Genomic DNA, 248,748 nt, shown 5'->3' with positions numbered 1-248,748 from the left:
GCAACAAAATCTGTGCGAATAAAAATAATGACTAACTGCAATAATGCTAAATTAATTTTAAAAAATTATCCTTCTCTCTAAACCAACATCAGTCTTCAGGAAAGTCTCTGCCTCATGACATTTCTATTTATTGGTTACAAACAAATATATAATAAATAAAAGGAAATTGGTACTAACTGTACCTATAATATCTACCCATTAGACACATTTCTCTGATCTGGTACCGATTTTGGATTAAACTTGTGTTTTGTGCATAACCTTACAAGAATTCCAGTCCTTACCTATGTAAATTTATAGATTACATCACTTAAGTGTATAGATTTGTCACTAAGATCCTAATCCTAACTGCTTTTGAATCTTTAAATTCAGCGACTTTTCAATACCTTTTCATTAGTTTTCATGAAAGGATTCCAAATTGAAAGAATTCCAAGGGAAGTCGTGGCGGCCTAGTGGGCAAAAGAACCAACCTCTCGAGTATGAGGGCGCAGCGCAGGTTCGATTCCAGGTCAGGCAAGTACCAATGCAACTTTTCTAAGTTTGTATGTAGAGGAAGTGAAGCATATTTGGAATACCAGTTTGTTTTTTGAAAATAAATTGAAGGAGAAACGGGATAGCTCAATAAAAAATACATTAAATTATTGTCAAAATATTAAACTTTAATAATGAGAACAATCAAATATAAAAAATACCAGATATATTATCAAAATGCCTATCAATATAAAAATACTCCAAAAACGTGATTTAACTTAGGGTGCAGATAATTTGGAATTTAGTATTCCAAATTATATTCATTTTTTTTTCTTTGAAAATTGCTAACACTTTTTCTTAGAAACTAATAGAATTCTAAATGTTTTATAGTCATTGGCTCTTTACAAAAAAAGAAACTTTTACAAAAAAATAAAACCGACTCCCAAAAAACTGAAAAGCAAAAAAAACACGGTATTCCAAATTAACAACACGCCAACTTAACTTAAAGTTGCATGTCAAATTTTTAATTCTAGAAATATTCACAAAATCATAGTAATATCTTAAACTAACAAGGTCACTCCGCAATTAAAATAATTACAATAAAGATTTAGAGTATTACAGCAAATGATTACCACTGATTGCATTCTTACCGAAAAAGTTTTCAAATCAGGCTTCTCGTTCGCTGGGGGCTGGTAGCCGAAATGTCAAGATAGCGTCCTGTTTTTAATGCTGTATGGCTTTCTGTATCGTTTGACGTTATGTTTACGGCATAAAAACTCAGATGGCGTTTATATATATTTAGATATCGAAGTATTCCAAGTTACCTGCAGTATTCCAAATATGCTGCAGTTCCTCTACTTTCTAAGTGTATTTTACAATACTAATGACTGCGTTTCGGATGGCACGTTAAACTGAATGTCCCCCCGGCTGTCATTGAACATCTTTGGCAGTCGTTAAGTCCTTAACATATATAATAAAAGGCGACTGTGAAGTGAAGAAGCCGCGAGCGAAGGGAGCGCGAATTTTTTTGAGTATTGGGACATTAAATTCAAAGTTTTTTTTGAGTTTTGGGACATAAAAGTAGTGTATCTAACGCGCCCGGCATTGTATGACAATACATTAATTTAATTGAAATTTCTTGGTCCAGGAGCGTACCGCGGCGCCCCTGAGCCCGCGGCGCCCGGGTTATTCGCACACCATGCACCATAGATTAAGGCGGCCCTGATGCTATCCATACATTTGGATACAGTTCTTGTAAGCTGCGATCTTTGACGAAAATTAAAACAAAAATACTTAGAAGCCAGTAAGTCTGACACCAGTAGGGCATGCAATACCGGTTAACCGGTTTCGTTTTTACCGGTAAATCGCCCATTTTTGCGAGTTTTAAATTACGGGTAAAAATAATATGAAACCGGTAATTTACCGGTTTTTACGTTTTTCTGATAAAATATAGCAATTGTTCATTTAACGTCAAATCTTTGTTATGTAGCCTGAATATAATGTAATGTTGCATACATTACGTATTGTAAGAGTGTTAAAGTTGCTGTTTTTTAGAAAAGTAAACTTGTGTGTCCTTAACTATCTCTAGGTTAGATACAAATCTTCTTTCTCATCTTAATTTATAAAATCTAAACAAATTGTATTCATTCGGTTATTCTGTTTTTCCTCATAGCTGTCAGCTCATTCAAGGTACAAATGCTTATTGCTTATTTTACCTACTCTATGACCTTACTGAGCAAGGGCTTTTACTTCACCACCATGCGGACAGCTCTGAGGACACGGTGGAGCACACAGTCCAGGTGTGCACTGCCTGGGAAGTGTACCGCGGTGTTGTCGTCGAGGCAATAGGCAGCAGCGACCTTTCGCGTCCTTCCCTGGTTCAAGCTATGGTCCGGAGCTAGAGGGAATGGGAACCCGTCGCCCCTTCTGCGAAGCAGTCATGCTCGAGGAGACGGCGGAGCGACTGCGAGTAGCACCTCTCATCCCAGCCGCTGTAGTGGACCAGGAAGACACCACGGGCGCCAAGGGTCGAGAGACGACTCCCGGCCACCGTAGGCGTCGGTCTGTGGGCGGTGAGTTCGGGTGGCTCATCGTTCCACCGTCTGCATAGACAACAGACCCGTGTCAGCAGCGCGCGTTGTTCCACAGGCTCCTCAGGGAGATGTCAGCAAACCCAGTGGGGCCCAGCAGGGCCAAGGCCTGCCGGGGCCGCGGGATTGTTCGAAAGAGTTACCGCTACCCTGGTCCATAAAACACCTACTAAAAAACATGGGTTTTAGACAGAAAGAGTCTGTCATTTGATGATTTACCATAAAAAAGGGCTTTCCCTTCAATGAAAAATATATTTTTTACGGTAATTCTTAGCGTTTATCCCGTCTTGTGACGGGGTCGGCTTTCCGTATCTTCCTTTTTCCACTTCGCTCTATCCTCCTGAATAGACATCTTCCTCTTCGAGTTCGCAGATTTTCATGTCATTCATTACGACACTCAACCACCACGGTTTCGGCCTGCCTTTGCGCCTTTGACCGGGTATATTGAGATTGAGTATCACATTCACACTGCCGATGTCCTCAGGTGTCACTCCTTTTTACATGTCCGTACCGTTATAATATCCCGTATATCCGTCCCGTATTGTTATAATATCACATTTTAAAAAAATTACAAAAATTACCGTTTTACCGGTAAAAATATTTTTATTACCGAATTTTTACCGGTAATTTTTGTTTTACCGAAATTGCATGCCCTAGACACCAGTCTAACCAAGGGGTATTGGGTTGCCCCGTTGCCCGGGTAACTGTGTTGATGGGGTCAGATAGGGCAGTCGCTCCTTGTAAAGCACTGGTACTCAGCTACATCCGGTAAGGCTGGAAGCCGACCCCAACATAGTTGGAAAAAAGGCTCGGGGGATGAGGATGATGATATGAAAGGATTCCAAATGGTTTTTTTCATATAAAATCGTTCTGATGGTTAATATTTTTTTAAGTCTTGGGTGGTAATTTGCGGTGTTTTATCCTTTTGCACATTTCAAATCCTCTACCAACTGACAGAGGAAGAGACGTCAGGGAGTCTGCTTTCGTGGCCAACGACTCGTAGGGACCGGTTTTGGGATAACAAGGGTAAGTGGGCCAAGAAATCTGAGAGCAATTAATGACAAGATACAGAATTCCAGTTTGAAGAGTATGGGAGAATAATACATGCTGCGCCGACACTAAATAAAATTGGAATAAGGACTTGAGGATGGACATGAGGACGCCCTGCGGGATTGTTCGTAAGAGTTACCCCTGCGCTGGTACGTAAAGGTCTTAATGGTGTTTTAGTCAGACATTCCCTTACGCTGCACACTCAGCGGGACGGGTCATTTGATGATTTCCCATAATAAAGGATGGCGTCTTTAGATGTTCCGCAGGGTACCGTACTAGGTTCAACCACCAAAAGTAGGTGTAGGTATAGGTAGGTATAGGTATATATATACTACTGAATTCCTTGATGAAGTAGATATAGATTACAGAAATACTTATCTACTTATCTTTTGATAAATACAAGGAACTTTCTCTGTATATAAACCGTTATTTGCTGCTTAATCACTGTTAGCTTTTAAAACAATTTGAGTTGTTTAATCATTTATACATATAAAGGGATTAGATGATTACACCCCGTTTTCTTATGTGTATACTAAGTTTTCCACAAATACTGACACGATATATTTTTGGCAAAATAGTGGTTGCAGAGTGCAAACCTGGTGACATTAATTTCAATACATTTTGCTTGATATTATGAATTTATAAAAATAAATAAAATTTATACAAATGGACATGTATAATGAATAAGTACCGCTGTAATTTTTCTACCCCTATTCAATATTTAGGTAAATAAGCGCTTTGTAAATATTTAACTTTGCTGGTACATAATTATTTCTAGATTTTTTTAAACATTAAAACTGCTTTTTTGCAAACTGCTGCACATGCTTTTCTCAAGTAGTAACAAGTATTGAATGCTTTACTCATTCTTAACGTCTATGTAGACAAAAAATGACTTCGTAGATATAATTCATACACTACTATTGTATCTTATGTAGGTACACATTACGGTTTTAAATACATATTTATTTTTCGTCAGACATAAGACGACATGCAAGAACTTGCTTTAATGATTAGACAATACTAATTTAATGAAGATATTTCCTACAGACGGTTAGGTATCTGTCTAATAAAGATTTCTTCTGTGATTTGGAATGTAGATGTTTAGAGCCGTACCTATATAAGAGTTTTAAAGGTTAGGTTCTTATCTTCATGCAAACCCAAATGCCACGAGGCATACTGAGATGTAAGCATTTGAATTAAACAAATACAGTAAGGTAAATGAACAAATTTGCACAGATTTTTTTTTTTAACGACGTTAAGTCATCAAATGACCCCTCCCGCTGTGGGTTAGCAGCGGTGAGGGAGTGTCAGACTCTTACTGACTAAAAACCATTGTGTTCCGTCGTGGACCTTTTATGTACCAGGGCCGCGGTAACTCTTTCGAACAACCCGCAGCCCCGGCACCCTTCGCTTACCCTGATAGGGACTACTGTGCACTGGGTTTCAGTCCCGATTGCAAGCCGGAGAAAAAGTAAATATCGGTTCTGCACCTAATCTCTCTCCGGTCGTGTGAAAAAACCGGATCCCTTAAGAGGACGAATTGGAAATTTTGGCGCCAATGATCTCAATTTTTCTCAGTAAATACAAAACGGATCAAAATACAACTTGGTTACCTGAAAGTTCATGATATAAACCTTATTTTGTTAGACTTCAAAACATGATTAGGTAACTTTTATAACAGAGAAAAATATATCAAACATACCTCTTTTTAAAAAGAGATTCAGATATAATGGGCAAACGGGACCGATTTAAGCCTCTTAACTTTTTTAGTAGTTGAGAATATACATACTCTTTAAAATTGTGGAAGGAATTTTTATCAAATTATCATTTCTAAATAATAAAATTATAAAACCATTTTGTCGCTTACGACTTTTAGTTATAAGCTAGCGCGCGTATTGTAATCCTCGCCCCGCTCAGACGCTCCGTCCCCTTTTGGCGCCTTAGATGCGCGTGCCGGTTATGGAATTATTGTTTACCAATTCGTCGCCTTAAAGATTTTTTGTCCACCTGTCACGGCCCTTTCTTTCGGGACCGGGTGGAGGTGTGGGTCGAGCTTAAAAACCTAAGTAATACCTACATGTCCCATGAAGTTAGGAAAAATCTTAATTCCTAAGAACTTATGATTTAGTGAATACTTCCGTTTTAACTTTCAGAATTATTACCTACAATATTATGAAAACTAAAATATACCCAGATAGGACTAGATAATAAAAAATCCACCCACCACAGTGCAATCGCGGTCCGCCTGCGGCTTCAATTATATATCTATACGATTCTTCAAGTAAGTAACCACGAAATGAGCAGAGAACTTTATTACGACAAACAACAATCCCGTAGCCCTATTCTGTTTGCAGGTGGTAGAATGAAACGTTTTTAGAGCATAGATAGATAGATAGATAGATAGAGATATATTCTTTATTATGCACACCAATTAAAAAAAACAACAAGAACAAACAAAAAAAAAGCATATTTCATGGTGGTTCATTACAATTTCAATAGACGGTAAGAGGAAAACTAATACCTGCTTGTACCACTGGTGGTACCAAGAGGAAGCCTGTTTTTCTTGAAGGACTACCATGAAGCCGGGCGTAACGTTCGGCAATACGTAGGGTTACCTGCACCAACGCAGTTCCGGGCAAAGTGCTATTAGGGTCCGATCACTCAGACCAGCTCGGAGAGCACAGGCGTGCATTTTTATTTTCACACAGACCGGAACCAGCTCCGATCGGCTAAAAGAGCTCTCATTATTTCACACCAAGCTTCTTCGAGCATTCTTAATGACAAGCAGTGCACATGCAAGAATACTAAAAAATACTACAATATTAGATAGGTACTAGATTTTCAATGTGCTAAGAATTAGCTCCCCTCTCCGATTAAACCTTTAAGCATTTTTGTACTCGAAACATTTCAAACGACTGCACTAAATACAATTTAAAAGAAGGTACGTTAGGGTCAGTAAGTAAACTTCGTATTTAAAATAAAATGTATTTTTATTAAAGTAAGAAATACCACACAGTAAAGAAAAAGAAAATTAATTTAAACTAATACATACTTATTTATTAACTCAAGTTTTACATAGTTAGCCAGCATAAGTCCTGAGAAATATTTTAAATTGAACTAGTAAAATTAAAAAGTTAAAAATTAAATATAAAATGTCAGCTTAAATCTAACAGATTCAACCATGTCAATATATATTTTTGGTATGTTGGCTTGAAATCATGTCATTTATCTTTAAGTATTTACGTAAACTGTAATAATTCATACTATTTGGCTGTATATGATGATGATTGAACACTATGTACAAACTCGCGGATTTGTATCATTACATTACACACATGAATTAATACATAAAACAAAACAACCTAGTTGCTAATAAACTGATTAAGAGTTACAACATCACTTTATACTTACTCAGTCTTGATCTTGTTACGTCAATTAATTTTATGCTACTATTCATTTTTATACTTATCTGCTAAAGCCTCTAACTTAGACAAATTCTTTTGCAAATCAGCATTTTTATCTAGTTTAAGGTAAATATTATTTCTTATTTCATGCAATTTAACCCAATCTGGCAGTTCTTCAGTGAGAACTTTAATATCTCTTTGCAAGTCATTGGCTGACACATTTGCTTTGAAGCTGCTGTCCAATTTGGAGAGAATTATGTTTAGTGCTAGAACATTTTTTCTTTCAGTGACAAAGATGTTTCGAAGGGTGCGAGCAAGATCTGGCAAGCGACTGTATATCATGTACTTTTGATCATTTTCAGATGATCTTGTCATAGCTTCAAGGGCTTTGGCAGCCTGCTTTGCTTTAACTTTCTCTAGAAGTGCAGTGGGCAGGTTACGAAGGGCTGGATTCAATAGTGTCACCGAACTAGTTGAAGCCTGGCTTGTCTGTGTACTGTTGGTCTTCATACCATTCACTGATGTACTTGGCTTACTATCTGTAATACCAGTAACTGCCTTTTCTTGTTCAGTGAGACCACGGGATTTAGCTTGAGCCAACTTCTCTAAAGCTCTTTCCATTTTGGTATTACATTTGAATAATTCACGAGCCTTGGCTAGTACATCTTGCGCACTAGAGAAAGTCTCAACATTTGGCATTTCAGGTAACTTGGCACTTTCAACTTCTGGTATCTTTTCTATTTCGAATTCAGGATGCCAACGAGTTAGCTTATCATCAGGGATCACCATTGGAGGATCAAGTGTCTGCAGATATTGTGCATGATGTTTCTTGACTAACTGTAGCAAGGTATCATAAAAGTATCGACGCCTCTCCAGTAACACACTTGGATTCATCACTTTGAAATCATTCGGGAAATTAGGTGAAATTATCAATTCATGCTTTTCTTTGTGAGATGAGGCACTAAAGTTCTTTAGCTTCTGAACTTCGAAATTGTAAAAATCTGGCACAAGATGTTTTATTTGAGCCAAATGTTTCTGAGTGAATGATCTTTTCAGCATTTCTTGTACAGAGGGTTTCAGTTTATCAAAGGTTATCTTTTCATTTCTGTTATAGAGTAATGCAACCACTGTTTCCATGCCACGGAACAGTTCTGCAAGGAATCTGTAGTGATGAGGCAATGGCAGGCTGCTGGAGGAAGTGGCAAGGGCTGCATGTCTAATGTAAGCAGGGACCTGAAATTAACACAACAGATCTTTTATTGAACTGACTAAAAGCCTAAGATAACCTAACTCTTTTCTTATAAGAACAAGTAAAAAAAATGATATTTCATGGAGAATGTGGTGTATAGTAACTAATCTATTAATGAAAAATAGTGTACCCACATACAAAAGAATGTGTTGTCTAACCTAACTACATTCTCAACAGCCCTGTTGTTATTATCAAATCAACCTCTATTACAAACTCGTTTTTTTCAACCCACATATTAATTTAGTAAAACGTGTAAATGCAGATCATTTTCATAGACAAATAACAAATGTTTATAGAATTTATAAAATTGGATCGGATTTTACACTAACATGTTGAGAATGGAGAGGAAATCATACAGTAACTAGCAAAAACTTAGTGTTGTTTGTATTGTGGATGCAGGTAGGTACTTATTTAGCATGTATATGACAAACAAACATTTTTATTTTTAATAATTACCTAATGACATACTTAGGCTATTATTACAATACCAACCTTGCTTGGGCTCTTGATAGGGCTGACAACCACTTTTCTGGGAGAAATAAGTGGTCTTTGTGGTGCTGGCATTGAAGTACATTTCTTCGGTGATAGTTCATTTTGAAGAAGAGTTTTCTTGCTTGGACTGCAAAATATAAGAGTTAATTTAAGTTAAAGAAATCTTATAGCAATCAAATATGTATTTAGTATGTGTAACATTACATTTGAGCTTTAATGACTGCCTAACTTTATAGAAAAGAAACTAAGCCAAGAGGCCGCCTTTGAACTCTGCTACACTCCAACCGCTATCTTTAATATGTTTACATTTAGAACTTACATGATTAACTACCTACATAGTACAAGGCTAATATTTTATAAAACACCATTTATTTATACATACCTTACTGGTACTTCCACATCAATAGATTTGAATTCTCGTAGATTCCTCTTCTCGCTAGCTTGTTTGAGATCTTGTATGCCTTTGCTCAGACGATCAGCGGTTGCTCTTAATTCTGCTAACCTCGAACTTCCAGCTAATTTTTTTCTGATGTCGCCAAGACTTAATTCTTTACGCGATGTGGTAATAGTTTCTGATTTGGTGTTTTGTATAGTTTTAATTGTATTAGATGCATTCACCTTTTTAGCAAATGCTGTGACTTTTGGCGGCACTTGCGTTGTGTCTTGTGGTGTTTCTCGTATCTCAACTTGCGACGACTCTTTCTTAGCAACGTCACTAGATTTAGTTGGATGTTTAAACTCCCTTGTGATGATTTCACAAGTCTTAACCATGGATTTTTTTCCCGTGGATACATTTTTCGTATCTATAGCCCGGTCAATGTGGGGCACTTTATTTTTAGAAGTAAAAAGTTCCTCCGTAGCAGGTCTTTTTCTACTATTAAAGAATGATGTAATTGATGTTTGTGACATGATTGCTTTACTTACATACAATTTTATAAATTAAGGACCGCCAGATTGTGTTTCTCCGACTTTTTCCCTCCAAAACGACCGTTGTCACTCACTCAGATTTCAACCAAAACTCAAACTTCAAACCAATAACGTCACTCTATTCTGCTCTATTCACAGAGCGCTTGTCAGCCAAAGTTTTTTTTTTTTAATTTATTCCTGTCCAAAGAAACAAGTCTTTTAGTCGGAGACATAAATAGTATGTAGAATAAATAATAGTTCTTGGAACTACCAAAAAAAAACATTTTGATATGTTTACTTTGAATGTGTTACTATTTATATTGAATACAAATAATTTCGAAAACTGTTGAAAAAGTTATACCATACCGTAACCGTTGTATAATAACTACAACGTAGATAAATTACTGATAACATAAAGGCTAGAATTCACTTCACATTCAAAAATTTCAAAAGTAGCTGAACTACAGTTTAACCCAAAAACCACTGCACGACATCTTTTCTACACTATCAATACTAATATAATATAATACTCTTGCGCCATCCCACCTTCCAAGTTCTGCGTGATGTGCTGCTGCTGCCGGTGCGGCCGCGGAGAATCTTAAGCGGTGGAAATATAGTGGCCTTGTCGGCAACTATATGTTCGAACCGTTTGGGGTTGAAACCCTCGGGTCGTGGGGTCCGAATGTCCACACCCTATTTAAAGATCTGGGGCCCGATTCTCCTTATTTTACTTAAGCAACATACGATTCACGTTCGACTGCGATCCAATCCCGACTCGATTACGATTGAAACGTATGTGGCATTCCGCTATTTTTTCTTTGAAATAAACGTTTTTATCATTTTCTGTCATTCAATAATGAATCATTTTGTCTGCAAATGATTAACTATTGCAATATTATTGTAGAGCAAACTACCGCATAGACCAAAATCATCAAAATAGCAGACCAATCGCACACCAATTGAATGTCGTTGGAATACGATTGGTCTTATATTAGTAGCAGAATGCCCGATATGGTTAAAACTGCTATTACGATCATATTGCGATTCTTTTAGATTTTGACATTATTAACTTAGGAGAATCGGGCCCCTACCTAGGCGGCTGGTTGACGCTTCTCGTGACCAAAAGGCTGGCTATTACCTCGGAAAAAGGATCAGCATGGCCATCCAACGAGGTAATGCTGCCAGCCTCTTGGGTATGCTCCCAGTTGACAGGGATGGGGATGAATTTTTGACGCGTTTTAGATATACTGTTTTTTTTTATTGTTTTAGTAGGATAGTTTTTTTTTTGTGTTGTAAATATCTATGTAAATAACTATGTAAATAAAACATAATGAAATATGATCGAGCAAAATATGAGATGTTCGAAGGAAAAAGTATTTATGAATATAAGTGGTATGCTTCTATATAATAAACAGAAAAAAAAATATTTTTTTTTGTTTCTTTCTATCTTAGAGACTCCGAAACTACACTCAAAGAAAGGACGCTTGGAAAGCTACACTCTTTCTAAATATTTTATATCGGTACGGATAGTAGTGAGTGTAGTGACCACGAAACGTGGGTGAAATCGCTAGTTAAGTGTAAAAGTTTTGAAAAAACGGCAAAGAGAACGTTTAAACTAAATAAAAAACTTTTCTACAAAAAATTATGGTGGAAAAATTAAGGTGCATCGGCCTAGAAGTCGGTGTCTTATGGATGTCATTAAGTTAATTTTGCCACCGCCTTCTAGGCCGATGCACCCAAAATTAGTTTTTTTTTTTTTGCTTTTTAGTGTTTTTGGTAGTCGGTTTAATTTTTTTGTAAAACAGTTTTTTATTTACAGCTTTTCAGTGATACGAATAAGTAGTTGTCCCTATCCATATAAGTGGAAAGTTCTCATCAATACAAAGAATATAAGCCCAAATACGAGGTATTTTACATATTCAGTTGTCGAGTTCCCTCGACCCTCTCTGGTCTCCATCATCAGGTCAGCTCCAAACCTTCACTGTTGTATAGTGTTTTTAGGCATACACCTGAGTGTCAAGTTTTTACCCTATGTATGCCTACAACTTTCGAAGGTTGCCCTCGATTTCTCAGGGTTTCTATCATCAGATCCTGACCTGACGACTATGGGACCAACTGGCAGCTATTCCGCGTCGAACAAAAAAAGAATCACGTAAATCGGTCTATAAACCTCGGAGTAATCGATGTACATACATAGAAAAAAAAAACATACCGGCCGAATTGAGAACCTCCTCCTTTTTGGGAAGTCGGTTAAAAAAACACTAGTATATATTTACACTCAATTATGGAAAACACTTCCGAATAAAAAAACAACCATGTTTTATAGTCTGTACACCGGAGGTGGACGAGCACATTTGTTTCTGCTGCTTACCTTTGCTATGAATGTATATGTATATAAATATAAAGGTGGTTTAAAGCGATGACCGCCGTGCTACCTCATTAGAATAAAACTTAGAAAGAAGGTACAACTATAATTATTGTTCTGTGGCTAGCAGCTAAAAGCCAATGCCTACCATGACCAAAACCTAGGCAATGCATCAGATTGATGATGGTTTGATGACTGTTTTTTGACGTTTCCCATCAGAACTAGATGATGATGTTCATTACATTAAAGTGATACTACTCTTATTTTGCATGTAGTTTAAAACAGAATACTTAAAATGCCACCTAAGGTGGGTGCCGCCAAACCAACTGGCACAAAGAAAAGCATAATTGTACCAAGCAAAGTATATACTAAGGATAGTAGCAGCACCATTAAACCTGAAGACATTGAAGGCGTTGAGGAAACAGAAATAACTGCACAAATATCAGTACCAGCTGAAGGAGGATGGGGTTGGGTCGTAGTCGCAGCGAGTTTTTTAACGATTTTTCTATTAGACGGAGTTTACTTCACATTTGGCAGTATATATCACGACATGTGCGATGATCTTAAAGTTGGAGAGTCTGTGGTGGCACTTGTCAACTCTGTAGCAGTAGCAGTGTACTTTATGGGAGGACCACTTGTATCGGCGCTTATTAACAGATTTGGATTCCGGGCAGTTTGTATGACTGGTTCAATTATTTCTGCGTCAGCTTTACTTTGTACATATTTTGTTGTTGATTTTGTAACAATACTTATTTTATACGGACTTTTTGGAGGATTTGGAGCTTGCCTTTGTAGCATGGGGTCCGGATTAGTAGTGGGCTTTTACTTTGAAAAACTTAGATCTTTGGCAATGGCAATTTCAAGTATTGGTTCCAGCATTGGCATTATGATTATGTTTACAGTAAACTCATACATAGTAAAATTGGCCGGATGGCGTTTGCTTGTATTAATGCAATCTGGATTAGTGGGTTTAATATACTTTTTAGCGATGACCTTTCGCCCTTTACTTTCTTTAACTGTGACGACGGTAGTAGACGAACCTACTCGTACCGTAGCGTACTTGCCTAGCTTGGCTGCCATAAAAGCAGCACCATCAAAGACAAAAAGAGAAGGAGTGATGCCAAGTGCTGCAGAACGGCTGTTCAGCGCTGTATCGAATGCACACTTTCCTACTGCGGCAGCAGTGATTGGAGAGAGTACAGTGCCAACGCCGACGCAAGCGGGTCCTTCTACAGCAGTTGCATCAAGGCTTACTCTTACCGCTCAAGGTCCTCAAAGTGGAATCAGTCGAAGACAATTGAAACAAGTTCAGTCTTTAATATCCAAGTCGAAATCTAGAGTAAGTGTCAAAGACGATAATGCTGAGAAAGCCATAGAAATAAATATTAATATTGAAGAGCCAATTAAACGCTCTGTGTTTCAAAGATTATTCCATTGGGAAGAACATGTAGCCCAAGCTCGACCAATGTATCGAGATGACGCTTTTTATGACGGAAGGCTAGATAAGTTGCCGGCTTATCAAAAAAGTAAAATGGAAACTGCACCGGAAGCAAGAACGGGTCTCGAATATCAAATGGCGGTGTCACGTGCTGTAACTGCTGCCGATTTAAATGAAAAAAGGGGTGTTTTTACAACTGCTGTAAGAAGAATTCTTGCAACTATGATGGATCCAAAATTACTGAGAAGATTTTCATTTATATTACTATGTACGAGCGGCTTCTTCACATATTTAGGGTATTTAGTGCCTTATGTGTTCCTACCGGATAGGGCTAAAAGTGAGGGCATCGATCCTGCACACTGTAGTATATTTGTAAGCGTCATCGGTTTTGCAAATGCTCTAGGTCGTCTGACTATAGGTGCATTGGCCATGAAATTAAATCCTGTATATTTGTATATGGCTGTGTGTTTAATATCTGGAACTGCAATTATTTCATTTAATTTTTCATTTAACCTTTATTATGTATATGTGATATGCATATTGTTTGGATTTCATATTGCTAGTTTAAGTTGTGTTCGTAGTGTAGTATTAGTGCACTTATTTGGATTAGATATGTTAACAAACGCAACTGGTATTATGATAATGTTTCAAGGTCTAGGAAGTTTAATAAGTACACCGTTATCTAGCATTTTGAAAAATAGTTTTGGATACTCAGTATCATTTTACGTGGCCGGAACACTTGTTCTTATTGGTGGTATTGTTTTAATACCAGTTAAAAAACTAAATGAAAAGGAGAAAAAAAAAATGAGTATGAAAGATGTACCGCCTAAGCAGCCCACAATCACAACAAAAGATCAATAATAATGACTAAAAAAAACAGTTGTTTTTATTTTAGTTATTTTTAATTACCCCTATCAGTTTAACCACCGTGTAGTTTGATAGCCAGCTTTATACTTAGTTACTTGAAAGGGTATTATGATGAACAGAATAAGACACTGTCTTGTCTTGGGCTGTGAGTCAGAGCCATCGCATTTAGGTACAGAGGCTTTGTGAGGCACCTTTAAGCACGAGAACACACCTTGTCCAGTCTACGCCTAGCTGGTAATGTTACTAAACTGATGTTTTGGGCTTCTTGAATCTTCATGTATTGTTGTGGCCCCATTTTCATGGTCTGATCCAATAGGTTAGGTAGGTGGGGCCAAAGACTACAATGTATATACGGCAAGAATACCAATGTCTTATTCTGTTTATCCCCCAAATTGTTATTGTGTTTTTGCCCCAAAGAGGGGCCTTATAAATATCAAATCTTAAATCAACATACATTCGAAGCAATCAGGACTTAAATGCGATAATAATGTTACTATAAAGTACGAAACTTATAGAAATTTATTTAGTTACTAGCCGTTTTCCCGCAGTTTTATCCGCGTCCCGTGGTAACTACTGCCCATATCGGGATAAAATATACCCTGTGTTACTCGTGGATAATGTAGCTTTCGAATGGTGAAAGGATTAAAAAAAACGGTCCAGTGGTTTTTGAGCCCATTCATTACAACCAAACAAACAAAGTTTTCCTCTTTATAATATTAGTATAGATGGGGTTGCTGTCACGATTATTGAGAAATATGTACGTGTGCAATGTGAGAGTTTAAAAATCTTTTAAAATAAAACTTCATGTTGCTGTTTAAGATAAGTGCTGCTACCAATTCTTATTTTCGATCGACTCATGCGACTATTTTTTAAGCTTCCTCTAATTACATTACCACACAATATTTAATTAAAAGTTTCCTCATTCCCTGAATCAGTTATTTTTGTATTAAAAAAGATATAAAATAAGGTATGGTATAAAATTGTTGTCTATGGCTCATAACACATTTTATTGCTAGCAACATTTTGAGTTCATGTTCGAGCGCATTTTGTTCTGCGACCGGCCGCCATACTCAAACAAAAAGATTTGAGATGAAAAGATAAATTTATATATACATTGGCGTTGTTGAAAGTGTTTAATTTACTAAATGAGTTCTAAATCAGATGTAAATAGAAGAGTGCTCGCCATTCAGGCGAAAAAGAAACGGCATAAACTCGGTAAAAAGAAAAATCGCGAGGAGGACCACGGGGCTGGTGTACAAGGAAACGGTCTGCGCAACCAGAATCAGAATCGTTTAGAACCTACACATAGCTCTTCCAATGAAACGATCGAAGAGGATGAAGACGAGCAATATGCGAGCGACGACGAGGAACAGGAGGACAGCGCCGACTATTGTAAGGGTGGTTACCATCCTGTCAAAATTGGAGACTTGTTCCTGAATCGGTACCACGTCACTAGAAAACTGGGATGGGGTCATTTCTCCACCGTGTGGTTGTGTTGGGATCTTGTTGACAAACGTTTTGTCGCATTGAAAGTCGTAAAATCGGCACCTCATTTTACGGAGACGGCTTTAGACGAAATAAAGATTCTGAAAGCGGTTCGAGACAGTGATCCAGCGGATCCCAAGAGGAATAAGACCGTACAGTTGCTTAATGACTTTAAAATAACCGGTGTGAATGGCACCCATGTGTGCATGGTGTTTGAAGTTCTGGGTCACCACCTACTGAAGTTGATACTCAAATCTAATTATAGAGGTATACCACGGGAAAACGTTAAAACTATCATACGTCAAGTGCTGGAAGGGTTGGATTACCTCCATACTAAATGTAAGATTATCCATACAGATATTAAACCCGAGAATGTCTTGGTTTGTGTTGATGAATCTTACATACGCAAGCTTGCAGCTGAGGCTACTGAATTACATTCCCTAGGCTTGAGACTGCCTCATTCCCTGATTAGTACTGCGCCAAAGGAATTTCAGGAACAGGTAGTAACTGCTAAAATGAGTAGAAATAAAAAGAAGAAGTTAAAGAAGAAAGCTAAGCGTCAATCAATGCTGCTTAAAAAGCAAATGGAACAAATAGAGGAAATGGAAGAACAGAAAAAAGTGGTCAATAACAGCGAGTCAGCTCCTATGTCGCAAGACAATGATGATTCACCTCCAACACCTGAAGAGGCAAGTGTCATTGAGACTACACGCTCTGACAATGAAACTAATATCAATGGGTGCAATGATGAACGCGCCGATGAAGAAGCGTTTGATACTGATGCTGATGCAGTGCAGGTAAGGACTAAGCAATATGGCTGTGGAGATGATGCTGGTACCCCTATGTCTGAAGGAGAAATGACTGACACTCCACCTTCTTTCAATTCTCAGTCTACAAAAGGAAAATCACTTGATAAAAAATTTGATCCAGCTTTTGATATCTGTGACTTAGAAGTTAAGATTGCAGATCTAGGTAATGCTTGTTGGGTCCACCGGCATTTCACTGAAGATATACAAACTAGGCAGTACAGATCCCTGGAAGTGTTGCTGAGTGCTGGCTATGGAACTTCAGCTGACATATGGAGCACTGCATGTATGGCCTTCGAGTTGGCCACCGGAGACTATTTATTTGAGCCGCATTCTGGTGATGGCTATAGCCGTGATGAGGATCACCTTGCTCATATTATAGAACTATTAGGAGATATCCCAAAACGAATTGCAGCCTCTGGAAAATATTCCAAAGTATTCTTCAATAAAAAGGGTGAGTTGAGGAACATTACTGGCTTGAAACCATGGGGCTTAGTGTCTGTGCTTACTGAGAAGTATGAGTGGAGTCAGAAAGATGCAGAAGACTTTGCTGATTTCTTAAAGCCCATGCTTGATTTCGATCCAAATCGGCGTGCCACTGCCTATGAGTGCCTTCAGCACCCATGGTTGAAAGCAGTTGAACCTGAACAAAACGAGTCTGACAAATAATATTATATTGCTCTCTGAAATGAATGATCATACATTCATGAAATCAGTAGTGTCAACATACAAAGTATTTCAGTCTTATACAATTTTAATAAAAAGTTTATTTATGGATTTCTTTGTGAATAATTTACTTTGTATCTAGATTGTTTTGTTAGCAATCCTGAATTGTTTGAAAATAGAAATTGTGTATGACTACTTATTGGAGACATGTTGCTGAACTTCCAATACACATCCTGTGAAGGCACAGCAGCAAAGTATATAATACATCAGCTGCTCAGCATAAAGTTATTATTTGGATGTAATGTATAGTGATTGGCATATTAGACATCTTAAATTACCGAAACTGTACAGATAACTTTAGGAAAAATTGTGATGTATGACATGTAGACAATATAGGTTTTGTCACATTAATCTTTTAGGAATTTAGTTGACTATGACATAGCTCTGCACTTAATACAACATCCTAGAAGGTGAGGAACCTAATATAATGGAGTCATGCATGCATTAGTACCCATTCAGGAAGTAGAATGTTCACATAGTTTAAGTTTGTGTTTTATCACTATCACAATAAAAATCTCATTATGTAAACTTAGGAATAAGACAGTATTTGTAATGCCACACCTCCGAGACTGCCTTTTTATATTTCGATGAGTCATCAAAATTAAACAATGGCTGGAATTAAGCTATTCGGAGACGGTATAAGACAGTGTCCTCTAAACCAGCTGATAGTAATAATTATTTATCATAGTTCCCAATTTACATGACCATAATTTGTATTAATTATATCTGCAAATTTACATGAATAAAATGTCCAAACGAGCTTGTTACTATGTTTATTTTTTGTTTTTATTTTACATTAATCTTTTCTACAATACTTTTGCGTGATTTGCTCTTAAAATATCTTGGTTTCCCTAACAATGTTTGTTCACTAGAATTTAAGGTGGGGCCGGAAATATTATTGTAAAGATTGCGGGCTGCTCCCGCAAACTTCATTGTGTCTAGGGCTCCGTATTGTGACGAGCGAGTGAAGTACCTACCCGTTACGGTATCGCGCACGCATTGCTACGCTATACGTATATGGGTACATTGTGTTGAATAGACAATGTTATATATCCATTCCTCTATTTGCCACAAGCTAAAACTAGATAGGTACGTCTTGATCTATGTGTGCAGTCTCAGTGTCGTATCTATGTATATCAAATAGACATGGACCGTGACTCCGACAATACGTGTTATATAAAATGTATCTAGGTACCTATCTGTAAAAGATACGTAGGTAAATCTCATCAAATAACATGTGAAATAAGTACCTATCCAAAACGTAATCAGTCGTTATGGATTTCTATACTTTCATAACGTAGGCGGAGGTACTAAAAACATTCTAAAGTTTTATGCCGTAGCTACATTCATATGCTACAATATGTAGGTGCGCCCAGTTTTTTTATACGCATTTCCTACTTAGAGCAAGTAAGTCTATAGACTATAATCAGAACCCTTATCCCTATACTGGTTCACCGCTTATTATATGGAAGCAAAAATGTAGATTTTATTCGACCTTCCAGCTCCTACTATTCGATGTTGTCATTTTATGAAATTTACCAACGAAAATGGGAGTTCTTTTTAAGGGCAGTCTTTCAAAAAATAAAATATTCCGACGAATTGAGAGCCTCTTCCTTTTTGGGAAGTCGGTCAAAGAGTCCCACCTCACATCGTGTCATGATTCATAATTTCACTCTTTCCGAGGTGCTGTGCTGGCTGCTTTGAGATAAAAGTGAAGTATATCAATGTAGTCAAGGGATAATAAATAAAAACTTATATTATCTATACCTAAAAATACTATATTTTTTACACTGGCAATATTGGCCGTTGTTTTTGGTCTTTTTTTTTTAATTGGATAAGTGGAGCTAAGGCTTTTCGCTCTACAACGTTCTCTAAAATTATACCATAAACTCAATTTTTTAGATTATCTTGCATCCCAAAGTTATTCAAATTCATCATCAAAATTATAAACTCCTACTATATACCTATCTATTCGGTGTATATTATAGCGATTGTAATGGTTATTAACCCGATATTAGCACTAGTAAACACTGTTTTATAATGTTACATAAATGCAAGAATAACTTTTTCTTGCTGTCTACGTACATATGAACGAAAGATAGCGGAGATGACAAGTGCCATAAGGTAGGTAGGTCAGGCGACTTCAAGTACTGGGTCAAGTAATGTACTGTGGCGAGATCAGTTACAAAAATTAAAGAGGCATTCCGGTTCCTTGTCAGTTATCAATCTGCCAAAGATTTGTGTTGATTGACTGATAATTCTTATTTTAATATATAAATAATAATGGGCGGGTTTTAAAAATAAGTCGTGGTGGCCTAGTGGGTAAAGGACCAACCTCAAGTATGAGGGCGCGGGTTCGATCCCAGGTCAGGCAAGTACCGATGCAACTTTTCTAAGTTTGTATGTACTTTCTAAGTATTTCTTAGACACCAATGACTGTGTTTCGGATGGCACGTTAAACTGTAGGTCCCGGCTGTCATTGAACATCCTTGGCAGTCGTTACGGGTAGTCAGAAGTCAGTAAGTCTGACACCAGTCTAACCAAGGGGTATCGGGTTGCCTGGGTAACTGGGTTGAGGAGGTCAGATAGGGCAGTCGCTCCTTGTAAAGCACTGGTACTCAGCTGAATCCGGTTAGACTGGAAGCCGACCCCAACATGATTGGGAAAAAGGCTCGGAGGATGGATGGGCGGGTTTTAAAAAAACCCTTACAGGGTGGAGCTCGTAACGTCCCTCGTCCCCTGAACACCCGCATTTTGGCGCACTACTTCCTTAACGATTCTGAGCTATGACACATCCGCTAGTCAGTTTATTCTCCATGGGAAGTACTGAAGTACCAGTACTACACACATGATAAGAAGCAAAAAGTGTGACGTCACAAGTAAATTAAGTATCTGAACTGGTCATGCCCACAGCGGACACAGTGTCCTCTATGGTAGATCCGCCCAGTGTCCACTACGGTAGATCCGCCACTAAATATTACTCGCATTTCCAAGTCAAAGCATTATTTATTCATTTTTTGTTTGTACACTATAGGCTCCGAAACTACTGAAAAAATTTGAGAAGTTATTTCAATGTTGGGAAGCTTAGTACGTTATTACCGAGTAACAGAGGTTATTTATCCCGGTACGGGCCGTGAAAAATAAGGTTAGTCATGGGGTTGGTGGTTACTAATACTAGATGGCGCTTTCGGCGCTAATTGAACAAATCATGCTTTTTGAGTATGATGATTATTTAATATAATATTTCGCTGTTTTTTGACACTTGAGTAGTGCTATTATCATATTATAATGTATAGAGAACATTGGCTCTTTTCGGCTATCCATTTATTTCAAACTTTCCCACAATGTAGAATCATGAATGATTCTCAATTTTTTTTTATATAAAATAGGCTTTTACAGGTTTTGAGATTGTGAATTTTAAGTAACTTTCACAAAGCAGTTCAATGTCTGGTACTTAGTTGGTGATTGATACTCCCGTGCATCGGAAAGCACGTGGTGTAGGTACATATAGGTCGGTCCTGCACCGAATTTCTTTTGGAAGTGTCGGATTGCCCTTGCCCTTATAATTTCAGATCGAAACAACTGGTGACTTATCACTGAGCTACTGACCTAATGAGGGTTTGTTTGCGACACTCCATACTCCTAGTCATTCGTGGCTATCGGCGTAATCCTACCTTTTACCTGAATAACAGCACGAAGAGCTCACTACGATGGAACTATCGAAAGATTGCCAGAGGTCAGAAAATTGGCAGCGTTTGGCGGCTTTATGGGCATGACCGCGCATGCGCCGCAATGGCCGGCGACCTTCCCGCGTCCTTACCGCCAGTCGACGGCTCACGCCGCGCGGCCACACATGTAAACACCGGGTAACAATAATAAACCGATGCACTTTCGCTTTCGTCGTAGCCATCGCGATCCTATTCCGAACATCCTAGACTGAAGGTGAAGTGTTATGGTGATGTGTACTCGGTTTTACTGAACAGTGGCATCTAACAGCATTGTCATCGCGCCGGCGTGACTCTCAGGTTTGTAGCAATGTTGTGGAAATTAAACAACTACGTCTCCATCCTGTCTTATCACTTGATCAAGTATTAATAAGCAAGTCTGATTCACAGTCCATCATATACCTAACTCAGTCAGAAACTCTCATAGAAATAAATAGTAGAAGTATCGAGGCCATGACCTTGAACTCTTGGCATAGGTCATGTAAACAAAACTTAAGGGATGGCTATAACTTTCATATATTTGACAATATAGAGCTAATTTTAACTTAAGTATTAGCTGTGGTATTAGCGAAATCTGTCCATCATACCTGACACAGCATTAGTAGGTTTGAAACTTGCTTGCGATATATTTTCGATCAATTAGTTTTTTTTTTAATTTTTATGATGAGCTACCTATCTATTGGTTTTTACTGAAAGATTGTCCGGTTTATACAAAATAAAGGTAGGTACCTACCTAAGTGAATCGAACACATTTTTGACATTTCAATAAAACTCTTTTACATACCCTACTTGTGACCTTTAACCTTTCAAGGAAGCCTACTAATTTATATGTGAATATTTGGAGCAGCTGCAGAATAGAGACCCTTCCTACTTTTTGTTTCCAAGCCCCTAATTTTACCATAGGACATGTCAAATAAAAACCATGTCCAGTGGTGGACCAGTTAAACCTAAGTACATCGTAATTGTTGCAAAAATGGACATAAGTCTAGCTACATTATATCTACAGCTTCTCTTGAATCAAAGAGGCTACAAAACTGAGGTTAAATGGGGTCTGATCATAAATAACAGTTAAATTAAAGGGGTTGAGTTTAACCGTCACTGTGCTAGCGTGGGCAATGGACTCCACAATGTCCGCCCGCCAATTTAATGGCAATAAATTGATATTGTGCTGTGGCATGTCTTTGATGCAGAATAATTTGCTAGAGATTTGATGTTGTATTGTGATTGCATATACATTGATAAATTATTTTTTTGCTCTCTTGTATCTAAAATATCTCAAAACTGTGGGCCTGTATTTTGATAATTAAGAAAATTCACCTTATTTAAAAACAGAAAAAAAAGAAAATTCGTAACGCATGGCTGTCTAAGAGGAAATTAAGTTGTTATATAAGCTGGGGTCGATACTTCATCGGGGTTGTCGAGGTTACTTCAACTTCAACCTAATTTCTTACTAGTTAGTAGTTCAATTTTCACTTGGACCATCATGAAACGTTAAAACTGCTTGAAGCTTAAGGAGAGAATAATTGCAGTAGAACCATCTCCCTTCAATTAGGTTATTGCCTGAAAAGAATATCGAAAATAATAAAAGGCTTTTGCTTAGAATGACTGTTCAGATTTGATGGCAGTAGTCTGTGTTACACAGTCAGTTTACGACTAGCCATAAAACTATAGCATTTTACTTCTTCAACAAAAGAAGAAAATTTAATTTATGAGAGCATATAACGAGTGTGTTGACCGTCTAGTCGTCTGAGTAAGGTTTAACGAAACTATCTAAACGTTAAATCATTTCGTCTGTCTGGCGACAATCTTTTAGACTCCCCGGCGTTGTCGGAATCTCATAAAAGTTTATGATCTTCAAATAATCTAAACTTAATCAGCTCACATGTAATTGCGTCTCGCCCACAATGTTAAGCAATCAAGTTTTATTGGGGATCTTTTCTAAATAGTCCAATGCGGGCACTGACACTGAGTTTTCGAAATGAATAATTTCGTTTTGATTTTATTTAATCAGCTTTGTACAGATGATCTTGCGTCTAGTCTACAGCTCTCTGAGTTTACTGTTGCTATGTTTCCCGATATACTTAAATATTTTTCCAGGACGTCAAAAACTCACAAATCTGTCAACCCAAAATAGTGTATCATGTTTTAAGAAGATCGTGAATCGTGCCGGCTTACATTGCCTAGTTCAAGTATACCCATCATATGATTTATTTTACCTTTACTTGATTGTATGCGGAGTAGGAGTAGTAGCAGGCAATGGTTATTTACGACGTTTATCGACAGATTCAATTATAGTCGGCTCAAGTGCATGGCCATTTGGTTTATATGCTATTCGGAATGCCCGAAGCGGCTTTCCTATAGCGTCTACAAATCTTATCTATGCGGGTGTTTCTCCAATCCGGTGCAAAGTTACAAAACTGTAACTTTGGGGTTAGATACATATTAATGGAAACTGGGGACCTACTTAGGTGCTGTCTTATCTTGGGACTTGATTGTTAGGCCGAAAACAAGTTAGTCGTTTGTAAGTGTCTGCCGCTCAATATTAAAGGAGAGTTCTAAGACAAGATAATTCATTGTTACTAGTAGCACAGATTGGGTACTAAATAGTTACTTTGAAATTGGATACCGGACCGATATCCTACTAACTGATGCTACTATATACTAACGTAGATACTTACGAAGGTACTGTCAGGTAAATTAAACTTTAATCCCTAATGATAAATCCATAAAATTACTGCCTAAAAAAGAAGTACAAACATCCGAATTCAGAATCTCCTCCTTTTTGGAAAGTCGGTAAAAATCAGGGAAAATTATACATTTTGAATGAACGTAACAAAATTTACTTGCGTTGCGTATAGATGTCGCCACTAGTAGCTAATTTAGCATGATTCTTGAAGGAGACCCAATTCACATATAATTTCACTAATGCTTTGTTAAGTAGTTCATAATAGTAGCTTTAATAAGATTGCTATACTTATGGAATAGCTTTTATATTCATGTACATATGTATACTAAATAACAGAGTAACATTATATGAAGCAAAGATACTAGCTGAGAGTAGTAGTTCTTCAACAACAAGTATGTATGTACATTTAGTTTTGCAATACTTGTTGACAGATGTAATGATAACGTATCTATAATTAAATAGAAGCTGTTATAAAAATAGACGACATTAACTGCTATTCCGGTGACAGTTCGTATGAGCGTTTAAAAGAAACATTTTATGTTAATTGTGGACGTTTTAAAAATAACCGCGGGCCAGACAAAATAATTTATTTCGTTATTGGACTGTTTCCAAAAAAGATAAGATTTTTGCATTTGCGTGCTTATTTTGTTATTGTTAAATCCTGCCCTGCGACGTATGTACTGCCCAGTATCCACTACGTGTGCTGTATTCTGATGACGCTCACTCTTGACGTTTTTCCTTTGTAAATAAAAGAGCAATTGTAAGATTTTACGCAGCATAAAGTTGAAAAATCTTACATAATCCAAAAAACTAAACACACATCGTTTACTTTCACAGAAAATTAATTAAGTAGTTTACTTGGTAAAGTAGTCGCTTTAACTTTTATTAGATGACAAACAGAGGAGAACCAGGCATTCCAAAGCAGCATGAGGAATTTTTCAGATATGCTGCCACCTCTTTTCAACTGTCCATCAATTCAATACTCGTGCACACATCTTTCAGTTTCAAGTTAAAATTAAATTAGTCTGTGAAGCACGTGATTGAAGAATGTACGATAGGGTCGGACTCTTCAACATTTTGTATTAAAATTGCTTTTCCAAATCCCTGAATGTGAGAATTTCCATTCAATATTTACCAACCTTAAGGGTTGCCAGTTGCGGAATACCCATTTCCGCATGTAACCAAGAAAGTACTGTCAAATGAAACTGGAACACGAGATGGGCTCGCCTAATGTTTACAGCTAGGAAATTAGGAAGTGCGTGCGTACCTTGGCACTAATTGTACCAAGGCTTGCCAAGTATGCCGATCAGCTGAGCGTTATCTCCACTGCGAAGAGAAGGATCACTGCTCTGGGTTATGTAAAAGGCTGATGGTTGTGAAACTTCCACTGCTATCTTGGATCTATGTAGCTGCTTGTGGTGGAGAGATAATTGTGTATGCTGTGTGTCAGGTAGGCACATAGATGGCGTATAATGCAGAAGTAGGTAGTATTTCAAGTATTCTTCAAATGATTTGTATCTGGGTTGGTCTGCGGTTGCTTAAAAACAACTTATTGCATTGTGAATTAAAAGAGGTGTTCAGGCAGAACTCTAAAGAAAAACTATACATAATTACGATTACCGTTCGTTATGTTATTAGTTTTTCTCCCTAAAACAGTAAAAAAAAGTAAGAAGTTTTATTACACTTTCTTTAAATACTGCGTAGCTAGAAGATTATGCAACATTACTTGATTAATACTTGCGATCGATAGCAACATAGGATTATTGTCTCATTACATATGTACGGATGTCTTATTACAATGTGCCTTATCATTTGTTGACGCCACCATTGCATAATTGGCATTTTCTATCACGAAAAGGAGGGATGTTACTATATTCAAAGAATAGTGAGTAGTACATATTAGTGATACAGAACTAGGGTCACTATCGCACGAGACTATTACGAAATGCTTATGTAAATAACCGCATAAGTATCTAACATGTTATTTACTCGGGACAGTTAGTTCAATAATAATATCAATCAATATCTCGTGTGGAATATTACCAGATGCTAATACACTTCAACTTACACACAAATATAGAAATAAATACTAATATAGTAATTTTAATACCTAGACACTAAACTTAAGAAAGAAAACTTTTTTTGATCATGCAAAGTTGTCATAGTTAATGGTTCTTGTCATACAAAGTTAAATCTCGAACACAAGAAATAAAATTAAAATAGGTATGTAGTTTCAAAGCTACATGGCCTCTTTGCTGAAATCTTATCAACCACAACGCAATATACTCTACTGTAGGGCTGTGGGCTAAATAAATAGTACTAACGAGTGGACACTTAAGATAATTTGCTCACTGCAACATCAACAAAGCTTTGTTAGGCCGAGCTCAGTGCATTCTATTGAATCAACAATCACGACGAGCAGAGACAACGGCAAGCGTTTCTTTATGTTTTTTTAAATCCATGAAGGTTTTTGCAGCGACACTTCTAAGTTTGAAAGGGGCTGAGACAGACAGCACTGTCTTTTTCTTTCAGTATTTTTGTTCAGATTCAGGAGAAAAAAAACATTGTGGCTTATTTTTTGCTATGCAAGCTTAGCCTACCTAAATGTTTTATTAATTAACTAAAGATACATTTATTTGATACGTTTAATTCCTCGGCAATAAATGGCTCAATCATGATTTTCCTGTCCTTCACAAATCACAAACTAGCGCTTCTCAAGGTCATCTGTCAGAAATAAGGTCTTGTGTCAAGCAATATGGGTCACGGTCTCTCCCGCCTAGATTCTCATTGAGTACTAGTGTTACTGAATTATATTGTACATACGTACTCAGGTTACACTTTATTAACCTTCTATGGATAATGGCAGTTACCCTGAAGGTATAACAATCTCAAACATACATAATATGTATGTCCCTAATTCAAAAATCTCTATCTTAGAAGTTGTTAAGTAAAAATTGACTTTTAAAGTCTCTTTCACCCCTGTAAAGAGAAGGTACTTTTGTGTCGTTCAAATCATAGGTTCAAGAAAAGCCCTACGTTTATGATTATGACATAATAGAATTCACTTCCTGAAACGTTACATACTGCGTATAAAAGATATACGGATACAGAGAATGTAAATTATTTATTTCTGCAAAGATACATAGTACAAGTTTCAGAATTAAAATTATGACTCATATCTAAGATTAAGAATTATTAGTTTAATTAGCATTGGTAATAACATGCACATTGCAACAGAACAGACAATACGAAGAGGTATCGAGTATCGCAGCGCGTTAGCAGGAGGCGTGTGGTCAACCGCACTTCTCAAGTTCGAATGTCGGCCGATGCAACTTTATTTCAGTCGCTCATATTTTGTTGCGGCCATTTTGTTATTGAATTATTCTGCGTTATTAGGTACGATTAAATGATAGTCTCATTAAAGCTTATGATCTTGTCAACATCGCTTTTCTGTACTTTCTGTAACTGTGCTTGTAATTCATTCAGAAGTTTCGCAAGTTACTTATACACTTTACGATTTTTTACCCGATAAAAGTTAATCTTTGGACCAACAAGTAGTTATATATTTTGTAAATACATACCTATATGTATTTACAAAATATATAACTACTTGTACCCATGCTTTCCGTATTCTTTAAGTCATGAAGAAGCGAACATTAAACCACTGTAAGTTTTTTACTTTTTTTGTTCCTATTTTTCTCAGCTTCAAGTGCTTTACATCAACAATGTCTAGCTTTACACAGTATTTCACTTCACACCGTCCTGATAACTTGTCTTGAGCTGTTTATTCAGCAATAATATTTGCGCAGACGCAGGACTCGGGGCAGATAGCAACAGGCTGCACGATTGTTCTTCGAATTAACGATTTGTTTCTAGAATTTTCGTTCTTTAAAACGGAAAATCAAAGATCTGTGAAACTGACAAATAACTTATGGACCTTGAAATTGACAAGAATCAGTTTCACTTTTCAGGTTTTTGGGAAATTTTGTTTGTCTTGGTAGGGCCCGTCAGTGTTCCCAGATTTGTCTGCCCGTAATAAAACTGTAAACTTATTTTTGTTTATCTCAAGCGCTAACAACTGCATCACCTAGACTAGGATCAAATATTGAGACTCTTAAATCGTGTACCCTTTTTGAAAAAGGCCTTATTAAAATACTTTTCAAACAATGATACCTACTTAAAGATTAGTTTATCTGTATACTCTGTGTATTTGCCTTTGCATCATCACTCTATAGAATGACACATATTGGTTATCAAACTGACGCGCTCTAAGGTGATCCTAGAGGTTGTAGGTAATTTTATTATTGTTTACTATTACGTTTGCCTCTTCAGATAACAGATAGGTATTGATCAGTTATAGTTTTGCTTCGAGTGTAGAGAAAGGTCCACTTTTGATATGTTTTGTATTAAAAACCTGAAACGAGATGAAAACTATTTCGCTTATACTATTATCTAGTTGGAGTCACGTTCAATTAGCGCTTATTAAATGGTTAAACTTTGTTGCATTATGAGTTAATTAAAATTATTTAGTCATTATTTAGTAGACAATATTAATCATCATAGTTGTCTATTTACTATTAGAACTGTACACAGAAAGTGAATGCACTTTGAGATTAATCACGAGATTATACATGCATACAAGCAGACCCCGTGTTTCTTAAACGTGATCTGATTCATCCAAGGGATTTATTTTTAAAGTCCTCAAGTATTCTGACGTCGGACAAACTTTCCAGACTGCATCTCATACATTTTATTAACCGTCAATAAATCGGTGTCAGTCAATTTTAGATGCATGTAAAAAGCTTGTGCCAAATTTTCGCGCATGCGCGGTACCGCCCGCCGTACGTGCCTACTCGGGCGCAACCGCCCTGCATCGTGCGACCCACTATTTATAGATAGATGTGACATTGTTTTATTTGCCACAGGCAGGCGTAATCATACTAGTACTTTTCCATGCGAAAATCGTTAACCCCAGCGCGATAACTGGAGAGAGTGTGCGCTCGTGTGGCGCGACTTGTTTACGACATTCCTAACATGTATCCTGGATTGTAGGACAGTGTTAGTAGATCTGTCCTTCTATTGTACACTCATTGTGGATGGATGCGAGCATGCCGGACCTAATGGTCGACGAACTGAGGTCCAACAGTCTAACTGTTGACAATGTAAATGTTTGGAATCAATACAAATGGTATATTTATTGTTTGCGGGGCGCGGGGGGCGGTGTTGGAGGGCGCATTTCCTTCCCTAGATCCTCGGGTGTAGCGCGCGCGCACGTCAGACTGCATCCTGCCGCGCGCCTCACTCCCGCGCACCACGGACACCAGCTATCGGTCGTGCACGCTCACATACTCAACGTGGTGTACTTATTTACTAATATCGACTTATTGTGATGACGATTGTGCATGTGTGAGTGATTTGTCATGAGATGGATCTACGGGTGAGTTTTTTTGGTGTGTTTTACTAATTACTGAATCTCGTAAACACGAAATAACTTCTCATTAACATACGTAACAATTTGAGAATTTTCTATCAACTTCTTTTAATGATTTGTGTATCAGGTAGGAGGTACGTGCTGCGAGATAACTATGTTTACATCTTATTACACAAGAGTTTTGGTAAATAATTATAATTAGCACATGATTCGATTGTATCATTAATTATAGAACGTGTGACCTCTTGATTTCATTATATTTATTTTTACCGTATAAACATTCAACGAGAATGGCAGGAAAAAAATCCCGATTTTGCGTAAACAATTGTAAGTCAAATAATTGGGAAACACAATTTGAATGATATCCTTCTCTAATGTACTTGGTGTAAGGTACCAGTGAGGTGCAAACACACAGTAGTTTGGTGAAAGCACTAATTATTATTACGTATTTTTTTTTTTTTTTTTTTTTTTTTTTTTTTTTTTTTTTTTTTTTTTTTTTTTTTAGCGACGTAAAATCATCAAATGACCCCTCCCGCTGTGGGTTAGCAGCGGTGAGGGAGTGTCAGACTCTTACTGACTAAAATCGTCGTGTTCCGTCATAGACCTTTTATGTACCAGGGCCGCGGTATCTTTTTCGAACAACCCGCAGCCCCGGCAGGCCTTGGCCCTGCTGGGCCCCGCTGGGGTTGCTGACATCTCTTTGAGGAGCGCGTCTAACATGGATATGAGGAAAATTTGGAAAATCTCACCAAGAAATACTCACATTGTACCTACAAGGTGTTTTGTAAATCAATTAAAAAAATATGTTGCATCACTAACATAAACACAAAAAAAAACAATTTAAATATGTTTTATAGGTAAATTAAAGTAGATAGCTAGAATTAATAAAACCGTTTATGTTCGTACATTTGCGGGTCTAATTAAATTGTATTTTCATTTTTGTAGTGTAATAAATAGAAATGATAAGGTTTAAGATAAATAAACGTCACAAAGATACATAAAATCTTTGTTTACTAACAAACATTGAAGGCGCCTTTTCATTGGTGATCACACTAACGAGTCTTAATGATAACCGAATATAATTACATATTTTTAGTTAATGAAGAGAAATGGTACATGTTATTAAGAAAATATGATCAACTTATAAATGTGGTAAATATAATTCATGGCCCAGGTATTTTTGTTTCAATAAAAGATAACTGATTACTGAGATTTTTTAAGATTAGATTTCATATTTGAAACGATAACCACAGGTATGGGATACGCGAGGTTCTATTCCCAGAAAAATTTAATGGTCAAAATAAATATATTACGTTTGATGGCTTTTTCGATAGCAACTATAATTAGGATGCATAATCACTAATCACCAATCACCATGTTCCTAATAGCTTGTTGCCATAACAACCATGTTTATAAGCAACTGTCTAGCATTTGTTTATCATACCGAGATTAAGCAATTACTTAAACAAAATGATGAAAGCAGTGTGTTAAAAATGCAATAAATTGCAGTTGTTATTTTGGAGTGATTAGTTATCATTGCATAATTGCGTAAGATTTAAATATTAGTGTTTTTATTTGGACTAGATTTAATAATGGCCATATTGTCTGAATATGAAAACTATTTGCCGATTATGATTGCCCTGTTTGAAACATTGTCTAAACACTGGACTGGAAGAAACATCAAAGGACAATGCCAGGGTGTGGGCTCAAAGTTTGCCCAGCAGTGGGAGTAGTTTCAGCTGGTTCCATAGTGCACTCTGAACACGAAATCCAAATATTTTTAAAATCGGTCCCAGAGGTCCCGAGAAAAACCGGTTCAAATGGTCTCCATAGATAGTCACTTAACAAAGCCTGAGCCATTTGCCCAGTAGTGAAAGTGGTCGAAATAGGTTCTTTACTGCACTGTTAACACGTAATCCAAATATTTTGGAAATCGGTCCTAGAGGTCCCGAGAAAAACCGGTTCTAATGTCAAACTTGAACAGTCAATTTATAAAGCCCAAGCCATTTGCCCAGTAGTGGAAATTGTTAAAATAGGTTCCATAGTGCACTCTGAACACGAAATCCAAATATTTTTGAAATCGGTCCCAGAGGTCCCGAGAAAAACCGGTTCAAATGTTCTCCATAGATAGTCACTTAACAAAGCCTGAGCCATTTGCCCAGTAGTGGGAATGGTTAGAATAGGTTCTTTACTTCACTGTTATCACGAAATCCAAATATTTTTGAAATCGGTCCCAGAAGTCCCGAGAAAAACTGGTTCTAATGTCAAACTTGAACAGTCAATTAATAAAGCCCAAGCCATTTGCCCAGTAGTGGAAATTGTTAAAATAGGTTCCATAGTGCACTCTGAACACGAAATCCAAATATTTTTGAAATCGGTCCCAGAGGTCCCGAGAAAAACCGGTTCAAATGTTCTCCATAAATAGTCACTTAACAAAGCCTGAGCCATTTGCCCAGTAGTGAAAGTGGTCGAAATAGGTTCTTTGCTGCACTGTTAACACGAAATCCAAATATTTTGGCAATCGGTCCCAGAGGTCCCGAGAAAAACCGGTTCAAATGTTAAACTTGAACAGTCACTTTATAAAGCCCAAGCCATTTGCCCAGTAGTGGGAATGGTTAGAATAGGTTCTTTACTTCACTGTTGTCACGAAATCCAAATATTTTGGAAATCGGTCCCAGAGGTCCCGAGAAAAACCGGTTCAAATGTTAAACTTGAACAGTTACTTTATAAAGCCCAAGCCATTTGCCCAGTAGTGGGAATGGTTAGAATAGGTTCTTTACTTCACTCTTAAGACGGAATCCAAATATTTTTGAAATCGGTCCCAGAGGTCCCGAGAAAACCCGGTTCTAATGTCCAACTTGAACAGTCAGTTTATGAAGCCCAAGCCATTTGCCCAGTAGTGGGAATGGTAAAAATTGGTTTTTTACTTCACTCTTAAGACGGAATCCAAATATTTTTGAAATATGTCCCAGAGGTCCCGAGAAAAACCAGTTCTAATGTTAGCCAGCCATTGTTAGCAAGCCATTTTAAGCAGCCACAAACCTAACAACCTCTTTTCTTGAAATAACATTCAGATAGATAGTGGTTTCACTGTTAACAGGATAAAAAAAAAAAGAAATAGACGTTTAAAGGTAATTGTTGTTTCTCTTGCTTTTCAGTCTCTATCTACCACAATCAGTCCTAAGTTCGAGTAGCGTCATGCAATTAATATCCTTAATGGCAATGGAAAAATCTTATCAAGACGAATAAAATAAGCTCAAACACGAGGTAGTAAATAGATACCGTTGAGGAGTTCCCTCGTCTCACTGTCGTCTCCATCGTCAGGTCAGGTCTTAACCTCCACAGTTTTGTGGTGTCGGAGACATATACCCGAATTACAAGTTTTTATTCGATATGTGCTTACAATTTCCGAGAGTTCCATAATGTTTTAAGGTTTCTATCACCAGACCCTGGACCCTGGAACTATAAGTCGGTAAAAAAAAATCTCGTTCAATACCTCGTATTTGTCGATTAATATTATAATGCATTTCAATTAAAGTAATAAAAGTGGAATAGTTAAGTGTTCGTAAGCATATTTTTCGTAGTATTGAATAAGAGTCAAACCAGTTTTTCTCAGCACTCCTGGGATAGATTTCGAAATATTTCGGTCTGGGACCTATTATAAGCCTATAGAACATAATACACTATGCAGTTACTGTGGGCAACTCTTGAGCCCAACTTCCATACAAAGAATAGCATTGTCCTTTCTATTGAATACTTACGAGTAGCAACTCATGTTACTAACAAGTGCACGCATGTACTTACGTAGAAACCAATAAACCCAGTTTAGTGCAATAACTTTGCTAAATAGTAATCTTGAAACACAAGGAAAACGTGAGATATATCTAAAAGCACTTAATTAGCACAGACAACACTTGACGGTGCTCAAAACAACAAGCAGTACTAAGTTGATCTCATGTTATCGGGTAGAGGTACTCATTAGCAAAATGGTACACTTGACCCTGGGACCTCAACCGACCTTTGAGCACAAAACACGACAAGATGTTACCTTGCTTCCAGTCGCGATAAGGTCTTATTATTCTGAGAGAAAGCCAGTCCCTAACAGGTCCCGATAGGAGGCCTAGATGTATCTACCAGGAAATGTAAAATACGGTGAAATGGAACTTGTATTAGGATGCATTTTAATCGCCCGCATTCCTTCGGTTTCTGCAGAAATGTTTGCGTATGCTGGTTGCTGGTCGGGGTACGTTGGATATTTTGCTTTAGAATTTAGTATTGGAATGCGGGAATAGTTCCGAGTAGATGTTTCGGATAGTTAAAGTATGTATGTAATAATTAATTCATAGGACAAAACTGATGATTAGCCGTATTATGGAAACATGTTGTTGGACAATGTAAATATGCCGAAAAGGACGACAAGTAATTTTATTTCGGTTTACGCTTATCGATTGTTAAATCACCTGTACTCAATATGCGTTTATTTGGCGAAATCAAACTTATCTTTCAACAATCGTATCGAGTTCATCGTAAAAGATTAAAAACATTGCAATCTCTTTTATAACTGTCTCAAGGCTTTATAAAAATATATCTTATTGATGTTGCATTTACGTTTTTTATGTAAATGTACCTGCTTTTATTATGCACTTGTCGCATTCACTTGTTACTGTATTTCTTTGGAAGTGTATCTGTATATGGGCACGTTTAACTGGGTGGCTCGTGGCTACCTCCGGTATCAGGCCACTCGTTATTGCCATAAACGTCCAAATTATCTGTAGTGACATTTAGTTCGTGGCTCGAGGTGGTCTGCGAGTTGATCGCGCATGCTGATAGCACTTAATTACGATCTAACATGATAGTGTTGCTATTGACTACCATATTTGTAAGATTTAAGCCTGCTATACAATAACTGGACCGGGAAAAGATCTTTGGATCTCGATCATGATAATGTATTGAATGCTAGGTAGGACTTGTGGTTCGATTCTGGCTCTGGGCGTTTTACGCCTGGAAAAGTCAAATCAAAATCAATTCGGGGGCAAATACCGGTTACAGTATGACAGAGATCCCTTTTATTCAGTCAGATGAAAATAATTCGGCCGACACAAACACCTGAAAGATCTTTCTGATTCAAATTCATAATAGAAATTTTTGCAGTCATATTGTAAAGAAACTCCACGTTTTCAATTCAAGATTTCACAATCGCATAAAAATAAATACCCTATTGTTTGATATTTACGACAATACTGACACACTTTGATACTTATACATATTCATGTAAGAATTTTCTTTATGCATGCGATGCGCAGTTTGGCTTTAGGTTTAAGGTAAATTAATCTGCTACGTACGCCTTTAAAACTAACTACGTAGGTACGTTACACATAAGGGTATATATAAATACATTGGTTCCAGAATTCTCCTGAGTAATGGTTTAAGCTTTTATATAGATCTCATAAAGAATCCGTTTATCCCTTATTCTAAATCTATCAATAGTATAACAACTAGCCTCACACTATGCCTAGTGATACATGAGGTAACAAATAGAAAACTAGTGAGACGGTTGTCTACGGTACAGACTAACACCGCTGCCAATGTGACTCATTGTGACTGTCAATCAATGTATTTTTATCCACAATTAAGCAGTGACTGAGTTAATGAGCACCTAATCAAATTAGTAACTTTTCCCTTGCCCTTCAAAATATGACATTTTCTTTAAGTTCATGCTTACCCTGTAGGTCAAAGTTTTAATTGTATTGAGTATCTTGCAATAAAAATAACCAAAGGAATGTGGTAGCTACTTAATAAACAGCCATAGCAACAGATTTTCTTAGCCTCTATAATTGATTCTGTTTCTTAAATCACATTTGATTTATTAATACGTTCAAAAGAAAGATAAAGTTCTAAAGGGTTTGAGTTATGTGATCGATTCAATGAGTGGAAAATTTAGTTGAAAAAAAAAAGACATAATATATGCTGGTATAGGCAGGCATTGGAAAACTGTTTTAAGAATTTTCTCACTCCTTTGATCAGAGGGTGACCAAAAAGTCAGTATGTATCTCATGTTAGATTCTATTTTGCTGAATTTACTTTATGGATAAAACTTTTTGAATTTCCGTAACATTACTGAGATTTGTATGTTTAAGTACTTTAATAACTCATAAAGTAGGAACTCCATATTACATTTTTACTTACTAATTATAGGCGTGTAGAAGGTAAGTGTGTCGAGTAATGTCGTTGTTTGTCACGGTGGTGGTCGTCACGCTGCGCTGTGTCGCGTCACAATGTGCATCTCGCCCACCATAGCTTGACCCCTTGCAGTGGCGCTACTTGCAATCACTGGACCCAGCTCACAAGTTGAACTCGGTACATTTTATAAGTTCCGTACTTTGCCGCAGGTCTTGATATGTTGGTTGTAACACAGACGCGCCGCCACACTGCAGCTCGCTTTATTTCAACAAAACTTGATGATTTTGGTTTCGATGTTGTGTTTACTAACAAGGTACTGAAATGTGAATCTAATTTGCTACGATTTGGTTTTCCGTTTGTGTGACTGTCGGCGTAGCAATTTAGTCAGTTGCTACGACGACGTAGTCAGTTTTTATATTGGTATTACTAATTTGAACTGGCGATTCCGTGTATTCATAGTGTTTTTCCATAAATTAAAAAGAAAGCTCTTAAATTCAGTTAGCAATTGTACTGACGACGGAAAGATTATAAAAAAAACTTTATCTGCCATTCTTAAATGTTTATGTCTCAAATGAAAAATCTTGTTATTTATTAGTCCAGGCGTTCAGCTACATTTAGGATCTAATTCTATTTTCCGTCGAATGTCGTTGAAGGTCACGCGCGAAATGCGCACGCGCCGCCGCCCGCCCACTCACAAACAAGTAGAGGTCGATGACCAGGCACCGATTTAAACCCTTTATATTGAACAAATTAGTGTCGTCATCAATGTACTGAATGCGCTTCAGGATTTATTGCTGAACGTATTGCAACGTTATTCGCCCATTTAAATTGTACGTAGTTCGATCTCCTTTGCGAGACAATCATTCAATTCATGAATGTAGGTAGATTTATTTGTTAGGTCGTTGCGGTTTATGGTACAAAATGTATTTTAAAGATATTTAGCTGTATTTGCGTGTGGTTTTGTGGATTCTCTTGATGGCTGGTCTTCTGCGGAAAGCAAGAACGAAAGCCAGTATACTTATAAATTATTACAGTTTATAATGTCCACTTTCTGTAAATAAGTAATTGTTTACACAAGCAAAACTATTAAGATGCATTACCAAAACAATAGGTATAAATCACGCCACTTTGAATAAACATTATTATAAGATTACCTTAATAAAAGCAGTGGATATTTTAAATATTATGCCTGATATATTCGTAAACAAGGCTACGTAAGAAGATAATGTATATTATGCATTATTTTAAAAATGAAAGTCATTGGAAAGGCATAATAAAACAATATATTTTATAAACAGAATAATACGAATAATTCTAATTATTAATTATATTCAAAAGTCATGACCATCGCAATAAAAAGCACGCAACCGCTAGGGGAAAAGCAATTTAACCTATAAAAACGGTAGCCCGAGCTAGCGATGTATGCGCAGAAGCAAAGATAACCGAACAACATTTTCGTGCAGCCCAGCGCTAGATTTTCACAAAGCACGGTGCAACTGTATCACAGCGACGTGGCCACATATCATATCGCTATAACAAACGTTACAATCGTGACTCGCATCAAACATTATTCAGGACATATTGTTTCCTCTAACGGTTCACATTCCTCCAGTTTTCGGGATCGTGAGAGGGTTCATGGGCTCTACGGGGCATAAATCGTGGACGACATCGTTTACCGGCGCCGGCACATGCATTACCGTGCCGTGCCGTACCGACTGCAGTCTGGTCTATAAGTCACCCCGCAAGATCTAGACTAAAGTACCGAGCCGGACACGGCCAGCCCTATCTAACCGCCTTTAGTCCATATTTGACGCGGAACCAATTTATGTAAAGAGAATTTCGTTGCAACAGAGGTGGTATGGATCAAGTTACTGTCGGTACCGCCCTGCTTGAATATTTATTTATTCAGATACTATTAGGAAGGAATAGATTGTGTCTGGCATAAAGTAACGTAAATTCTAGGTACCCAGACTTAAAACAGATTAGGGACTGTAATTATAGTTTATAGTGTTTTTCCTTACCCGGGCCGAGTTATATCTGTGTGCTACAGCTGAAAACGTTCTCCGATTTTTAACAACACACCTAATGAAGGCACGTGACAGACGATTAGCTACAGACACTTAGAACAGTGGTACTTACATATTTGCCAAGAATTTCAGGAATTTCACAATTCTATCAGCATTACACAAGGTAAAATTGTTGAAATTTAGAAACAGGCATACCTAATAAACAATAGTTGAAGTGAGATGTCTAATGTCTATGTTGCACCCATTTGCATCAATGACGTCCAAATTATCATGCAATCTACGCCAAAAGCGTAGGATTGGCGCGACGGTATGCCTCCAAAAATACATGCTGAATATACTTTTTGTTATTCTGGGGATAAAAATACATTGATACAAACACCACTCTGGTTTACAGGCTTTTCGTAATGACTCAACCATTTTTGCCAGAAAAACTTTTTATTTTCAGAGGATAATTTTCTATTTAGGAGTTAGGTATGTTTTATTGTATTTTTGAATATTATGTGCCTTCGTGATAAATATGGCAACAGTTTTGTCTCGTCATTACATCTTTTGAGGCCAGATGAAAATTAACTTGCTGCTGCTCTCGGTAACATTCTTGTTCTAACTTTGAAAGTCTACTTATCGCTTCGAAGCTTGATTCTAGAACAAAAAATGTCTGTTTCTAGGCAAATCTTCATTGTGCAGTTGCGAAATGCACTCAGATAAACAGACAATTTATTATTGAAGTATGCAGAAGTTCACAAAGTCAATCGTATCAACATAATTTATGTTTTCACCGATACTTATTATCAACAAATTGTACTTGCTTTTTATCTTGCTCTGGATATGTGCAAAGCGGAATAATTTCGCATTACGCATACATTTATTTTTAACCAACTTTCATACGGTCAAATGATATGGGATATATCTAGTTTCCTGTAGATTATAGCTGTATAAAAATAATTTTATGTTCTTGGTTTTATTAGGGAAAATCCAGGCCTCATCTGAAGCCACCGAAACGTTTTGGTTTTCCTTAAACTAACTATTATTTTAGCATTTGATTGTAGTCTATTTCAATTCCGAAGACTAATTTATGTTTATGCCGTATTTGATCACTGGCGGGAAATAGTTTTCCTCGTCCTAATTTACCACTTTCGGCGTAAGGTAAGACTTCTTTGAAGTCCCTGTAAATTGATGAATTTGATATACGCATATGTACCGTGGACCTAGTTACCTACAGATTTCAGCATATAATGATGATCTGCCCTTTGCCATTTAATAACGCTGGTTCACTTTTCTGAAGAAGCACAAGAGTATCTAAGTAATTCCAACTTTATTGTTCTAATTTAGCTCTCCCGCAGTATGGTATATACAATTTTTGGTCGACGGTACCTAAATACTAACGTTATTCGGATAACTCCTTACGCAAAAACTCAGCGGCACGGAATCTGGCCCAAACAAACACAAGTAGATATCAGCCCAGATAGCTGTTGTAAATTCTAATTTCATAGTACATATTGTCAGTTCTTTCGTAATTGTTAATTAAAATACAGAAAAATGTATGTCTGTTTAACTTTTATAACACTAGAGACAGATTTCGTTGTTGGAACACAAAGCGGAAAGTTAAGTTTAAATTCAGATAGAAATTGCCGAAGTACTAAGTACGTTCCAAAAAAAAAAATGATTACGATCGTTTTTTGTTTCTCTTTTTTTTACAATTTGATCTGAAAATTACCCTTACTGCAACTCAAGTTGCTTAAGTAGTGATGCTAAGACGTCAAGGGCGTACACAGCGGTAGATGGTTGAAACTTTAAGTGCACCGCGTACAAGTTAAAGATATGCATAGAAAACATATGACCAGACTGGCCTTTACACAAGAAGACCAAAAAGTGGGGGTGTAAGGTGTTCGTCGGCGCACGACGACCGATTTATCGTACGTGCATAAATGAAAAATCGGTTTCTGACTGCGTTAGAGATACGCCAGCCAACTTGCAACTTGCAACAGCAAGAGAAGTCAACGTCCGTTAGTGCACAATAAGAAGAAGGATGGAGGAACGGGATCTGCGTGCTCGAAGACGAACTCGAGGCCCGGAACTTAGGTTGCAAGAGAACATGCAAATTGGACGCATGGCCAGTGGAGAAAATTTTTATGGACCGATGAATGCAGAGTCGTGTTAAGAGCTCCAGACGGCCGTGAACGTGAATGGAGAAAGCGCGGAGAATGGTTTCTTCCCACCACTACCAAGCAAACAGTCGGTTTTCATGGTGGGTCCATCTTGGTTTGGCGAGGCATAAGTTCAGAATCCCGTACTGAATTATTGGTTGTCGAAAGTCGTCTGACAACAGTGCGGTATATTGAAGAGATCCTTCAAAATTATGTTTTACCCTGTCAGGGATTCATAGGAAATGGAGAATTTCGTATAATACAGGACAATGCCCGACCTCACGCAGCTCTTTGCGTAACCGATTACTTGTTCGAGGTAGGTATTCAAAAATTGGACCGGCCTGCAAGAAACCCAGCCATGAATCCGGTAGAACATGTCTGGAACATGCTTAAAAGACAGGTCCAAGCAAGTCGTACCCACCACGGACTCTCAGTGAACTGAAAACCGCGCTGGTAGCTGCCTGGGAGGAGATCTCTCAGGTGGAGATAAAAACATCATCCAGAGCAAGCCAGATCGTATGCAGGCAGTCATCAGACCAAGAGGAAGAAACACCCATTATTAAAATTCGATATCTTTCTGTTTTGTTAAAAATGTTGAATTTAAAAGTTTATGGTGATTATTGCGGTAAAGGACTCTGTTTTCTAACTTAATGAACATCCTCATAATTCTGTTGTTTGTTAGTCATTTGCTCTTGGAAAATTAGTAAATTAAACAATTTTAAAATAAAAATTCTCATTTTTCATTTAAATAATGGTTATAAGGCCCAAATGTGCTTCGGCCAGATTCCGTGCCGCTGAGTGTATTATTGCCCCATTCACAATCACACAAAGTTCTATTCAAAGCTGGACAAGCTTAACAGATCCTAGTGCAGTGTTCTATAATGGCAGGCGCACATTCCAGAGCCTAGTCGCAGTTACTGTGGCAGCATGAAAGAGTGTTGGGGTGCTTGCGTGCGCATGCGACCGGTTCGCACGCATTCCGCGCAACTGCACAGCCGGCCTTATAAGGATTTACATCTACTACAGCGTAACAGATAAAAACGTTTATAGCGTTACTTTACTAGCAGTTTCAAAATTTTCTTTTAATTCCTACATATTTTAGGGCCAAGTACACCGTTAACAGAAACGTCCGCTTTTCTTATAAAAACCGTTTTTTTCATGTTTCGTTGATGTTTATGTTGTCGGTCATTTGGACTTTAGTAATTCTGTGTTTCTCGAGACATTTTGAATAGTGCAGTAACCAAAAACTGTAATTACTTTTAAAGTTAGAATAACTTGTTATTATTATGTTAATTTCATGCTAAAATATATTTCATTGCAAATTCATGCCTAAAATTCAGTACTGGATTTATGGAAATAAACTTCATTATTCATACGTTTTAGGTTCATGCTATTTGTTAAACATGTAATAATTTAGGACTACAAGTATCGGTCGTTTAACACCCGAATTGGAAGTACCTCTTTACCATTCCGAAACAAATCCTGTAGCCGTGTAGACAGTTAAGGAATTCACACTTTAGTAGCATTGTCTTGTAACTTACTATCTTGATTGGCTGCGTTCCTAATTCAGTTCAGTATTTGCATATTGCTTAGATAAGGTATAAGTAATCTTACCGAATACAGTTTCCTTACTAGTCATGCTTTTACAGAGTAGTAGGTACTACTTTATTGTTGTAGAGACTCCTATTAGCATTAACAAGTAATTGATATTTTAATTGCCTTTTACGAAAAAGAAGACACTCCCATAGGATGGATGAGAAAGCCAATAGATACCTACTTAGGCCTAAGTAGTGTTTTATTGGGCTGCGTGATTGTTTGAAAGAGTTACCGCAGCCCTGATTTTAGCCATAGCTTAAAAAAATTGTTTTTCGTTGTATACATCATCCTCATCATGTGTTGCTTTAGGTATACATCATCATCATCCTCCGCGCCTTTTCCTCTTCTTCTTTTTTTTATATTTTTTTTTCTGGTGTTGCTTTATACAATTTCTTTATATTAGATTCTTGGTGCAATTATTTACATTAGGTAAATAAGAGATTATACAATGTTACGATCAGTATCGTCATTTGTTTATCTGGTTACGTATACCTGCGTAAATAATTAATTAGAAATGAAAGGTAATTAAGTGTGCACGTTTAATGTCGAGTTATCTGGAGTTCATCACTACTTCTCTCTCGTACGAGTGCACTGGAAGTAACTCGTGTTTACCCATGTGTACACCTAGGTCTCTCACTCTTTTATCTATTAATTTGTTTTATAACTAAGATTCATACTAATATCATAAAAGTTTCGATATTCGTTATTAATGTCTGAATGAAATGATATGTTTGGCACAAATGTATTGGTTGGGGTTCAATATACAAAGGATACTTTTTATCTAGGCTAGGGAAGTAGTTTACCACGGACTCGGGTAAAAACTCGGATGGAAGTACCTCGGACCTACACACTTATTTGTTCAATATTGCTAGGAATATGAAATCATCTTACGATGTGTATATTTTAAGCGTCTGAATAAACATCCCGATATGATATCCAATTAATTTATTTCAACCGGATGCAAATTCTTTAGTAATTTTCTTAGCAGTTTTTAATAGCATATCGCGAGCTTGTAACTTGTCTTGTACCGAGCTCGCTTGCAGATAATAAATACACGTTCCTGGTATTCGTATAATATCTGCATCTTCAGACACATGGGAGATAGTTGGGCTAGCGGCACCTGGCTTCGTTTCACGTTTATCACAGTTGGGCGATACCGCACGGTTCGGCCGCAGTTACCGCAAGTGTAAGCTCCCTTTGTCGGCGCCATGACAACTAAATTCATTGGCCTCACTATGGGGAACTTGTATTGGCTTTCAGCATAGATTGCGAGCCCAGGGCGAACGGCCCACTCGGAATTCATATCGTTGTTGCATTCGCGATGAATTCCAATGTTCGCCTGTCTTGATTGTGACAACTTAGTGCCCTATTTAAAGTATAAATGTTTGTTGTACGTACAGATCCATTTTAGCTGAGAACGATTTATTTTATATTTAAGCGCCTATTGCGCGGTTCCTTATAAATAAGCCGATTCTATTGATATAATAAATATCTGTGGCTTTCTTGAAGTTTGCCAATAAAATGATTATGTGGCGCCGAGCTGGTCTGCAACACTTTAAATATTTCGTAAACATTTTTGCCTAGTTTGTTGCGTCATATATTACGCAAATGAATATCAAATTCAGTTCAGAGGAAAACCAAATTATCCATGAACCACATATGTATTATGATTTCGTAAAAATAAAATGCAGCGCAAAAGTTTTCATTTCTTGGCAAAATGCAAATTCCTACTCCAATTTGAACACCGTTCCAATATATTTCCATAAGTTCTTTTAATGAACCTATGTATTAGGAAAAGTCTGTAGGATAGTTTATGCAAGTCGATACTTCTATCTCTCTGAATTGAAATCTATGGGTTAATTTGAAGCTAATCTTACAAATTATAGTTACTCTATTATCTGTTAAAAATGTAGTTGTTATCCAATTACGAGATGCACCATGAAGACCGGTATTATAAATCATAACATAGGTACAGTAACCATTTAATCACATCATAAGATCGATAGTAAAACTCTCCCTTCGCGAGTTTTTTTTTTATCTTTGTCGAAGTTTTGTCGAGATACAGGTAGGCAGGGTATTAGAATAAAGTTGACCTTACTTTAAAATGTCACCCAAACGTGACAAATGGTATTAATGTGGATTAAAATTAAAACCCAAAAGTTATTTGGAACTTGGCATTTACTTATGTTGTAAACTAACAATTTTATTATCGTGATACCAGCTTAATTGTGGATACTCGAAAATGACTATTAATAGTTTAATTTATTCATAAGCGCCAGTCAGATGTTATTGCTTACCGCTATAATCTTGCTTCACTTTTGATTAAATGATTTTAGAAGTATTTAGATGAGACTGCTTACTTAAAAGAAAGTCCTTTTTTTGATCAACCTGTAGTTAATTGCTGGGTAAATAAAATAAAAATCTCTCAACACATAGAACAAAAATATGTACCTATTTATCTCCGAAAATGCATTCATTCATTTTCTATTATAAGCAAATGAACAAGTGTTCTTTTTAAATTCTATGAATATATTTAGTGATGGAGATCCGTCGATATCTCGTCACTGGTTGCGCCCGCGCCGGCGACGCAGCGGGGGTGTCATCTATCACTATTCACTAACCGACCGGACGAAAGTCGCGCTTCTAAATAAACAACGACAAAAAATTAAGTAGGGATGTCCCTTTTAAGTAGGAACTACTCGTATTTCTCGTTTTTGTGTAGGTACAAATAATGCATCTGCACTAGTGCGTGCGAAGTAAGGACGTTGAAATATCACGATATCGATAAATCCCTTATGGTATGTCTGCGATATTTTTTTTTATAATCACCTACTTAAATAAATAATAACAAATACAAGACCGGGTTACAAACTAAAATCGGTCATTGATAACAAAAAATATTAAAAAAGAAATACAAATCGGGCATTTACCAACTGTTACATTTCCTTATCTAATCAATTACATTGTATTAAATAACAGATATATCATTTAGCGTCTGCAAGCTATCAGGAAAGGCCAGCTTCAGTGCAATGATCTCGATTCTAAAAATAAAGGTTGAAAGCCTAAATATGGCTGTGTTACAACTGTGATAGGAAAGTGGGCCTACTTGCCCAGTCACAGGTTTGTGAGGCAGTTGCAGGAGAAATTTAAAATTCGAATGTTTCTCCAATGTTACTGGCTGAAATTAGTGCAGTTCATGGGCGGCTCCATAAACAGTTAATAAGTATGTAAAACTATTTTCAAGTTGCCTTCATACTAATCCCTAGACTGTCGCAATCAATCGACGCATTGGTAGGTATGCTAAAATTAATTATTGTAGCAAGTTTCGGTACAAAATGGCGTATTCTGGTTCATCTACAAAAATATAAACCGTAGATGAGTCTCGATTAGTTACACCTTGTTCCATGTCACAGTTGTATGCAGTCATTCATAACCTTACATCAAGCCAAGGCGAACTACATAATATGTAATTTAGTCCTATTAATTCTTATAGTAGTGTTATTTTTTAATGACTTCCGCTGCTAATAGCTATAGCTATAAACATCAAAGTCAATGTACCAGAGAAAGATTCTTTATAATATAACTCTAGTGATGTGCATTAAAAACCCCTTCGATGCTTAATCGTTCGGAGTTAGTGGACTGTAACTTTTACGACAATCGATAAAAATATTAAGAAGGATAAATCTTTATAGAATATAAGGAAACGTCCTTAAACGTAAGGACATTTTTACAGTAAATCGGGACACAGAAAATTATGTTAAAGAATTTAGTGTAGGTACCAATTCACAAATGTTTAAAGCATGCTCATATTCAGATTATTAGTTACGATACTGAAAATGCGAACATAATCTATGTATAATGAAAGTAAATTATATATAACTAAGTAATGATTACCTGATTATCTGCCATGCCACTAAGATTATTAGCTTAATATTCCAAAATTAACAATGTTTATTCCCCTAATCAATTAGAAAATATCGATAAATAATTAACAAGCACTTCTCTAATCATGTAAACAATTTCTTTATCACGTGTGAGTGAAACTGCCTCGTTCGCAATTCGTCTGTTTTCCACGGCAGTAAATAGGTGATTGTATTATAATTAATAATTGTTATCGAAGTTCATGTTAATTAATACATTATCTAGTAAACGGTAGTGAGATGGAAGCTGATTACTATGAACTTCGCTATTTTAATTGACTTTCTCATCTGTAAGTAAACAACTCGTTAGTTTAAGGGGAAATGACACGAGTACTTACTGGGTTGAGTAAAAATAGAGCATGTGTTAGAATTATTGTTTTTTGTTTGTAAACGTGTACTAGTTTTAGATGCTTATATTAATAGGAACGTAGGCGATATAAATATAAATTAATATCGTTTTGTTTTTTTTTTGTTCGTTCTTGATCCCTATTTAAGTTTAGGGAAATGTAAAATATTTTCATTTTATCTATTTATATTTTTTTATTAGTAAGATGAACTAACTGGTAATCAAAACAGGTACTAGTAAACTTGATGTGATATTGCATTTGTTTCGGTTACATAACACATGTCTCAATGTTTGGGCTTTACACGTCTGTCGGGCATTCTTACGACGTCGAGGTGCCGACTGTCGAGGGCGCCAACACCGAATCACACGGCTGATACGTGATGCGCACGCGATGCCGGCGTGACATTATAAATATATTGACAACTCGCTCGAAATCCCTGTAACCGATAGTTTATCATTAAGGTCCGGTGGATTAATAACATTAGTGTACATAAACAAAGCTAACGATGCGGAACATTGATGCATAGGTTAAATATCTCAAATAGGTTTTGTCTAGCGGAGCGCGGGCGGCGAGCATCGGGCGGGCTGCGCGCGCCGCTCATTCGCACCAAGCGTAAGCGCCGGGTGGCTGCGCCGACACGTACTCTCTCACATTTTATTAATCTACCCTCGAACTCAAACAGACGGAAACCGAATATCAATTAAATAAAAAATAAATCAATATATAATAAAACAAGTTCATTTAAATATAAAACGCATAATAACGTGAACAACACGCCGGCATCGAGTGACAGTTATCTGAGTGTCTCCATTAATTATGAATGTTTTGTAAATAAATAAATTGTAACTAAGTGGAACAGGACGAGACTTTAAGGTGTTATAAATGAGCCCGTGTTTACCCAAGAAGAGAAGCTCCATGAGTTCTCCCAAGCTGGAGATGTCCCTGGAACACCAGATCCCTGTGTTGATGAAAAAGGTAACCAAATTGAAACATGTCCGATTTGTCCATTGTGTTACATTTATCATTAACCTTTTGACCCCGTTCGGGTCATTTGTTGTAGTGATGTCTCGAATTCTTCGTCAATAATGTTTAATTAGTTTGATCTTGCAATAACTATTTGTAAAAAATATCGCTAAAGTTGATTATTTAATTAAAAATAAATAAACTGTGACACATTGAGATTTTGTGAATGTTTTGATAGTGAAATGAGCATGGCAGATAAGTTTCTTATCTTTATTGATAAAAAAATTGTTTACTACGTAGAGCGATTTTTTTTAATGTTATTGATTCACTTGATCAGGGAGTTCGCATAACAACAGCTAGTAAAAAAAAACATGTTCATAGTTTTTATCTTGTTACCGGATGCACTAACGCATAATACTGCAACTGGGAGCGGCCGCGCCATCCATGTTGAATTGCTAATACACCCCAACAGTGGACTCTATTTACCTCAGTTTAGTATGCAAACCGCTTCGGTAATTGTCGGCATATCCAGTTTCAGGATCTGGCTGTAAATTATTAGGTATTCCTCGGGCTAAGTTATGTGCAGTTATTATGTAGACGACGGCCAACGACGGGGCGGACGTTACTGCCCAAGTTATGGCGGCTAGGCTTATAATCATCTTGATGAACTACTCCCGGGGTTCAGGTATCCTAATAGCACAGGATGCGGAGAAAACTGACACTTAAATATTGAGAATTATTTACTTAGGTACCTTGAGTTATTGCTCTAGCTGTTAGGGCTTCGGATGAACGCTAGACTGTTGCACTGACGTGCAGGTAATCGTTTGGCAATGCTGAAAACATGGGAACGACCTCATTTTTAATAATTATTTATTATGAATCTCTATTGAATATGGATTGAATATCGTCACGCCAAAGAGAACGACAAACCTAACTTGAAGCTATCAATTTTCTTGTTCATGTGATTTTTATGCAGTCAGTTGCATTGATTTTCATATAAAAAGATAATTTGAGGTCAAGATTGCTTTTTTGAAATGATTATGGCAAATTAATAATTATGACTCTTTGAATAAAGGACAACTCCTTTTAAGAGATCATAATGATTTAAACAATAGGTACTTAATACAGGACTAATCAACTGAAGGCATCTTAAAACATGAATGGTGTCCTTGTAAAATAATCGGAAATTCCCAGCCACAGTTATGAGTACCTATCTATATCAACAATAATTAGAGGGACAGTCATTGATAAAAATAATCAAATGAGCGCAAGTACATACGCGTCCATTTAAATTTAGTCTGTAAGCAGTCTGATCATTGTTGTCACTTGCAGAAAGTTCATGCCACAGAAAGCACACACTACAAACTTTTAGTCGGCCGATAGTTAGTTTGTATGAGTTTGTATGTACTCATAAGTCAGTATGAAGATTACAATCGGGTATTTTTCGGGTATCAGACCGACTAAAACTTTGATTGACTTCACGATTTTCCTAAAAAAAATAACCCTCGGGCCCACAGTTTGCCGACTTTTTACTCTGCAGTGTGCAAGTATTCTTATCGTCTATTGTGTATTCTAGGGTCCAGGGTATTTCTAATGTATGGTGACACAAAAGATGACAAATGCGCAGAACAAAAAAACAACGATTCTATAGAAGAAAGGATCATTATGACTGCACCCATACAAACAGAACAATATGAGCAATTGTTTAAAACTAATAGCCCCCATCAAACTAATTATATCATCTTTTGTACCACCGTTTTTCTTGCAAATAAACTATTTATTTATAAACTATAAAACTTTATACCGCTAGAAAAAGCTGGATCAATTTTCTCTTACCTACATACCTTGTTTACAAACCGGTGCCTGGTTTATCTGAGGGCAATTTAATTGAAATATGAACAGATTCATTTCCAAGTTTGTTTGCTTTTTAGTTTCTTAAATCTCTTCCTAACCTTTCAAATTATTAATCCTAGTTGCTTTTCATATCGCTTGTCACCAGCAAAATCGTTGACATCTGAATAGAGCCTTTGATTCTTCGATCTTAGTTTGTTTACCAATGAACAACAACTTCAGCAGTTTGCACTATCTTAAGTACCGTACTTTGATCAAAATGCACACGTCAAGTAACATCACTTTCTATACTTATGACACGTTTCACGATGCGCCCATTTCTATCAGTTTATCAGTCTGAACAGTAAGTAGTTGGGTCAGAAGTTACGATCAATGCTGTACAAGTTGTAGTGTCGTACTATCTTCTCGTAACACACGGATATACACATGACTTGCATAAATGCATAATTTTTGACTGCTAATTTCACGTCTTACATTAAAAGGTCGTTCGAATATTTTGAGGTATTAATGGTCTTGTTTTATTTTTGTCACGAGAGTGATAAGAATGAGATAAATTATTGTAGGTATAGGTGATTCTTGATCGTTTTGAGAATCCATATACTAATTATATTGACAAATTACTCATGGTAGGTACATGGTGTAGTCCGAAGCCAGAAAGTCTGACAGCCAGTCTAATGGTTGAGGCGGTTAGGAACGCAGTCGCAAAACACTGTTACTCTGAAACCGTTGAGACTGGAAGCCGACCCATCATAGTTAGGCAAAAGCTTAGCAGATGGTGATGAGTCATGCTACATCGAGAAAAAGAAGTTTTCATTGATACAATCTAAGACTTATAGGCTCGTGGATATCATGTTATGGGTATGATGCAGTGTTGATATGTTTGTTGTTTATCGATCGAGTAAAGTGCGAGGCGACAGGTCAGATATTACGATTATGGCATTACACAGCTCTCGTTGCAACGCAGCACACGGATAAACACGTGTTTCCCTTGAATTACACGTCAATAAACTGTTCTTACTACTACTCATGTACTCTGGATTAATCATGTACCAAGGTATTTCAGTATTGAAGTTTAAAGTATGTTACAATGCGTTAATCTTGATGTTTCAGTTCGGTAGCATTTTTCGAAAGTTTCTTAATATAAACCTCAGGTTTGATCCATTTTTGCGAACTGTCATATAACAATCTACCGGCCTTTTGGGCCGCTCCCAGTCAATAGCGATGGGGTAGGAATTTTTTAACGCTTTTTAGTTTCAATGTAAATACCTCTTTTTCATTTTTTTAAGACTTGTAAATAAGTGAGCCAATCATGTTGCATGTAAAACAATTTTGTAACAGTCATAAAGCTATCGTAATGCACATAGGTCTGTATATGCAGTTATGCGTTCATATCACAGAACAAATAGACACAGTGTTCTTGAGAAATTTATAGATGCATTTTGATCGGAGAAAGGTCGAATATGTAAATTATCGCTAAGGTTATATACATAATGCTATGTTTCGTGCCAAGTACTCATTGACACCACTTTATATCTACGTTATCATAGCAATCAGTATTTGGGACTAACTCCAAGGCGGTAATGACGAAATTGCTCCTCTCTTTGAATTAATGATAGATTTATGCATCGCAAATTGTTGTACTCACATGGGTATTTCGATAATAGGTATATTGTATTGCTAAAGATTTATGTATTAACTTCAGCGGTCTCATCGTCTTTCTGATGTGAAATACTTCTCGTATCTGGATAAAAAGTAGCTATATTATTGAAAAATTATCGGAAGAATTTTATTCATAATAGCGACATACTTTCCAAACATATCAATCATTTTATTGCCCTTAAATTAGTTCAATGTTAACGATATTGTTGTTATGTTAAACGTAAGCATTTTAATGTCACATAAATATCTTGGAAGTAGCGACGTCAAGCGGTCATTCACCCCGCTCGAAATAGTAGAATCTAAATGCCTTCTACCGTTCTCCTTGGAAATTTTTGTATCAAAAATAGGAGAATTCGATTCTAGATTCTTGGCGCCGAAAGACATCGTTGTATACTTACGAGCGATACAGCTATTCACGGACTCACTTTGAATTTTAATCTTTACTAATATTATAAAGAGGAAACATTTTTTTGTTTGTTTAATAAATGCTCCGAAACTACTAAATCGATTTAAAAATTCTTCCACTCATCATACTTCCAACATAGGCTGTATTTTATTCCGGGACGGACAGTATTTCCCACAGGACGCGAGTGAAACCGGGGAAAACGGCTAGTTATTTTAATGTATCATTAATTAGTCTTACCATAGGTAATTTAGTTCAATGAGTTGAAATTGTTTTTGCAGAAATAATCTGTGTGCGATAGTTTATCAGCGTAATCTCAGGAATTTTCATAGTTTTAACTTTACTTGTTTCTACGTGGTCACATGTTGATGTGTCAAGCAACTCGTATAGGTATCTATTTAAATAATATTGAAGATTTTAACCACGTTCACACATAAGCACAATACTAACTACCTTGGTAGTTAAGGAAAAAACTGTTTACTATTGCTAGTTAACTTTAATAAAGTATTTCATTCAAATATATTTTCATTACATTATCACCCTGAAAATTATATCTTCAAATAGATTTCATGATTTGATAATTATCGAAATACATTAACTACCGCCACTAAACGCTCCGAATTAATTATGATTAGAACCGCAATCATTATTCGTCAGAGATTTAATAAATAAATTAGCTAAATACAGTCTGTATAGCCAAATTAATCTGTATTATACAGATTAATTTGGCTAATAAGATTGTACCTAACTACATTTTTTTTGTAACTTGTATATCAGCAACAATACTTAATTTGGTAATGTGCCTTCGTTTTTCAATAGATCTACTAATATGACATTATTGACACTTTAATATGTCATTGATTAGTTATCAATATAATTTTATTGATTGTCTATCTACATGTAACCAGAGATAATGCACAAACAAAAAAATAAAACAAACTTCAATGTTAGTAAACAAATATGAACTTAACTATTTAATGAATTATTATCTACAGTATTCATTTTTTGTTTATACTTAAAGTAAGTACTTACTTAGGGTACAGGGGGTCTACTCTAATTCAACGAAACGAAACTTCGATATCGAACGAAATTCAAACGAAGTTTCGTTAGTGACCCTACTCTATTTCATTTTCGAATGCGCATACGAAGTTCGGAACCATAGACAATTTTCGTGAACGAATGGAATCTATGATATTGTGTGGGGCTTTTATGATGTCGACTAAACTAAGTTACGGTTTTTACTTTAACTTGAAATTATTAAACTTTTCAGCTTTACTTATTCATGTAACATTATAAATGTGATTCATTTCATATTTCTTGTAATATTCATGCAAACAATCTAAACTTTCAGGCAAAAAATATATTTTCAACTACTTTCGACTCGACACTATAAAAAACCCTTTGACAGTCATTGCTAACCAACTAATTTGAAGAGTACTATTTCATGCCAAAAATGGGTAATCACGGATGACAACCAAAAATAGCTACATAATACAATCTAATCATAACAAGTCGACTTAAGATTTTTTGTTTGAATACTTTGATAAGTTTTCTGAAGTGTGTTTCTCAAGTGTCGTATTTAATAAGTCATGTTTCCAAGTGCTTTTATACCAAGGTACGAGTTCCCTAAGGAAGTATTATGTCGTACTTTACGTACTCCGACTTCTACGTACGTCTGCTGTATTTTGGTTCACAACAAGTTTTGTTTTGGATTTAAAAACTTCGTGAGTAGATATCATATTATACAAATGCAATATTTGGTTTCGCTCTAACACCATTGCCTTTTCTAATACTAATCATTTATATTTTCAGTTTAAAATGGCTCCTTATACGGGGTTCGGCAAATCCTCAACAAATCGAAACCGTTCTCATTTCCTGGACGAACATAGAGATTTAGCTCGCGGGAGATTGAATAGTTGAACCCAGCCAGGAAGATAACCTGAGAGTCCAGCTGTAAAAGCTGCCTAAGTACCACCACCATTGACACAAAAATGCCGACTTTCACACCTTGTAAGTATTTTACTGTGGTATATTGAGTAATGCTATTGTAAATAAATTGTGCACAATATAGATAACATTTTTTTTAGTGTATTTATAAGAAATACTCTTCATAAAGAATACAGATTAACATTATACTATTGAATAATGATTGCATCTTTTTTATTATGTTTGCATATGGTATTAAATGGGTCAAGTGGTGAGTTGAGAACTTTTTGTTGTTACTTAACCCGTTCAAGTGTCTTAGCCATATTTTGTTTACACTGTTGTTCTGAGCTATTGACTAAAATTGGAATGTTGTTTTGCAGCCTCTCGACATACACACTCTACAAGGAGACTGCCCACTACTAGGAGACTACAGAGGATCTGCCAGCACAGGTGTAAGAAGCAGATTGTATCAATATGAAGAGGAGCGTGCACAGAGAGAGACGGTGCAAAACGCAGAGCTTGCAGGCATCAGGGGCGAATTGGCAGGCATCAGTCCTACCCTGTTGCAGCTGCATAACACAATAAGGGAATATGTGGATAGGAATTAAGATTTTGTTAGTGTTTTGTTAGTGTTCATTAATTGTGTTTAATATTTCTTTGTTATTAATTTGTAATGTTTAAACAGGGTAATAGTAAATAAAACTTTAAGTATATAATTTATTCTTTTATTAAACTCTAAAGGAAATAAATAACATCATGTCAAATTCTTAAAATCAATAAACATACAGTTTTTCTGGAGCATGTTATGATGTGCTTGAGTAGAACTTTGTCCTACATATTCCTTTCCAAAATTTGCACTAACAAAGCTCTGCAAAGTTGTATCTGCCTTCAAGAGAATCTTCAACAGCTTTATCTATCGGTGTCATCATATGCTCCCTTAGAGAGAATACCCAGAGTCACCTAAAATACACATGTATATGAAAATATGTGAATAACACTACTACACAATATTAATAATATAAATGTGAAAGTTTGGGGTACCGCTTTTGTCCCAACTTGTACAAATATATTCAAAATGCAATAAAGTCAAACATACCTAACAGATAAACTGTTTCATTCTGGAGACCCTCCAAGTGGCTTCTAATATCACACTCTCTCCAAATATAAGCATCATGTGTGTTGCTCCACCAAATGACACATCCACATTTGTTATATATGTAGTATCGCTGTCACATAATATCTGGAAAATAATAAAGGATTGATCAGCATCATAATAAACAACAGTCAATGCCTCAATTAAATCATTAATGTTTAGTTCTTATACTTACAACTTGGGTGTTAAGAGAATGGAAATATTTTCGATTCCAGAAGGTCTAGCAATTGCAATTTGCATTGTTTGGAGGTAATAAAGGCACGAATTCCTGGCACAACCCTTCGAAAAATTGCCGACTGAGTCTGTGATTTCCTACAAACTCTACGTCGGGAATTTCGCTAATATTTAATTGATTGCGCAAGCACTGCCGGTTCCTTCTTCGCTCTACATGATCTTCACGTAAAGCTGCTTTGATTAAAAGCATTATTGTAGCCTTTGCCAATAATTTTCACACAAAATTCACAAAACGAAAAGTAACACGAAAATCAAACGATAACTCTTTTGGTTTCGTTGAATTTGAGGTTAAAATTCCGAAGTTTCGTCTGTCAAACTCAAATATTCGTTCGTAGCATTTCGAATTAGAGTAGGTTTATAGACAATAAACGTCAAACAATCTTCGTTCGTACGAAATTTCGGAACGAAATGGAACCGTGGTAAGAAGTTCGCGAAATTTCGTACGAAACTTCGTTTTTCGGTGAATTAGAGTAGACCCCCTGGTACTAATCACTTAAGCGACTACTACCACGTACCAAAGTAGACAAATTTTATTAAATTAGAATTTGAACCTTGAAATATCTATACTTGTCCAATCACAGACACAAAACCCGGACACAAGGAACTATCAAATCATTGTATTTGCACGTGCATACTTGTCTACCTTCTATAAATACAACGACTTTCTTTTATTGCGCGCTCTTCAGAAAGCCAGCTCTTGTCAAGGGCATCAGGCTCGTCGCGATTACAGGACAAGTTTGTTCCTTACATCAGCGAGGATAATAACATACCATGACGCGTACTTGACGCAAATTCGCTCGGAAATCATCCATAAAATCAGAAATTCACACCATTTTATCACGTCAAACATTTTTAACAAGCGATGATCAAATTGTAAGTAAGACTCGTAAATATTCATCTGGCACGAAACTTACGTGTTTAGGAAGAAAACGCGTTAAAAGTGATTTGTTTGAAGGAAATGTTTGGAAAACGGAACATGAGATACATACGTATTTAAACTGTAGTTTAGATTATATCAGATCTAAAAGAGAAAAACATTGATATGTGGCTAATTGGACATTGAAATGTACTTAAGTTTCCACATGATAGTTGACGTATATTTATAGATGCATTTACGGTCCATAAAGAGTAAAGCAGATCTTGTATGAACCTTGCATTCATATTGCAGTTTTCCGGAACAAAACTATCGAGTTTACGATTATCTGGTACCTAGAGACAAATCTTGCAAATAAACTCTAATGCTATGACAACTGTCGAAACAATAAGACAAAAATCATAATAGAAGCTAATTTGGTGGTTGTTAACATTTGACTGTCAGATTTTCAATTGTTGTTTACAAACATAATAGAAAGGCGAGGCGAGGGCGCTTGCTTGATGTAGTCATAATTGATCGTCCGATGGCCACTTAAATATTTAAACAAGCATCGCAACGGTACCGAATTGACAAGTAAAATACGACGTCTTTCCGATCAATGTTATTGCTCCCCGCGAACCAAACATCCGCACGAATTAAATCGCAGAAAGCGAATTCAAAGAAGAATTTAAAAACATTTTTGTCGTTTCCCATCGGGACCGACATATAAGGAATGTGCGTTTGCACTCATATGAAATTCTTTATGGGAAACCTATAATGAAATGTCGTGTTTGTGAAAGCGCATTGAATTTTCTTCAGAACCGGTTGTGGACTGACAATCGAGCGCAGTTGCTGCAATGCACCGCACTGCTGCACTCTTGAACGTTGTAAATTAACTATGAACATGGATATCGGAGATGTAAACAGCTTAGCCTAGTATGGCGTTGATGTCAGAACGAGTTATAACGGCTACTCCTCCTGCGTGTTTTAATTAAGAATTATAATTAGTTTCTCTCTTTCATTGACTTTGACATGGATTCTCCTCCTCCGTTTATCGTGGGGCTAATTTGCTTCGCGTACACTTTAATGATTGCAATCATGTCTACAAGATCTACATGGTTTGAACGATCAATTGCTTCTGCAGCCGCGTCGTCTAGTATCGAATTACTCGGTCTTAAACCATTACGTTCCTTATTTACAGCCCTCTAATCTGTCAAGCGATTTTCTTCAGGTGCCTAGTCTAGTATTAGCATCGTGTTGATAGAATCATTGCGGTGCGCTTTAACTATCACAGTAATAGCTTGTCGCGCTTATAATCTTTAATTTCCATCTCGCTCCCGGTGCGGTGGTTTGCATAATAATAAAGCCGTAGTTATTCGAGTACCGTTATGTCGTGGGCTGATGCAGGCCTGGGGATGAACGGCAACAGAGTCACGCGAACCTGCATTTCATTTATTAATTTAAGGCCGATTTATGGGCATTTAAATTTTGTCACATTATTAATCGATATTCAATTCAGACATAAATGTAGCTTCGCTTCTACAAAATTTTCAATTGTCATTTGTCGTTTTTGTAGGCTGGTGCACACATCTAAAATTGACATAGGTCTTTGCGGTTTTTTAATGTTATGATATCAATGTCATGAAAAATAAACGTAAACTATAATAATAATCTAATACATATGATACTAACATAGCACAAAAAATGTATTGTTAAGTAAGTAAGTAGATCATATCAACTGTCAGTTCAAGGACGAGACAAGGCCACTCAACACTGAGGGTGTAGTTACAACCAATGATGCAAGGAAACTAGAAGATGATGCACTCTTGCCAAAACGAATAGGAAGCCAGCAGTGAGGGGCGCGCCTTCTTTGTTTACAAATAGTCTAAATATCTAACAATGGTCCGATGAGTGAGGGGGCATAGTGAAGGCAGTATATGTCTAGTGCCAAGCGCGTGATCACTACACCTATTTATGTCTGTCTGACGTCTGAATGCGTCTGCGCACTATTTTAGTACACAAAGTGAAAGTCACGATTAACGTGGACGAGGATGTTCCTGAACCTGTAATTGCGTTATTTAACAGTTTTTACGATCATTCATGACATTTGTAATTACGTGCAACTGTTGCTATCCGAATTACTAATGAGTTTCGCAAAAATAGTTGGCATTTAACGCGAGCCTGTCATTTTCCTCATCGATGCGGTGATTTTGACTTAGTGTTACACGTACCTAAATGCTTCGAACTTTCCCTTTTTTGACATCAAAATGAAGAAAGAAATTCTTTCATTTATCAATAGTGTCAGTACTAATAAGCATAATTATAAGTAGCTGTGTACTTCCGCACATGTCTCAATGATTAACCCATACTATGATGGTCTTGCAATAGCTTAGCTTTTGGAAACCGTTCAAATCCCAATCTGAAATTGATTAATCCTATATCAATAAAAATTCTAATGCATCTATTTCTGTTGGCTTATCGCCAATATCAGCTATTTTGTACGTAATGAAAGTAGCATATTTGTTTAAACTCCGATGATATGCGTCATCGTAATCTGATAAAAATATTCCTAGATAGAGCTGGTGTATTGTCTCGTTTCGTAGTCTTCGAAATTGAAGGAGTAGTTAATCGAGTATTGTTCGAGTAGTGATAAGGTGAAGCGATGAGTCTCCGTCAGTTCGTATGTGTATTGTTTCATGGAACGCGCCAGCGCGCGTGTGTGTGTGACCATCGTGATGGCAACGCACACGGACGCAACGACCGCTATTCGCCCTCTGATGTGTCTCTCACTTTTGGTCAACCAGTTTAATGGTATCAACTGTCATATTAATACTAATAACTTTCTTTGTAGAATTAAAAAAAATATCAAATTAGTACCAATCAATAAGATTTTCGTTCTTTGGCTACATTTTTATAATTCGTTGATGTTTGCTTAATCATGCGTGTTGAGTCTTATCAGTATATAAGTGGGGCTTCGCTCGTCTAGTTCACCTGGTTACGTTATGTTCTAGTGAAGTGTCTGAAAAAATGATAAGCACGTAAATGTGGAAATATCACTATATAGTAATAGATATCGTATAGTTTCAATGTCAAGGTCTTTGAAATCAGGTTCATTCGTATCATCCAGGATTGTCTATGACAGTGCGTGAAGAAAACTTCTTAGTGTGGGTGAGTCATTTACATCACATGTTACATACACGGTTCTTCCAAAAATAATTCCTTAAAAAGTCACACGAGTAGTTTCGCGGTTAACCTTTCTATTAAGACAATGTGTTTTGGCGGTCATTGCCTGATTGAAAGTAAATAAATTCCTAATGAATATTAAACAGAACATTCATACATTAAACTTTATTTTGCACGACTATATTTTGACTTACAAGGTGACTCATTTTAATTATGAGTATAATACCTGTTAAAATGACTATTTTTCAAAGGGGAATTTACTAGTATGGTCGACGCTTTACATAGGTAATAAAATTTTGTTTCGTATTCTTATACCCTAATTAAACATTTTTTTCCGCACAATAGCTATTAAACAAAAGGTAAATTAAAGTTGTTTTCATACGACCAAAACAAATAAGTAATTAGGTAGGCTAAGAACTTATCCAAATCATGGCTTGCCAGTAACTTTGTTCACTTACTTACTCGTTTTTAAACACACACTATTATAACATCGAATACAACATTGTTCAGAAGAAGGACTCCTTCAAATCTTCTCCGTTTCAATCGAGAGGATCCCGATTCTTACCATAAAATCATTCCAAAACTCGAATTGTACAAATTTTCAGCAAATTGTCGGGTCTACTGAAATTTTCAGTTTATCAGTCTGATATGATAGGTACATTAAACAAGATAAGGGCTCTACTTAATGCTAACTTTCACGTACACATCAATGACTTATTTGTTTTACTTTCGTTCCCTTTATCTTCAAGTACGTGTTGTAAGAATCCGATAAAGGGTATCTGTAACATACGATGTTATACCTCGATCATAATTTTATAATCATTCTGATAACATTGTTGCCCACAGTTACAGACGTTTTGTCTGTTTTTTCAAGTGTTCATAACATACCTAACGAACCTAGTGGGTATTTGATAACAAGAAAAATAATTCATAACAATAATATTATAATACCACATGAGATGACACAATAAAGTACCTAATATTTTAAATTTTATTATTAATAATAGAAAATACATATATGCCCCGCAGGGCATCTGAGGCGGATGACGGGGAGTAGCGACCCCTCGGGGCTATATATATCCGAGTGCTCCAGGGAGAGTATACTGTCCCCCATCTCCGGCCTACCGGAGTGAAGCATGACGGGGGATAGGTCTCCCGCCTCTTGGCTTGCCTTCACCGGCCGGTCAGAGTGGAGTCGCTAGAGTAGGGTTAGCAGCCCGCTCGGAGGGTAGGTGCCTCGTGGTAAGTGGCGAGTGGGCCGGTGATGCTGGACCCACAGGGAGCGCGTGATCTGCGTTTAAAGTCCGCCGAGGTATCCTCACCCTTCAGCCGCTCATGTACCTGTTGCCCCCTTGTTGCGATTTAGCGACTGATTCCCGGGGGCCCAGTAAGTGAGTTGGCGAGTCTCCACCTGCCATTTTTACGTGTATTTATTACATTGTTATCGGCAGGTGCCATAGTTCCCGTAGTTTCCCCATTCCTAGTCCACTAGCATCCCATCACAATAGCCCAAATAGTTTTCATCCATAGTTAGCAATAGTTTAGCACATAACCGGGGATTGTCCTTGGGTACATTTCTATAGTGTATACAGGGATAATCGTCGGTTTTGTGTCACCATTTCATTAAAGTTGTCTCAAAAGGGCTTCAGCGTGTTGGCTTCGGCCCCACGTTCGCCTCCCAAAAATCCGGGACTCTGTAGTCCCGAGGTCTGGTAGGGAAAATACATATATAAACAATACCATTCATAACATATCTGAGTTTAAGCGATTTTTAAATAAGTTTATTTATGTTTCATCTTCACATTCTTTACTTAGATAATAATTAATTCCAAACCTTTTTTTGTGACAGTATTTGCCTTACTGTTATCATAAAAATAATTTATATTTGGGATGTCTGGTCAAATATTAAGATAACTGCCTCAAACATAATACCTAACTAACTAGATAGGAGCAGTTTTTACTTGATTTATTTTTATGTACAGCTTAAGCACAGATTACTGAATAGTTACTACGAAAGCTTAAGACAGACTTTGGAAAGCATCAGTGGCGGATTTACCAATAGGCCAAGTAGGCCAGTGCCTAGGGCGGCAGATTTAGAGGGGCGGCAAATTTTGCTAATTTTTTTTACAGTTTTTTTTTAATGATTATACGAGTACACAATCCATATATAAATAAACGATTAATAAACGCACTGTAATATACGCTTAGGTTTATGTAATCATGAATTTTAAAATATTCCAATAGCGTTTCAATAAAACTAAATTGATGGATCCGCTCGCTTCGCTCGCGGTTCTTTCATCATTTCTGGTTATTTCGGCGCTCTTTGAGTCCAATCTAACACAAAGTTAAAGCACCGAAGTAGCAAAAACAACTGACGCTTTACGCTGACGATTTCTAAGCTGTTCAGAAGGTGGAGGACTTTATGTCCCAAATAATTTTACTTTTGTGTCCCAAAACTCAAAAAATTTCGCGCTCGCTGCGCTCGCAACTTTTTCACTTTACATTGGTTTTCAACCGACTTCAAAAAAGGAGAAGGTTTTGTTACTCGATTTCTCAAAGACGCCTGGACCGATTTCAAAAATTCTTTTTTTTTTGAAAGGGTATGCTTGTCATTTGGTTCCATCGTCATCAGATCGGGATCTGACGGTGGAAACCCTGAGAAATAGGGCATCTCTTGAAAATTGTAGGCGAGCATGGGGTAAAAACTTTATATTTATGTGTATATCTGATGAGACTACAATAATATGGAGGTTTAGGGCAGATCTGATGATGGAGACGACTGAGGATCGAGGAAACTCCTAAACGGCACATCTTAACTACCTCGCGTTTGGCCTTATATTATTTGTATTGACGAGACCTTTGCAACTCTGAAGGTTTAGAGCTGACCTGATGATGGAGACCGGAGAAGGTCGAGGGAACTCGACAACTGAATATGTAAACTACCTCGTGTTTGGGCTTATATTATTCGTATTGATGAGAACTTTCCACAAATGCGGATAGTGACAACTATGCTTGTCACTGAAAAGACAAAAATAAAAAACTTTTTACAAAAAAATAAAACCGACTCCCAAAAACACTGAAAAGCAAAAAAAAATATTCTTAGGTGCATCGGCCTAAAAGTCGGTGGCGTTAAACCCAGGAACATCCATTAGACACTGACTTCTAGGTCGATGCACCTAAGAATAGATTTTTTTGCTTTTCAGTGTTTTTGGGAGTCGGTTTTATTTTTTTGTAAAAAGTTTTTTTTTTCAAACTTGTTTGAGTATTTTGGTGTTCCAAGACTCAAAAATTTCGCCTTTCACTTGACAGTTACTTTTTTCTAATTTCTTTAGATATCATTGCGTCCCAAAAATCACAAATTTCCCGCTCGCTACGCTCGCGGCTTCTTTTATTTGCAGTGGTTTTTTTTCACATTTGTTTGGGTACGTTTGTATCCCAAAACTAAAAAAATTTTGCGCTCGCTACGCTCGCGACTTTTTCACTTTACGCCGGTTTTATAAACTCCTTTTGATACTTTACTGTTCTAAAACTTAAAAATTTTGCGCTCGCGGCTTTTTTACTTGACACTGGTTTTTATAAAACTAGCTAGCGCTTTATAACTTTGCAGTGGTATGACTCCGGTTTCTTTATGTTAAACCTAGCAAAAAGCACCATGAATGATTTCTACACGATTTTTAAGTACTTCAATTATAATTTTAGTCCGTGATTATATTGTGTCGTTTTTTTTTTGGGGGGTGCTCAATAGGTAGTCCGCCCCGGGTGCCACCCGATGCGGCGTACGCCACTGATCATACTTAGTACCCGAACGAATGAACCGATTTCAATTTGGTTTTGTATTACAGGTGTTTTACGGGCGAGTGTTCTTAGACATGTTTCATGAAAAATCAAATGAGCCGTTTAAAAGTTACAGAGGTTTTACGCTTTAAAGTCGCTGTCAGATAAACTTGTTAGGTCAACATTAAACTCTTCGTTACATAGCGTGTTGCAAAAATAATCTAGTAACTGACAGAAATATCTATCATTAAGTTCACAATCATTAGGGGCGGCAAAAATTGAATGGCCTACTAGCGGCAAATTTGTAAATCCGCCACTGGAAAGCATCTATTGAAGATGGTAGGTAATAGACGTCAAATTAAGTATAAAAAAAGGACTATAAATCGTAAACAAAATTAAAATCTTCTGATTTAACACAGACAAACAAGAAAAAATTTGTCAAACAAGATAACACTTATGAATAGTTAGTAAAGTTTAATTCCGCCATTATCTTTTAATTAATGAGACCGATCGAGATAACGTCAAAATACCATTTTCATTACAAATTCCTCACGTTATTCTCAAATTTTGAAAAGTCCTTTTACAACTACATACTTACTTAGCTCTGTAATGTCAAAAGGAACATCAAAGTCTGTGATGTGAATGCAAACGATGACTTAAAAAGCTGCCATCACTAGGTAGGATAAATACGTTGTGTTGTAACATCAAAATGCAATATACCGCTTGGAATATTAAAATCTGCAATGCATCTTTCTGCATCCGCTTATCCTCGATTGTCAATGTGTGAAACCTTGACGACACAATACACCTCATTACAAATTATGTAAATCATTTCGATGTGAAAGAATATCCTCTTATTAGATCATTCACAATAGCTGGTAGGTACGTCATCTATTTCTGAATGGAGGCTTTCTGAAGTGGCTGGTTATAAAGTCACTCATAATAATTGCAACGTTAAAGTGCACGCTAAATAGAGGAGTGCTACAATGGTCTCATTGGCAATACTTACTGTATCGGCCGATGTCGCGTGCAATTGTGCCTTATCTGCGGTTCAATGACCAGGCTTATCGAACTTCATTGAGCGCCTTGTGACGACACGCATCTAATTCTTGTAGTTGTAGGCACTTGCGAGGAATGCTTCATTATCTTGATTATTATTTATTTTTTAAACACAGCTGCTATTACGTTGTTAGGACAACCCAAAAACACTTGTAAATTTTTCCGCTTCGCATATACAGTTTATTTTGTTATTGTTGTAATCCGATTACAAGTTAGTAATTTCAATATTTTCCTAAGTTGTGATTGATTGAGTGAATTCAAAGAAGAATTATTTAATTATCTGGTTTGATCAGAAGCAAAATAGTTAAACGGCCATCGACCTACAAAAGGCTTATTATTATGGCACCATGAAAAATATGCGACACGGTGATACAAACAACCTATATCGAGTAACAGTTAAATATTAATTTATACGCCCTCGATACTTTTCTCATACATGTATAATCCATTCATCATAGAGTTTATGCCCAGCATGGGTATTATAAATGATATGAGTTATTACATAAATTAATAATTGTCGTTTTTCAATGTACTATCAACTGTAAGCTCAACCTCTTGAGATAACTAATAATGGAATGGTGGATTATGATGGAAAATTCGTAATTTATATTATATAGCCATAGTATATTAGTCTGTGAGGTTATAAAGGAAATTGGTAGGTAAGAAATCAAGAATGGACAGCGTTATTGCATTCGATACAAGGAGGATGCATGCCAACATTTTCTAAATTCTATTGTCATGATGAAGTTTCCCGTATATTATAATTATTAATTTTACCTAACGTACGTCGTAAATTTTATTGCTTTACAGTTAGTTTTGAATTATTTTTGTAAAAGCTGCTGCAGTTATTAACGTTTTCTTGGCAGCAATAAAGAGCTTTCTAATGATGCATAAATAATGCGTTGAAAATGCGAAGGACGAAAGTTATGAACGAGTTCGAAATTTCCGCTACATTACGACGGCATGACTTTAAAATCAGGAAAACTGTATTGTAAAACGAGGACTTTCGAAACATTTTTGAAAATACGAAGAGCCTGGCTACTTCTTATGTAGTTTTGTTAGCGCAGATTCTTGTCAACATACATTACTCTCAATACCTAGGCAATTGATTCCACCAGTACTTACAGCAATTCAGATTTATGCGCCGAACCCTAAACGGTGGGTGCGTGCGCAGTCGCACGATTGATAACTACAGTTCTATGAATAAATGGATGAACCATTATAGAATAAAGGATCTGCCCCGACCCGATTGTTTGTTGCAAACATCCCGACAGGCGAATATGTATGTCTTGTGGTTCGTCTCGGTCTACAGTGCAATATTGACGAAGATTTACATACATGGATAAGGATAGGCAAGGTTTGAAGCCAATGTATGGACTATGGACACATCCATTTTCTTCAAGTTTTGTTTAGCGTCTCAATTAAGTAATTGCCTGAGGTTTTTTCTAGACTCCAAGAAGCATTTGATAAACTTGCTGAATGATGCTGACTGAGGTTATGATAGAGCACATTTTTTTGTAGGCATTTTGTATGTATGAATTTGCAACATGACGCTAATTGGTGAAACAATTATGTCTTGGATAAAATAAGCTTAGAAAGGTCACACAGGACGTTCGTATGTATAGATATTGGCAAATATGTACAGAAATGATTTGACTTTCAATGCTATATTTGAAAACGGCTAATAGCTTCAAGAGAAACTAGAAAATCAAGTTTTGTTGTTATGAAGATGTTCAAATTTGAATACCTACGTATCGTTGTCAATTTTCCCTAAGACCGAATAACTACATACACTTAATTTGATTATAATTATCAAAAAGCATATAAAAATGTCACTGTTTATATGAAAGTAATGACTACAACAAGCAATAAAAGAAATTACCACCTGACAAGCTTATCTTTATGTACTTTTAATATCAATCAACTGTCAATATAAAAAATTTCCACTGGTAAATATATTTCAGGTTTAGTCCTTCTTGAATTAAAATCTAATATTCTATAATACATCATATTGGCTTCTCTCGGGGATAACTAGGAGGATAACTGTAAGAAAACTATTCTAAACCTTAGATTTTTTGAAAAGAGTGTATGGAATTTCTTCCCAGTTCTTCTCCATGAGGTTTCCAATCCTTGTACCTAATCATACAACGAGCTTGACTTTTCAAAAGAGCTTTATTGCCTATTTTAAATAAAAAAGTTCGAGTTTGAGTTAAACGAGATCAACCATTCTATAAAAATCATTGATGACCAACAAAAACTATTTACAGCAACAATTATGTCAAGAATAAAGATGTAATACTAAAAGGTTATCATTGTACGATGAATGAGTGCTTTCTTTACATCCAGTCACCTTGGCCAATCACCTGTGAAAGACGTTTCCAGTGTTTACAAACAGACAGACACACACACATGACACTGTTCTTTATACAAGCTTGTTGTTTCTTCGATAACTCCTTTGTTATCAACTTTCTTGGCTAGTTATCATTGTGTGCTAGTACTTGTGAAAACCCACTTGAGATAATGTGGACCTATTGGAGCTTTATTGAGCTTCATTCTACCTCTATTTGTAATTGCAGTTGCTATCTTTCAGGAAAGAGGCTTCGGTAAATAGGTCCGATTCTACTTCTACTCACGTTTCGAGAGCATAACATGGACGAATGTAAACAAAATCAAAGAATTTCCTAAAAGTTAGACGAAGAAGTTTCGTAAGCGGCTGAAAGCCACTTTCACATGCAAAGTCCAGGACCGCCATCAGACTCTTCATTGTTTCTCGCAAATCGTGTAGTAATAATACATTACGAGAATTGAGTCGGCCATTATTTATGAACAATAACGAGTGGCGTGGTTGCGAGCCTCGGAGCGGTGACCGAGTCGGCCTGATTGGATAATGGCGGCCTGGCCACTGATGCCGCGATGCATTACTGAACTATATTTAACTGAAAATGTACCTCCTACGAAAGTGTACCGGTTCGTTTTACTCAGTGACGTGGGTTCATGTGACTATACACGAGTGTCCACCACATATGCAGATCCTACGCATTAGGGGTCTTCAGAAATAGATCTTAATAATGAGGCTGCCATTAGGGATTTGGATAATGTTCTTGCAATTGTTGACACGTTTTACTCTGATTTGATGATGACGATAAAGATGTTAGAATAGTTGGTGGTGTCAGATTTACTGGAAAACTGTGAAAGACACGAGTACGGTCCTCCTTACAATGTACCACATGTGGATCGTATGCGTAATCTTCCAATTTCGATGTTCATTCATAGGTTGCTATTACTCAACGCATTAAAATCGCAAACATCATGAATAATAATTCATCTTAGTATAGTCATATCGAGTGGCCTCCTTTTGGCTACGGATCATAATTTCAGTAAATATGATGCGCGTCTTGTGTCATATCAACACGCGCGATATTTGTTTTGGCAGTGCTAGACACCTAACTTGGAACCGCAACATCCAGACTTATCTAAACAAATTGATTCAGTAACTTCCGAAAGCTGCTAGAATTAACTATCACGGTCGTCATCGAACCGGACTTGCGCCACCACTGCCATCGCCAGATGCTCGTTCGGTCGCCCCCGCTTCCGTGACGTTACTTTTGGCACCCGAATCTAATTACGAAACATCTTCAACTACATGCTATCAAACTTCCTAAATCCATACGTACCCGTGTCTGTATACAGGATAAATGGCCTGTTATCATATGTCCACTCTCGTCACTGTCACGCGCATTCAATTCAATTTCGCAACAGCTCATTTTAATTTAGATCAATTTTGAAGACAACAAACAGAGCGTTTGCGGTAATAAACGAGCTCGTCCGCTACAGCAAATCAAAATAAAACCGCATCAGCGACGCTGTTGTGCTGGAATTATCTGACCTTTTGACATTCTGGAACATTAATGAAATGATTGATGTGTGATTTCTAGGTTATTGTTATATTTTCTCTTGGCAAATCTTCAAGATATCGGGTTACTGTAGTCTTATTGTCAACGACGTCCTCATTAATGATTAAAGTTCCTCTTTCACCGCCCTTTTTTATTTTGTATCGCGTGGCCTCATTGTGAGTACTTGTTCGTTCCCGTCAATTTATTATCGACACTAAAAGACGAGATGTTCATGACAATTACAACTGATTGGGCAGTTTGATTTTATCAGCATGTGTCACAAGAGTTGGCTGGCATGGAGGTCAAGGCTAGGCGACCCACTTAGCTTGTCTCTTAAATAGGTCGGCCACTGACCTTCACAGTGCTACAGCTGACACGCACCTGCAAGAAAGTGGCACTTTCCTTGAATCTCACAAAATTTGTGACACTTTGATTGATCCTAGCGCCAAATAAAATATGATTTGGGAAATATTTTGTCTGAGATTTCTCATAAATATTTTGAAGAATTTCAGTAGTTACTTTGATTTATTTTCAGTTTTCCAAGCCTACATTCAAATACTTATACAACTTATACTTATCTATACTAATATTATAAAGAGGAAAACTTTGTTTGTTTGTTTGGTTGTAATGAATAGGCTCAAAAACTACTTTACCGTTTTTTAAAATTCTTTCACCATTCGAAAGCTACATTATCCACGAGTAACATAGGTACATATCCTGGTACGGGCAGTAGTTACCACGGGACGCGGGTGAAACCGCGGGAAAACGGCTAGTACAATATATATACACCTACAAATACAAATATCCGCAATTCTTTTACTGTATCACTGAAGCATTTGATTAAGTACTATTAAGATAAATCGGATCTTACAGGGTTGCTAGGAGGGCTAAGACTAGTCATATAAATATTTTACATCGGATGTGCAGGATAATTGTACGAACATCAGCTGTGCATTTATACTATCTAATTCATGTGTCCGTGGGTTCCTCTGCTCACAGAGAAGCAATGTAATTTTATTATCTTATCGAGGTCGTTCACTTTTGACATTCAACATTCATTTTGTGATAGCGAAGAATAAATAGCTGATGACCACATAAGTTGACAAGATTTATAGAAAATCTGGGTGTGGAGAAAATGAATTCTTTCGGTACCAAAATAGGCTGAAAGTTTTGAATTCTTGCATTTTGTATGCAGCTGTTATTTCGCTCTCTTACGATCTCTGTCGGTGCCAAAATGAATAAAATAACCATCTAGGTCACCTTTATATTATAAATAGCCTCCTCACCAGAAAACAATCTGCAAGCGGTTCAATATGTAATAGTTGAATTTGTATGTTTCAGACGCAGATGAGCGGAGATCGAGCAGGGTCGCAGTGCGGACTGACCTCGCTGCTGCCGATGTCGTGCGGCAGGCGTGCCGCGGCGTTCGCGCGCGACCTGCACTCGCGGCTCAGCAACCTCGGCGGCGCCAGCGACGACCACTGCGAGAGCAGCTGGCTGACGCGCGACGCCACCGTGCCGCACCGGGCAACCACCTCCACCGCCACACGAGACCTCGACACCTTCTACGACTTCGAGCTCGAGTGCGAGAGCCCCTCCAGCCCCGTCGATGAGTACGAGCCCGCCTTCCCTGAAAGATCTCCTACTGACAGCCAAGAACAACCGTTTTACGACGTTGACTCTGAACCCGAAAAACCTAAAGAACAAACAAAATTTTTATTACAGCAACCAGACAAAACGAAAAATGGTTTCATATTTTCTACCGCCTTTTATACGGAGTGCACTCCACCAGTGAAACTTCAGCCAATTCCCAGAGAAAATGGACACGCAGATAAACGTTTATATTCGGCCATTACTTTTGAGGGTTGTGCTCGTCAAAATAGCTTCGATGAAATCGACTGTGCCGCCAAACCCATTGCTGCCTTAGAAACAGACTCTTTTAGTTTAACTAACTTTCAAAGTGCCACATTAGACAGTGACTCAGAATTCGAATCTGCCAAGAGTGAACCTTCAGACATTGTTGAATTTGAGGAAGACTTTCAAAATGAGAAAAGCACCGAAACCTACACAACAGAATGCGGGGAAAACTTATCCCTCGCTGAAGCTGAAATTCCGCTTGATGAGGAAACGCCGACAGAAGCCCCAGAACAAGTTTTAGAGACAGAAAAAGTTACACGCAATGAACATAGGCCTGAACCGTTACACATAATAACCAGTGAAGTTTCTATAGAAAACGAAGTATTGCCTACACCTGAAGTCGAGCCGTCCATTTTGAGTGCAGAAAGTAATGATGAAGATCAAAAACAAACAGAAACAGAAATAGAAGATGACCGACCACAACGTGTTCGGCGCTGCTCCTCACTCAAAACTGGTAAAACGCCACCCGGTACGCCAGGACGTAAAAAGATCGTTCGTTTTGCGGATGTCTTAGGACTGGATCTTGCGGATGTTAAAACCTTTATGGATGAAATTCCAGTTGTACCAAAATCCGCATATGACGACCTCACTGGGTGTGATGTTCAGAGTACCCCACCTGCCCGGCCTGCACCTCGGCTTGGAGCACTCACACTGGTTCCACTATTCCAACTACCAGTGGACATCACAGATAAACTCGAAACGCAAAATGTGTGCCTTGAAAGTGCGCGAGTATGCGACGGCGTACACGTCACCGTGTGCGGCTCCGTGCGCGTACGGAACCTGGACTTCCATAAGACTGTACACATACGCTATACAATGAACAGGTGGAAAACGTACACGGACCTGCAAGCTTCCTATGTGCAGGGATCGTGCGACGGTTTCTCAGACCGCTTCCAATTTGTATTGTACGCTCCGGCGATATCGTCGGGACAGCGGTTGGAACTGGCCGTGAGATTCTTGTGCAAGGGCCAACAGTTCTGGGACAGCAACAGTGGAGCTAACTACTGCTTCGACTGCTTGGCGCTGGGCCCGATGACAGCCGCCAGTGCGACGAACGCGCCGGCAGCATCAGGTCCGCTGCACCCTACTGTGGACTGGCACCCGTCGTTCTACTGACGCGGCCGCGAAGAGCCGCGAGGTGACAGTGTCGAGGCGACGAGCAGCGCGTCCGCCGCCGCCCGGGCCGGCGAACACATTCCTGCGCGGGCTGCCCGCCGGCGGCCCCGGGCGAGGCAGAGCGGGCGTCCTGAGCTCTTCAATTGATGAGGCTTCACGTTGTAAAGCGTACTTGTGATATAAATTAGACTAGGCGTAGATATTGAAATCGACGAGTGTGCGACTCGTCCTCAGAGTGCCATTTTGCAATAACGATGTTTCGAGTTAATATAGAATGTGTGTATATTTCATAGATTTTCGTTCATACTATGTTAACTGTAGCGTAGCGTCCCGTAGGACAATAAAATGTGATGTTTGTGTGTGCGGTGAGTGCGGCCGCGCCTCTCCTTGTACATAAATATAAGAGAGACGAATTCTGAATGATATTAATTAATATTTTAATACATTTTTATGACATTATTAGACCTTTGTAATAATTATAATATGTCGAGTTAAGAGTATCACGGTATCACCTAGATAGAAAGATTTTATTCACATAACGTCTTAATGAACTGTAGATAATACGAATATCCCTAGTTATAGCATCTTTGGTGACATAATATATCTTCCTTGTTATGCCGTTGTAAAGTTTTTAAATAGTTAAAGTAGTATAAGAATAAGAACAATGTTATTAAAAATGTTTCGAAACTACGAATCCTATGCGAATAATATTGTAACTAAAATATTTTATATCGATGTTTTAATCTGGATATATTTATATTTTTATAATCACGGTATCATGACATACTTCCTATGTGAGAACTGATAAATAATAGCCAGTTGTTAATTCAGTTTTGAGATTTTAATAAATGAGACTATTAGAAATTACGAAATTAAATTATTGTTACTTTTAAGCGATATTATAATTTATTTATTAGGCCGATCTTTTGTCTATTTTGTATATGTACCTGAATTCTTAAAATGTGGCCATATTAATTTTAAACAATTTGAATGCTATCCTTATGAACTATTATTGTTACTCTTATAATTGACTCCTGTTTTATAATAAATACATACCTAATAAATTAATGTGCATAATTATGATCTTGTGGTTTATCTTATATGCCCTGAAATATTAATAGTGATATTATTTCCTTTATTTGGATTAAGCATGCTCCTTAAATTAATAGCAATTGGTCAATTGAAATGAGACAAAAGGTAGGTAAATATGATCAGGTGCTTCAAACAAGAAAATCCAGTAAGTTAAAGAATTGAATCTACCACACTGGTCTTCAGAATAAGAATACTAAAATATAAGGAATTTAAAACTTGCTCAACACAAATCGGGATATAGCTCAGTCAATTTGAACATATGGTGCTTAGATAATAGAAATTCGCAGTCCTGAAAGCTGATGGACGCCTTAGGTTCACTATTATTTAAAGTAAAATATTACTTTCGATCACCTCGATATTCGAGGTCAAAAGTAAGTTTTGGTAAGCGGGCTAAAAGGTTTTGGTATAATTCCTATGGACTCATCCCAGGTGTAGCAGGACATACCTAATCTTCTTCATAAATTCTCTATCCATTAGTGAAAACTTATGCAGGTGTATTCAACAGATACCTAATTCATATTCATATTTTATATATAATGGCGCCCAACGTGGGACTACACCTGTTATATACCAAGGCCCAGGTCTCTCGGAGAAACAAAAAACTATTTAAAACTATGTAAGTACTTTAATTACAGAATCTTAACAATTAGCAAAATATTATATCACAATTACACTTTAATTTGATCGCGTAATAAATAATTTATTGCAGCCTAAGGTACAGATCATCAGGTAGAGATTTAGGGAAAGACTGACAGAGTTCTGAATTATTTCACTCTGTAATACACAATAAAATAATAGAATCACCATTCATTAAAAGAGATAGTTTTCTTAAGCTAAGGCATTATTACTAAAATATACAATTTCATAAAAACTGGAAGCTGTACTTATAACGGTTGCCGCTTAATATAAAAATATGGACATCACTTAAATAATTAATTACAATAAATAGTTACATTTTCGCGCCAATAGCCAAGATGGCGGCGATCACGCTTACACAACAACAAACAATACGAAGCTTAGAGGCTAATTATTTAAATATCCTAATTCGTCATTAGTTTTTCAATTTACTGGCAAAATGTACACCGTTACTATTTTCATTCGCTTTTCTATACACAATCTTTATTCGACGTATATTCACATAAATTAAATAATAAACTACATTAATTGTTATCTAAGATTCCAAAGACAGGTAAGTCTTGTTTTAACGAACCTACGTATATACAAACTTGTATTTTAAGTAAAGGCATATCAAAGAGAGGAATAAGGACTTTACAATACTTATGTGACCGTATATTTCCGAAATATTTGAGTGATAATTCACTGGTTGAGGCTCTTTAATTTCTAACTTATATTCAATCAAATAGCCTTCAATCAGTGCGTCCTACCTGTCATGACTTACGGAGCCGAAACGTGGACACTGTCGGTACGGCTGGTTCACAAGTTTAAATTCGCTCAGCGGGCTATGGAAAGAGCTATGCTCGGCGTTTCTCTGAGGGATCGCATCAGAAATGAGGTAATCCGTCAGAGAACCAAGGTCATCGACATAGCCCACCGAATCAGCAAGCTGAAGTGGCAGTGGGCTGGCCATATTAGCCGAAGAACCGATAACCGTTGGGGTAAACGCGTTCTAGAGTGGAGACCACGCCTCGGCAAACGTAGTGTAGGACGTCCTCAGGCACGGTGGAGTGATGACTTGCGCAAGGCGGCTGGCAGGAGCTGGATGCGAGAAGCCGAAAATCGATCTCAGTGGCGTGCACTTGGAGAGGCCTATGTCCAGCAGTGGACTGCGATAGGCTGATGATGATAGCCAGAAGATCTTTTAACTTGTATAATATAAGTTTTTGAAAAAGATTTTCGAAAAGGAGATTATTTTAAAAAACGAACAGACCAAATAAATCCACCATGCCCGCAAACAAGCCTTCACAAAAACAGTCTAAAAATCAAGTGACAAACAACTCAAATATCACGTTTCACGTGTCACTGGATACATCAGCATCAGTCCTCCGTATTAAAATTCAACTCCTCACTTCAAAGTCTAGAAGGGATGGGCTACCCATCAGATTAATACGGTTATACTCTGGGGGTCTTATGTGCCCTCCGTGTTCTGGAGCTACGGGGTGTTGGGACCGTAATTGTGGGGTCCCTAAGAGCCCTAAGCTGCATATGTAACCTCTGCTTACAAAACTCGTAGAATTCTATCTCCCTAGTGAAGTTTGCTCGAACGATCTGCTTGACTTCTTCGGAGACAGGGGGCTTGAAGGCGTTGCGGTTGATCCGGCTGAATGTGTTCATTTCTTCTGTAATTTGGAAATGGTATGAGGTGAGTGAAGCAAGGTAGGTAATATCAAATCTAAGGATTAAGAGAGGGGTGTTTTGAGTGTGATATTGTTATCATAATCCTTACTAATGTTAATAAAAGTATCTCGCGATGTCAGACTATAAGAACAATGACATTAGACTAGACATTTAAAGTAGGAATAAAGTCTGAAATCACCCCGCATTGATAATTAACGCTCAATCTTTCTATGTGTGCCCAGCAGTTGGACGATTAAAAAAAGGCTAATAATGATGAGATAGTCTAGAAGTCATACAAGACAGGACATAACTAGGCTACATTTTATCCTTGAGGGGAAAATGTTCCCGACGCAGACCACAGGCAACAGTTAGTTCGTTATATCTGGTAATTCTACCTACATAACATCATAACAGTTGGAATTGATAACACATGACGCACCAAATGCAATGGTATCTATAAATAGCTCGAGAGGATTTACGCAGTTGAGTGAGGTAGGTCAAATCGATACTGCATACCTATCATATGGTTTGTATTGGACAATTGGTACTCGGCTGAGTAATCGGCTTATGATTAATTTCCTACTTCCTCAAATGGAAAGCTAAATTATATTGTTTTATTGGTTTTGGTAGAACCATAGAATGAATGGAAAAGTGCAAGAGCAAAATTTTATTTAATCTCATCACAACCTTATTGCAAAATTATTGGCTTTATTTCTGTGAAAAGGCTTAATTGCTGTTTGATTTAATGGCTATTTCAACTAATTCACTGCGACATACAAACTTAATGAAAATATTTTATCCAGCAATTGCAGTTATCAGTTATTATAGTAGAAAATAACTTCGGCTACTGTCATGCGGAAAAATGAAATTTAAATTAGTAGTATTGTGGAAGAGTACGACAAAATTTAATTATTATGTTAAATTTGAGATGACGGCAGATGGAAGATTATGGAAGAAGAACACAGCGCCGGCCCCAAATAAAATTAGGATACGGTCGAGAGGATGATGAGTGAATACTAACCCCAATACAGTTTGAGTGCTCCCTGGAAGAACCTGGGCACGTATCTCTCCAGCGCCAGCAGCGTCGAGTTCATATCTTCAAGTACTCCTACTACAGCGTACTGTTCTTCTACCACACGCTTGGCGCGCTGCAGGGCTTCCACGCTGTTGAAGGGGCTGGAATATCATGGTATATTATTAGGTAAGTTATAGAAAGGTAATTTTAAAAAATGAGTAAATGATTCGGTGTAGCAAAGATGATAATGTTGTTAAATAAATCGACGAATAATATTTTAAAGCAATGATGATGGTGCTAAACTAGCCGAGAAATATTCTAAGCGCCTTCAGGAACAGTCTTAGCAATATTTGCTCAGACGTGCAGTGCGCAAGCGCATTTTATTTTGTATTTTCCATCCGTCTCGACTACTGATTTACCGATTACTGAGCAAAAGATTTCAAATATCATCGCTTTGGAATGGTCATTCAGGATTTTTTTTTAAATCTTGTTTGTGTTTACACTACCGTTTGCAAAACACATAACAAATAAATGTACCGAAATAACCCACTTTCGGAAACTTGCATAATTAATTAAGTTGGAGAAATAAACACTATCTCTATGTATGTATTTATAGGTATAACTTTTTTTGTGGTAGCAAAAATCATCAAATGACCCCTCCCGCTGTGGGTAAGCTGTGGTGAGGAGCTTTTACTGACTAAAAATCCATCGTGTTCAGTCGTAGGCCTTTTATGTACCAGGGCCGCGGTAACTCTTTCGAACAATCCTGCAAAGGTTTTATAGGTATAACTTACGTGCACTGTGGCTCGTGTCCGCAGAAGAACAGCGTCTGTCTCCGATGGTCGCCGATACCCTCGTGAGTCTGACCTTCCACGTAGCGGCACTCGCGATCACCGCTCAGGACACAGGTTTCAAAGTCCTGGAATCATAATATTGTAGTGAGTAAATACATAAAAACATATACCTACTAACACCTAGTATAAAGTTGAAGAGATTGTTATGTTGAACGCGAAAATCACCGGAACTACTACTGGGCCGACTTGAAGTAAGTATTCTTTCAGTATTAGATAGCCCATTTACTAAGGTAGGCTTTAGGCTACTTTTATCTGACTGCATGTAATAGTTCAAACAGGAGGTGGGTAAAACCGTTGACGGAAGAGGTTATCGAAATAAAATTTGAAAAAAAGAAATGAGGGGCGTAACCAAAAAATCTTCCTTATTATGTATTAGTGCCACAGGCGGCAGACGAACTAATAATAAAGATGTTCATACACAGGTACATATTAGTTTTTGCGTACATCATGTTACCTCGTCATCCTCCCATCTATTTTGTCGAACAATATTTTTAATTATCGAACGCTTATTATCACAGGTCAGACTAAATACTAAATACTTTCAGTTTTTTGCCAAAGTAATTATATCATCAATTTTTTTGCTTATGCAAAACTAATTTATTTTTTATGCGATGCTAAGTTGGCGAGCTCTCTTCAAGGCGTGAACTTAAAACTTATTCCATTGGTATACTACCTATGTAGGTGCACATCACATGCGTATATTGAAACGGTAGGCTGATTATCTGAGCGACTGCAATCATCCACTTTATCAACGAAATTAGATCTGTTGGTTTAATGAGGTTCTAATGTATGTTCGAATTCTTCTGCGTATCAAAGACACGTATTCAAAAGTACTATCGCTTTCTATTCATGTCACAGCGATAATAGGATTCATTTATATTGATCTGCCTACCAGGCCTAGCAAGAGATACACTCACTATATAGATTAGGAAAAAAATACTGCATAACTTTAAATGATATACCTAGTATGTACCTTATTAAGAAGATCCCCCCGAGAACAGTGGAAATCGCAATCAGTATTGTCTACAACTTCACTACTCATAAGTTACACATTTCCATCGTATTACGCTTAAATAACTCTGAAATGGTAATAGCAACAATAAAACAGTTATAGCAAATCTTACTGGTGATTCCAAAAACCACCGTAATCTAAGAAAGGTATTCGAAACAGCTTCGCGAATCGAGAGCATGTCGGCCATTTGTACTTAGTTTGAGTGCGGAAAAGCCACAATAACGCATTTCCTGAGCCTTTTGATCGATAGCCGGCTTCTTAGATACGCATCGCGTGTAGGCAAGATAGTCGCGAGTGAAAATAGGACGAGTGGGCTGCATTACATGATCTATAATTCATAAATGGAAATGGCTTTACGATAATATCTGCATATTCGAATAAGCTTCTATAAAATCTTGGAGATTTGGTGTAGTTTCATGTAAGTGATTTTGTGTTTAAAGCATTTTCAACGAATAGAGAGAGATACATTGAGAGAAGTTATAGGCAATATTAAAATGATGAGCTTTTTAGGAAAAAACATTCAATGTTTAAAAATAAAAAATAGGCGATTAATTCATAATTCTGTCTGCTAACCGTGACGAGGTGAAAAAATACTTAAAGGAGCTTAGTGATTAATTTTACTTTAATACTATTCCATGTAAAACTTAGGCTTAGTTCTTATTTTACCAACGAATTTTAAGAAAAGCTTCTTCTGAAATTCATACCTCACAATTAATGTAATTAATTTTCTACCACAGGCTTCAATTGTTTCGTCGTAAATATTTTGAAGCTTATTCAAATTGTGATACAAAATATCTAGGCTTTCACAAATCACTTATCTAAATGTACCGGTTCAGATTTTAACGAGCTTTTACCACAACAATAATTAGTTTCGGCTTGTGACCTAATTTTGATTACTTAGTTACATTCTAAATGTGTTTACATTTCGTTTAGAAACACCTATTAAATGTAGGTCATTCAATTTTGCATACTATAATGAACTACTCAAATCGCTTTCGGGTTTCTTTGCAATAATATAAACTGTCACTTTAGGTACTTACTCCTTCATATTATTCTCCTAACTATAAAGCCCTTAATTACTAAAAAAAAAACACTTGAAATGTATGTGCTATTCATTTAACAAGACGAGAATAAACAGTCATAAAGGTGCCATTGGCGTCAATTCTCATAAAATACTATCCTTATAGCCCTCTCGATCACGATTGCACCATCTCACTAAGGTGCAAATATGCAATTTAAGTGACCAGTTTAGATTCTAGATTAAGAATCCGAATGGCAATTGCTAGTAAAATAGCAATAACGATTTATGTACGATAAAAGACCTGTAACTGAGTTCTTTAATTATTTTTTCTCATAGATAAAAGAGATTTAAGAGCCGTGTATAATGATTTTAATTATATCTTAATAACAGTTATAAAACAATATCTCCTACTGAAGCTATGGTATCTACGTAATAGCCAAATGATAGGTACAATTTTGATTCATAAAAAGTAATAGTTATTCAATCGAATACGCAATTGGAAGAAGCTAGATATGCTACTGCAACACAGATTTCCAAATTAATAATAATTATAAAATTAAAAAGTATCTTAAAGCCATTATCTATTCGATTCAATAACACAGTAGTTATGGCGCACAACACTGTTCTATTAGCGCAGTGAACATCACTAGTAGCTCGTTAACTGCTCAAAACTGATGTATCATTCCCATCGATACATTAACCCAATTAATCCATGAATCGTTAGACGCATTGCATCGATTTACTTTTCTTTGTAAGTGATCGATCGTGAGCATCGATTCGTGCCCGATAGCGTCGTGACCGAGTGATCTGGTCGATCTCAACTCTTGACCATGGGATTCCAGAGTTCTACTGAATGAATGTTCTGACAGCACTAACGGGCCCGTCTTGAAAAAATGGGGAAATTAGACACCGAAAATCGAATCGAACAACAATCGGAAAATCGGTTGTCAATTAAAGTCCGGATGGTGGAATTTGATGGGCTTGAAGTGGGTTTTCGGAGCAAGTAAATCGCGAAAGCTTGAGAGTTTACTGGCCCGTAATGGTAATACCATGGTCATTGGCAATACCATGGCGTTAACGGTCGCATTAAAAATTGATTTATACACCAGAGATGAGCCGGGGTATAATTGTTCTGCTATTGTGTTGAGAGAAATCGTGATAGGAACGAGTTATTGTTTGAGTTGTACGTATATGTATGTTAAGTCTAATGATGCCTATGTCAGCTTAGCATGTTATATTTAGAGGTCATAAACACAACGGTTTGCTGCGCTAATTTCGGGACTCTCGACACTCTCTAGTATAAAATTGCCTTCACAAACTTTTAGAGGCTTCTCATTCAAAAACTACGTAACGTATTTATCTTTTCAAGGAATAAAACAATTCCTATTATAACCTCATAATCGAACCAACAGGTTATCACATAGTTGATATTGTACAGTCAACTGTAGGTAGCCTAACATTCCTAGGTAATGGTATCAAGGATCAACTAACTCGCAGCTGGCGGCTCGGCACGTGTTCAATTTTAACCGATTCTTCCGCAAATTGACGGCCGATCAACCCGCTGTGATTCGATGCCTATCTGACAGTTTACTTCACAAAAACATAGATTTTTTGTAAGATGCCAAAAATAGTCAAATAAAGTTTGATTTCAGAAGTTTTTGCTGTAACTGCGTGGATAAGAGAATGTTTTTCTCGGATTTAAGAAAAAATATAACGTTAAATTGTTTGCCAAGTTTCCAAGCGCATGTTTGCTAACTTGAGGACCCCAAACTAAGCAAGCCTATATGAAAAAAATTCGGGCCCCACGATATCGTAATATTTAAAAATAATAAATAATAAAAAACAACAAGACCATTTTCACCGATACTTAAAATTATTGGCGATCAAGAATCGTGCCTGCATCTCCAGATTATGTTATTCAACCTAATATGTGGCTTGTTACGATCATCTTATTACCCACACGTTTCAGGGTACACTATAAAGTGTTTCCAAGTAATTCTAGCCGAACTGCAATCAAGAACAATATGTGCTGCAGCGATAATCATGGCTGCATGAAGCGGTTTATTTCAAACCAGATCATTTTCACCGTTAGCAAATAAAAACCTATCACGTACATAAACGAATGGAGATCATGCCATTGCTAAGTAACAATAAAAAAAACTAATAGCTAACACGTTTCTCACACGGGTTCGTAAGAAAACTATGAATATCTTAGTGTGTATTGCAATTGAAACAATTCTATTGAACGTGATATGGCTACTGTTTTCGCCAAAGAAAATAATACTTTTGAAATGTCACCCAGTGAATCGCGAGGCATGTGTAAGTTTTAGGGGGAACTGAGAAAATAATAATAATTCGAGCGACAAGTAAGCAATCTAGACTGACGATTTTATTACCTAAAAACGTAGGAATTTAACTCCATGACAAGCAATGCCTAGTGACTATTGGAATCCACTAAAAAAAACAAGGCAATTACATAACTACATACGTAGTTATCAAAGGCAAAAATCTCGACACTTAATTAGCTACTAATCCCCTATTTAGCTTTTATTTATCCTGTCATAACGCGATTGACATGCATTGTGCATGCTTCTAGATCAGATAACAGACCGACGCGATGATTGATAGCTACGATGTATAATTGCATGTCGACTTTTTTGTAGTATTGTAGGTGTCAATGTGAACACCATGTGGTTGGATGTTCAAAAGCAATGGTCTATCTATGTGAACGATACGCTCATGTGTTTATAACTGTTGTAATATATGAACGATATGCTCGTACTTATATTTAGAACTTTGCCTTTTAGAATATTTCCAATCTATACATATAATAAAATGATAGGAAAGTCAAAACTGTACATTGAATATTTTTTAAAAGAATACTTGGGGGGTGATCCATAATCGATTCTGAACCCAAATATGTCGTTTTTAGAATTTTTGTCTGTATGTCTGTTTATCTGTTTGTCTGTATGTTTGTCCCGGATAAACTCAAAAAGTACTGCATGGATTTAAATCAAATTTTGCATGACTATTACCTAGGGGCCGGTTCAACACATAGGCTATATATTATCACGCTATCACCTACGGGGGATGAGCAATGAACGATTAAATGAACGAAATTTGAAAATTGGAAATTCTATATTGCCCACGCAGACGAAGTCGCGGGCAACAGCTAGTATTTAATATAAAGATTCATGTCCTGAATGACTGACATTGGTATCCATTAACAACAGTACAAAATCTCTTAAGCCGGAAACGACATGACATTTCGTTAACAGAAAACCTGAGATATATGTATATGTATTTATGTATACAGGATAAGCTATAAACAGTCATATATCAAATAGGCTTGGTTTGATGAAAAACTATTATTCCTCAAATCTCCCTTCCAAAATACCCCAATTTTCAAGCACAATTTTCTTTTTTAGAAGTTAAATATATATAATCTTACCTTTTTCAGCCAGGCGGGGTCAGGCAGCGGAAGGTCGGGGAAGGCCCTCTTCCTCTCCACATAGTACCACGGAGCTCTGACGTAGTAGTACCATGAGATCACCCTCTCCACCGGGTCACGGACCACATTCACGTATATTGGCGACGGGAAACCCAACCTGGAATATTTTGTTTACAATCAATAAAAAGTTATAAATAGGAAAAAGAAAATTAAAAACTTTTTTCAACTTAAAGCGCGTACCACTTCGAAGTGCCAGGTCAAAGGCCTTTTCCAGCTCGAGATAAGTCAATAAAACGGTTGCTATTTTTAGCTCGGATAACCTTCCATCATAAGTATCTTCTTTTTTCCGTCTATATTTTTCTAGATAATTGAATTGCAGTACAATAACAATTCCCGCAACTCATAATAGACAACAACCTATCTATGTCATCTATTGACATCATCAGACGTTTTTGTAACTGCTGAAAAACTGTAGATAAAATTCAATGCAATCAAAAGTTAAATGAAAAACAGTTGCACCAAAACGCAATATTCTGCTCTCGTTACAACGGCCGACGGTTAAACAATAGAGATTAAATACACTATTTTTACACGTGCCTCTGTTCTGTAATTAACACTAACAAGAGAGTCACCTATCAGGTAATAGGCGATCGCAATTAACGCTACCTCCTTCATTAATCATGTTATATTTACTTCTATAGAACCGATAAAATTTGGTGCAGTGTGATTGATGTTTGAATGTCGGCGGCTTCGTTTTAAAGCCAAATGGAACAGTGAGTCAATGCGTAAATATGAGTATCAGTGCCTTGAATGACAGCCGCGGGTCTGTTAAGTTTTTGTTTCATATCATTGAAGATTTAGCGCCAGATACCGCTAGTTTATGCATCATTTGAGGCTTTGAATGGTTTCCGAACTAATAATTGGTTTTGAATGTAAATTGTTGCAGTTTGATTGTCTGAGTCCCAGATCATGTCTGGCGTATTTTTTATCGAAGTTGTACTTTCATAGTTTTGATATTGCAGAAGTTTACCCATTACGGTTTGATTTAACAATTTGCGAACATAAATACAGCGAGGAGTTTTGATGTTTATTTTGTTTTCGATTCGCTCATTTCACGGCTCAGTCGCCGGCGGCGGTTTGTGCCTCTCAAGCTCTCTGCTATTAGTATCGCGAATTCACCACTAACTTAAATAGTACATGCAAGTCGTAGAACCCTAAAACTTTGAAAGGCTTTCATTGTAAAGTTACCCTGTTATATTTCCGTCGAACCTTAAGGCAATGTTATTAAAACTTCATGCCAGGATTGCCATGATACAACTTCAACGTTATTTTGTTTCTTTTTGAAAAATATTATAAGTTCTTTTTGGTCCTTGGTTTTAAATTACTTTTACGATATTTTTTTTACTTCTATTAAACTTAAGTCTTATAAAATTTTAACGCTAGTTTTTTATTGTATTTAAACGTAAGCTAGTTTATAGAGGAACATTGAAGAAGCGATGGTTGGACTGTGAAAAAGATATAGGCAGCTTTAAAAAATGTTACTCACGCAATGACGTCATATAGACAAGTATGGAAGAGGAAGCTAGGCTACGGCGACCGCATTACGGCAAGAAAGTAACTACAAAGAAAAATGTTGACTTACCTGGTGAAGTTGGTGTAGCAAACGTGTTTGATGTAGGAGGCCGGGGGATCATAGCTGGACACCAGACTCGCGAGTGCTACTTGGTCGGCTGGCGCCAGCCGAATCGTCTCCACGCGCTGAACTGCGTCTCGGTGGAAACCTACACACAGGTAATACTAATTATTAGATTTTCATTTCTATGTTCTTGTCGCTTCCATATAAGTTTTTACAACTACTAAAGGACATGACTTGCCCTCGTGTGGTAAATATATTCGCTCAAAATTAAATTACCTTTCAGTAAATATAAAATGCTTTTCACAGGGCTAGTTTACACTGATCGATGTAAAATCTATGCTATGTCGTAACCGCTAAGATTTTCCAATTAAATTAGAAAAGCTAAGTGGTAATATCCTTTATTGAAAAGCAGAACAAAATTAAAAATGCCTATTAATGTATTGAATAGCTTTTGCAGATACTTATTTGTCGCTAACTTCCAACCGTTTTAATAACGTAGAGATACAAGTTACAGCTACAATTCAATGTCGATTTGAAACACTTGAAATTAGTTAATAAAGTTTTTTTAAAATCACAGAGCTTTTTATTAAGATTAATTTGCTTGTACAAATAAAGTAAGTCCATATATTAAATTGTGGAATGTTTACACAATCTTAAAACTTAATGAGCGCCTTAGCACTGATTGTGACCGGTATTTTAGCGCCACAGGACCAACAAACTCGCTAATGACCGGTGCAAAAGAGAACACGGTTACCAAATAAATTCAACGCTTAATTGCTTAAGAAATAAAATATTCGAGTATTAAATTCTTAAGTGTTTTAGCGCAAGGAAACTAAATCGCAGTCATTTATAATGATCAACTTTAATGGAGTTAATTAAATGTTTTCGGATATAAACACGGTACTTATTGAGTACATTTATTTGATGTGACCGTGTATACATTTTATCGTTAATTGATGTAAAATTACTGTTTCTGAGAACTTCAATACAGACAGCACCTAAGAGCAGATAACACTGGTTTGCGGCACTTTGATGAATACAAATATTTCTTATAGTCAACTTGCTCTAGCACACAGTAACAAATTGCGTGCGTATTTTACTCGCGAACAAAGGTGCGTGAACAAATTTAGTAGATTCTCGCCATAACATTTTCAAATCACGATGTGTTTGGTTCAAGCCCTTATTTGTTTCCACGGACCATTTGTTACATGCAAGCAAGATGCAGTTTAATACATTGCTTGCACTAAATAGGAGCTAGTCTGTGCTTAGCAGGCAATCGATTACTGCACTCTTATGTTCTCTTATTTAATTACCAGCGTGTTTGGTCTGGAGATAATTGTTCCATATTTGTTTTGTTTAGATTTATAGCTGCAATAACCGTGGTTGCAGCAGAAAATTAAATTCTTAATGTGGAGGAGCACAGAAAATATTTATTATGTTGAGGAGCAATGTTTTAATGGGTTGTTAGAACCTATGATTTCTCTAGATATTCTGCATATTGGAAACTGAAAGAAGTGGTTTATGGTTTTGTTTTGACATACATATAAACCTGAATTTCTTCATGTACTACCGTAGTTTTTAAACTGATTATATTTTATAGCATTATATTTAAGTAAGTTCTGATTCTTTATTTACTCACTAAGCACTTACCAAACTGATTCTTATAGGCCAACCTATGCAGCAGTTCCATGAAGGTTTGACTGCCAACCTTGGGCACACGATTGAAGAACAGGATCTCAGTGCCAGCCCGAGCCGTGTTGTTCAGCTCCCAAGGTTCTGGCACCAGCAGCTCATCCAAGTATTCCTGCTCAGCCTCCTGCTGAGAATCCTCAGGCTCAGCTTCTAGTGTTCGTTGGGGTTTGCTGCGCTCCTGGGAACAAATAACCATGGAGTTCTAATTTGTGTGTTGTATGATGACGGACTTCTTGATTATTGTGTATTCTATGAATAGGAAGCTTGCCTGTATACATTTAAAACAATGAAGTAAGCTGGCAGAGAGACTAATTGATTTCTACTAGCAAAGGTAAGTAGCGTATGAATGATTGTTTGTTATGTATGATTTGTTTCGCATTTTCGTCATATTTGCAATGTATTTGGTTATGTTTAGATTAAAGCAATATTTTAGTTTTTTCATATAGGTAGAAGCCAGACCACAATGCCTATTGAAAAGCATTGGTAAGGGCATTGAATAGTATGAACGGAAATAAAAATATGAGCAGCTAAGTTTTGTAAAAAAAACGAACGTTCAACTCTATAAGGGTCTATGATCTCTGCGCAATAAAATTTCCATAAAGTTTTCCTTGCCCTTCCGTCTATTAATAGTTTGTAATGTGATCATAGTCATCGAAGTTTTTAAATTAAAGACGAGTATGCTAATGATTCTGAGCATCTAAGTTTCTACTAACTCGAATTGGAGAGTATACCTAAAAGTTTTCTATTTTTTCCTACAGGAAATCTCCACATTTTCTTATCTTTTTGTATGTTTGGATTAACGTTTACAGGCTTCAATTTTCACGCCTGTTCCCGAACTGAATATTTAAAACATAGCTTTTTCAGAATAATAAAACATACAAACCAGTACCGATCATTCGTCATTAGCGCTCAGAGAACAACAGAAGCTTTTACCATCTGATGAAATAAAAAACTAGTTATAGGCGTTATACCTTTTTACAACCACCCTTGTTATCTCGAAAGATATAAACGAGTTATACTCGCGTTAACCGTCTTACCACAAAAACTTTTTAACGTCAGTTTAAGACTTGTCTAAAAAAATGACAAATTATGACGTTGACATAAGGTTCATTTTGGAGCCACATTTTTTTTAGATAAGTGTAAAACAGTTGTTAAAGTTTTTGTAGTAAGGCCATTTAAGTCTATCTAAGGACTGCATAAATTAAAGAAAAAATATTCTTAACTCACGTCGGTGTTAGTACTTACCTACAGATAAATGTTATTAACTTGCTATATTTAAACGTACCTAATCATATGGTTTTTATCCTTTAGGTGCCTGAAAGCTTAATTAATCCGTGCATAAATATATAACTTGCTAATGCTCCTTTAGGTTACGTCAGTCTGACTATCAAGTCAGACGACTGTGCCTGCATTCACACGGAGATGATAGGGAGTCTGACCGCAATCTCGTTTGTGTTTATATGTAGTTAGGGCCTAGTGTGAACAAGGTAGAACCTAGTTAAGGTATATTTTCTGGGTTTTGGCAAGAAATGTAGAAATCTTCACATGATTAAGACTTTTATCAGAAGAACTAACAAAATGCTGAACTGGTCATAAAATACAAGGCAAAATGAACAGAAATATAATCTCAAATTACTCCTAATATAGCCTGATTAAGATCTTATTTTAGATCAAGTGATTCTAAAACAGAAGACAATCAGAAGAGGAGTGTTCGCAGCCTATGATGAAATTGTAGTAAAATGCTACGTAACATAACGGATTTCGGAGTTTTTATAACTTGTCATTCTACTGAAACCGATCTGTTTGAACCGGTGGCTCACAAGTATGTCTATTATTAGATAGTGGACAGGCGCGATCACGATGAGAATGATTCCAACTCCATTACCTGTCAATGAGGGAGCCACTCGTGCTACAATGCCACTGTAATAGACTATTACTTTAGAAATTCGTACGCAATGTAAGTAAGTATAATTGTGTTATGTAGGGTTGGCTGTTGGCCTTATGGTCAGTTTTTCTTTTTTATGAGCTAAAAAACTCAATCATGTCGGTTCATATTTTCGGCTCGTACCTTTAGATCGAAAGCTAAAAAAGTATGGATGAACTTACCTATGTGACACTTCGATATTAATAGTCATAAATTAAACAGTACACAAAATAGAGATATGATGACAGAAAAGTGAGAAAAACCTACCGATCTATGGAAAGCGATAAATCATTTATTTTTTGCTATATATTTATAGTAGACATGAGGGCATATAATGTCATGGAGAGAACAAAATAGCAGTGTCAAATTGCAATCATTGTATTTTGGAGGCTAATGCCGAAAGGGTAAAAACAAAGTCAAATTGCAAAGTACAAAATAACTGTACGCACTCTAAACGATGATAAATGAGTTACAGTTACAGCCTTTTTTTATCGTCCCACTGCTGGGCACAGGCCTCCTCTCTCACGGAGAAGGATTGAGCAATCCGATAAATGATAAATGAGTTATCATTCATTTATAATGATTTATTTGCAGATAAACTGTACATAGTCTAGAGATACCTCAATTTATAAGGATCGGAAAAAAAACAATAGCGTTTTGTTTGCTCGTCAAACAATAATAAATCTAATTTATGATTGCTAAACGTGATGAATTAGTTATGTTATTTTGGCACATAGCTTTAGGTTTAATACGGTGTACTGTTATAACATTACTCTCATGCAGCCTACGACTAGATGAACAAAAAAGCTTTTGTTGTCCCACTAAAGAATTATGTGTTATTTACTTCGGGTAAAAACTACAGGAATAAAATATACTAGGGGTTTTCAACGACTCAGAGCTTATTTTTTTTACGGGACAAAAGTATATTAAAAAAATGAAATGAGCAAGCAGTTTCTTAGCAATGACATAAACTAACGTAAGTACAATGCACCCTGTAAAATCTCTCCAAGTACTTACCGACTGGTTCTTTAATTACCAAATTAGCTATAAAACTCACAGATAAAAGGAGATTGTAATAAAAATGCTTTTAGCACCAGCCCTATACGCGTATATATAAAATGCAAGGTGTTACTCACTGCGCCGGTATGCCTCCTTATAGCTTCGAGAGCCACTTTGTACTCTTGCGCAGACGCATACGCGTGCTCTGTGCGGTCCGTAGGAACTCCTGGGGAAAAAACAAATTAATAACGTTAGTGAAAGTTTATAATCTTATAGAACTTAATATAATTCAATCAAAATAAATGTGACAACTCTGATTGATTGCAATTTTGATACAAATTGATAGGACTAATGAACTATTGTTCTAATTTGGATGTAGCTCTTAGAAAAAAAAATGTTGATCGATTAACACGGACGTTATAGTAATGTTTAGGTATCTTCAGTGTCGACATACATACATACAACATAAAGAATAATTAGCGTGTTAAATACAATAGAACAAAACTGCAAACTAGCAACAAACCATAAATACCTCCATGGTTTTGTGAGATACAGCATAAAACAACACAGAGAAACGTGCAATCCGAGATTGGACGAGATAAGATTTTAAAGAAAGCTCATTGGGAATAGTCACTGAAGGCAAAATAACCAATGTTAATCCACAAACTGACTTTAATTTATAGGTAACTTTAGAGCACGTCGTTTTCACAATTTATTTCTCAGTTAAACACAGAAATGTTCTTTTAAATTCCTTAATGTATACGCTTTTATTACCCGCAGCAAAAACAGCCACAAATGGAATGGACGCTAACACATAATTTACATCTTTTATAATTTCCATTACGTACAATTATATTAGTAGTTTGCGCGAACTGCGGCTGATGACTCTAGAACTAATCGGACGAAATAAAATTACCGGTTGCGTATTAACTAAGTAAGTCCGTGGAACTTTGCAAATGTTTTCAGAGAGTAAAAAATACCCCGTGCTACCTATTCACGAATAATCTTGGTAAAAACGTTCGCAAAGCCACAAACTTTTTGAGTTAGCAAACTTTTTATGCCGCGTGAGAAAAGAGGTTTAAAAAAAGAACATTTGTATAACGAAATTTTTTTTTTAAATATTAATTAAAAATATTTATAATACGAATATTTAAATTCATTAACTGAGGCAGACAATAGAAAGGCACTCTGTATTTTCCACCATCTAAAAAGCCTATAAATCACATTACTCTTCACCGATATCGCTTTATCCAAAGCATATCGAACCTCTTTGAGAACAGAACTACAATAAAGTGTTCCTGTTAGATAGTGCGACAGTAATACACTAGATTACATTTCCTTCGCACGACCCAACAGATGGAAATTGTCTTTCACAAATCGGTAATACGCCACCATTGTGTGTATAACATAACTGTATGACTTTCTTGTCATTGCTTTCGGGGTTAATGTGTAGCCATGATATATATTTTATGATATGTCACCATTTTATTGTCACGCGCACAAGTTGGATTCAAGTTCCTGATATTGACGCTCTTTTTTCGGTAATCTGTGAAAAGTGTTAGAGTTTGGTAAGATGTTTTTGCAGCAGTATCATAACAATTGTGAGAACATATTATATCTAGCAATTGGCAAAGCAGCACAAAATCTCAAGGGAACTTAATCCATCATTATCTAAACTCTTGCTAATTAGTTATTTCTCTGTTTTGTGAATGATTTTTAATAAAAGTGACGAAGATTTTATAGTACCTAAAATAAACTATATTTTTTTGTACATAATGATATCTCCACAGCAATTTCCTCGGACACAATTTGTCAAGCTACACATTCTATTTTTATTTGGACCTTTCGTCTGCAATCACTGTGGTCGGGACCACCTGCAAGGAGCTTAATAAAAAACGATTCGAAAAACATTCGGAGACGCCATGAGACTTTTTTTCAAAACATTACCACCTATTTAAATTGTTGCACATTTAAAGTTAGCGCACTGAATAAAAACAAATCGCATCCTTTTAATTAAAATAAAACTGATATGGATTCTAATTGATTTCTTATCCGGTAACTTTCATTCTGCATCCCCATTTATGGCTTTCGATGTTTTATCTGTATTCATGATTGATGTTTTTTTTGAAGTACATACTTGCAATTTGAAATTGTAATAAAGCAAAACTTGTGGAAAGTCTAGGTTAAAACCTTCATGATCGATTAGGTATCTTTAGCTCGCATTGGATCTGGGATAGTAGAATGCTATAGAACGAATGAGCGAGACCACTTAGCACAGTAACATATTATAAGTAATTACTGGTAATTAAAGACGTACATTATGAAAATGAGACGAGGTGTGAGATCTAACAACTTTCTACGGAACAAAAGCGAATGATCAGCTTAATAGCCTTTTGTTTACTTGTGCCCATAAAAGTACGTCTGAGACATTCGAGGTTAGCGAAAAATTGTTACAGTATGTTAAGATTGGTAATGATAAGCTACGGACCGTTAGCTGATTGTGGAGTTCACAAGTATTGTCTGCTTAACAATGGTTGATAAGCGTTAATGTGTCAGAGCCGGGGAAAGGAAATGATAAAAATAAAGATGCATTAAAGAAATGCACCTTACATTTCATAAGCTTTTTTGAGGGCTGAATCTGCCCGTGCAGCTGTTCTGATTTTTGGTATGCTGTAACTTTCGTTCGTTTCGTGAGCGAACGAACGAACGAAACGAACGATGAGAAAACTTATACACATTTTTTATTGACACACTACACTTTATATGGTCCTCAGTTAATGCCAAATCACTTTATTATCTAAAGAAAAACCAACAATAAGAAATAGAACAAAAACCATTTGGTTACCATTAAAGCGTGAACCATACTAATAGGCTGTGCCTGATGGATTCATAAAAACTACGTCTTCATTCCAAATAATAACGGCAACTAAGAAAATAAATAACACGGCTTCTTTGATAATGTGAGCAATAATGATATTGAAGAAAGAAAAACGAATCAAGTGTAGCGGAGCACATCCGGAGTCGGGAGCAGTGACGTCACGACTTGTGACCCCAATGAGCATGCACGACTCACGATTGACACGAAAATTGATACCTAAACGAAGATCGCGAAGTAATGACGATACTACGATAGCACCAATCAACCCGCACTCCAGCCATTACCCAACGAAAATAACAAACAAAAAACATGAACTTGCAAATCATTATGCCATTAGTGCATCCCTAATTTTCACGATGCTCTAAAATATCTGACTACAACAGTTACAGACTTTCATCAGACCACTCACCGGTTCATCGATCAAAATTAGATCTAGCATGATTTATTGAGAGCTTGCAAAGATTAATATATGTGTAGCTTACTTAATGATTTGCGAAAAATTGATATTAATACCATTGCGTGATGATTCTAATAACATTTATTTGAAGCTTAATGATAGTCTGTGGAACGCCAACAGTTATAATCTGGACTATGAATAAATCACTGCTCTTTTTAGCCTGGGGTGATGAAACCAAAAAACTATATAAAATTGGAATTTTTCTTCTGTGATTTACCACATAATCGGTGGTTAATGTGTGATGATGCGTATTTGCTAACTTAATGTATGTAATTAAATCATCTTCACCATTTATTACATGCTCTGCTTATTTGAAGAGTAATCATTGTGCTAAAAGGTTTATGTGGTCTGGTCTGGTCGTTTAATAAAAATCAGTGACTAAAGATTTACCAAACTTAATGCTTCCTTTGCTTCAAATAAAAGGACTATTTTTGTACGTAACAGAAAAATTACCTTAAGTTGTTTTTGCTATGGTGATACAATCTATTTGTACTGATATAATTGATAAGCATAAGTTGCGTTAGAAGTCGATTTTTCGATGCGTTAGAAGTCGATTTTTAAGCCGAATGGCCAACTGTTAGATATCGCATGGAATTAACTATTGACTATTTTACGAAATACCAGTCTAGGGATTACGAGATCACGAAAAAGATTATTTAAGAGATCATTATCTCAATTATACCTAGTCAGTGCTGCAGAGACATATAATTTATTTTATTTTAAATGTTTTATTACTGCGTTTGTCGGCAATCAACACACATTTTATTATCCGGGTAATATAGCAATATCCCTGACTAGAACCTATACTTACTAATAATATTCTTTTACCGGCTGTTAGGAAATGGGGTAATTTGTAAGTTTTATCTATATTATCTATATGGCTACTAACTTTTCTAATAATTGCTGTTGTAAAGATGTATTAAATATTTTGATCCAAATCATGTAATTTTTTATTACTTAATTTGTACTCAAGTACGTAACTTACGAGTTCTTAACTATAAACACTGGAAATAACGTAAACAAAATGACTTTTTCATTTTAATTAGATCGTATAGGGTTGTCTCAGAGTGAAAACTACGGAATTGGAAGAATATCAAATAGTCTATTTCTCTTACCTATTTTCATTAAACATTACAAATTTTCTACTTCAAGATCAAGGTAAGCTGAATATCCTAAAGCACAAAAGGAAATCCAACATAAAATATTATGCGGATTCCTTAGATAATAATCGTAATAAGAAGAATACCGTTTTTCCGATCGTTTATATAGCACTAGCTTGTGACTGCGGCTATGCCCGTTATCAAACACTGGCAATGAAAATAGGTCAGGAAATATAGGAATAAAGCAACATTCTGTTGATAGGAGAATCGAAGTATGAGTCAAATGAAATGGGTGCATGCATGCATACTTTTTTCAACTTTTTGACTTCAGAATGCCGGTAAATTTTACGGGTCATCAATATATTACTTTGTTTATGTATTTTTCTATAATATTACTCTGTCCATGCATCTATTCAATTTGATCCATTCTTCGAGTGATACCCTGTATAAGCTATTTTTATCTAAAGTATCAACTGCTTTTTTGTAGCCCTACACGATAACATGTATATTTTACCTCCCATCTCCTACAACTCTATCTTGAATAACTACATTAGTGAGTGCATCTCCATTACACACAGACACACTTAGACTCTATGATATTAAATAGATAAAATGCTTGACAGTACTATCAGGTACATCGTTAACATCAATCGGGTCTACAGGATATGTGACTGCAACTAGTTTTTTTTTTCAATTTTATAATTAAAGCTGGCAACTCTAGCTGGTGTTTCATTGACTTCATTAATGTTTGAAAGGATCGTTTTTTCTAATTAGTGATTAAGATAGTGTAATGTTAATGGATTTAGAAGAATGTTTCTACAGCCCAGGAAATCGTACTTGGATAAATCTACTAGTAAGCATGAGGAGAAACTCATGTGCCGTATTTTTGTACGATCCTTTCAGATGTTCAAATGTTGTTAACAGCAGAAGTGGATTCATGAAGTTCTCATTTGTTTACGTGCCATTTAAGTGCCATTGTAATTGTATAACATTTTTAGAATTGTGGATATTTTTTTTCATTTTCCACAATTTATAAAAATACCGTAACATTTAAACTGGCTTTCATTTTTTTTTTGCATCAGCTATTACAGGTATTTTATGTAATAGTAGCTATATTCGCTTTAAATAGTTACGTTGATGAGAAATCACAAACAAAGCTGACAGCCTCCGTCCACAAAAGCCCGCGATGGGAACCGTTGATTGTCCAACATGGCCCATTGTGTAGACTGTAGACTATTAGGACGATATCGAGTACCGACAGGAGGCCTCAGTCTTTGTTCGCTTACATTAAACTAGTGCCGGCAACCCTCAAGGGTACTCCATACAGATCCAGACATCTAGATGTTTTGACTCCAGACAACTGACGCCGGCCTCAATCCCTTGCAATCGTTTCATAGATGAGACCTCACAGTATGAATGAGATAAGCTTTGTATATTTCTGGGAAAAAGGGATATTGTAATGAATGCTTGTTTGTACCTAGTATTGCAGATATTCGATTATCTATTGATTTGTTTTGGGATTATCTTGCTATTTGTAAACTGCTTTGTTTTTGAAACACTAAACATTTTAACAAATCAAATTATGATGAAAAAGCAACAACACTGCGCAAAAATCTTATAAAAACGTACGTCACAATGTGAATACAACACCCAATTTAGACATGAACCCATATAAATTATTGAATTGTAATTGGTTCTAAATAAATAGCGTGCCAAACATACGTAAGCCAACAGCGCTTTATACGCACGTGCGCAAACGCAGCATACACGACTAGATGCCGCCGGCGCATCGAGATTCGCATCTAGGATCGAATTATCCGCGACAGCCATTATTTATGCAACCAAGTTCAAGATTATTGTTTGCGTGTTCCCACCGCAACATTAACTCATAGATTTGCTAATAGACAACACAACTATACAATCAATTCTTTGTTTTATTCTCTATTTACAAATATGATTGCACATTGTATAATACCTACTTCGTTGCGACACAATTACGGGACACAAACGGCTCGTAAAGTATTTTATAAATGAGTTCTATCGTCGGTATTAATTGCGTGTAGGCACCTATTTGTATCAGACATCGTTGCTATGACAAGTGCGGTTGTAAAAACAATGACCTAATATACTAATCATACATTGATAAATGACTGACAACTTTTTTAAACTCTAACGAATACTAATTAATAAAAGTATTTAATTTTAAGTTGTTACAATTCAAGAAATAGTCGTCTTCTTATTTTAACCGTTAATCTTAGACTACGATTGTACTAAACAATCCCTTTTATATAGATCCATGCTTATTCTCTGAACTGGAACTGAATAGCCGACAAACAGACTTGTCTCGAATTTTCAAAACTCGAAGTTAGTTTATCTATCCACTGAAGGAAACGTTTTAAAAATAGAATTAAAAAGTAGATTTCTATCATGTCTATATATTATAACTTTAAAAAATACAGGATAGGGTTTCTTTTACAATATTTTTTACGGTTAGGTACCCATCCTATTTTATTTCCATTAGCAATTTATTTTTAAACAATAATATTTTGAACACGTTTCCCACGTTAGAGGACTTTCATTTGCCCAAGCCATTACCATCAATAACATTATTGACTGAATTGGAATATAAATTGCTCTTAACAATGGAAAAATATGGCGCGAAGTCGAAACTTTTTCTTCATGAGAGGTTTCCCACTGAACGGTTACGGGATTGCAATTATGCGCATTTTAAAGCACGTAAGTAAACTAGTGAACATTTTAAAATATTTTTAAAAGGAGGCGTGAGACCAGTTGTACTGGAACAGACCAATAAATACATCATGGAATTTAATCTACACAGCAAGACTGCTTAAATGGAAATAGTATGGCAAATAGGTGCAGTCTATTTTCTTTTTCGCGAGATGACAAGTGTTTCCTATTCCTTTTTTATCTTTTTTTGTTTGCTCTTCTTCAATTAAATCAAAGATTACATAGATGACTTATTCAAATTCTAATTCAAAATCTTTATTGCGAACTAAGTGGTATAAAAGGATCTTATAACTAGGTACGTACTTAGGACTTAGTTGCCCGTTAAGGCATTGCAATTTATTATCATATATATATATACATTAACATTAGGTTCCTATGTTACTACTTATAAATAAAACTAATTACTATTACAGAACTAAATTTAGTGAGATCATACTATATATGTATATATATCTTTATTTCTAGTCTTATAATCTAGTTGAACATATCATATTATTTATATCACATTCATTTCTCATTATATTATTATTTTTCTTCGAGAAACTCTTTTACAGAGTAATAGGCTTTTTGAATGAGAAAATCTTTGAGTTTCCTTTTATATATGGTAACAGATTTTAGGCTCTTAATTTCTGTGGGAACTTTATTGTATATTTTGATCCTCATACAAAAAATACTGTTACCGTATACTGCAGTGCGGTGTGTCTTATTGGATAATGTATTATGAAGTCTACTACTTTTTAATGTGACATATGAACTGATGTTAGATTTTACTAAAATGGAGGCCTCGCATATGTAGAGAGAAGGAAGTGTTAATAATTTAATAGTGTCTCTCTATCAGTAGAGTATCCCCAATAAAGTACTCCATAAGATAGAGTGGATCCTACATATGCGTGGTAAGCACTTAGCAGTGCTGTTTGGTTTGAGACTTTTTTGAGCATATAGATCTTCTTCATCTTATACTTCTTCTTGGGTCTATCACCTTAGTTTGTTAGAATTTGGTTCTACAAATCAATATCGTAATAGTTTAGATTATTTATATTATTTCTCGAGTATGAGGGCGCGGGTTCGATTCCAGATCAGGCAAGTACCAATGCAACTTTTCTAAGTTTGTATGTACTTTCTAAGTATATCTTAGACACCAATGACTGTGTTTCGGATGGCACGTTAAACTGTAGGTCCCGGCTGTCATTGAACATCCTTGGCAGTCGTTACGGGTAGTCTGAAGCCAGTAAGTCTGACACCAGTCTAATCAAGGGGTATCGGGTTGCCCGGGTAACTGGGTTGAGGAGGTCAGATAGGCAGTCGCTTCTTGTAAAGCACTGGTACTCAGCTGAATCCGGTTAGACTGGAAGCCGACCCCAATATAGTTTGGGAAAAGGCTCAGAGGATGATGAATAGTTTAGATTATTTGTCGTATACAATTTTGATTACAATGTCAAAAACCACCAAATGAAATAAAGTGCACTCACAATAGCAGTTTACAACATGTTTGTACACAAAAATTGATGAATAGGCACGAGTCGTTTTAATTGATATGACATACATGCGTAATTAATACAGGAACTAATTACATAAGCAGAACGTAGTCATCCGTAATATACATCATCATTACCGAATATTATAACTGAAATTATGCTGCGGTCTAAACAGAGTATTTTTTATGGTATGTTTTTGAAGATTGCATGTTAATAACCGTAACTGTATGTAATGGTTTATTTATTTTTGGAAGAGGAACTAATGTCTTCACTTCACAAAGATAAAAGAAATATGTCGTTTGTTTTACATTTTCCTAATACATCCCTCATATATACCATCCATGTAATTGTGTCAATTAAGTAAAAATAAGCTTTTTATTTGTACAGATCTCCGAGCTACAAATCTGAACACAGAATCTTCATCTTGGACGTAAAGTTCAAAAACGCTACATATCACTGAACCGTAGTTAACAATGACCTTAGCAAGCTTGGCTGACGAAAAACACACGTACTTAGGTAATGATCAAATTGCATATTTTTTCTTGTCAGTCACGGCAAATACAATAGAGTTCAACAAAAACTGTTTCAGAGTACTAAGGAAACATTTTTTGCGACGTCTTAAGAACACATTAAAGTAACGAGTATATAATGGGCCCCGATATTCGGATGACGGCGACATACGGTGGACGGCTAACTAGGAAAATTACATCATGAACTCACGTAATGTAATGATATAATATCTACACATGTGAGGCACTTGAAGATCTATTCACCATATTTCGTCTTGTAATATTCACCATATTTCGGCCCTCCAAAAGTACGATAAATGATAATGGCATAAGCATGAATACTGGCAGCTAAATACACCTAGTTGACCTTCTAAACGTATCACGTTGTCCCACTCAGTCAAAAATAAAATAAAAGGAGCTTTTATTTTTTACTTATAATAAAATTACGAACAAAATTGATGTTTATTTTATGAATGATAACAGCAACAGCATCTTGTCAAACAATTTCCAATAATTTTAGAAACGTTATTGTTCAACTTCAATATAATTTAACCACACATTTGACTAGCAAGTCCCTCTTTACCTACTTAACGTATTGTAACTGTACTCATAGCAACAATATACTGTCATATTTCCATGGGAGTCAAATGAAGCGCCATAAGGACATGCAACACTGGTATAAAGCTAGGGTTAGATAGGTTAGCCGATACACGGTCACAGCTAACGAGGTACAGAGCCCACTGGCGTCGATCTAGCCCAGCGATGGGACTCTGGGCTAACAAACGACTGTGTAGAATACCAATGTCTCAGTACCTCATGCCGACTATCTCTTCTATTATCTATGTTCGTGTAAGACGTTTTAATTGGTAGAAAGGTATTTTACACTAAAGTTACAGCTATACAAGCTCTTTCAGTAGATTGCACTGCGCGTGCGTGGATAAGAAAGTATTTTACATATTGTTCAGTAAAGTGGATAATTGTTTCCTACATGTGATCAAGTCATTATCAACTTAATATCGAAAACACTAGGTACATACATATATTTACAATCGATAGTAGGTTATTATCATCCACTTTTATCCCTTCCTATAATTAATCACTGTAGTTTTAATGGATACCTGTATTTCACAAACCAATACCGGATTTTAAAGAAAAACTAAAGTGCATTTGTATTAGTTTTCTTCTTGACCAAAAGCTTTTAATAAAAGATGATTATCGTTCACGCCTGGTCGCTCTTGTTTTCCTAGCCGCTCCAAAGGTCAGCCTTGCTTAAGTCAATCGTGAATTGCGATTCGCATCGAAGAAGCTATGGAGGCGAGAAAGATATTTTTTTTTCTAGTTCTTATGTTTTTTTTTTTTAATAAAAAGACAAGCTTTTATGTCATTCGTCTTTACAATTTAGCTTTTAATCGTATGTACCTATACTTCTTACTTAATGCCACATCGTACAAAAATTACAGGTAATCTTACGCTGAGGTCAACTCCCTCTCTCTTTATTAACCATACCTATTTTAGTCATCAGTATTCAAGAAGCATCTACCGTTTGACCTCCGCAACCTCACTAGATATACTGCTCTCATAGGATTGACACGTGGGATGTTGATCTTCACGAGTCGGAAGAAAGGAACGGGAAGACGGCTCAACACGTCCTGCGAGGCACGAACCGAATGATATATTACTCGAGATAAAATCCCCACAAAAATGTTTGACAACTTAACTACCACAACACAGATTTTATCAGGGAAAATGATATTTAGTTGCTTGATAACATCTTGAACTTTCGCAACTTTACACTTGACAACCATCAATTGCGACTTAACAGGAATGCCATTATGCCTTGAACAAAGCTGCAAACGCACGGCAGAGATCACAAACGTTCCGGGAATCGTCGCCGGCGTCGACAACACGTGCTTATGCAAAGTGAAGCGCTTTACGATGAGATTTCATGGGACTGTTCCACGGTAATGACATTTAGAGGCGTGACCCGCGCCGGGATGTACCGTACAACTACAAATTCCAGGGAAGGTAAACTATAAGTTACCTAAGGTAAAGTAAAACAGCGCATGGGAACAACGATTGTATTAATTTATTGCTCAGTAAATCGCTCGTGTAACAGTTTCGTGCGCTAATTTTACAAACGTCTACTGAATCGTGAACACTTTATCGTCTCTTTGAATCGCCATCCAATCGCTTAGATCTCAGGAACGGGACTTAGTGCCTACAACTGAAATACACATATCTTGCTAATGCTGCGGGACAGTAATGTATTTGGATGTTTATTTATTACTCGGCCATGCTGAAATGGCTTGACTTTGATTTATGTAGGCACAGACTTCAGAAATTGTGGCCGGTTTACTTGAGGCAGGAGTGCAGTTCAACTGTCTAAGGAACCTTGTACGCCAAGAGTAAATGAATTATAGACGTCAAAGTTAAATGAATTACCTAACTTCAACTAAGATCTAAATGCAATGCTATTTTAGTATCCTGCTAGGTATAGTTTTTCTAAATTACGTTTTGATGATCACGGTGCAGTCCCACATAACAATATTTATAGCCTAATAAAGGTAATAAATTTAATCAAAACTCCAAAATTGCCAAAACAATCTTGGCTAGGGGAACGAAGATAGATTTATTTATAGGAAAATATGCTATTAGAATCTGCCGGCCAATCTCCCGATACAAAATTGCATAACAGTACAATTTATAGGCTATAACGCGAAAACAAAGGGAATTGGAAAAATGCCACAGTTACGCAAACTAAATTGTTTGTAATCCAAATAAATTAGTCAAGGAAAGTGGATTACGTAACTAGATCCATGCTGTTACGAGTCGAAAGTGGGCGAATTCGAACGCATCTATTAGGGTGTGACTGAATGAAGAACTATAAAGATATCCATGTTGTGTAGGTTTTGAAAGGCTCGTTGAAATCCTACGTAATGACAATGAAAACATTTTCTTCCTCATCTTTAAATCAAAAAGAACACTTTCATTTAAAATGCAATTAAGGGGTAACGTGCTTCATTTTCTTGAAGATTAATTTTCTCAACACGCTGCAGTGTATCTCTACATCTAACAAGCAGCTACTAAATCAAAAAGCTCATTCCACTCCATTCATATTCAGGAACGCATCCAAAGTGCAGAGCTAGTTTGTGTTACGTTAATGGCGTAATACACTGGGCGCTGTACACTGACCATGTACGGGTTGGCCTGAGGTCGGCCTGACACAATGGTACCGCGCCGGGACGATAAAGGAGTCACGACAAACCTTCCGGGACCCCGGGCGAGAGTTTAGAGGCGGCCTGCGTGTCAATGACCTTGCTCAAATGGTACTATTTACTATCTCCCTATAAGAAATGGTTGCTCGATTTATTGGCCTTTTCCGAAGACCTAACTACGCTAAGTGGTGGTTTCCTACCAAATATGGTAGCGGACTTTGAACTTACGACCTTACTGTTCTGTGGAAACAAAATTCATGCATTGAACATTAGGTACACCTATATTAAACATAATTAATTTAATGATATTCCTGAAACAAGTCTATGCATAAAGGATTTGATGGGTAAGACCCTATAGGCTGAATATGCAATATTGCCATTTGAAGGCACGGCAAGCTACGATCTAGACCTACGTCTATTGTAATGACAAACACTTCTGTTCACAGTTAATGGCTTATTGTTATGATAAAACTGACAAATTTCACAGTTATTACTACCGCAATATATTTCGTATTATGATGGTGAAAACATAATGCAAATCATTGGTGGACATTACAAACGACACCGCAAATTTACGACATAACATTCACAATAACCAGCGTTTTAATAAGCGTACCCATTGTGATCATGTGCCGCGGTGTATTGTGACAAAGGTCAATGAAAGTAGGCAAACCATACTCGCATGTAGCCATAGAAACTACAAAATATTCCCACTGTTTTAATAAATAAGCATTATTTCACACATATGGTAAATGTACGCATTGTTATAAGACTTTCGATATTTTTCTTGAATCGAATATAAAATGCAAATTGGATCGATGTCACTATGATTTGTGTATCGATTGTATCGTCCTCACGCAACTTTCTCCATCGATAAAGTCTGCGATTTAAATGCCTCATATGCCGTTTAATGCACGTAACGATCTGGTTTTGAATGTAACTTCATACGTGGGCCAAATTAGGAAGTGTCGTATCAAGTTGTCTAGATTCTTCTAAGTAGTGATACTGGTTGGAAAAAGCAGAATTTTCTCCTTGCAACGACCGTTAATGTTGCGTCAACTCTTCCTGCCTTTTTTATAGTCTTAGGTATACTAATGACCCCCGGGACTTCTTTGCAATACTGTTAACAAACTTCAACAGGTGAAACTTTTCCTTTTAAGTCCTCGGCTAAAAGGTTTTTGCGTGTTCTTTTCTCTTATCTTTTCCAATATTTATTTGAGCTTATCTAAATACGGAAGATAAAGCTAATAACTTTCATCGTTCATTTGAACATATTAAAGGCTGGTGTTTTTTCTTGATAAGAATCTGCAGCATCATATTGAATATGTATGCAGCCAATAAATGTGGGATGTACAGTTATCAACACGCGATTGTGAGTAAAAGGTTCAAAGGTTTTATTGCGAACATACATACACTACGATGAACATAACAACATTTAATAATAGTAAACCGAACAGCCCATTCTCTTAGAGAACAATACGAAAGTTTGATTCACCCACCTTCTCTAGATTACCGTTTCCCAGCGAATCGATAGCTCACAAATTAAATTATTACCCAATATGTAATCATGGAGTATCCATAGAGCCCAGTATGGTGTCCATAACATGCAATCTGACAAGAAAGCGCTTCGGTTCTAAGCTTTCTATGGAATTAACGCGATCGTCTTTTGTTTTGTTTCCGGAGGAGAACGCCTGCGCAATTACACTGGAGGCGCAAACATCATACCACGGCAGTTATTACACATCTGTACTAAGTAAAAGGCACGGTACTACATTTTTAACACCCAGGCGTTAAAAATGCCAAAATGTAGAATTGTGCCTTTACATCGTAACGATTCGTTTTAACGTAGGTACCTTTATAGAACAATCACGGAAATAAACTACGAATTGTAGTATATAATTAGTATTGTAGTTTATTGTAACAATCCCAAATGTGATTGTTAAAACGTTCAGTTTCATCGATATTTTAGATACAATTAATTGATTTGAAACCAAGCCTACATAAGCAATGCCGTCATCGAATCACATTTTCGACAATAGAACAACAACGCAATGCATGTATAGTATTGTCTGTTTCTTCATGTCCTATTTTCGCGGAAATCCCGTAACAAAAATCGATCATACAAATATTGTCGATATACAAGCTGAAAGCATTTTCTACTCTGTTTGACCTCAGAAATAAGTAGATGCAGCAAAAACTTCAACAAAAGACATTTTGATTTATGGCCGTCAGTTTAATAACGACGTAATAACCAATATGTCTAGTTACGCGGGACCGCTCCATTGTTACACTTTTTCATAACATACGGGGATCGCATCGTGTCAGATATAGCCATGTTTTTATGTATGCATAAAATGAAATTGTAGTTTTTATTCATATTTACTGTTAAACTTTATTCGACGTTCCGTTATAGGCTAGTATAAAGCCAGCAATTTACGTGACTGTGCATGAATTTTTTCGCGACATCCAGCTGAGAATTGATTGATACCCTAAGCTTCACGAAATTCAATATAGTTTAGCTATGTTGGTTTTTGCGAGGCTAAAAGTCGTGAATATTTAACTAGGACACTTTTTAAACTTTAATTCCTGCATAAAAACGGCTCAGCGTGCGACGGGCGCTGCCAATATCCGATCGTCGCGTCGTTTGTTTTTACCTGATTTTATATGCATCTATGTAAATAGCGAACTTTTAAAATGGTAAGCCAATCTGTTTATAAAACACGCAAAAATTCAGCTTCATGTGTTGTTACCATACCTATAGCATATTGAAAGTGCAAAACTTTTGTGTAATAAGTAGTTTTTCTGAAAAACTATCGTTCTGCTGAAAAGTACCTAATGCTATGTAATTCCAGTTATTAAAATGTATATTTACGTATGCAACTGTTACGGCGACGTCAAGGTGGAGTTAACTGAAAATGACAACAAAAACATTGACTATTACACAATTTACAAACAAAGCAACGTTTAATTATGTCCTCAATTCCGTATTATGCATAATTATCTTATTTCAATGTCAGTACAGCGTTTCCCTTTTTGCGCGGGACAAGCGTCATTCTATAATCCAAACGAGTCCTTTGTTTGTTATCCAATCTCGTCTATAATCTCCATATAACGTGTAACCGGGGTTTATAACACTAAAGCGAAGGAAAATTAAATTATTCTTAGCGTCTGCCTCCTTGAAACAACAATGGAGTTTGAAACAATGTGAACAAAGTCATTAAACTTGGAACTATTCAATAAATCTTGAATATTATCTGATAGTTGTTGAGATGAAGGTTTTACTATGTGTTTAGCTAAATACTTTGTTAATATCTCTTTTCTTATTGAGAAGTTAAGAAATAGTCCACTTGTGCGCTGTCACACGTAATCTATTACCTTACCTTATAATGTAAAACTGAAAGAATTTGTCATGTATTTTCTATTAAAACATCACGACTATATTTAAAAATGTAAGAAATATAAACTAAATAAGCCAGTATATACCTAGCTGACAATTGGTTCTAAAAAATCCGATAACTTGATGGAAAACTCAGTCAACCTTAAAACTTTTTTCCAAATGTATCTAAACACATCTTCACGTGCGATTGCAGCAACCATCTGCATCTTCTCAACGTTAATAAGACACGTACAGGGCTCGCCCTATTTATGCCACATTGTATTGCATGGGACTTAATAAATCGCTATGTAGACCACCATCAAATAACGGGATCCCGCGATGTTCACGCACGCGCGTTTCAACAAAATGTTCCCGCACTAAGTTCGCGGAATATGAGCACGCTACTTAGAGAACAAACTTTTAGTCGGCCGATAGTTTGTTTGGGCTAATGTAACTCAACATACTACTTGTTTAAGGCGACGAATTGGTCAACAATAATTCCATAACCGGCACGCGCATCTAAGGCGCCAAAAGGGGTCGGAGCGTCTGAGCGAGGATAACAATACGCGCGCTAGCTTATAATTAAAAGTCGTAAGCGACAAAATGGTTTTGTAATTTTATTATTTAGAAATGATAATTTGATAAAAATTCCTTCTACAATTTTAAAGAGTATGTATATACTCAACTACTAAAAAAGTTAAGAGGCTTAAATCGGTCCCGTTTGCCCATAATATGTGAATCTCTTTTTAAAAAGAGGTATGTTTGATATATTTTTCTCTGTTATAAAAGTTACCTAATCATGTTTCTACGTCTAACAAAATAAGGTTTATATCATGAACTTTCAGGTAACCAAGTTGTATTTTGATCCGTTTTGTATTTACTGAGAAAAATTGAGATCCTTGGCGCCAAAAATTCCAATTCGTCCTCTTAATGAGTATCCATGGAGTTTCTTGCCGGCTCTTCTCCATGAGACTAACTTTTTGGAACCGTGCATCTAGTGTGACGTTTCAAAAGAGCCTACAAAGGCCTATTTGAAATAAAAACATTTCACTTTGACTTTGGGTTCATAAATCAGCTTGAAGATGAATGGTAGGGCGCACATTACAAAGATCGGGTTTTTAGCCGGTATTACACCGACTGAAAACTTTAATAGGAATAAAGATTTTCTTCAAAAGAAAATGTTGCCAGCCATCGAGTTAAATGTCGGCCGACTGTTTCGTTTCCAGTGTGCGAGGCGGGCACTTTTAATTTTAATATGTAGGTACTATAGTGGGCATTAACACGGATTTCTTTACGAGTGGTCAGGTGTGAATACCGTCACGGGTTATGGCAGGTCATTGTAGACGTGTATAAAACAAAGACATTGTATTTTTACAATGCCCTTACACGTAACGAGGCCTAACCTATGCTAAACACAACTGTATCTACCCTGCGATTAAATTATTATTTGTCATGTGAAAACTTTTTACACAAAAATAAAACCTACTCCAATAATGTACTTATGTAAATAAAACCTCAAAGTCTGACAAATACTATGCTGAGTATTACCCAACCGTAATAGCGATAGTTGCACTCAAACATACATACATACATTATGTTAGTTCGTATACCTATTTTTATATATCCGTAATTAATGTTTTAAGGTCTTTTAGATAGGTACCTACTGCAAAAGTTTGTTTTACATCTAATGCAACAAAGTATCGTTGATACACTTGCTACTCTTCATAGCTTCACTTTTAATCTAGTTTTAATGACTGTTCCCCACAACCTAGTGATTCAGTCTCATTACAAATGCATGATATCATGTTTGCATCCTTTAATAGTCACGTAATAGTTAACTGGGTACACGGTCGGTTAGAGGCATTCATCATAGGGCGCTTGTTACAGAGCATTAAAAAGGAAATAATATAAACTATATCTACACATTTTTATATGGGTTTGTTTCCATAAAACGAGCGATTATTCTATCCCTACAATCATCTGATTTTAAAGAGAACAAAGAAAGATTGTTCCGCGCCGGTTCACAATAGAGAAATTGATAGGGAAAAAGCTGCAAAAGAGGGCTCTTGTTCTTGCTCTTTTGGTCTAAACGCACCCTTAGACATACACACAGAACTTCCTCACTACATTACCTAAAGTACACTAGTCTCTCCAACTTAAGTTATTTTTGTTATAATTTCTGGGCCAACGCATATACATACATACATACATACGATCTTTGTAAAAATTCTTCTTAAGTAATTACAAATTTGCATACATCTACATAAGATAAAGAGGACACGGTATACTTATCGAACGAAGTCTAAAGTTAATAAAGTATCAATTTCAAGAGAGCCTCTACCTACACCTGTCTGTCGCAGGCAAGTTAATCGCGAAACTGAATAAAGCTTATCGTAGTAATGTGAATAGACGCTATGTGATAAAAGGTTAACTTAATACCAGAGACCAAGTAATGAAGTTACTTTGTGATAATGTCCGTATAACATATTCATATATACATATAACTCATTTAGTTTATTTGCACTTGGTGATCTTGCTTATTCAATTTTACTATACCTTGTGATTTTTTTAATGTTTTTGTTTAAGCTAGAATGCCTAGTATAGATATTGTGTTGCAATAAAACTCTCAGTAGCGATGATTATCAATACAACTGCCATCAGATAGGATAGGACAGAACATCAATATAAACATGGAGCAACGTCAGATGTCTTCTACATCTTACCTACTATAATGGCGTCCACGGCCGATTTCGGCCACGGCGGCTGTTCTCACTTAAGGAGATCAGCCAACTGCGCAGGACATATTATAGTGCACGAGCATTTGCGCAGACACAGGTGCACTCCCTATTCCTTCACTCTCATAACCCGATGGGACGGCAATCCGACACGACCGGAAAGAGATCAGGCGCAGGACCGACATTTACGTGCTCTCCGATGCACGGGTGAATCAATCACCAACTTCCAGACTACGGGCTGCTTTGTGAAAGTTTAAGAAAACCCACAAAGCGATTTCGGCCCGACCCGGGAATCGAACCCGAGACTTCGAGCACAGCAGCCGCGCTTGCGACCACTAGACCAACGAGGCAGTCAGAGCCTACCTACTATCAGATTACCAGTGCGATATGTTTCATAACATTATTTGTCATAGAACTCCCGCACACTGCAAACTTTTAGTCAGCCCATATATTTTTTGAGCTCTATCTCTAGTTGGTATCTAACAGAAAGTTTAGTCTATAGAGTGGATAGGATACTCTGTTTCTTGTACTACAAATATCGACAGTTAAGTCATAGGAGAGGAGTGCCGATTGGGTAACCAACACAAAGTCCGTTCCATTTCCTTAATACCTTCAGTGAGTGGTAGCTCATCAAATATTCCAAAACCGCTCTAAGTCACATTAAAGCAACTAAGTACAACATAAACCACACAATCCAGTTTCCGTATTTGTTCAAAGGTTCATTCAAATTCACGAAACAGTACCTTTCACGGTTTGGTCAGCGTTGGCCAAGCAACCGCATTCATTATAGTAATGACCCGTGTTATACAACGGAATCATAGGGTAAAACAACCAAAAGCTACAATTTACACCGAGGTACAAATACGACTAGCCTCTGACCGCCAATCATCGAATAATTGCCGCGTATAAGCGATAAGTATGGTGCACAACATAATTTAATAACTATTACATTCACTAATGTTAGCTTTTAATTTGCTGTAATTATTTCGATAACTGTAACTGTATATTTATTGATAGGAAACACGTTTTTCTTATAGCTCGGTTTTGGCTGTTTTGGGCCATAAACAATCGATCTGCTTTTGGTTGCCATGTCTGACAAAAGTCATGATCTATTAGGGATATACATACGAACGGTTAATGCGAAAGAAACAGTAATAACGCTAACATTCTATCAAAATAAGCTTTCTTATGCAGGTATCGGGAAACTGTCTTACGCTATTTGACGTCATGTTAAGCACTGATATATTCCGGAATCGAACAGAAACTGGTTTCTAATACGCAGCCATTATGTCGGTATCTTGTACATAATTGAAGCATGTAACGTTACATAACTCTGACACACTCTTACTGTAAATAAAGAGCTTACGCTGCACTTGTTCGGTGTAATCTAATCGTTGCAATCGGGAACAGTCAATGAGGAAGTAGTGCGACGTTTGTACGTGCGGTGCGCAAACGCATGTCCATCCAACCACGCTGCGGTTGCGCGACCACGTGGGAACAACCACTAATGCCGCCCTCACCAGAATAAACAGTTAACACGTAAAAAGGAACGGTACCAATAATTAATGACCCAGTCTTAAACTCACGCACTTCGCCGAAAAGAGATGCAAATAAATGCAATTTACTTAATTGTGTAACTGATCGAATAAGTCATTGGCACGGAACGGGCTGTATGAAAATGGGCAGCGAATTACTTAAAAACCGCAACCACTCAGGGCTTGGTGAAAGAAAAATAGTAAAGTTAAGTCAGTGAACGGTATCGCTGTGGATCACGACTGTGGACACCATCAGTTTATGTTTTTTTTTTGGTCGAGTGAAAGTTGTGGCCGTTTCCCGCGTAAAGACTCCGCACCGCGTACACGCCATAGACAATAGCCCAACATTATGCATAATGAAATAACGTCACGCAATTTTTTCGAGGATGACATCAATTTTCAAATTCACCCTCATTTTCTTTGTTTGCTTTTCAATAGAGGTATTACATTGAGCACGCTAGCGTAGCGTAGGTATAGTATATTGGTATTCTAGTAGGTACGTTCAAATATCACGTAACACATAATTTTGTTTGAATCTAAAGAGAAACGTCTAGCAAGGCAAACAAAAAATTAAGTTCGTATTTGCCGTAAATAAAAGTTTTGCTACGAGACTTTTTTCGACGCTTCACTTTCGCAATTGAGTACACTTTTTTTTCATCATTTTTTTCATAAAACCGCACGAATCTGGTTTTTCAAGTATGTCGGATGAACTTAATTAAAACGTCAGGAATTTCGCTAATGAGTTCACAAAAAACTTTGGAATGCTCTAAATCAGTTTGATGTCATTATAAACAGTTGAGAAATATTTCATTTGTCACAAAGATACTTACCACGGAAGCTGAACAGTTAAATCTGAACGGGCACGTTCAACTTTACTGGCTGTGCGTATGCGCACTTGAGGTTAACAATAAAAAGCTGTCGAATAGATCTGGAACCTTTTATTTTTCACACTTATTTAATTTAGTTCTGAAGTTTAGGACAATATTAATACGAGATCTGGCAAAATTACATAATCAACAACAACTACTAGATCATCTGATTGTGTCACACACTCATACGTCTGTTGTTTATGTTAAATCTTAAACAAAAAATACTAGAAGTCAAAACACTAGCAAAAACGGCGATCAAAAACACTCCTCGGTTCAAGCATGATTAACTACAAACAACAGCAGCCCAGTGTGAGACCACCTCGTCGGCCGTCCAATCACGCACGGCCGGCATTTAATTAATATATCTTTATTATATCATAAGCCGTTGTGTCTCATTTCACGGGCTGTCAGTAACTCGCAGTAGATTCCCCAGTTACACTAACACGATGTATAAATTGAATTTCATGTACTTGTACCATTATCTCATACATCTCAAACTTGCTATGCGATTACGAAGCGGCGTTGAGATAAAATAATTTATAGTTTTGTAAAACTTTTTGCAATTATTAGAGTATGAACAATGGAACTATTTAGATTATTAACTGTGAGAATTGCAGAAATAGGAAGTGAATACTTATGACGAATCTTCAATGACGGAATCAGTCGTAACAAAGAGTGATTATGACTAAAATAATGATCAGACAAGACAGATTGTATAAACAAAAGTTAAGCGTTTAGTCCTTGTGTTTACACACACCTACTACTTCATAAATATTTTGAAGGCGAAAGTTGTTTACTCCAGTGACTAAGGAATTAGATTTCTATTTGTAAGTATTTGTAAGAACTAGCTTCTGCCAGCGGTTTCACCCGCATCCCGTGGAAACTTCTGCACGAACGGATAAAAAGTAGCCTATAGCCTTCCTCGATAAATGGGCTATCTAACACTGAAAGAATTTTTCAAATCGAACCAGTAGTTCCTGAGATTAGCGCGTTCAAACAAACAAACAAACTCTTCAGCTTTATAATATTAGTATAGATTATTTTACACAGGTACACAGCCGTGTAAATATTAATGTGTAAAATACAGATCAATATTGCGCTCGGTAATAAAGTTCCGATTTATCGATACAAGCTTGTTAAAACGCATATCGATTTCAAAAGGTCCTAATTAAACTGACCAACGAGATTCCGGTCCGGTCCTAACCTTTGAAAGGAGATTGCAAAAATTTGCATCGACTTGGTTCGACAACGATCAATGTGTTTCAACTACGGAGGAAGGAAAGATAGCGGAGATGCCATGAGGAAGGTAGCTTAGGCGCCTCCTTACAGGTCAAGCAACGAACTAACGAAACGTTCGGGTTCCTTGTCAAGTCAAAACGACAAAACCAATCTGTCCAAGATTGGTTGATTGATTGGTGATTTTATTTTGAAAATAATGGACGGGTTCAAGAACACCCGCATTTTGGCGCGCTACTTTCTTAGGAAATTTTGCGTTATGTCATATCCGCTAGTGATTTTGTTTTCCATGGTTTCAACTGACACGATGATCAATGAACATTGATCGTAAGTCTCAAACGCACCGCTACAAATTCTAAGCTCAATTAGCCTGTATCTAGACAGTATCTAGGTATGATTGAGTCATTTCCTAGTTCATATCGTCGATATGATCGTAATGATTGACTTGATAAATGGTCGTGTTGGTGCTAAGTGCTTACATAGTATAATGACCCGATCAAATAGTATATATCGTTGGACAAGTTATGCAAAAACCGATGACATTTTATTTACACAATTTTATGTGTATGAATAATATCTATTGGTCTATAAGTTTATATAATAAACTTTTTTCACATAATGTTATTTACCTACCTACATAGGTAAAGTACGCGACTTTTAACCACAGACTTTTCTTTAGTCAATACGCTATAATTTCAAATTCGTTTTAGTATTTAATTACAACGTCTATATTTAACATTGATAAAAATAACTTTCCAAAGTTAATTATAGACGATTATATTTATTCGTGTATAAGCATAGACATAATATTAGTAAACAGGACTGCGCATATAAACCCAAAAAACGAGCCGAGTGAAACAGTTAGTACGGAGGCTGTCTGTCCCTTTCTAATAGGGTGACTATGAGATTAAGCTATGTGAGACAAATCCGAATTTGCTAAGATTATTAAACACAGATTAGTATTGAAGTTTTAACTTACGCAGTTTGTGACCTTAAGATACTAATAAAGGCTTTTAATAATTAGCGGAAATTAGCAGTATAAAAGCAGGAAGATTCGAAGTGAAGACTGTTTTTTTTGTATTTCTACTTCATATATAGACTGCTGAGCCATTTATGTCGCCTTTCTTCATTTTTTGGGAAGCTATAACAATAGTACAACAGTTTTAAAATCCATCACCCATATTTTGACTCGTTACAAGAATTCATGGACACCCTAGTTGTTTGGTTTACGAAAATGTTATTATTAGCTAACCTGTGGAACGATATATTGCAACCACCATAGGATTCACTTTTGCAAGTAGAAACGCAACACTTTTTCACCATTTTAATAGTTTAAATTGACTTAATACAAAAAAATATAAACAAAATTTTAAATGCTGATTACGCGCCAAGAATGTTCAGGGTTACCGCTAGAAAATAAAAAAAAGCAAAATAAAAATTTATGTTGTTTATGTTTTAATAATAAATACGAATAAATTAATGCGATTGTTATTAATTTGTTGACTTACAATTGTTAAAATAAGATAAAAATATAAGTGATTCAATTGTTTTTGGGAAGACAAAACTTTTGATCACAACATTTTTTTATGCTGGCAAGGTGTTAGAAAGAGACAAACAGCCTCCGTTCGAACTATCCCTCTCGGCTCGGATTTGCCTCTGTGTATTATACAACCAATTTAGTACCTTATTGCGTTAGAATAGAGTTCATTTTTGTAAATATATATTTTGAGCGTGCGCAATCTTGTTTAGTAATATTATATCTATGTGTATAAGTATTATGTACTTACATAAATTCTGTTTACTCTTTGTCTTTGGTTTAAGTAATTTTCTCTTTAAAAAGCGTGGGAAAGTTTTATTTTTAACTTAACTTTGATTAGCGGTACGAATAACTTGATGAAACAACTTAATTCATTATGATTTTCTATTATAATACGTTATATCCATAACTAAAAGAAAAGTATTTTTAGTATTGAATAAATAATTATTTATCCGATAACTAGACATGTTAAGATGACTATCAATATAAATAAATACATCAAACTCAACATATTTACTTCGACAGAATCTTTTAAACATACCCATGACTATATAAGGTGGTCGACTACGGACCTCAACAATTTCGAGATGACGCCAAGATTCACACATCCCTTTGCAAAGAATACTATGCTATAATACTATTTAGCTTGAAGCCGGACGAACAGAAAGAATTACTTTAGTACCCAACCCTGTATGTACACTTTACTAACGGGCTACTGAACTAAGTAACACTATGTAGGTACTCACTGTCAGTAAGATGGTTGAAAGCTGTGACGTCATCGTTGAGCCTGCCCTCCATCCGGCGCAGCTTGGTGCTCAGGTCTCGAGTGTGGAGGAACAGGAACAACGTGCATGATACTGCTATTAGAGCCACCAGCTCACTCGTCCTGTTAACAACATTGTATCATTAGCAAATATGCAAAATAATCACTGTTAATTGCCCACGATTTACCACTGACCTGATTTTAATAAAATTTGGTACAGAGATAGAGTTGACCTTGAGAAAGAACATAAGATAGTTTTTATCCCGGACTTTTGAAGAATTCTCTTGGAAACGCGATATAACCGAACTCTACGCGGGCGAAGCCGCGGGCGGAAGCTAGTGGGATAATAAAGCCTCTAGCTAGTCTAGTTAGTTGTCGGAGCGACTAAAAAGTTTGGTTTGTTTTGCGATTGGATTGGGCGAACTATCGGACAAAAGTTAAGTCTGTGCCGGGCCTCTAAAACAAAATTTTCACGTAAGTGTTTAAATCCGAATACGGAAATACTTAGCTAAATATAATTAAGTAGAAATTTACAATCAATCCTTTTACGAGGGTCACAATCAAATGAAAGACACTTTAGTACTTTGATAGAACCGTGAAATCAATTCCAGGATTTATAGGCTATAAAGTCACAGGCGGCACTGACATTGTATCCTTTAATAATTTATTACTTAACATTGTTATAAAGTTTTCATAGATTACCGAGAATCTGCGGTAGGTAAAACTTTGAAATTCAAAACTGGCCAAGTGCGAATTAAACTCGCGTAGGAACTTAGGAAGTGTTATGTACCATTAACTATAAAATGAGCACGTTTCGTTGCATGGCGGCCACCGAAAGTATGGATTATGTTGGTTCTAGTTTTCAGATTTTTTTTAACGGGGGCAACAATAGTATATCATCTGTGAAAATTTCAACTGTTTGTTCATGAGATACAGCCTGATGTTAGAAATACGGATATCGTCGGGACGTGGTCCCGTTTTGCCTATTTGGTACAAAACCCTAAAAAAACTAATTTCAATTTAACACGAACAACAAGTTTACCGTAAAGATAGTGTATTTGAAGTCTATTTTCCATTCTCTTCAAGACAATCTTCCGTTATTCGACAATTGAAGGAAACGAGCGTGTCAATTAGATATAAGTATGTACACTTTATACAAGACTATTTCATTTACATATCCAAAAGAAATGCAGCGAATGTTATCATATAACTTGGCATATGCTAAACACAGACACACTAGTGACAATATAGTTTATTATTTATTAAAATTATATACGAAATAATTATGATAAATAATCCTAACTGAAACACCAATTGCACTATCTAGACACACGGCAGTGTGTCCGCCAAGTTCGAGTAAAAAAAGCGACACACCGGCCGTGGGTTATATTACACGAACCATTTCGGGCCCAATTCGACCCCCCTATAACTCAAAATCTATTTTATTTACGCATATCAAATTAGTCTAATCTAGTATCTGTTGAGACCCCTTCACTTATCTAAAATACAAAATTTCATTAATATACCTATTGTAGGTCTTGAGATATTGACGTCAGAAAATCGCTATTTTTACTATACTATACACTCACTGACTGACTGACTGACTCACTCATCAAAAACCTAGACCACTTCCAATGGTCGTATTGACTTGAAATTTGGCATGGAGGTAGGTCTTTATGTCAAGGTAAAGGGAAAAATCTGAAAATGGCCAAGTGTGAATCAGTTTCAAAATAATGAAGGTGTACATTTATACCCGGTGTAAAATACTCCCAAGGAACTAAAACGAACTAAATTTATCTATATTTATATAATATATCTTCGAATGGTCGTCATCATCAGCCTATCGCAGTCCACTGCTGGACATAGGCCTCTCCAAGTGCACGCCACTGAGATCGATTTTCAGCTTCTCGCATCAAGCTCCTGCCAGCCGTCTTGCGCAAGTCATCACTCCACCGTGCCTGAGGACGTCCTACACTACGTTTGCCGAGGCGTGGTCTCCACTCTAGAACTCGTTTACCCCAACGGTTATCGGTTCTTCGGCTAATATGGCCAGCCCACTGCCACTTCAGCTTGCTGATTCGGTGGGCTATGTCGATGACCTTGGTTGGACCTTTGTAACGAATTTCAGGTCGTACCGATCTGAAATTCGTTACAAAGGTTTGTATTTAGTCAAAGTAAAGTAAAAATCTGAAAACGGCCAAGTGTGAATCACTTTCGAAAATAACGAATGTGTAACTTTGATCCACGAACATAATATATGATAACATGGTCATGTCAGTCAGTTGGTAAATCTAGTCCATTTAGTTAATCTAGTTCATTTCTTTGTAAGAAACATAGTGCATATTAAAAAATCTGAAAAATAGTATAAATGAGACATTTCTTTAACTAACTTCATCATAAGAAAAAAATAAAATTAACAACCTTACAAAAATAAATGAAATCCCACCCAAAACAAAAATGTGAAAGACTGCCAAGTTCGATAATATGGGAATGCTTCGCCTATAAAAGAAGTGAGATCTGAATAAGTACCAAGTTCCATACACATACCTCAGTTAAAAATGGTTACTTTTTAATGATGTTACTTGGCAAGTTTTAATAGAAAATTAAATACTTGATTCATTGCGTTTAGTAGGGTTATAACAAGGTGTGTGAAAACTTGCCAAGTAACATCATTAAAAAGTAACTATTTTTAACTGAGGTATGTGTATGGAACTTGGTACTTATTCAGATCTCACTTCTTTTATAGGCGAAGCATTCCCATATTATCGAACTTGGCAGTCTTTCACATTTTTGTTTTGGGTGGGTAATTGAAAATACCGACTGCAAGATATTCCGCTCCAAGAAAGGCCCGACACTAGGATAAATCGATTTCACAACTCGGCTAATCGATACATACCATCGGCCACTCGTTTGTCAATATCGGCATCGGTTCATTAGTATAAAGTCAAAATCCAATTTACTTTAATTTCAAAATATCGGTTAAGAGGTCCCATAAACTCAAGAACGGTAATTCATGACATTGTGTAAAGTTTTCATTGCACTTTCTCGTCAGTAACTTGGTCAATTACGGTAGTGTACGACATTAAGTTTGAAGTAGCAGTTGTTCGGCATAATGCACTCTTAACTCCTCTGATAGTCATGGAAGCATGGAGTTTTATTGCCTTATCCGGAAACTTTCCAATTGTTTAGCAACGTTACGGCATTTTTGGGAAAGATACATGGACTTAAGAGAAAGGTTCTACATGTTATAAGCGCATACCCGAAGTTAAAACAAGCTTATTTGGATATCTTAACAATAAACTAAAGCGTAACAGAATGTAAGATATGCATAGATCAATATCAGTAAGTATTCGTTTATTTCGTAAAACACATTTAACTAAAACGTTTAACTGACTGTTGCCCGATAAAAAATCAAGGCATTCTATTCTATTTGAATTTTAAAACAATAGAATCGTTAATTTTTTATGAACTATCATTTTATTCTTATAGTTCGGCCGTTCAGAGAATGCGTTCCTGACACCTGTCAGTTAGTTATTTGACCAAGTTATTTGACACTCAGTTTGGACCAAAATTATAACATTCATTGATTATTGATATAATAATGTTGTTTTAAATTTATTTCATCAATTGTTAAAACGGTAAACAATCAGCAAAAAATTTTTATCGTAACTGCAACGCCATTACAAAGTTACGTCGTCAGTTCAATCGCGATGTGTCAGGAACGCATTCTCTGAACGGCCGAACTATAATTCAAAATAGCCCGATTACAAACAAGGCTGACTCTGTGATAATTGAACAAAGAAAAACAATTGAAAAATGACAGCTTTCTTATACATATTTATAGATAGGCTTAACATAACGATTGTTACCTAGGAAGTGAGTGCAGAATCCGTTTAGCAGCCTACAAATTACTGATCACATAAAACCCATCACTTAAGTACTAAGCAAACCTCTTTAGAGATGACTAATGGGATTACATCACAAAGTACTTTTCTCTATTCCACTTTGCACTCACTAGTGTTAATTCCCTTTCCCTTATAGAATGGAAGGCGTGTACCATCAAAAGACACAAGTAGAAGCTTAACCACAATAGGTGTCCTTTCACTAGTCGGTAGTTTCTCTCGAGAAATTAAAAATAAATGTGTGTTCTTGTAATGTAGGCAAACAAAGAGACGACGGAAGCGCATGATTGTTATGTTAATTGAATGGTTACATGTGCAAATTGGAGGTAGCTATTTGTTCATATGGTTTTGGATTTCTTTATCTCTCAAAAGAATAGGTGCTGTCATTAGATGTGTAAGTTTTAATTTCATAAAAATAGGTTCAAAGTTCGATTTATTTTTATTTTTAAAAGGCGAATTTTTTCGTATGCATTGGACAATTAAAAATCTCATATTCCACTTGGGAATTCCCACCAGAACAAAACGTAATTTATCATTACTTTCTTTATTAGAAAGTTTGCACAAAAATGCAATCTTTATTTTGTCAAAATTCGAATGAGTATTTCTTTTCAGGTATGCATAATTCAGTGGAATTACCACAACTAGGCCACTCTCACTTTTTACAGACACCTAGATTTACAGGTTCATTATTCGAAACTGAACAAAGCTCACCGAAGCAGAGACAATACCTACCTACTTTTGTTTCATGAAATAGTTGCCATTTTCCAAATGTATTTTTTTAAACTTCGAACGAAGCATAGACTACGTATACAGGACTATTTTGTATGTAAAATCACTTTAAAATCTCGCATGTATTTTCAGCCCCTGCTTGACAAATAGCAATAAAACCGTGATGTCCGAGCGATGACCAGGCCATATTTTTTGCCCTGTCATACCTGACAGCAAGTCATGCGTGCTCGGTATCCTGCAGACCCGTCACCGTACACTATTAATAGATGAGGACAAGAATTGCCGCCATACTTGTGTAGTTTGTACCATGAAGATCTCGTACAAAAAGTTTTATAGGTAGCACTGAATCAAGATGTATCGAATCGTAACACATTTACTCTTTTTTTTAATACGAGTGTTCTATTATTGTAATAAGTGATGCTTATACATCCATTGCATTATGGTTCTTACAAGAATAAAATTAGAATTAAAATAGGATTCAATGACCAGGGATTTTTTTAATAATTACGATTTAAATTGATACTGGGCAATTAAATACATACATATATTCACCTTCACTGGAATATTTCGATACATCAAAGTATTAGTTTACTAGCTGTTGCCCGCGACTTCGTCTGCGTGGGCAATATAGAATTTCCAATTTTCCAATTTCGTTCATTTAATCGATCATTGCTCATCCCCCGTAGGTGATAGCGTGATAATATATAGCCTATGTGTTGAACCGGCCCCCAGGTAATAGTCATGCAAAATTTGATTTAAATCCATGCAGTACTTTTTGAGTTTATCCGGGACAAACATACAGACAAACAGACATACAGACAAAAATTCTAAAAACTACATATTTGGGTTCAGAATCGATTATGGATCACCCCCCAAGTATTCTTTTAAAAAAATATTCAATGTACAGTTTTGACTTTCCTATCATTTTATTATATGTATTGATACGTAAAACTAGAAATGTCTGTAGTTTCTCTGACCCAGGATCCAATATCCAAAACTCTGTGATTATTTACTAATACTACTACATTATCGACTTTTGATGGTAGCTTCGGTGACTAAAACACCACATTATTTTGGCCACATCCAGTGTCCAATTTCTCTGCATTAGAAATTTAGTTTTATGATAATATAATTTCTTATTGTAGATACTAGTTACTTATGATATGTAGATCTTGTAATTCATGTATTTTTTCTGATGATAGGGTTGAACTTTTGCATGAACGTATATCTAACCCACTATTTTAGTCCAACTCTATGTACATTCTTATGTTCATAAATCGTTATATTATCTTTCTTTCCTTTCCGTTAACGACTTGTTCAATAGCTCATGACTCATGACTTATGATTGCATTTTAAATGTCACTGCAAATAGAACTTCATTCATATACATGATGCCCTCTCTAAATGTTTACTGTATTCATATAAAAGTAGGCGATAAAAACTAGTCTGATCCTCATTACAGAACATTATACTGCAATCAACAAAGGAATTCAAAAAATGCTTAGATAATGTAACCACAGGATGCGAAACGTGAGCTCTTGGATTTTAATTATGAACTTCCGTAAAGACTATCTGTGTTTATGTAAATTCAGTGTGACTCAGGATGGGGTTTTAAGATAAATTCAGTTAGTAGGTACATCGTGGGTTTTGTAATCACTCAATGGAAAACAAAAATGTCATCATGAAATAGTAAACGTAGCTAGATCATACAAGCTCTTTAAAGTTACCTTAAACTTCAGCCAATGATATACCATCATGATCTTTGAATTCATTATTTTTTTCAAAAAAACCTTTATGTTAATGTTGTTTAATATAGTAAGTACCTATCTACATAACTCTAAATTTTAATTAAGTAATTTCAGAAATAGTTATAACAGTACTTTAGTCAGAGCCCTGTAGTTAATATTGAAGTTACAGCTAGCTATAAATTTACCGAAGCCTTTCCTACTTCATGTTCTAATTTAATTAATTACGAGTACAAAGCTAATGGCTTCTTCTAATTTATGGGAATGTTACAACTAAATGTTGGCAGAAATAACTGTTTAGGAGCAAGTTATTTACCGATATACAAATAAGAATTTCGTATATCCATGCGAAGTTTCATGATTGCATGAATGTTAAATAGCATCATGCTGACTCACTGCAAACATGTAAGCAGGCAGATATATATGTGTCTGTGGCAAGCTTACGGTTTACTAATTTTCATGTTTCATGGTCACAGTTGGTGTAAGATGAGTTGCAATGTCAATAAATTAATATTCCCTAAAAAATTAATCCAGTCTAAACACCAAGCCTGGTAAGGAAACCAAGACAATCGAGAGGATTCGCAATAGAGATAGGTCTCACTCGGTCCATCTTTTCCTAGCAGTGTAAAAATAAATATAAATAAGATCATAGAAATATATGTAACAGTTTTTGTAGGATGTAAACGTGTATCACCAGTTAGATCATATTCATACCATCACATGATGCTATAACAAAACCTGTACACTTTACACAAAACAAGAAAAGTAAAAACAAAAACCAGCTAACATTCTCAAACAAGTCCCATTGAACTTTAAACTCTACTTTCACCGCAGAATAAAAATCATTAAAGGACATCATTCCACAGATATAAAACGTTTACTGGTCGGACCACGAGACCACTGGAGAACAAAATGACTAACAGAGGTGCCAAAACAGAAACTCTCCTAAGAAAAAGAAAATAGCGCGCCAAAATGCAGGTGTATGGGGGACGAGGAACGTTACTGTTTTCGCCCTTATACGCCTTCCATGGACCCGTATTTTTTGTAATACCAAAAATCGTTGACAGACGATCCAATGAACCCAAATGCCCCATTAGTTCACTTGTAATTGAACGTTTTGGTCAAACCCCCCGTTCGAATTTGACCTAGAAGAAGGCGCTAGCCCTAATTGTACTATGGCATCTCCGTTCATCTTTCTTTACTCCGCGGACAGCGGCTAATAAAATAGAAAGTGGTCGTCACTCGCTTGTAGGGTGAACGTGATATAAGGTACAAATAGCCACATACGGCAATGCTTGGAACTGAAAAACTATTGTATTATGATTTTATTGTGTATCGTATCTACGTGTACTGATTTACAAAGGCTTTCAAACTAGGCCATAGAATAGGGATCATAACTATCGTCAGTAGGTATCGCGTCCTGATTCCGAATGAAATTTGAAAATTATTTAGTAACTATTCCGGGAATCCGTGTTATACGACTAATAAAATCCTTCCTAGTAAAATACCGATACCTAAAGTACCTATATATACGTATGTAAGTTGTTCTAAAAATAATTTTTCATAGCATAAAATATAATACTACCATCCATTAGAGCTTCCTGCGCATAGCATGTGTAAACACAAGATGTGATCGCGTGTGCACAAAACAACGCGACGCGTGCGCGAGCGCAGGACATGAGACAAATGCTGCTGCCGCCACATAAAAGTGTCACGCGAATGTATTAAAAAGGAAAATCTCCCATCTAAAAAACAGAGTTTTATAGCCCATAAATTCTGCAACAAAGTGTATCTCACTTAACGTTGACGTTTTTAATTGATCAATAAAACTAAATAGTGCTGTTACACTGTTTATTAATGGACGATAATGAGAGTGACAGTTGTTCAATAAAGTTGCCAATAGACTAAAATTATTTGATAGCTGTGTCTTGTAGGTAACCTATAAATTAGTCTTGTTATCTCCTATAAAAAGTTGTTCATAGATCGAAAGCTTGTGAAAGGTCTCTTGCCTAAGGCTGTACTCCAGACTGAGATTTCTTTGTATTAGTTATCTGCAATTTTGAAATCAAAGTGGACCGTTTCTGAGAACGCCGGGAATTAATAAAGACAAATAAAAGGAAACTTTCGCGCCAATATCACGAACAGATTACTTTTAACCATCGTAATTGTTCACTGAACACGGCGTTAATATCGTTATCTAAAAACTGTATCACATAGAAAAGAAAGTAATAAGACCTGCCACGCATTTTATCCGTAACATTAACCACTGACACGGTTAAAAGGTATTTGGAACTAAGCTACCAACACAAAAGCGTTAACAATTTTAATTATCTTCGTAAAATTGTATTTTGCGTTCATCTCGGCATGAAATTCACACTTGACTTGGCACAAATCCGGTCACACGGCCAACTAAATAAATGTATAAAAGCCGATAAACCTACAAACATTAACACTACGCTTTATTTCTTTCCTGACTTACTTTTACATATTGTCTTTTGTTTCTTTTGCACATTTATAAAGAGATAATAAGTATCTTCAGAAACTATGCCACAGTCTAAGAACATTTATTGGAAATATCAGTGGGTTAAAGATGCAAGTGTAGGTACCAATTTTCACCTTTCGCTGAAGCTGCATATTGCTATCAGAAAGATGAGCAAATGATATGCTCTCTTTAAACCGCATGCCAGTAGCTGGGCTAGAAATAGGTTGTGGTCAGTTTGTAATGTCAATGCCTATTTTCAATGGCGATGGCCCATCTAAAGGAAGTCTGACATAGAAGTAAAGTATAACTTAGTCTGAAATAGTATAATTTTACTGTTTTATTTATTTCAATAAAATACAGGTGACAACTAGATATTCCTGGAAACTGATATGTCACGATCAAGTATCTTGTTATATTTCTTTCGGTACTATTTAGCATCAACAAAGGAATAAGGAAAGTAATGGAGATATCGTGTACCCATGCAAATGACACCCTGCCTACAAGATTGTTTAGAAACAGATTTTGAAGTCCGCATTATGTCATAGTTTATAGAAATTACCTTAAAGTAGTCCTACAAGGTGTGGTTGAAAATTAATATTGCATAATAACTAACCAAACGGTAAAACAATAATCAGACACTTAAATGCATATGGTTAGCCTTCCTCTACACATAAATTTTTACGTTATTACGACAGTCATATTTCCATATAAACCAGTACATAACAAGTCACCCATTCGTACAAACCACTACAAGTTACCGCATTCTACTACTGAACAAATCAACAAACAATAGTCAAAGAAACCGCCTTAGGCTTACTCACCTACTTCCAACAGAAACAGTGCCATTTCCCTCACGCATCAATATCATTAAACGCAGTGATCTAAATCCGACCTCCGTACAAATGCAATGAATGCTTCATTAATTACCTTAACTAAAACGTACTTGTTATATTAACCTACTAGCCGTTTTCCCGCGGTTTCACCCGCGTCCCGATGTAACTACTGCCCGTACCGGGATAAAATATAGCCTATGTTACTCGTGGATAATGTAGCTTCCGAATGGTGAAAGAATTTTAAAAAACTGTCCAGTAGTTTTTGAGGCTATTCATTACAACCAAACAAACAAACAACCAAACAAAATTTTTTCCTCTTTATAATATTTGTATAGATAAATAACTTTCACAGGCGACGCAAGCGCAGCGCATCGATCTCGCCGCGTCTATCAAGCCGCGAAACACTAATCATACATATCTAAATCATATCTATATATGTTTAACCATCGATCTAATTTATTACTTGCGTCACATTTATTATTGAACGCGTCCCATCTTCATGTATTACTTAATTTTATTGGATAACTGGTTATTTTTTGAATAATTGGAAAGTATCATGCAAGATAGCAATAAATCATTGGTTTATGCAATATTGTGGTTAAATTATTTCCACGCGTATTTGAGGCGATTGGAAAAACATTACTTAAGAGCAAAGTTTCTTTAACGTAAAATACTGAAAGATATGAAAATAGTTAACAGAACAGTGATTTTTATTTTAGTACAATTCATTAACTATTAAGAAGACTGAACACTCGACTATACTACCCAATAAAAAAACTTGGAAAAAGGAACGTATTATGCAAATTTAATGATACGGCATTTGAAGAGGAAAAAAAACAAACTCCTTAACCCTGCCTTGATTGACTAAAACAGTGAGCTAAAGAAAAAGTTGGAGCGCAACCAATCAATCAGTATTGACTTTAAATGGAGCTCGCGCAGTAAAAAACGAACATCGTCCTGAGCTTTCTTCAGTAAATAAATCTTAATTAAATCAGAAAAATAAAGCAAAAAATCACCATTAACGGGTCTGACCAGCAATAGTTATCACCGTCAATACCTTAGATAACCTATCGTTAATTACGCTTTAAATCTCAGTTTTGCAATTGAAGCAGAAATGCGAACGAATATCAATAATCATTAAGAGAATTATTTGCTGTGAACGTTAAGTACCTCTGCTAGTCCTGATTTACGAGCACATTGATCTCAAGTTACTAAAAGTCTTTAACTTTTCCCCGCTAACTCAGTTTACTGTATACAGTTCAAAGTATAAATATAATGTTTAAGAGGACGAATTGGAATTTTTGGCGCCAAGGATGTCAATTTTTCTCAGTAAATACAAAACGGATCAAAATACAACTTGGTTACCTGAAAGTTCATGATATAAGCCTTATTTTGTTAGTTGTAGAAACATGATTAGGTAACTTTTATAACAGAGAAAAATATATCAAACATACCTCTTTTTAAAAAGAGATTCACATATTATGGGCAAACGGGACCGATTTAAGCCTCTTAACTTTTTTAGTAGTTGAGTATATACATACTCTTTAAAATGGTAGTAGGAATTTTTATTAAATTATCATTTCTAAATATTAAAATTACAAAACCATTTTGTCGCTTACGACTTTTAGTTATAAGCTAGCGCGCGTATTGTTATCCTCGCCCCGCTCAGACGCTCCGACCCCTTTTGGCGCCTTAGATGCGCGTGCCGGTTATGGAATTATTGTTGACCACTTCCTCGCCTTAAAGAAATCTGGCCCACGATACAGCCTCTTTCCCCACATTTCCGTGTAATGCTGTTATTTTTTGTCGGCATTGATGACATTTTTTCTCCGTCACTTGTAACTTTGTAAGCCGGAATCTTGTTATTTTTTCATCGCAGCACGCAATGACTTGCCATCATTACACCGATCGGCTTTATGTCAAAAATTTCGCTCCGTTTTTTGTAGGACAGGTGATCATGCTGTAACGACATTATATTATTGAAGGACGCATTGTACTTAATTTTTTACTAGAAGCTCAAGGAAAATGCAATTTCTGTTTTCCTTAAGCGATTTGTTGTTCCCTGGACGTTAAAGCATTGTTCAGATACAGCAGGTGTTTTTCTTATCAAGCACTAATGTGTTACTGTTTAATATTAAAGTGAAACAATTTAGCACCCATCTGAAGAGATTAGGGCGCATAAAGTAGGCGTGGATGTAGAAAGCTCTGATAAATGCGTGGCAGGCTTAAACTAAGTCTGGCTGGAGGCGCGATTGGAAAGCTGGGTGCAGCCGGTGCACTAACGGGTTGCAGCAGCTTTCCATGGCGAGATGCGCTTTCTGATATCAAATACCATTATACTAGTAAATGTTCTGCATTGTCACTACTAAGAGGTATTGATGAGTTGCCGCGGATGGCTCGTGTAGCCATTATAACTTGCACGTTTGTGAAACAATTAGCACGCAACGAGTTACACAATCTGACCGCTGGTCAATGTTTATGCTTGGGACTATAGTAATAAAATCATGTCATTGCATGCCACGAGGAATTAAATTGTTGTTGTTTTTGCGGTCATTTTCATAACATATCGACCCATCAAGGGCGGGCGAAATGTAAATAATTATTTTTGTTGAACGATACAGTTCAGTTTTAAAAGGTGGCATTTGGTATATATTATTTACCTTATAAATAGTGAAACTGTAATTAAAGATTACGGTAACAACATACAATGTATGTGATCCTCTTTCGAGCCGTCTCATCGTCACTACTGCCATAAATGGTGTAAGCAGAGCATAAGGTAACAGATACACGTAGCGGGCGTCATAATCGTTTTATTGTACTTTAATGGTGTCTAACGAGGTTCATGCGGGAGTAAGGTGGAGTGCACAATTGTTGTATTATTCTACGATACATATCGATCGATATTTTAATAATCACTTTAATGAACACAACATTTTATTCCCTTTCCTATTTATCAATGACTAGCAGTTTTCCCGCGGTTTCACCCGCGTCCTGTGGTAACTACTGCCCGTACCGAGATAAAATATAGCCTATGTTACTCGTGGATAATGTAGCTTTAGAATGGTGAAAGAATTTTTTAAAACAGTCCAGTAGTTTTTGAGCCTATTCATTACAACCAAACAAACAAACAAAGTTTTCCTCTTTATAATATTAGTATAGATTATTACTTATGATGTTTTCAGAATTAAGATTAGTCACATGAGCTTATTGACTTATTGAGCTATTTTGCACTAAGAGGATTAGTTCAGAATGTATTCGCGGCATTCCTGAAAAGCTCTATTCGGTGTATATTATTCGAAGCTACAAACAAAACTATCGAACAAGTTTTCCGGTAAAATATAGATGCTAAACGCTTTTAAGATTATGTAAATTTCCTTTGTAAGGACAAATGGTATTTTCATGACCATAGCCTTTTTATACCTCCATTATGGACTAGAGTTAGCATAGGAAAGATCACGACAATTCGTGGCGAAGACTTTAGTGCCAATAGAACTACCTGCGATTCTTTTTGTTACCTAGTTAAGCTTATGTAAGTAAAGAGCTTTTTAGTAAGTAAAAGGGTTTCACGTCTTCGGAACAACGTAACGAGTTGCAATTAGAATCTCATTATGAAGTTGTGGCGGTTTTCCATAACTGAACTATCTGTTGATTTCCTAACTAGAGATAGGAATTTGGCTAATGTCGTGATTGAGACGAACTCTAATTGAACAAACGTGGTAATTATCGCTCAATGCCTCCTTGTTTGTGAGGAGGGCAGTGCCTAGCAGTTTGGGATGTTATAAAGACTGATGATGAACGTCAAAGTTTTATATCTTAATAGTAGGGAAATCAACACATACAAGCCGCATTAAAATTACTTTTCTGTTTGTTTTGTATTTATCTGCAACATGTCACCACTGTGTGTTACCTATAGTAACGGATAATACTGATATATAGTATCTTCCTCTAAAAGTAATAATCATATAGATTTCTTCCTCATATTGAAAAGATTCCAATACAACCGATGCACGTCATGTGTCTACACAATGGAGAATGCTTATTACTGACACTATCCATCACGAAACGATTTTACTTGCGAAGATATTAGACCGTACTTAATAAAAACAGAAATAAAAGGAATACCTCAGTTTTCAAGTGCACTGAATTTACTGTAATAAAAGATAATGATAGACATTAATATTTTGCAAATAAAGCTTTACAGCAAGATTGAGCAGCCGTCTGAAGGAAATAGCTTCACAATTAGTTTCTTTATTACATAACTGGTTTTATCCTTTTGTGCATATAATTATAAAGCTGTACTTTATTTAATTCATGAGCGAACAGGAACATCCCCATGTAAACTAATAATTTAATGCCAAGACAACTGGCCTAGCCGGTTTGATTATGGTAATCTTTCCCCATGTCATGTTCTACTAGCCGAAGAATTACGAACAGTAGCTAACTTGAGTTTAAAATTAACTGCTAAGTTAAACCTTGTTGTAGAGAGGTACATACTTGAGTTAAACGTGACTTATAAACTGCGTGGGTTTGGAAGTTATCTCAGGTTCAATGATTTACAGTGTTTAGATTGGTATCTTGCGAAATATCGAAGGAAATGATTTCAAGTGTACGGAATAAGACAACGGACATGTATACTAGTAAGATTTGGCAGAGCTGTTCTTATTTAGATAGACCAGGTTCCTATATAATTAGTGCGTAATTAGAAACAGTATCTCTATAATTATATTTAACGTGCTGTTTAGACGGTAAGCCAGCCACGTTACATAAACCTAGGTAGTACTGCTACTACTGTTTTACCAAGAAAACTTTACTAACCTTGCAACTCAGGCCATTTCACTTATTTTACACTTACGCCAAATCGAATTATTATTTATCCTATCTCTAGTTTAATAATTCAATGGAACCCTCTACATATATGATAGTAAACGAGTACATAGCCAATTACGATAATTTCAAGTGTATACAAAATAGAGACAAAATATGACCAATTCTTCAAATCTGCATTCAAGAATGGCGCTGTTTACTACACGGTTGTCATACTTATAGTTGTTAGCAATGGCTATAGCTACTAACTAACCATTAATATTAATAAGACCAGACCATCCACAAGAAACCGAAATATTAATATTAAGCACGAGTAAATACATGGTTACACGTAACAACTACTCACAGCATATAATCAGTGAACTTAATAAGCTACATCTAGGCACGTAAACTGCGTACAACCGAACGTCAGTTCATTAGCTTCTTAGTAACGCAGTTAATTCGGTAATGACTGTAGTTAGTTAAGAGTTAGTTTAGTCTAGCCGTCAGTTAGTTACTGTAACGTGAAATGTAGCCAGCCTCGATATTGCACCCATGATGTATTACTTATAGGACATATTTAAACCAAGAAGTTAAGGTGAATTGTTATCCTTTGTCTATCTGTAACCTTTTTACGCCAAAACTACTGAACCAAGAGCTTAAGAAAGAACATAGACTACTTTGATCTGGATGCGAGAATTTGTTCTATCGGGATGTGGGTAGAACCCCGGGAAAAGATAGCAAAAAGATTTGACTTCTTGCCATGGATGGACATTCAAATAACTAAAACTGTCACAATACATAACGATTAAGAAAGAGGTAGCTTATAACCAATGTACATAAGTTGTGTTCACTGACCTACACTTTGCTCATAAAGGCCTTGCGTCTTAACAACACGACTTTTATTCAAAGTACACTAATAACATATTCCATCTCGATAGATATATCTTGTTACGTATCAACAATAGGTAACAATGGCGGTACATGATTACAGGACGAAGATCATTATACACAGCCACCGCCTTAACTCTTATCATTACTCCGGAGTAGCGGTAACTTGAGATTAATGTACTCTCCCAATATATGAATTTGGAGTACACAGTCATAAATTATCGACCACATACATATAAATTACTAACAAGCTCGATAGAATATTGAAATTGCCACCGATTTTGGTCTACACGGTAAAACGGATGCAATGTATTAAGATTTGCAAATGTTAACGTAGTCTTTATTAATTCAACTCATTAAGTAGATGGCGAAGAAGTTCAGTTAATTATAACATATAGATATATACAAATATGTATGTATTAATCTCAATTCAAGTTGAATACATCAGCACTTACAGCTAAAGTTATTTTAAAAGTATTAGGCTTAGCTCTATAAACTGTTTACCTCTAAACGAAAAACAAGGATTTATCTTTCATTTGGTTGCTGTGTGAAAAAGAAGTATATCAGTAAGAATAACAGATCTTAAATCAAAATACTATCTCGTGGTAAGTCTCTTTAAATAACAGAAGGCCTAAGGGAAGCCCCAACTCAAAAATCTCAGAATCATTATTACTAGCAGTGAATCTTCCCAGTCCTTTGCTACATGCGATCACTTCATCATAAATTGATATAACTTTACACTCAACACGCGACGCCAAGAATAACGACTAATATTATAATAAAAATAAACTTCAAAAGCAATAACATTCGAATGGGTCTAGAATGAAATACAGGCAATGTTAACTTAGTTGTTTTTTTTTTTTTGTATGCTAATATACGCGGTAATAAAATAAATATATATTAGACACGCTTTCGTGAAAGCAGTTTCTAATATTTAGACAAAACACTTTTACTTTTAATTCTTTTGTGTTATAAATAAACAATAAAATATGTATATTTTCCTCCTCCTCGCGGCTAGCGTAAACTTTTGTGGTTCAAAATAACACTTAAATCAAATTAGTCAGTAGGATTCCGACTATCTTCCTCTTCACAATTTATTTGTTAAAATAATTAAGAAGTATTTTGGTATGGTTAATGTAATCAATTGGCAGATTTACAAACGATACATGAACACAAAACTTAGAAGCTTCTTTATAATCAATTCTAATTTTAAATTACCTTGTTGGGTAATTATACTATCCTAGCTTCTCATAAAATATACCTTCCTGCTTTTGTATCTCTTCTAAAGCAAAAGCAGCCTCTGGCATTAACAGGACAGTATGACGTACGACGGAAGCAAACCATGTATAAAATAGGGATGGTGTTATGCAGTTCGTATCCACCATCCATCCGGGATGACAACAGCTATGCGCCCCGCGGTGCTTACCTTTGTCGGCGGCGCCCGCGCACGAGGCGCAACGCGGCCACGGTAATTAGCAACCGTTCATTAATCACGCATCCGCCTTTGTGGCCGGTAAACAAAGTAAAAGGCTTGACATTAAACATTCAATTATATTTATGAATAATGTCGGATATTGCGGTATTAATGATATGCAATAAAAAAAATATACATACTTTTTTTTAGAACACTGCAAACTTTTAGTCGGCCGATAGTTTTTTGAGCTCATAAATCAGTACAAAGATGAATGGCAATACGAACATTAAAAAGGCATTTAGCGGGTAGCAGAGCGCAAACTTTGATTGAATCAAGATTTTCTTTTAAAAAAATGCCTTCCATCGAGTCAATTGTCAGCCGACTTTTTAGTCTCCACTGACTGCGGATTACACACAGGTACTCTTAATCTATTATTATTATTAGTAAATCCAACCTCAGTCATGCACGACGTTATTAGTAATATATCCACAAAATAAATAGACAATAGATTCATTTCAATCGTAAAACTGATTTACGATTCCAAACATTACCTAGTTAGTGGTACAATATGATGCCGGACATACCTATCCGGTTTTTAATTAACTTTTTTAAACTGTCACGTTACGGTACTTCAGTAATTTGGCAAACAGTAGCGTTATAATTTAACCAAATTTTTACCTACGGTATGTAATCTAGAGTTCATTGAACTCGCCTAGAGGAATTATAAATAAACAAAAAAGGACGACTCGACGACTATTTGAATATGTTAACTTATTATGTTTCATAAACCTTTATTATAAGCCTTTATTTCGATTAGTCGACACTTACAATTCGCGCCTTAGTACAAGAGATATATTGTCCGTGAGCAGAAGTAAATTTAAAAATAGTGTAATTGAAATTCTTAAGGATCGGCAGTAGGCTCTATTAATAACTAGGATTTTCTTGATTTTCTTTATCGTAGTATATATGTAGACCTGCATACCTGTATTTGTAATCTTCTTTCCTACCATTTGATAAAATATTGTTAATCCCTTTTTTTTTATTTACGATTTTTCTTAGCCCTGTTGCAGCTAACGTTTGCTTACAGTTTGTTTTTTTATTATGTAGTATAGTAATCTGTGGAAAATGTTGTGGGTAGTATATTTGTTAAGTTTAAAGTTAAGACTATCGTTTACCCTTAATGTACTACTGTTTGTTTTCCCAAATATAATAAATAAAATAAACCATTCATGTTTAATATTATAGCATTAGATACCTAATTATAATATGCATGCTTTCTATATATCTCTAACGGTATGAATGAATCATAAGCAATTTAAATCCATACAGATGGATTACGGTAATCGTTTCACGTTGTTCAGAACGGATAGCACGCCCATCCGATGTTCATATGTTTGTACAAACGAATCTACAAACCACGAGAGAACGGCATAAGCTACAGGTTTTATGCATTGGCCACATTTATCAAATATAATTCTATGTAAACAAACTGAGTAAAATTCTCAGAGGTCAAAGGTTGAACAAGGTTGTTCATGGTAACTTTTTTATCGTGCAGAACTTAGAAATAGTATAACGAAACAGGTAAACAGAAATCAGTTAATTTCATAAGTTGTAGTTTTAACAGGGAATTGGGTAAAATTCTCTGTTCAAAGTTAATACAGATTTTTTTAAATTAGTAATTACATTTTATGGCAGGGGAAATTGATTTGTTGAAACTGCTGAAATTAAATCAACCATCAAATCCACAACAATATCAAGTAAAATTATTCGTCTGCAAAATTTCATGCCTATTAAAGATGAATTCACTTAAACATTAGCTTTTAAAGTTTATTTTTATCATCAAATAGTAAAAGCAAGCGAAACATTTGTAATTAATACTTAATTAAAGTATGAAGAAGCCAAGAAACTATAGAATGATTCGTAACGCTTTCCAGTATAATTTAAGATGTGAAACGCAGTCTAGACTAGACAGTTACCTATATAACTAAGTATATAGTAGAATATCTTCCCTTACCAGTCTACAAAACTTTCTACGTCAAGTGTCACAGTATCTGCGCTTAACGATACAGTAAATCCAAACATAAAAAGATATCTATTTAGATACGTTATTGGCATAAAACTCGTAATTAATTCAGTTACAAATAGTTAAAATATAATCTTGAATTTAAAAGTTGATAATGAAATTGTATGGGTCTAAAGCTTCAAGAATTTAACGACCGCAGTATTGTGCAAACAGGAAAAGATAAATACCAATAAAGACTAAGGAATCAACATCTCAATAATCCCTAATCGTTATTAAAGATGCGACTTTCTAAACCGTCTGAAGGCGGCATTAAAATCGCATAAAAGCATCTGTGACTCGCATCATATGAATTTGATCAGTTGACTCGTCCTCTCACTTTCTTGCGAGTGCGCGTGGGATAACACATAACAAGCTTTTATGATCTATTCTATTGAGACGCCCGCAGCTGCCCAATCCGACCACTTTTACTTTCTATCTCATCTCGGGTGAAGAGGTAAAGCACTTATCATGACATCACTGCATTACATGAACTGGTCAAAGCTCATTTTTAACCACATAACACCTATTGATCGTTTTTTTAACTCTCTAAGATTACTTGAAAATAATTTAGAAAGTACTCGATTGCGTAACTCGAGACGCGCCAAATCGATACCTGAACATCCAATGTCGATGTAAAAATGCGCGTCATTCCATTTGAAATTGTGTATTGTACCGAGACTTAATTAGTATGGCTGGTGTAATTTCGCTTTCATTATTATTAATATTAGCGTGAGCACACGACAGATGTACTTATCTGATGATGTTATCGATATAATTGCGTCTGTGTAACGTGACACAGATTCAATGTCAACCGGGACGATGGCAATGATCATTCACAATAGATCTGATGTTATATCAGTTCTAGTTGTCTGACTCTGTGGCGCTAGATGAAAACAATTCGACTAACGATGCGTTTTGACATGATTTCTACTGAACAATTGTGTAAGCACTTGTTCTTGTAGAAAACATGGCATTGTCTGAGTTCACGGTCTGCCAATAGTATGGTCTCGTTAATCCCTGAGACGTGATATAATTGGGCGATATCTCGACTGACATTCTATCGCAGGTACATACGAGCATGTTTCTATTGTTGCATTATTGAAAGAAGTGCAGCAACCAGACTTGATGGAAAAAAAGAAAACATGGATTTTTCTTTTCAGTAGCATGTTATCTGCATTTTATTATTTCCACCTCATACTAACCTACAAAGGAATCATGTCAATCAACCTCACAATGATTTAATTATCGCGTCTTCCAATTTGTATTCAGCACCACTACAACTCATAATACATTACGTATGTAAATCTAAGCACGGTTGGTAGATAACATCTAGGCGCAAGATAACCTGACGTCCTTTCTTTTTGATTTCTCCTCCGTCAAGTGAATGGAAACTTCACTAAAGAGCGAATTCCGTGCCATTACCTACTTCAAAGACTTAAATCCTCATTTTGAAACAATGAACAATAACTCGATGATATCTCACAAACAATCTCCTAATTGAATTATAAGCATGTTAACTGTCTTTCTATTTCTGTAAATTGTTCTAAATTGCTCTTAAGTATCGCGCATTTAAAATAAAATTACAGGACAAGTCATACGTAACATTATTTCGCGAGATTACTCGGGAATTCTCTTCTAAGAAAAGTGTTTGTCGGGCATGCACTCAGGCTGCATACGTGAGCATGAATATCATGAAGGAATCTAAGTGTAATGAGATAGTTTGTGGGTTAGATTCAGACGCCTGCGCTGGAGTCGCCCGCGCTAGAGTGAATAATGCCCGCCTTTAGGGCATAACTTTAATTCAGCTGGCAACCGCGAACGAGTTTATAGTCATGCGAAGGAGAAATGAACGCAATCATAAATCCGAATTAGTTCTGTAGGAAACAATTAAGTTGAGACAAATATATTGCACTTTATAAACATTAAACTTCACGCTATAAACATGCTTATTTTTGTTAAATCTCGTTCTTGTTGCTAAGTAATAAAATTTTAATTAAATGCTCCAAATATTCGACATTTCCATAAAGTGTTAATTTTAGACAAGACAAACATTTTTACATAAATGCATGTTAATATCTAGGTAGCATTAAAATGACTAGTTTGTCTAGTTAGAAGCTAGTTTATTACGTCGCAGCTGGTTGGAACTAATCACATGTATGCTTGTATACGGCAGTAATATCATTCGTACAAGAAGCGTGGCTCGTCGACAGTTCATTGTTTGTCGGTTCATTTACATGATGAATCGACATTAAATTTTGACGCTTTGAAATTTTTTGCCGATTTCGCGCAGCGCTGCGTCCGACATAAACAAATTAATAGTCAATCGGGATCCAATCTAAAGTAGATCGAATCTCTGATATCTTCATATCTCGCCACACTCTATTACTAGTAACAGGTTAAATTAATCAACGCTATTCATGCGTTAGTTTTTCCCGCCACCTCTCCGCTGGTTGTTCTCTCGTTATTCTACCCGAGCCTAGGGTGCTCCAACTGCATGCAATTTATAATCCTTTTACAAGTTTTTGTTTGATGCATTTTATATACAGAACTTAGATGGATATTCTTTATTCACTTCGAAAACATTAATAAGGGCGTCAAGTAATTTATTTATGATGGAAAATTAATTCGAACATTGAATTTACATTTCATCTGACGTTTATTTATATTGAAGGTTCGTGTTCCCGTATATCAATATTCGTATAGATTACTTACACCGTGAAACATTTATCTTGTTGCATTCATTAATGCAAGTTTTTATATGCGATCAAATTGCTCGACGCAGTCATTTATAATTTCATTCCATGTGATAAAAATGCATGTTCTCTGTTATTGCGTGCGGACTATTAGACAGTCCGATATGAGATTTTCTGTTGCGTTTATTTAAGCTCAGTAGAACAATATTGTGTGTAAATAACATGCATTAGATGAATGCTTTATTCCATCAGTTCTACTCAATCAAGAAGGAATTGCCACGAAAAAATGTTGACGTGATAAATTCATGACATTCTAAAGATAAGCTTCACACATATTCTAAGCTACGTGTTTTCGTTTCATGATTCGCTCGATAGGTAACCGATAACATCTGAGAAACACTTAACTGGATTAATGCAGTTCAGTCCGAAATTATATACTTAACGCCAAATGTATCCATAGAAAACTTTGACGTTAAGCGCTTAGTTTTTATTCAATCACTAGCTTCTGCCCGCGACTTCGTACGCGGATCCTGTCCCTTATGCCAGCGACTATGGGGTCAGCAAAATCAAAGATCTGAATAGTCGCAATAGACGTGACCATAGGGATAAAAGTAGTGATTCTAATTAGACCGCATTTAAGTTGTGTGTGGCAAAAATATTACACGTAGGTATTATTTCGTAAAAAAACATTAAATAGATGACAAAGTCGTGGTGACTTAGTGGAATTCGTGGTGGTTTAGTGGGTAGAGAACCAATCTCTCAAGTATGAGCGTGCGTCTTTGATTCCAGGTCTGGCAAGTGCCTGCCAATGCAACTTTTCTAAGTTCGTATGTACTTTCTACGTATATTTTGGATACCAATGACCGTTATTTGGAGGGGATGTTAAACTGTAGGTTCCGACTGTCATTGAACATTCTTGGCAGTCGTTATGGGTAGTCAGAAGCCAGTAAGTCTTACCAAGGGGTAACCGGGTTGTGGAGGTCAGATAGGCAGTCGCTCCTTGTAAAACACTGGTACTCAGTTGCATCGTGACTGGAAGTCGACCCTAACATAATTGGGACAAAGGCTCTTGAGATAATAACGACAATAATAATGAGATATATGCACCGCAAGACATCTGAGGCTGATGACGGGGAGTAGCGACCCCGCGGGGCTATATATACTGAGTTCTCCAGGGAGAGTATACTGTCCCCCATCTCCGGCCGGTCGGAGTGAACCATGACGGGGGTAGGTCTCACGCCTCTGGCTTGGCTTGGCCGTCCAGAGTGGAGTCGCTAGAGCAGGATTAGTGGCCCTGCTCGGAGGGTAGGTGCCTCATGGTAAGCACAGGGAGCGCGTAATCCGCGTTTAAAGTCCGCCGAGGTATCCTCACCCTTCAGCCGCTTATGTCCCTATTGCCCTCTTGTTGCTATTCAGTGACTGGTTACAGTAAGTGAGGTGGCGAGTCTCCACCTGCCGTTTTTACATGTACCTAATACATTGTCATCCACTAACATCCCATCAAAATAGCCCAAGTAGTTTTCCTCCATAGTTAGCAATAGTTTAGCACAGAACCGGGGATTGTCTTTTTTTTAACGACATCCACCGGGGATTGTCCTTGGGTTCATTTCTATAGTGTATAAAGGGATAATCGTCGGTTTTGTGTCACCATTTCATTAAAGTTGTCTCAAAAGGGCTTCAGCGTGTTGGCTTCGACCCCACGTTTGCCTCCCAAAAATTTGGAACTCTGTAGTCCCGAGGTCTGGAAGAGATATACAAAATAATAATGAAGATAAAACGCAACAAAGTTAGAGAGTGGAGGCTCGTGACGCCACGTCTAGGTATGTAAAATTTGTACTAAGCAGTGACTTAACACGAAATTCAAGCGTTGTTGTATCTTCGTTATTATTTGTTTGTGAGAGAGAGAAAAGAAAAATGCGTGTCCATTATTTTAGGGTTATCTAAAAGACGGACTAATTACTTATTTTGATTCACTATACCTATTTCATAACATTCATTTCTATACATTTCAAGTGTAGTATTGCTCTTGAAGTTCCACATCAGGTGTTCCAGATCTTCGATGTTTACACGTCAATAGAGAGTGCTTATCAGATTGAACCACTTTTGCTAAAACGTCATATCTTTATAAGCTATAGTCTAGCTGGGCTCCTGGGTTTCCACATTAGGTGTTTTACATCTTCAATTTTTATAAGTCAACAGAGAGTGCTTATCAGATTGAACAACTTTTGCTAAAACGTCATACCTCTATATGCTATAGTCTAGCTGGGCCCCTGGAGTTCCACATCAGGTGTTTTAGATCTTCAATTTGTATAAGTCAATAGAAAGTGCTTATCAAATTGAACAACTTTTGCTAAAACGGCATACCTGTATATGGTACAGAGAAGCTGGGCTCTTGGGGTTCCACATCAGGTGTTCCAGATCTTAAAATTTATAATCTCAGCTGAAAATGCTCATCAAATGAAACAATTTTTGCCACGGCACCATATTTGTATCTCTTATAGTTTTATTGGTCTGTTGGAGTTCTGCATCAGGTCTTCAAGTTTCGAAGATAAATTATAGCCTATATGTTGACCAGGCCTAATACTGATACAACAAAGAAAAAATCATTGAAATCCGTTCAGTAGTTCGGAAGATTAGCGTGTACAAACAAACAGACATACAGACATACAGACATACAGACAGACAGAATTTTTTTTTTGGATTTGTGCTCCATTACTGTTTCTAAACCCCACCCAATTATTATTTTTTTAATATATTCAATGTACAGACACAGTTTTTTTACAGATTTATTATATGTATAGATATAGATAATAATCACAACGGTTTCGCAATTTTAATTGAAGTACTAATTGCACTTATCAAATAATACTTATCGCCTCTTAACGCAAAAACGATCGGTGTATTAAATATTTGCTTCGAAAATGTCGTGCTTAGATACCTCACTACATGAGTCGTCGCACATTCTAGGCACTCGGAACACATTGGCTATTCCTATCAATAGGGTGCACTGACTCCTTTTGTAACTACATACTTAAGTTTTTTCTCCCTTTTTTCCACTCAACTAGCTGACATTGACGAGTAACGTCGAGGCGCGAAATCAAACACTTTGCGATATAAACCGTCAAAATATGACTGTGAAATCAACTGACATGATCAACAACACCTTTTTGTATGAACCGTTAAGTCGACTATTAGTCAGATGTAGTCAACTAAATATGTTATTATGGTGTCCATTGCTAATTGTATTCTGACGGGCCTAATGAATATTTATTATAATGATCGGTATAATTTTATGAGAGTTTTGTGTCACTTTTATATGACGTATTTTGAATTACGTTTTCGCGTCACGCTATGTGTAATTAAGTTTTAATCTAGAGTGCAGTACCACACCATATGGTATTTTATTAATCCTTTAAACTCCACCGACCTAGTGTGACCTGCTGTTTAATCTGACTGACTCACGTACACCTATAGTCATATTGTTTGAATTACGTAAGTAGGGAAAGTTTGTACACCATTTATTGTAATCAATATGAATTTTTCTATATGGATAAATAAGAAGAATGTCAAATAATGTATTGCTCGAAATTAAAAGATTAGAAAAAAGGTTACAAGCAGGAAGATGACGAATCATTTACAAAGAAATGAAGGCAACATATTAACAAAAAAGCCGGGTATACCCGGACCTGATTCGATCTAATGAATCATTAAATAGTCTCCATCATCGTTCACAATTACGAGCTACATACAATGGACAGTTTTTCTGACAGAAAAAGTCAATTACATTTTGTGTATATGCACATGGGCGGTGATTCTCATCCGTGTATCTCATGGAGAACAGAATGACTAGTGGAGGTGCCATAGTGCTAAGAAAGCAGCGCGCCAAAATGCGGGTGTGTGCTGGGGACGAGGAACGTTACGCCTTCTTTAGAACCGAAAATTTTTTGTACTACTAAAAATCTTTGACAGATGTTTCTAAGAACTCAAACGAATCAGAACTGATCGTTTGGTCATGCCCACCGTACCACTATTATAGTAAGCTGTGACCGTACGTCTTTGACCTAGAAGAAGGCGCCTGACCTACCTGCATTATAGCACCTCCGCTCATCTTTCCTTACTCCGTGGTATATCTACAGCTACCTAAGTAGCGCGGGAGTTGTCATAATAAGGTTTTTTGTTAAATTAAAAAACAAAACATGACATGGCACCTCGTTTGTCACAATCAGAGCCATTTGTAAGATTACAAGGTTAAACGTAATTGATGTCAGTAATGCTTTATTTTAACAATACCCTTGACAGTTTTTTTTTTTTAAGTTACACAAATTGTCTTTGCGCTTAGAACTTTTTGTTTTAAGCAAGAAGGTATGTATATATTCAAATTTAAGGTTGCCAGGTTGTAACTTGGGTTTTTTTTTAAATTTTTTAATGATTTTTCTAGATTTATGTCTAGGATTAGTTTAGTTTAGAGAGATTGAAAAAAGTTCAGCTGAAAATATATAAATGTTTTACCATAGATCAAATTTTTCTTTGATCCGCTAATAACAAATATCAAATTAAAATAGGAAGCGTATTCAGCAAAAGTTTCAATAGAAATAAATTAATAGTAGTTTATATTCAATTAGTTCCTATAACAATTGGCGGTTAATTTCCGCTCTTAAACTACTTACATAAGTACGTATTAAAATCTAATTACTACTGTGTAATTAATGAGATGTAAATAATCTGAAATATACGGTGTTTCTTAGATAATAAATAATGTTTTCTATGCCAATAGATAAAAGGTATTAGCCGCCAATCTTCGGTCGTAACAGTCAATTAGAGAAAGAGTTACTCCCTCTGAGTCACGTTTGAGGAAGAAACCAGACTTTTAAAGGATTTAAACACGAAACGGAATTGCCTTTTAGTGAAGTTTTAAACCTAAGTTTATCTTTAATGTCCAGTAACATTTATATTCTAAGTGTCTACTTCTTCTGGGTTCACCTGTGTTGAGCTGGAACTACTCTCTTAAGTCTCTTAATTTTCAATATCTTTATTGCGAACTGAGTCTTAAGTCCTTGTTATCTTCGCAGTTACTTACATGGAAATGTGAAACAAACAAATCGAAGTGATATGCAAAATTAGTACCCAATAAATGTAAAGGATATATGGTCGACTGCAAATTAATTTATAATTCTGTCAATACCCTAATAAAGTTTTATAGTACAATTGTTTTACTACTCACAAATCACAATAGATGACCGATATAAAGTCTACGAACCTTCCACCAATCCAGTACTAATTACTTAATTATTCTAACTAGATCTTAGAGCATTGAACCAACTGGACACGCTTTTGCCGTGCCTTCTTTTCTGCGAAAGGTACCAGACCACCGCACATATTGTCGTGTGTATATGTGAATATGTCATCAAAAATATGTATGCTGTAAGATTAGAATATAATTTTATTTTGCGAATACGTATAAACAAAAGTCTCGAAATATAATAGAGCTTAGGAACATTATCCACAACCATTATGAAAACTACGCCACTCTAGGCTATGTAAGTTCCTCTGTGGCTACCACCATTGCTTGAAATTGTCAGACTTTATCACATACACATTTGTGGTCACGGCGGTTTCTGTTAGTTAAATATTCTAAGAACGAGACCGTTAATTAGAGTTAATGTTTAATGAACAATAAATAATGTGGAGATAAAATAATAAAAGTTTTGTTCAATAATGCGTATCATCGTGAGAGAACAGCGGTTTGTTAAAATGTTCATTGCTTGCGAAAGTTGCATTGAAAAATAAAAGAATAAGTACGTTAGATTGTAATCATTTTTGTACAATAAGCGCATAATTGAGATGAGATATGTTTACGTGCAATTAATTAATCATCTAGTTCTGTGTACGCACTGCATGCGAGTGGATTTGATTCCCGAGTTATGAAGATTTCACATTATTCAAACCTTTTACTGCCAATAAATACTAAAAAAAAGAAAAATATCTTTTTCCCTACTTTTCCTTCTAAATCATGACAATCTTTTAAAAACAGCTTTCCCTATAAGTCTAGCCTTTCAGCACTTTATGTTAAGTCAAGTTCGCTGACAACCAACGAGGTTTTATATTTACGAGTCTCCCACAGCCGCTTCCAGGCGAACCGAACGCAAATACACAATTATATTCTATCATAAATTTACTTAGTGCCAACATTAATAAGTTCGAAAACTGGAGAAACAATGGAAGACCAGACCGGCGTACAGCCTGCTGGACAGTCCGGGTAAAGCTATCTAAACCAAGCTTAAATTAATGTACCACGCATTTGAATTCAATACAATTTACAATGTACTATTGTGATATTCTTGCTAATAGTGCAACCAAATGTTCTTACTTTGAGAACGATGCCACGTTGCATTCAAAAGACTTCAACGCGTTTTCTCAGGCAGTGAATGCAAGGAAATATGAAAAAACACCGCTTTGATACGGCTGATATGAACGCTTTTTGCAATACAGAGAACTGCTTAATTAGAACCTGCTTTATAGCCTGCTTGTGTAGTGTGCTGACCTTAGAAATAAATGGTGAAATGTGTTTTATTTGCGCATAATTTCACCGGCGCCCATAAGCTTCTAGCTGGAACGCAGGCAGTAAAAGTTATAACTAAGATTTAGGTGGCATTCACTAGGAAATATACTGCTAAAAGAAAACTCAACTATCTAAGCAAAGGAAATGAATTCTTAGTGTATGGGAACCAATTAGTGAAATACGGTCACCGTTAGGAAATGCAAGAACAAATACGTGTGCGGTATTTAGCCGTTAATGCATACTTATAGCGGCGAAGTTTTTGTCAACTTGTTTCTTAATTGGATTATCCTACAATGCAACCTTCCGTTGCACCTCGAGCACGCACGGTACGCTCTGATTAACACGAGCCCACGCGAATCTAAACTCTATATGTAACACACTAAGATTCAGTTTCAACAAAAAATTCCTCAGCATGTGAAACAAACCATAATTACGTGCTAAACAATGCTAAGAGCAATGTTTAAAAACTAGGGCTCTAGGAACTCACGCGAAATAAGGCCTTACCAACACTTGCGGTTGATACGGAGACATCTACTTTCGTCCTGGTTTGCGAAAGTGAACCTTATGGCATGAACAATAAGGGATATTTTTATGAGGGGTGGTTATCGCAACGCTTGACTGCGGTTTCCGCAGAATGCCATTGTGTTGCACTGTCATCTCAGATATATGTCACTGTTATAAGATCGACGATGGCGTGACGTCCGCCGCGATACTAGATACGTTTGTCTATGGTCACGCTAGGATCTGGCTCAGAGGATGCAACATTGGATAGTGGATGGTACGGTCACCTTGGGATGTCTCAGCAGTGAATTAATGGTCAATAGGTTACAATAGGCTGTAGGCGGTAGTACTATACTCTAATATCTCTCTATACTGTATGTCTCTTAATTTTATATTAATTTGTAATAAATCTTCAGGCTTCACTTTCAGAATCACATTCGACTTTTTTTTCACGTATCCAGTAGTTATTGGATAATGTTAGCGCATCGCTTGCGGAAACTATTCAATTACTGCGGTTAAATACTGCTTATAACTAACTTCATGGTTTGACTACATTCTACTACGTTATCAAATGCGTTACATCGCATGTGACGAGGTTTTTATATTTAGGTTTTTCTAGTTATTTTTATGTAAGACAGAATCTGATCTGAAGGTATTTAAGATAAGCTGCGGGTTGTTCGAAAGAGATACCGCGGCCCTGGTACATAAAAGGCCTATGACGGAACACGACGGTTTTTAGTCAGTAAGAGTCTGACACTCCCTCACCGCTGCTAACCCACAGCGGGAGGGGTCATTTGATGATTTTTAACGTCGGAAAAAAAAAAGTATTTAAGATAATGTTTTCAACCTAGAGAGATATTTAAATGTGTAAATATTTACTAAAGCAAAACGCCAGTTGAACTCTGACCGAATTCTCGAAATATAATAGGAAAATAAAATGAAAAAAATATTAGTGCTAGTGATCGCATTTAAAAACACATTTGGTTGAGTTTCTCCTCATCGTATCATAACACCGAAAATTTCATGTAAATTACGATGAATATGAATCATTTAAACTCGACATTCAATACTTCATCAGGTTATATAATAACGAGTGGCGTCAAGTCATAAATAACAGTTGTCACCTCGTCTGACGACTCCATCACTACACAGCCCGAGGCGCCGAGTTCAAGGTCAACCATAAATTTACCATTTCCCACGGCCCTACACAAATACCCCCATTCAAAATGTCACAAAAACCATCGCACCCAATTGGCCCATTCATTTTTTACATCAGATCGATAACCGCGAATAACTAAGCGGTATTTCTGAACGCATTAAAACTCAATGAACGCATACTTTCACGGAAAATGGCCGTTTATACGCAACAAAAAAACTAAAGCGGCCTACTTTCTGAGGCGTCATATATCTATAGGATGTTATTGTTCTTCACGCGAGGCTACTATACACTATACAGTATGTTCAAAAGCACGTGGATTGAATACAAGTACCGCCTGTCATATTAACCTGATTGACGAGAGCAAATGACGGAGTATCTGTAACTTAGTGCGTGTTCTTCCACAATTAAGGCAGTAATTCCATATTTTACATACAATTTGTGTCTGTGGTTGAAGTTAAACTTGTTTGTTGTTCCATTAGAAGGGTCTCTAGGATGTATCACTTTTCTACTTTACTAGATACTTTATGCGTTTTGGCTACCAATATTACCTTTAAAGTTATGGTTTCAAAATATCCTTTTACATTTATCTTGTATAGTTTGTTGTTTTGTAACCATATATCGTACATATTTGGAATTTTTTATGCAAAATAGATATTTTCTAAATTTCTTTCGCCTTTCAAAATATGCGTGATTAATTTTAAATGAAGAGCCGAGCCACCGGAGCGACAATAATATTTGACTTTCTTTTTTCACACTGACTCATGGGGATTGCATTTTTGATATGCATAAACGGTTTCAAAATGCACTCACGCATGAAATGTCAAAACTTTCATCGCGAGAGCGTCGCCATGTGTCCCGGTGCCACACTTGCGGGACCCGCGCACGCGCACCGAATATTTACCACATTCAGATACACTTCATTACCGAATGCCATTACCGACAATGACTACCAGTTAAATAGCAATAAATGTAGAAAGTCATCCAAGCTTTCTTTGCGGTTATCAAATTTAAATGTAATTGAACGGACGCTACTACTGTTCGTTGAGTAATTTCCTCTTACACCTTGATCAGCACGGAAGCACATTGTTGCCGACCCAATAGCCGAGTTTCACACACGAGACGATTACCCATAAACAGACAACGTTAACGATAGATACCAACGAATAAGGAACGGTAACTCTGTTTAAGGCTACAAAAACTCCATTCAAAGTTCTGACCTCGACAAAATTATCTAACTGTTCGACACTTAATTTCCGAACGCAGCGCACGTATGTTTCTTTACAGAACCTCCATTATGCGTTAGAATTTAAATTTTAAATTGGAGATAGAAACAAAATAAGTAAACTTTCTTTGGCCGATTGTAGGTGTGTACTTGTGAAGACGAATTCTTTTGTGTAGAGTGAGGTTACCTCTCGTTGTATCGTCTACGGAGATGAATAGATTTAGAAGTTTCGCATTGGTGAGCTCGATACAAAGGAACGGCCCTAGTTACTCGCGTAATGCAGACAGTACAATGCCACTTCATCACGATTTACCAAGATGTGTTACGCGAGAGGCGATCATTGTTTTTCGAACAATATGACAAAATCCATCCAAATTATTTTTGCACTGTTCTGCAGCATGATTTCTAGGGCAATAGCTAACTCTTGACTAATATTGTTAGTCACTATATTCGGAACACATAGTTATTTTACCTCAAACAGCACACAACTTGCAAAGCTCGTAGTTACATGCTAGGTATACCCGTTTAATACCGCAAAAGCATTTAATTATCTATCCTCAGATATGATTAAAAAGACATAACTTCTACTAAACCAAACGCCGCGTAAACATAAATACCTTGAAAATCAAGTTCTTGGTAATCAAACGAGTAAATGAAAATCTATAGATATCAGATAAGGAAATTGATTGATGTAAAGTCCATAAAACGTTTAAGTATTGGTTTGACCAAAGCATTCCCAAGTATCTATATAGTCTTTACCGGTAAGGTTCTTTGATGGTCCCAGCAGGTTTGCCAAGAGTACCTGCAAATTGCAGATTTTTAGTCGGCCGAAAGTTTGATCGGGCGTTTGATAAGTATCTACGGAGATGTATGGGCGCACATAACAACGATCAGGTAGAGGTATTTGGCCGGTATCAGGCCGACTAAAAACTTTGATCGATTCACGATTTTCTTTAAAAAGTATTAGTTTCCAACCGTCGAAACAACTGTTTAGTCTGCAGTGTGCTGGTACTGTTAATCCGTAGCACACAAGTCAACTTGTACCGTTTAATACAATTATTACGAATCTCCCTACTGAATCGCACAATAATCGAAATCGTATCTAACGTAAACGAATCGATAGCTTGATATAAACGTTACGTTTGAATCCGTTTCCGAGTAGGCTACGACCTTAAGCTACCGTTCCTATTTTACATCCGATAAGTCTAGCACAGCACACTAATAACATACACAGTGTATGTTTTAAAGCTTGTTACTAAGACTTCTTCGTCTTGCAATGTGTATTTATGCTGCTACTGGTTCAAGAAACTGTTACGAGTGGTCACGCCGTGCCAACTGGCTATTAATTATTGAAGAATTACTTTCCGATGGAAGTCAAGCGTTCAGTGAGGAGACCTAGACCTTACAAACATTAACACTAGACAATAGGAATATTAAAGAGCGCATTAAAAGTTATGTGTGAATACTGATCACTTTTTTCTAATCTTGAAGTGTTATGCAGGTGTTAGGTACTTACATCATCATTTACTTCGACATATACAAGTTAATCTCTCTTTCTTATCCCTATAAACAACTGAAGGTTAAATAAACTGTAATATTTAAGAGGACGCAGTATATTTCTGATTCATAAATTCTTTCATGTTAGATATTCCATTGTTTAGGAAGACTAATACTCAGGCTACTGTTTATCAGGGTGCATGAAATCCACCCCGCTTGACGCGACTGAATGAATACGTTTGCAGAAGCCAGTCTTTTACATTACTTATTGGAGGCGTCTTCTAAGATAAATAATACATAACTCTTATGGCGTATATTTTCATGAAATCAGCTACTAAAAAGAAGAAAAACTTTCCGTCAATAATAACTTAATTACCTAGAGAAACGTCATCGTCATTCTCGACATTACATGTTACAAGTACCTATATAATTTGGTGAACATCAAAATCCGTGTAATATGATATAACAGATGTTTGGTGAAAGTGTTTGATGTTAGGTTTTGGACGGCGGCGTGTGGAGAGCTGTTCGCCTATGTTCCCGTAGTCAGAGAGCGGAACGCGCCCGTCGCCGCCTGCATCCGACGACCTAATGCCCGATTTCACTTGATTTTGCATCTTATTCATATTATATTTTTTATTGTTTTTGTCAGACACAGATTTTTTAAGATCGATATCTTATCTTTTATCGGTGTTTGAGATCTTTGAATGCTTACACAAATAAAATAAAATATATAGAATGCATTTTACAACTATGTTTTAAAATACATAACATATGCAGATGATTCCTAAAATTGAAATAAAAACAAATTTTTAGCTCATTCCCGTCACTATTCGTTATTTAATAAATGATGAAGATTTTTAATTAATGTAACTAATTAAAAAACGGTCCGTGAACTCTTATAATTAACATTCTTAGATATGTATTAATTAAGAACGACATACCGCTTTATTTGCTCTATTAACTGCAATAGGTTGACACAAGAATGATATTTGATCAACACACATAAAACATTTTGTGTAGACAAACATTTACAGTGATAATAATTAGAAGAATGCTAAACGACGATTTACACATGGTAATACAAAACGTTGGTTAATCTTCTCTATGCTACCATTACATTCTAGACTGCGCATCTAAAGCTTTTACATTCAAATTCACACACACCTTACCTATGCACGAATGCAAAAAATGCGAACACCGCAACTCCACATTTGGAAGTCTCGATCTGTCAATAAAATACGCAAAACTAACAGCAGCTCGTTTTGTATAAGAAACACGACAGAGGTACTGCTAGCTGCCTATAATATAATCACTTATTCAACGAGACTGCACCTGTCTCCGTGGTACTAATTCTTAGAGCCCGCACAGAATAACAAATAGACCACATTCTTCGCATGTGTTGTGTGTGTATTTCCCTAAACATTGTGCAAGTGAGCCATTAGGAGTAAGCTGTTAGTGTAATAAGCTAAAGTATTTGTAGCAATACTTATGTCATTGTGGAAGTCAGTTCTAAAGTAGCTATGCGAGTGATCATAAATACTAGAAGATATTTACAGCAATTTTATATAGAGTACCTATTATCTGACAGGGCCTTTATTGCCCCTTTATCCTTAATTTCGTGCCTTATAATCTTCCACCATAGGAATTCGAAAGAGAAGCCCAAAAGCATAAACAAACATACTCAAAGATAAAATAATGATGTGCTTTTTTAAATCTCATTTTATCAAACTCAAACTCAAAACTCAAACTCAAACTCAAATTTATTTATTGCAAACATAGGTAATAAGTACATAAGACATGATGAAGCATACATAATATAAGTCCGCTATGTTTCGCCTGTCGGCATGCAATTTAGAAATTAATTAATTATTATAAATTAATGTCAAACATTATACTTGTCCAGTCTATAGTCACTTTACATTTATGTTAACATTGTCTTTTGTGCATAATAGTACCATAGTATTTCGAATAATATATAACTTTATTTATAACAAAAATAAAAAATACGGATTAAAACATAAACTTATAATAACAATAATATTGTGCATAAATATAATTAAGTAGGTATGGTATGATTCTTTGCTAGATGGATTTATCATGTAGATACTCATCAACACTATAATAGGCCTTGTTTAGCATTATATCTTTAATCTTGCGTTTAAATAAGTCATTATTCTTAATCTCTAATATGTGCTTTGGTAGGTGATTATAAATTCGTGGTCCCATGCAGAATATACTTTTATTGAACATCATTGTGCTATGCGCAGGACAATTGATTTTGTTAAATTGACGCTTACTTTTGTAATTTTTATACTTATTTAAATTCGTCCTGATGTAGTTTATTACCTCATAAATATATAGACTAGGAAGTGTTAAGATTTTTAGATTGATAAAATGGGGCTTACAGCTGTCAGTCTGACTTATTTTGCAAATACTCCTTACGCACTTTTTCTGCGCCAGAAACACTCGTTGCTTATCCGTCGAGTTACCCCAGAAAAGGATACCATATCTGAGTATAGAGCCCACGTATCCGTGGTAGGCCGTAAGTACCGTTGACTGACTAGCTACTCTTGAGAGCATGCGCAAGGCATAGGATTGTTGATAAAGTTTCTGGGAAAGGTTATCAATGTGGGCTTTCCAATTCAAGCTACAATCTATCGTCAGTCCTAAAAATTTTGTTGTGTCAACTTCTGTAATTTTAGTTCCCATATGGTCAATATTAAGATTAGTAATAATTGGTTTTAAATTTCTAAACGTCATTAGGTGTGTTTTGTTCAAATTTATCTTTAAATTATTGGATGTCAACCATTGTATTATATTATTAAGAGTATTTTTCATGTCAAGTATAAGTGAGCTTGTATCCTTATTAGCAAAAATAAATGTACTGTCATCTGCAAACAATATGCTTGGTTGGATGGATATTTTTGGTAAATCGTTTATATATACATTAAATAGTAGCGGTCCTAACACACTACCTTGTGGAATACCCACTTTAACTTCTCTGTAAGTTGATGAGTGTTGTTTTTCTATTCTAAAATTCCGGTTTAAACGGTTTATTCTAGTGCATTGTTTCCGTTTACTAAGATAGGATTTGATGAGGTTGAGTACGTTTCCTCTCACGCCGCATGCATGTAGTTTATTTAAGAGTATTTGATGATCTACACAATCGAAAGCTTTTGTGAGATCCATATAAAGTGCACAAACGGGTGTCTTCTTATCAATATTGCTAATAATGGTTTCGAGGAAGTTATAAATAGCTGTATTTATGGATTTATTCTTCCTGAAACCATATTGCTCTTCAGAAAGTATGTTATTTTTTTCAAAGAAAGTGTAGAGTCTGTCATGTATAGCCTTCTCAAAGATCTTAGAAATAGTGGGAATCAACGCAATTGGTCTATAACAGGTCATTGATGACTTATCATCTTTCTTAAAGAGAGGCTTTATAATCGTTATTTTTAATTTATCAGGAAAAACCCCATTTGTAATACATAAATTGATTATATGGCTCAGTATATACGATATTTTATGCGATACGTGTTTAAGTATCATTGTGGATACGTCATCATAACCGGTACTGTTAGTGTTCTTTAGGTTGCTAATTATGTCAAATATTTCCTTTGGAAATGTAGGTGACATATATAATGAATTTGGGATACTTGGAGGATAAACAATTTTATTATTAGAATTAATATGTGTTACCTGGTCAATAAAAAAGTCATTAAAAGAATTTGCTATAGTCTTGGGATTAGTTATAGTAAGTGAATTGTCAATTTTTATGTCAGTTATTTGATTTCTGGGTGCGTTGCACTGCGTACTGTTGATAACCCTCCAAGTCGCTTTGCACTTGTTGCTAGAGTTGCGTATGAATTCATCATTTTGGGATTTTTTCGTAGATTTTATTATCCAATTTAACCTGGCCGCTAAGGTTTTAAATTTTATTTTGTTTGTTGAAGTTCGTGACCTTCGATATTGATACAAGTATTCTCGTTTACGTTTGCAGCACAGTTTAATACCTTTTGTTATCCACTTTGGACGTTTTTGAGCTTTTATTTTTACTAAGGAGAGTGGAAAACATAAGTAATAGAAGAGAGTGAAAGTTTCATAGAAAATATTAAATGCTTTATGTGGGTCTTTTTCTTCAAAAACTTCATTAAAAGAAAGGGATTTTATGCATTCTTTGAATTTATCAATATTTTCCTGGCTGTAATCTCGCTTCTCTATAAACCAATTTTCTAAGATACATTTACGCTTTACTGGGCAGGTGAGTAATTGTGCCGTATGGTCCGAGAGGGCAAATTCAAGTATTTTACTTTTGCAACCATGGATGGTGTGTAAAAAATTATCAATACATGTACCGCTTATTTTACGAGTGGCTTCAGTAAACGCCCATTTTAAATTATAACTTGACACAGTCAGTAGAAAATCAGATGATAATCTAGTCTTTTTCAGAATATCAATATTAAAATCCCCACAAATTATTACTTTACATCTAGGTCGGCAAAATTGGCTTAGCAATAAATCAAGTTTTTCAAAGAACAATTTTATGTCTTCTTGATGAGGTTTAGGTGGTCTATATATGCATAGCACAAAAACTTTATGATCAACAAGTTCTATTCCGGAAACCTCGATTATACCCTCAATGCACATACTTTTTAGTCCATTGATAACTTTAAATTTATGCGAATTACGGACTAAGATACAACTTCCGCCGCGTCTAGTTTGACGTGTAAAACAGGAGGCTAATGAGTAATTTGGTAGGTTTAGTAGCTTTATGTCACTAGTTATCAAGTTGTGCTCGGTTACACATAAAACATCAATTAAACATGTTTCTTCTTCGAGTTTATCTAGAGATATTAACAATAAATCCATCTTTGCCAGAAGCCCATTTATATTCTGGTGTAAGATGTTTAAATTATTGTACGCGAAAAAAGTCGCTATTTGGTTTCGAACATGAGTTATCTCTATTGTTATTACATTTCTCCTCAAATGTTATTTTTTTAAAGTAATATGGTATAGTACCAGGCTTGGAGTCGCTAACATGGTTACTATTAGTGTTTGAGTGTGGTGACAGAGATTCGATAGATGTAACATATTTTTTTAAATTGTAAAATACATTTAATATGCCATTATTGTTTATTTTGCCTGTATATTTACAGAACATACCATATGAATAATCTATATACTTATTAGTGTCAAAAAAGTACGTATTTTCAAAGTTACTCACACACAACAATTGGTTGAAGGCTTCTATTCTTCTATTGAATAAAACAATGTTATTATGCAGTTTAAAATTTGGGACACACAAAATTATATTAGTGTGAGTAATTTTGTCCACTTTAGATTTTATGTGATTAACGAGATCTTTATAGTTACAAGAGACTTCAAAGTCTTTTTCTCCTAGATAAATTATACAGTAATCTTTCAAAGTGTAATTTGTAAGTTTTACATCAAGTGTTGACAGTAGTTCAACTGTGCTAGCATTTGGTAGGCAATAATGACAGATATCGTAATTCGGAAACATATTCATCGCATTTTCTAATATATTATTTGTATTATTATGACTTAGCACACATAATTTATTTTGGTATGTTTTATTTCTGCAGCTTTTCATTGCTGTATGCATATTTTTAGGACTGGTGGCGCCCTCTGTGTAATTAGTTGGTTTGTTGTTAGGAGCCCATAGCTGTCGACCTTTGATTTTTTGACGTTTAGGTAATGTCATGTCGATAGATGGCGTTGCATTCCTTTCCGGGTTGATTTCCGGTGAATTCTCAGTGGATATAGTTTGAGTTTCTTTATTTTTCATTATCATGTTGGAACCATTTGTTACATTGGTTAATTGTGATTTGCTCAAAGTATTTTTGATACCTTCACAATTATATTTTATATTTTGGTTAGGCGTTTTAACTTTCTGTATAGGTGAAATGTTTTTTCTGGTAGGAGTTGAACATATTTTTTTGAAGGTGTTACTTGTTTTGATCATATTTTGTAAGTCTGATTTAAGCCTAAAATTTTCTATGTTTAAATTTTCAATTTCTTGATGAGCACTGGATAATTCTGTCTTAAGGGTGTTTATTTGTTCTTTCAGGTTCTTTATTAAGTCATTATTGTCGGTTAAGCTATCTGGAATGCTCAGCATTGTTGTGTCGACTGTCGATTTGTCAATGTCCATAGTGCTAGATAAGTCGGTTAACGAGGTAGACCTACAAGTTTTACGAAATGTAATATTGTCGTTGAACGAGTCCATTCTGGATATTTGTAGTGCTACCCTCTTTATTTGTCGATTATTTTTATCTGTCCTGTGTTGTTACTTTTAGCTGTCACTTAAAGATAAGTTCCAAATTATTTTGACATCAGAAGAAAATAAAAATAGTTTCTGGACGAAGCTTATTAAGTCAAATTAATTAACTCTCGCCTTCTTATTGGTCGCAATTAATAGGTTTGTCAAGACTTGTTTGTTTACATGCAAACTTTTGAATCCATAACAGTTTTATATTAGTAAAAATTTGTAAAATTTACTTGTTTTGACTCCGTAACGTCGAAATAATCACTCGTTGCACTGTCTTTGTTGTTGGTATGCTCACTGTTGTGTTCACTGTAAGTTTTTATGGTTTAAAAGTTTAGAAGACATGTATACTCGATCACTGAGACTTATTGCGGTTTTATGTTGAACTCAAGCGGCCTTTTATGGAGATAACATTGTCACTTGGTTATTATCACACGAGAAGTTATTTAAATAGCAATTTATGAATAACTGCGTAAAATCTCTAATTTTAATTAATTAAGTTTCACGGTGCAATGTTTACGTTGCGCTGGTGTTGCCAGATTTTTCAAGCAACAGTAGAATCACCATTGGCTGCGTAAATCAACCTTTCTCAACGTATTGATTTCGCTGCTGTATTTCTTGATGCACTCGTTCAGTAACTTTCAAAACCAGCCACAACTCTTCAACATTAATATTCTAACAGCAAGATTAAATACCCCTAATTGCTATTTGCCATGCCAGCACCAGACATTTAGTATTTATAGCACTAAATTAAGGTCATTGCAATTATATTTTCTTTTTCGCTCGTAAATCCCGAGAGATGACGGAGAATTGCGAATGTGATGCGCTCGCGACGACAACGACCGCTGTTGTTAACAACTGGAGCATGAACGCGGTTTCTCGATGAGAAGAAAATATTTAGCTGATTGAAGAACACTGCGATTCGTTACACGATACTCGAGATATTGGATATAATATCTAGTATTTATTTTATATTATTTTAACTTATAAGTTAAAATGGTAATTTACATTTTGAATTGACAATCGTAGCAATTACGAAAAGATGCGTCCGTTTATTTACTTTAGTCTCAAAAATCGACTCCCACTTATAAATTAGATTTCAGGATTATCGTTGAATAATGTCGTTCTGCCATTACATTTATTTACAACGACAAATTATACCTTTAATAGCTAGTTCACTCAACGTTACCCAAGCTACAAAGATGACACACAAAGATGTATTCAGCTTTCTGAAATACTAATTGCAGTTAAGACCGTATTCATGTACCTATTCATTAACTTTAACTATCTGTACTAAATCATTCTAGTTTCAGTTAATAATAAAATGTCATATTGAACAAAATATGTACATCATTAAATAATCTTAATTAGAATATACGTCATTCAAAAAGTTATAGCAAAGGTTGATTGGGAACTTCACAAGTTTCCTCTGTTAATACGCATTCCTATTGCAAGTTCTTACCAATAAACGGTTATAGGAAATGCATTTTCCTAACGGCCGGAGAGAGCTTAGTGACCGTGATTGGTAATCATTAGGTGGCGAAGGAAATTGGCGCCTATTAGTCTCACTAGTTCTGGAAGCCAGCTCAGGAATGACCGAGTCTATTGATAAAGGTTGAATAGCATCCTAGTTGCCATTGTTTTCTTTAAATATTAATAATCGAATATTTAGTTGATCATTCCTGGAATTCACTAAAATTACTTGTTTTGAACTTTAAATTGGGTCTAAGTTGTATGTGGATGTTGAACGATATATGACAGAATTGCTTAAAATAATTTGCGCTAGTAAACTAGTCTTTAATAGAATCAAATATGTTTGACTATGTAAACATTTAAGTTTAAACCATAATACTGAAAAACTCAATGGGTTAAACCTGCTAGCACTAATGCCGGTGCTTTTTAAAACCAAGCATCATATTACGGTGGAAACGCCGTAATAGAGTGTTAAATTGAAAGGAGAAATGTCAACCAAATCCTCACCTAGAACAAAACATAAACAAAACCTACATAACTGATGACAAAGTACATAACGTGCACGACAACGGTAATTAACTTCCGAGTGCTTCAGAGAAACACAACTGTTCGACGACAATCATTTTACACACAATGATGACTAACAGGAATCAACTGAGAAAAAGAAATGAGGAACATTGGAAGAATGTCAAAGAAATAACTTAAAGACGGATGTCTATTATTACAGTAATTGACGAACAAATGATTCGCGATTGTTAGTCAAAGGTTAAACCTTTATCGGCTGAATAACAGTATTTCTTTCGCTCGTTATCTTGTTAACACTGCATGTGTATGGGATTGGAATTGACTCCTTACATTGTTCTCCTGTCCTTCTTCCGATGGAATAAAAAGAAAAAAGTGTTCTCACCGCTAACTGAATCGGAATATAAGATCCATTACTTCGTTATAGCCACAATTTTTCGTACACTGCTTTCTCTTCACACAAAGATTGCCAAAACAATCACAATAGCTTACAATAAAACAATGGCGATAATGAATTACTCTCAAGACTCAACAAAACAAGACATAATCTAAAAACCGGAATGATTTCAATAAAGAATAAAAACGAATTAAATAAACAAAATAAATTGCATGTACTCTCACTCTGTGCGCTAACGACCGCGTATTCCATATCAAATTAACATACGGAATCGTAGCAATACTAGAAGCAACTTCCAGCTGCGGGAAATCTTGAAAGTTTGTGTCTAACATGGAAATCTATTCCCAAGCGAGCTGCATGGTTAACGCATCAGGCCTATCTTTAAAACATTCAACATGCAGTGCATTTATATCATAAACAATAAACAGGGAATGTATAAAATGTTGACAGCACAACAAGACAAAAACTAGTATTCCTGCCCTTTACAAGAAAACACAATGAATAAATAATTCAATAGGACGAACCCCGTTTTGCATAATAACACAGTTTGCTTGAATAGAAACGTGTATCATATGGAAATATCTGCTAGACAGCATGCCATAGAAACACCCCTGTCCAGTCGTAATCATGGAGGACCACACATTCAACATGACATAACAGAAATTATAGGTATAGTTAATGCTTCTGTAAATACACCTTTGACGTCGACAAAATTAAAGTACAATCATCGCTTTCTATTTCCTAGTTATATTCTACATGCCACCTAACTGGCATTTAAGTAGTTTTAACGAGACTTTTAGTAAGACATTTAATTTAACAAAAATAATCTAGGTTTATCTCTAATGAAAGTTAGTCATGGTTATCCTTCCGTGGTGAAACTCCTAGAAGCCAGAAACTAAATGTTTTGGCTCACAGCCACATGAAGCGCAGTTTAAACATCGCGTTAATGCACTAGGAGTTCCGAAGAACTTTGATAGTGTAACTAAAACTTGTAACACTCGGTCTGAATACCTCGGGCTTTGCGGGAACTTCATAAACATACAGCGTGCATTAAATTAATTAAGCTCAGCTGTTGTAATCATCACTACATTACATTTCCTGGTACGAAGGACTTGACGATAAAGGTTTTAGTGCTAATCTAAAGTATAAAATTAAATTGAATGGGTCCTGTAAAATACGAGACGGGGGTGTAAATTGTCCTCTGATCTCGTTTCGTTTAGTTCCTTATGTAATCCCATTCTAGATTTAATCGTTTTAATAATATAATCGTTATATAAATATATGTTGCTTTTAGCAATATACTACTGTGGTAAAGTATGTAAAAGTACCAGAATTACGTTAGCATCGAAGTCAACGCACCATTGTCAGGTCCCGGCAACAATGATCGAGATAAAGTTGACAAAAAGAGCGCACTGCCACTGTCTGCCGTGTCATTCACCCGCTCGTGGAAATCGATGTTTATATCTCTAACTTTAATCGATTCGACAAACAAATCAAATTTTACAAAGTCGCCATTTTATCCCCATGATTCGTTTGGTATTAAATGGCAATTAACCAAGGCAGTCGTGCGTGACCGTTGAATCTCGAGATAAGTACAGATACATTTTGATATTCGCTGTGTGTTGTGCAGGTTACTATTTGATTCCGGACACACTACCTATACGGAATAACACCATGAACGTCGACCTGAACAATGAGAGCGCTCAGACTTGAACACTATAATCATTATAAAAGTAGCTGAAGAAAGTGCTTACCTCTTGGGCACACTAATCCGTCGCTGCCGGAACAGGTGGTCCATTGTTCCTGAGCTCTGCTTTGTCTTTACACTTAGGCTCGGCCGCTCCCACACAAATATAGGAAATTACAAACTTTCACTTAATCTTATGTCTATGTTCCGGAATGTCCACAGAAGTTTTTTAACTTTGAATTTGAACTGATAACACTGAGTCCGCACTGTCCACTGAAACCCTTAGGTGTTCCTTATAACTTTACACGGTCCAGTGGCACCGGGACCCGTCTTGTACCACGTCCCACTAAGTACGATAATACTCTTCAAAGATATGGTCTGCAACAAAAAATGTAGGCTTCATTTATAGTTAACACAAATTAACAGAGCTCAGGTGAGCGTGAAATATTTTCAATTAATTTTTCGCTACAAAACAGTAAGCACTTAAAAATTTAACTTTATACTTTGAACTACCTCTTCCATATATTTATAAATAGAATAAAAAGTCCTACATATTATAAGTTCGGCCATTCAGAGAATGCGTTCCTGACACGTCGCGATTGAACTGACGACGTAACTTTGCAATGGCGTTGCAGTTACGATAAAAATATTTTTGCTGGTTGTTTACCGTTTTAACAATTGAGGAGCATTAAAACAACATTATTATATCAATAATCAATGAATGTTATTACGTCGTCAGTTCAATCGCGACGTGTCAGGAACGCATTCTCTGAATGGCCGAACTATAACTTTAAAACTACTTTCAGCCATGATTGAATAGGATAATCCTAGCATTAGCCAGTGGATCACTAGTCAAATAAGTCAATTATCGCATAAAGAATGTTTTGCTAAAACAAAGCCAATGGCCCGAGAAAGTAACAAATATAATATCGAGCAAAGACAACAACACAGCATTAATTGTTAATATCTGGTATCATTTTGGCGGCAATTACATTCGCGCGGAGAAAGTGAAGGCGAGCGATGCGCCGGTGCAGCTCCTCTCGCCGTATTAACATTAATCAAGAGCACAGCTCTAGTACGATTGTAATTTATCTTTGTTTGTAGTTGACAGACTTGTCTATTGTTATGCATTGTGTAGTAGTAAGAAAATAAAGCAGTGTTTACAAAATTGAACGTTTCCTAAAAGTGTATCATGATTTAAAGACTGCTATAATGACAGCTAGGATGCACTACTAGGAAGTGATATTTTTTCCGTTTAAAATATTTCTCCAAATAGTATTTTTTTTATATATTATCAACATTAAAAATATAATAACCCAATTATAATTTTAATGTTGATAGTATTTCTAAGCAAACTTATTTTAAAAAAATAGCAAATAATAACACTATTATTTTTAATATATTCGTCCTATTTTCTAATTTAATAAAATTGACTAGTGGTGACACTGATCCAAAAAGTCGTGTCCATAATGTTGCGATTCATATTCTTTGCTGGAACACCAACATGCGAAAAAGTTGGTAGCGTTTACTTAATTACATTCCACAATAAAATTACTCCACTCGCGTGATGTGTGATTTTTTTTTACTGACTTACATATTTTTTCATTTACCTTGACTGATCATGCAAATATTACGATGCATTCCTTGTTGTTAATATTTTTTAATTAAAAACATCGAAAAATAAAAGTTTTTTTTTATTGGAAAAAAGTCCAAAATAAATGATTTTACTATTTTTAATATAAAACACAAGTCACTAGAATAATTTTGAAATGAAAAAAAATCCTATTAGTTTTTTGAATGTCAGTTTCGCGCGACTTTCTACCGCGTGCGTGAGTTTCGAGCCGGCTCGGGACGTGCGGCCGCGGGGCCATGTGGCAGAGCACTGAAGCCGATGCTCTGAGTGTAATCACTACGCTAGCGATGCCATCCCATCCCCTGCTGAGAACAGCCCTCGGAAATACAGGTGGCTATGGCCGCTTGAAGCACTCGTGCTTATAGACTTTCAGCAATGGTAATGCTGCATTTTAAAATTGATTGAAAAGCGCTGAAAACTAACTCAAAGAAACCTTTTTCGGAGATAGGTTGATACCTACATAAACCTTTACTATATTTTACCTATTTAATTTAACTTCGAAAAACAGCAATCCTAAAAAGTTAATTAACCTTCTGTTAATTATCACATTAGAAATTGTATACATGTAAAGCACCCATTACCATTTAGAAGGTGTTAAATATAAATCATTTGCAGTCTAGATATGTCAGTCATTTTGAACAAAGGTACAATTATCACATTTCACATTGCGTGTCTTGGACTGGACACGCGATCTGAGAAGAGTCAATTAATTAAAAAAATATAAAGTCCTCATATCCTATGAGCTAAGTTGAGTGTACCTAGTCATTACCATGTTTGTGTAAGAAAAATCGCATAGGTAATTGGAATTAATATTTTTCGGTCTGATTGCGTCTGCGCGTCGTAAATAACGTAAGCATATATTTACTAGTTAACGGTAAGTGCGATTATTGGCATAACGATAGGTGTGCTGTAACTACCGATGCTCATCAAATAATAGTGGATTCATGCTCGTGTTCAGCCTGTTTAGTTATTATTTGCTCGTTACTGGCTATTGCCTAGAGCATTGCTAAAATAAATATCGTCTTTTTATTTCTTTGGCTGTTTTATAAATTTGAAATTAGATTGCCTTGATCTCGATTCTTTTATTTGTGAAGAAAGCTTTCATGGTTACTCTGTATAGAACTGCACTATAGGTACCTGCTTATGAATCCTACTTATCCACTTACCGTTATTTTCGTTCGTTTTATTTTATTTTATCTGTTGTATAGGATGATGCAGTCTAATCTAGGTAGGTATATATTAGGCTCACTTGCTGAAAGTCAGTCACCTGTATTGTTTAAATTAGAAAAGATTTTTTTTTGTCGCATACGCTTTCACGTTGTCCCATGAAGTCCCATCACCTTGTTATTTTTATATAATTATTGTGTTTTCACTATTTTCTTCAAACAGAACCCAACAATGAGATAAGAACCGAAATGCAATCGGACAACAAATAGAAATCGTTTATGAACGAATGTGTTTAAAATAAAATGTTACATAAACAAGAAAGAATCCTCTTACAATAACAACTGTCTAAGAATACATACATAGGTATGTATTGTACAGGCTCCTAATGGGTCACTCAGTGAGTCCCACTAAGTCGAGAGTATTGGAAACTGAACTCTGAGAGAAAGTTCTAATGACAGCTACATTCAGCTGTTGACATGATCAAATATTAGCATAATGTGCCTGCTACAGGTGTTACGTTATGACTGGCACTATATGAAACACTAAGTAATCTACGGTAGCTAGATTTCTCCTCACACTTTCCTCTCATGTGTAAAAGCTTGAACCTCGAACTGATGTGAATCATCACTTTCAATGGTACGTATGCATCTTACTGTATGTATCTACCTGTTGTCAATCGTCAATGTATAAAATATGCATGTCCGTTTGTGAGAACTGCTGTAGAAATCCTAACACCTGAATTCTACGAAATCACTCTTTGTTAAAATTGAAACGGTATCTACTATTTAAATATTCTTAGTTCTTAATAACCGGGTAAGTAACCTAATTGTACCAGCACAATTATTATCCTAGATAGCGGCGCAACATTTGACTTGGTAAAATCTGATGCTACCCTGAATTCTAATCCTCACAAGAAAACTAAGCAGTAACACTTGTACCTACTTATAAATAGTCGCTCGTTCAGTAGCGCAGTTCAAAGAATTATTAATCAGTCAGTAAATAAGGAGTAAGTACGTAAGAAGTGCTAATAGTAAGTAAGCTATGTGCAAGAACACCATTTAAGTGAATAAATTGTAGCTCATCTACACGGAAACTGCTAACGTATGTAGATTCAACGGTAATTCCAATTAATAGCTTTTTCAACATTATGGCTGATTTACATTGAGTCAGTAACTGACGTCAGTCCACTGACAAGTCAGTGCTGACCCGGCACTGCCATCGTGTAAATTGATTTGAAGTCAGTACAGTACTACTGACGAGACATTGACACCACACTGACTTCGTGTAAATAGCACGCGTCAGTTTTCGGCGCCTACACTGACGTCAGTTACTGACTCAATGTAAATCAGCCTTTAGGTTTGAAGAAAGTTAAGATTGATTGGAATTTACATGGACTTAACATCTTTAGACTGCCCACTAGGCTACCTTAATGGTGGACCTAGTAGGAACTCAATTATTACACATGGACTGTTAAGAAGGGTAAGTAGGTAAGATGTAAAAGGCAAAAGGGCTAACCAGGAGTGAATGAACATTTTTACTGGATCAACTTTTTGGTGACCGACTACATGTCGTATGATCTGGTTAAGAGAACGAGTGTTACGAAGCGAAGAAAGAGGATCTTCATTGTTTTCCGATATTTTAAACAACTCTGCTCCTCTCCTGTGTCCTTTCTGTTTTCTTTGAAGCGGAGATGTGGATTTCAGCCATGTGAATAGTGAATCGCGGCACAGCCCGTCTCAGCTCTGCATCGCTCTCAGTAGAACCGCAGCTTAAGGATATGAGACTTATGATCTTAGGTATCGCAGGAACCGTTTGGGTACCATCCAAGAACATAGCACTTGGAATTTTAAGTAGGTATCATTTAGAAAAGTGACTTTCAGACGTAATTATGTACTTAGGTGAAGATGTCTCGTTATTTTCACACTGTGGAACCTATTATTATTTAGGGGTACCTACGAAAACCTCGGAGGCACTTCGCAATCCGCGTCGCATCCCACTTCCCACACACGACGCACGCTAATGTCTTCTAAGCAACTCATTAAGGCTCGTTACGTAGCGCGACTCGAGTAGAACAATGAATGCTGACTGCTAAGCTGCGTGTGATGCTACTCTCTTTCTAAATGAGTCGTCAATGACTGTTCGAGGCTTCGCGTCTTGTTAGTGAATCCTAATAATTTGAAAATTGCAAAAACTTGCTAATGTGCTGGAATACAGGTATGATCATCGTGTGATGTCTCTCCGCTACTGATGGTTAGCATCGAATTTATCGAATATGTATTTCATTTATTTTAAAGTTTTAGGACTGGCAGTGCTAGTCAACTTTCGGATGCTCCGCAGCAGCCATATTTGCAAGTGATAAAAAAAACAATTCGTTATTTAGAATGCTGTGATTTTAATTACATACATATTTATCGTCATCGTACCTCTATACATGAAGGTAGTTAGGTACAGTAATCGTAATCACAATTAAAGCAACTAAACAAAATGTATTGGTTTGCTTAATATCACATAGGTACGTGAATTCTGGTGTACTTAATAGGTACGTAGGTATGCATCTTATAAAGAAATGGATGTACGAATACGATTGCAGTTTTCAATATCAGTTTTACCAATATTTGATATATCACACTTATATCGTCAAAAAACTTATTTTAACTTAAATTACAAGTAGGATAACACAACTGCATACCAAAAGAATATAAAGGCGGAGGTCAGCTGTGTTGAAATGGTTCATCTTGTGGTCTATCCTTAGTACCTAATAAAATCCTTGCACCATTTTGATATAAATAGCAAATAAAAGTGGAGAAAAAATCACTAAACCCCTCAATTGAATTTTGGAAGAAAAACATTAAGTAAGAGAATTGAAAAATACGTAATTTTACAAATTATACACTCAACTGCTTGTCTGACCTGAGACAGTGCAAAATTGCCTGTCAGTAAAGCTATATGTTTATCTACCCAGGTAAGGATTAATTACATTTTAAATTAAAAAGCAATTCGTTGTCTTGAAATATACCACCTCCTTTACAATTTGCACGTTGAGGAACTGACGAGAGTTTATTCACACAAAAGCAAAATGAAGTAAAAAAATATTGTGTACACAAAACATACAAAGAGGAGACATATTACAAAGCAGGAGTAATATTTGAAACACCCAACTATGAAGACACCATTTCCTGTGTAAGACGACCTTCTTTTATTTTACATATTTATTAATTATTATGTATTTTCAGAAGAGTTGTTCGCGCATTAACTTTGACTAGAGCATTTCTTATAGTATAGTAGAACCTAAAGGGTAATTTCCAAAAACTTTGAAACGTTCAATTATAGAGTAGCGCCTATGTCGCCTATAGCTGAGTTGGCGCCATAAAATCTAAATAAATTTATTTAGTTTCGCGCCTCACTAACAGTTCCATACAATTGTTGCACAGCAAACATACTTAAGAATAGAAAAATATAAAAAAAGAAAAACGAAAGAAACAATATAAATAATAACAACCAAATTTCCGCGATGCGGTAAAAATTCAAAACGTTTATAAACTTACTGTTACCTTATTTGCATATGAATATTATTAAAAATGTATGAGCAGTCTCTGAGGTGCATGAGCTGTGCTCTTCAAAACGAATTAGTATTGTTTTGTTTTATGCAATAATCGTCTCACTTTCACAAAGAATATAAAAGGCTCGCAATGATTACCAAAAACAGTAAATGCATACTATATTTTTATATCAATAACAGCCAGTTTCTTCATCAAAAGTTAAAGCCAAAGTAAAAGTCAAAGTAATGTCTAAAGTAAAAATAACGGTCAAATTTAATTTTTCTATTAGTTTTGCTGTCATTTTAGCCTTGAAAAAACATATTTGACCGTTACTTTTACTTTAGACATTACTTTAACTTTAACTTTTGATGAAGAAACTGGCCGTAAGGCGTAATAATTACGACGAATAGGGCAATTTTAATATAAAATTATCATTATTATTATCTGTATGGCAGTAATGTTGGTTATGGGTAATAAATAAGCGCCTAAGTGGCTTGGTAGCTATTGAACTACACACTAACACTAAATTCTTTTACCCTTTGGTACAGAATATCAAATTACCCTTAAAATAAGCTCTTACAATATTCATATTAAAAGTATAAAACACACAGATATTACAAAATTACACTTGATCTTGTAGATAGGTAATGCAATCTACAAAATTATGTGACCAATATTTAGAATGTCAGAGTAAAATGCATGGTGGCAGTGGTGATGTTAAGTGGCTTCAGCGGGCGTCACAATGTTACCCCAACCAATGTATACAAAAACTGTTGAATATGAATACATGAGACCATATTGTGGACCGGAGTCTGCTCGTTGGCGCTTCACGTTGCTTGAGCGCGGCTCTGGCGGTGGCCGCTCCGGCCTATTGATTCCTAACTCTCCGTTACCATAGCAACCGACAAGCCGAGTATTAGGGAATGCAGCCCTGAAGAATTCCTGCTCGTAATCATGTTTATTATCGCGACCCACACACGACATCTTTATCACAACACTGTGTGTAAAGTGAGGAACTTTTCTTGCAAACTGAAACAATAATATTTTTTGCATATTTATATAGGATTGGGGAATTGGGGAATTTATTTATCTATTAATTATATATTTCCTAACATTTTGTCATGGATTTTAAACTTTAGCATAAACTTACCTCATTAATAGCAGCTTGTACCTTAGCCTTGGACCAATCATGTGATTCAAGTATAAGTGAGAATACATCAAAGTTACAAACATCCGTTTGAGAGTCCAGGACTTTAGGAACTGTAAACAGGCAAATGGATACAATGTTCTCACTCATCAGTTCTTTGCCAGCGTTCACTCCTTCTATCATAAAGTTCATATCTTCACTATCAGATACTGTGTCTTCTACTAAGCACCCTCCCAGTGCGTACGGCACATCAGGTTGGCTAAAACATAAAAGAATATTATGATTACAACAAATGATAAGGATAAAATTGTTAAGAAAAGCATATCAGCACAGAAGTGACTACTTACACATCCTTCAAATAATTTAAAAACACTATATCTTCCACAGAGTGGAGGATGAAGCTTTCATTGACAAAAACTAATGCTCCTTTCACATAGCGAGTCTCTGCCATCTTATCTATGGTTTTAATGAAGGTCCTTGGTATGTCCGCTAGTGATTTTATATTTATTACTTGAAACTCTACATTTGGTATCAATGGTATATAGAGGCCGCCTATGAATGCACTGGACCTCCCAAACTTCTTGGTTACACGATACTGGTAGGTCAATGAGTGTTGCAGGGGCATGTATGATGTGTAACAGGCTTTTACTGCTAGCATACATGACTTCGGAACAGCTACTAAGTTTTTCAGCACGTCTAAAACTGAAAACAAGTTTCATTACAAGTGGCTCAAGAAAATTTAACTTCTCTTTTAACATGTTGAGTTTCTTTAAATATTAAAAGTAAATACTTACGGTAATGGTCTTTATCACATGGTGGATCACAGGGGCAGGGTATCAATGTCTCACATTTGCTGGTAACGGAAAAGCCTGCCATATTAGCAAATGCCAAAACAACTAATGGTTCAGTGTAGAAACAGTCTGCTTGCATCAGCTTTATTCCATTTTTTATGTGACTAAGTCTTAAACTTATTGCAAAGTCAGAGGGGCCCATCTGCTCCTTCTGCAGTGTATGCACAGCCGAGCGCCACATTGAGCAAACATTCTTACATAGCAACTTATCTTGCCATTGCAGAAAGCTAAGTATTCTCTTTACTATTACATAGTTGGTAGCAACATTTTCCAACAAAGATTGGTCACATATAATTTGTTGAAAGCCTCTATTGAATTCCTGCCGCTTTAAAAAGGCAGCTATATGAACTGGTAGGTCTAACTTTACACATTTATTACTCTCATCAACTGTCTCTAGCTCATCAGAAACATTAAGAGAACTTGAAACTTCTAGATCTTCTGCCATCTTGATAATATTAGATTTCAGTTACAATTTGATCGTCTGCAGACCTCTGGAGGGGATCGCCTTTGAGCAACGCTAATATAAAGCAATAAAGATAAATGAAAAAGAATATCAAATAGTAGCCAACATAGATCATTATATCTCTTAAGTGTTTTCTTAGCTGGCCTCGGTTGAGGATCTCTGCAGGATCATAGGCACCCAAGTTTCCACGCGGAACAGTGAAGTATTCGAAAGTTAGCCATATAAACAAAGGCAAGTTCAAAATGAATAAAATCAACTGGCCATGTAGTAACAATATGAATGTAATGAAAGTATGGGCTAGGTATTTGGGCAATAACCAGTAATTGAGCTTATCGCAACATTCTTGAGCATTCAAATAGTCGCACTCCAGGTCAGAAAGTGTTATTATGTAGTAAACTAAAAGGAATAATATACCACCGCTGTCGATAAGTGTCAAAGAAAACAGAAGCGTTTCAGCTAATATCATAACTAAATATTTTACCACGTTTCTTCTAAACGTCTGTAAAGCTTGAGCTTCAGTTATTCAAGATTCCACTAGCAACGGTATCGCAATCGAAATAATATAATTACAATCTCGCCACTGCTTGATTGATTTGACAACTACTAACTTGACCAGGATTTGACGCCTTTGACGCTTGAGGGGAAAATTTTCAACTTGTCAATCGTAGAGGCGGTACGTCAATTATGTCACTGTCACGTATTCTTTTTTTATCTTAAGCTTTGTACAGACTCGCGTTCATCTCACGTTATACTCAACCTACATAGTTGTTATTCTCAATGATATGCCTCGCAATCAAACAATCTCAATGAGACATCCGTATTAACTCCATAAAAACTATTCTAGGTTTCTACTGCTTCAGTTCCGTCTCACCTTGTGAGAACTAAGAAAGAGGCAATTACTACAGTTACAACATGTACATTGTACATAACAGGACTCAATTTAACGTGACTTCCGAAACACGGAGGCATTCTTCATGTATGAATATTTGATCATCATAAGCTGTGTACTCACTTAGCAGTGTAGCACGTAAAGGCCCCAGTACACGTTGGCCCAAGTGAGGCCAATACACGCCATCACCAATGTGTACACGGGGTATTGGTGCAGGTTGGCGGACATTTGTCAAGGTTGGCGCGCATTCGGCGAGTTGTCGGTTTTTTGGGCACACTTGACCATCGGGAAAAAAAAGTTTCGTTCGTTCGCAGTGTCCATGAATGCTGTTTTTATTTTTTAAATATGGAAATAAATGTCATGGATTTTTAAAATTTTTTATGGAATCTTTTAAAACACAATTAACTAGAAAATAAAAGTGGCCTTATCATGTGCATAATAACCATTTTACACTAAAATAATAAGCAGCGTTCGTCAACACTGTGAACGAATGAAACTTTTTTTTCCCGATCGTCAACAGTGTTGATGAAAGGGTGTTACCGAGCGGGAATAACCCCAAATAAACAGCCGCAGCCGTAACTACCTCGACGTCCATCGCAAGTGGTTTGCCAGGCAGCAATGAGCCATGCGCCAATGTGTAAACACCATTTGATCGTGGCCTACATTTGTGCATTGCAAAGCTTGGCCCAACACAGGCCAACGTGTACTGGGGGCTTAACGTATCAGATACGGTATCAAGTGAGTACGTAGGCACGAGCCCGCTGCGAGCCGCTCGCGCGTGGAGCGCTGTAAGCTCGCAGTGACCCGCCGAGTGGCGGTTTCGCTGCGAACACAAAGGCGGCTCGCAGTGTGCTCGTGAGGTCCGTGGACGAGCCGTACCCACTTGCAGGTTGATACCGTATCTGATACGTTACGTGTTACACTGTTAAGGAAGTACCCAGCTCTAGGGGCCAACCGAGCAAAGCTCTGCTAATTTACTGGTCGACCCATTGTAGTACTGCATATGACATAAGTGAAACAATATTTATCTCAAAAACTTTTTATTCAACATTCTCTCCTTATGCTAATAAAGGCTTGATACATATTTACAAGGCTTCATTACAGGGCAAGGTAAAAAAACTATCCAGTTATACTACAAATCCGACTCCTGTGGTTATCACATTATATTAAATTTATTGAATACTTGGCTCTGCTACAAACCAATGGCTTAAAGCCGGGTATTGCTTTTATCGCTTACTATTAAGGTACATTATTTCTAGTAAGTCAGTTAAAATGTATTCAACTGTGATCAATATTTAGTAACTTTAAAGAAGCCAATTGATTAAATATAAATATTTTTGCAGAGAGCAAATTAGGTAGCTATCGTAAATATTAGGTGCAGAATATTTAAGTCGGCATGGATATAACTTAGTATACAAACAAATATTAAAACTCTCCTAAAATAATTACAACAATAATAACAAGTATGCAGATAATATGCTATTTATCAAACATTAATCTCACTTAGTATCTCGTTAAATACATTTAAACTAATCTCTTACAGAAGAGTGAATACAAAGCTAATTAACACACTAGGCCTGTTAATATAAATATAGGAGATGACATGATAGTCGCCTCCATACATGATTCGAATATATTTGACTAATATGGGTATAATTTTGATAATGAGCAAATAGATTTTACATATTTAAATCTAGTGTAAAGATTCCGTATAATTCACTTAGATAATGGAATATTACTTAAACAATAAAGCAAATTACAATTTGCGAGCCCTGTTTTTAATTTGAACGCAGCATCATGCTGGCTCGGTGTTTTCGACAACTTTTGAAGTCCGAAACTAGCGACATTGATGTAAAAATGTTAATCATGTTTATTTTTACATTTAGAGCCACACATATACAAATCCAATATACAAATTATGCAGTTATAAATATTTTTCTATATAAATTCAATGTTAACTTTTAATAGCACCATCCCATATGCGACTGTACTTCAGAGTTATAAATTACAGTGTTCACATAAAGTACACGCGCATATCTATCCAATCATCCACCTGTCGATACACAATACACAAAACTTGATCGCATTCAATAATTTAGGAAATATCCACCTTACTGCTTGAACTGTCGTTAATATACGTTTAGCCTGATATTGAACTTATTGGCACGTGTAGGGCAGTTATCAATAATTAATCGTTGTAGCAACAAGTATTCAAAAACTAAATAAATTGTAAATGCAAAAAATGGCAATATATTTTCGATTCTCAATTTTTGCTTTATCTAATCATTCTCCGATGAAGCAAAGGTAAACACTATAAACAACACGTGATATTATACAAAATACATTAGTAAAAACACTCACACATAGTAATGAATACAACAGAAACAAAAACCTGTAAGTACACTTGATTGACTTTATAAATAAATAAGTTATAATTATACACTCAAACAATTATGCAAGCAGACTGAAATTGTTTTGTGATTTACTTATAAGATTTACTTTATACGGTACTAAGGACAATAAATAACGAGCTAATGGTTAAACAAATAACTTAATCCTGACTACGTAACAGGTGCCACTTCATAATGGCTTTCATTAAGCACATAAGCAATTTAGATTACGTAAGCTATCTCTTTGTGAAGGCAGTTTCAAGCCTCATAAACAAAATTGGTCCAGTCGTTTGTGGGTCACTAAGATAAACACTAATTGTGCAACAGTCAGTAACCATTGCGTAATCGAGTACAAACGACAACTTATTGATAACGGCGCACCTATCCTAGACATTATAATGGAATGATACATTTTTCAAAGAATGTTATGTTATTACAATAATTAAATAACTCTCTAGGTAAAATCAAATAATGAAGTTAATTTTGCAAGACATAATGACACTATATTTAGAAGAACGTCGAAGGTCTGCAGGTATTTATATAGAAGAGAGTGAATGTGTACGATTAACGAGTGATAACGAGAGTGCTTGCATCATTGCTTGAGTGCGAGGAGCCGGCTCCCTAAGATATCTAAATGAATTCATATCTAACATTGTTCCCATGCTGGTCCCACCCATGACGATGGCTTGTGAATGTGCACCTTGTTCTCTGGTATTTTGCTACATTTTACAATTTTCACGAAATATAAACAATGGTTTTATAATTTGGTCAAAATTGTTAAAAAAATAATCATGATGCGAGAGACAAGTGCTCTTGTGCCACACTTTGCACTTCAACAAGACTGGAATGTCACTTATTGATTTGGGAAATAGCTATCCATGCGCTAGGGACAGCGTGAAGCGATTTTAACAATTGACACAACATCAATCATAAGCTTTTTTATCGTATAATTATAATTAACACAATGTGTACGTGACCAGGTGACTCATAGATTGACTGTGCCTAAACAAAAACAACTTTTCTTATGATAATTTTTTCCCTAAGTTTTAGTCATCGGGCGGAATGCAGAAATCCACAACTATGTTGAGTATTATTAATCTCAATATATACATAAGTAGATTATAATAATTATGCCTATAAATATTAAATAAAACGGACTTATCGTATTATGTGAGCCAAGTATGTCTGCACGCGACGGCGACGCGCAATCACTCACTAGTGAATTAAATGAAACATTCAACTATTATCAGCTAGCGACACAAACGTTACATACAGCATTAAGTACATATATATTATATACTAATAAAGTAAATCATACAGTTCTATGTAAAATGTAAACACTTTGTGTTTCACAACATCTCTTATAGTTTTCAATAAAGTCAACACTATGGAAGAACGTGTCACGAGAGTAGACTAGCGCTTCGATCGTCACCACTCCGCAGCGACCGATCCGAAGTAAGATACATTTACTGTACGTACACATCGTCTATTAGTCGATGGAGGTCACTCTTATGTACACGGAACCGTCACTCGCGAGAAAATGTAGAGCCACGGAGACAAGAGGCGGTGAGAGATCATAGGGTAAGCAGTTGTGCGGCGGGCGGCGGTCAGGTGGCGTCGTACTCGATGCGGTCCCACGAGTAGTGCTTGCGCGGGCGCGGCGCCAGCGGCGCGGCGCGGGCCGCCACGCCGCCCAGCAGCGGGTCGCACTGCGGCACGTGCCCGCGCCCGAACAGGTTGGGGATGAGCTCCGTGTCCATGTAGTCGCACGCGTCGCCGTCCACCGTCATGTGCGCGGCGGTGTCGATGCCGAACTCCTTCAGGTCGAACTCGCACGCGCGCTCGCCGAACGTGTCGTGCCGAGACTCCTCGTTCTGGAACGACGGCAACGACAAGTCGTCCATATATTCGAAACCGGTTCGTGTGTGATCCAATATGTCCCCGTTCGTTAATGGAGTCATACTCATTCTTTCCGGTACGTCCTCGCCGATATCCATGGCCTGTGATTTATCTTCTATCCGGTCTCCGCCATCGCACGATAGTAAGCTGCCGAAAAAGTCATCGTTGTCCACAGAATTGGGATCTGAACCAAAATCAGTGTGAAATTCCCCATTAGACAGCAAATCCACTGTGATATCGGTATCTATGTCTGTTGTGGACGAGTCGACTTGGCATCGATTGCTAGCATTGACGGCTTGCAAGTCTGCATGATTCATGATTTCATTTTGAATATCATCAAGTTCCCTCTGCAATTCATCTGCGGCGAGCGAATCTCTGACGTGATTGTCGTTAAGAACGTCGTCTGTGAGAACATCTGTCGGAGCAAACGTGGTCGGTCCGTTAGAAACATAACTTGTATCCAATGATGGAGTGACTGTTGCTTCACCGACAGCCGAAGGTGGCAATTCACCGTTCTCTACAAGGATCTCAAGGACGTCATCCATAATTTGACTATTCTCGGCATCGTGTACGTCCGGTGTTAGAGAAATTTGCGGCATGGGAGGTGGTGGAGGAGGTGGCGGGGGCGGGGGCGGAGGGGCGGCGCGCTCGGGCTCGTAGTGCGCCGTGGGCAGGATGGCGATGGGCACTACTTTAACGCCGTTCAGTATGTAGGCAGGGTTGGCGGTTTTCTGCGGCGTGGCGTCGGCGACGTCAGCGGCTGCGGCGGGCGGCGTGACGGTGAAGAGGCGCACGAGGCGGTCGGGCGCGGCGTCGGAGGCGGCCAGCACGTAGCGCGGCGGCGCGGGCGCGGGCGGCGCCTGCTGCAGCGCGTCCAGCTGCGCGCGCAGCTGCGTCACGCACAGGTGCGCCTGCAGCAGGCGCCGGCTCTGGTCGCTGGCGGCCGCGCCCGCCGCCTCGCGACGCACGGCTTCTAACTGCTGACGAGACGCTTCCAACTTCCGCTCCAATTCTTCGATCAACCGCCGCTGAGACTGAACGATGTCTTCGGGGGCCTCAGGCTCTAATTTTACTTCTGGAGAGGCCATCGATACGAACGACGCGACCGAGGCCGGTGATTTTGGCGGTTCCTCCTGTTTTTCCACAAGGAATGGGCGCAAACGGTCGATCAGTTGTGGCTTCGGGCCGGAGACTCGGAGGTTGCGTCGTTTGCATTCAGCTCGCAAATCTGAGACTTTCATATCTTCGAAGCGCGCGGAGCTGACTAGCGTGACGCCGGACACGGGCAGGGGCGGCGGCGGCGGCGGCGCGGGGTACGCGTCGGACGAGTCGGACGCCACGGACGCGGCGGACGAGGGCGCGGGCGACGCGGGCAGCATCAACTGCAACAGCAACTGTTGCTGCTGTAGAAGCAGCTCGTACGGCGTCTCCACCGAACCGGGAGGTGATGATGCCTTCGCTGCATTCGGGGGACCTTTATATTCGTGGAATTTAAATCTCGCTTTAGGTTGCTGTTTTTGTTTGCTTTTCTTCCTGTTCTTATCCTTGCCGGGCGCCGGGTGTTGCGGCGGCGACGCGACACTGACGGGGGATAACGTCGACGGAGGCGAAGGTGACGGGGATACTTCCTCAGGAGGTCCGCAATACGAGGAAGGATGTTGCGGTCGTCCAGATGCACCCTCACTGGTCGCCTTGAACGCTAGAGTTCCACTCTTAACAGCAGTTTCTATGGTCTCTTCTGTGTGTAGTATATTCTTCTTTATCAACTCAAGGGGCCCAGGCCTGTGCGACAGTTGGTCGTTGAGTTGATCTGCCAAACGTGCTTTCTTCAGCATACGTTGTTTCTCTGCTAAACTGGGGTCTACATGGCTCTCCTGAAAGGAAATTTATCATGATAAATTTTTGTGTCGCCTTTTTCATCTATCACAGATGAGGAAGGAATTTAGGATTTAGAGTAAATTAATCTCGGCTTACTCATTGAACATGAAATAAATTTGAAAAATGACATTACACCTACTTGTTCCAGTATATGTCTCCTCTCAAGTTCCTGTCGATCGGGACGCCGCTGTATTTTTGCTTTTAATAAATCTCCAGTTTTCGCCCTCTCTAGTTGCTTGCATTGTTCGAAATAGGCTGGAGGAGTTTTCAACGCTGAAAATGTAAAAAAACATGTTAAAGGTATTATCTTTCAACCTTAACAACTGTCAAGAATAAGAACTATACTAATTTGATGTAGAATAAAATAATTTCAGACTTTGTAGGATTTAGTACAATATCGTTCTAGAAGCTAACAAAATTTATTCGATACAGTCATTCTCATTAAACGCATCGTTAAAATAGTAAATAAAATTCCTTCGTCCCACGCACATGTGCTGTGTGACGGTGGGCGCTTCCCGCAACACCAGGCACGTGTATACTATACTAATTTGCTATTTCACAGTACGCCATTATCAAAGCAAAGCGAACGGACATTAATACACAACATCACTTACGCGGCATGATCCCTTGCGCCACGAGCTGGTTGATGGGACGTCTCATCATCAGCTTAACTTTTAAAGCTGTGAAACAAAAATATGTATCAGACATGTCGTTAACTAATAATAATGCATTGATTTGTATTACCTAGCCAATTTTCCTTGTTATTTTTCCTTTGGCTCACAAACAATTCCAACAAAATCAGACCAACACAGAGTATACAATTAGTTAGAAGCATAATGCGACTGAATACCGATGTTTGCCGGTTACCTTTTGCATACAACAATGGGTACTGATTGAATAGATGGCATATCGTCGTGAAGAATACAGTGTTATGACGCCAGGTGACGAACTTTGACGTAGCATGTCGCGTGTGAAGTCGACGTGATCGATACGTCGATCGATACACCGAGATTATATCGATAAAGTTCGCAGCAGAGCGTAGGCGAGTGGAGCTATATTCTTGTTTGCGTGTAGACAAGCGGCGAGCAGGGAACGATGGGCGGACAACGCTGGCGCGACGCCAATATAAATAAACACTGCACAAGGAAACTAGTGTTATGCCGCGACCGTATTACAGACGAAACATTCACTACCACTGGGCCGAATATTGTGGGTTACTGGGCGTCTTTAGCTCGATACCCACTCAATTTTGCTTTACTCATGCATGCAGCTGGGAAATTATATTTATGGATCCGACATATTTTTTTAAGTATGTTTTTTTATTTTACTTTTTTCAAGAGTAGGATTTGTTAAATACAGGATTATTAATATTTCACATGTTTATATGATATTTTTGAAATTGCCTGTGTTATTCGGGCAAGGGTTGAGAATTTGTTTATTCGGGATGCGCGCAGACCGACAGACTATGCAAACATGGCCGGAAGTAGCGACAGCATTGGCATACTAATGCAAACAACAGACGAACTACGAGACGAGCCTGGGGCCACTGCCCCTGAGGCTTCAACGCAATGTTTAAAAAATCGAGGAAGAAAAGAAAAAAAATAATGTTGAGAATTGATTCCCGACAACCAGAAAGAATGTGGCCCAGAATGACTAAAAACATTTAATGTCAATGTAAATTTTACAGAAATTGCTGAATAAAAACAATATATCAGATATCCATAAAGGCAAGGAGATGGATTTCAAAGTGGGCATTCAAATAGTTAATAATAAAGCGTATGCGTTTCACCATTATTGTTAACATTCATACATTCAACAAATGCGTCTGGCATGCGAGTAAATTTACAATATTCAACAGTAGACGGGAATGCAGCCGGGCTTGCAATCTTCAGATAAATGAAATATGTTCTATCATACCCTGGCCTAAACTAAGCCAATAAGTTGATTGGTAGACCGTACCAAGATTACCACTTTTAAGGAAATGCAATGGCGATCACTATTTTCTCTCACACAAAAGGATTTCACTGATTCAGTGACATTGCAGTTATATCTTCCATCCACATAAATATTGAACTGAACAGAACAGCCAACTTATTTCAAGTCATGAAGTTTTACGCCCTTGTTAAGTATACCAAAACTGAGCCGGGAGTTACAAAATATCTTTAAATCGACACCTGAATTAGCGAGACCTATATTCATGATGGACAATCTTTAGAAACCTTAAGTGGTACTTACATTCTTTGTGTTTGGTCATGGCTGGTTGCAGGGGGCTGTCGTCGACGACCACCTTAGGAGGTGAGACGCGCGGTGAGCTCGGCATCTCGCTAGCGCCGCTGCTGCTCGCCTGCCGTCCGGCCATCTCCTCCGCACCAGAACTGCAAACATACAACATGATATTATCAGGATTAACTTTTGAAAATGTGCCGATGTGAAATGGTATGCTGACTTCATTTCTTTGGATTCGGTAACAAATGGACTGCTGCTCCTACACAGCTTATTTTGGGAAGTAAAATGAAAATTTGCGTGTAATGAAAAAATAAGCAGTGCATTTTCGTTTAATTAGTATTTTTCTATTGAATCTCAGATTTATCTGAAGCTCAGGTTTCGGTTGAAACGATAGAGCTTATTATAAAAACTTGTTTTGAATATGTGGATTTGTTACCTAAAGGTGTCGTCTGAGGGCGGTGTGGCGGGAGTGCGCGGCGGCGAAGCTGGTGAGACCGGCGACGCCGCGCGGCTGCGCTCCCGGCGGTGCTGCGGCTTGAACCACTCGGGGTATATGGCGCTCAGGGTCTCCACGAGGTCGTGGTCCAGCGTCACACGCCAAGACGCACGCCCCTCCGAACCCTCCGAGTCGCCGCCTCCGCCACACGATGAACGGCTCTCTGTGTAACACAAATTAACATATAAATATCAAAAGTTCTACAGGATGACACCCAAGATCGACTCACATGAACATAATAATAGGAAGCGTGCTCTCAGCACGTTGGTCGTTGGGTGAGGTGAATTGGGCGAGGCGAACCAAGGAAGCGCGTTGTGATCACGGTGCCCTCATTATTTCGGGTCCTTGAACGAGTTTATGCGCGAGAAGGTGCGTTACTTACTTTACTGCAATACGGCTGGGGAACGGTTATGCCGTTTCAGTTTTATGATTACGTGAATAGGGTGAGAACAACATCTACAGCTTTACTGCATTTGATGTAAGTGTTTAGAAATTACGTTTGCCATGAATGTGAAATATTTGTGTATAACTTTTTATAAATAATGGAGGAATACACACTTTACCAATAACATCCAAAGCATAACTACGCAATACTTGTATAAATTATGGGTCTTTGTAAAGCTCTCTTTCAGTTTCAATCAAATAAATATATTGCGAGACGCATTAACAAAACTATAAAATAGGCCTTAAAATCGAGAAACAGCAATTTGTACATATTATGGGTTTAGAGAACGTTTTTACTGTTACCATAGGCGTGGAGAGATGGATGTATTATGTAATGTTTAAAACTCTCATAAAGCTGGATATACGAGGGAAAGAAAATACGAGCTGAAAATAAAACATCTGTCTGTGAGTCACGCACAATATAAAACTAACAGTAAGGTAAACAAATGCAGTCTTCAAAATACGTAAAATCAGTGTTCAATTTTGCTACGAAATGCAACAGAAAATTAACATGTATTACCATTACGTCCATGCAGTATGGAGAACGACTGAAAGTTTATTAGGTTTTCCATTTTACATTGTAGGCAAAGGTAACGCATGCCAAGATATTAGTTATATCAGCATGTTAATACATAATAGATAAAGTGCTATAAATGCTATCATTTCGATAGCTACACAACCGTAAATTAATAAGTGTGTAAATGCCTGTTACGCATTTCACGTCGGTGTTACAAAACAAAATTTTGTAAACAATCTGGCGCACGTGCGCACTGATGATTCATTACAAGTTTGGAGGAAATTATTTAGGCAGATGTACATAAAGACCCCAATCATTGAAGAAATATTGTTACTGAAACTAAAGAAACACCTTTCATGACCTTGTCTTAAAATTCCTACTATTGGAGGTGTCATTGCTATGCACAACTGCATACATTGCCAACAGGTTAACGCATGTTTCTTGCTAATTTGATAAATATTATTTTTGACATTTGTTGGGACAAAATGGATGTCCTACACATCCACAAGATACTTAGTTCTATCAACAAGACAATGACAAATGATAGGATTCTCCCCTCTCGTTCATTCGCATTCCGGTGTGTGTGCACCTAAACACATTTCTAGTACATTCTGGCTTACTGTGTGATGGTAAAAATGTATAATGCACATAATTCTCTTAGTGAGGCGGCGACGTGGTAGTCATCGCAGCTGATTTGTCACGTGTCCGCGCTGCCCACGCGACGTTGTATCATAATTCGGTATCACACGACACTACTTGCTTACTTAGTCAATCGGTCATTGGGCGTAATCATTCCGTTTATAGAACAGTTTTATTACTTTGAATATTTTTTACTTACGTGTATTTTATAATTATAGCATGACGTAGTTATTTCCTTCTAAAAATATTTAACTGCTTTATATCACACATAATCTAATTAATAACAAGGGCTTGATATAAGAGAGATCTTTTAAGTTTTAATGTCTTGTTATAAAAAGTTTATGAAATAAAAGAACAAAAAATCAAAAACACTGGATTCAGTAGACTGGATCATGGATTTATTTACGTGAAAAGATTTTTGTTTTTAATATAGGTCAAGGCTTGCTCCTTTGATGTGAGTTCGCGTTTAAGTGGCTGGAAATTACGACGAAATAAAATGAACTAGTAGGCTGGCTGGTCGCATGCGTGATGCGCGTAGCGTAACACGTCAATCAAAATGCCAGCGTGGCTGCGCAGACGCCGCACACGTCCGCTAACGCATGCAGTCACGCAGTCGTCGCATCTAGTCTCAATTTTGTTGGTATCTGATTTATGGCCTGTTCCGAACACTACTCAAGCGTGAATAGTATTCTATTTTGTACGAATGTATTGACTTTATCATTCTCAGCTCATTCGCACCCTAGTAAACTAATTAGTTTATTTATCGCGCGTTATCAAAGCTATCAGTAGTAAAGAACGTAAAGTACCAAGTTTGTACAAAAAGGTATTAGTAGAAGTAGAAGATAAATAAAGATATAGGCTTGGCTCGTACACTAAAGGAAGATAAAGGTAAAGAAAAAGTGAGTCACCACTTTGTTAATTGAAAAGCAACTTAATCACATTTTTAGCCAACAAAGAAAAACTGTTAACATTGTTTTCTTATATTCCTACAAATTACGGTTTCGTAGAACCGAAATATAGACCAGGGCATCCGTTTGTAACCCACGCAGGTTCTAGCAAAATTGAAAGTAATGTTTATGCAAATGAAGGAAGGTTCCGTATGCTACGTCATCGGAAGGTTGTCGCGGTGACGTCAGATTGCACACGGCCCTGGGCGCTGCGTGGGCGCAAGCACCTGCCTCCACCCACAACACATGTTTATCAACTCGAATATCTACCACCGTCATGTCGAATTGACATTTAATTCGGTTAATAAGAATAAAGTACTGGTATAGTTTATACCTGTCTACTTATTTTGTTGTAAGTCCTTGTTACTAACCGCAGGACACAATCCTAGATCTGGTCTTGTCGCAATAAGACGACATTATGTAATGTACATTTACCGACCGAATACTTATTCAGGAAAATTATGAGCCTTGTAAGAAACTATTATTTTATGTTAGAAATGGAAGATATTGAATGGAAAGTAAATATTTAGCACCCCAATGACCCAGGTAACACTTTTGTTATGCTTGATTGTAGTGGTGAGAGTGTTCTACTTTTGCCTATGAACTTTGTTCCACTGGTCGCGAGTTCGAACCCCAATCGCAACATTCACTTTTTAGGAATAATATTGTTATTTTATAAAATGTCACCAATCGGCACAACAAGCATTGGCAATGGCAGCCGAAAAATAATATCGCTAGTAATATGTCATAAATGTAAAAAGAAGGTGGACATTAAAAGTACAGCACTGTGTTCTGCATGTGACAACAGATACGAACTTGATTGCGATGGATACCCTGAACACACATATCGGCTCAAAGACTCGGAAGCAAAACAGAAATGGAGATGTAAAACATGTATCAGAGGCAAAAAGTACGGTAAAACCGACTCAACATCCGGCATTACTTTACGAAAAAAGCCAACTGTTTTGAAGACCACACCTCCAACGCAACAAGTACCAAATATACAGTCAAATAGCACAATGTTAACCGATTCCCACATATTCACTGACTGCGAAACCTCTGATGAGTCGTACATAACCCCTAACAAATTATCAAGGAGTGTTGACAGAACTGTAAGTGATATGATAACTACCTCAGAGATGAAAGAGACAATCGACCAACTCACACTCAAACTGGAAAGTACGGAAAATGAATTAGAAAATGTATTGTTTGAAAACACAGATTTAAAAAAACATATTAACAAGTTATCCACGGAAATCAACACCTTAAAATCCTTGTGCCAATCTTCTTCCATTTTTAAAAACCCTGGTTCAAGTACAAAGAAAAAGAAGCAAACTACTTTACAGCAGCAACAACAACAACCGTCCTCTCCATTTACGTGCACATTGCAAGATGAGATCAGTGAATATGTACTACGACTGGAACAAGAAATAGTTAAGCTTCAAAATAAATTACAAATCGCAGAACAAGAGATTGCATTACTAACAAAGCGCATTAGCTCCAGTGCGGCTGTGGAACTGTATAACTGCGAAACTACTGCACAAACGAGTTATTCTGTTCGTAAAAATATCGCAAGTGCAAAATACAAAAATAAACTTTATATTATCAGCAGCAATTGCACAAGAGGGACTCTGCCCTTAATCGAGGAAGTGTTCTCCGACAGGTTTGAATATTGCAATTATATAGTACCTAACGTCACATCAAAAGATTTCTTAAGGACCATTCGATACAAATTAAAAGACTTCTCAATGAATGACTACTGCCTGATCTTCATTGGAGAAAAAGATCTACAAAATGGTAACTATGCAGACATACTTCACAACCTGACCTATTCGATGAAAAATATAACCCACACAAATATTGTTATTTGCACTCCGATATATGTAAAAGGTGCATTAATACATAATTATAAAGTGGAGTTTTTCAATAACTTGCTTCTTACAGACATAAAAAATAATGAATACGCATATTTCTTCGACTGTAATGCTACCCTATCGCATGAAATGTTTTCCTACAATTCCGGGAAAATAAATAAAAACGGATGGAAAAACATATTTGAGCAGATCATGTCCAGGATAAAGTTTGATTACAAAACATTCGGTTCTCAAGAACCAATCGCAAATATTGAGACTCACTACAATTCTGCGTTAACAAATACTACTGAGATTCCAAATGAACAAGAGAGTATTAAAACAACGAGCGATCAGTTTTTTCTATTATAACCATATAAATATTCTGCACCAAAACATCGCTGGACTTTTGAATAAATCTGATATGTTGACACTATATATCCAAGAGCTTCACACTGAAAAGAAAATTGACATCGATGTATTATGCATAACAGAACACTTCGTTACTTCAGGACAAGAATCATTAATTAAAGTACCTAATTTCAAGCTAGCTTCATGTTACTCAAGAAGTCATCAGAAACGTGGAGGTGCGTGTATCCTTATCAGAAATAGGCTAAAATATAAGGAACTTCCGAACGCATCCATCGCGGGTGTATTTGAATATTGTGCTATAGAATTATGTCAACAGAGATTAATTGTTGTATGTATTTATAGACCTCCGAATATGTCTTGTATAACCTCTTTTATGGATAATTTGAATAATTTACTGAAGCAACTGTGTACCAAGTCAAGTAAAAAAATCGTATTATGTGGGGACTTTAACATTAATACGCTAAAGAGAAATAATATAACAATAGACTTTGAAAACTTACTACTTTCATTTAATCTAAAATTGGAATTAAAGCAACCGACTAGACCGAAAAGCGGCACATGTATAGATAACTTTGCTCATAATTCCAGACAAAGATGTTTGAGTGAAGTAATAGATTTTGCATTATCTGACCACACAGCACAGATTTTAAAAATACAAGTAAAAAAATCATGCATACTAAATTCTTGGCACATTCATAAACGTAACTTATCCAAAGATAATTTAATTTTATTCAAAAAACACCTTCAATGTCTATCTTTCTCAGAAGTATATGAAACTGACAACCCCAATGAGGCATACGATAAGTTTATAGAATTATTCCGTTTATTTTATGATTTATGTTTTCCTAAACAATTAGTTAATATGAAATGTGAAAATAAAATAAAATGGATCTCACGTGGAATAAGGATTTGTAGCAGGAAACAAAGGAACTTACTTTGGAAATATAGGAAAGCGCCTTCGAGCGAAAATAAAAGTATATTTAAAAATTATTCACGAACTCTAAAGAAAATAATAAATCTCACTCAAAAAGCTCAGAATAATTACCTTATTAATTGTTCCCAAAATAAATCAAAGGTGTCATGGCAGTTAATTAATAATAACAATCAGATGCAAGAACCTATACTACAAATAAAAAAAGGTAATCAACTGGTAAATAACCCACAACAAATTGCTGAGTCATTCAATGATTTCTTTGTTGATCAGGTACAGAATAAAAGTGACAAACACCTGGGCAAGACAATTGGCAATACTCACATCAGTCATTCTTTATTCATGCCCCCAGTGGTACCGCAAGATATTGAACGAGTGATAAAACATTTAAAAAATAAAAAAAGTTTTGGATACGATGAAGTAACTACCGCGGCTATAAAATTTGTCCCCGAAATCATATCCAAACCGCTGGCCCATATCATAAATGTTAGTATAACCTCAGGTACATTTCCAGATCAACTAAAAACTGTAGTCATAAAACCATTGCATAAAAAAAATACCAAAGAAGACATGTCAAATTATAGACCCATAGCCCTAACATCAGTATTCTCTAAGATAATTGAAAAAATTATTTATGAACCTATTTACACATTTTTAAGTAAAAATAATATCTTATGCGAAGAGCAAAAAGGCTTTCGAAAAAATAGAAATATTAACATGGCGGTATTTGATCTCTTAAAAGTCATCATGGAAAATGTAGACAAGAAAAATCCTGTGTGCGCAATTTTCACAGACATGTCAAAAGCTTTCGATCGTGTAGAACATCATACCCTGTTAAACAAACTGGAAAACTATGGCATAAGAGGCAACGTACTTAACCTAATAAAATCTTATCTCACTGATCGAAAACAGTATACAGAAATTTCTAGGGTATGTACCAAAACTAAACATGAATACAAATATTTATCTTCGAGTAGAATAACTAAATTTGGGGTTCCGCAAGGCAGCGTACTCGGACCTTTATTATTCCTGCTCTATATTAATGACCTACCGCGGCAAATTCATCACCCGATGACATTATTCGCGGATGACAGCACAGTTATAATTGAATGCTTAAATAAAACGGAATACAAAAAAGACATTAACAACACACTTAAAACTATAATAAACTGGCTTAATAAAAATAATCTAGAGATAAACCTAACTAAGACACAAGTCATGCATTTCTACCAGAGGCTAGAGCCAGATAATATAACTGTTAAATACCATAAACAATGTGTCGATACAACTACAATAACAAAATTCCTAGGAGTTCACATAGACAATAAACTGACATGGAAACATCATGCAGAAAACGTATGCAATAAATTAAGTAAATCTGCATATGTGCTCTACAGCCTTTCAAAAAAAGTTAATATTAACACATTGGTGACAGCATATCACGGCTTAGTTGCTTCCTCACTTAGATATGGTGTTATATTTTGGGGAAACTGTAGTGAGAAGGAAAGAATATTTAGAGCCCAAAAACGCTGTCTTCGATCAATGACAGGACTTAAATCTACAGAAAGTTGTCAACCTGTTTTTAAATCACTTAAGATACTGACATTACCATCGTTATATCTACTAGAAGTTGCCCTATTTGTAAAGACAAACCAGCGCTTGTTCCCATCACTAGTTGATAAAAGACAACGTTCAGGACCCATTAGGTCTCAATATAAAAAACAACTGTACACAGGTGGTTACCAAACGTCTTTACTTAAAAATAATATTTTAACCATGGGTCCTCTTGTATATAATAAACTACCTTTGTATTTAAAAGATTTACCTACCTCAGTATTTAAAAAAAAGTTGACAAAACTACTCCTGGATAAGTGTTACTACTCAATTAAAGATTTTTTTAGTGACAAAGATTTATTGTAATAATATAATATAATGTTTAAATTTTGCAATACTTATATATTTTCTTTTTGTTTATAGTAATAGAATTCTTAATATGTATAATCTTGTTGACATTCGTATAGGATTTAATTTGTTTGATTTGTTGAAATATGTACCTATAGTCTAATTTTTGTTTTAATTATTTATTTTTTTTGTATTGTTTGAACAATTTTGTGTTTAGAATTGTACCTACTATGTAAACAAATTTGCACGCCGTAAGGCAAAATGTATCGGGACTGTTGTAAAATATTATTTCCAGCTAATTTGTATACCTACATTTGGCAAATAAATGATTCTTATTCTCTTATTCTCTTATTCTCTTGAGAAGCATTGTCTATTTACTAACATTGCATAAATGATTTTATTAGCAGTTCTTCGTGACATTAACATCTATCAAACTTAGTAAACAATTGAGCAAGATTCTGGACCAATCATCACTTCTATGTATCCGTAGTACATAAAATGTTGGCTCATAGCGAGCGCGAATCATCGAGTAGCCCCAATGTCAGTCAACGACTCGGACGGAATTCATTTATCGACTTCCAAAAGTCAATAGGAAGATAATTTAGTACCTATCTTAATAGGCGTGTCTGAATTTATTTTTAATTACACTTTATATTTATACTGCTACTAAGCGACAGTCTATTTTATTAGCACACTACAATTTTAACATCTGCTAAACGAATTAATGCAATTGCTGTATTTGTTGCTTATGCCACAAAACAGAACTGCTCTTTGCCAACTTTATTCACTTTGCCTGTCTGATACTTAACCTGTATAGACCAATTTCTACATGACTTACGGCCTAAGTTCCATAGAAATTAGTATTTAGAGCTATATAATAAAGGGCTACGTAGATAAAAGCATTGATATTTGAACAAGAAATCTGAATTGATATTTGAAGAAATCTGATGTCAGACTAGCTGAATATTTTTGTTTACACTTATCTTTATTTACGTAATGTACTAACAGCATTCTGGCTACCAATCACACATTTCAATGCATAAGGTTGCGTCACAAGACGCAAAAATTAAAATATCACAAAAATGAATAGGTGGCTATCTCCTAAACAGCAAACACACGGACTACAAGTAATATGGAATAGCCATTGTTTTACACATTACGTAAACATTCGCGGTTGGTTGTTGATTTTTGTTGAAATGTATTACATTGCCTATCCGTCCAAACAATGAATCACTGACGAGGTAAAAACATCGGCAACGTACAGTTTAATTGAGGTCCCAAACACAACAAACCTTGATGTATGTGTATCAATAGACATGGTTTATTGTATCAGTCAGTGAGACCATTTGGGCTGTTTGAAGCAGTCACAACTAGCGTCTTTATTCATTTCTTGTGGAATTCATTGATACAGGTGAGACTGATTGAGCAATTATAAGCCAGTATTCACACCTCGAGCAGCAGATAATTGCTAGGTACTCTACGTATAAGAAGTGTTTATGTTTTTATACATGCACTTATTTAGCGATCAACTACAGTTATGTACCATATTCGATTTGAAGAAAATGATTATGAAGATTTCATGAAAGATATCAGACATACGCAGGCGGAGTCATCGAGGCGAAGAGCTGTTTTGTCTGTATTTCGACACTCGGCTTAAAAATATTTTGTTTTTATGGGGATTGATACATAAAGCGAAGAAAATATTTTAGAAAAGTCGGCATCGTTAAGATGTTGGTAACATATTATTTTCACATTATGTTTGTAAAAATCGGAGAAAAAACAAAAACAACAATCTTGTGGCATGGCGGACGACGGAACGGGGTCACTCGCCACACTTCTCTGTCGCCGTCCGTTCGAGATGCGTCCCACAAATCATATTTAGCCTAGCACTATGGAGAATTGTGACTATTGCCATTTCTCTTGGAATAGACGGGTTAATGAAAGCGGGCATCTGATACATGGGACTGAGAGCGACCTCAATTTTATCCCCGAAAATAATTTCCATTTAATTAGGCACTAAGTCAAATTAAAGAGCAGAATATAAACACATGAAATTCTATGAATTCATTTGAGAATAGATTGCGACATCTTAGAGGCTTTGAGCGATGAAAATTACGATGTGTTTAAAATTGATAACTCTGACGCTAGTCCCGAGTACCGAATCTAAATTCTTTTCCAAACATAGACACATAATATAAGAACTTATAGCTCCGCTGAAGGCAGAAACCATAGCGAGGCGATGACGTAAAAGGATGTTTTCAGCGAGTCGGCAACAGCGGCCGTCTGTTTATCGTCGGAGCACAGTTAGAGCTACACCCAGTCTGGGCCTATGCCGAACTGCAGCTGTAAAAACACACGAATTACACCACTTCTGCCGATCGCAATAAATGTACATAGAATGCCTGTTACGCAACGCACAGCGCCCACAGATATGGCTAACCAACAATGTACGCTTAATGACGTGCGCGTACAATACAATCATCTATGATTGAACACTTTTGGGCTACATGTATATGGTATTGTATAGCTCAGTATACTAATACAAATATCAATTATTTATTTCTATATTGGGTACTAAGAATATGGGAGTTAATTTTGATAAAAAGCAATAACAACTTCAGGCTGTAAGTTCAGTTATCTAAATCAAGAACTTTAATTTAGATTACTGAACTCTCAGCAGTCTCAGCATTCCTAATTTTATTAGGTACTGTAGACTTTGAATAATAATTATTATTAATTTGCAAGTGAAAAAAGTCATAATTAATAAAAATATACAGTAGGTTCAATATTTTTGAAAAAAAAAAACTAGAAATTCACTACATCTGTAATTAAATGGTATATTTATAATCTATCGCAGTTTTATTTTATAGGAAAATAGCAATAAAACACTGGTTCTAGTCGTTCTAACATTATGCCAACTCTGCGCGATTTCGCATTAAAATAAATCTAAATAAAAGTCAAGCTATGTGATAAAATAAATGGCTCTTACGCAATATGCATGATTGGAGACATTTCAGTTGTTCAAGCAGTATAAACATTTCCACACATACAATTAGAATTTTCATCAAAATATATTATACACGCGTCTATTAATATGTCACATATTACTATCATGCGCCTGCGCAGTTTTTATTCATACTAGTAAATCATAATTTTAGACATTCGACGACATCGCAAGCCATCGTTATGCCACTATGGATAAAAAATATTATATAATTTAAATTCGATTTAGCATGTAATTATTTTCCGACATACAACAAAACCGTACAATCTCAATAAAACAATCGTGACAATATCAATAAAACCGTATACCAAATTGGTACTAATATTATATACATGCAAGTTTGTAATGTAGTATCTTTGTTACTCTTGCACGCAAGAACTGAATGAATTTTCTTGAAAACGGTGAGGGAAGATTTCCCCACAAGAAATAATTTTGTACGAACAGGTTAATTTACCCTTATTGCGTTATTTGTAAAAAAAATCTTAGCATATAATTTAATTATGCGCAGAAAATGGTTTAACAAACTTTAGATAAATCCGACAATTTATTTTGTTGTTGGCACTAGAACTTACAATGCTATTTTTTCTTTCCTTATAATTAGAGTCATACATTTCCTGCAAGTGATTGCTACAATCTAACATTATTTTCACCGATAGCCTGACGCGATATTAAATATTATTTTCCTGGGGACTGGCAACTGACATCAGTAAGGCTCATTTTATCTTGTTTAGAGCGGATAAAATATAGAAAGAAAACGCGTATAGGTATTTTCTAAAAACGTTAAAGTCACTGACGCAAATCTCTACACATAAATTATGTGAAAATATTTTGGTTCGTTCACAAGTAGCTCTACATTCTTTATATTTATAAATAAGTGAGCGATATCAATCTGGTATATTTGGTGTTAGAATACTTTTCGTTTCGAGATAAATACTTGAATGAACTATTACAAAGGGTGATAAAACCTCTCGAGTCCCTATAAACAGACATTTTTACGAATGGTATTTACAACATAAACTTATTTACGTTTCTATTGAAGGAGCATAAATCTTCGAATTTTACGATTTAAAGCCGTGTAGTAAGAATCTCTAAATTCATAGAACCGCAACACTACGTAAAGATGTTAACAATTTTATTTGTAACTGAAACATAACAGCTGTTCAGTATCAGGGGTGCCACCTCAACATTACATACTAAACTTTTTTATGTTTACAATCGTTAATTTTCTTGCACGAGTTCTAAAATTTATAAAGAAATCGTAATAAAATATTTTTAAACATTTCCACGGTTAAGATTAAAATCATAACACGAGCTTTTAAGCCGGCATCGTAAATCGCAGCCTTGACGACGTGCGACCCTGGTATACACCGACACTATGATGTCTGCTGATTAATCAGGATTTATAGATATTGGCAAGTGAGCGAAACTCACAAGAGACAATTAACTGTAACACTTGTTAAATTGTCTCACGGAGACAGTAGGAAATAACTTTCGTTGGCAACGTTGTATCTTCAGCCACAATATGGCTGCTGGTGCTGTGGAATAAAGTGCCAAATAAAACACGTTTAACAACATGCATAATATTTAAGTAAATTGTTTTGTTTCGAATACTCACGTACGCCTGTTGTCTGTTATATAACCACGAGTGCAAATATTAATCCAGATGGAGGGAAAAATAAATTTAAACATGCTTCTTATGACCCAGTAACAACAAAACAAAATTTTCAAATGCCGAAATTACGATTTTGTGTTCATAAACCAAATCCTTTTGCCAAACAATCCGTTCAGCATTCACAGTATTTAACAACCAAAGCATGGCGAAGTTCATGATTTATGATCGCTCCACCAATCCCATAGAAGATTTTAAAACTGTTGTGGTATTGATTTAGACGGAGATATTTGTTACTACAAACTTCACTAATATGCATACTTAACACTTATGAATGACGCAAGTTTCATACTTCAGAATATAAATATGATGCTAATTAAACTTGTGAAAAATTTAGAACCTCAGCTGTTATTTAAATCTATAACTGTTTATATTAGTCAGTTTGTAAACAGGTAATAAATTCCAATAAATTGTACAGGTGTCGTTTTGGGCCGCGGTGTGTGGTTCGCTCCCGCACGTGACGACTCTGACGACCCCCATTCATCCGTCATGTTCCACGTGTGATACGGCTCTGCCTGCTCTGGCACTTTGCCGCGTGACGAGATCACACCACAATGATGGAAATTGTGCTTTACAAAACTCTTTAGCGTTCACTTCATCTTCATGCTGAATGGCAATTATTTGTCCTGAACACGCCGTAAACATTATTCAATACCGTGACAAATATCGATTCGGAACATTAAATATTTCGGATGATTGGTAAGTTTATGGCTAAATGACTACTAGTGCAATAGGCGGATGTTAATGTACATATAGTTCTGGCAATATTCACGACGGGCTAGTCGGCCACGCGAATAACAAACGAGCAAAGCGAGCACTGTTTTAGGTCAACGTTGAACAAATACCAAACGGGTCGGTCGGACGCTTCCGTGGTCTATTTCTGAACTGCATCTAAACGATGAGGACTGTGCTGGCGTTTCTGTCGCGACTTTCGCGACGTATGCACTCACACTCGCACTCCAGCTTTGAACTACTATGGTATGAGCTACCTATAAAGGTGTGCACCATTCTATATTTTTCGATTTGGGAAACATGCAATCATTTTTTGTAAATGCATTTCTCTTCAGAGAATAGAATTCTTTTTCAATTGAAAAGATCGCCTTCCTTGTTTTCCAGATACCAAGAATTTGAAAACTTTGTACAGATTTAGTTGCTTATCATGCCTAAAATATTGAAGTTCAGGTATTATAAAGGGATGATGCTCCACCCTTCATGTCCGATCTGTACAGATTGCGGAAGTGATCATTCGTATCTATTTCGCGTAGCGGGCCAGGCGGCCCGATTGCGTGGTCGTCGTCTCCACTTCTATAATCTAAATAAGGAGCAAAAGTTCAACGGCCCGTCTCGGCAGACTAGGAAGAAACCGACAAAAGTCACCATGATATTATACATGACTTTTTCTAATTTATAGGACTGATCCCATTCCTCGAAGACGTCCCATTTGCTTAGTACAACAACAACTCAATAGATAGCGATTAACGCAACTGGTATTAAAATAATGAGATCGTTAAGCTGAATGGGTTATAAATTAAATACTAAGATGTCGGTTAAATTTTCCTTTGCCACTCAAATTAGAACTTCAAATTCAAACGTGAAGAAACTACTAGCTAGCTATTAAAAAGCTAGACAATAAGTAATCATGAAGTTATTTAGTTGTTTATTTAGGTGCTAAGTAAGAGAATCGGTAATATTTTGTATTTTTAATACATTACAAACATGAATGTTCTCAAAATCTCGCTTGTCCTCAAATTCTCGAAATGTAATTAAAAAACTAGGTCATTATACCTGAAGTGAAGTCACCTGCGCAGAGTTATTTCTACAAGAAAATAGGCTCAAAAGTCAAACGTCTCGAAGTAGCAGTTTCCTCTGCGTGTGGAGATGGCGACGCTTATGACGTAGTGCCTTGGCAAGCGCTAGAGCGTGAGACAGGAATTGCGTAAAGGTGTCGTGAACACTTCATTCGAACTGTCTCTGCGAACTTTTCACGACAACGAAAGTACAGAAATACCATTAGCGTCCGTCAACAACCACCAAAATAGTTGGGCATGTTCAGAATACTCCCACTGATATTTAATTGCTAATTACTTTAGGGTAAAATTAAATGTTTCTTTCAATAAAAACATATCTATTGTCTTGTAAACAAATGTTTGTGAGTAGTGTATTATTATGTTTATAAATAATTAAGATAAATTAAACAATTAATTGTAATATTACAAATAAGTTGCCCTAAATCAATAGAAAATGTACTCTATCCTTTAAACGCAACCCCGCATCCACATATAAGCTAGTATTTATGTCTCATAAATACCATACTGACGCACTGAGCCGAAACATATTTTATTTTGAGATATAAAAGCTAGCAAAATAATGTCTTCCTATTCTAATAACGGCTTTGTCTAGATCAATAAGAGAAGATTAAAGATGTATAAAACAATAAAGAGATTTTTGTTGTGTTGCTCAGCAGCGAGGGAACGCGACAAGGAGTACATTGAATTATCGAACTAATCTACGAAACCTAAACGTGGAAAAAATCTTGGACGCACTCCAAGCAGCTGATTGATGAGGATGGTCATTTCGTACACGGCCAATCCCGAGATTTTTCTTATTATTTAGCAAAGTAGTGGACTAGTCTATTTCTGTGGCGAAAAACAAGCCGACGCAAAATATGCCGTCGATTTATAAAAAAAAACTAACTACAGAATTTGTTTTTGTAAGTGAATATTGTATGTTTATTTTACGTATGTGATATACTACGTAAAGACTACGCATCATTTGGTGCCCGTCATCACTTTACTTCATTTCCTCAAGGGACTCATTTCACAAAGCTACTTTAAAATGTGCAGAATTGTTTTTTAACGAGTGATTGAGCGATATTATTTTGTTTATGAGCGTTTCCAGAACGATAAAATATGAATAAAACAAGTAATTTGGAACTAGGTACAGTGAAAATAAATCAGGCATTAATTTATTAATGATCTGTGTTTCTGACTTACTAATAAATTAAACGATCATGTGCTGTTTTATGCTCCCATTGTTGTGGTCAACCGAGCATTTAACATAGAAGGCTGCAATATTTTTAAACAGCAAGGCAGACACCTTGTTGTTGAAAGTCCCGCGGACAAAAAAGTGGGTATTAGTTAGTATAATATAATGAAATGAAACCAGCACGCGAAGCAGAGCAACAGCCTCAGCACGAGGCTCATAACGGAACCGCAGTTGCATGCAACGCTGCCTTTGATGCAGACTTATGAAGAATTATGCTAATTAATTGATTTAATATTTTATATTTATTCATGTAATATCCGCGAGAGTATTCAAAAAAATATACTGGACTGGAAATATTAGTAACAGTGATGAGAACTAATTTCTGCACAGTACCAAAGGCATCGCACTGGAAGACCATGGCCTACTAACATCATACGTGTTTCCAATTTTACATTAATTTTTTAAAGAAAATACTTACGGAAGTCAATAAAACTGTACTACAAGATAATGATTAACGAAGTAAAAATGCTGCTTTTGGCCGGTGTGCAAGCGTGGGTGAGCCGAATGCGCTTAGCGACCAGATAAATAAAACGCTCCACATTTTGCACAGCTTGGCGGATATAATTCGACACACAATAATAGAATTAATAACAGCTGTTTTCTCAAGGAATGGCGCGCGCATTAACTAGCAAGTCCAATGGCTTTTATGTACTATACAATTTTCTAGTACACTTTTCTTTTTATTCTTGTTGGAACTATCTATGCGTTTCATGAAATGCGATTAATCAGTATTCTGAAATTCTCACCCAAGAAGATGTGATACAGATAGGCGATCAGATTTGCAGCGTTTAATTTATAGCATATTGCTTCTAAAAACAATTATGGTCTTATTTCTTGTCGTGCAATAACGAAACCTGGATTTATCAGCTCGTACGGTTCGGAGAATCAGTGGAAGTTTACATTGGACAAAAGGAACTTCAGGAAAATGCAAGTTCTATTACTTTATCAACAAAACGGCGTACGTGATTTTAAATGTTTTCAAAGAGACGAGCTCGGGTGAAGACTAATTTGTACACCTGTCACGTAAATTAGTTCCTAACAATTTAAGGCACTAAAGAATTCTGCGTTGTGTATTTATTTATTCTACGCCCAAAGATCTATTAGTTATTTGATCTAATTTTTCTTAGAAATTCCACGTTCTTTCAGTTTTCAGATACTCATCTGTCACAAGTATGCACGCAAGGTTTTCCGACGGCGTAAGAGAGCAGGCAATTAAGAAAGTTTTTGTTTTAAAGTCGGATGTGGGTATATGCCTCAGCCAATATTATTTTAATTAATTAAACCGTTAAGAAGACCTCACAATAATTGAGTGGAGCGCCGCGTAAAGAGCGTTTCAGAGTGCAACTAGTCACGTAATACTGTCCCCAGACTTACCGAAATAATGTGCCAAGCATTTAGTCGTTCAGAAAGAAGGAACGTGAAGGTTAATTACCTGAAAATACAAAATAAACAATTAGAACTGGCGTACTGCTACGGCCTAAGTAATACAACTGGGACTGCTCGGAAACATGTTTATAATGCAATTGTGAGATTGCACAAATTGCTTCTACTCAATATCCTGTAGTAACACGAAGGATTGACTGCAAAATGAAAAAAGATGTTACGATTTACTGGAATCAAAATTCTAAAGCAAATATTCAGTGAATTTTGTGGCAAACAGAAATTAAATTACAAAAAAATGTTTCTATACTTTAAGTACCAATAAATAATGTGAAATAGCAAGACTCGACGTATCCACTATTTTCTCTTTTCAGGGGCTCAAACCTATATTCAGCTTTCCCGGTTGTAATAGAAAGGACAATGAAAAATTTAATCGAATAATAACAAACACGGCTAAACAGGAACTTGTGCAGGAAAATCCAAAATTAACAGACAGATTAGGAATGTAAATTCTAAAAATAATCATAATAATACATCACGATGCGTTGGCAAAAGTTTAAACGTTTCGCTGGCGCTTGAATACGATTGTCAGAAAGCAGTACAGTAATTGGGGAGCACGCAAATAGACAAAACTTCGTAAACAAGTTTGACAGCATCGCCTGATACGACCCACCTACGCTCCAGTCGTCGCCCGAGCGAAACCCTAAAGAAAACAATATTATGTGCCCGACCATACTGCGAAATGCTATAAACTTTAAGGAAAAGTTTGTTTAACTTCTAGAACCTTTTATTTGAGCGTATGTCCGTTGCTTATACTAATATAAGAATTAACTACGTATTCTGCTGTTGTTAGTGAATAATATTTGATGTGGATGATTCATACCAACTGAATAGTGCTAACGCAAAATGCAGCAATGTATATAGATGTGGCAGGTATAGTCAATGAGTTACAGGTATGAATTTACCTGCACCCGTTTTATAGGTCATGCGGCTGAAGTTCGTTAATCTCTGAACTGACATTATTTTAGCCGACGGCGGGCTACGACCAGCGTATCGACAAGCCAAAAGGATCGGTCATTCTGGCGGTGTACCAAGGAACGCGAACCGGCCTAACTAATGTACATTACGAGACCCAAGTTGGCATTTTGTCCGGTAACCGAAGTTCCATTAGTTAGTTAGTTAGGTACTATTGGAACTTTGACAGTTGAACGGCACAGCGGATTTTCTATGCTGATGCTGTCTTAATATTATTGGTTTATATCTGGTGCCATTTCTGTTGGTTGTACTATTTCTACGGTGACTAAAACGTCAACAGGTGTTGAACGTATTGTACCTATGTTATATTCAGGAATCAAAATAGGAAACTGCCAGTCTTATCATCATTGAAACTATTGTTGGTTATATTCAAGGAACCTTTTAACAACGCATAAGTACTGAGGTTTTATTTCCACCAACTTTCAAATGAACATATCTTAAATCATGAACACCTGACTGATTTATCTCTTCCAAAACAATATACAAACTTTTACACATAACACTTGGTTACTAAAGTACGAACTTAAATATCTTATTTTTACGAAAACTATGCCAAGTAACATAAATAAAGCAACTACATACATAAATCGCAAACGACCCTGTTAAAATTTACATATTTGAAATGAACTAGCAAATAGATTGACATTTATACGCCGTTAATCAACAGCATGTCATGTTACGAAGATGAAACAGTTTTCTTATTTAGTGTCGTACTATGTAAGAAACGCACTGCCCATTTCATTAATCTGAAATACATAGTTCGTATTTAGGTCATATTTGGAGGACCAGAATCAACATTTGAAGACACAAAACCATCTACCCAGTATTAGTTTGACTTTAACAGGGTCCCATGGAAAAGTAAATAAATAAAAAAAGAAAATTCAACGAATAGTTTTTGTTATTGCCAACCTCTCTCATCCTGGCTGTTAGTTCGATATGATGATGCGGTGAGCGTGCCTCGTCTTTCTCCTCCACTTCGCTCTATCTTCGACATCTGTGTCAAAAACGTTGCATGTCAGGATGATCTAAATACAGTACATTCCTCGGTATAAGGAAGAAACACTACCGATCTAATGTGAACGTAAGTATTAGGTATGAATAATGGCCGACCTAATTGATATGTCAAGGAACAATGCATGCGTAGCGTGTCTACAACAGGTGTAAAGCGTATCTGTTTACTTTATAAGATTAACATCTTTGATGTATCTAGTCAATCAATACATAATATTGAATGCCATAAGCCATTTCAAGCCGTTCATTGCAGTCTGCAGAGAAAAATTTAAGTCGACTATTGCTGTAAACAAAATGTGTCATGCATAACGTTTGGGTGTCAACCTAAATAAGATTTTTAACTAAGTATGTAGTTATTCTACAGTGAATTCTTCTACCCTATTTTCAATGGCATCTGTACCTTATAATGAATAAACGCATGAAAGATATAATGGAGATAGAGTAGGGTCTTGGTGTATTCGGAAAACGATATTTTTTGTAAATGTTAAAAAAAATTGGGCAACTGAGGTGATGATAAGATATTGTATTTTTAAATAACGAAACGAGATTTGCAAATTAATAGTTGGTTAATACTAATTAGATAATGTTACTATTTATCCACTCATTTGTAGACTAAAACGATGCAATCCGGAATCGCGGACTGATCTAAAGACCTTCATCCAGAAATTATCACTTTCGTCTGCAGCGTAAACTGACTGTATGATCGCCCTCCCCATATAAATCAAAATAATAAAGCGAAGCACATGATAATTTTCAAATGCACTGGTCATATATTGATCATCGAGCTTAATGGGACATGGCAAATACCATTCCAATAAAATAATAATTTCGCAGTCATATGGCCTGTATTTCCATCGGCGGGAGCGTATCGCGAGAGACGTTGCGAAATTCACGTCAACAAGCGCCAAGCGCACCCAGGCGGGACTGCCTCGGAGGATGACGCCCCCAGATGACACCGTATAGACAGAAATAAATCTGCAAGCTAAACAAACCTGGCATTTCCGGCGAACACGTGTGCACTGACACAATTAAATTTATTTCCCTAAATTGCATACCGGTTACAAGCTTACAACACGTACCGCCCCAGAGGTGAGCGCGACGAAATTTCACTTTTGGCGACGATGTGCCATGAATGGACGCGTTATTACGTAACTTGGCTTGGTCTTCGCTCCTGACTCATTTGAACAGAATTAACATACATATGTGCAGTTGACTGGAACCTCCGCAGCTGCACTACATAAATCATTAGTACAAATATTTGCTTTCTTGATTTTTCGGGAATTAAAATATATTTTGTTTTTGCGGGATATTAGTCAAGGGAATTTGTCAGTACATATTTGGATAATCCACTATCGGTAATTTGGGGACAACTTCACGTACGTCTACTCTATTGGTATGCATGATTTATAGCCACAGTGTGATGAGTGCGTGTTTGTCAAAATGAGGATTTGTTATTGCTGGCATGCAGGAATTTTGGAAATCCACTTTTTATTGAAATAAACTTCTTTTAATGTTCCAATTTCGACATCAGAGGATGAATAAATAATCAGGTAAGAAACATAATGATATTGTCCGTGGAATGGCCTTATGTTCCGGCTGTATAATGGATCGGCAACAAAACAAAACATAAACATTGTGTAAAAACTGTTATTTTTATCGTCGTCCATGGTTGTTTTAAAAACATTACAACAGAATGAAGTTACATAACTCCCTAAAATAGTTAGAAGTAAAATGTACACCAGCTAAGTAGATAGACATGAAGTAGTTTCACATGCACTGATTCACTAAGCAACTAAACTAGCATCTTTTCGCGTGCATTTTAAAGCATTGACGTCAAAATCGCGAACAACTTCCAGCGCTTATATAACGTCGAGGAATAAGTGATGTCCAAACAGATCCGCTATACAACACCTGAGAGGGAATGAGATTCTACAGTTTACGTACATATTATCAACAGGAACTTCTTACGTCAACAAAATGAATCTAATGGAGAATTTACATTAACGTATTACATGTACGTGTAGTTAAAAAGAGTTGTGATTGAATTGTAAACTAACATGTATTCGAGGGAAAATTACGAAAACTGGGTAGTCACGACTCATAAAACTTTTAGTTTCAATGTATAAAACGTAGTACGTGACCCGGACCGGATAGACTAATCCAAATAGAATGAGTCCCAATGTCGTGCTGTCTGAGACACTCTTTATTTTAGAATATATTTGGGAATGCTTAGCGTTGGATGCCGAGCAGCACATTAATTTAACAGATTTGTCTTATGAAATCCCGTGAGTCGCCCCCGGTCGAAAGCGCGCGCGAGAGCTGAATTTTTATTGGGCGTAAAGTGTATAAAACTATTTCATTATAATTTCAATGTAGTTTTTAACTAGTTTTGAAACTTCTATGTGGGTATCTACGAGGAAGAAACTTTATTTGGCACATGTGGCAGATAAGAAAGTCTAAGGCTTTTGAGTTTACATTTTCCACTTCACTGTGTAGAAAGTTGTTTTTCATTTAACCACTTGTGATTGTGCTATGCTATTGTAATTTTTCATATTTCTTGCATATTATCAAAAAGAAAGGAATACCATGTGTCGTGGTTACTACAAATTAAATCGATTGCGCACTTAACCTTTTACAAATAAAATTCAACCAGTATTCTAAACAAACATAAGCGTGAAACCATGTAAAAAGTTCTCTCTGAAATAAAAACAAATTCCGTTCTATATTTATCTAGGCGAGAATGGGAAAATCTATCATGTTAGGATTCCAGCATATTATTTTGGATGCCGACCGAAATATGTCTACACGTTGCATGTTGCATAATTAATGGGCGTCAGCATTAATTCTAAAGAATTTTCTTCTGAAATTTATTATAAGATATTAGCTTAAAACATTGGTTAATGATGCAGTTTTATAAAATTGACAAACATTCCAACTTCATGCCAAACCTTAGCTTTTGTAAAAGACATAAGATGTTTACTATAATAAAGAGCTTTTATGATATTAATAAGAAGATTGATTCAATAAAGTCAGAAATTGAAAGTGTTTTGTCGGAGTCCAGTTGACACGGGTCCAAGATGCTGTCAGCAGATAACGGTAATATGGTTCATGTGGTCGGCGCACCTAGCGCTAATCGCGTTCGACGACACCTCCGCGTTAATCATACGGTCATACTGATTATACTGAATGCCCGACTCGCGTGCACGGCAAACGTACGAGCTCGCATGGAGCTTATAAGCTCATGTCGTTATTGGTAATGCATTTGGCAGTAAACCACGGCCGTACACAATTCGTGTATAACGTACTGTACCGGTATGTCGATTACCTTCGAGAACATAATACTATTACACCACAACAACAGAATGAATCGAATGATAACAACAACAATTAAGAAATTATGATATGTCGGCAACTTGCACCTGTCGTTTTATGAGTTTTACTAAAAGAAAAGTATAAAACCAGATAGTACATCGTAAAGTAACACAACGAGGTCAAGGTGGAAATTTAGAACGAGGACGAGCCAGCTAATTACTCAGCCATCGTCAATAATACATATGCTATGAAAAATAACAGCGATGATGGACAACATCGATTTAGGACAAAATAGTTCATGAAAATACACATGTCTTAATGAGCTACAGCAGAGTTTTCAACCTGTGGGTCGCGACCCTCTGGGGGGTCGGGTAACCAGTTTAGTTGTCTATAAGTAAGGTTAAAAAGAAATTGTTAACAAAAATACAGTTACTTTTATAGCAAAAAAAATAATTAACGAGATCTTTTTTTTCTATCATCTTTTTTTTCAAATAAATTGTGTGTGCAATACTTCTTGCACAAAATGGATTTAAAAAAGGTTGAAAATCACTGAGCGACAGAAAGCGCGATGTGGTAGTCGATAGTCAAAAGTTATTTAGCATTTCCTGAACACTATACGCCAGGTGATGACAGTTTTATTGTCTCAATAGTTGTATCGTTTATTTATTGTCCACATTAAAGGCATTTCGATATTTAATTACACGTCATACTTGTTACGTTTTAATGTGAATAGATAGTTTGGATTGAACAAGTGGTTTATACATGAATTACACAACTACAGACAGTCAGTGCCAAAATTCTATTTGTGACGACAAACCGAGACGGGTATATTTAACTGCCACCCATAAACTGTCGAATAAGTACTGCTTCTGACAACACACAAAACAATCAAACAGGACAAGAATCGCATCAACATTGAACTGACTACAGGAAATATCTAGGAAGCACGAATTGTAATCTATACTAATATTATAAAGCTGAAGAGTTTGTTTGTTTGTTTGTTTGAACGCGCTAATCTCAGGAACTACTGGTCCGATTTGAACAATTCTTTCGGTGTTAGATAGCCCATTTATCGAGGAAGGCTATAGGCTACTGCAGGTTCGTGCAGAGGTTCCCACGGGATGCGGGTGAAACCGCTGGCAGAAGCTAGTCTTAAATATTTTCTTATTCATCCTAATCTATTAATTTACACATGGTCGCTTTTAGTGCAAAGAGAAGAGCCAAGTTGGAATAACACTAACCTATTTTCTTACAGTTTACTCTTACAACTCGCGTGGGATGATAGGCTGGTGATAGAAATGTATGCGATTATACTATACATGCTTATTCTGTTCCAAATAAATAAAATGAAGTACCTAGCCGTACAAAAATACAATGTTAAGTACAACATTGTTATCACAATTGTAACATTTACTAACAATACAGGGTATTATAATTTTAAGTGCAGAACAATCATTCACGAACTCAAAATTGATCCGGTACTCAATTTCCAATGTTGGAATGTACGTGAACACAATCACAGTAGAGTGCAACAACAACTGCCACATAATGCAATTTAAGCAGCTTGAGTCAGAGATAATGCCGCTTAACCCATACATTGTGTACGAGCTACTGTTCTCGGAATAATTATGGGTTTGTTTGCGACTCCTCAAACCAAACATTCCGTTCCTATGTGCGGTACGCACGACCTATAACACTACAGCGGCGACGCCGACGCTTGTTGCATAAATAGACTCATTTCTTGGATGGAAATTCACTTTTATTTTAAGGCCATCATCGAAGACGACGAAAACGTAGTCAACTAGTCATAGCCTCTGTACTATTTTTCGTGAAAAACAACGAAGCATGACGCCATGAAAGCAAACTATAAAAAAATACGATTAGTCCGCCGTGACGGTATAACACAGTTATTTTCAACAGCCAAACATGAATAAGCCGTGAATACGTAATGAAGCTCATAAAATACACAGATTAAGAATTTGGTGGAGTTTTTAGCTTACGAAAGAATAGTGATGGTGTCGGTTGACAAACTATATTTTATCACATTGTTAGGTTTAGGCAAACATTGGATCCGGACATCTCTAAGTAGGAAGCTAAGACACATGCAGGACAGTCGAAAGAGGATGATCTTGAGTCGCAATAACGTATGGATGGAAATTTCTTCTCCCGACACCACGAATACGAACCGAACGAACACCGAGTACGAATTTTCACCTGTTACAACTTTTGGGATTTCCGGAACTATACAAGAATAAAGTTTAATTTATATACCCAGCAATTCTTACACTCCCTTAAAAAACATTGACAAATTATCTAAAAAAAAAAAAAAACAATATTGAATGCTAATTTTTTGCGATTCGGTCATAATTGAACTTTGAAAGCTTCGTGCTAATAATAGGAGATCCCTTCTCGTGGGTGTCACACAAGATGACTACGGAATAATTTTAGGAAGATGAATAATACACATAGACTCAGAGACAAAACAACTCATTCATTGTTTTAAACATAGAAATATATAGTGTAGTTTTGGTTTCTCCAGAAAAAAGTTTCGCTAAAGTGTTTATAGCAAAAAGCCTTCAACATAATCAACCCAAAAAACACCAATGAAAGTACATCAACATATTGAACTCTCATCATAAAGACAGACCGATACAAAAACAAATGAATTTTCGTAAAGAAATTGATAACGCAATTTACGATAAATATACAAAACAATTTACCGCTTCAATAAGGTAAATAAAAACTCTCGATGACATAACGCAAATAGTTGTTCACATATTTGCGCTGGCATGTGTTGGGCGGGCGCCGCCGAACGTGGGAGCTGGGCGCGTAACCGCCCTACTATGCAAAAACAATTACGTTGCGACGCTGACCCCGTGACAACATGGACTCAGCACTCATACTATCGGTATAACATTTTACTTAGCACAGCACGTAATAGCATTTTCATTGTGAAAGAATCTCTAATGAGGAAAAACATCGATTAAAGAAATTGGCACAAAATGAAAGCTGTGAAGATAATATTTACTCACTGATTTCGAAATTTTTCAATGCACTCTAACAACTTTTAGCTTTTTTATAAGAAAATGCGACTTCAAAGCATCGCTAAACACTTTAAACCTCAGAGATGACAGCTGTCAATCAATATTACTTTGTCCTCTACGATGACGAGCACCGATTACGCTTTCCTAACGTCTCAACAATCAATACTAAATAGTAGACAGAAAGTCATACTCATCCCCTGTAATTTAACTTATACGTATATGCACTGCGAATGACGCAAAATAAAATTCCTAAATGGATGATCATGTGTTGACGAAATATAACTATTTTCGTGAACCTTCTAACGAGAACGTATATAGGTTAGCCTCGGAAATAAACAAAAATCAGAATGCATGCATCACGCATGGATTTAAAGAAACTTCTTAGAATTTAATTCTGGATACAAAGGCTAAGATTGTTTAAATGATTCTATCTATAGGATCTTCAAACTGTTGATTTAATGAACTGCTGTGAATTAGTTATTTTCACATCAGAAGGATTAACTAAACGTCTTATGACAGTCCTAATCACCTCGTTGCCTCTAAAAAATGAGAGTTCATTCTCAAGATATATTAATGTTCATGGATCCATGATGTTTTTGTGTGGAGAATCCCCAACTTAAATCATCTTTCATAAATATGTGCATCATTACAGAAAGAAGCAGTCAACATAAAAACATTTCATCACAACTATGATGATAAGATCCACGACGAATTTACCAGATGTCTAGTCCCAATTAGTGAAATACACAAAGCTCAGTTTGGCATGAGTGCGGTAGCAGTATGTAAAGCTGCTGCCAAGATGCCAGCCCGTCTGTCTATTACTGCAAGTTACAAGTTTACACAACTGTTATCCTTACGCCTAATAAGTATTATATGGAATGAGAGGAATGCTGACTTCCAGACCTTAAAACGTCCTGATTATTGCGATAATCTCTGGTCTTCCTTTTTAAGTTATAATATCTGGATATGCCCTGATATGTGATAAGCAGTACAGGGCTCCCAGCAGTACAGCAGTTCAGGGACTTTTCTAGACCATGTGATCAACATAGCAAATAACTATAGTTCGGCCATTCAGAGAATGCGTTCCTGACACGTCGCGATTGAACTGACGACGTAATAACATTCATTGATTATTGATATAATAATGTTGTTTTAATGCTCCTCAATTGTTAAAACGGTAAACAACCAGCAAAAATATTTTTATCGTAACTGCAACGCCATTGCAAAGTTACGTCGTCAGTTCAATCGCGACGTGTCAGGAACGCATTCTCTGAATGGCCGAACTATAATCCGAATTTTACCCAATGACAAATGTTCGTAATAATTTGCATGACATAATACTAACTAGTGTTCTAGTTTCGAATGAATAGAAATAATAAATAGTACATGCTCTGCAGTGGAGGTGGGCAGAACAGTGAAGATAATGCTACTACTACTTAAACACGAGTTTCTCATGTCTTGTTTCATTTTTGATGATGATATGAACTATGTCGGTATTTAAAAAGGGTTTAAGATAGTACTTCCTCCTTATTAAAATCACAATTAATAAAGCGAGAGCAGACAGAATACCGAGCCAGTTTGATCGTAAAGCCGCGAGAGAGAAGTGACAGCTTGGCAAAGGCTACTAGCCTCATAGTACTACGTGAGCAACGATAGTTATGAATGATTCTACTCTTCTGATAAACATGGAAAATAAACACAATGTTATTTAGAAGTACAGCCAAACTTGTGCACTTTCTTCACTTTGGGTTTCCCAGAGAGTAAATCTTTGCACATTCATTCGAAGTGCTTGATTCGAAATTCCTCTTAAAATTATCTAAGCTGTTCTGCTGCTATAAGAATATACACAGACTCAGTTTTAACAGCTCATAACTGTTCCCAATTAATAAGATAATTTGGCCAGAATGTGCAGCTATGTATTTTGGCGAGATTCGTAATGATGACCGATGATTTCATTTGAGCGGTTGCGGTCTGCGGCTGTGGTCTCGACAGGCAATACTAATTAATCGACGTGCAAGTCTCGCCAGATCCCGTCGCCGAGTGACGCAGCACCTGTCACAACACCGGCTCAGTCACAACACACCCTTGCAATATAGCTTGAATTAACAACCGCCAGTCAATCAATTCTGCCTTAACTGCTGCAACAAACTTGATAAGACTAATTAAAATTATATTTCTGTTGAATAAGGAAAACACAAAGATGTGTGAATCATACTCGGCAAGGGTCATCGACATTATAAAACGGCAACTTGAACGCAAAATTAAAATGCGTTTACAGTGTGCAACGACGATACGTCTGCGATTAGCAAACCCTACAACAAAATAAGAGCGTACGAGCAAATCGCAACATGTGAAGGTAAGTCAGAATACGCATTTGTTTACGAGCTTTCTGTTACATAAGGTGGGGAATGTGGCCCACTCGTAGTGGAGTCTGAACACCTATTTATAAGCTCTTTCCATTCCCGACTGCGTGACACATATTACTTACTCCAGTGACTAAGGGCGGGCTAAAGATAATTTTCCTGCAGCGCAACCATTAACCGAATTTGCATTTCATTTCATAATCTCTTTTAGCACATGTTATAATGCGCTTCAATGTAAACAATGATTATGGTATGTACAGACTGAGATTCAACAGCGGGACGGACCGGGTAAGAATACATATTATTAAGATTTCCAAATTGAACATTATCTTAACGGTTTATTCCAGTTAAATATGAATTAATGGTTTTCTTAATTGCATTGTTTCTATCCTTTCATGAATAAGAACACGCTAAGAAGCAGAAAGACCTATAAAGTGTTATCACACCTTGCCGACGGCAAGTGATAACGATCCAATTATCTCATAAAGTCGATGCTTACTATATATAATTCGTTCGGATATGAGTTATTAGCCGGATAGAAAGAAGTTAAATAATTTTCATCTGTTTCGCTTTCAGGACCACTGTGCAGGGGAATGATGACCGCTATTTTATCAATTTCTAATCGAAAATAGTTCCTTAACTATGTATTTATTATCTCATTACAAACTTTGGTAACGTGTCATTAAAAACTTAATCGACACATAATATAGACACCGATTATTATTAAAAGAATTGTTAATGTTTTATTTGATGGCAGAAAACACAACACTTCACGCGGTTTTATGTACTTTAATCCTTCAATTTCAAATCAGTGGATAAGTAATCTTGCAGAAAAGCAGAACTTGCGTTCAAGATAGATAGCCATTTTCTCCGAAATGTCAAGTATTACCAATAGTTCTTGATAGTTCTCGAACTCAAGCTGATAACGTGTTATTAGTTAAGGGGTAGGTTAAGACACCGAGTGTTAGATAAGTATAATGTTTTTGCGAAAGGCCTGCGCTGCAAAGCAATGTATGTGATCGTACCGTCGCAGTGCCTGCAGCGCTTGGGCTCCGGGGGTGCGAGCTCGTCGCCGAGTTCGCGGTGTCGTACCGGCATGGCGGCGCATCCCGCGCCGGCGCCGCCACCACCCGTCTGTCAATACGAGGCTCGCGCGCTCCACCTCGACCGCTCTCTAGATGCGGCGGCGTCGCAGCTGCCACTGAGCTCAACCAAGCCGCCCGCCCCGGGCGGTAGGCGGCGCCCATTCCCAAGTTATTTTGGGCGGCTGTGACTCATGGCTCGAACTGCCCGAGGCGAGCGGCGCCTGCGCATCACAGGCTGTGCGGCGAATCCTGCCTAAGCCTACGCGCACTTCTAAGAGTCCTGCTGCATTTTTTTTATCGATAATTCATCCTTTTCAGACAAAAATGGTTTTTCAACATTTTCCAGAGATACAGACATAGGAAAACATGAAGGCTTTTCTGCAAGTTTGATGGGCCAGGTTATTTTTTTTTTTTAATTTTATTATATTTATGTATAAACTATTAAATTATGAGTGTTGAGTGGTGCAATATGAAGCTCAGATTTTTCCCATAATGCTAAGAAATAAGAAATAAAAAATATTCTGTCAGCTCTTACATCCCGCCTTACAAAATAGTAATCTCATAGTTTTGTCAATCGTCAAATAAATTATTTAGATTGAGGAAGCTGAAAGGGTTTTTTGCCCAAATGTTAAATAGCATAAAAAAATATGAATTTACTTAGTACTGAGTATGATAGCAGAGAATAGTATCATGGGCAATCTTGGTATCCGATGCTCCAAATATCTGCATCTGCATTTGTCGCGAAGCAAGCATTCTAACTAATTATATGGTACTCTCAATTTACCTATCATGATTAATGAGGAAAGTAACATGTATTAAATATGGGGTGACTATCTACAGTGTAATGAGTAATTTAAATATCCTCATTTCTTCAGGAAAAAAAATATTAATTATATAAAATCCAATTTCTATACATATAAGGTAAAGTAAATAATTTCCGTATAAGTAACCAAATGAAGTATAGGAAAAAATATTTGCTTAAAAAAATGTAGATCCAGGTGTAACCGAGATTCCTTGCTATTTAGGAGTATAGTCATTTCTTTCTATATGGTATAGAGGTCAAGTGCAATCTGAATTACAGACAAACAAAGAAAGGCCATTGCACTACAAATAAATTGCAGGCTACAAAAATCTACAATAACTATTATAAAGTGTTTTTAAGCTTGTTACTAACGACTGTGTGGAACAAGACAGAGAAATATAATTGCATAAAATAGCATGCCTTTCATGTAGTCGTGATATACTTATTGACATAACTCTCCTTCTGGCGCAGTCGGGTAAAAACGTATACTGTTTACTTTTACATTGTGATCTTGACCTTGTTTTGTAGCAACTTTAGGCCACATTTGTTTTGTTCCAAAGTAGTCTTGAAAATTATACAACGTGTGAGAGTATGTACCTATGTGACTTTAATACTATCTTATTTCCAATTAGTCTTTTGGAACCGAAATTAAACCGGCGTAAGTAAGTACCTTCATGTAACACATGAGTAATGACGAACTATTCTATTCAACAGGTGGATAATATTTAATTTTCTTTACCTCCAAACACAATCCTTTATTCCTGGTAACAACTGATGGAACCACAAGTTAATAATAACTTACAAATGCGTAGTGTCTGGTTACCGAACAAAAATCTATGTTACAATTGGAACTGTTTGCAATGTGATATCACGACTATCCTTGGGCTAATGTGACATTTATCAACAACAAAAGAAATGTTTATAATGGGCATTACTAATAAAAAGCAGATAATACAACGTGACACCGCAATAATAACTAGAAATAGACTAAAACGAAACAGATGAATACAACTGTGGGCGGCTACGCAAAAAACTTACCTTGTGTTTGAAATTATTGCTGTATTCAATAAAATCCCAGACCTAAAATGTTCTAATAGTATTCAGTCCAAAATCACTTTAATTCCGTTACACCACGTCACTATGATTTATTATTTCACAAACATAGAAATAAATATCTACTACTTGTTCCTGCCATTTTGAATTTTTGAAGAATGTTGCCACTCATAGTGTCTTGTGAAAAATAATTTATAAAATGGATACCAGTCTTTTCGCACTTAAGCCCTATTCACACGACCCGAAACATTAGACACAGACCTATTTTTTCATTAACGATTTTCTTCAATCTTTAAGGATATGTTTCTTGTAGGGTGACTGGTAATTATATTAGTATACAAATACAATACAATACTGGAACACGTTATTCTAATCATGATTATAAATAACTTTCTCAAAGTAACTTTTTTTAGTTTTATCATAAAAACATAACAGCTGTTTCAAACTTTGAACTTTATATTTGTTTGTAGTCAAGTTTGAACCAAATATTGGTTCAAACTTCAAGTATCAGTCACTAATTAGTAGCACTTTCTCTCCGATGTAAAATACTTAACCAATTTGTTTTACACTTTTTCAATTATTCTTAAATATAATAATTTCCGACATCAGATATTATATCCGCAGCCGTCCATCACCGACATCTCAGTATTTTCAGCTGCGTAATCTGTTTCACACTGACGAATTTTCCGCGCGGCAATGTTCGGTTCGCACGGCACAAACTCAGAACTGGGGCCCGATTCTCCTAATTTTACTTAAGCGACCTTCGATTGACGTTCGACTCGATTCGACTGAGATCCAATCCCGACTCGATTACGATTGAAGCGTATGTGGCATTCCGCTATTTTTTCTTTGAAATAAGCCTTTTTATCCTTTTCTGTCATTCAATAATGAATCATTTTGTCTGCAAATGATTTACGATTGCAAAATGATTGTACAGCAAACTACCGTATAGACCAAAATCATCAAAATAGCAGACCAATCGCACACCAATCAAATGTCAATCGAATACGATTGGTCTTTTATTAGTAGCAGAATGCCCGATATGGTTAAAACTGCTATTACGATCATATTGCGATTCGATTTCTATTCGATTTTGACATTATTAACTTAGGAGAATCGGGGCCCTGCAATATGATACAAGTGATGATGACAACTGAGAGCAAGGGACAGGTTTCCTACAGCACCACGATATTCGCTCTTGTGAAAGAGCCTAGACTTCGTAATAGTCATCGGATAGGTAGGCACAGACGTCTGTGTTAGTAAAAAAAGGCAAGACAAAAAAATATAACTTTTTATCTTCATACAACTTTATTGAAATAGAACGTGTTTTATTCTCGTAAACATTATTTATTATCGATATAGATTGTAGATTTAAGTCTACTTAATTATTGCGCCAATTTCATTTAACCTTGTATTCTCAAAAAAAAAACATTAAGAGAGCTATTAAAACTCGCGTCTATTGACGTAAATTAGATTAGATTTCGTAACAGAAATAAAACATATCAACAAAAACAATTTGTACATAACGTCAAATTATAATTAATTTTCTAACTTAGGAAATAACAATAAATTGTAAATACACCTTTGAACGATGCCACAATATTGATTCATAACATTAATAAATAAATCATAATAAATGTACCGACTGTATACTGCGCATTGTATTATTTCGTAATAAATATTAAAATAGATTTACATTTAAAGACAGTTGGACCATAAACAAATGCAATTAATTTACAACTAGGCAAAACGACAGTAATTTTACGGGCTATTTTATTATTTTGCTAACCTTACTGTACCATGTATGTATTTTCTTTCGAAGATTTTTATTAAATAACCTGTTGTTTTTATATATAAGCCTTTTCTAAACCTTTGCAGGAACATTTCTACATAAAATATTTTTTCAGACAGAAAATTCAATTCCTCGACAATGTTTGCCAAGCTGTATGGAAATATGAGTTCAATATTACAATTTTATACCTAACTATTATAATTGATAATTAATACGAATTTATGCTTGACTACCGAAACATAACTCAGATTTGAGTCAACGTTTGATAACAGTTCACTGCAACTTAGAAATAATTGTAATTAACAGCATCTGATGTGCTAGCCTTTGCTGTAGCAAATAATAATTTATATTAAAATGAACTCGGCGAAAACATAAATATCATCAAATATTTGCTACGTTTGATACAACCTATTTTAAAAACTAATTCATTATAGTAAGTATGTTGTAATTAATAGGCGGGCAAACACTGGAATTTCATTAAAACTATTAACTGACCCATAAAAAGTATTTACAGAGTAAGAATGGCTAAAAATAAATTGTTTTATAGAGTTAGTGGAAAAATCATGTTTCAATTGATAATAAGTATTTGAAGAAGCAATACAGAATAAATAAAATATTAGAATCATCACATCAAATCGAATATGGAAATAAATTACTAAATTATAATTATTTTAAATATTTCATCGGTTCTACTGCAGAACCAGAGAAAAGTATTTCCTAAATAGATGAACTAAATGTCATCAACAATGATTGTCCTTTGAGACAGTGGGGACTTCGCACTAACAATAGTGAACTGGTTTATTCTCGAATCTACACCTAAATAGCACAAACTAACACAAATATATTTGGTAAATAGAGTAAACTTCACAGCTCTCATCTTTAGCTAGTGTTGGCAATTTCACAATTGCCGTTTTGTTTAACATGCTGATCTTTTTTCAAAGCTTTCGATATTGCCAACTCTTTTTGTTCTTTCCGTGTGTTGCGGACCTCAAATTCCAAACGGTGGCGTATTATTCGTTGCACGATGTCTTCTGTTGTCATGGTGTTGCCAGAATTTATTATCTAAAAGAAAAAAAAACATTAGACATGGTGCCTGATTTTGCACGGCAAGTGTTTCAAGCCATACTTGAATAAAGGGGAGTTTGTTCCACCACTTCTTCTTCCCAGCAAAAACACATAGGAAGTGGTGAAGGGCGGGCGTTTTGGGGGCTGTCTTTTGTAAATTTGACGTTTGTAAAGTGCTGATTTTCAGCCTACTTTGAATAAATAACTTTTGATTTTGATTTTAAAATTATTATGCGAAAAGGAAACATAATTTTCGAGAGCATAAATGTGTGCAACATAGGAATTTCTTCTTCTTTCTTCTTACCTTGAAGCAGCCGCGCTGTTTAGGCACTTTGTAGGGGTCAGAGCCGTCTGAATCAGTCGCTATCGTGGTCAGTCCGTGACACACCACCTTCACACGAAAGTGGTCCATGAGATCAGCTGTCACGCTGTACGGCGCTCCGATCACAACTTCATGAACATACTGAAAAAAAAAAAGCTATTTAATTGCTTTTAGGCTAAAGGAAAATATAAAATTGTTGATTACATATATGGGTAATCTTCTGTCCAGCAAAATTGATGCATACAAACTGTAGTCCAGAGGGGAAATAAAAACAAAGTTCTGTTACAGACAGTTTTTCTCATATTTTTTGGGGCATAGCCTTGTTTTTACTAGATAGTGCTTATCAAAATGGAACATCGCAAAATACATTAACTTTATCGGATTTTTTCGTTTGACACCCTACGAAAAAAAATCATAAAAGAATATGTTGCCCACGGTTACAATCGCATTTCGGCGAAACGTCTGCCCTTACCCAAATGAAATATATTTTATGTTACTCTGGAATATTTGTAGGTTTCTAATGGTGAAAGAATGTTTTAAGCAGTTCAGCAGTTTTGGAGCCAACAAACAAAATATTTCCTCTTTATTTTATTAGTACAGAAGATAAAGCTTTATTTACCTTACAGGCAAGTACTGACAGCACCCGTTCATGCAAGTTCATAATAGGGTAGTTAGACCCCTTGTAGCGGTTCACTTCGAGATCAGTGTGCAGGCCTACAATGAGGAAGTCGCCTTGCGCGTGTGCAGCCTCTAAGAAGTCCAGGTGACCGACGTGGAAGAGATCGAAGGCGCCAGCTACGTAAACAACCTGAAATAGATTTATAATTGGTTAAGATTTGCGAAATATAGTAAGAAAGCTTTGTGATTTGTGGAGCGATAAAGAAAATGTGATTCCATTGCAACAAAAAAGGATCTTGTGATGGAAAGCTTGAAAAGTCGAAGAACTCTTGTTCATGCTTGGCTTTTCGTCAATTTAGAAATGATCTTCTTTAAAATCTTCAAAGAATATAGCAATTTACTGTCTCGTGTTTGAGCTTATATCAATAAAGTAGCTGTTTCTGTTTCACCCGTGCCAAAGGTGAATTTCTCCCTGAACCTGGATAAAATATATTCTATGTCATACAGACATACTTGTAACTTCCCAACAGTCAGCCAGTGAAAGACTGTTTCAAATCCGGTCATTAGTTTCGGAGCCTGTATATTCCTCTTTATACAATAAATTTAGATGACCTTAAAAATCACACGTATAATAATGTGCCAACCTTATCGGTGGGTTTCGGCGACAGTCCACTGCTGAACTGTATGATCTTCTGCGTGGTGGGCAAGAATTGTGAGCAGCCAGTGTACGGAGACCGGGCCGTTGAGTCAGTTCCCAGGTTAGATGAGTGCTCCAGCGCTACGGAGTACTCTTTGTCACCTCTCCTGGAAATCAATAGGCCTTAAGTGTAAACGAGAATGAGATGATATGGTGATTTATGGGTTTCGATGAGTCAATTTAGTAAGATGCTATAGATTTTTACAATTTCCTAATAACACCCTAGTATGGGATTCTAATACGAACCATTCCTGTAAGACTAAATTAATATCGTAGTAGTGTCGTTTTAGTCTCATTTTGGGAAAGTGAATAAATATTCCGCCGCAACACTGAAGGCTTCAATGAGACTATTTAATAGAATGCTTTATATGTAAGTAAATAAATATTCCGCCGCAAATATATAATGCTTGAATTTCCGGGATTTACATAGGCTTTGTGGATACTAGATATTCATGAGAACGTCTATCATTATTTTATCAAATAAAATAAAGGCGATGATTTTGAGGAACCTTGAGAATAACTGCCTATTCAATTCCTAGCATTACATAATCAAAGTATTTATTTTTAAATTAATTTATTAAATCATAATTTCTGGTTTTGGAAACCGGCCGCAAAACGCTTATTTTATCGCCTCATCAGGGTCAGGGTCGTGTCAATTATAGTAAGTCAATAACTTATGTTTAATACTAATTTTTATTTAACTTAGGATCATCTTTACTATAATTATGATATAATTGCGCTATCTGCCTGTCACGTTTTCACGCCAAAATTACTCAACCGATTTACATGAAATTTTGCAGTCAGATAGACAAGAGCGTGAGAAAAGACATAGGCTTTTTACCGGCTGTGAGAAGTGGGTGAAATCGCAGGGAACAGCTAGTGAAAACATAATGGTTTAGTTCAGCTGATTATTTTTTATGAAAGTGTGTACTCGATTAATTATTTTTCTACAACAACTGGCGCTTCACGGGTAAATACCAGAAATAGCTTGTAACTCTATTTATTTGACAGGCTTAAAAACGGAATCGTAATAAACATAACATGTTAAGTATTTTAATAATGTTAAGTAGCGCCAACTCAAGGTAATCGTTATGTAATTAATATTCTCTTCATAATTTACAATATTAATGATAATCATTGAAATAACATTAAACTTATTGAACCGTAAGCATTATTATTATGAGATCAAAGGTGACAGATTTTTTTCCAACAATTCTCTAAGACAAACAGAATTTAAAATTATATCGCTTCAAGCGTCACTACACTCGTACTGAATATTTTTGCTAATGGTTAATTTTATAAGAATGTCATGAATGTTTACTTGAAATGTTCTCTCGTAAGTAGTAACATGCGCCCAACTAGGTCTGTGGTAGACACGCCAGCCGTCCTCTGCACTTCCCTGAAAGCATACAAACACTCAAATAAAACATAACATTCTTAAAAAAAAAGCTAAAATAGCTAAGCAGGTTGTAATCCAGGTCTAAAAATATTATTCTGGCTTCACAGTCAATATGTTACACCTAAGTTGTACGACTTCCCAAATCAACACAATTATAAAAACCCAGATTTGACCGGGTGTATTATTTCACCTCCTTGAAGATTTATTAAGGTACAGCATAACAAATAAAATTTTCCATCTTATTCGTAAACATTATTTTTGCCAATAAATTACTTCCTATTTATAGATTTACATACGTAGGTACTTATTAAAAAATATCTTACATCCTAATAATATTTATCTTTGTGTATCTATATTTGATGCAAAACTGCTGAACAGATATTGATGAAACTTGGCAGTAATATAGCTTTTATATCAGAATAAGATATGGATACTTTTTATCCATAAGCGGAAAGTAGTCTCCTGGGGACGCGGGTGGAAGTAGCGACAAATAAAATTGTAATAATCCTCAGAAAACCTGAAATATTCAAAATTTTTTGCTGGTAATGACTTAATCATCATAAAAATCATATGCAGTGCATACAGCTCCCAATGGGAAAAGCTTTTAAAGCCAAGGAAAATGGTTTATTAATAAATAACTTATATTACATAGTAAGTAATAATCTCATTATAAAAACCCAATATAGCAATAACAGAGGAAACAAAAACAATTGTATGGACATCAGAGGTATACTGTTAATGTGAATTAGTTGACTCAGGTTTCTGGCATAATAGCAGAAAATTGATTTATGTTTTTAAGCTAGAGAATAAAGCAATATTTTTCTGTTACACGAAATGCATAACAAATTAATTTTAATTGCATTGAAAGTTAACGATAAAAAAAGATGATTCTGTAATTTCAGAATGCAGGTTTTATTCTGCGTTTCACATTGACCAGTAACAATACATAATCTACTACGTTATAAAGTGTGAAATACCAATTTATTTTCAAGATTATGACTGGGCTATAAAATTTTATTGCATGCAAGTATTTTATGGACTTAAAATTACCTATAACGGCCGGCTTTTTTCACTAAATGATATGTATCTATTCCATCTGCAGTCACTGTGATGTCATCTGAAAAAAAATATGCTTAGTGTTAAATTGTTTAATCCACTATAACTTATTCCTAAGTAATAAAGAAAAAATATTGATAACTTTGTTCAATGAGGTCTTTAAGCTAAAGTAGAATTATTTGGACCAATGGGGCCAAAAGCCATAAATATTGAAAATTAGTCTCAGTATAAATATTAATTTAAAAAATGTGACCATTGATCATTATGATCTCTGGTTTTTATGCCCAGAAGCATAAAAAAAGCAGAACACAACAAGTATTTAATATTTTTTTGCGGTCATATTATAGAATGCAGGAAATACAATTGGCCCTGAAAAGATTACAAAAAAAAACTGTTTATAATGCAGTCTGAAAATATTTATTATTTACCTACTGTATTGTGTAATGTTTTATATAGAATATTTTATATGATGTTCATAATTTATTTACACTACATTAGCAATGAAAATAATATTTAAAATGTAATGAAACTACAAAAAGGATTACCTCCATGCACACAAAAATCACACTGATACTTGTCCAGAGTCTCAAGTGTGGTCACATAGGGAGCACCCTCCACCACCTGGTCAACCCACTTGATGGCACGCACCATTTTGTAGCGCTCCTCTTGTGTGAACACTGGGGGACCCTTGTGCTTCGAGATCTCTTCATCTGTGTGCACTCCCACTATCAAAACATCGCCCAGAGCTTTAGCCTGCCTCAGCGAATTTGCGTGCCCGAAATGCACCATATCATAACTGGAAATTAAACAGAAATCAGCACCCCACTTTGATACGCCGACTAATTATTTAGAGAAAACCATGTGTACACAGCGAGTGCAAACTGAAATCATTCGCGCCGGATGTTTTATAATTATTCCAGCGAGGTACTGTAGCTCATATTTATGAAAGTATTGCGGGACTTGTTCGCAATATATGCTTTGTGACTGGAGCAAAACAACAGGAGCATTCGAGTAAGTGTAATGTTTCCAATAATCCAAGCACGAAGACATGAAGTAAAAATAAAAACCCGATATTACTCACCACCCATCGCACCACACACGAATTTCTTTTTTGTTTTCGTTATTTTCACTCATCTTTATAGAGCCTGATTTTATTTAAACCACACACAGAAAACTGATACTTTTATAATAATATTTTTTGGTAATTGAATTAAAACGAAACAGTTCGCTCAACGCACAGCGCCTCCGCCCCTCGAAAGGTTCACGAAACAACTGATAAAATTACGCTGTCACGTTTTTATTCTGCGTCATGTGTCAAAATGGGAATTTTTTGGTGTGGTATTTGCTGCTTTTTGCAGATTTTAATATTTATTGTGACTTTAAGGAAATGATTCAAAAGTAAATTTTTCATTTTATTTTTGAACATATTATTATGTGAGCTTTGCTATTTTTTTTACATTTTTAGTTTGAATAATGAAAGAAGTACATAATAAAGTACAAAAATATACGAGTGGTCTTAAGACATTACTTTGGTACTGGTACCAAAATAATGTTTCGTGTTCATCAAATCCCTGAAACACCAAATTACCCTGAGAAATCTCAGGGTAATTTGATGTTTATTTCCTGAGGCCAGCCAGGGCATTTGCAGATCCTCCAGATAAAGATCCTGTTGAAAAAAAAAATCAAGAACATGATTTTTTTTGTACAGTTCCCACCAAATTTTGAAATTCAGGTTTGCTTGTCTGAAGTAAGAAACAATTGACCTCACTTTAATAAAAAAAAATAAGAACAAATCAAAAAATGCAAAGATATTTGGCGCTACCGAACTAATTACCATTTTTTTTTAAGAAAAATTAAATGCATTCAAATATAAATCTTGAAAAAGATGAAGTGCTGAAAATAATGTTGTACATTCATGTACACGACTTTTCGATGAATGCCGGCGTGGCGGGAAATATTCAATCATGACGAATACTTCCACGATAATCATATCTATTGAGTAATGATACTGGTATATTTAGTTAATACGTACTGCGTACACACACGCGTGTAATAAACAACGTGTAGCGTAAATCATGAAAGTATGGTAGTTTGTTTATCTAATCGAGGCAAGGAACTTAATTGGTTCGTTTGAATCACGCCACTGTGTATGACGAAAACAAAACGATTTTGTTAACGATTGGACTTTGGGTTCGCTTGACTGCATATAGCGACAGAGCGGAGACGAACACGGGTTACAGAAGTTATCTCCATCTTCTGATTTTCAGGTCGATGACATTTTTGTATTAACAATTACTTACTTGATAATGTCTCGATCTATATTTAAACAAATTCATTCTAATGAAGCCTTTTCAACGCGTGGAGAAAATTAACTTTTAGTACCATATATAATACGCACAACAGGTAAACACTTACGGGCAAAACTGTATTTGGGTACGGTCACCAAAATAATTAAAAGAGAAAAATCTATAAATCTGCGAAAATATGTTTAACCATGTTTAATTTTTTTATCTTATACATTTGATAATATTAAGTACCTACGTATTATATTAGATGACTAGGTAGTGTCCACATTTTGTCTTAGTAATTTAAGAAATCAAACGAATTAAGTAATACTTATCGTATCAATGAGTATGACGGTATGAGTAAGCGTCTATTCTGTCGTCTTAAATACTAATAAGGTAATTTAATTTAATCTTGTATTACTCATTAGGTTAAGTATACCTATAGATTTTTAATTAGATAATTTACCTAAGTACTTCAAATGCGCGTTGCTACCTAGGTATGAACTGGTTGCTATGAACATATTAAGTCAAGTATTGAACAAAATTAATATGGGATTTAATTCCCGCATTAATGTTAGTTTGGGAAGAACTCCTATCACTACGTAAATAAAACAGCGTATTGTTTCAATAATGTTTAATCTTTAGCATCAGCCACACCTCCATTTGTTATGGCAAAAGTGGCTTCACTTTCAGGCAAATCGGGCGAATCGTATATTTTAGCGATCCTATTTTCTCCACGGCCCTTCCTCAAAGATATTCGCGTGGTAGATGCGTGAGCAAGAATATTGCCCCCTATAGGCTTCTTCGGGTCCACTTGAAAAGACAGCGTTGCCCCGGGATCGGCTGTCATTTGATTCGTTATAAAAACTGCGACATTATATTCTTCAGATATCTGATAAAAGGAAATCATAAAATAATGTGTTAACAATTTAATAAATTCAATAGAATTACCTAGGTACGTATCGTTTTCTGTTCCCTTAGGCCAGGTTCCCACTACGCCGGACCGGCAGATCTGACGCGCCGGTAAATCTGCCGGAAGAGCTAGTGGCTGTACAATTTATATGAAGCTATTCACATTATCCCGGGTCCGGCATTTTTGCGGGGCCCGGCATTTTTACCGAGCGTTTTGTCACTACGAATTGCCGGCAGAACGACCGGGCCAAATATTTGTTCTGGGCAAATACATTGTCTGACACTTGTATCTCGTACTCTTATGTCTAGTCGTCCCAGTGAATCGTCAAAAGTGGTTGCTGTCATTCGAAAATAATTGAAGAACTTTCATTCGTCTCTTCTAAGTTTACCCATTAGTGTTCCAAGTGAAAATCTTTCCCGTAAAATAGGGTGTACCCAATGTTTTCTTTTATTTTGCCTTCTATTAAGATACCACCACAACACAACAATTTCGTCGTCCATTTTACGCGCACGCAGGTCCAAATTCAACTGAGGTACTGTCTGAATTTCTTCCGGTATCCGATGTAATGTGAACACTCTGTCCGGTGTCCGGTTTTCGGCAGATCTGCCGATCCGGCGCAGTGGGAACCTGGCCTTATTTATATTTTAGATTATTAACCAGCTATGAATTTTACGCAAAGTACAAGGTGTAGATTGTAAAATAATAAAATTTAAATTAGGTACCTGGTCGATGCAATGACGCAAGAAAGTAAGTTATTAGCTAGTATCTAATTGTCCTTTATCTTTTTTTTATTTTTAGTACCAAACTGTCAAGTCATGCAACATTATAATTTTGAAAAAAATTCAGTAACATGAAGGTGCTAATTTTGATGTACGAACAAACTATTCACTTTAGGAACATCGATCTCACTGTAGTCTTAATTCGTCTACCTAAGCGAAAAGTCGGCACTAAAACCCATGAGCATGACAAATGATCTTGATTAAGGCCGTCTATTGTTTTATCTCGAGTCAAGTAACTGAGTTATTAAACGTAGTTTCGTTCAAAACCGGATGCATGTTTATCTATTGAGACCAAACGAGTTAATCATGTGTTTGCTGTGATCTTGAACTCGCTCGGAAACTCATAACACGCAGTTCTTTTTAATTTTAGTGGCGCTTACAATACACATGAAATAAGACGTAGAATACTGCGTGACACGAATACTGCACATGCATATTAAGACGCAGTAGTACTATGTATATAAATAACAAAATAACTATGTAGATGTGCCGATTTACATTCGAATGGGTTTTATTCTAGTAAGGGAAGAAGTTCCATACATGTTAGCTAGCCAATTTGGTCTTACTTGATAACAATTGGCTCCATTCTGGGACCCGATTCTCCTAATTTTACTTAAGCGACATACAATTCACATTCGACTGCGATCCAATCACGACTCGATTATGATTGAAGCGTATGTGGCATTCCGCTATTTTTTCTTTGAAATAAACGTAAGACCAATCGTATTCCAACGACATTCGATTGGTTTGCGATTGGTCTGCTATTTTCGTGATGTTGGTCTTTACGGTATTTTGCTCTACAATCATATTGCAATCGTAAATCATTTGCAGACAAAATGATTCATTATTGAATGACAGAAAAGGATAAAAACGTTTATTTCAAAGAAAAAATAGCGGAATGCCACATACGCTTCAACCGTAATCGAGTCGGAATTGGATCTCAGTCGAACCGAGTCGAACGTGAATCGTATGTAGCTTAAGTAAAATTAGGAGAATCGGGCCCCAGGTGATACGAACAATAGCTAGCTCGGAACAAGAACAAACCTTTTGTAACCGTGAGAGTACTTGCGCTAGTTTTTGCTGTCTATCAGCCAACTCGCCTCGTCCTGAGAAGTCGACTCTAAACAATGCCATGATAGAGTCTATTATAAGTAGCTTGAATAGCCCAGCTTCTTCGTGGAACTTGGCTGCCACATAGTCTAGCAATTCCGCCTGGTTGTAAAAGACATGAGAACTTATATAAAACATTGATATTGATATCTTAGTATTTGATTTGGTGACTTCCTGGAAAAGTGGTTTGAAGATGTAGGTAGGCGACACTTCAAACCTCGTAAGGTGAAGACTCTCGAGAACATTCCTGAGTTTGTGACGAGAAAATGGAATACCTTTATTGCGAGAAAACTAAGACGTGTGTAGGAGTTAAGGGTGGACATTCAGAGTACTTAAAATTTCTAAGGAACAGCTAGAAAGTATATAGGTACTTCAAGGATCTACTAACCTGATGTTCTGACGTATATGCTCTGGCGTATAGCACGTTATCTAGGACTGCACTTTGGTCTAAATTGAATCTGTCTGCAATTGGCCGCAGTCGGTCAGGCCGGCTGATGTATTGTTGAGGAATTATCTAAATAACTACAATTTACAATGCAATTGCGAAGTCTTTGGTATACGATCCTACTCAGTCATCTTGATATAATATCTGGTATAGGTATTTATACAAATGTATTATCTATATAATATGCCCATCGTTACGGTGTTTTGAGCGTAATATTTTTCTAGCTACAAGGTAAATTAATAAACAGGTAAGTTATTTATTACCTACATAATGTAATTATATGGTGGGTATTCATGAATATTAATCAGGTGAGTACCAAGGCATCTAAAGAAAATGAAGCATTATGCCATAACAAATTAATATGTAGGTAAGTATGTATGAGATGAGATGGCCTGAGATGGCCATGACACACTTCTTAAAGGGAAACTATAAACTGATTTTGTATTTTTATGAAGCTCTTCTATCTCTTTAGAAAACTGCTAATTTTACATAACTTGGATATTATATTTAATTGATAAATAGATACCTACGTAGCTACAGTTAACGCTGGGTCCCGACTCCATACACCTACCTACAAAAGGTCTGACAGCAGGAAACCGATTATTTAATAGGTAGCAAGGGGCACCCGTTAGTAACACCTGTTATAGTACAATCTAATATTATGTAGGTACCTAACTTGTTATCGTACGTATAGGTATTTATGAATTATGATAATTGCCTCTTAAGTATACCTTAGAACACAGGTGTTATATTTATGTCGATCATTTGAAAACTAATGTATTTTAATTGCCATTTAGTGGTTGATATCTGCTTTACATAGGTCGAGGTAAATAACTAAATTATATAGGTACTTAATTACAAAGGATACAATGTATGTTCAGTGTCAAGGAACATGACTTTCCCGCCGTGGTAACCAGTAGAGTTGGGGATTTGCGTGGTAACGCATAAAGTGTGCGATAGTTGAGTCTTGCCTGTGCGAAACTCACCGAACACTTCAGTAATCGCCATTGATTCCACTCCGCCAGCCAGTAACTTACTACAATAAAAAAAAACTTATTTATTACTCAGCAATAGGAGAATATCAATAGGTACGCTCAGTAGGACGTGGGTAGGTACTTAAGTAAATTCTTAGTACTTATAATAACGAAGATCATAAAAACGATGATTAGTGTGCGATTGATCAGGGGCCCGATTCTCCTAATTTTACTTAAGCGGCATACGATTCACGTTCGACTCGATTCGACTGAGATCCAATCCCGACTCGATTACGATTGAAGCGTATGTGGCATTCCGCTATTTTTTCTTTGAAATAAACGTTTTTATCCTTTTCTGTCATTCAATAATGAATCATTTTGTCTGCAAATGATTTACGATTGCAATATGATTGTACAGCAAACTACCGTATAGACCAAAATTACCAAAATAGCAGACCAATCGCACACCAATCAAATGTCAATCGAATACGATTGGTCTTTTATTAGTAGCAGAATGCCCGATATGGTTAAAACTGCTATTGCGATCATATCGCGATTCGATTTCTATTCGATTTTGACATTATTAACTTAGGAGAATCGGGGCCCTGCTATTTTGGTGATTTTGGTCTATCTATACGGTAGTTTGCTTTACAATCATATTGCAATCGTAAATCATTTGCAGACAAAATGATTCATTATTGAATGACAGAAAAGGATAAAAACGTTTATTTCAAAGAAAAAATAGCGGAATGCCACATATGCTTCAATCGTAATCGAGTCGTGATTGAATCACAGTCGAATGTGAATCGTATGTCGCTTAAGTAAAATTAGGAGAATCGGGCCCCTGTAAGGAAATAAACTCGGTAAACGTTGATGACTCGTGATTGATTTGATGTCAACTACTTACTTCATATACATATGGGATGTTTTATCTCGGGTCACTAAAAATCTCTAAGTAACTGAAATACATTTAAATAATGGACCGATATAGGTATGCCTAGAAAAACTTGATGAACGGACGATTGGACTCCACCATTAGCTGATAGGTCCATTATACCAGGTACCTTACTTTGAAAAGACTATAGATAGGTACCTAACTGATTAGTTAGGAACATATTTAGTAGATCTTTTAAATAAGTAGGTAATGTTACTTCTTACTCTAATTCCTTACTCCCCGTACTAATTTTGAAAACGTGTTTCCGCCGATCGCTCACTTCTAACGCCGTCATGAAACCAAGAGTTGCAACTTTTTGACAAGCTTCTTTGATTTTCTCAACTTTAGTATCAGAAAAACCTTTGATATTGCACAGTTTCTTCTTTGTGGACATCTGAATCCCCTTTATAGTGCATATTCCTGCCGCTTTTAATTTTTTTATGTCTGCTACGTTGATACCATGCTTCTGTAATATGTCTACATCTTGGAAAAAGCTTTCCTCCTCGTCATTTTCAGAAACGTTATCGTCTAGAGCTTGATCAATCATTCTGAAATCGGAAAAAATCGAAATAGGTTGATGAAATAAAAATACAATTTTTTGGCGCCCTTTTTCGAATTCTTGAATTCATAGATTAATCTATACTTTTTTTTACAAAAGCAATGTTGCCACTATCACAAAAAATTATTTCAGTTTATGGTGGCCTTGAATCCGCAACCAAGAAATTGTAAATAAAATAGTCTCCAAAGTAAGACTGGAAGCCGACCCCAACATAGTTAGTTAGTGGCTTAATTTTTTTCATATCTTTCGCATTCAAATTAAGTGTTAAACACTATAAAAAAATTGCCTCTAGAAAAAAAAAATCTTGAAAACCGTATATTAAGGTAGCCTTCCACGTGCAAAAAGCGACGAAAGCATAGACTATTTAGTAATAAATTTGTGTCCCACCTCTAGTTCAAGGCGTCATTTTGGATTTTTGATTGATTGTGTTTTTTAGTCTATGGATTTGATGACTTCGCTTCGTTGAGAGAGAATCGTTAGCGGCGCAAATAAAGGATTATTTTTATTATAAATAACGATTACTTCAAGAAATTAACCGTCTAATCCATCTCAGTAAAGGTAAGGGCGTAAGTTAACCCTACGGAAGTACTGGAAAGTGATTATTTATTATGTTCATATATTTCCTTCAGTATCACAGCCATGTTGAAGTAGTGTTGATTTTACTAAGTTTTCGTCAGTTTATCGTTCAAAAAAGTTAAAAGTTGTTCACAAGTATATGTGACAGACCTAAGTTTCGTTTGTGTTGTGATTATAAAGTTGAAAGTCTTTGCAATATGAAAAGTGTTACAAAGTGCAACCAATTCTGGCTTCGAGGCGTCGTCGTGAAGGTAAGGCTGGATGTGTCTTCCAATATACATCACAACGTAGCATTCCAATTACCAGTTGTATAAAGTAATGAGTACATTTTTGAACCACGTTGATACATTTTGATGATTACTTTTAAAGTTTTGATAAACATTCATATTATTCATACAAACATAAAATACAGAACTGGTCTTCATTGTAATGCCCCATTTGGTATTCGATAATGCAGGACTTGATTAAAAGTAGGTAGGAATACTCAAGAATGATAGTAGTGTCCAATTTTTGTAGTAGTTGTACATTTATAAATTGTTATTAATTATTATTTATTACCAAATTACTAAGGTGAGTTAACAGCAGTATGCATGTTTTGTAAATCTTGATCGGTATTGAAATTATTAAATTAATTATGATAATGCTAGTTTGACCTAACCTTGACATGTTTGTTTCAATATATTTTAAGCACTACTTGTGCTTTACTTCTACTTTCATGATAACTTTAATGAATTAGGTGAGGTACTTTGTCAGGTGACAGGTAGCACACAAATGAATAGTAATCATTCATAAAGCATTAGGAATTTCTATATAATTATGTTTATTGTACAGTCTATTAAGTAATTTGTATTATTTTAGTAAAGCAATAAAAAAAATATACTGTTTTCATCATTTTACATGCTTTTTGAGTTTTTATTTATGGGATTAATACAATTTTCAATGATTTAAAATTGGTCTACGGATATTTGCCGCTGTTGAAGTACATTGAAATTGTTTGAACTAACATTTTGAAGCAGTATTGCATATTTTGACTGGTTGAAGCTATTGAAATAAATGAAATAACAATCAGAGTGCTTGTTTGGGTTGGGACCTATGTTCCAAGAGCTATAAGCTTCATTTGACACTTCCATTTTTACAGAGATGGATTCGGAAGACTCTCGTGATCAGTCTTCATCGAGTAGTAGCAGTACAAGCTCTAGGAGTAGAAGTAGAAGGAGCTCATCATCAGATAGAAGTGAACCTTCTAAAAAGGATGCAAAGTCCCCACCTCGCTCCCCAAGATCCCCTAGGTCCCAAGGACCACGCTCCCCTTCCCCTGAAAGTCGGTCACAGTCACCATCGCCACAGTCTCCAATTCATGGAAAGCCACCACGGTCACCGGATAACTTGAGTGGCGCACATTCTGATATAAATTCGCCAGAAAATTCAATGCCTGGTTCACCAGTAGGCCCTAAGTCACCAGAGGGACCACACTCACCAAGTGATGTGGGTTCTAATGTGGGCTCACCTGGGCATGGTGATCAATATTCTTCAGCTCCATCAGCAGGGGATGGTCCTAAGACACCACAGAGTCCGAGTAGCTCAGCTAGGTCTCCTCCTGGCTCTCCAGATAATAGATCCAGACCTGCTTCACCTGACTCTGTGAGGCATCCCAGCCGCCGATCCCCCTCGTCAAGTCCTTCACCAGATCGAAAGTCATATAGATCATCTCCTCGCACTTCACCTTCTGTTAAACGTAATGAGTGGAGCCCAAAGGAGAGGAATGAGAAATGGAGGAGACATACAAAAGCTGAACAAAAGATGGTCCCTGTCCCTCGGGCCCGCAGTAGGTCAGACTCCAGTCAGTCTAGTAGGAGTTCTTCGTACAATAAACGGAGTAATAAGGATCCTGCTACAGAAGAAATTTCAGAAGGTACTTTTACTATTTGTAGCAAGAAAATAAAACTAGAAGTCAACACTGAATTCCTGTATGTACCAATTTTACTTAAAAAACCACAAGGTAATGAATTCAAACTCTTTCAGGTGAAATGGAATCAGATCAAGAGGACAGGAAATCAAGAAGTAAATCTAGGACTAGTGAGAAACCTGATGGAAAGGATCTTAATATAAGTCATGAGGATCTTTCTGATGTTTCTGACTTAGATTCTATGGGCCCAGAAGACTCTGAAAAAGGATCAAAGGTACAAACAGCTCATGGAGTCATGGATATAAAGAGATATATTATTACAAAGTGAATCTTGCTACAATTTTTGTCTGTTTGTTTTAGCCTAAGTCTCCACCAGCATCACCCGAACACAAAGCGGAACCAGTGAACGGAACAAGTACACAGTCCTCACCACGTTCAGATAGTGGAAAAGGCGAAACACATAAACTCGAAAAAGTAATTCTAAACAAATGCTTCTTATTTTTATTCTAATAACAGCATTGATGACACTACGGTTCTTTTTTTTCTTTGGTTGTAAAGATTTTTTTTGACACAATATGGTTCTTCAGGTACCACAGGAAAAGACTAGCAATACGGAAGATGGGGAAGAACAGTTAGATTTTGAAGCCGAAGAAGGGGAGTGTATAGAACCAAAACCTGTAGAACAATCAAATGGCGACGCTGAAGATAAAGCGACAGAAAAAGGTATGGTAGAATTAGGTAAAATATATTCAAAATATTGTAAGAATAACATGAATAATTAGATAGAATATAGAATAATGCAATATTTCTATTCAAAGGGTCGCTAATCGGTGTTATGCCTTGTACATGTAAATAATACGTGTCAAATCGATAGTAGCGCAGAAACGTGCTTATATATCTGAGAATTAGAGATTAGATAAAACAGATTTATCACAGAATGATTTTAATTTATAATTAACCAGCTTTTTCTTGCGGACTCCGTAGAATCTACATACTGTACCTGAACAAAATCTATGTCACCAGACCAACACTGAAAGATTTTTTCAGATCCATTCATCAGTTTTTGAGGCTTTATGGTCATCATCATCCTCCAAGCCTTTTTCCCAACTATTTTGGGGTCAGCTTCCAGTCTAACCGGATGGTACAATAAAAAAAATGTTTTTTCTTCATTATATTAGTATAGCTAATTTAATAATGTACAGAGGACGTAAGAGCGGCGAGGCGGTCCCGTGGTTCATCGCTAGAGGAAGGCGAGGTGTCTGATGAAGCGGAGCGACGACCCGAGGAGAGTGAACCGCGGCCCGTCTGCCGGTTCTTCTCAAGAGGCGCATGTACGTGGGGTGTTAGCTGCAGGTATGTTAACTATCTTTTGAGATGATGGTGTTTTTTTAAGGGGATTGAAAACTGTGGTAAGAAAGTGGGATTAATAAATAAATATCTACGAAATTGACGTACATTTAAGTACTACCTACACAAAGCCCATACGATTTCTTAACACCTGCCAACTCATTTCATGTCTTACCAACTACAATAGTTTGTACAATCTTGTAGGACATTGGTGGCCAACAGAAGAAGACCCAAGACCTACTGTTTCCTAACGAAACTTTGCGATTTACCAATTAGACACCTCTTAAAACCTTTAATGGAACACCATAGTTTTAGTCTTGATACAATTAGACTGGATTAACAGTCGTTATCGACTGGTTGGCCACTCTTCCCGTAGGATATATAACCACAGACTGTATAACTCTTATTCCCAGGTTCCTGCACCCGGGTGTGACGGACAAGGGCAACTACAACATGTTTGACGTGGTGCGCGGCGTGCCGGCGTCGGGCGCCTACCCCGCGCCCGCGCGGGACCAGGCGCCGCCCGAGTCCGCCTGGGAGCGAGGACTTAGGACTGCTAAAGAGGTAATACTTGTTTATACTTTATATGTCATTTATTTGTGACTCCAGTGTCCGTTTGTGGAGGGTCTTATTCATTAAGTTTCAAAAGTATGCATAAACATTTACGTTTATGCATTAGGTCAGTCTGATTTCGTCCTTCTTTCTGCCCTATCCCCAATTTATTTTAGGTCATCGCAATGTAATTCTCACCTCAGGAAAGGGAAAAGGTTACAAATAAAGAGAAAACGAATCCTCATGTAATCAAAACATCTCATTGTGCAGTGAAATAGTTTACATTCAAACTTCAAAATCATTTCAATTTGTGCATGTACAATTACGTTATTATGTATTTATCAATTTACTTTTTTTTTGTATGGATATTTGATCTGCATTTGTCATAGATAGCTGTCTTGATCTGTTTAGTAAAGACGACCAATAAGTAATAATAACCTATACCAAAAGCAAAATTCATTCTCAGATGCTCCGAATAGCGAACAAACGTAAAGAACAAGACATGGACTTTGAAGAGAAGAAACTCCATCTCTCCGTGGGTGGCGTGGTACATGACCCGGACGCGGAGCTCGCGTACGCCGCCGCGGCAGTCGGGGCCTCCCCGCCGAGACATCACGACGGACCCGCGCCGCCGCATTATAGAGACCCTGAGGCTTTTAGAGGGTGAGTTTTTGTATGTGGGGATGATTTTATATGGAGTTGTTTTTCCAGGTAAATGTACAAAACTGACCTATTTATTTTTGTAAAAGTTGTATGCCCATTTTTAGGCACGCTTATCATAGATGAAATACATAATTATGAAATGATTAGAACATCAAAAAAAAAAAAATAATAATAACATATTTTATCTTTCCGTGCGTTAACTAATTCTGATCTATACACGAAATATTATAAAGCAGTTGTTTCTTTGATTGAACAGCTCGGGAAGGAATGGTTTGAAAAAATGTTTCACTGTTAGATAGCCCATTTATCAAGGAAAGCTGTAGACAAATTCCTTCTAGGTGCTTAAAGTAAAGGTTCCCATGAGAGGCAGGTGAAATCTCTGGCGGAAGCTAGTTCCAACATATAAAACCTAAAATATTTTATCCTACAGTCCGTACGGTCCTATGTACCGCGGCCGCTTCCCCCGCCCGCCGGTTGACGAGCGCGAACGTTTCTACGAACGCGAGCACATGTACGAGCGCGAGCGAGCCGCATACGACAGAGTGCCCCACTACGATGACAGGGTTCCCGTGCCTGAGGAAGGGCCATATCATAAGGTTCGCATATTTTTTTTTAGATTTCTAGATTAGGTGTTTTAATCCAGTGAAATGTCACTTGGGTATGCAGGTATTAGAGAAACATTATTCTACGAACATTTCAGAAGATGAAGACAGATTTATAACCGTTTGGTGCAAACATGCTATGATCTAACTTGAAAATTATTATTTTCTGTACCTACTATAAATCTCAGCCAGTTTTCATACATCAATTACAAACAATAAAAAACACAGAAGCTTACCCTTATTCTATATTATTAATTTCTAAGGGAAATGCTTTTTTTTGCAACAGCGTCGCGTCCGTCCATCTCGCGAAGTAATCGTCCAACGCGCGGAGGTAGAAAGGCGGGAAGGTCGCGAGGGACGCGAGGTGAGGGAGGGACGGGAGGGACGCGACATGCGGCGCGGGGACGGACGCACGGAGGACTGGGCCGATCCCTGGATGCGGGCCGAACCCGCAGCCAGGAGAAGGAAACCACCCTCCTCTGATGACTCTTACTCATCATCCAGGTACGATCATATTTATTGTTTAAAATACCTGGTCATAAGATATTTTACAGTTCTGGTCGAATAACTTTGACTTAGGGTTGCTATAGGTACACATAAGCGGCCCGGCATTATTCGGCACATCTGGGCGATAAAACCGAATATATGAGAAGTCGATCAAAAATGAATGCTCACTATGCGATCGGCTGCCGAATCTCAAGAACCGCAAGAGTTAACACATACCGTTCGGCATTTAGCGATCAAGGTAGTTCTCGATCGGCACAAGCCGAATAAGTGTAGTCATTGCCTCGGGTTGGCTTTGTTGTTCGACTTATATATCGCTTATGTGTGTAGCAACCCTCAACGATTGTTTTGACCAAACAATTTGGTTATTGAATACTTTGGAGGGGTAAAGATATTCGATTTGAACTGTATGATGAATAATATTATCTTAGGTTAAAAATTATAGTTTTTAGGTGGTAGGTAGTGTTTAGGTTGTAGGTCTTCGTTGAGATATCGGTACTAAGACAGTAAGACAGTGGTGCAGATAAAATGAGCTATTTAGGCATAGTTGTATTGAATTAAGTTTTTTGATAAATGTAATGGTCTAAGAGGAGTAAAGCAATAATGAATGAAGGTAGGTTTTTTATTATTATGGTGCACCCAAAATCGAAAGAAGACCCAAATAGCACTACCTTTTTTTGATATCTTAAAATACTTGTTCCCTGATGTAAATGTGATGTCCATGTTTATTTTACAATACGATATTTTAATTGAAATTTTCTCCTGCTTCGTCCCCCTCCCCTGGGCGATGGGTTTCGCTTTCATAACTCGTCTAACGTTGTGGTGTTTGCGGTGTTCGATTCCTCATGACTGTCATTATAATCTGGATTAACCACCACACTGCATGCTCGTTGTTGATATCATTGTCACATGTCCCGGCGTGTGCGTGTCGCATGCTGTCCCCCGCCGCTCCCGCTCACTCCGCAGCTCTTCAAATTCCAGCTCCCGCAGCTCGCGCTCGCCCAGCGCCCGCCGCAAGAGGCGGGCCTCTTCGTCTTCCAGACAAAGGTGAGATAGATGTTTCTCCATTTCAATACAAAATATGCGTCTTCTTTATTCTTTAATTTTGCTCCCGGGAACGCGATATTCTTCGCTTATATCGAAAAGCGCGTTTTCCTGAAAATCTTCGCTATAATTGAACAATTTTCTTTGCTACTTCTTCTATCTATGGAAATATACCGAGTTTTTTCTAAAGTTCTTGCTATATTTTCTTCTGCGTCCTCTGATGGGCCTCTCCCATGCGCCACAACACTCGGTTTCCGCTGTTTGTTTTTTTCTTACGCTGAATGTAGATTACCTAAATAACCTAGGCTGGAAGGTGCATCAGCCCACGGTTTGTATAATGAGGTTGGTGTGGTGCAGGTTGTCGCCGTCAGTGATAGTTCGCGAGCGGCGGCTGGCGACGGCCCGCGCGACGGCCATGAACCCGCCCGCGCCGCGGCGCCGGGCTCCGTCCCCGGCGGCGGCGCGGCAGCTGTCCGCCAACCCGCCGCCGCCCGCCTCACACGCGCTGCACCGACACAAGGTATAGTGACCGAACTACCGTAGTGCTCACTACCCTAATTTACTTGTGACTACACACATCATTTTTCATGTACTCCTTTAAATTCTCTCTTGTCGTCGTACCCCTTGTATGCTAACCTCTACACTTACTCCATCAAATAGCAGAATCAACTAGTGTCATACAAATAACGAATGCTCTTTTCTGGAGGGTATAATAAGTTTCAATGTTTACGTTTTTTATAATACTTAAGATATTTTGACTAGGATGAAATGGACCCCTACGGGCGCAACAAGGCGTCGAGTCGCAACAGGGATAGGAAGAAATATTCGCGATCCTCGTCGTCGGGCTCTGGTACGTATTTAAATGCTAAATAACAGTGTCTCTAGTCACTTATTCATAATTTCACCAATGACCAGTTGCGATTAAGATCTGACAGCTAACTTTCCATGGGCCGTAGGGCATATTGCTCGGGTAATTAGGTAGAGGCTGTCTGGTAGGCAATCGCTTTATATAAAACACCGATACTTTACTGTATCCGGATAGACTGGCAGCTAAACCTAATGTAATAGATAATTGGTTTCTATTGGTACCTAATTTATTTTTGCAATATTAATGTGAATGAATTCTGTTTTAGAATCGTCATCGTCATCAAGCGAGTCGGAGAGCGAGTCGCATTCGTCATCATCTTCAGGCAGCTCCGGCGCTCGCCGAGCACGACATGCGCGTCTGCTCAACGCGGCCGCCAGACCCAGGTAAAATATCAGCTTATAATAATTAGTATAAACAATAATATTGTATGTACCGGCTGTAGTTGCGGTAATTTTATAAAATTATCCAACTACAAGCCTTAAAAAAGTTTAATATTGGGTATACAATTGTCTAAAATAGGAACTGCGGTAATTTTAACGTTATTATTATCCAACTACAAGTTATTAATATTTGATTCTGGGTATAAAATTATGCCTTAAATAGCGTTACCCGTTTAGGGAGAATCCACTAAATCGGCATTGCTATTAGGAATCATATTTTTAACGCATCAGTTAAACCCTCGTTAAGTTAAAAAGAAAATGACAATCCCTTCAAGCAAGATAATGAAAATTGTGGTGCTTGTGCCTAACTTCCAAGAATAGACATACTGGATTATCTACACAGCTTACAATCCTAGGATCTTAATAATATAAGCTAGACTCTCTAGCTTCATGTGAAGTCATCATACAAAATTACTGCACAGGTTAAATGCAAAAACCAGCGCTGGTTTAGCGGCGGCTGTGACAACTGTTACCAGCAAGAAGGAGGTCCCCAGCGATAAAGGTAAGAATCACATTTCTACATTATTGTATCATTGTACTTATTAGCTGTTGCAATTATATAAATAGAATGAAAGTGTCTTGATTTCATGGTCTTCATAACTTTTCAGAGTCGGGAGGCAAGAAGCGGTCAGCGACGTCTCCGATAAATACTGCGCCGGCCAAGAAATCAGTATCAAGGCGAGAGGAATTGTTAAAACAACTGAAGGCGGTAGAAGATGCGATTGCCAGGAAGCGGTCTAAAATCTAGGGATAATCTTATACCGAGCGTGTGTACATCTCATGATTTAGGCTGTTTCGGTATCTGCGCCGAATATTCGGTTTTGCCTGGTGTTTGACTGTAGTAGCATAAATTGTACTCTGTGTATCCGCGGGCCTATCCCACAAATTCGACGTACGCGTGTTACTGTAAAAACTGTATAGTTCTAGTGAACCTTTATCCAGGCAGAGTTGACCTCGTACAAATTTAAGCATTTAAATTATAACTGCATCGTGTTGATTCAATTATGAAATCTCATAAACAAAAGAAATTCTGAGAAGTGATTATGTTATGCTCAGATGTATTCCCTAATCATTGTTGTGCTGACGGAGAAAGCGGGTGTATCTTTAAAACTGTTGACAAGTGTTTGAACATAGTAAATTATTTTTGCTATTCATCACATACTGAGGGCGGAACCTAGAAACGTAGGTTTTATGGTGAATTAGAATATGTTATAACATAATTAGTAAAAGAATAAAATACATAATTTTCTAAGAAATTGTTTTTATTTACGTAGGATTAATAACCACTATATTTGCAAGTCTATATTTTCTTGATGATGTGGTTCTCACCAAGACTTGGTTGAGTCCATTATTTAGTAGTAGTTGCAGGGCATTATATGCAATATAGCCAATGCCGCAACTATGTCCTTCAGTGAAACTGAATGCTCCTTGTGATACATAGCCCATCACTTGTCTCGAGGCTGTATTCCGGACTGTTACAACTTTGGAAGGAAGCCATAACACTCTCATTGTTTTTACATATTCTGATGGCTCAGATTTGACCTTTTTGTGTAACTTTTCCGAAGTTACCTGAAACATTCAGAACATGAGATAAATAAAATTGGTATTATTTTATGATAGCTTTTTTTAAATACATGTATGGACATACCTTTTTCTTTTTTAATTTTGCATTGTGTCTCTTACACTTTTTTAAGAATTTAAAGTGCTCAACACGTCTGAGCTTTCTAAGCTTTTCATTGGGGTCTTCATGATGTGGCTCAAATAAGGTTTTAACATTATTAACATCACTAGCTTCTGGTAAGCATATTAGTGAGTGTTTGTGTAGACTACCTTTGGCAACTAATTTTATGTAGACTGGAATTAAGCAGAAACCTGCATTTTCTACATTTGGTAAACTTTGTTTTCTAGTAACAGAATCCTGAAAACCAAAATCATTATTAATGACATGATTAATTTAAAAAAATCCGTATTTCAGTCATATTTGTATTTTACCTGTATTCCATTCAAGAGACTTCTATTTCGTAATACAAAATAATCATTAACTTGATTACCACACCAATCAGTCAGCAATATGTTCCAGGGACATATAAAAGGGCTATTTATTCCTATTTTCACATAATTAACTCTTTTGCTAGGAGGTAATTTAAAGTACTTTTCTCTTGATTCTATTTCTATCAGTTTTTCATTTTCCTTCCCAGCATCAGAATCTGGTGGTAGATAACATTCCCCCATTTCAAATGCTACACTTTCCGTTTCTCTCAAACCTCCTGATCTTGCTCCAAACATAATGAATGTGAGCCAGAATGGCAGAGCATAACCTCGAGGTATAATAATATCCCAACCACTCCCATATCCTGAAATTTAAAATCATATAAAAAAAACTGATTGCATTTAATATTTGAAATGTATGTAAATAAATAAATAAATTAACATACCAATCTTCTTAAATTCAGAGTTCTGGGAACCGGATCTCTGAATCAGTACAATAGGCACACTCTGCAAAGCTGGGTCATGCTCATCAATCTCACCCGGAACTAACTGATTCTTGGTTACATGCTTCACAAACTGGCCGTTGGTCATTGACTCCTTTTTAATACTTTCATGTATTTTAACATCCCATAGTGGAGAACTGGATAGGTATGGTGGAGCAGTAAGTAAAGATTCTATACTGATTTCAGTATTTGAGTCTTGTTTTGCCTTTGTGCGCCGTGAAGGCCGACTAAGGCGAGGATCTTTAACAACTAGCCCAACAATCATATTTGAGGGTAGTTGAGCTGGAGTACTAGCTGTGCTTATACTTTGCCAGTATTCATCCTTGTCTTTTAAATCTTTAGGCTTATGTAAGGATACCCAGTTATCATTTTTGATGCAATCAATATCATTCACACACTTTAAGCTCTGAGCTAGCACTGCATGACTGTTCGGCCCTGTTAGACGAAATCTGTTGAAGGCTTGTGGAATTACTTGTATTTTAATTGCTGAATCATTCTCAATTTTTCTCCTTTTGCTAGCTATATCATAGTCTTCTTTGTCATGTGGACGAGAAGCTTCTTCAAGAACTGATTGTATGGCTTTTATTTGTGATGGATGAACAAAAAGCCACAAGGTTTTAACCGTGCTATCACTTGGTACCCAAATAAATTGTACTTTACCTATATAACCAAAAGGAAATGAGTTTAGCCCAAAGATATGGGCTGTTCCTTGTCTTGTACCTTTTATGTAAGCCATAGCAACAATGCTTAAACCACAAACACTACTAGTTATCTTTGCAAACATGTCTTTGATATTTTGTACTTTGCCTGTTATTTGAATTGGTATGTGGTAAGATATGTCTTGTAGAAGGCAGTGTGCAGAACTGCCTCTATAGCATGCTCTGAACGCCTTGTCGCACGGCGCGTACGGCAGGCGATGTCCCCAACGTTCAGCCATATGGAATCTCTTTGCATGCCATATATGTGTTTCTAACCAAACATTACGCTTTTGTCGTCGATTATACTCTTCTAATAGATTCGCTGGTCGACGTCTGTATTTCCTAGATGGTCGTTTTTGTTTAGGAGGCAGCCCACTCTTTTTTAACTGTTCTAAATGGCCTTTTCGTAACTTTTGCGGCAATCGTTTACAGTTGTGGCTCATTACCCGCCGCCTCATGTGTACCGGCAATGTTTGAAATATCAGTTTAGTTTTGCTTGGCCTTAGTATACTTTCAGTCATTGCTGCGATTTCTACGCTCCTGGAGGCAGCAAACTTCAAACTATTCGCTGCGTACGGCAGGTTTTCAGTACCACCTAAAGTGGCATCGAATTCCTTTGCTTCCATAGCTTAATATTAAAGTTCACTGACAAAACTAGAAATTAAAATTACGCCTTCTACAACAAACTTATTAAATAGCAAATGTAAGCAAAACGCCCAGGTTAACCTCAAAACACGGATGTCAAGATTGGCATGTTGTTGACATTCGTTATGTCAGTTTTGATGACAGCTGATGTAAATAGCACAAATTATATTTAAAACTGGCAACAACGTGCATTTAAATCGTGCATGAATGTCATTGACTTATAATGAATGTACGATTGAGAAAAGGAGGGTAGGCTTTGCTTGATCTTCGCGAGGGCACTACTGTGTCCCAAGTCGTTTCGAAGATGGCGAAGAGCCGTAGAACAATATTATTTTGCCTTTACGGCTAATTTTTCCGAGCCTTTTCCCAATTATGTGGGGGTAATAACCCAATAAGACATAATAATGTCTAACCGGATGTAGCTGAGTATCAGTGTTTTACAAGGAGCGACTGCCCTATTTGACCTCCGCAACCCAATTACCCGGGCAACCTAATACCCCTTGGGTATGACTGGTTGTCAGACTTACTGGCTTCTGATTACCCGTTACGACTGCCGAAGATGTTCACTAACAGCCGGGACCTACAGTTTAACGTGCCATTGGAAACACAGTCATTGGTGTCCAAGATATACCTAAGGGTGATGCAGAGAAAACATAGTAGGTGTACCATTTGGTTATCCATTGGTCCCGGCATGCTTAAGACGGCCGTTAGGTCCCATCTTCGCCCTTGTTTAATGTTATCCAAATAAGTAAATGCTCAAATACATTCCTGTGGCAGGTACATTCCCAAATAATTTGTGGTCGGCGCAGCATGTATTTTTCTTCTATACATGGCTATAACGTCGTAATCTCACAGGTAATCTAATATAAGTAGGGGGGTACTTCCTACCCTCCCGTCCCGCGGGTTCAGCTAATATTATTTTGTAAGTTTTTTTAATAACGAAGTAGGTAGTTTGGATTTAATGGTTACCAGAAATTGCTGGTTTTTTGCCCAAATTGCGCAGGGCAAGGCTCAACTTTTTATGAGATGGTGTTCAGCTAATATTTTGACTTTTATTATCCCTACCTTCCTATGCCAACCTAGAAATAATACCACACTTTTCTACCTACCTAAATGTATCTCTACTAAATAAAAACTTAAGCCAAACTCGCTGGCAATTGGTTGGGTTGTTACGGCTTGTCATACCTACACTTTATAGCTATCCAATCAATTGCTCAGATATGAAAATGTATTGGTAGGTACCGAGTTTATCTCATATACTCACGCGATTTGGTATCAGCAGCCTCGTTATCATCTCTGTATGTACCTATCTATTTAGGTATAACCTACCTACCTCTTTACAAAGTAGCTAGTATATGTCCATCATCATGTTTGTTCCACATTGACGTTTCATAGTAGGTATGTAGTTCTTTAAAAAGTTGGTCACAGGTGTAGGCAAGTTTGTTTGTACTTTGTAGAATACATACACCCTTTTTGATCGCCCATGTCAAGAGCCGTGTAAAAGATGGTATCCACCTGATGACATCCAGTTGCCTTTTTTTGCAAGTTAGTCCAACCGGGGGGTCGGGCTACTTTTGCGAAATCCTAGGGGAAACCAAACTATGACATTTTATAATGAATAGATAGATTTCTAACGATAGGTACCTACTTAATTCACAATTAATTTAGGATGGATGAAGGAATGGCGGCAGGTAACAGGATGGGAACAATTTGTGACCACCGAATTCCCGTTAAACTTAAATGGAGGATCTATAAGACTACAATTAGACCTGCTGTCCTGTATTGCACAAAGCGGAAGAATAGAAGACATGCAGCGAATATGAGAATATAATATATATACATACATAGAAAATGAATGAGTTTATAAGAGGAAGTTTAAAATGGCACCGTTAAAAGAAAAACTATGTGGGCTTTCATGGTATAGGCTTGTGATGCGGAGGTATGAAGATCATGTTGTGAGGAAGGGTTCGGGTATGTTTAACGTGGATAGATATAGAAGAGACGACCATAGGAAAATTAGGAAAGGTTCTTAGGTAAGGGTAGGAGGATGAGGTACTTAATTCACAAGCAAAGCAATGTATTTACATAATTTACCTAAACAATATACCTCCCAGGCAGCCAAGACCATTATGGCTAAGAAAATGATGCAAATATTGTGTGCTAACTTTTGAAGATTTATTTTATTTTTATTTTTCGCTAGAAATTAAAAAAAGGCATTCACATTTTAAATAGATTTCCATCAATCCATTCATGTTACTATAATTTAAATGCAATTGCTTAATATTGTGAAGTCTAGCTATATTGAATACTAGTTGATGAACTAGGCTTTAAGTTAGTGCTCAACTTTGGTCTAGGCTACCTATCTATTGACTACATATTCTACATGTTTTACAATATTTTATTGTTGCTTAGATACTCGAACAAAGCATAAATCGTCAGGCGCTAAAGTAGGCTGCTAGAAGAAGCAAAAATGACTCACTTTGAGATACGTTTTCACAAGTTATAAAAACATATTGTTAGTCACTTTTGCCTAGTATTAGGATAAAGTAGTCGATTCACTTGCATATAGACGGAACCACAAGATATCAGATACTCTGTGGATATCTTCTTACTTTTAATTTATCTAAGAACGAAACATTTAAATAGGTTCAACAGCGTACCTTATCATGAAATCATGCGAGACAGGTAGACGCAGTTATTTTACTAACAGCCAGTTACTTCATCAAAAGTTAAAGCCAAAGTAAAAGTCAAAGTAATGTCTAAAGAAAAGTAACGGTCAAATTCAATTTTTCTATTAGTTTTGCTGTCACTTTAGCCTTGAAAAAACGAATTTGACCGTAACTTTTACTTTAACTTTAACTTTTGATGAAGAAACTGGCCGTAAGGCGGTATTAGTTACTTGAAAGTGCCGCTTTTTAGTTGAAATTAAACAATAATTAATTTCTAAGTATATCAGTGTATCTCGGACTCCAATGGGCTGACTAAAGGTAAAGGGACCTCTTAACTATAGATACTAAGAAATCACCACCTCCCATGGAGCAAGCATGGTGATTAACGCTCTATACTTCTCTGTGTGAGAGGAGGCATGTGCCCGGCAGTGGGACGATGAAAAGGCTGTAACAGTCAAAACACATCAAGCGTCAAAACTCAACAAGCGTGGTGATTAACGCTAAACGTTAATCACCACGCTTGTTTTCTGACATGTATGTAGGTATAAAAAAAACATGCTAGGAACGTCATAAATAGGGATACCTCGAGAGAGCACTGGCAATTTATACGATGTAGGTTAGGCCTAGGAGTTTCGAATTATAAGTACCTTCTATTTATCATTAACCCTGTGTGTTCAAACGTACCTATTTATACACTGATAGAAGCTACTCAGATTATTATGGGTAATATGTATATCAAGTGTGTAGTCAAAGGTGGTAGCTTTGTATATCAAGGCTACCATTTTATTTGAGAAGAACTTTGAGAAGAATATTGAAACAAAAAATTCTTGAGTAGCATTTATTTTTAATTAATTTGCATTAGTTACATTGCAGAGGCACCAAGCTTTTCCCATATTTTTGACATTAGCAATTAAGTAGAAAATATGTGAGTATTTATAAAATTAGTGGATAGTATGATGTAGTTGGTAATGTGAATGTAAAAGCAAGTTAATGCTAGATCCGTCCAAAGAAAGGGTGCAAAATAATGATACTTAACATTCAATTTTTTTCTTATTACAGAATTTTAGATTTTGCCAACAGCAGACTACGTGAAAATTATTACATATTACACATAATACGTAAGGCCGGCAATACACGGACCGCTTAAAGCAGTCAGGGGCGACAGCTTCAAGCTGTGACTGCACAGTGAACTGCAGAGTTCTATGGTCGTACATACACGAACCGCTTGAGCAGTTGCAACTGATAGGGGCGGTGAACAGCTTGAAGTTGTCGCCCCTGACTGCTTCAAGCGGTCCGTGTATTGACGGCCTAAGCTTTCCAAAAATCTTCACAATAGTTCATTTCTCCTGCGCCTAGCATATCTTTCAAAACAGACCTTGATAATTTTTAGTTTACAAATAAAATATATAAGGCTTAGGTTGTGCTTACAATCTATAATAGGTACTTTGTGTCAAATAACATATTTATAGACATTAGGTTTGTATAAAATTTACGCAATAAAACACACTGTTGCATAAAAAAAAGAATTCATCCTCATTAAAAATGTATCAGAGACATTTTACATGATCACAATCCCATGATGATATTTCAGGGCTCATGCAACCAGAAATAACAAATATAATTGCCAAATAAATCACTTAATTTACACGCCAAAGTCTTCCATTTTTAACAAAAACTGAATTGAATACATAACATACATTTAAATATACACGCATACACAACTATACATTAAAATGACAAAATATTCTTCCTGTTAATTATTTTTCTCGTTGGTTGACAACCGCTACTGTTGAACTAGGAACAAAATCAGCTTTCACAATGATCTCAGAATATTGAACAATCTGTCAAATCATTATGAAAACCAGTTTCGTTATTCCTTTTCTTCTTTCTTCCAGTTTTGCATGAATCTGCATTCACTCCCGGGCGAAACTATTCACATTATGATCTAGGAACATATTATCTGTAGGAAAAATACCTGAATAATGTCCATGTTACTTACCTAAAGCGTAAATTCGATGAGGAGAGGAAAACCGCAGTCAGTTAGCAACGAGCGTCATGTGCCGTTTCGTTATATGGACTTTAATTGCTTCGGAATTGCAAGAATTCAATGTTTAACACAACAGTTAACGGCAATGGAAGAATATGAATGGATTTGTCATCGCTCGATTGGGTGAAGTATGCGGCGGGAATGGGATGTGACGTCGTCGGCGGGACGCTCCCATTAGCCGCATCACCGCTGCTATGACATCATGCTGACTCAGGCGCACAGCGCGCACTACAATACTTCTCTCCTCCGCTAATTGTCATCCATCTGTAACACATAAAACAGTTATTAGTATCAACCAGTCGGAATAACTGCCCGCGAGTGTCAGTCGCCGCGGCACGTCCTTTGACAACTTATATTAGAGCTCATTATTGTTTATATAATAGAAGAGAATTGACTAAAATAGTAATAAACGAAGGCGGCGGGGTCCGTGGTAAGCAATGCGGGCTCACCCACACCGCACGTCGGCTAATTAGGTGACGCGGTGTGAGTGCGCTGCTCGAGCCTCAAATGGTGCGGATAGCGGCTTCGGCCTTGTTCGGCCGTGCGCGGGAGTCGGCGCCACTACAATTATTTTGACAATTTATCGACATCGACGGTTGTACCACACACGTACCACCTACGACGACACGAAATCTGCTACTCTTGCCGGACACGTCTAGCTTTCGATTTCTACAAAACAAATGCCGAAACCTTCGCATGTCTGGTCCAGCTATTAGCGTGGGAGTATGGCAGACTTAAGCTTGTGGCGCATTATAGCAGCACCGCAACAGCACGGCTGCAGCACGGCGTCGCCTCGAATTAAGACTACAGCTAGCTGCCAGCGCGCCAACCACGCGCTGTCCGCTCGCCGTCAGCGCGCCGTCCCTTCGCCGTCGGCGCGCCGGCCGCGAGGTGTAAGCTTGCTGTCACCGCAAACTCAATATTATTTTAAGACGATTATGATTGATGTTATGATTGAACACGACGTAATGACGTTGTTTCGCTGCCGGCTCGGAGTCGGCGCGCAATTAGCACGCCGTCGGCGCGCTGTACGCATGAGGACCGCTCGCTTGCAGCACGCGGGCGGCGAGTCGAGTTGTGTGGAAGCGGCAAGCACGCTGACTGCTCGCCGTTGGCTTTTTCATATTGACATTACGAAATATATTATATATACACGATTTAATGCTCTAAATTGAATGACAACTTAAATGCTGGTGTGGAGCCGTGATTGGTCATACATTTGCATTTCGCAACTGACTTTGTTTCCACAGAGAAGGTAGAAGAGTGTCTGGTGGTGGGAATGTGTGTGTTGGTGGTGGTGGTGGGTAGCGTGGCGGTGTGGGGGCGCAGGTGCAAGTGTGACGCTGACGTCACGTCCGGCGCGGTGGCGGGAGCTCAATGGGCGCACACTATGTGGGCCACACGTGTCGCCTCACCCCTCCCCGGCACTCGTCCCCCCTGTGCCCTCACACACACAAACGCTGCTCTAATTGCTGACAACTATGGGAAATAGCGCAAATGTGTTACTTTTTATCGCGAAGCGTGTTTACACTTGTGATAATGACGAATGTGCCGTCTTTATATACTCATTTTTATCGCTGCGAGTGCGGACCCTGTTTCAGCAAGTTATATAGCCCAAGGAGACAGGTATTAAAGACAATAAAATAAATAAATACGAGTTCTAAGAACACTAAACGTCGACAAGTGTTACGAGCGAGGCGCCCCAATAAGAATGTGTGGCGAGCGGAAGTGTATAACGTTTTTGACAGAATTGGATCGTGTGAATAATAAACATCAGGTCCGCGGCATAACATTGTTGTATCGAATGCTTCGGTGTGGGACGATGAGAACCGGAGTTACGTCAGAGCGGCGCGGGGGCGGGGGTCGCCGCTGCGACGACGCACTCGCAGACGACGAACAATGGACTTAAAAATGGAATTTAGCGCATGAGGTGACGAAACGTGGTCCCGGCTGCGGCGCGGACGTCGCGACAAGTATGTAGGGCGGGTGACGCGCCGACTATTGATAGTGCGACGCCGCAACAACTACCATTATTCTCTTTACAATTCTGTGCTCTAGAATGCAGCGCGGAGCCGCTCCGAGCCTGCAAGCGGATCTATAGCCGTTCTATTTACAACCGGACTGTACAAACGCCGACGTGCCTTATATGTCGTGCCGTTTATCACGCTTATTAGGCATACGTTAAATATATTATGTGCGTTGTGCGTACTTGCACAGACCGCTACTGTTAGTTTATAGGCTGTTTGTATTGAGCTACGCGTGTAGATAAATTCGTAGACCCCTGCTACGCCGTTTTAATATGGTCTCACATCCACTACGGAAGAGGAATGTTTTTGCAAATTCGTTTTTATTGAGAGATTTTATAGCAACTAAACCACAAAGTAGGTAGTATCAACAAGGGTAAGACCATGTCCAGTTCAAGGGATTTAACCATTGAAGAATCTAGGAAATGATAACAGTTCAGAAATTGTTGCATAGGCATATTTCTGCAATGCGCGAAAACTACATGTAATGTACATATTAGTCGTTGCGAACCATACCGCAAAGCATCAAGTGTAAGGAATACTTCTGATTATCTATAAAAACTATTGCTCAGATGCATCTATTAAGACTAAAAGCCGGTTCCATAGTCGAGAAAAGGTTGATGAGTTATGATTGGTTACAATGTTGTGTATAGAGATAGAGCGGCATTCCGCGGCTGTAACGGTGAGTTATTTGGCGGGCGGCGGGTGTAGTGCGGCGTGAATGGCCGCGAGATGCAGCCTCCGCTGCAGCGCCGCAGGCTGCGCGGCCCCCGCCCCCCTCGCCCCGCGCCCCGCACCCCGCGCCCCGCGCACCGCGCCGCCGCGTGCGCATTCCGTCGAGCGTCGAGCGCCGCGAAGCTAGTCGCTTGCGCAACCTCCGTCGCCGCATTCCATTCATAGCGACGCGCGACTCGATAAACACAGCTTGTGACCGCTGCGGCGCGCTCGCGGCCCGACCTGCGCCGAGGGGCCCTCGCCTTCCCGGAATGGGAAAACGAGCGCAGTTTTTGAAATTTTAGAGCGTTACGCCACATTTGTTCGTGAACGTCACGGCGGCGGCGCGGTCGGCCGGTGTGAATTCCGCCGGACGTTGACCCATACCGCCACTGCTTTCTCCGACTCAGTGTTTGCTATTGGAACGAATCTATTAATTGGAGAAACTCAGTTCACACATGAGCGTGGAAAGTAGACCGATGAGCTTTAGCTATTCGACTCGCACAGAACTAAAACGACATGCAAACGCCCTTTATGAATAATAATCATTTAAATTTAAGGTTTAAGACAGTATTTAAGTCATAACTTTCAAAGAATTTGAGCATGTGCCGTCGGCGTTCATGTGCCGTTAAAAACAGCGCTTGATTGTATGAGGTTTGTGTAAGCGGTAATAAAGTAGATCGGACTGTGCGGAGGGGTTTCCCGTGTATGTGATAGTAGTGCGGAGAGTCGACGTGTCTAAGCACAAGTGCAGCGCCGCGTGCGACGTGTGGCGGGGGATGCGCGTGCGCCGGCGAGCGAGGCGTGCGCCCGAATGCCGGAGGCTGCATTCCTCTCCCCGCCGCCCGCAGGTGAAATGTCACCAAACAGCATTCCGAAATATTTGAAACGACCTTTATGGCGCGAAAGAAAGTGTGTGGGGCGCGGGGCGCGGGGCCGCGCGACCGTGGGACAGCGGCGCGCGCGCCAGTCGCACGCCCCCACCCCCGCGCCCGCGCGCCGCCCGCGCATTCCAGCGCGCCTCCCTCACTGCGCAGCCGCGACCCGGCGCCGCAGCACCGCCGCTCCACTCACCACCACCCTCCACTCCACACCACCACCTTAGCTTCCTACACCTACATACTATACACACGTGTAATGGCGCTGACACACCGCTAACTAGCCGCAACACGAGTGCTCTCGTGATTCACTCACACCAAATCATTGACTATCAGGTATTTATACCTATTCGCGTTAATCATATTTATCTGATAAATTATCAGTTTTCGATGGGTGGCGGGGGAGTTATCAAGGATTCAAACAAAAGACTTCAACGCACATTAAGGTTTTAGAAAATGTATGCCGTCATCGGTCCTTTGGTATGTGTTCCAAATTTAGCAGAATATTTTTATGATTTGTGAATGGAGTTTAATCTTGATTGGTAGGAGTAGGTGAATATACCTAACTGGGCAGGTAGGTATAACAGTCACAAGCCAATCTATTTGCTAAGAAGTAGTGAATGGAGCTAGTCGAAAAAAATTTATCAAGAGAACGTACTCTCGAGAGGGTCGAGGTTTGTGGAAGCAGTGGAAGAGTTGAGCAGAATGTGGTGTGGGGCGGCGGCGGTGTCGCAAATAGCCCGTGACGCGGCGGGCGCTGCACTTTGCGCGGTCATGTGCCCGGCGCCGCAGCCAGACGCTCGTAATCGCTCCTCTATTTAAAAACGTCGTCGTCGCGGCGCGGCGGGGAATGTGCGGCGACAATGCGCGGCGTCAACGACCGCTCGCAGCGGAAGCGACACACTTCCAGCCCGGAAATGTGCGCTCGCGCCTTAAGGGACCGCCGCCCGCTATTTATAACCGCGCAGGGCGCGCGTGGGGAGCCTCGTGTAATCAGCTTATTTCGGAACCGATCCCTTTACCCGCATGGCCGCGCGAGACTATCTACTGTCAAGCTAAATTTAAACCAATAACTTTGAATCGAGACATTAGGAGGACGTCCCTCGCTCCGTGCCGGGTGTAGCTGTAGGCGGATGTCGGGAACACGCGACACTCGGCTGTTTCATTACTTCTCCGTCGTTCGGTTCCACTCGAGTGTGTGCGCACCATATAATTTCTATAACCGCAACTACGATCACAGTAATAAAAGAAAACTGTGGTGTTATTGTGACAGTGTTTCACAACATGGAAGTAATAAGTCAATCGGCTGCGGGTTCCCTTGCTTCGCTCCGGCGCGCGCTCATTAGCAGCGCCCGGGGTGCAGCCGGTGCAGGCCCAAGCCTCACCGGAGATAAGGTCAATAAATGCGCGCCTCTGAGCCTCATAATTAATAAGTGTGACGATAAGATCGCGGGGCAATTACCCAAATACAAGGAAAGCGGACCATCAGAAACTCGTTACAACACATTCAATTACTACAATGTGCTTTAATAAGTACGTGCGGCGCATTACCGCTAGCTCGACTAACATGCTAACACTCGCTTATATTAATTAGAAAGAAAATATCTTGCCAATGTACACTACACAAGGTTAAAAAATCTATCAGCATGCCAGACAAAACCTCCAAATAGTCGAGGAAATTAGAATTAATGTACAATAGAGGAGCTCGGTCGCGTAGCACTTCACGAGCGCAGTCCCACGACTTTCGTGTCTTCAGTGCGCGTCATTAGCATTGTCAGAGCTCGTAGCTAATACCTCTTCGTAGAACGGGTCCCGCATATCAACACACGGTAATTAAGTCGGAACATTTAACATTTTTAAACTGTTAATCACGACCACGTATTCGATGTAAATATGACATGATTTTTGAAGCTGTTAAATAATTAGTTGCGAGCCTCCTCGTGGGAATCGGTGACGGAGTACCGTTAGGCTGGCTTGTTCACGCTCTGCTGTGCTACGGCGCTGCTACGAACTGCTACGAACGTTACACTGTTTGACACTGTTCACTTCAAAATTTGTGTTAAATGTTTCCATAATATTACTAAAATATTGTTAAAGATGATAACTTGCGTAGTAGACAGACTTTTGATACTTTTTTAAAAACAAAGCTCAACGTTCTTGGTATGTAGCCAATTTCAATTACCTAACTGTATTCAAAAATACAAAGATGCATAATCCGCTACATTAAGAAATCACATTTAGGATGACTAAGTATGAGATAGCTGTACTGATTGTACAAAAATATCTGTCCGTCAAGTCGACTGAATGACTAGCTAGACAATTTTTTCTATAAAAATAGCAAACAATACAAAATGCTTTCACAACAAACACGTTGCAGACACTTCGCATTCTCGGCGATTGCGTATTCGTTTACTGAATTTATTTACACAGAATAGACATTCTTGCGGCAGATCATATAACCAGCGGGGTGTCATTTACAAAAAATATTTATCGCATTTATAGTCTAATTTTCCGGTGAATGTTTGTTTTATTGTTTGTAGTTTGATGAAGGAATGTGGAGGTGTAAGCGGTTCGGCGGACGTGTGCGTGCGTGTGTGTGTGCAGGCTATCAGTAGTGTTTCAGGTGTTGTGGCGTCGCGTCTAGCACTAGATGTAGTGTTCGAGTTCGGCGGCGGCGGTGGCGCCAAGGCGCGACGCTGCATGTATTATTCAAGCGGCCGCGACCCGCGCCGCCCCCGAATTTTGTTAGGCCGGCGCCCCACACTCGTCTCTAATTACATGCTATCATGACCGACTTTACGCTGTCACCATTATTTCGATTATCGTCAAAGTAAACAAGTTGTGGCGACACAAATGTTTTATGAATTACCTCTATTGTCGTTACGTCGCTATTATTTTGAGACGTTCATGCCACTGAATTAATCGCTTTGACGTAGGCAAATTTTCAGTTTCGTTTCTTTTCATGTGTGAAGAGACAAAACATGGGGAGACATAGATTCGCTAGTAGCTAGTTGTTCGCAGAGCAATAGATAATGATGTACATTTAGAAGTACATAAGCGAGGGGGGTGCGGAGGGCGCAGGGGGCGGGTAGTCGGGTGTCGGCTCGGGTGTCGCGGAATAGTCCATTGTGCGCGCGCGCCGCCAGCAGCGGGAAACAGGTCAAGGTCTCACTGACGCCTACCTCACAGCACATACTGCCTACTTATACACCAATAAAACGTATCAAATTAAATAGCTCACATCTGTCACTATAACTTCACACAATTTTTATGATTCTATCCCAAATCTATATAAAATCGTATCGAGCAACAATGTTTCGGGAAAGATTTGTGTTCTTGATCTGATTCCATTAAATTAATGAGTATCGGCCTGTCTGGTTCAGTAGGCCGACGGAAGTATGTAAACGTTAATATAACAATATAAAATGTTGGGACGTAAACGCGATGGTCCCTGAAAATTTGTTTAAGCACATGTAAACGCGCGCCGACCGAGATGTGATGTGAGGCTCAGTTTAGGTGTGAAGGTCAATGACCGATAAGGTTGGCGTTACGTCGACCTCTCTTTTCCCCTCACTTCGGGCACTATCGCCAAGCGACCTATCAGCAAATATGTTGCCAAATACCTACCGTGCAGGACGGGCCGGTGAGCTCAATACGTATGTGACCGACGTTGCCAGCTCATAATATAATCCGGGTTCAAACATTCGTCGTTTGCGTGATGTTTGTCAGAATATCGAAGCGTTACCGATTCGCTATCGCCCGAGGGAATGTTTACTGGGAAAACATAGTGGTTGCGGTAGATTAACCAGGACACGGTTACAGTTTTACAATTTTGTTATAAGGGCGCTTGCACATAGACTTGAGCACTTATAATGAGCACTTTGAAAAGGAGTAATTGTTTGTATAGTAAATGAGGGTATTTCCCATACGTGTCTGCAGTTGATAGTGTTTTGGTGGGCGCGAGGTGGGGGGAGGAGGGGGGGTGGTGCAGTATCGGCGCGGGCGCAAGGTGCACCTTATCGCGCCATTGTTAGCGCCGACAGATTTATAACTTCCCTTTGCCCTCAATAAGGGCCCGTGACCTGCGCACACCTTACGCTCCTAAATAACGCGAATACTTGAAACGATCAATCCAGTGCTTAATTCATATGTTTGTGTGGACAGCCGCGGGAGCGCGGCATTCCTTCAGCACTAAATATTGTATAGTGCATGTCCACAAATATTCTTATTAGGTACTTTAAATATGCCGTGAATTTCAAGCTATTATATTTAATAACAGTGTCTTCAGAATATTTCAGAAAATTCGGTGCACTTGCAAATTAGATTATTAACAGTGAGTAACTAAATAAAGATACCTATAGCAATTTAGTATAAAAATGCGATGAAATATTTACTAGGTTACAGACCCAAATTGGCTTTCCGTGTAAATAAATTGAGGTAAACAGGAAAATAGATGTTAGAAAAAATGTAAAGTAGGGACGTACATACCTGGCTAGTAGGGGAGTTCATCCAGTTCATCCATCCAGTGTCAACCGGCACTCCAGGGATGAGGAGTGCGCCCGCGCAGCTTGCAGCAACTCTATCGCCTCACGCACCTGAAAAACCAATAAATATCTCCTTGAAATAAATAAAACACAAAACAATGACATAAATATTTAAAAACTCTCAACGTTCTTCATTTACTTTTTATAGAAAATTTAAAGGATTGAGTTCCCAGCAGTAATTTAGACAATCTGTGAGAAATACCACTTGGTGCCATTCCGACTCCGCCAAAGTGACGTCCAATCATTAGGATTTTTTGTGCGAACATATATCGTATTTAGTTAATTGCGTTCCATTGCTATTTATTGATTTTACAGATAGTGGGAAACGTATATTTAAGTAACAATTATACGTTTCTATTGATCTGCCATGCGCATGCATATTAATTGTTCACTGACATTAGTGTGTCGCAAAACAATATTTTCACAGAAATTGACATTGTAATATTACGTTGAACCAGGAACCACAGAATGTAATGCAAACGTTCCCCAAACAAATCGAGCGTAAACCTAGCTTAACAAAGATACTCAACTCAAAACATCTTGATCCTATTAGACAAATATTCTGTTTATTTACGACTACCGTTATTCTAGCACTCGCGACGTGTTAATAAACCCTATGATAACCATTTTGTTATAAAACTGGAATACTTCAGTCGTTATATTCAATTTTTAAGTGACTGTCTCTGGTTTTATTGCCCATTTAATTTATATGTTTAATATCGGAGATTCTAACGAAAAACTGTTAGTTTCGGTCGATGGCGCGTCACAAGCGGCGACAGTGATGATGTGATGCGTGAGGGCGGCAGGCGCTGGTATGCGACGCGCTAGCCGCATAACGGTGCGCGCGCGACGTCTGCGCGCGTTCCCAGGCTCCGCGAGCGCTCGATCAACGCCCCGAGATAAGCCCCATTCTATACGAAACCCAATAAGCCATTTCCTTGAAACTCTCACAGGAGAACCGCTCCCGTGAAAAAAAATGACCAAAACCATACAAAAAAAGCTCGTGAATAAGGCGGGAGCGTGAAATAAGAATGGCCCCAGTTCTGGGAAGGCTCGGCGCCGGTGCAGTCTTTACATCCTTTATAATGATCTTTTTTGTGGAGCGACCCTTAATGGCTTATCGTGGGGCTGGGAATGTTGGCACAGTGCGAAGCGGCGTGTACCTTATTAGCTGGCGAGCCCGACGATGTGGCCGAGCGGAAATCGACAATCGCTTAGAGATTTAACTGTGGAGATTGTGTGTGACGGAAGCGACGTCCGCGCTCAATAGCAGCCAGCATGAATGACGGAACGGTCGCAGTTGTAACTGCGGATACAACAATGACTGACCAATTTAGTAACGTGACATTTGCATATTACACTTGGATTCATCCTACACGGTGTCGCGACGTGTGGTGCAATTCGTGTCAATGTTTAATGAAGCGGTTTATGGGCAGAGTATCCATCGGCGGCGAGGTGTACGTCCTGGGTACATCCTCGGTGGGAGGAAGCGTGACGAAGGAAACGCTTATGAAATGGTCGCCCACGCGCGTGCGCCGCGCCGGAAGCGGAGGCGCGCACTCGGCAGCCGCGTGCGCCGTAGGCGTGCCGCGCCGCGCCGCGCCGACGCCGCCCGGACAGTGTAATCAATGCGCGATAAAATGAGAGCAAAGGTGAGAGGACCGAAGGGCGTCATGTGTGCGGCGACGTCACAGAGAGATGCTGTGACTCAGCGGGGACGAGCACACGTGTCGCTGACGTCACGTGCACCTGACTCATCACGTACTCATCATCTGGGAAAGACAGTGTTATGATAAACGCGCGCGCCGCCGGCCAGCACTCGCCGCCCGATACCCAATCTCATATCCCTCGAATGCACACCTTGTACTTTTCCAAATAAGTTTCTACTTTGGGTTTATTACAACTGTATCTTCTTGTTATTCAAGCAATGATAATATCAAATAAAATATAGTTTTTATGATATAATTTTCAATATCCATTTCATTTCTAAATGATTCCATTTTATTCTTTCCAAAAAATTACCTAATTAACTGAAATATCAGGAAAAACTTCTATAATGTTGGAACTGACACAAAAATGTAACTTGTAACTTTGGTATCTATTTTATTTACTTTCTTATTAGATTTGCAACACATAGATGACTCCAATTTTCAAAATATGAAATTCAATATAGTTTTGCGGACTGACAAGTTTGACAGTTTTCTTATTTAGAAGTTAACGACAAAGTTTTTTGAAAATAATTTTGACAAACTGGCAAGAATATTATTTACTTTTTGTTACTATCACTAACGGGGACTAAGTTTACATTTTTAATTCATTTCTATTATTTAAAAGGAAGAGACAAACATACACACACGACACAGAACTTGTAACATTGATAGACATTATTTTCCGTTGATCGCAGCGAATGATCTCTGTGAGAAAGTGGAAAGTGTAACTGACCGACTCAATAGAGTTGGAATGCGGAGTGAAGTAAATCATCTAAATAAGCACAACCAGGGTAGGCCAAAGCAAGTGCCAGAGGGCAATGAACAGCCGGGGGTTAAGCAAAACTAGACGAGAGCAGGGCGAGTGTGCGAGCGGGACGGCCGAGCAGACGTCATGCTCTGGTGACGTACGTCCTGTCGGCAACGTGCTGGCGCGCCACACTCGGCTGCACAGCTGCGCCACCCCGCGCCACCGAGCGCCACTGTCAACACCACCCCGAGCCAGCACTGTCCAACACTCGCACAACAATACACTGATACGGATTCATTAAACAACAACTCCCTATCACTAAATGACAGTCATCATTTTTCAACAAAGTTAAATTACAAAAAGATACTGACTACCCTCATTTGCAAAAAAAATAATATATGAATATCAAATTCGCGAAATTTAAAATTGCATGTTTCAATAATGTTCAACTGCTATTGAGGGCTAGCGATATTCGGACAGTCCAAGTATAAGAAAAACAAAACCAAAATTAAATTTCTAATCTTACGCTACTGGGTGTAACATTCCATTGATACAGACGGAAAATCACTATATAAATTCACTATGCACTAAATTTCACAGTTGATTTCGGTGTAGGGATTGAACGGACACTTGTTTCCAACACAACGCACGAAGTCCGGCCTCAACTAGCGGCGTTCACTAAACAACGTGATAATACAAAAAGAAGTCAGAGGTTACGATGTTATCGAGGGAGACATGAATATTCGAAGACGCGAGGGTCACGAGTGAGCGGTCGGCGTAGCATCGCGCGCCGGCGTGAATGGAACGACCGACATTTTATGAATCGAGAGCCGTCGCCCATTGAGCTGAGCGGCGAGGCGGGTGTCGCGAGCCCGACGGTGCGCGCGCGCAGCACCGCCGCCGCAGGGCCCACAGCTCGGGCCCGCTCCGGCGCCGGTTCCGGCCCCGGCGGAAGTGACGCTCCGACCGAACATGGCGGCGCGCGCGCAGGAAGTGCGCAGCTTACCTATCGGGACGTCTCCGCCGGCGGGCGGCGGGCGCAGCCGACACCCGCCGCCGTCCACCGCTTTGCGCAGCGCACACGAACCCGCATGCGCCGATACCGATATCCGCAAAAGTGCGCGCGATCACTACCTTGCAAATAAATTATTCGTGCTGTTATCTAAAAATATTCGTGTGCGCCGCAGAGCGCTCGCAGCCCGCAGCCCGAGCCGACACGGAGTTGCACACGCGAACCGCTTCCCCGCTGCGGGGAGACTGATGAGGGCAGGCCGCGCCGGCGCCGGCGGAGGCTCCGACGCATGCGCACACCGCCGCCCGTCCCTTTCCGCGAACGTGCCGCCGCCGCGGAGCGAGCGGGACGACGACAACTCATTATCACAGCGGCGACTCGTGAACACCAATAGACCGAGGAGTAGGGACAAAATATTCGACCTTCACTTCACAACGCACACGAGCGCGTGGTCGGATCGCGTCGCGACAGCTCCCCACACATGCGCGCGCCTCGCAAATTGCTCGCGGCCGCCGCCGCGCCGCCGCCGCGCCGCCGGTGTGCTACATTTGACAATTTTTCCAGAAAACTGACATGCAGAGTCACCGTGGCCGAGGCGCGCCACGTGGCAGGCGCACCACCGACCACCGCCGCCGACAACCCGCGCTCACACACCCACTCCCAACATACACTACACTTTACTACTCCTCTAATCCAAATTAAAGGCAACTTAGATTAACATCTAGTAATCATCAAGTAGTCTGGAAAAAGTATTTCATAATGATAGGTGCTATTAAATTACATAAGAAACCGTCTTAGTCAGCATCTACTAATTATTTTATGCGACTACCTACTATTCTAATGAATGCTGAATATAATAAACTATTTCATTCATTAGGTGTTGGTAAGCAGTTTGCAAAATAATGTTCAAATTAAGCTAACTTCTATTTATATAGATGTAGGTATGAAGCAGTTTATACAGGCATTCATTAGTAACATGACTTTATAATCTTCTAATGAAACACATTAAGTACCTGAATAAAATCTTAATGACATGTCTAATATTACAGTAGTGAATATTTCTGAAAAATTACTCAAACTCACATAGATACACAGTTAATTCAAGCAAAGTCAGCATGAAAATTATTACCTGCCTAATGTAGGTGTGTACCTACCTACTTATATATTTTCATATACTATTTTTTTTAAATTCCTTATTAATCCTAATTATAAACTGGGGCATTAAATCAAATAGATACCTAAATACCATGGTTTAAAATAGATACCTAGTTTGCATTAAAGATAACAAAATTATATTTTACCCATCAGAAATTACCTACTTAGTGAATATGTTACACTGAAAACTTACCTGTCTAATTATCTTATTTAGGTAAGTCTTAAATAAACTCATTGTTTTTCCAAAGAAAATTATTTATTTAAATATTTTTAAATATCCATTTTTAAACTTTCTTTGTTTTAATCAAACATTTAACAAATATATTTTGGGTTCAAAATGATAGTTAAATGCTTTGAAAATTGGAACATAATAGATTTTAAAAGATTTGAATGCGTTTGTTCAATAGTATTTTTTATTGAAAAGACACAATACAGAATTTATCTCACCTATTATGTGAGTAATTGAATTACAGAGACATTTCATTGTTTGGTTTCTAAAAATACAAAATTTGTTTTTCAGCAAATAGACAAATGTTTATTTTGCAAAAAGTATCAACTTCAGCCTACTTAAACTCATGCCAATTATTACAAACAAAAAAAAGTTAACAAAATATATTTAAGTGATATTTATTTTTAAAATTATTTATTTTATTGTAAATTATAACAATAAATTGATTTTAATTATTTTAAAAATATATTTGGTCTAGTAAAGAACACTTGATGCAAAAACTAAGAGAAAAATGGCCCTTAAAAAAATATTTATCCATTATTTAATTTTCTTTTTCATTTATCAATGTTGCAAAACCTTTAAATAAACATATTCAACGCATTTGGAATAATTCAAATTATAAGTTAAAAAAAAATAGCCAAATATAGGTCTGATTCCAGTGAATTGAAACTGGCTTCACTAGGGCTAAATAAAGTGGCTATATTTGATAAAATTTATGTGAAAGTGTTGGGTTTTTTGTCAATTTCTAATAGGCGCTGAGTTATAGTGCGGGTAGATGTGGAAGAAGTACGCAGGAAGTGCGTGCCAGTGTTGCCACACGCAGCCGCGACCGTGCGCGGGCGCCGCTGTGCCGCGCGCTCTCACACACTCTAACACTAATATTTTAAAATCCACGCAAAATATGTGATTAAATTTTATTCTATTATATTCCCTAATAATTCACACATTTAATACATTAAACAAAAATAATTATTTTTGAGTCTTTATTTTTGTATTTTTTTAAATATCAATTTTAAGTTTTTTTTTGTAACTTAACACCACATTTTCAATGATTAGAAATTAACATTTATTATATTAAATGTCT

The 248,748-nt window shown here is 37.0% G+C and overlaps 12 protein-coding genes and 3 long non-coding RNA genes across 26 annotated transcripts; 5 read left to right on the top strand and 10 right to left on the bottom strand.

Moving 5' to 3' along the window:
- Window positions 1-6,579: 6,579 nt before the first annotated feature.
- LOC124635222 (DNA replication factor Cdt1) lies at window positions 6,580-10,329 on the bottom strand. The gene is made up of 3 exons (XM_047171056.1): window positions 9,136-10,329; window positions 8,754-8,880; window positions 6,580-8,245 (listed from the first exon to the last, which is right to left on the bottom strand). The coding sequence occupies exons 1-3, from the start codon at window positions 9,660-9,662 to the stop codon at window positions 7,058-7,060; spliced, it is 1,842 nt and encodes a 613-aa protein (XP_047027012.1). The 5' UTR covers window positions 9,663-10,329; the 3' UTR covers window positions 6,580-7,057.
- Window positions 10,330-11,974: 1,645 nt separating this feature from the next.
- Window positions 11,975-14,857, top strand: LOC124635104. Its single transcript, XM_047170896.1, has one exon. It carries the CDS (start codon window positions 12,320-12,322, stop codon window positions 14,321-14,323), a length of 2,004 nt encoding a protein of 667 aa, XP_047026852.1. The 5' UTR covers window positions 11,975-12,319; the 3' UTR covers window positions 14,324-14,857.
- Window positions 14,858-15,349: 492 nt separating this feature from the next.
- LOC124635090 (SRSF protein kinase 3) lies at window positions 15,350-18,122 on the top strand. Its single transcript, XM_047170876.1, has one exon. It carries the CDS (start codon window positions 15,475-15,477, stop codon window positions 17,287-17,289), a length of 1,815 nt encoding a protein of 604 aa, XP_047026832.1. The 5' UTR covers window positions 15,350-15,474; the 3' UTR covers window positions 17,290-18,122.
- Window positions 18,123-21,162: 3,040 nt separating this feature from the next.
- Window positions 21,163-70,469, top strand: LOC124634929 (glycogen-binding subunit 76A). Of its 4 annotated transcripts, none has more exons than XM_047170619.1 (2): window positions 21,163-21,371; window positions 67,695-70,469. In XM_047170619.1, exon 2 carries the CDS (start codon window positions 67,701-67,703, stop codon window positions 69,384-69,386), a length of 1,686 nt encoding a protein of 561 aa, XP_047026575.1. In that variant the 5' UTR covers window positions 21,163-21,371; window positions 67,695-67,700; the 3' UTR covers window positions 69,387-70,469. The 4 variants fall into 4 exon arrangements, with proteins under 4 accessions (XP_047026575.1, XP_047026574.1, XP_047026572.1 ...); XM_047170618.1 differs by lacking the exon at window positions 21,163-21,371 and adding an exon at window positions 28,893-29,194; XM_047170616.1 differs by lacking the exon at window positions 21,163-21,371 and adding an exon at window positions 45,991-46,377.
- Window positions 51,357-52,920, top strand: LOC124634932. The gene is made up of 3 exons (XR_006984943.1): window positions 51,357-52,002; window positions 52,091-52,288; window positions 52,585-52,920. It is a non-coding gene; the product is annotated as an uncharacterized LOC124634932 (long non-coding RNA).
- LOC124634931 lies at window positions 52,916-54,068 on the bottom strand. Its single transcript, XR_006984942.1, has 3 exons — window positions 53,533-54,068; window positions 53,301-53,444; window positions 52,916-53,164 (listed from the first exon to the last, which is right to left on the bottom strand). It is a non-coding gene; the product is annotated as an uncharacterized LOC124634931 (long non-coding RNA).
- A 1,867-nt stretch (window positions 70,470-72,336) lies between the features above and the next one.
- On the bottom strand, window positions 72,337-155,543 carry LOC124634930 (heparan sulfate 2-O-sulfotransferase pipe). Of its 2 annotated transcripts, none has more exons than XM_047170622.1 (10): window positions 155,262-155,543; window positions 153,735-154,045; window positions 110,794-110,933; window positions 86,515-86,603; window positions 83,413-83,632; window positions 81,769-81,907; window positions 80,127-80,283; window positions 74,583-74,707; window positions 73,795-73,949; window positions 72,337-72,775 (listed from the first exon to the last, which is right to left on the bottom strand). In XM_047170622.1, exons 2-10 carry the CDS (start codon window positions 153,776-153,778, stop codon window positions 72,549-72,551), a joined length of 1,296 nt encoding a protein of 431 aa, XP_047026578.1. In that variant the 5' UTR covers window positions 153,779-154,045; window positions 155,262-155,543; the 3' UTR covers window positions 72,337-72,548. The 2 variants fall into 2 exon arrangements, with proteins under 2 accessions (XP_047026578.1, XP_047026577.1); XM_047170621.1 differs by having other exon boundaries at window positions 155,278-155,543.
- Window positions 155,544-160,421: 4,878 nt separating this feature from the next.
- Window positions 160,422-162,449, bottom strand: LOC124634822. Its single transcript, XM_047170468.1, has 4 exons — window positions 161,948-162,449; window positions 161,501-161,855; window positions 161,157-161,412; window positions 160,422-161,035 (listed from the first exon to the last, which is right to left on the bottom strand). The coding sequence occupies exons 1-4, from the start codon at window positions 162,447-162,449 to the stop codon at window positions 160,724-160,726; spliced, it is 1,425 nt and encodes a 474-aa protein (XP_047026424.1). The 3' UTR covers window positions 160,422-160,723.
- A 10-nt stretch (window positions 162,450-162,459) lies between these two features.
- On the bottom strand, window positions 162,460-162,933 carry LOC124634823 (protein cornichon homolog 4). The gene has a single exon (XM_047170469.1). It carries the CDS (start codon window positions 162,931-162,933, stop codon window positions 162,460-162,462), a length of 474 nt encoding a protein of 157 aa, XP_047026425.1.
- A 1,446-nt stretch (window positions 162,934-164,379) lies between these two features.
- LOC124634821 (actin cytoskeleton-regulatory complex protein pan1) lies at window positions 164,380-202,802 on the bottom strand. 6 transcript variants are annotated; one of them, XM_047170463.1, is made up of 7 exons: window positions 202,636-202,802; window positions 190,890-190,974; window positions 172,186-172,408; window positions 171,759-171,898; window positions 170,138-170,203; window positions 169,663-169,796; window positions 164,380-169,519 (listed from the first exon to the last, which is right to left on the bottom strand). In XM_047170463.1, the coding sequence occupies exons 2-7, from the start codon at window positions 190,972-190,974 to the stop codon at window positions 167,354-167,356; spliced, it is 2,814 nt and encodes a 937-aa protein (XP_047026419.1). In that variant the 5' UTR covers window positions 202,636-202,802; the 3' UTR covers window positions 164,380-167,353. The 6 variants fall into 6 exon arrangements, with proteins under 6 accessions (XP_047026419.1, XP_047026422.1, XP_047026423.1 ...); XM_047170466.1 differs by lacking the exon at window positions 190,890-190,974 and adding an exon at window positions 188,940-188,997; XM_047170467.1 differs by lacking the exons at window positions 190,890-190,974; window positions 202,636-202,802 and adding exons at window positions 188,940-188,997; window positions 202,337-202,527.
- Window positions 202,803-203,939: 1,137 nt separating this feature from the next.
- Window positions 203,940-210,898, bottom strand: LOC124635192 (ethanolamine-phosphate cytidylyltransferase). Its single transcript, XM_047171010.1, has 8 exons — window positions 210,681-210,898; window positions 210,145-210,395; window positions 209,594-209,660; window positions 208,466-208,543; window positions 207,092-207,251; window positions 206,449-206,637; window positions 205,812-205,970; window positions 203,940-205,504 (listed from the first exon to the last, which is right to left on the bottom strand). Exons 1-8 carry the CDS (start codon window positions 210,731-210,733, stop codon window positions 205,322-205,324), a joined length of 1,140 nt encoding a protein of 379 aa, XP_047026966.1. The 5' UTR covers window positions 210,734-210,898; the 3' UTR covers window positions 203,940-205,321.
- Window positions 210,899-212,503: 1,605 nt separating this feature from the next.
- On the bottom strand, window positions 212,504-217,586 carry LOC124635375 (meiotic recombination protein DMC1/LIM15 homolog). Its single transcript, XM_047171255.1, has 5 exons — window positions 217,264-217,586; window positions 216,000-216,167; window positions 215,075-215,177; window positions 214,621-214,788; window positions 212,504-212,776 (listed from the first exon to the last, which is right to left on the bottom strand). The coding sequence occupies exons 1-5, from the start codon at window positions 217,584-217,586 to the stop codon at window positions 212,519-212,521; spliced, it is 1,020 nt and encodes a 339-aa protein (XP_047027211.1). The 3' UTR covers window positions 212,504-212,518.
- Window positions 217,587-218,021: 435 nt separating this feature from the next.
- Window positions 218,022-227,352, top strand: LOC124635373 (zinc finger CCCH domain-containing protein 18). 3 transcript variants are annotated; one of them, XM_047171253.1, is made up of 16 exons: window positions 218,022-218,156; window positions 219,313-220,086; window positions 220,197-220,354; window positions 220,441-220,554; window positions 220,668-220,803; window positions 221,283-221,433; window positions 221,841-221,991; window positions 222,446-222,642; window positions 223,073-223,238; window positions 223,531-223,748; window positions 224,730-224,795; window positions 225,150-225,312; window positions 225,555-225,642; window positions 225,926-226,043; window positions 226,523-226,602; window positions 226,709-227,352. In XM_047171253.1, exons 2-16 carry the CDS (start codon window positions 219,315-219,317, stop codon window positions 226,846-226,848), a joined length of 2,718 nt encoding a protein of 905 aa, XP_047027209.1. In that variant the 5' UTR covers window positions 218,022-218,156; window positions 219,313-219,314; the 3' UTR covers window positions 226,849-227,352. The 3 variants fall into 3 exon arrangements, with proteins under 3 accessions (XP_047027209.1, XP_047027207.1, XP_047027208.1); XM_047171251.1 differs by having other exon boundaries at window positions 224,715-224,795; XM_047171252.1 differs by lacking the exon at window positions 218,022-218,156 and adding an exon at window positions 218,165-218,425 and having other exon boundaries at window positions 224,715-224,795.
- Window positions 227,345-230,025, bottom strand: LOC124635374 (ribonucleases P/MRP protein subunit POP1). Its single transcript, XM_047171254.1, has 4 exons — window positions 228,536-230,025; window positions 228,093-228,454; window positions 227,749-228,018; window positions 227,345-227,669 (listed from the first exon to the last, which is right to left on the bottom strand). Exons 1-4 carry the CDS (start codon window positions 229,914-229,916, stop codon window positions 227,367-227,369), a joined length of 2,316 nt encoding a protein of 771 aa, XP_047027210.1. The 5' UTR covers window positions 229,917-230,025; the 3' UTR covers window positions 227,345-227,366.
- Window positions 230,026-233,428: 3,403 nt separating this feature from the next.
- On the bottom strand, window positions 233,429-246,520 carry LOC124635376. The gene is made up of 3 exons (XR_006984995.1): window positions 246,275-246,520; window positions 242,756-242,862; window positions 233,429-234,915 (listed from the first exon to the last, which is right to left on the bottom strand). It is a non-coding gene; the product is annotated as an uncharacterized LOC124635376 (long non-coding RNA).
- Between the last annotated feature and the right edge of the window lie 2,228 nt (window positions 246,521-248,748).

The sequence above is a fragment of the Helicoverpa zea genome, chromosome 12, assembly GCF_022581195.2.
Source record: "Helicoverpa zea isolate HzStark_Cry1AcR chromosome 12, ilHelZeax1.1, whole genome shotgun sequence".
In the NCBI taxonomy this organism is placed as follows: domain Eukaryota; kingdom Metazoa; phylum Arthropoda; class Insecta; order Lepidoptera; family Noctuidae; genus Helicoverpa; species Helicoverpa zea.
Note: the sequence above shows the minus strand (reverse complement) of the source record. Positions and strands in the feature narration are given on the sequence as shown.

Excerpts from the sequence above, each read along its gene's own strand:
- LOC124634929 (XM_047170616.1), top strand. The coding sequence starts at position 46,285 with ATGAGCCCGTGTTTACCCAAGAAGAGAAGCTCCATGAGTTCTCCCAAG. Across the intron at positions 46,378-67,694 it reads TCCCTGTGTTGATGAAAAAG|ACGCAGATGAGCGGAGATCG; the intron begins GTAACCAAATTG and ends TGTATGTTTCAG.
- LOC124634930 (XM_047170622.1), bottom strand. The coding sequence starts at position 153,778 with ATGGACCACCTGTTCCGGCAGCGACGGATTAGTGTGCCCAAGAG. Across the intron at positions 83,633-86,514 it reads TAAGGAGGCATACCGGCGCA|GAGCGCAGCAAACCCCAACG; the intron begins GTGAGTAACACC and ends ATTTGTTCCCAG. Across the intron at positions 81,908-83,412 it reads GGCCTATAAGAATCAGTTTG|GTTTCCACCGAGACGCAGTT; the intron begins GTAAGTGCTTAG and ends ACCTGTGTGTAG.
- LOC124634822 (XM_047170468.1), bottom strand. The coding sequence starts at position 162,449 with ATGGCAGAAGATCTAGAAGTTTCAAGTTCTCTTAATGTTTCTGATGAG. Across the intron at positions 161,856-161,947 it reads ATGTGATAAAGACCATTACC|TTTTAGACGTGCTGAAAAAC; the intron begins GTAAGTATTTAC and ends ACTTGTTTTCAG. Across the intron at positions 161,413-161,500 it reads TTAAATTATTTGAAGGATGT|CCAACCTGATGTGCCGTACG; the intron begins GTAAGTAGTCAC and ends TTTATGTTTTAG.
- LOC124634821 (XM_047170462.1), bottom strand. The coding sequence starts at position 200,957 with ATGGGCGCCGCCTACCGCCCGGGGCGGGCGGCTTGGTTGAGCTCAGTG. Across the intron at positions 190,975-200,735 it reads GCGCTGCAGGCACTGCGACG|ATGTCGAAGATAGAGCGAAG; the intron begins GTACGATCACAT and ends TTTTTGACACAG. Across the intron at positions 171,899-172,185 it reads CCCTCAGACGACACCTTTAG|TTCTGGTGCGGAGGAGATGG; the intron begins GTAACAAATCCA and ends GTATGTTTGCAG.
- LOC124635192 (XM_047171010.1), bottom strand. The coding sequence starts at position 210,733 with ATGAGTGAAAATAACGAAAACAAAAAAGAAATTCGTGTGTGGTGCGAT. Across the intron at positions 209,661-210,144 it reads TGATTTTTGTGTGCATGGAG|ATGACATCACAGTGACTGCA; the intron begins GTAATCCTTTTT and ends ATTTTTTTTCAG. Across the intron at positions 207,252-208,465 it reads CTTACGAGAGAACATTTCAA|GAGAGGTGACAAAGAGTACT; the intron begins GTAAACATTCAT and ends ATTGATTTCCAG.
- LOC124634823 (XM_047170469.1), bottom strand. The coding sequence starts at position 162,933 with ATGATATTAGCTGAAACGCTTCTGTTTTCTTTGACACTTATCGACAGC.
- LOC124635374 (XM_047171254.1), bottom strand. The coding sequence starts at position 229,916 with ATGGAAGCAAAGGAATTCGATGCCACTTTAGGTGGTACTGAAAACCTG. Across the intron at positions 228,455-228,535 it reads CTCTGAATTTAAGAAGATTG|GATATGGGAGTGGTTGGGAT; the intron begins GTATGTTAATTT and ends TTTAAATTTCAG. Across the intron at positions 228,019-228,092 it reads GTCTCTTGAATGGAATACAG|GATTCTGTTACTAGAAAACA; the intron begins GTAAAATACAAA and ends TTTGGTTTTCAG.
- LOC124635375 (XM_047171255.1), bottom strand. The coding sequence starts at position 217,586 with ATGATTGATCAAGCTCTAGACGATAACGTTTCTGAAAATGACGAGGAG. Across the intron at positions 215,178-215,999 it reads CTTGACACTGAACATACATT|CCGGCCTGACCGACTGCGGC; the intron begins GTATCCTTTGTA and ends ACAATACATCAG. Across the intron at positions 214,789-215,074 it reads CATATACGTCAGAACATCAG|GCGGAATTGCTAGACTATGT; the intron begins GTTAGTAGATCC and ends TTTTACAACCAG.
- LOC124635104 (XM_047170896.1), top strand. The coding sequence starts at position 12,320 with ATGCCACCTAAGGTGGGTGCCGCCAAACCAACTGGCACAAAGAAAAGC.
- LOC124635090 (XM_047170876.1), top strand. The coding sequence starts at position 15,475 with ATGAGTTCTAAATCAGATGTAAATAGAAGAGTGCTCGCCATTCAGGCG.
- LOC124635373 (XM_047171251.1), top strand. The coding sequence starts at position 219,315 with ATGGATTCGGAAGACTCTCGTGATCAGTCTTCATCGAGTAGTAGCAGT. Across the intron at positions 224,796-225,149 it reads TCTTCGTCTTCCAGACAAAG|GTTGTCGCCGTCAGTGATAG; the intron begins GTGAGATAGATG and ends GGTGTGGTGCAG. Across the intron at positions 226,044-226,522 it reads AACGCGGCCGCCAGACCCAG|GTTAAATGCAAAAACCAGCG; the intron begins GTAAAATATCAG and ends ATTACTGCACAG.
- LOC124635222 (XM_047171056.1), bottom strand. The coding sequence starts at position 9,662 with ATGTCACAAACATCAATTACATCATTCTTTAATAGTAGAAAAAGACCT. Across the intron at positions 8,881-9,135 it reads GATGTGGAAGTACCAGTAAG|TCCAAGCAAGAAAACTCTTC; the intron begins GTATGTATAAAT and ends TATATTTTGCAG. Across the intron at positions 8,246-8,753 it reads CTATCAAGAGCCCAAGCAAG|GTCCCTGCTTACATTAGACA; the intron begins GTTGGTATTGTA and ends TGTTAATTTCAG.